Source organism: Schistocerca americana, chromosome 2 (genome assembly GCF_021461395.2).
Source record: "Schistocerca americana isolate TAMUIC-IGC-003095 chromosome 2, iqSchAmer2.1, whole genome shotgun sequence".
NCBI lineage: Eukaryota > Metazoa > Arthropoda > Insecta > Orthoptera > Acrididae > Schistocerca > Schistocerca americana.
The window spans coordinates 46883884-47140221 of NC_060120.1; the positions used below are offsets into that span (position 1 = coordinate 46883884).

General features: G+C 41.4%; 1 protein-coding gene across 1 annotated transcript; it reads right to left on the reverse strand.

Annotated features, from left to right (window-relative positions):
- Positions 1-19863: 19863 nt before the first annotated feature.
- Positions 19864-157136, reverse strand: LOC124593773 (metaxin-2-like). Its single transcript, XM_047132121.1, has 5 exons — positions 157004-157136; positions 94999-95282; positions 68061-68381; positions 50722-50877; positions 19864-19956 (listed from the first exon to the last, which is right to left on the reverse strand). The coding sequence occupies exons 1-5, from the start codon at positions 157134-157136 to the stop codon at positions 19864-19866; spliced, it is 987 nt and encodes a 328-aa protein (XP_046988077.1).
- Positions 157137-256338: the final 99202 nt, after the last annotated feature.

Here is a 256338-nt window from a genome sequence, read left to right on the forward strand (position 1 = left end):
AAGAACTTTTAAAAAATATAATGAAATTTAAATACACATTTAAAAAAAGAATGGAACTACCTTTAGTCTGTCAGTTTTAAATGCATTAGTTCACAAAAATATGTCAGAACCCGGCCCCCAAGAAACGAGGGAGCACAAAATTGCTATTTACACTTATATTCACCACTGAAGTGAACACATTAAATAAGAAAGGTGTACCCATATTTTACATACGCACTTGAGTTCCATTTCCCTCAGTGAAAATCTGAAGGCATTTCAATATCGCCCATATCATTCTGCATGCCAAGACCTGCGTACGTTATTGAAACTGTCTTCACAAAACTCGTCATAATGCTTAAATTGTACGCTACCACTGGTGGTCGTTTTTCTCATACATCTTGCTTACACACGACTCACAATATTGTCAGTTTGAATACCTAAGACACAGAGTATCATGACCTCTGTTGCTCAGTCGAAATTAAGTTTTATCCGGGGAGTCCGGCGATTCGTCTGCCCAGGAGACAGCAGTCTGTCCGCCAGTCTTTTGTTACAGCTCATGAAATTCCTTCGTATATAGCACAGAGGTTGGCGCAATACCATTGCCGTCTTTCCCATTTATTTTTCTTGATATTAGAAGCTGGAGTATGGATGTGTCTTTCCTGCTTCTTCAATGTTTGCCGCATCTGTTTTGAACAAGGTAATGTTGTTGGTTCGTAGTTTCGCCAGGAACATTTAAAGACTGTCGCAGTTTAGAAGATATTCTATTAACCTGTCTATTTTCTACAGATTTTTCCATCGGGGGGCCTTCATCGGGTACATTCATAGTCGCATTTGTTTTGTGGTAATCAGAATACATAGTATCAGTGTATTTACGGTCCCAACCACTGCTGCCGTCTTTAGAATCGCTTTCTGATGTTTCTGTCGCCGTACATCGCCAGTGACGATCATTTTAATGTGTGAATTTACTTTGATTGCTTACTTTGCCGCTGTCCATACTGTTCCCTTCCTCTGAGCCGGTAGTTCCACTGACGCTCGCTGCCATCTCGGCATTGACTTTGATTTCCATCTAAGCGTTCCGCTGTTCCTCCCCGTGTCATCACTGACGCCACTGTTACGCTTTCCATTTATTGCTCTTCGTCCGGTTCTTTTGCTGGTCGTAGAAGGATTCTGTAACGCCCCCTCATTCACAAGTATCCCACTGCTAGGCTCTAACCCATAGTGGCGTCATTCCGCCCTGAAAGAACAGCTGAGTGTGCTTTCCTTCGAGGGTGACCAGCGTCATATAGAACTGTTTCAAAGAAGTATCATCCATTTGAGTGCTAATTGTTCATTTATTTTACACAACCATGATTTCGCTTTACAGCCATTTCAAGTGGATGTTGAAGTGAAAATTAATATAGCATACATATCGTGAAGTCCAGGGAATGGGAACAAGAATTTACCACGTATATGAAGACATTACTTAAATGTAAAGATATACTTGACATGCCTGTGACATGTCATCTTCGAAAAAACATGTTTCTGGTTTCAAGGATCAGTTGTTGTACGAGGGGCGTTCAGAAAGTAAGCTCCGATCGGTCGCGAAATGGAAACGACTATGAAAATCCGATAAAGCTTTGCACAGATGTGTTGGGTAGTGTCTCTAGTATAACCCCAGTTAGCATCACGTCGCTCTTCTCATTTCTGAGCTCGCAGTGAGTGCGTAAAGATGTCTAGAAAATAGTGTCTGCCGCCAAGTACGAGGGCCTGGTGAGAAATTTCGCCTGAAGCTATGCAGCTAACATTACATAACTGTCGTGCTGTTTCTTCTTCAAGACAATTCTCAGCCGCATTCTGCAGGGGCAATGAAGATGCTCCTGCATCGTTTTCTAATGGAAGTGTGAGATTACCCACAATACAGTCCGCAATTGTCTCCCCCTGAGTTTCATCTCTGGTCACATGAACCGCTGTCTTTGAAGACAACATTTTGACACAGACAACGAGGTGTAGGGCAGCGTGGAGAATTGGCGGAAAGCCCTGGCGGCTCCCTTCTATGATGAGGCTATTGAAAAGTTGGTACAACGCTATGACAAAAGTCTAAGTCAGAACGGCGACTACGTAGAGAAGCAGCTGAAAGGTGTAGCTAATTGTCACAAGTAAAACATTTCTGATGTTCACTGTGGTTTCAATTTGGCAATCAATCGGAGCTTACTTTCTGAACAGGCCTCGTATTATGGAATTTTGACGTAAGTTAATGTCAGCCATATCCTGTAATAGGACAACTGGTCTATGAGACCAGAAATATGTTTTTCATGGACACGGCAGATATATTTTAACATGTGAGTAATGTTTTCAGAAATGCGCTAACTTCTTGTTGCTATACCCTGGAATTTATTATGTGTACGCTTTATCAATTTTCAGTTCAACATGCACTTGAGAATATCTATAAAGACGAAATCTTCATTGTCTAAAATAAATGAAGAATTAACACTCAAATGGCGGAAATTTCGTTACAAAAAGCTGCATATGCCATTGCTTCAGGTGGACTTCTCTCAGTAAGCAACGGTTCGTTTCCTTTCAGGTACTCAGTGGAAGTGCATACGAAGCATATGTGGGGCTGGTATTCATTACCAACGTACGTCATATGGCCGCATACAGTAACGCAAGTAGGTATGTGATTTTATAATTCTAATTTAGCTACCCTACTGCCATTGAACTTTCCATGCCAAAAATTTTTCTCACTACAATTCTTCTGTGATAAAGGAAAATGTCACATTGAAATTAAGCACTTTTCTGATCTTTTCAAGGGCACTTCGAAAGATACATTACAGACTGTGACACGCTGCAAGGCAAGACCTGCGTTCGTAATTTATATTGTGCTAACAGACCCACCATTGTGCTTAAGTCTTAAGTTACCAGTGGTGGTAGTGGCTATTTGTTCAGAAACTTCGCTGTTTACACATTTTCATACACACTGTTCACACTTCCACACCAAGCAGCTTTACGTCATCAATCAGCCATTTCCGAACAGCTAGATGGGTAGGCCTTTCGGTGTTCCATACCAAACTAAAAATCAAGGTTTCTCTCCTCTAGAAAGACATGGTTCTCATAGCTGACAGTTTCCGACGGCAAGACACTTCGCAGTCAACAATCGCTCCGCTGCACGCAGCCAGACCAGTCTTCCGCTCGGCACTGCGCGCATGGTTACAACCATGACTGCTCGAACAAAATAGGGAGAATGTTCACTTACAACGATGTATCCTGTTGTCTGATGAGTGCGCATTTACCAGGGGCTGTGGCGGACAGATTTTGACCTTCTTTTGGTATCCCTTTGAGAATATTTCATTAATTCAGTGTGTCTGAGGAAGAAGTGTAAATTTTCGCGTACCTTTCGTCCTTTCTTTGAACTTTATTGAGTAATTTGTTTACCTTATGTATTGAACCGTAACTAAAATTGTTGTGTAAACTGACGTCATTTGCGTTGTCACATTATCTAAATGTAATTCTTATACGTTCTCTTTGTACTTGTAGATGCCCGGCCCGGTAGGGTGTAATCTATGTATAAGTGGCATTCAAATGAAGCCCAGTCACTAGTGTAAAGTAACGGTAACGATTTTACTAACTCAAAAAGGTAGCTATACACAGTGCAAATACTGAAAAATAGTCGCCAAAACTCTTGGCACATTTATCCCATTTCGACACTAGCCGGCCGATTCCACCCTTGAAGAAGTTAGTAGGCTGCTGTCGGATCCAGGACTGGACCCAGTCACACACATCTACGTCCGCCAATAGCTTGTTTTAGAGGTCCAAACACATGGAAGTCACATAGTGAAAGGTCGGGACTGTACGGTGGATGTTCCAGCATTTCCCACCGAAACTGCTGCAGTGTCGTCTTCCAGTGACACGCGCCTCTCAAGGAATCGTTTCCGCCATTCCACAACACTTGAACGAATCAGACTGTACTCTCCGTACACAGCCTTCATTTCACGGCCACCAACTCCCTCCCCCGCCAAAAATCGAATCACTCCTTACTCGGCTGCATGTTCGATAGTGGACGATAAATTTTGTGACAATCTTCTCTTTGGCGTGAAACCTCACACTGGAGCCATGCAACATCAAACGGTGCTCACGTGTCAGTCTCTTTACCTATAGATGGCGCCACTATACCCTAAGTTACTTGGTGTCATCTTACGAGTAAGGCAAAAGTAGACGCAATGACCAGGCTTCATTTGAATGAACCTCATATAAATTTATTACGAGCGAGGAGAGAGACAAGTCATGAGCGGGAAAGGTTTCGAGGTGGTTTGTAAATGATTGGAGACGCTCGGTTTCGAGTGTAGTAAAAAACGGGCGATGTTCCTTTAGGTTTTGGAGAAAAAACAGGTTTCTCAGTGTCGCAAGGAGACGGAGTTCGGAAGAAGGCCGTAGCAATAATTTTGAGACTGAGATCGTCAATATTTACGTGTAAATGCGAATCGAACGCGGAAAGTTGTAGAAGGCGATTGCTGCATTACTATTACTACTATTTCGTATATTTTAAGAGAAAGAATTGGTCTCTAATCCGAAGCAGAAGGAGAAATGCAAACGTAGAAGACAACGGAGAGGAAAGAAGAGAGTCGGGCAAGATGATTTTACAAAATTCATCACATGAAACGACAGAAGGAAGAACAGATCGAAGAGACGTCGAACTTTGTAGAACCGGCAGCAATCAGATTACGAAAGATCTATCATATCGTAGGTTACTCATGCAGCAAAACGAAAAATATACTTCATCAGCCTGAGCGGAAAAAGAGAAAGTGTATTTTATGATTCTTAAGTGTTTCTAGCGGAAGCAGACTGAGGCGTTCTGCGAACCGAATAGTCAAGAGTTTTGTTTCAAAGTGTGTTTTATTAGTGGGAGAGCATGCTTCCAATTACTAATATTGCGAACATTAATAAACGGACGGCTTGCAAGTTATGCTGAGAGTCAAGCGGGCCTACATCGTTAAATGTGAGGATTGCGCAGTTAATATTAATCCAGCATAAACCGTCTGGCGCCTTTCGTAACAATTTTTAGTTCAGTTTACAGAGTGTTCTGCTACTGAGCATCACGCCGAAGCCGCAGAAATGTTGCGTTTTCAGTTTTGGTGCATATTTTGGAAACAGGCTAAACCACCGTCGCCATTTTATTAACAGCTCAGCGATATTCCAGAAACAGCAGAGCGTCGAATCCAGAGATCTTGTTGCAGCTACCACAAGATAGGATGCATCTGAGGTGACATTGTGAATCCACGTATTATCCACCTGCCGTCGTTTGTACGACTGGATAATACAAAAGGAAATGCATTTATCGAACGTCTGAGTTGGAGTACTATACAGTATAAACAGTGTTTTTATTCGTTGAGGTTATAATTAATGATATCAGTTAACGACACTACCGAGATTTAAACACAGATGGCGTGAAACACAGCACTCCTCTGCGCTCATCATTCGGCTACTTGAAATTGACAAAGCATACTGAGGAAGTTCATTCCTTATTCTATACAAGTGCTGGTTAGTATTACAAACCATTTAACACCTGTTACAGTTTGTATCTCTACATACTTCCAGCCCAAGCAGCAATTAACATTTATTATTACTATCTCTAGTTCTTACAACATGCCGGCCGGAGTGGCCGTGCGGTTCTAGGCGCTACAGTCTGGATCCGAGCGACCGCTACGGTCGCAGGTTCGAATCCTGCCTCGGGCATGGATGTGTGTGATGTCCTTAGGTTAGTTAGGTATAATTAGTTCTAAGTTCTAGGCGACTGATGACCTCAGAAGTTAAGTCGCATAGTGCTCAGATCCATTTGAACCAACCACCATCTTACAACATGAGTCTATTAACGAACGTCACCAGATCCACTGTATTCGGTCCACTCACTCTATGACTTACATGAAGTGTATTTGCGTCACTTGTCTACACACGGACTTCCTGTATTAACAGTTATATATCAATAACAACTACAACAGCAGCACTTACAGATGTTGTGTATTCATATCTATTTATATATTTCGTTGAATACATCGGCTCTTAGTGTGACTATGAAGTGTCAGTCTCTTGCATGGATCAGTTCAGACAGCTATAGGGAGAAAAGCGAGCTGACATATGCCGGGTGGTCATAAGAAGTCTGAAAATCCTGCAAGGGTGTTGCAGAGAAGGCTGTGCTGAGAATTAATCGTTAATAAAAATAATTTCATACGTTGCGCCGTTTCCGAATTGCATCGAAGAGCCAAAGAAACTAGTACACATGCCTAATATCGTTTAGGGCCCCAGCGAGCACGCTGAAGTGCCGTAACACGACGTGGCATGGACTCGGCTAATGTCTGAAATAGTATTGGAGGAACTGACACCATGAATCCTGCAGGGCTGTCCATAAATCCGTAAGAGTATAAGGGGGCGGAGATCTCTTCTGAACTGCACGTTGCAAAGCATCTCAGATATGCACAATCGTGTTCACGTCTGGAGAGTTTGGTGGGCAACGGAAGTGTTTAAACTCAGAAGAGTATTCCTGAAGCCACTCTGTAGTAATTATGGATTATGGCATGTGACATTGTCCTGCTGGAATTGCCCACGTCCGTTGGAATGCACGATGGGTATGAATGGATGGAGGTGATCAGACGGGGTGCTTAGTGGGTGTCACCTGTCAGAGTTGTATCTAGAGGTATCAGGGGTCACATATCACTCGAACTGCACACGCAGCACACCAGTATAGAGCCTCCACCAGCTTCAAGGGTCCCCTGCTGACATGCAGTGTCCATGGATTCATGAGATTGTCTCCATACCCGTACACGTTCATCCGGTTGATACAATTTGAAACGAGACTCGTCCGACCAGGCAACATGTTTCCAGTCATCAACAGTCCAATGTCGTACTTGACGGGCCCAGGCGAGAAGTAAACCTTTGTGTTGTGCAGTCATCAAGGGTTACGTCCTTGCAGAATCTTTTCCGGCCGCAGATATGACGAAGATTTGATGCTGTACCGGATTCCTGATATTCACGGTACACTCATGAAATGGTCGTACGGGAATATCCGCACTTCACAGCTGCCTCGGAGGTACTGTGTCCCATCGCTGGCGCGCCGACTATGACACCACGTTCAAACTCACTTCAGTCTTGATTAACTGACATTGCAGCATCAGTAACCGATCTAACAACTGCGCCGAAATTTGTCTTATATAGGTGTGGCCGACCGCAGCTGCCTGTTTACATATCTCTCTATTTAAATACGCATGCCTATACCAGTTTCTTTGGCGCTTCAGTGCACTTAGCATTGAAGTTATTAAATTGGGTCATTACCTTGCAAATTCAAGCAGCCTGCCATAGACGGTTTTATCAAAGAGTTGTTCGTTCTGTTTCCTCAAAACAAACAAGAGTTCCACGCTACCGTCCAGCGTCCAGTTTTTGGATCGCTCTGGCAAGCTGCTGAAATTAGCGGGCACAGTGACCTGCTTGATTAATTAACTTGAATCCTAATTAAATCAAACTGTGTCTGACCACCCTGCGTACTTTCGCTCATGTTGGAAGTTTTCTGCAGCTTACTGATTTTGACAGAATAGACGTGTCATCTCAAGTAATATTTTGCTAGACAGGTGTTGTGTATACAGGGCGAATCACCTAAAATTTTCACCACAGATATTGCGGAAATAGAAAGTGTTATTGATGTACGGTTTTTACAGAATGGAGTAGCAGTAACAAGCTCATACTCTCAGCCAATAAACAGATTGTAAGAAAACATAGAATGTGTATTTTTGTGCCAATACACACTTCTTTAAATTGAACTACGCGTATTGACATTAACAGATTTAATGGAGAGTAAATTAGGATGTCGCTGTTTTTTGTTGCAGAATTCTAGTGCCTGACGTTTACGTGATATAGTATTTTGATGTCTCCACACCGAAGCTTATTTGTCATATTTAACCTGTGTATTTGGTACATACGATGTTTTTACCTTTGCTTACAGTGTGCTTGTGCGTTCCTTGCGTGCAGTGTGACTTGCTGATCAGTTACTGTGTGATAGTCCTAGCAGTAGGTCCTGAGTGGACGATGGGATTTACCAAGGCAGAAAAAGCTGACATGCTCATGGTGTATGGAGAGTGTAGGAATACCGCAGATCGTTCTTGTACGAAATATGATGCAATTATACATCACGCTCTTCAACCAACCACGTGAAATAGGTAATGTAGCACCTAGACAACGTAACAGAAGGAAACAAGTGACGACAGATGAGGGACAAACTAATGTTCTTGCTGCTGTTGCAGTTGATCCGCACATTAGCTCCCACACAATCGCAAGTCGAGGTGGCAACAGTTACGTAGGTCTCTTACATATAGGTTCCATCCCTAAGACATCTCGCTCCATCAGGAACTGCTTGTACACGATTATGAAAATCGTGTTAACAATCCGTCGCGCACTTTTTCCCCCCGCCCAGTCACCTTCTTGCCTCCCTCTAGTCCCTTCTTGAATAGATTCCTCCTCAGTAGCTCTCCAGAGGTTGATCTTCGATTTTCAAGCTTTTGAGCTGTGTAAGAATTGTTTTCACTGTCAGCATCACCAATAAGACTGGGAATGAGAAAAAGCTGTATTTTTTTTTGTCTGTACGGGTAATTCGGAGAGGTATTAGCTTTTGCAGCCTGAATGGAACACTTTGCTCTTTCAGGGTTTCCTTTGTTCAGATGATGTCAGGTAGTTGTGGAGGTCCTTGGTTCATCGGTGAGGAGCAAATCACAGCAATGTGGGAGAACAAGAGAGAGAAGAGCCACTTGAAGGCGAGGATACCGAAGAAACAGACAGAAACGTGGAAGACAAAATTTTGCCAAACGACGGTACAGAGTCTGACGTGTTCTTCGCTGCTCTCGAAGCAAATCGGGCTCTCTTGCAGCAGTCAGATTTAGACGACTGTGAAGTAGAGACTTCATTTTGGGGAAGGATGGAGAGACAATCTGGACGACGTCGCCACTGAGAAATTATACTCGGACATCCGCAGAAATGCTAGCACGTGTGGAGTAGCTGTTCCGTACTAGACTGGAAGCATGTACTGTTGGTGGTTATTCTGAACACAACATGTGATGGCCAATTTCCTCGTTACTAGGCAGAATTTGCTGCTCAGAATCCACATAACTAGTGCATGCACTTGCGTAGTTCTTTGGTCTATGCTACCACAGGGGCGATGTGCTTTTGGATATCCGTCGTGGCTTGTGGTTGCAACACGATGGCGCTTCAGCGCACTTCGACAATGTTGTACGTGACATCGTTAGCATCAGATGCACATGGAGATCCGACTGCCTGCGCTCCTCGCTCACCGGGCATGAAACCATGGGATTTTCGTTTCTTGATCTTCCGGGTCTCATGATATCGCTGAAGTCACCCCAAGATTCTATGGCTCTAATACACGCAATACCTGAAGTGATATGCCTGGAGTCTATCCAAAGGTTCGACAGGATATCAATGGACGACACACAAAATGTACAGAAGTAGTGGCTGTCATATTGATCCCTTTCTATAAGTGAATTAAACTGACGTTTGTTGACAGTAATGTACATTGCCTCCTTTACTCCTTGCCTAGATTGTGTGGTCCAAACAGCCCACGTCCTCATCCCCATTTCAGACAAGCTAGTGGGCAAACAAAGCATCTGCAAAAAAAGTTTGTTAACACAACAAGCTCGATACTACCCTCCCACTAATCACCATCCCTCAAAAATGGTTCAAATGGCTCTGAGCACTATGGGAGTCAACTGCTGTGGTCATCAGTCCCCTAGAACTTAGAACTACTTTAACCTAACTAACCTAAGGACATCACACACACCCGTGCCCGAGGCAGGATTCGAACCTGCGACCGTAGCAGCAGCGCGGCTCTGGACTGGAGCGCCTAGAACCGCACGGCCACCGCGGCCGGCTCACCATCGCTTGTAACATACATTTTGATATGTAGTATGTAACCAATGTATTGTTACCCGTCGAAAGCGGAGGGTAAGCTTTGTTGGTGCATCACAATTTTCTAAATGTGGACTTCGATAAACTAGTGCAGAATGTTCATCTGTGGCACATCAGCGCAGAAGGTGTCACAAATTCAGCCAAGTAAAAAATCTGTGAAATTCGAACGTTTATATACATATACCAAGTGGTTGTAATGAAACTGACGGTGTTTTGAGTGCTGCAGTCATGACTGAATACATTGCAGGAAGCTGAAACATCGTATGTATGCTCATAAATGGTCCGCTTGCGATGTGTGTTGAGAAAAATAATAGTTTTACTTCCTGCCACGAGCTAAAAATGTGTGTCTGTAAGCATTCAGAATGTGAAATGTTAATGTTTAGACGTCAGTATGTTGATTTCTTTTGTGATGTTACTGTTGGCGTAAAGGGTTAAGAAGGTTGAAGTTTTCTGCACGAGATGCAGTGGCTTTTAAGAAGATACCGTGTAATGTTGGTCAAGTTCTTTTATCAAGACCGCAGCAATAGTAGCGCTGCGTTGTGGAAATATCGCCGACAAAGAAAGCTGCGAAGAGGGTCCATGTCAAAAATGTGCTAAAGAATTTGGTCAAGAAATTTAAAGAAACGGGTGATTAGGGAGAGCGATGCGACCCATTCCCGCGACAGTTGTTGATGAAGTCGCTATAGCTATAGCCGATGATGCAGCACAGCCTCAAATTCTGTAGCCAGTAATTGACCTGCGTCACGGGAATTATCTGTCCTCTGGTCACAAGTTCAAAAGATTTTGCAATGTATTTTACGCTGATATCTCTAGAAGATTCAGAATGTGCACCATATGAAGCCCCAAGATACGGTACAATGCTGTAACTTCGCCCTCCGCTTCTTGTCAAGCGTAGATATGGAGGACATTTGGCCAGGGAATATTCTTTGGAGGCATGGGGCACATTGATGCAGTGTAGGAACATCCACTGCACTCGGCTTACGTGACTGTGAGGTGTGGTTTCACAACATCCTTTAATTTACGTTTATTTTTCTTTGAGGAGGTGACATCTCGAGGGCCTTTTAAGTGTACGGCGACGTCCGCCCGTTATAAGGACCTCCTTGGGCAACACATGATTCCAGCTTTTCAAGAATGCAGCTGCTTCCACATCATCATTTCCATGAAAGATGTGGCGACAACACATGTCGCTTGCCAGGTGATAGATTTGTTTCGAGAAGCCTTCCGTAACGACCTCATCATGTCTAGCAAACTTCAAGATAAGCAGCCTTCAATATGCTCCTTCTGGTGTGACTTCTGGTTGTAAAGATATATGAAATATGGCGTATACAAGGTTTATATATCGACATACATCGACATATCGCTCTGATGGCAATGGATATGCTGCATGCAATTGTCGACCTTGCTGTATGTTTCTGCGTCAGGAGACTGAACACATGTTGTAACTTGTGACCACAACCTAACAAACATATCAAAACCACTGTTGTCATGTGTTTCATCGTTCCTCCCCTTTCCTGCGCCCACATCACATTCTGACTATTTGCGGTGTCATATTTTCACCCTATTGCAGAGTGTGGATGTTATGACGACGACGAACGAGTCGTCGCCAATGTTGACTGGTGACCGATGCTAAATAGAAACACATAAATCACAGCAGGTTTGTCAGTAACGTCTGGATCTGCAACGAAAAAATAATTAGAAGTCGTTGGTACAAAATGATATATATTGTGCTTGACTGGTTCTACAGGATTCTTCTTGGCTGCATACATATAGTTATAAACAGATAGCTAATGAGGCCTCACTTAGACCATACGTTACTATGCGCCTTGTTAGAGGTTGCTTCCTATCAGCTGAAGACTATGCTATTTTACTACTTGACGTCCCGAGCAAGAGTGGACGAGAGCTCGCTAAAAACTTGATACAGTTGTTCACATTGATATGAAACGCAATTTCTGGTTAACGATTATTTGAATTGGGAAGATAAATCACAAATGTGCAACGATACTAATACAGAACGCGGTCGATAACTGCAACCGCTAACAAGTGTGGTATTGAACGTTGATACCACAGTGTAACTTTAATGTTTATCAGCATACTCCGCGAACGCAACGATTAATGAACATACTCGCGATGTTTCAGCGTCCTCACTTGCATACAGAAAACATCGTCATTTTAATTATTACCACTTGGTATAAGTCGACTTCTGAAATTATACTGTATGAGTCTGTGTGTACCAGATTCGTTTACCAATTCGAAATTCTGAATTCTAGTGTTGTACTGCTCGGGTCTTTTTCGCATAACCGATTACTGAGTGTGTTTATCGTGATAGGACTGTGTATTTTCGAACATCTGCAGGTGCTGCGAAAAATTCGAACAATGTCATAAATTGCAAACTTCATTTGCGCTTTTCAGATACATTTGGCACCACTATTCTCTTTTAAAGACAGCCGTTCTTTAATTTCCTTGCATAATTAAGGGGAAAAAGAGATACATATTTGAGAATTTTCGGACGCTTGTAAACGAATACTTTTGAGAATTTTCCTAATGTATCAGTTTTATGCTTGACTTACTTCACAGTAAATCGACATTTGTGATTTAAGTTCCCAATTCAAAGAATCGTTAACCCCAAATTACATTATATATCAACGTGAATAAAACGTATTTTTTTTTAGTTCTCAGAAGTTACGAGAGTTGTAAATAGGTGTTTGTGATCCAGGTACTGTAGCTTATGTTATGATTAACACATCGTGTTAATTTAGATTTCCCTTTCCACAGGACCATATATTATCCGCATTTATTGTAAATTAACGCTATTTTCGAATTTATTAGTGACAGTAAAGTCAGAAAAACATCTTTCAGGAAATTACTTACGTTACCCCAGATTTTTCTGTTGCGTTAATGGAAATCTCGTTTTGCATGCTAATCGCTCCAGTTCTTGGAACGAGTTAGTAATATTTTTAGCTAAATTGATAAAAAATTTAAAGGGAATTAGCAGTTCTATTTTAAAGTTATTTGTTTACTGCACTGTGAAACATTGCACTAGCCACACTGCTGCCCCATTTTAAATGCTATTCTCGAACACAGGGTGAGTTACCTCACATTCGTAAGCAGCTAGAAATCTCTTCGGCTGCTGTTAAATTATTCGAAGCTGCTACAATTGGGTAAGCTGAGAGTGCTCCCAGGATTCGTGTATCAGAAATGCCAAAGTTCCTTCGAGTACTATCCTCTCCTGCAGATAAGTCTCATCTACGAAACTAACACTACTCACCCAAATGACAGTGAGTCGCACATCAGTGGTAGGGCTAGTGGAGGAGAGACAAGGACGTGGAAGACCCTGGGGTGTTACCGATCCTCTTAACCAACATATTCAATGTGCTGCCTTTCGCTGAAACTTAAACTGACCCACTAAGATTCATTTCGCTTCTACATCTACATCTACATCTACATCTTCATACATACTCCGCAATCCACCATACGGTACCTCGTACCACAACTAGCATCTTCTCTCCCTGTTCCACTCCCAAACAGAACGAGGGAAAAATGACTGCCTATACGCCTCTGTACGAGCCCTAATCGCTCTTATCTTATCTTTGTGGTCTTTCCGCGAAATGTAAGTTGGCGGCAGTAAAATTGTACTGCAGTCAACCTCAAATGCTGGTTCACTAAATTTCCTCAGTAGCGATTCACGAAAAGAACGCCTCCTATCCTCTAGAGACTCCCACCCCAGTTCCTGAAGCATTTCCGTAACACTCGCGCGATGAAAACCTACCAGTAACGAATCTAGCAGCCCGCCTCTGAACTGCTTCTATGTCCTCCCTCAATCCGACCTGATAGGGATCCCAAACGCTGGGAAACCTATTGTCTCCTCTATTGTTTCCTCTGTTGGGATCAATTAGTCGTCTGCAGTTCAAACGTATGTCAAATAAAGGTACCATTTATGTGCAAGGGATGGGAAAGAGAGGCAGGTGCAGTTAATGTGTATGCCTGTTGCCCTCATTCAACATGACGGAGAGCCATTGAGATAACAGGTTGCTATCAACTGCAGACTCTGAGTCACGTTAAATAAACGACGACTGACGTGTGGGAACTTCAGTCAAACTTAGATCCTTCCAGCGACTGGCAGAAACTAATAACTAAATCCATACTTTTACAACGTATTTTTATCGTACACCTTAAATAACTGCTAATATGTCCATTTTTATTTCTACTCGGTTATGTCATGTAGACACAATTTTCGTCATCGCCATCACACATTCTTTACAGTATCTTAGAAATATCACGTTATTATAATTTCCTTTACCTCAAAAACCTTGTACACAGTAGAATTCACAACACGCTGAAACCAAATACACATTACGAATAATAATGATGCCGTACTCACCAAGAAATTAAAACACGAAGTAACGACTTTGCTTTTAAGTCTTATCTCATTAATGCTAATATCAAATACACAACTTATTCTATATTGTAAACAGGTCATAAAATTTCTGTCGATTTTCAATATAATATGATGTGTCAAACATGTTACAAAATGTGAGTTTTCAGTGTTAATTAATTTTGTTATCTTCCTGAGTAATGATGTATAATTATTTACAAAAATAACTTGATTGTCAACCACGATGTCCCCAGCTTTGCTTAACCCGGCACAAGCGTCCCTTGGCCGATTTACGCATAATATGTCTCCAGGCTACGCTGACACGCAGGAAGTCATCGCCCGAAGTCCTGAAAAGCGAATCAGCTACACTATCACGATACGGCCACGACAGTGATACCACTACCACAGCGGAAAATTTGGGACACTCAGGCGGTGGTGTTTGTGTTCGCTCAACAAGCGTGCATGATCCGCAGCTTCCAACGAGAGTTTCTTTTTTATTTATTTATGTATTTTTGTTTTTTTAATCAGTCTGATCTGATGCGCCTGCCACGAATTCCTCTCTCATGCCTATGCCGACCTTCTCAGCTCACAGCAGCACTTGAAACCTACGTCCTCAGCTATCACCCTCTACAACACCCTCTGGTACCGTGGAAGTTATTCCCTGAGGTCTTAACAAATGTCTGTCATTCTGCTCCTTCTTCTTGCCAGTGTTTTCCACAAATTCATTTTCACGATGATTCTGCCTAGAACATCCTCATTCCTTACGTTACCTGTCCACCTAATTTGCACTATTATTCTGTAGCATAACATCTCAAATACTTAGATTCTCTTCTGTTCCGGTTTTCCTACGGCCCGTGTTTCACTACTATACAACGCTTTTCTCCAGACGTACATTTACAGGAACTCCTTCCCCGCATTAAGACCAAAGACTAGTAGATTTCCTTTGGCCAAGACACCGTTATTGCCAGTGCTAGTGTGCTTTTCATGCCCTCCTTGCTCCGTCCGTCATTGGTTATTTTGATGCCTAGGTAGAAGAATTTTTTAAATTCATCTACTTCGTGATCACCAGTTCTGATGTTAAGGTCCTCTCTGTTCTCGTTTCTGCTACTTCTCATTCCTTTCGGCTTTCTTCCACTTACTCTCAATCCGTATTCTGTACTTATTAGATTGTTCATTCTGTTCAGCAGGTCCTGTAATTCTTCTTCATTGTCATGAAGGATAGCAATGTCATCAGCGAATCTTATCACTGATATCCTTGCTTCGTGACGTACTCATTTCCATTCTATGTTGAATGGACCTTCCTTGTGGCCGCATGTTCTAATCTTTAATTATTCAGCTGTACATCCCTGTCTAACTTCAGCCTCCTAACATTATACTAATATCGGGCCTGTGAGATAATCACTGCAAACAACGGACTTCGAGGGTGCAAGCACAGCAACTCCATAGCAGTCACTGGGCTGTGGTATTCCTAACGCATTAGGTCAGCCAGTGCAGCAGAACGAATAAGACCACTCGGAGTGTGCCCTCTAACAGTGGTACAGGCATCATCCAACATCACATTTCCTACATACACAACGTTTTGAAACTGATTCTTTCAGGTGCTGGGATGAAATAGTCCCTTCCCTCCCCATTTTTACCCAGTTGGTGAGCCACGTCTTTGTCCCATCAAATCGGCTCTGGGAATACATTTGTTCAAATGGTTCAAATGGCTCTAAGCAGCATGGGACTTAACATCTGAGGTCATCAGTCCTCTAGACTAGACATCACACACACCCACGCCCGAGGCAGGATTCGAGCCGGCGACCGTAGCGGTCGCGCTGTTCCAGACTGAAGCGCCTAGAACCGCTCGGCCAGCGCGGCCGGCAATACATGTGTAAGGATGATATAACAATAAACATGACTTTTCCATTTATTAATCATTCAGTAAGTCTTACAGTGATCTGATTTCCACCAACTGAGTGCGGCACTCAGTTTGAACTCACTACATTTTGACGCTTCGAGCAGGACTATTTGCATATTAATAATAAATTTACTACCGTATATATTCATGTTAGCACTTGCCTGTAGCGCCCCGTTCTAGTATGTCACCAGAAACATGGCGCAAAAATCTTTGTAAGTGTTGCTTTCTCAAAAGGATGCATCGAACCAGATCACATATTCCTGATCAACTGTCTGCTGTGCAACATGCGGCACGCTACCGTCACCCACCACTTTCGCACACAGCCACACGTGGAAATTCCTTAGACATTATTTCAGGTACGTGTTACATGTTGGACCAAATCTGATCGGAAACGCGAGATGCAAACCGGTTTGCCTAACTGCATCGCAAGAACTTTTGCTTGCCGCACTGCAAACGTTTCCTGTTCGAGAAGAGACTCTTTTGTTTGTGAGTGGCTTAATTTTCGACTGGCTCCCTGTTATACTTACACGGACGATTCGTTTTGGTTATCCATGGGTGCGGCAGACTCCACAGTTGTTGCGGTTACTTGTGGTTTCAAGCGGGCAACCTTCTTATCACATGCATTCCTCACTTCGTACAGGATCTTGGCGATTTGCGCCCGTATCCCTGCAGTCTCGGCCCCTATGTTATCTCTAATCATTACGATCTGACAATGAATCAATTCATTTACTGATTTGTGCTGTTTTGTATCATCGTGACTATACAGTCAGATGAACTCTGGCTTTGTACAACCTCCAGGCAAGTACATTGGGGTTCCTCACTAACTATCGAACTATCCTTGATTGACCTGACAGTTTCCAACTCTATCAACTTCCCAGATATCAAATGTATAGAAACCACGCATGCGAACTAGAATTCTACAAAATTCCGTCACAGAAACAAAACAACGAAGACGTCAACATTGGAGCGCAGACAGAATAATGGAAACACAAAACAGAATACTGACAGAGCAACAAAATACACATTGTATTCCTAAGCACTAGATAACATCACTAGATACAGGAGCTCTTGCGGCTACAGACTCTGAATACCTTTACTTCATCCACAACGCACTCAGCGTTCATACACGTAGTCCGGCCGTGCCCCTGGCATCACACACGGAAAGGTGATTATTTTCCATGTAGTTATGGGAGGTTAATTTTTACCTAGCTGTGTCTAATACACTCCTGGAAATTGAAATAAGAACACCGTGAATTCATTGTCCCAGGAAGGGGAAACTTTATTGACACATTCCTGCGGTCAGATACATCACATGATCACACTGACAGAACCACAGGCACATAGACACAGGCAACAGAGCATGCACAATGTCGGCACTAGTACAGTGTATATCCACCTTTCGCAGCAATGCAGGCTGCTATTCTCCCATGAAGACGATCGTAGAGATGCTGGATGTAGTCCTGTGGAACGGCTTGCCATGCCATTTCCACCTGGCGCCTCAGTTGGACCGGCGTTCGTGCTGGACGTGCAGACCGCGTGAGACGACGCTTCATCCAGTCCCAAACATGCTCAATGGGGGACAGATCCGGAGATCTTGCTGGCCAGGGTAGTTGACTTACACCTTCTAGAGCACGTTGGGTGGCACGGGATACATGCGGACGTGCATTGTCCTGTTGGAACAGCAAGTTCCCTTGTCGGTCTAGGAATGGTAGAACGATGGGTTCGATGACGGTTTGGATGTACCGTGCACTATTCAGTGTCCCCTCGACGATCACCAGTGGTGTACGGCCAGTGTAGGAGATCGCTCCCCACACCATGATGCCTGGTGTTGGCCCTGTGTGCCTCGGTCGTATGCAGTCCTGATTGTGGCGCTCACCTGCACGGCGCCAAACACGCATACGACCATCATTGGCACCAAGGCAGAAGCGACTCTCAACGCTGAAGACGACACGTCTCCATTCGTCCCTCCATTCACGCCTGTCGCGACACCACTGGAGGCGGGCTGCACGATGTTGGGGCGTGAGCGGAAGACGGCCTAACGGTGTGCGGGACCGTAGCCCAGCTTCATGGAGACGGTTGCGAATGGTCCTCGCCGATACCCCAGGAGCAACAGTGTCCCTAATTTGCTGGGAAGTGGCGGTGCGGTCCCCTACGGCACTGCGTAGGATCCTACGGTCTTGGCGTGCATCCGTGCGTCGCTGCGGTCCGGTCCCAGGTCGACGGGCACGTGCACCTGCCGCCGACCACTGGCGACAGCATCGATGTACTGTGGAGACCTCACGCCCCACGTGTTGAGCAATTCGGCGGTACGTCCACCCGGCCTCCCGCATGCCCACTATACGCCCTCGCTCAAAGTCCGTCAACTGCACATACGGTTCACGTCCACGCTGTCGCGGCATGCTACCAGTGTTAAAGACAGCGATGGAGCTCCGTATGCCACGGCAAACTGGCTGACACTGACGGCGGCGGTGCACAAATGCTGCGCAGCTAGCGCCATTCGACGGCCAACACCGCGGTTCCTGGTGTGTCCGCTGTGCCGTGCGTGTGATCATTGCTTGTACAGCCCTCCCGCAGTGTCCGGAGCATGTATGGTGGGTCTGACACACCGGTGTCAATGTGTTCTTTTTTCCATTTCCAGGAGTGTAGTTTCAAAGTCTTCGCAACATTTCTTATTTATTGACAAACCTAAAACTTATTTTCTAAAATGCTGATACGTAAATCAAATGACAATTACATCCATAATTTGATTATTGTAGGAAAAAAATCGTCATTATTAATTTATTTATTTATTCTTGGTGGCAGTAGCATTTGCTTTTCTAGCTCTAAATATAAGCAAATCAACTATTTCCTTTCTGCAGTACTGGCCATTTCCTTCTACGTGTGTTTCTCTCCTTATGTGAAAAGCAACTTCAGAGTGTATTCTGGAATAACATAGACTTTTTGGTTTCAGCATATACTGATCATAAATTATTAAGATAACAGGAAGCACCGTTCTGCATCTATGTGAAAAATTAAGTAGCGAACGTATACGTATAGTTATGTTCGTAGAAAACGAATGCTTTATACCATTAGAGGAAACCGACTAAAGATGTCTTTCACATAAATAGCGAAACGCGTGTTAGAAAATAAATATGAATAAAGGAGTACGGATATGGTGTCTCGTTTATAAACGAAGGATTAATATTTTTTCTTGTTTGTGAAAGAAATCTGCTGATGTGTAAGACGAGTCCTCCACGCTTTAATAAAAATGTTCAAATGTGTGTGAAATCTTATGGGAGTTAACTGCTAAGGTAACCAGTCCCTGAGCTTACACACTACTTAATCTAAATTATCCTAAGGACAAACACACACACCCATGCCCGAGGAAGGACTCGAACCTCCGCCAGGGCCACAGTCCAAGACTGAAGCGCCTAAGACCGCTCGGCTAATCCCGCGCGGCTACGCTTTAATACTGTCAAGAAAAATAAACACAGGTAGAAGCATAATGTACAAACGTATTACTTTGTTAAATAATAAAACATCTTTTAATTTTTGCCCTCTTATTCTCCAACCACTGCAACTCGTTTATGGCTTACACTTGAGGCATTTCCCCTCACGCGGCTTGAACCGCTAAGTATAGTTAAGAGTGCTGTGATTTCCGTGCATCGTCAATTCCGAATGACGAATTTCACCTGTTTTTCCACTATGACGTCAGGAAGATACCTAGATCGCGGCCAAAGACCTCGTCGTCCATCCTCGCCACCAGAGACACCAAGTTAGGATACTCTTGAATGACCTGTGAACCATCAAATCAGATTTAGTGTCCAGGAATTTCGTTTCGTATCTTGGAGGATTTCGTCAATGTATCCACACAAGGTCACTTTCACTTTATTCCTCGTATTAACATTGAGCACCAACCCTACTAACTACGCAATGCAAACATCTGATAATATCAATGAGCATACTAAGAAATAAAAAGGTTGAAATAACATTACTTCGATATTGCACGACCCATACATGTATGTGCTCGTTTACATACTCGTACATATCGAAGGAAGTGATACAGCAGACGTATGACAACAACCGCAAATGAAAACAGTGTGGTTGAAAAATCATGATTTGTATCAGATGGTACTCTGTAATTATGTGGTGATTATTTAAATACCTTGTATGCATTGAAAGTTTTGCTGCAGTTTGTGCGGTTTTGTATTTTTTTCATGAACAACAGTATGTTTCGCTTCATTTCAAAGCATTTTCAATGGTCACTATGTGCCTCTTTTCCGCTATGGTTGTGATAGCGTTCCCTTTGTGCATTTTCTCTCTAAGCTTTTGCAGAGTTCTTCGTTATCTTCCTTGTTTTTCGTGTGTATCTCTTGTATCATGACGTACTTAATTCCTTTGCCTAGTAGCTCCCTCGTTACACCTTAGTTCATTGTGTTTGTTTGCCTTCTCTGTTCCTGAGAGAGTATGCTCTCAGCTTCTATAATATATTTTTCTCTTTAATGTTCGTTCACTCTCGTGTTGACGTTATATTTTGAACCTTCCTGCTGTAATTGTGATACTTCACCATTACATTTTGTGTCTGTGAGGTTTATAAGCCGTGGGTAGAACCGATATCCGTTTCTGCTTTTTTGGGGTGTCCGAAGGTGGCTGATTGTCTTTAAGCGTTTTTCTTTTCACATTTGTCTTTGTTTTAATTGTTCTGTGGCATTAAAGTTGTGAATGATGGTGAAGAGACATAACTACTACATAAATGCTTGAAACAAAAGTAAACAAACATTACATAAAAAGCGGTCAAAGAAACTGAGGACATAAGCGCCGTTCAGAAAAAGGAACTAATATACAAAGAAGTTAAAAAAAGCATCACTGATACAGAAACGTGAGCCCATTAAAACAAGAGAGGTAACTGCGGAAGCTAAATATCTTAAAACCCCTAGGGAACAAGTAGAGAAGGAAAACGTAACCAAAACCATGGTGAACAAAGGGGAAGACGCTGGCCTCTGAAGTTGCTTTGAAATAAAGCGAAATGCTTATGATCTAAGTAAGACTATGTATAACGTCAGTGGCGAGCATAAAAAAAATGGCTCTGAGCACTATGGGACTTAACATCTATGGTCATCAGTCCCCTAGAACTTAGAACTACTTAAACCTAACTAACCTAAGGACAGCACACAACACCCAGCCATCACGAGGCAGAGAAAATCCCTGACCCCGCCGGGAATCGAACCCGGGAACCCGGGCGTGGGAAGCGAGAACGCTACCGCATGACCACGAGATGCGGGCAGTGGCAAAGCGTGGCATTTTTTGTAGAGTAGGCTGAGAATTACGAATTTCGAAAACAGAAAAAAAATCTTAAAACAAAAACTTGTAAAATACAAACACTGCAAAAATAACTTAGTAACATATTTCTATTAAGACAGAAATCACTACAGAAATTTTTATAAATAATTGTTAAAATATTAATCAGCTATATATTAATGAAACTATAACGCAGAACAACTCACAATTATATCTTTTTTATAATTTAGTTCTATCCTCCGGACCTATTTCTGAGTATAAAAATCGATAACACGGAATATGAATTCCCCTTGTTTGGTTGATGATTTCACAGTTCCCTTCTCTACAACCAAACTCGCCAAGTTTGACAGTGTGAAATTTCTCATTGTGTTGCGAAGGTAGGTTGTAATGCTTTTGAATGTACTCATGCTTGTTTCACAAGACGCGGTGCCTGCTGGAATTGCAAAAACCAACGATAGTAATTTCAAACATTCATACAAAATGTATTTTAATCCATTGTTTATAATGTGTTTAGGGTGGTCCTGAGGCTGTAGAAGTTTATCCTCACTGCTGCAAACAAACGTAAGTGCTCCTTTCAGTTTTTCACCGTCAAGGAAAGAATATATTTAAAGTAATTTTTCAACATCACTATCGGCAAATTGTTTTGCCTACCTTGTCTTGAGAACTTTTTCTCCTTTATACATTCTGTAAAACCTGTTTCATAAAAGTCATGGAATCTAGTCCTGCGTTTACTACTGTTGAGTCAACAATTTCAAATGCTAACACCGAGCGAGGTTGTGCAGTGGATAGCACACTGGACTCGCATTCGGGAGGACAACGCGCGTCCTGCCATTCAGATTTAGGTTTTCCGTGATTCCCTTAAATCGCTTCAGGCAAATGCCGTCATGATTCCTTTGAAAGGCCGCGGCCGATCTCCTTCCCAGTCCTTCCCTATTCCGAGCTGGGGCTCCGTCTCTAATGACCTCGTTGGCGACTAATCTCCTCCTCCTCCTCCTCCTCAAATGCTAGCCTTCTCAATTTCTGAATGCTTGCTTCTGTTTTGTTAAAATTAATTTCAGATACTCCTGCTGAATATGTAAGGCTCTTAACTTCCACTATGGATAACAGAATAATTTCCTCAGATCTCAGTCTTTCGACAGCCTTAATGCAGTTTTCAATTTCGAACTTACATCGTCTTACGTCCACAGTTTTACTTTGCAGGCTGTCAAACAAGATACTTGCATGCTGGAAAATATATAATTGTACAGTTGTAGTTGAAAAAGAAAAGTTTGGTGATCCAGTGTGCAATTTAGCCCAAATTCTTTATGTAAAGAATTATCTTCCCACTTTCCATTGTGTATCACATCATAAAATGTTGCCCTCAGGTCCGTACAGTGAAGAATAATGCGGGCGAATGAAAATAACATCGTACTGGAACGGCTAAAAAATGCGTGAAATCAGGATGATTTGCCACAAAAATTTTTACTTGCGCGTTTTTTTACAAGCATAGAGGAGGACTAGGTTCAATTGATGTCCGTAGCAGCAGAAAAAGAGAACATGAGTATATGCTTGTTTCATAACAGAATGGACACCATAACTTTTGCTTGCCATTGCACTATATCCGTCGTACGTTTGCGATACTATTTTGTTTTTATCAGTAGTCCAACTGCTTAACATTTGCAACAAACCAGTGTCTGTGCCTTGTGCATTCCGGTCTTTGGATAAGTTATAGAACACCACGAATCTCTCTTGTATTTCTCCTGGGTCGTTAGTTGCAATACGAAAAATTACACTCATTTGACTTCTAATTGAGACATCCGTTGCTTCGTCGACTTTTACTTACATAAAAGGACTATTTTTAGCTTCACTTGAAATAGTTTCTTCAACAATATCCGTAATACGAATACAAGCTATTAATTGATTCTGTGTTTCAGAGGAAGTGTCTTTAAATACTCCACCGGATGCTAAATGATCTTTCATGGATGGTTGTTCTTCTGCCAAGATATCCAAAAGTTCTAAACAATTTCGTTTATTTACTGACACTTCAGATCCGTCATGATCACGAAGAGCTAACACTTGCCTCGCTAGGAAGCAGATGGTCGAAAAGAGTCTCTTCATTATACTTTTGTTTCGATAAACCTTCTCGTTATCTTTCAAAGCTTCCAGGCGTGTTGTTTCTGAAAGAATATGGTCAATTCTTACTGTACCTATCTGACGGTGTCTAACAGCCGCCGTAATATGTGAAATAGAACATTCATGCTTTTTAAATGTATAAAAGAAACTTTGAAGGCTCTCTTCGTCTACTTCTTCACTTAAAAAATTCAGTGGCTCTTGTGATGAAATAAACGCTTCCATTACAGTTTGAGGTAGTCTGCAATGCGTTACAGGATAATAATTTAAGTATCGCACAGTTTACAGTTTTCCTTTCGACAACACAATGACAGGACAAATCGACGATGACACATCACGCGTGACAGGGCACAGCGAAATATACTTCGTGAATCTGTTAATCAATACAGTTACTTACTACATTTGAACTGCGAAATTCATGTTCCAGGTTTCACAACAAGCACGTCCAGTACTTTTGATATGAAAAATCTACAGTCAAGCTTTGGAACTACCAACGTTTCAAATAAGTAATTTTAGTCTGAGGCACAATGAAAACACATAGGCTATTTCCTACCATCTTGCATCAACATCTCATAGTGAATTCATATTTATTTTCTGTAAATTACGAAGCTCTCTTGCTGTCCTCTGTGCTTTAAATAAGCATTTAAATTAGGAGTTAATGGTTTCTCATTCTGCGCAGGTTGCTGCTAGCGTGCTACACGATACGAAGTAGCGCTGTTTGTTACGGAGTAGCTGAATAACTTGTCATTCCGCTTAGGAGTGTATCAATCTGTTGGTGAGAGGAAGAAACAAATTAAGCGACAGCTTTAAAAAGCCGTATCGACGCTCTGGAAACCCCAGTCCGCCACGTCGAAAGAAGGAACGAATTTACTGCGCACACTCGTAACAAGCACGGAATTCTGAACTGCTGTAGGTTGCAAAGCCAGAGCAGTGATGCATTACTCTTTTGAAAACATTTACGAGTGTACATGATCAGATCGGATTCAATTCAGTTTAGACGAATTATTTTGGAACTTTTTGAGTAGGTTCAGCGTTACAGTATTAATGGATGCTTCCCCACTGTGTAACATTAGTAATTTGAACATCTGTGACTGCGGAAACGAAGTCTAACAGAAAAAAAGTAGTTTAATACGGGTTAGAAAGTTTTCTGTCGATGATACTGCTTATTCGTGGAGGGTGCGCACAATTACACATGAAATGTATGGGCAACTCTACTTCGTCTTTCTCAGTCAGTAACATACGTTCGCGCTGGCCGTTGTGGCCGTGCGGTTCTAGGCGCTTCAGTCTGGAACCACGTGACCGCTACGGTCGCAGGTTCGAATCCTGCCTCGGGCATGGATGTGTGTGATGTCCTTAGGTTAGTTAGGTTTAAGTAGTTCTAAGTTCTAGGGGACTGATGACCACAGATGTTAAGTCCCGTAGCGCTCAGAGCCATTTGAACCATTTGGACATACGTTGGCGGGGTTGTGTTGTTGTTGTCTTCAGTCCTGAGACTGGTTTGATGCAGCTCTCCATGCTACTCTATCGTGTGCAAGCTTCTTCATCTCCCAGTACCTACTGCAACCCACATCCTTCTGAATCTGCTTAGTGTATTCATCTCTTGGTGTCCCTCTACGATTTTTACCCTCCACGCTGCCCTCCAATGCTAAATTGGTGATCCCTTGATGCCTCACAGGGTGTCCTACCAACCGATCCTTTCTTTTAGTCTGATTGTGCCACAAATTCCTCTTCACCCCAATTATATTCAGGTTGGCGCGGTGTGACATACTATTCGCTCAATTATTAAGACTACCGGAATAGTATAAATTCCGAGTGAATGTAAAACTAAGTTCACTAATAACTGCTAACAAGGACAAGTTGGATCTAGCATTTATTAGGATTTGTGTCACTTGCGAACTCACTTAACGAAGTAAATGGTGCGAAATGTCCTTCAAAGCAACCTTTTGACTTAAATTGAAGTACTGATGACTTCAGTATTCTGAAAGAAGAGAGACATGCTTTCGTTTCAGGCAACAGTGTCAGGATACACTCCCCTATCATAAAACGACCTCGTACCGGCTTTACAGCTCGGATTCCGAAAATACTGGTCATGAGAAGCTCAACTAGAGTTCGTCACATGACATGAAGGACGCCATGGATCAAGTCACTCACGAGGATGCACTATTTCTTGATTTACTAGAGCCGCGCGGGTAGCCGCGTGGTCTGCGCCGTCTTTTTGCGGTCTATGCTGCTTCCCACGTCGGAGGTTCGAGTCCTCCCTCGGGCATGGGTGTGTGTGTTGTCTACAATGTAAGCTCCTTTAAGTTAGTGTGTAGGCTTAGGGACAGATGACCTAAGCACTTTAGTCCCATAAGACTTTAACACAAATTTCCAAAAATTAATTTACTAGAAACCTTTGACTCGGTACCATACCAACGCTTATTAATGATCTTATGTGGTATCAAATGACATATATAAATCGACTAAGGGTCATTGGTGAGGAGGAAGCAGCTTATTGTATAATACATAGAGTCGTCGACAGTGTAAAAATACTTTTGGTCGTGCCTCACGAAAATGTAATACGATTTGTACCGTACATGTTGTATATTACAAACCTGACAGCTAATATGCAATATACCCAGATACACGACACAGTTATCTGCCATAAAGTACCATGTGAAAAAGCTAAGCAGTCAGATTCTGATAAGATTATAAAGTGCTGCTATGAGAGGCATCTTGCTTTAAATGTTCAGAAATTTGAAAGTGTGCCTCTTACGAGACCTAACAAACTACCTTCCTTCACTACAAAAACATGGGTCACAACTCCAATCAGCCAACTCCCATAAATCCTGTATAAACTAAATCTCGTCCGAACAGGACTTGAGTGCCTAACGGCACCGACCGACCGCCGTGTCATCATCGACACACAGATTGCATTGCGCTGGGCACTGATATGAAGGATGACATCGCCAGCACACCGCACTCCCGGCTGTTGTCAGTTTACGATACCTTAGCCGCTACTTCTCAGCCTCTTAGCTCCTCAGTCGACCTCACAAAGGCTGAGTGCATCCCGCTTGCCAACAGTGTGTGAGGGTACTGGTGTGTAGTATCTGTAAGTGGTTGTTCTTTGGAGGGCGACAATGCCCAGTGGCGCAGAGAGTCGCAAGTAGAGGCGGTTGTTGAGAGGCTGTGGAAGGTGTAGGCTGCGTCAGCCAAAGGCGGTTGCGTAGCGAAGGATTTATCTCTACGTTTAATAGTAGTGACACGCAGTTTGAATAATAATGTGTTTATGTTTGTGCAGTGTGATAAAGGAAATCAATTAAATTTTACCGGTTAGTATTGGGACACGGCCGGCACCATTCCAAAATACCGAATGTATCCGGTACGTGTTGCCTCTCTAGTCGTTATTACCGTAGCGGGTTGCGACATAGAGAGAGTCCTTTCCTAAGCATCGTTAGTAGACAGCAACAAGGTCGCACGCAGTGTATCCGGCAAGTGTTGACTCTCTAGTCGTTATTACCGGCGCGGGGTTGTGACATAGAGAGAGAAACCCTTTCTGGAACTCGAACCCTGCTCCTCCTGGGTGGAAAGGCCAAGTGCTCCCACCTAACACAATTAAACCACCAGACACACATGGAATTGATGGGAAATTAAAAATGCTGGAGCCCTTTCTGGGACTCGAACCCTGGTGCTCCTGGACGGAATGCTCAAGTGCACCCCCAACACATGAAACCTGTCTAGATGCGGGAGAGGAAGGTTAGGTTACTGTACTTTATTTATTTTGGTCGAGAAACTGACGCAAAGATCGATCCTAATTGCGTAATTAATCACAAAGATAGGTCCTAATTACACAACTATATGCACAGCACTACAGAAGGACGGCATAAAATCGAAATACGCCGCGGAAACTGACGATACCATACAACTGGTGTTATCCTGCCAAGAAAAAAATTCGCAGAACCACTCGAAACCAGCGACAGAAACATCGAAACTCTACCCTACACCTACAAGCTGCCAGAGTCGATATTAGCTAACTTTGAGACGGGTGTATTTCCTGCTTTTCATGTATGCGTGTTTCTACTGCATTACAGAGAAGTTATTATCAGAGTTTTTTTTTTTTTCTTTGTATACGTCTACGGCATTGCATGTTTCGAATTCTTTAAGTTCAATGGGCCCCATGTACAATTAATCTTAAATAGAGTGATGGTAGAACTGCTGTCTGGACGCTTCCATATGAGGTCTACTTTTTTCGTATTTGGTCTTCGTGGTCCTTATGCGCAATTAATGTTAGCTGCAGTAGAGTCGTTTGGTTGTTACCTTGAAATGAGGGTCTCTAAATTTAGTGTTTACAGTTCCTAGGAAAGAACACCGTCCTCCAAGGACTTCTGTTTGAGTTCTGAAAGCAGCTCCATGGCACTTACAGGTAACAAATCTAGAAGCCATTCGCCGAAATTCTTCAACATGACCTGGAACGGATCAATCCCACCAGTGAAGTAAGCAGGACGATAGTAATACTTCACCTGAAAGTTACTGGTTTATTATTCCTACTCATCAGCATTAACTTGCATTTTTTCCGCATTTAAGGCTAGCGACCATTCATCACACCAAATGGAAATTTTGTCTAAATCGTCTTGTGTCCTCCTACAGTCACTCAGCTTTGATGACTTATCGTAGATCGCTGCATCGTCGGCAGACTATTGACCCGCCAAATCATTTAAGTATAAAGAGAACAGCAGCTATCCAATTGCACTGGGCTGCATATTGGATATAGCCACTCTCTTATCTCTGAGCATGTTAAATATGCTCGTGCCTTCGTTAACGGGCTGCGATGGGAGATCGTGTCATATACCTTCCTGAAATCTAGAATATGTAATCCACCTGTTACCTTCCTTTATAGTTCTAGATATATCATGTGAAATAAAGGCATGCCGAGTTTTGAACGAATGATGCTTTCTAAAATCAGGCTGATTCATCAACATAAACAGCTTAGCCTCAAGAATGTTTATTATATTCGAACTGAGAATACGTACAAAGATTCGGGAGCAGTCCGAAGTTAGGGATATTGGTCTGTAATTTTGCGGTCTGTTCCTTCATCTTTCTTGTATACTGGAGTGACCCGCGCTTTCTTTCTTTCCTTTATACCATTCGTTTCGATCTTCGTGTTGGACGAGAAAGAAAGAGAGAGGGAGAGAGAGAGAGGCGGGGTGAAGGACCAATTCCCTGGAGTACTCCTTCTAAAATCTAACAGGAATGCCATCCGGACCAGATGATTTGTCTGTTTTTCAAATCTTGACGGTACTTCCTTATGTCAGTTACACATCTTCCATACGGGGGTCCGTCCGAAGGTCAAGAGACTGCATGTTTGTACGGTTTTCGTGCTTGAACGATGTCTTAAACGTGAAATTTTAAACTTAGGTTCGGCTTTTGCTATCTTCAACTGCCGCACCAGACTGGTCAACAAGGAACTGATTGGAATCCTTAGACTCGCTTACCGATTTTACACACGGCCTGAAAGTTCTCGGCTCCCTGCCAAATCTTTTCCTAAGTTGTGACGGTGGCAGTTACGTGCTTCACGCATTAATATTTCGGCAGCCGGCTAATGGCTTACGAGGCCTCGATTCAATCTATTAAACGTGCTTGATTCGATTATTCTATTCCCTACAGCTTACAGCCATGAAATATCGGTCAAATTATCCATCATCTTCGTTTTCCATTAATGTCGATGGTACTTCATTTCTAAATATACGGCTTACAAGTAGTATTGTTTAGTGCTCGTCGCAGGTATGAGTACCGGTAACTACAAGCGAGGTTCATTACAAAAGCGATTCATTACAAAAGCGATACTGTCTGACTCGAAATAGCCAGGTATCTATGACAGGGTATGCTAATACACAGAAAATTCGGTGCATAACTGATTCTTTGTCTATGTGATGCACAAAACTAATTTCATTTTGTTTTGATGTTATTTACTTATTTATTGATTTTAGTTTCAGAAGCTATCCCCGATAGCTCCGCATCGCCGTCACCACTACCATCACTGCCAAGATGGTACTTACTTCCGGAGGAGGGGTATGGAAAAGATGATAATGATGACGATGACGACGATGTAACATTTCTCTGTGAAATAATAAATATCGACTAAAAGCACTACATATTTTGGAACACAACCTACGAGCAGCTTAGAGACAGAAGTGATGACACTTTCTGCGGGACCTGACCATCATTTTGCAGAACAATGCTCAAGCACATAGAGTGCAAACTGTTACTGATTTGTTTGACTGATGGGACTGCTGAGTGCTGTACCACCTACTGCGGTCCCCTGACGTAAGTCCTCGTGAGTTCAACTCGATTTCTGACTGAAGGAAACACTTCACGGCATTTGCTTGACGACTGCTGCAACTCATCGATTAACAGACCGCGCCACTCGAACTGTCGACACATGTGACACTGCTAAGAGCATCACTGGCAAGGGTTATACACTATGCTGGAGACTACTTTGAAGGTCAATAAAACTTTGAAAGACATATTTATTTTGTACGAGCTGTAAGTAAATAGTTTTTCCACTGTTAAATTTCCAATCCTCGTATATAAACTCTCTCCTAGTATCCACCATCTTCTACAAGACGAGTCCCTTACAACAGAGTATACCACAGAGGTGCATGTGTGTTTGATGCTTTAGAAATACGCAGTGTGTTGCCTCTACAGTTGCTAAATTCATCATAGCATCCACAGGGAGTAAATGATACACTGTCACTGTTGCGGCCAAAGATGTCAGTACAGAGATAGAATGTATTGTACTTAAACTGCCAACAGCCTTGTTCAGTCTATTTCAGTAATGTCCAGCCTCGTACCTATCCATATATCCTCAATTTACACTATAACTTTGATGCCACTGGCTGATCTCCATGACAGCAGCAATATCTCCCTCCCTGTAATACTATTACTTGGAGTGCAATAAGACTCTCTTCACCAACTGTTCGGTGTTGTAATCAACGAAGAAATTAACCGCATATTTACCTTCTCAGAGGAACCGAAAGTATAGGACCACTCGGATTACGTTTCGCAGACTCATCCATCATTCAATTTGATTTCGTTTGGCTCCCATACAGCTCAGCTGATGACGCCATTCTTACGTGCTCTCCGTCCCACTCAGCAACTTGTGTGATGAAGACGCTCGATCTGCTCACCACACAACGAATTCAACCACTGATGGTGTTAAAGATTAATATGTTTTAGAACAGTTAGTCTAATTCTGAAGACGACGCTAGTTTGACTGATTATGGCATTGGTCTTCCGCTCCTAGTCTGCTTCTGTCTGTAACGGCAGGCTCAATTCAACGTCATGCTTATCTGTTGAACAAAACAAGAGTTTGTTTTACACGCTACAACAAGTAAAAATCAGTGATAGTGGTCAAGGTTCATGGCTGGACTTGAGAGCATCTATCTTTTGTGGTGACCTTCATTATCATCCTTTAAACTGACTGGCGTGTTGTTTTAGCGTCTCTGCTTAACTCAAATAGTTAAGCCTAGACTCGGCTAGCGTCGCTAATACGTCTCTACAACACTCCTACGGCCCAAATCATCAATAAGCTCTGTCGATCACGCTATTGCGTGCGACAAGCCACCTGATTTACGTCTTTCTATGACGGCTCAAAACTCGTCTTTTCACACAACATCCTCATCGCACCGATTACGAATTATCCATGTTTGATGCGTCCCTATCGCCTAATTTCGATTGACTGGCCACCGGATAGTCGTTTTGATCACCGTACTCACACCATCAACACAATTGAGATAACAGGTGCGTCTCGAACACTACTGCGTCGGACAGACCACCTCATAATTATCACCCGAAACACCCACAATCACCATACGCCGATAACGCAACGGGTGGGTCCTGAATACTACCGCATCGGACGTCATACCCTGCACTCGTCTCAAGAAACGCAACACATTCGGTGGGACGCAATATCCACCTACCACATCACAACACGCTCAACACAGCCCAAATCCATCCACCACAGAGCCAGATTTTATCCTGAAAGCTCTCCTGTCCAATAGCCTCGCCATAAAATTTTGTATAGGAAGTTATCTACATAAGATAACCCCTTCTATAGTTAATCTAATACTTCTAAATATTGTTTGTGTCATAGCTGAAGCAAATTTTCTATACTAAGCGACCCAGTGGTCCCCATACAACAAAATTGAACATCAAACACATAATACACACACAATCCACGCCAAAATAAGACAAGCACATGAAAATAGGAAAATAAATACACACAACATAAAACAAATAATCACAAAACACAAATAAAACAGTGCCTATACTAATACAAATAAACATCGCCAACAAATCACAAAAATCTAATCTAATTATACACTACTTTGTTCCCGGCCGCGTTCTTCCGCTGCCGAGTGTGCCGCCCTAGTCATTCTTGTCTGTTTTGCGCAGTTTGCATACGGCCAGGGTTCGCCGGACGTATTTTGATTATTTGTGTAGGTTCTGGATTGCGGTCTTCGCTCGCTCTCCAGTTCTGCACTGGTTGATCCCTTCCATTTTTATTGGTTGGTTTCCAGTTATTATTACCCTGGTTCCACCTACGTTCCTGTGGCGGATAATGTTTGTCCTCTATTATCGCGTCACTTCGGATTGTTTCTTCAAGTTGCATGCTTTGTGGGCTGCACCGCGTTCTGCACTGTTTGATCCCTTCCATTTTTATTAGTTGGTTTCCAGTTATTATTACCCTGGTTCCACCTACGTTCCTGTGGCGGCTAATGTTTGTCCTCTATTATCGCGTCACTTCGGATTGTTTCTTCCAGTTGCATGCTTTGTGGGCTGCACCGCGGAACTTACCCGTAAGATGACAATGGTCTCTACGAGGAGTCTCAGCTTTTCTATCTAAGGCCAGCCCGCAAATATGACAATTAACAGCCTTTTCATACAAGTCATCATTTTCCTTTGATTTGGTCATGGGAATATTGATGCTGTAGAGCTTGTGAACTTGCCATGATAATTTTCCAAGCTCAGTGAGAAGCCAAACCGCCGGATCGCCCCCTACATAAGACTGATAGCTATTAAGCTGGCCTTCCAACTTGTCTCATTTTCCACGAAACACTCGCACACAATAAGAAATTAAATTTAGAGAGACACTTCACTACAAAACATACAGTTTGCTAGTAAATATTCAGCAGGCGAAGAACGAAAAAATCTGTCGACGAGCTCCAGAAACAAGTACAGCAATCAAGTTCCACTTTAAGAAACTGGGCACAATGTACAAGTAATGTTAATCTGGCAACCTTCGTGGTATCACTAGAAATTGCAAAAAAAGGCAAACCATTCACAGAAGGCGAGTGTGTCAAAGATTGCTTCATACGAGCATCTGAAGAACTATTTCGTGATTTCAAAAACAAACCAGAAATCTTGAAAAAAAAATCAAAAGATAGAATAAGTAAAATATCTTCAAATGTAATAAATTTGCAGGTGGAAGACATTCAACTGGCTTCTGCCTTATCGCTTGCTATCGATGAGGCTTGCGATATAAAAGATACTGCACAAGTTGCCCTTTTTGTGAAGTATATGTCTTCCCAAGGTCCGAAAGAAGAACTTCGAGGATTGCTACTGCTCTTGGGACAAACTAGAGGGGAACACATAGTGAATGTCGTGCAGAAATGCCTCGACGATAATAAGTTCGATTCAAATAAAACCGTTTCAATAGCAACTGATGGAGCCAGAAGTATGACAGGAAACAATAAAGGGACAACAACGATTCTTCAGAGCAAAATAAACGACTAATTTCTTACGTTTCACTGCATAATACACCAAGAAGCCCTTTTTCCGCAAACATTTCCGGCCGAAATAGTTGAGGTCATGAATTTGGTAATCAAGATTGTTAACAGAATCTTGTCAAAAGCATTCTACCGTCGACAGTTTAAGGAATACTTAAACAAAATGGAAACTCAGTATTCCGGCCTCCTCCTTCACAATAAAGTACCATGGGTTTCCAAGGGTAAGGTGTTGAAACGTTCTGCTTTGTGCTTGAATGAAGTAAATATATACCTCAATGAAAAAGGCATTAATCACCCTGAATTAGAGAACACCGAATGGCTGCAAAAATTTTACTTTATGGTAGACATGACGGCGAAATTAAATGAGCTGAATCTCAAAACTGCAAGGAAAGGGAAACCTAGCCTATGTCTTGGTAGAAGAATTGGTTCATTTCGAAGAAAAATTAATTATTTTTGCAGAAGATATTCAGAGTGTTAAATTACTTCGTTTTCCGTTTCTAAAACAATATTGTGACAAAACCAGTGCAACTGTTGACTCTAGTTACTTCAGCACAGTTATTAACAAAATGAAACATGAAATTGCTGATAGATTTCAGCAATTCAAAGCCAACAAATCCACTCTAGCGTTCATAGAAAATCCTCTCAACACAAATAGTAACGAAATCCACATTGAGCCATTTGGAGTTGATACTGGATCTCTAGAAATGCAATTGATCGATTTAAAAAGCAAAGCTTTGGGGAGTGGAAAATTCGCAGAGTTGAAAAGCAAATTGGAAGAGTTGGAAGTCCAGAAATGTATGCACGTAACGCAACAAAAGTGGACAGCTTGAAAAGAAATGCCGCGACTTGAGGCACTTATATTCGACGCATGAAACAGTCTTCCAAATTGCTACAGTGAGGTGAAGAAGTTGGCGTTTGGAGTGCTGACTATCTTCGGATCGACATGTTCCTGCGAGCAAGCGTTCTCTTGCATGAATATAATTAAAAGCAAAGTAAGAAGCCAATTAACGCATGAAAATTTAGAGTCGTGTTTGAAACTTAAAACAACAAGCTACGAGCCAAATTTATCCAAACTTTCTAAAACCAAGCAAAGCCAACGCTCCATTGAATTTGTTCGCTCTAATGTATGTTATCTTTTCTTTTAATTTTTAAGTAAATGTTACATTGTTTAGAAAAGTTCAAATTTTCTACTTGAATAACCATGCAAAGCCATCGCTCCCACTGAATTTCTAGGCTCAATTGTTTTTATTGAAGTACAAGTTAGTGTTGTAAGTGAACGTTTAATTGTTTTAATATTTTACTTGAATAATAAGTGATTATGTAATAATGCCATATGTATATTATCTAATTTGTTGTGAAAAAACACTACTTGCAGTATATGAATAAATATATTTTTTTCTCTTGAATGAATAGATTAGGTTTTTTTCGTCAGAAAACTTTATTTATGCAAGTACTATTTATTGTTGGCAAGAAATATTTTTGTGGTTCTTTAAAAACTTTGAAATTTTGTAAATTGTAATTTCAGACTCTACTGATTCAAAAGGTTGCCGACCCCTGCTCTAGTCTGCTCTAGAGGGCTTGCAGCCGAAGTCTTTTCGAAGAAGGGTGAGTTGACTTGAGCGCGTGGCGCGTTGTCTCATATCAAGAGGGGAGCTTTTAGCTTTTGGTCTCGCGTTTCATCTTATAAAGCTTGATTTTATGGGTCACAGCAAGGAAGGCAAGGCTTTTGCCGACTTTCAGTTTGATTCCTAATGCAGACTTGACTATGATCAGTAAGAAGAACGTAGCGCAAAGGTGTTGCATATGTTGAAGCGCCCTCGGTTCAATGTGAATGTTTGTGTCCCTGCAACTGCATGTGTATGCATCTTTTCCGATTCTTGGTCATTTTTGCTTCTTTCCGAATTTTCTTTCTCTCATTACTTTATGTTCGGTGGAAACCATCCACATGTGTTAATATTAGAGTTTGTTGGCCCTCTGCCATTATCCTTCGTCTATTAAAATGTGTCCTCTGTAAGATGTTAATTGTTCGGGACTGCGTGGTTTCATGTTACTAAAATTTGGCCACGGTAAGTAGAAATTGTGTCTCCGCAAGCCACGTGGCCACACGAGTCTGTTGTGAAACGTATAGCGTTTCACAAGCGATTGTACTTAGTTACCAGGCAGCAGCAGTCTATAGATGCATTACATCAATGTTTTGAGGCATAAATAATTGAGCCTCCAATCTTATCCAGTGTACCGATGTTACGTCTCCGTTACCTACGACATTTACCTTGTAGTTTTTCTTGTTAGCCCATTCAAAGTGCAAAGGTCCAATAATTACCGTCCTTTTTTCATTTAAAACAATTGCTCTGGAATAGATCTTTTTTTCAGGAATGTCGCTGCAAGCTGCACTTACGGACAGTATTCGCGCACTCTTTGCTTTATTCAATAATTGATTCACCGGATCAATGCCTGAATCATATTAATAATTACATCCCATTCTTTATCAGTGACTCAACAACGAATGTCCTTTCGTGAGTCTTTCTTGTGAATAAATTAAGTAATTTTTCCGACTCAGTGCAACCTCTTATTTGTCGTGTGGATAGAGTTGGTGGCGCACCAATCTTTTACGTTGATTTCAATGTCAGACAGCATTTTGTTAATCAAAGTTCACGTGGCTCTTTTAGCTATCAGGTTACATTCAAAGATCGCTTCACGCTTCTTACACATAGCGACCTTTTATTCACTCTACTTACAAAATTATACTCTTTTTTCAAAGATAATAATTACGCGTAAGTCTCCGCAATTCATACGATGGCCTCTGGAAGTTACTAAAGGTGGGGAATGGTTTTTATTACACAATTAATATTACTAGTTTCTCGTTCCCACTGCTAAGCCCACAATTTCACATAACCGCTTCTTCTATCCCTTCCACTACAACGGCATTCCAGTCCCCCAAGACTAACAGTTTTTCATCTATATTCCGTGGTCTTGGGTTAGCACCTTCGTCTAATAATGAAAACTTCCTTGATCGCTGGTTCGAAACCTGCCACCAATTGAGTTTTTAATGGCTCTGAGCACTATGGGACTCAACTGCTGTGGTCATAAGTCCCCTAGAACTTAGAACTACTTAAACCTAACTATCCTAAGGACAGCACACAACACCCAGCCATCACGAGTGAGTATTTAATAAAAAAAATCATCAGCATTGTCGGTCGAACACTTCCGTCGTCAGAAGTCGCCCTCATTCAGGTAACGGTCTCGTGTAAAAGGGCAAAGTAGTGGACAGAGGTTCATGGCACTCTTTTGCACTTCGGATAGGAAACTGTCCATCTAGCAGGAAAAATCGGCAATGACCAACGCAACGGACGGCATTGCATGCTCTATAGATTGTCCCCATTCTGGCCCAAGTTTGGCACAGATTTCCTACGGTAAGAGGTTCCATTTCTCCACCACCTCTGTTATATCTGCTAAATGGTACTCGGTGCACGTGGACGGGCTACAGTACGTTTCCCCTGTGCCCCGTCCGTGTGCTCCATGGGACGAAGTCGGGGAAAGCTCAGGATAGTCCACTCGCCGGATATTCTTCCGACAGCTTCTTCATCTGCGCTGTTCCATGTGGTCGCGCATTGTCATTCATAAAAATAAACGCGGGACCGAGTGCGTACAGCCCTGAAAAGACGCACATGCGAGAGGTGTCTGGTGTTACAAAAACGTTTACCACAGAGTGTACCGTCGTCAATGATCTGGATGTCAGTACAGCCATGCAACGTTATGTCCCTTCACAGCGTAACATCAGGACCATAACGACGACTTTGCTGATTAGTAGAGTAGTAATGTAACAGATTACTAAGTAGTAGAGTAGTAATGTAACAGATTACTAAGTACGGTAGAGACAACATTTTCTCGACTCGACGCCTGTAAAATTTAACAAAATGAGTGTTCTGAGGTACGTTGTTATGCTTTTTCACGTTTGCGAAAACATTAATTTCCCGGAGTAATTTTTGTAATTTTAGAAAAATGCTAGATAAAAATTTAATGCCATTATTTAATAATGTGATAAAGAGATACATTAAACTTATTTTACACGGAGAAAGTCAGGAAAGTGTCCCGAGATTACAACACTCTCCTCTACACTCGCAGAAATTTCTTCCTGAGAAATACTGCCCAGGAAGGGTACCACTTTGTAGGGATTCGCGGCTTCTTACTCAGACATAATCACATTTTTCCTCGCGTAAGTCGAGGGTAGGCAAAAAATCGATAGTCAAGCGCTGAGTGCGTCCAGCGAATGTTATCAGGCAGTCGGTGATTAGTGTGGATGTCGCAATGGCGTAACCGGAGTTGTGTAGAAAATGCCGTACCGGTTGAGTGCATTCCCATAGCCATGGGCTAACTCTTGGTGAAACGTAAGAATTGTACCGAATGGTGACAAAGTGTCACTTCATGAGACCATTAAAATTAATATTAGAATTGACCTCAAAATTATACGATGAAACCAAGAAGCTCGTAGAGAAACATCCCAAAATATCAGAGAATTTAGACGAGGCTTGACAAAAAAAAGCGAGGCGAAACTTTTCGATGTAAACAAAGAGAGTTGGACGAAATGTTTGCAGGAGTGTGAAGAAAGAAGGAACAAAGACCGTGAAGAAAGAGATGCTGAAGAAATCGGATAAACATAGGAATGATATGTATACTGCGAGAGATGGTGTATCAGAAGAAGCACAGGAAGATATAACGGAAGCTAAAACTGAAATACTAGAAGATGAAACATTTTACAGTCAACAGATTATAAATATCACAGAGATGCTACAAGAGTGCAACATCATTATTACAAAACCAGGAGCTAAAGAAAACGAACCAGCGGGAAATCGGAGGGAAGAAATTGCAACACAGAGGCAGGATGACGGTCACCAAATTTAGCAAGAGATTAAACATCTGCAATAAAGTATACAAGAACGGGAGAATAAATATGAAGATACAGAGAAGAATAATATTGTAACTCTGACAGGAAGGAGAGGTAGTATCATTGCAGTAATGAATAGTGATAACAGCTTCATTCAGGCTAATACAGGACTGAACTACAAACTGAAAAAGAACTGACCACAATGATATTTATCAAGTGTTTAAAAGGAGTTTTTACAGCATGCTTTATAGATGAATTCAAAGTCCAATTTGCAATGAGAGAGTGGAAGGCAAAGTTTTCATCCAAGGAGTTGTGAAGAAAGAGAAGGGTAATGATTACAATTACTTTGAAGGGGAATTTCTGGAGTAATGCTGATCAAAGACTTAACAAAGTGCTGTACTTGAAGGTTTACTTCATTGCAAATCTCTTAACACACGCTGAGCTGACAAAAGTCATCGGATAGCGACATGCACATATACAGATGGCGGTAGTATTGCGTGCACAAGGCATAAAAAATGGTTCAAATGGCTCTGAGCACTATGGGAGTTAACATCTGAGGTCATCAATCCCCTAGAACTTAGAACTACTTAAACCTAACTAACCGAAGTACATCACACACATCCATGCCCCAGGCAGGATTCGAACCTGCGACCGTAGCAGTCTCGCGGTTCCAGACTGAAGCGCCTAGAACCGCACGGCCACCGCGGCCGGCAAGGCGTTAAAGGGCACTACATTGGTGGAACTGTCATTTGTACGAATGCCGTACATTTGCCACGCCGGACATGCCACACTTGCCCCTTCGGCAGGTAGCTTGAGTAGCGATCCCCCAGGTAAGGACGCCCTTCCTCGTACTTCTTGTGTCCGCTTTCAAACAGCCGTCTCCACATCTTACCCGATACAACCAGTATGTAAAGGACCTTCTTCTTCAACATCTTGGCGAAATACAGAGTTTTTTTTCCGAAATCGAAATACACTCCTGGAAATTGAAATAAGAACACCGTGAATTCATTGTCCCAGGAAGGGGAAACTTTATTGACACATTCCTGGGGTCAGATACATCACATGATCACACTGACAGAACCACAGGCACATAGACACAGGCAACAGAGCATGCACAATGTCGGCACTAGTACAGTGTATATCCACCTTTCGCAGCAATGCAGGCTGCTATTCTCCCATGGAGACGATCGTAGAGATGCTGGATGTAGTCCTGTGGAACGGCTTGCCATGCCATTTCCACCTGGCGCCTCAGTTGGACCAGCGTTCGTGCTGGACGTGCAGACCGCGTGAGACGACGCTTCATCCAGTCCCAAACATGCTCAATGGGGGACAGATCCGGAGATCTTGCTGGCCAGGGTAGTTGACTTACACCTTCTAGAGCACGTTGGGTGGCACGGGATACATGCGGACGTGCATTGTCCTGTTTGAACAGCAAGTTCCCTTGCCGGTCTAGGAATGGTAGAACGATGGGTTCGATGACGGTTTGGATGTACCGTGCACTATTCAGTGTCCCCTCGACGATCACCAGTGGTGTACGGCCAGTGTAGGAGATGGCTCCCCACACCATGATGCCGGGTGTTGGCACTGTGTGCCTCGGTCGTATGCAGTCCTGATTGTGGCGCTCACCTGCACGGGGCCAAACACGCATACGACCATCATTGGCACCAAGGCAGAAACGACTCTCATCGCTGAAGACGACACGTCTCCATTCGTCCCTCCATTCACGCCTGTCGCGACACCACTGAAGGCGGGCTGCACGATGTTGGGGCGTGAGCGGAAGACGGCCTAACGGTGTGCGGGACCGTAGCCCAGCTTCATGGAGACGGTTGCGAATGGTCCTCGCCGATACCCCAGGAGCAACAGTGTCCCTAATTTGCTGGGAAGTGGCGGTGCGGTCCCCTACGGCACTGAGTAGGATCCTACGGTCTTGGCGTGCATCCGTGCGTCGCTGCGGTCCGGTCCCAGGTCGACAGGCACGTGCACCTTCCGCCGACCACTGGCGACAACATCGATGTACTGTGGAGACCTCACGCCCCACGTGTTGAGCAATTCGGCGGTACGTCCACCCGGCCTCCCGCATGCCCACTATACGCCCTCGCTCAAAGTCCGTCAACTGCACATACGGTTCACGTCCACGCTGTCGCGGCATGCTACCAGTGTTAAAGACTGCGATGGAGCTCCGTATGCCACGGCAAACTGGCTGACACTGACGGCGGCGGTGCACAAATGCTGCGCAGCTAGCGCCATTCGACGGCCAACACCGCGGTTCCTGGTGTGTCCGCTGTGCCGTGCGTGTGATCATTGCTTGTACAGCCCTCTCGCAGTGTCCGGAGCAAGTATGGTGGGTCTGACACACCGGTGTCAATGTGTTCTTTTTTCCATTTCCAGTAGTGTATTTATAACTTTTGGGAAACGAAAGCAATACCGACAATTATGACAGTACGTAATTAGTCCTGCCAAGTATAAATATAGATCCCTCTGTCTGTTCGGTAGCTTGCTTTCATACTTACTGATTGCGATACAAACAGTCAATCGTCATGGGAGCAACAAGAAAGGAACGATGTAAAGAGAATGCGAAGGTACGCTAATCATTTCTTTTTGATCACTGCATTTGTGCCTATTTTAATTACTACAACTGCACGCCCAAAAGACAATAAGGAAAGAAGAAATGGGTATGTGAATGTTTGAAAAGAAGAACGACATGCTCCATATTAATTTATTCTCTAAAATCCGATATCCCTTGGGGCGAAACATTAGTTAATAAGGTGTAGCGGGACAGTGTTCAAAACATGACTGCAAATAGGTTCACTAAACAGAGATAAGAGCATCTATGATTGACACGTTATCTAAAGTCGACGTACAATTTTAAAATGTTAGAAATAAGGAAATGAAGTAATACAGAATGCTATGCTTGTAAAGTACGTTGTTGTTCTACGTTGTTTAGCTCTGGTATTTACAGGGTCACAGAGAAAGCATCCCAGGTTCTGGAGGGAAAAGCCGTAATTGTAATTATCTGCACTACAACAGAAACAAGAAGGACAACTTAAGGAAAAATAACGTAATGTGTGTTCAAGCTCACAATGGACACCGAAGCAAATAGTTCTTGAGACTTGTGTATTGGCAGAGGTTATATTCGACAACTGGAATAAATTAATAACTGGCTCCTTTTACTAACCCCCTGTCTCAGATGAAACAGTTGCTGAACAGTTCAAAGAATCCTTGAGTCTCGTCACAAATAGGTATCCTATTCGTACAATTATAGTTGCCAGTGACTTCAATCTGCCTTCCGTATGTTGACAAAAATACATTTTCAGACCCTACTGTAGATAGAAAACAACTCCCGTAATTATTCTAAATGCTATTTTTAAAATTATTTTGAACGATTAGTTCGCGAGGTCATTCAGATTGTAAATGGTTACGAAAACACACTTGACCTCTTAGCCACAAAAAATCCTGAGCATAACGACGGATACAGAGATTAGTGAACACACAGTCATAGCGAGGCTCAATTCCGTAACAAAGGAATTCACCAAAACTAAACTCGAAATATATCTGTTTACAAAATCAGCAAAAAATTCGGTTTGAAGTTTTTATAACCAGTCTCCAATCCTTCGTAACTATGTAAGTGAAGATCACATGTGGATTAAGTTCAAAGAAATATTATCAACAACACTCGAGAGATTCATACCAAATAAATTAATAAGAGACGGAACTGATCCCCCATGGTACACAAAAAAAAGACAGAAAGCGGCTGCAGGAGCACCGAAAAAGGCACGTATAATTCAGACGAATGCAAAGTCTCCAAGATTGGCAAAGTTTTACTGACGCTCAAAATTTGGTGCGCATTTCAAAGCGAGATGCATTTAATAGTTTCCACAACGAAACTCTCTATAGAGATGTGGGGGAAAATCCAAAGAGACTCTGGTCCTATGTTAAGTTGCAAGATACCTCGTGTTGGAGGGAGAAAGAGGTGTGAATTTTATTTAGATTCTATAAATGAAATGCAAGGAGTGCTGTTCAACATAGAAGTGGTTTATCCAGTGAAACTGCATTAAACGGCACATGCAATAATTATTGAAATTTTATCAAATTCGCTTAGCAATCATTCACAAATTATTCAAATAATGATAAACAAAAATGCAAAATTTGGGTCGCCAGATACTGTAGAAAGTATCAAGTAAAAAAACAACAAACAGAATTGAATTGGCACCAAGAGCTCAGAACAAGTGAATTATATAAGCTGCTTGCCCTGGTATTTGCCCTTTAACATGAGCATTGTATGACTTCATTCTAATTTGACATATAAATAAACTACGCGAGACGGGTTGACCTGGTGTATTAAATGCGGAAGGAATAAAAGAAAATAAAAAAAACAACAGCTGAACATATGACTCTCTTAACGGGCAAACGGTGAGTACTGTGCCTGGCTTCTGTATGAGCATCTAACACATTGCAAAGAAATTGAAGAAAGCGAAAGAAGAATGCGCAGCTAGGAAGGCGGGCGTTTTGTGTGTTACTATGTTCTTAGCGTGGTCGGCGTGGCGGTGGAGTCGTGTGATTGCGTGCGGCTTCATCAAGACTCTTCCGGCGTCGTAGTTGATAGCGTCTAACATGCCCTACGCTGAAAATAGTGACCGAAACCTGCCACTGGAAGTTATCATTACTGGACGACGGTATGCGTCCATCTGCAAATGCACACCTACGTGAAACTGCATTAAACAAAGGTCAAAATTGTTGTAACAGTACTACCGTCTTCGGACATGTAGTAAATCAAAATTATCCTGAGTTAAGCTCTTGATAACGCGCACAGTGAGTGAAACTCGCCTACTTGGATCTAACAGACTTTGCTCTCTACGCTGTTTGCAACAAATGCAAAGCGCATTGTCTCATGACAGACGATATGAGAATGGTTGCAACTTATCGGAAGCAGTGAAGAGTGAACTCCTGCCTCCTCAGACGCAAAATTCGGAATGCCAAATACTAGTGCTCTCCTCACACCTGGAGAGAGAGAGAGCCGCTCCCCTCCAGCGTCTTGTCTCCACTCTTCCGCAAATTACGTAGCTCGTACTATTTGTCAAACCGAACATGAGATTCTTGCCAATGATGAGGCCCGTTCCAAAATTTCCTCCCTCCTTGCCGTCGCATTCTGCGAGGAAAAGAGAGCGATACCCTGTGTGTACAGAGTACACAAATAAACCAAGACTTCTCCCTTTGAGTATTGCCGCTACGTTCCCAGGTGTTCCGCTGGCGGGCAACGGCCAAAATTCCCCGGGCCACTTGAGATTCTTGGACACCCAAGTTGTTGCTATTCAACTAGCCGCTCTGTCCGCATTGCCTAGAATCGTGACAAGCTGTTTTTCGCTCTATGTTCATAGTTTCCGCTGCCTCGGGCACACGTGCAAATGTCCACGGCTTCCCTTGGCAGCGTGTTGATGTGCGCAGCGTGTTCGCCTGTCGCTCATCTTCTGGGGGCCTGCCCTCTGTGAAGCGTGCCGACATAGGCGCGCGACCGCCGCTCTGCCTGTGTCCACCTGGTCGCCGGGCTTCCCAGCTAGGAACGCATCAGAAGAATTCCTTCCATGCACAAAGTGTACCAAGTTTGCCAAGAGAAGAATCAAAGCCCTTTACCTGCGCTTACTGACGCAATAATTCACCTCCATCACACTTCATATATTGCAATAAACTAATGACTGATTTTTAAAGCAATTATCTCCTTTAATTATAAACATGAAAAGCTTTGACACTTTTCAAATTAACCAGCGGAAAGCCTCGGTAAGTACCTTTACTGCATCACAGCGACGGTAAAGTTACTGACGACAGTGTCACTAAAGTGGAGTTACTAAATGCAGTTGCAGGGGTCGGGTGGGCAGGTGAGGAGGAGAAGGGGGAGACAAGGGACCCAATCCTTCGGAGCAGGTAAAATCGTGACAGATGTCCGGCGTGGCAAATGTCCGGCGTGACAAATGTCCGCACACCATTTGTACTCAGGTGATTTTAGTGAAAATGTTTCCGAAAGCGTAGTTGGAGCTGGACGCATGGGACAGTCCGTTTCGGATATCATTAATGAATTCAGTATTCCGAGATCCACAGCGTCAAGAGTATGCCGAGAGTAGCGAATTTCAGGCAATAGCTCTCACCACGGACAACGCAGTGGTCGAACGCCTTCACGTAAGAACCTAGAACATCGGTGTTTGCATAGACTTGTCAGTGCGAACAGACAAGTGACTCTGCATTAAATAACCGTATAAATCAATGTGAGAAGTATGACGAACATACCCGTTAGGATAGTGCGGCAAAATTTGGTGTTAACGGACTATGGCAACACACAACAGACGCGAGTGCCTTTGCTGACAGCACGATATCGCCTGCAGCGCCTCTCCTGGGCACGTGACCATATCGGTTGGACCCTAGACGACTGGAAAATCGTGGCCTGGTCAGATGAGTCCCAATTTCAGTTGGTAAGAGCTGATGGTAGGAATCGAGTGTGCCGCAGACCCCACGAAGTCATGGACCCAAGTTGTCAGCAGGGCACTGTGGAAGCTGGTGGTGTCTCCATAATCGTGTGGCCTGTGTTTGCTTGGAATGGACTGGTTCCTCTGGTACAACTGAACCGATGATTGACTTGAAATAGTTAAGTCTGGTTACAAGGATATCATTTTCAGCTATTCATGGACTTCATGTTCCCAAATAACTATGGAACGTGTGTGGATGACAATGCGCCATGTAACTAGGCAACAACTGCTCGCAATTGGTATTAAGAACAAACATTCTGAACAATTCGAGCGATGACTTGGCCACCCAGATCGCACGATGTGAATCCCTAAGAACATTTATCGACGTAGTCGAGGGGTCACTTTGAGCACAAAATCCTGCGCCGGCAACACTTGCGCAATTATGGACGGCTACAGAGGCAGCATGGCTCAGTGCTTCTGCAGGGGACTTCCAACTTAATGTGTCCATGCGACGTCGAGCTGCTGCACTATGCCGAGCGAAATGATGTCCGACTGGATATTTAGAGGTATCCCACGACTTCTCCCTTCAGTGTATCTAGACGTAACCCAGACGATGGAGTAGAATCATAGAATGCTTACGAAGCCAGCAACTCTTTTGTTAGTATACCAATAGGCAAAAGTTATGCTTCCAGCTGGGGGGGAAACCTTACTTCTCGTTTAAAGTTTCATCCGTCACCCATCTGTCCTGTCTGTAGGTAAAGAAAATTGTAGAAATTATTAAGGGGATGGAGCAGTGGTTGTCCAAGTATTTCAGTCAGGAATCGTTTAGTAATGCAACAACTCTTTTTTTCGTATACCAGCTAGTGATAGGTATGGTCTGAGCTGGGTGAAACTTTACTTCTTGTTTCAAGTTTCATTGCTTTCTCAGCTTTCCTATCTCTGCATAAAGAAAAGTGTAGAAATTATTAATTAGATTAAGCAGTGCTAGTCCAAATATTTTAGTCGGGAACCATTTAGTAAAACTCGTCACATATGCATCTTAATAGTACGAAGTTGAAGTCACTATAATAGTTGTAATATCTTACAAACCATATTTCACGTAAGCGTTAAAAGTCAAAACGACACAAAGACTAGTGGCGAAAGAACAGACGTGAGTGCCAGATCTGAGAAAAACATCTATCAAAATAGTGAGTGAATTTCCTTAGTATCAGTAAAGAAAAACGTTCAAATGCGTGTGAAGTCCTAAGTCCCTAGACTTACGCACTACACAAACTAACTTATGATAAGAACAACAACACACACACCCATGCCCGAGGGAGGACTCGTGCGTGACCTGACGCCTCAAACCTCGCGGCCACTCCACGCGGCTATCAGTAGAGAAATCAGTATAATTTAGTAGATTTGTGTCATGAGTCATGAGAGAGCAGAAGAACTGTAGAGACCTGGATGGAGATACAGGCAGATGATTGTGATAAATAGAAAAACACGTAAAATGACATACAGATGAAGAGTTGACAGTTTAGATTAATAATACAAAGTATATGGATAACTGATGTAATTAGGTCAGTTTTGTGCAGAGGAGTTCTGAAGCAATGAGCGGCTGTTGGGTATTCATTGATGTGAATGGGGTTGATTAGTGTAAGCTAAATAAGTAAATACTTGAAGAGAAAATGATACTGGGTTGAATATGGGTAATGGAGGTTCTTGTGAAATGAAAGATGTTTGGTGTATGAAGTATTGTAGGAGCTAATATTTGAATAATGTCTTTTATTTTACACAAGTCATTCTATTTGTATCTGTATGCATTTATGTATAAGTAATGATGAGAGAAGTATGATGATAACAAGCAAAGTGTTACTCATGAACGGCAAAGAATAATGATTCACTAATCTGGTTACCTATCGAGGTTGGCACTGTATGTATTTGTGCCGCCCTTCGGAAGTGGAATTCCTGCACTATTTAACACATAATGAATACCAGTTCTTCAGATTTTGAATCATATGTAGACTGAAAGAGGACATATTCTATCAATACTGTGGGCAATGATAGTAAATATTTTACTACAGCAAGTATCGTATTACATGACTAAAATCACCGTTTCTTCTGCGATTTCTTTCTGCCAAGTCACGTTAGATACAACTGTGTGTAATTTTGTAAGAGATGATTAAAGTACTATCTTAACGTCTACATTTTTGACTGATGTAATAGCAACTACGGAACTGTCTAGTAGCTGTCTAAAGTGATGCAGAAAAATTATGTTTTGTCTAATAGGGACAGTTTGCTAGAAGTATGAACGCAATAGTTATTAATTTGTGATGTTTCATCTCTGTCTTTCATGTGTGGTATCTCAGGTGAGCTCAATAGTGATGGTAGCATGGCCAGCAAAAGCTCTTCTGAAAGGCAGCTGAGTTAAATGAGTGTTTATGCGCTGTGCTGCAAAAATGGTAACCACCGACAGTTACGTGTTTGGTGGTCAACATAAACAATTTAGAGAAAATATTCTTTGAATTAAATTAAAATAAAACTTTGAAAGTATTTAACTTTTTCATTTAGAATTTTAGGATGATATTTTTGTAGAGGCAGATCACTATTGGATTCAGAGGGAATTTTTACTGACTGCTCTCAAATATAATGCACCCTGTTTTCTTTTTTGTAACCCTTAATAAATTTGCTATTCTCTTTCTCGCAAGTGACTCAAAAGCATGCTTTTAGTGAGCGAATGTATTTCAGATCCACGTTCCGATACCTTCTTTTTAATAGAAAAAGTTTAGCTAAGCGCCAAGTATGCATGACGAGATACATTGTTTACAGGCAGTGAGTGAGTAGTATTGTTGTTTTAATGGCGTAATGAGCGTGTTTGTGATGAAAATCTGATTCTAACAGTGTAAGGCACTATCGCCATGGGTTCGACGTTAGTGAAACGTAAGAAATATACACAGTGGTGACAAAGTGTTGTTACCAATAAGTGATTGTAAGCACGACTTATTGATACTAGGCGTTTACGTCTGCCGCGTTGATCAATGGACTACACTGTGGATTATTATAATGGCGTCTGACGATATTTTTACTTATTGGATCTGCGTTGAAATCAGACGTGAATAGATGTGATGGAAAAGATAGTGACTGTCCTTTACTTTGTTCACACCGACATTTCGTTTAGTAATCGTCATCACTGAAGACACACTATTCATTGAATACAGCATTACTGAGAACACAAAATCTGAGTAAAACAACCCCATTTGCAGTTACAACCGATCAGCTGTTATGGATTAGGTAACGGACAATAACTAAAAGGTCAGGCTGCTAGACCACTGGATCACCAACGGTCACAAAGTCAATTGAGGGTTTTTATAGTTAACGTTTTTAGTGAGGAATTCTCTCATAGCGTGTACTAGACAGCTTATTATTTACCCCCTTGTTTTACCTGTCATAGGTTAATTTCAGTGCAGCTCAATTCTGTCACTTCCTTTACTACGTGGGCCCCAGTTCTGATGTGAAGTTTTTGGCTACTTTCATTTATGCTACTATTCATTAGTCTCGCGTGTCTTTGGTTTATTTTCAGTTCATATTCCGTCCTCAGTGCCCTCTTTATTCCGTACTGTACTCAGCTAATCTTACCGTTGAAATACTTTCCCCAAGAATTTTAATTCCACTCCTCTGCTTTCCTTTCATTTTTAAACAGTAGGGGATAAAGACTGTTCCGTCGACTTACATCCGTTTTAATCCATGCACTTCATTCTTGGTCTTCCATTCCTCTACTGTTCTTGCTTCATATTGTATGTAATCCACGATTTACAATATGTACCTGTTTCTTCTGAAATATCAAATAACCTGCACAATTTCACGTTACCTGTCGTTTTTCATGGTCGACAAACCCTATGAAGGTGTCTTCAATATACTTAAGTCTTTCTACCACAGTGAAACACAACGTCAGAACTGCCTCCATGGTGACTTTTTTTCATGCTCTTATGCTCTTTATATTGTTCTTAGCAGAAAGTAGGTTGCATAAGCTGTTACGCTAATGTTCAGCAGTTACTGTATTTATCTGCCTAATATTTTTTCTCTTCTTATAGATTCTATAAAGTAACTTGAATAATAATCGTTTGGCACGCTGTTACCCCAAAGATTCTAAAAATTTCGAAGGGCTATTTTCAACGACCTTTGCTTTGCTTTATCGCTAGACACTCGTTCCCCTATGCCTTCCATATCTGCATCGGTGTCTTTTCTCGTTACGAAGGAGACAGTGACGCCCCATCGTACAAACCGTCATTCCGCCCATCCGCTCCGTCTTATATTTCTGTATCCAACTACTCCGATGTCCGTTTTAGAGATGTGTATTCTTCTTTAACTGATCTGAGTTGCATATTGTGTGACATTCATTACCTAAATATCCACATCACAGAGCATCAAACCCAACTCGTCTGTACTCTCTTTTAGTACCCCACTACTTTACAGATTCATTCTCCCTGACGATTCTACTTCTAAACCCTTCAGCATTATCAAATTGTGGCTAAGTGTGTACATGCTTGTTGGTACGCCCTACAAACCTATTACGTGCTTTCCGAATCTTTGTGTGGCCATGCAATCCAGCTAAAATTTTCCCATGTCCCCTAGCGTACCCTAGGTACACCTCTCACTATCGCAATTCTTAAACGATGTATGTGCTATTACATCGAGAAATTTATTGCAGAATAAACGCTGCCATTCTCGTCTCTTATTGCTACTGCGGTGCCCGTATTCTCTCGTAATCTTCTGTGGTATAACTTCCCCTACCATAGTGTTCAAATCTGCAGTAAACATTAGATTACTATCACGCTTTACATAGTGTAAGGGGTTCATTAGAGGTCCATTATTATTCGCTAGCGCAATTGATTAGATGTAATTTCTATGGATTGCTCACGCGCAGACTGCGATATGGAATATCTGTGCTACAACAGAATCGCAGATCGGAGCAGTGTTGGCAGTAATTCGAGTTTAGTAGCTCGCAGAGAGCAGTCGTGTTTTTTGTTGCTCGCACAGAGCACTTGAGTTCTGGAGTTCGGACAGGGCGGTGCAACGGTTGACTTGAGGCCGGTCGTGCAGAACGATGGTGGTGCCTGAGCGATGTGGTATAAGGTAAAAAAATATATATTATTGATCTCTGTTGCCGCGCGCATATATTAATTGTCACAACTGATTTAACCACAATTCTATTATTAAACTCCCATGTAATTCCTTGCAGAAATGTTTCAATAATAACTTTTGCTCTGAAGAAAACTTTTGCCAGTCATTTATCTGAGTTTAAAGATTTTACGAATTTTTCCTGTGCATACTCATGTTGATTAAGCAAAAGAGAATCAGTAGTTTTCCTACAAATGAAAATCTAGTGGCCAGCATTGCACTGGGCTGTGCCAAAATTTTCTTATAGGAGCAGATATATAGACAGAGTTATCTGACGACATAATTGTGAGGTAAGAATTTTTCAGTTTATTCAGAATGATTTCACAGGGCTATGACGCAGCGCTGCTGACGTCAAAACTTATTAATTTCGATATGCAGTTAGTCATTAATGGAAGGTTACATTAAAACTTGAAATTTTATTATTTCAAAAAAAAATTTCTATTGGGAACTTAAACGAGATGTTTTCTGTTTTTAAGTTACACTAAATGTGAATATTATAATTATTTTTCTGTTGGGAGGTTACGATAGGCCAACTATGTTTTCTCTTATACTCTGTTTGATCTCATCATCTTCTGCTTATGACGTTGACACGTACACCTAAACTACTGCTGCGGGTGTTTGAGTAATTGTATTACTGAAGTGATAACAATGACTCATTATTTGACCTGTCATAATATTCATGTGAGTCTTACTCGTGATGTACTGTCTCTTGCTACTGTGTTTATTACTCTATATTTGTTTAACTAGACACCCTTATCTTCTCTCCGTTGCACTTCACGTTCTCTCACTTTATGTAGATGCAGTATTTGCACTCATCTTTAAGATTTTGTTGTTTTCCCACCAGATTGAAATTTCCGACACACCACAGTTTGACTCTTACAATGTGAATTTACCTGGGAGAGGGACGTGTGTTCTCCGACTGGCACGGGCACCGTTAGCAAAAGGAACAGGTGGCCGTATATCATCGCCTCCAGCTCTGTGGCCTCCTCTCCGAAGAAGTAAGGGTCGCCGCCCAGTTCCGTTGACAGCGTGCTACACACGTCGTCCACCTGTCTGGCCGCATCACAGTGTATGTAGAAATCAACACAAAATTTAATTCTATATAACTCTGCACCAAACTTAACTACTCCTGTTGCACGACCGGTTAAAAATCAATATATGGCATATTGGCCAGTTTGTGGTTTGTTTTTAAATCATTTTCACATACCGTTTTAAATACACAGGTGTATAATTGGTGTACTACGAATGTAACACATAAAAGAATCGCCATAACAACAAAGCAGAGCATACAGATAAACTGGTCGCACTGCCAACACCAACTTTGACAAGCACACATGATCATCAAGAATATTTTGCAACCTTCCTTAACAGCCTGCATGCTAATTTTGTGCATGGACTTGAACTGTTCAAGCTGCATGAACCTTGATCGATTTTCATATGACCTTGTGCAAGCGTAACGTTATGAATGTACGTGAGCGTGTGTACCGACAATGTGCAGGGTTGTCGAGCGACATAAGTCAACCAGTCGCAAACTGTTGGGTATGTTTATCTGAATACATGGAAACTAGTCTTCTTTGAGCAGCATTAACTCCAAAGCTTGGCTCGGTAAGGCAAAGAACGATGTTACATGTGCTACTTTTTTTTGGAATTACAAAACAATAAGTGTTGCCGCAGACATAAAGGTCCCTATTACAACTGAGGTAAATGCTCCTCTAATAAAATACAAGAGGAGAAAAGAGAAAAGATAGAAGGCATTTATTGATCCTGTGCAGGAAGAAGTGGAGTACACAAGTCCATACAGATGTGAATAGATGCGCATTTAAAATCTTCATAGCACTTTGGGGCACGAGAGAAATTAATGTAGGTTAATTCTTACAGAGAAGAAAACATCAACCAGCCACTATTAATACTGCCATTTATTTAGGTAAATTGTGCCGTTAGCAGATTGGAACTGACAAGTTCATCATCAGACGGCTGTTCATATGATTTTAAAGATACACAATACATTATCGTCCGTTTTCGATTTTTATTGTTCCACTGTGACGATGTATTTTGGTCTGTCACAGTGGAATAATAAAAATCGAAAACCGACGATAATGTAAAGTGTGTCTTTAAAATCATGTGAACAGCCGTCTGATGATGAACTTGCCAGTTCGAAACCGGTAACGGCGCTATTTACCTAAATAAATAGCAGTAGTAATAGTGGCTGGTTGCTGTTTTCTTCTCTGTAAGAATTAACCTACATTAATTTACACAGCCACGATCTCACCATGTCAGTTTTAGACAAAATATCACGAGAGAAATTGCTAATTTCTCTCATACTTTCGTATGGCTTGTATGACTTTAAGACTTAGTTGAAAGTATTGCTACTAACAGGAGGTTCAAAAGTGTTCCTCTTTCTTCCAAAAGAAGCTGTACTAATTTTGAGCCTGTAAGAGAATAAATTAATGTAGAAATTCATTTTTCGTTTTAAACCATCATATAATGCTGTCTCGTTTTTTTTTATCACGTCACAGTAACAAAGTTGATCAAAATTAGTCGTATTCCGAACTCCATATATTCAAAGCACAAACCGATGCTTGTATAGGCACGCTTAAATTGTGTAGAGGATACGGGGATTGGTCCATGCACGCACAAAACACTTGATCATCCTTGTAAGGCTTGCAGATACATATGTACACACATAAACTAAGCAGGGCAATAACTGTTGCCGTAGGTCTCAACCGTTGCTGTTACGTTCTTCAGTCCGAAGACTGGTTTGGTGCAGCTCTCCATGCTACTCTATCCTGCGCAAGCCTCCTCATCTCCGACTAACTACTACGACCTACATACTTCCCCATCTGCTTACTCTATTCATCTCTTGGTCTCCCTCTACGATTTTTAGCCCACACGCTTCCCTTAAGTACTAAATTTCTAATCTAATCCCTTTATGTCTCAGAATGTGTCCTGCCAAACGATCTCTGTTTTTGGTCAGGATGTACCGTAAATTTCTCTTCTCTTCAATTTTATTCAGTACTTCCTCATTAGTTATGTGATCTACCCATCTAATCTTCAGCATTCTTCTGTAGCACCACATTTCAGAAGCTTCTGTTCTCCTTTTGTCTCAACTTTTTATCGTCCATGTTTCACTTCCACACGTGGCTACACTCCATACAAAAACTTTCAGAAAGAACTTCCTGACACTTAAATCTATACTCAACGTTAACAAACGTCTCTCCTTCAGAAGCGCTTTTCTTGCCATTGCCAGTCTGCATTTAAAAATCATCCCTAGTTCGACCATCATGAATTACTTTGCTCCCCAAATAGCAAAACTCCTTTACTACTTTAAGTGTCTCATTTCCTAATCTAATTACCTCAGCATCATCTGATTTAATTCGCCTACATTCCATTATCCTCGTTCCGCTTTTGTTGACGTTGATGATCTTATATCCCACGTTCAAGATACTGTCCATTCCGTTCAACTGCTCTTGCAACCCTTTATTTGTCTGAGCCAAAATTTTAATATCATTGGTGAACTTCAGTGTTATTATACATTCTGCCTGGACTTTAATTCTTCCTCCAAATTTGTCTTTGTGAGCTGTACTGCTTGCTCAATATACAGATTCTATAACATAGGGGATAGGCTACAGCGCTGTCTCACTCTCTTTCCAACCACTGCTTCCCTTTCGTGCCTCTAAACTCTTATTACTGGCCTCTGTTTGCTCCACAAATTGTACATAGCCTTTTGATATCTGTATACTACCCCCGCCACGTTCAGAATTTGAAAGAGAGTATTCTAGTCACCATTGTTAAAAGCTTTCTCTAAGTCTACAAATGATACACACGTAGGTTTGCCTTTCCTTAACCTCTCTTCTATAGGAAGTCGTAGGGTCAGTATTGCCACACGTCTCCTACATTTCTAAAGAATCCAAACTGATTTTCCCCCCAGGTCCACTTCTACGAGTTTTTCCGTTCTTCTGTAAAGAATACGTGTTAGTTTTTGCAGCCATAACTTATTAAAGTGATAGTTCGGTAATTTTCACACCTGTCAGCCTCTGCTTCCTTCGGAACTGGGATTATTATATTCTTCTTGAAGTATGAGGCTATTTCGCCTGTCTTGTACGTCTTGCTCATCAGATGGAAGAGTTTTGTCATGGCTGGCTCTCCCAATGGAATGTTGTCTACTCTGGGGGCCTTGTTTCGACTCAGGTCTTTCAGAGTTTTGTCAAATTTTTCAAGCAGTATCATTTCTCCCTTCTAATCTTCCTCAACGTCCTCTTCCATTTCCATAATATTGCCCTCAAGTGCATCTCCCTCGTATAGACCCTCTACATACTTCTTCCCTTATTTGCTTAGAACTGGTTTTCCATTTGAGCTCTTGATATTCATACAGGTGGTTCTATTTCCTCCAAAGGTCCCTTTAATTTTCCTGTAGGCAATGTTCGTCTTACCCCTAGTAATATATGTTTCTACAAACTTACATTCCTGCTTAGCCATGTTACACCTCATGTCAATCTCATTTTTAGACTTTATATTCACTTTCGCCTGCTTCATTTACTGCATTTTTATATTTTCTCCTTTCATCGATTAAATTCAATATCTTTTGTGTTACCTAAGGATTTTTACTAGTCCTCGTCTTTTTACCTACTTGATCCTCTGCTGCCTTCACTATTTCACCCCTCAAAGCTACCCACTCTGCTTCTACATTTCTTTCCACATCACTGCCCCTGAACAATTCATTCGGTTTCTATCTCCTTAAATTTCTATCTTTTGGCAGTTTCCTCAGTTTTAGTCTGCAGTTCATAGCCAATAAATTGTTGTCAGACTCCACATCTGCCCTTGAAATGTCTTACAATTTAAAATCTAGTTCCTAAATCTTTGTCTAACCATTATATAATCTATCTGATACCTTCTATTACCTCCAGGCTTCTTCCATGTATACAACCTTCTCTCATGATTCTTAAAGCAATGTTAGGTATGATTAAATTATGCTCTGTGCAAAATTCTACCAGGCAGCTTCCTCTTTCATTCCTTACCCTCAGTCCATATTCACAAACTACTTTTCCTTCTCTTCCTTTTCCTACTATCGAAGTCCAGTCCCCCTTGGCTATACAGTTTTCGGCTCCCTTAACTATCTGAATAATTTCTTTTTTCTCATCATACTTTTCGTCAGTCTCCTTGTCTGTGGAGCTAGTTGGCATATAAACTTGTATTACTGTGATGGGTATGGACTTCGTGTCAGTTTTGGCTACAATAATGCGTTCACTATGCTGTTTGTAGTAGATTTCCCGCGCTCCAATTTTTTTATTCATTACTAAATCTACTCCTGCATTAACCATATTTGATTTACTATTTATAACCCTGTATTCACGTGACCAAATGTCTTGTTCCTCCTGCCACTAATTCCCACTATATCCATCTTCAAACTATCCGTTTCCATTTTTAAATTTTCTACCTACCTACCCGGATTAAGGGGTCTGATCCGTAGAGCACCAGTTTTGTTTCTCCTGACGACGACGCCCCCCTGAGTAGTCCCCTCCAGGAGATCCGAATGGGGAACTATTTTACCTCCAGGATACCCAAGAGGATGACATCGTCATTTAACCATATCGTAGAGCTGCATGCTCTCGGAAAAAATTATGGCTGTAGTTTCCCCTTGCTTTCAGCCGTTCACTGTACCAGCAGAGCAAGGCCGTTTTGGTTGGTGTTACAAGGTCAGATCAGTCAATCATTGAGACTGTTGCCCCTGCAACTACTGAAACGGCTGCTGCCCCTCTTCAGAAACCACGCGTCTGTCTGGCCTCTCAACAGATACCCCTCCGTTGTGGTTGCACCTACGGTACGGCTATCTGTATCGCAGAGGCACCCAATCCTCCACACCAACGGCAAGGTCCATGGTTCATGGGAGGGAAAGTTTAAATTAGATCTACAAAATTACAGCAACCCACTCTAATACGGTTCATACAGGTTGTCCCAGAAGGAATGGTCCATATTAAGGGATATGACACGAATGCTCATTTGAAGTACACTACTTCATGTGCACATATGGCCTGTTCCAAAAGGTATCCGAGATAGAAAACATTTATATGTAACAGAAGTGGATTCAAAACTGAACCATGTCGAACTCCGTTTGTGACTTATCCCAAATACAATTAACTGATCACCGAGGCACCCAGATATTACGCCATTAGATTTTTGATTATAGAGTTGGATGAAGTCTGACGGGTACGAACAAAAGATGAACACGCGAGATGAACTGCTTGGTCGCATCATGGAAACTGCTTCCCTCATTAGAGTAAGTGCAGAGGCACTCATTTATTAAACACAACACGCTCTCTCAAGAGCGTACTGGATTTGACGGGGGGTTTTTCGAACATTTATTGTAAACTGTGCAACAGCCGTTAACATGGTATATATGGTGACGGTAAATGGGTTAAAAGTACGTATTTTTCAATTCATACTTTGTAAAGCGCACGTTTAATTTTTGCTGACAATTGTACATCTGTAAACCTGATGATGTAGTGAATAGTACAGAAAATAAATGACAATGTACTTTACATGTGTTCTGGATCAGGAACTATTCGGAACGGGTCATATGTCCACACGAAGTTTCTTTCTTCATATGATCGTTGCTGTTGTATTAATGAATACTGACTTAATCCATAAACACTGTGGGATAGCTCTTCGCTATCGTCCCTGTACATTTGCTGAGGTGGCAGGGGAGATTTATATTTCATTCCTCCTGGGATATCCTGTACATCGTATATCCTCTTCATAACAGGCCTATTACGCACTGCTAGTCTGATAGAACTGTCGCATATTTTTATTAGCCAGCGAAAATTCAAAACGCCAGCTAATACCTGGTCTCTCGTGTTTACACTCGCTTCGGAGACTCCGTTTTCTTGCCACAATTCAGTGGAGTGTAATGTGGAAACCTTAGTGGGCTATTGAATAGTCTCGTTTACCCGATTCACCCTTCATGGAATGTCAATCCATAACTGATAGAGTAACCATGATGAAAGACTATGTTAGCCTTGTTGTCAGAAGGTTATTCCAACATTTCACCATGCAGTCAGTGACTTAATTTTTATCAGTCATAACTTGAAAACAATTACAAAACTGTTTTTTCGTTTCTGTTTCATGTTGAACTTGAGAAATCGGAACTACACCGCTTTATATGCCTAGCTGGGAACGGACCATGGCCGCACCGATCATAGCATCACATTTAAACGCCGACTAACGTTGACGAGGAGATACCGCCTTTTTTTATTATTCGCTGGGTCTGTTATTTAAAACATAGTAATAGAAATGCAAACGAAGTAAATATTGAAAAGTACGTGTATTAAACATGTTGCACCCGTTAACTGCTGTTTATATTACGTTTTCAAATGTTGTTGAACATATGATTTAACGTTGATCACGGGAGCAACTCGTAATATTATGACCTCAGTTCTTCAAAGGCGAAAATAAATTTGGGTTTGTGGAAAGTAAGAAAGGCACGTCGTGTGAAGAGTTTACGTGGTCAGATTACCAGTTTTGCTTTAGCAGCGTAAAAAGCAAAAGCAAAGATGTTCATATAAAGCCACAAAACAGTTACTTGTCGGTGAACTGCGAAAATATCAGAGGCGCAGAATACTGACAAATATGCCAATATTGTAGCATTTTTTATAAGTAGAGGAGGAAATGAGCATCTCCTATAATAATTCGTGTAACTTCTAAAAGTTGAACAGTTCCTCAAGCTTTGAGTATAAAGCATACCGCTGTTTAGCGACATAGCGATGGCGTAAATGACAAATACAGAACAGTTACCCAAAGTCCCTGTATAAATTGCCACATTCTCTATATTATTAGTCAGAATTTTTTCTCTTACAAGAAACTCCTTAAAAATAATAATAATTATATAACATACGATGGTCATTTTACGTACAGACACTGCCATATAGCAGCCTTATGTACCACAATGTAGTGATATTTTTTATTAGCATTTATCCATTATAGCTCAGTCATCAAGAACGCCTACGGTTAGCCTTCTTAACATATAACCTAATCCTAATGTGAACGGCAGAAGGATGAATAGAAAACTGTACTCAAAGTTATTAAAAGGAAATATCCCGACTATTTTTTATGAGTTGTAGGAACCACAGAAAACTGAAATATAAGTAGCGGAATTTGGTTCCAAATACTACGAACTGTGTGTGCAACAACTTAACTTTTTGACAAACGCGTTCGGCGTGAGAGGAGAGAAGACGTATTGTATCCCGATGGGTAGATACTGTTCCTGACGACCTTACATTTCCATAATACTGCGAGCTGCAGCAGTTCATACACTTGGCGTACGGATACCTCCCTCCCTGAAAGTACTAAAAGCGTCTATGGTATTCTTCGTAAGAAGCAGAATCATTCTCATTACATAACACGATGTCGACAAATTGAAAGTATAGTTTCATGACACGTAAGATCACAAAGATATTATTTGATTGATTCAATCGACAATCGTGAGTGCCACTCAGGTATTTAGAACATGACTTTCTCTGAATTGGGGTGTATTTCTACCGAACCTTTTAGCTCAAAATTGTCCACACAATCATGTTCTGAATTATTAACCATTAATCCTGTAAGACCCTGAAAACTTATTCCAGTGGGAAATCTCCAGTAGAACTTAAACAACCGCTTTTCACATGACGTTAATGATGCTCTGTAAAACGTGCAGCAGTTTTTAGACCTACGAGTATCATATAACGATATACGCCAGCGAATAATGCTGGCCGTTCAAGGTTGCATCTGTAACCTATGTTAAGCAAACGGAAAGCAAAGCTGTCACGACAGTCTGAGGCAAAGACTTACAGAGAGGTCGACCTGACGTGACAGAAGGCTTCGCCGCGGCACTAAAACATGCCTACTTACCAGATGCCCACCCTCGAATATTGTCCGCACAGCGAAGTACGTAGGTAGATGCAGTGGGTCTTTTTCTTCTGGGGGTCATTAGACTTCTGACTGGTTTCATGCGGTCCGCCGGTCCTGTGCCAAGCTCTTCATTTCAGAGTAGCACTTGCAAGCTACTTCCTCAATTATTTGCTGGATGTATTCCAATCTTTGTCTTCCTCTACAGTTTTTGCCTTCTGTAGCTGCCTCTAGTACCATGGAAGTCATTCCCTCATGTCTTAACAGATGTCCTGTCTTCCTGTCCTTTCTCCTTGTCAGTGTTTTCCACATATTCGTTTTTCTCCGATTCTGCGTAGAACCTTCATCTACATCTACATTTATAATCCGCAAGCCACCCAACGGTGTGTGGCGGAGGGGACTTTACGTGCCACTGTCGTTACCTCCCTCTCCTGTTCCAGTCGCCTATGGTTCGCGGGAAGAACGACTGCCGGAAAATCTCCGTGCGCGCTCGAATCTCTCTGAGTTTACATTCGTGATCACCTCGGGAGGTAGAAGTAGGGGGAAGTAATATATTCGATATCTCATCCAGAAACGCACCCTCTCGAAACCTGGACAGCAAGCTACACCGCGATGCAAAACGCCTCTCTTGCAGAGTCTGCCACTTGAGTTTGCTGAACATCTCCGTAACGCTATCACGTTTGCCAAATAACCCTGTGACGAAACGCGCCGCTCTTCTCTGGATCTTCTCTATCTCCTCCGTCAACCCGATCTGGTACGGATCCCACACTGATGAGCAATACTCAAGTATAGGGCGAACGAGTGTTTTGTAAGCTACTTCCTTTGTTGATGGACTACATTTTCTAAGGACTCTCCCAATGAATCTCAACCTGGCACCCGCCTTACCAACAATTAATTTTATATGATCATTCCACCTCAAATCGTTCCGCACGCATACTCCCAGATATTTTACAGAAGTAACTGCTACCAGTGTTTGTTCCGATATGATATAATCACACAATAAACGATCCTTCTTTCTATGTATTCGCAATACATTAGATTTGTCTATGTTAAGCGTCAGTTGCCACTCCCTGCACCAAGTGCCCATCCGCAGCAGATCTTCCTGCATTTCGCTGCAATTTTCTAATGCTGCAACTTCTCTGTATACTACAGCATCAACCGCGAGAAGCCGCATGGAACTTCCGACTTTGTCTACCAGGTCATTTATATATATTGTGGAAAGCAACGGTCCCATAACACTCCCCTGTGGCACGCCAGAGGTTACTTTAATTTCTGTAGTCGTCTCTCCATTGAGAACAACATGCTGTGTTCTGTTTGCTAAAAACTCTTCAATCCAGCCACACTGCTGGTCTGATATTCCGTTGGCTCTTACTTTGTTTATCAGGCGACAGTGCGGAACTGTAACGAACGCCTTCCGGAAGTCGAGGAAAATGACCTCTACCTGGGAGACTGTATCTAATATTTTCTGGGTCTCATGAACAAATAAAGCGAGTTGGGTCTCAGACGATCGCTGTTTCCGGAATCCATGTTGATTCCTACAGAGCAGATTCTAGGTCTCCAGAGATGACATGATACGCGAGCAAAAAACATGTTCTACAATTCTACAACAGATCGATGTCAGAGATATAGGCCTATAGTTTTGCGCATCTGCTCGACAACCCTTCTTGAAGACTGGGACTACTTGTGCTCTTTTCCAATCATTTGGAACCTTCCTTTCATCTAGAGACTTGCGGTACACGGCTGTTAGAAGGGGGGCAAGTTCTTTCGCGTACTCTGTGTAGAATCGAATTGGTATCCTTGCCTTATCAGTTTATCTAATTTTCAACAGTCGTCTCTAGCACATCTCAAATGCTTCGATTCTCTTGTGTTCCAGTTTTCCCACAGTCAATGTTTCTCTGCCATACGATGGTGTACTCCAGATGTACATTCTCAGAAATTCTAGTAGACTTCTCTTGGCCTGTAATGCCCTTTTTGCCAGTGCTAGTCTGCTTTTGATATCCTCCTTGCTCCGTCCGTCATTGCTTATTTTGCTGCCCAGGTAGCAGAATTCCTTAGCTTCATCGATTTCGTGACCATCAATCCACTTGTTACGTTTCTCGCTGTTCTTATTTCCGTTACTTCCCATTACCTTCGTCGTTTTTCGATTGGTTCTCAATCCATATTCAGTACTCAGGAGATTGTTCATTCCATTCAGCATACCATGTAATTCGTCTTCAGTTTCTCTCAGGATGGCAATGTCATCAGCGAATCGTGTCATTGATATCATTTCACCTTGAGTTTTAATTCCACTACAGGGCTTTTATATTATTTCCATAATTGCTTCTTCAATGTACAGATTCAACACAAGGGGGGAAATACTACATCCCTACTAATACTACAACCCTTTTTAATCCGACTAGTACATTCTTCGTCGTCCACTCGTAGTATTCCCTCTTGGCTCTTCTTCATATTTTATATTACCCGTCTCTGCCTATAGCTGCGCCTATTTTTCTCAGAATTTCGTACATCTTCCACCATTTCACATTGTCGAACGTTTTTCCCAGGCCGAGAAATCCTATTAACGTGTCTTGATTTTTCTTTAGTCTTGTTTCCATCATCAACCGCAACGTCAGAATTGCCTCTCGGATGTTTTTACCATTTTTAAATCCTACATAATCGTCATCTAGCGCATCCTCAATTCCCTTATCCATTCTTCTGTACAGTATTTTTATCAGCAACTTGGATCCGCGAGCTATTAAGCTGATTGTGTGATAATTCTTGCACTTGTCAGCTCTTGCAATCATCTGAATTGTGTGGATGATATTTTTCCGAAAGTCAGATGGTATGTAGTCACAGTCATACGTTCTGCACAACGACGTGAATAGTCGTTTTGTTGCTACTTCCCTCGATCACCAGTGGTTTACTACATGATTAATCTTGGCAAAACGCCACTTTCTTGGCGTATGTGAGGAAGAAAATGTCCTGTCGTAACAAGGATGAAACGAGCAACCATGAATTCCGCCCGTTTCAGCTCTACTGTGCCTATCAGCGTTTACAGCCGGCTGTAAGAGGTACCTATCGACTCGATGCGGGTCGCCAAAAACACTGCTACTAGACGCCACCAAAGTTACCAGCCCGACTCCCGGCTACCCTTAGCCGATATGCCAGTGGGAGATGAAACGGCGCGTTCCACTGGAGTGCATCTAGTGGAAGACTTCTGCGAACTTCAGGGCGCCCTTCAGGGAGCCCATAGTTCACAGCTGGACTAACTCGTTGACAAGACGCCGCCTGCTATGTGTGCGCGAACTTTGTTACTGCAAGGTAGCGTCTGCTGGTCAGTGTCACTGCATGCTTCGCCAGAGTCATTGGGTACTTCCTGCATTAAGTCGCGCATCTGAAACCGCATGGTTTCAACGACTTGCTACGGAGCTCACAATCGCTGCGTGTTGACGACCTACCTGGGCCTGATGCGGTACTGCACTACCAGGGTGCTGACAATGTAATTTCGTCACCGACGTTTCGATTCTAGGCCCTGGCAGTTTCCCGAAGATGGCTACTGAGTTACCCACAAGCCACAGCCCAGGGTCGTCCGGGACGGTGACTGCAGCGAGACAACATTGCGACTCCTGTACTGTTTATGAATAACCTATGGTTATAGAGCTGTTGCTATGACTTTACGGGGACCGTCCATCTGGCTCTTTGTACCTGCTGCCCTGACAAAGATCTCCCACCACCCTGGTGGTCTGCAAAAATGGTTCAAATGTCTCTAAGCACTATGCGACTTAACATCTGAGGTCATCAGTCCCCTAGACTTAGAACTGCTTAAACCAAACTAACCTAACGACATCACACACATCCATGCCCGAAGCAGGATTCGAACCTGCGACCGTAGTAGCAGCGTGGTTCCGGTCGGAAGCGCCTAGAACCGCTCGTCCACAGCGGCCGGCCGTGGTTTGCAATGAATTCATTAAGTAGTAAACCATCCCGACACCCGCTACAAATCCACAAAAGTACGACATCACGTTTTAAGCGTCAGCACAGACGGTTTCGTAGCTCTCCTGAAAGTCGCCTCCATAACTGAGTAATTATTTCGGCTATCTGTCACGCGAAGCGCCAGTGTTCGATTCCCGGTACTGCCAGGGAGCTTTCCTTGCCGGAAGGTTTGGATTGGGTTTCACTCAGCCTCGTGATGTCAGGTCAGGAGTCACTTGACCGAGTAGTAGCGGCTCTAGGTAACGAAAACCGTCAGTGGCATGGAAGGCGATATCCTGACACCACGTCCATACATACTTCATCAAATGACGCTATTGGAAGAGGACGACACGGCGGTCCGTCGAGGCCGATGGACCTGCCAGGGCTTGTGGACGGAGTATAAATTTTCAAGCAATTCCTGTAAAGGTCTAGGGGTGTAGATTCCGCAGTAAGAGTTTATCATCCTAATTTATCCCCCAAATTACTAATTACCCAATGTGTAGGTTTATAAGCGCAAGAATGCTTCATGTACTACTTAGTCCAAACATTAAATTCTATTTCGCATTTCATTTTGTACAACATCAATCTAAAATAGCTATATCAACAGTTAACCAGACACGCTACAATTCAGTATATCCCTTCTCGTTCTTTCATTGATCGTCCTTACGTGGTATTTAATTGCTATGATTAGTCCATCTGTCAAGTTTTGACGTCAGTTTCGAGAATCTGCCTTTGGAAGCTATAATTAAAAATAATGACCTTAGCTGCCAGTGGGCGTTCATTGAAATCAATGGGGATAGTTGAAAATTTGTGACAGACTGTGATTCGAACCCAGTTCTCCTGCTTACTAGGTAAATGCGCTGATGCTACGGCACCTAGACACAGAGCTCATCGCCGCTGCACGGCCTTCCCTATCTCACGTTCCACCAGATACAAACTCTCAACTTGTACCACACATTACTTAAATACACTGACATAGATCAGTCCCAAGTGGTAGCTAATGTCAGTGATTGCTTAATAGCTTGATTCATAGCGGCTGCAGGATCAAAATAACGTCTGCTCTTGTGGACATGTCAGAAAAAACAGACACCACGTGTGTAATTAACGCGAGCACAACCACTGATCACTTCAGTGAGGATGCACACCGCGCTCAATCTTCTGTGGGAAGCGGCAGTTGCTGCGATTATAGAGGATAACAAAAAAATGGTTCAAATGGCTCTGAGCACTATGGGATTTAACTTCGCAGGTCATCAGTCCCCTAGAACTTAGAACTACTTAAACCTAACTAACCTACGGACATCACACACATCCATGCCCGAGGCAGGATTCGAACCTGCGACTGTAGCAGTCGCGCGGTTCCAGACTGTAGCACCTAGAACCGGTCGGCCATCACGGCCGGCTGTTGAGGATAATAGGCAGGAGCAACTATATCAGTAGTGTGCCTAAGTTGAGAATTTTGATCCGACGGGGCCGGCCGGAGTGGCCGAGCGGTTCTAGGCGCTACAGTCTGGAACAGTGCGACCGCTACGGTCGCAGGTTCGAATCCTGCCTCGGGCATGGATGTGTGTGATGTTCTTAGGTTAGTTAGGTTTAAGTAGTTCTAAGTTCTAGGGGACTGATGACCGCAGAAGTTAAGTCCCATAGTGCTCAGAGCCATTTGAACCATTTTTGATCCGATGGGAGGCATACTAGGGTAGTTCATGCCGTGGAGATGATCACTGTGTCTGGATGGCGCAGTGGTAAACACGTCTGTCTAGTTGTCTAGTAAGCAGGAAACCCAGGTTCGAACGCAAATGTACCACTAATTTTCTACTTTTCCCATTCATTTACATTAATGTCCACTGGCAGTTACAGTCGTTAATTCCTTTCTTTGATTCGGAGTGCTTGGAGCAACAAAACAGGGCCTGTTTCATCGGTCATTTGACACCACGTCAATATATTGAACAGAATACTTACAAACAATTTTTGTCAGTCCCATTTGCGCATGCGATTTCGCATTTCGACAAGATGAGTCGCTACTTGAAAAACGGCATCGTAATTGTGTAGTTCTCAAGTCTCCGTGCTCACCAGATATGTGTATTCTTTTAGTACTTGAAGTAATGGTTATGAGCACTTACGCCCATTTTAATAGAGCCTAATCCATTATGTAGTGTAAAGATGATTGCCATGAGCTCCAATACCGACCGGTGTTGTACAATTCGCGTTTCAAATATCTAGGCTTGGTACTAGTGACCAACTACGTTACATTTTACGTAGAATCATATACCGGCAACTGACCGTTTCCATGCACCACTTCAAAAGAAATCTGATTTCATTTTCAATCTAAAGTGTCGATGTTTCTTACATAGTTTCCATACATGGTGCACTACCTGCGTTAAATATTCATATGTCACGCATGTCTTTTGTTTACATTTTGCAGATTCCGTCATGCGTGCTAGACCATCTTTAGACAAGTGGTTACATGGAGATGGACCACTAGCCTGGGCGCCCAATTCCTCGGATTAGATAGTTCGCTACTTGTCTCGCAGACCAACGGGAAGATCGTTATAAGAGGCAGTCAGATGCAAGCGAGACGGCTTGAAAAGAAGTAAACTGCATTTTAGTTGATAGTAATCACCGTAACTATTAATACATTTGTCCCACTTTGAGACCAGACGGACAGTGGCTTAATGCGAAGATGTCCTCGGTTTCCTACGGAAAAATGATTGCATCCAACCGAGGACCTCTTCATTCCAGGCAAATGGATGACCACGAATTCCTTTCTTCAGGGCTCTCTAAATATGTCCATCACATGGTGTGTGGTCGGGACTCTATAGAGGATGTTAAGCGTTTCCTTGCGAAACTAATGTAACGTAGGCGAAACGACATCGCTAACATGTGAGCGGACCCCTTCATGTCTCATAGTGGGATAAATGTAATACTTAAATGTATTCTGAAGGAACAGAGACTGTTGATTATATGAAATACTTCAATATGAATTCGCGAGTTCCTTGACATCGGCTGTTACTTATAGGTGTGTTACCCACACCGGGGAGTAGACGAGGACAGCGACCCGTGGTTGTCGGTTTCGACCTGCAGAGTCTGCTGCGGCTGTGTTTAGTGGAGCTCTTGTTTATTGCGGAGTGTCGTCCGTGCTGCAGAGAACAGTTAGCTGAACTTTGAGTACCGTGTCTCTCTCGAGGAGAGAAACCTTGAAAATTAATTTTAAATGGAACACCGAAAGGCCTACCCCTCTCGCTATTAGGTCTTGGCTCACGGTGAGAGTCTATAATTTACCTTTCCAAGTGCCTCTCGTCGGCCGGTGTGGCCGAGCGGTTATTGGCGCTTCAGTCTGGAACCGCGTGACCGCTACGGTCGCAGGTTCGAATCCTACCTCGGGCATGGGTGTGTGTGATGTCCTTAGGTTAGTTAGGTATACGTAGTTCCAGTTCTAGGGGACTGATGACCTCAAATGTTGAGTCGCATAGTGCTCAGAGCTATTTCAACCAACCAAGTGCCCCTCCATAAAGTCAGGGAAACGCTTTGTTTATGTGGGACAATTTACAGTAACAGAGAAGAAGTATGGTCAGAAAATTTTTGGCATGACAACCTCAGCGACGACAGAATAGCTAAAATAAAATTACAAGAGCACATACCCATCTTTGTGACTGTATGCGGTCAAATGGAGTATGTTCTGTCAGCTACTTACATGTACCAAAGATCATTTGAACGATTCGTTTATCGAAATGAGGTGGAACGAGTCAGTTTACATGGTGTGTATAAACGATAGTGTTAACGTTAACGAACACACTATTAAAACGAATGAAAATCAGGCTCGCCCATCCTCCGAATGTAATTCCATTGAATACCTGAGAGAAAATAGTAACCCTGATTAAAGCAAGACTGAGTGAGGCAACAGTACACTATGTGATCAAAAGTATCCGGACACCCCGAAAAACATACGTTATTAATATTATGTGCATTGTGCTGCCACATACTGCCAGGTACTCCATATCAGCGATCTCAGTTGTCATTAGACATCGTCAGAGAGCAGAACGGGGCGCTCCGCGGAACACATGGACTTCGAACGTGATCAGCTGATTTGGTGTATCTTGTGTTATACGTCTGTACTCGAGATTTCCACACTCCTGGACATCCCTAGGTCCACTGTTTCCGATGTGATAGTGAAGTGGAAACGTGAAGGGACACGTACAACACAAAAGCGTAGAGGCCGACCTCGTCTGTTGACTGACAGAGACCGCCGACAGTTGGCGAGGGTCATAATGTGTAATAGGCAAGCATCTATCCAGACCATCACACAGGAATTCCAAACTGCATCAGCATCCACTGTAAGTACTATGACAGTTAGGCGGGAGGTGATTTCATAGTCGAGAGGCTGCTCTTAAGCCACACATCACGCCGGTAAATGCTAAACGAAGCCTGGCTTGGTGTACGGAGTATAAACATTCGGCGATTGAACAGTGGAAAAACGTTGTGTGCAGTGATGATTCACGGTACTCAATGTGGCGGTCCGATGGCAGGGTGTAGGTATGGCGAATGCGCAGGGAACGTCATCTGCCAGCGTGTGTAGTGCCAACATTAAAATTCGGAGGTGGTGGTGTTATGGTATGGTCTTGTTTTTCATGGAGAGGGCTTGCACCCCTTGTTGTTTTGCGTGGTACTATTACAGCACAGGCCTACATTGATGTTTTAAGGACTTTCTTACTTTCCACTGTTGAAGAGCAATTCGTGGATGGCGATTGCATCTTTCAACACGATTGAGCACCTGTTCAAAATGCACGGTCTATGGAGGAGTGGTTACAGTATAATAATATGCCCTTTATGGACTGGCCTCCACGGAGTCCCGACCTAAATCCTATGGAACATTTTCGAACGCCGAATACGGTGAACATGAACCAGGACGATTATTTCAACATTCTCGGTGAACAACAGTTGCCCACTCATTTACAAATCTACGCTGAGTATGCTTGGGCGTTCCAGTCTTCCAAAATGCCGGCCATGATCATAAGAATGCTCGCATACAAGCATTGTTTGACAAACACTCAGGCATCCAACCACAGCTCGACTGCCAGGCTAAATAACAGATCTTAATCCCACATAAAGTACCTTGAACTATTTTTAGCAGTGGGTTAAATTTAACAGGCAACATCCACACAATCTGATAGCTCTATAGGAATGGTAAACAGAAAATGGCTTCAGCTGGGTGTGGCATAGCTGAACAGAGTTGCGAACTATTTCGCCAAAAACTTACGCCATTATCGAATCTACAGGCCATGATATCCCCTCAGATTGACTGGCTCTTTGTCTGGTGAGCTTACTATGTGCAGAGGTTTACGAGATTTGAACAGACGGGAGTTGATCGAGTCGCTTCCTTGAAATACAGTTTCGCCCACGACCCTACCTGTTTGTACACCGTGTCGAGCGAGAGTTCGAGGTCCGAGGCCGTGGTGCTGCTAGGTTCCCTGGCGGTCAGCCACGAGAGTGCCTCATTCCGCTTTCTGCGGCCGATGATGGTGCTCAGCGGCCACGGGTAGCGACCCACCACCTGCGGCTCCGTCAGCGTATCCCGCGTTTTGGGATGCAACCAGCACACGCGCAGCTCCGCCGCCGACAGCGTGCACTGAACCAAGGACCAAAGCCGTTCCTGTCGATGCATGTCTTCCTCTGTCAGGTCGCCGGACAGCGAGACGCCCTTACGAGACAAGTGGTGCAAGATGGGGTCCTGCAACCACAACATGCTAGTGTGACTATTGAAGCTTCTGTTTCTGCGTCGCCAAAGTCGTAACATGAACCGTAGAGTGAAAATCATAGCGGGCCAAGTGCCAAAAGAATTTTTTTGAGTTTTACGCGAGGAAGCAAGCTAAGCGCCGTTGTCAACAACTTGAAAAGCGAGTTAAGCGGCACAGTCATTTCTAGCAATGCATATAAGGTCCGAAAGATAGCATGAAATGTATGTACTGGCCTACTGGCGAAGCTAAAGCGGGCGAAGTACCATAAAGCTTTGTGAATGTTTGCAGCGTGTGACAGATTTTGTCCAGATTGAAAAACGTAAGAGGATGGACGAATGTCCGATTTCAAGTACCAAAGGACCTTGTAAAACACCGAACAGTACATTTGTGTTAACTGTGCTCCAGCGTGAGGGCATTTTTATTTAAAAAAAAACAGCAGATGCACATAGAAAGAGAACGAAGATAAACATTTTAAAAAGGAACTGGATTGTAGTGAAAGACATTGCACCTAGCTTCGTCAACTTGAGAACAATGTTTAACGAACATGAAGACTGAATCACCTGCAACATTTTCAAGAAAGAACTTACCACTGTCATAATAAAGAACTTAGTTTTCCGTCACAGCACTGTAGAAACAACTTATCAGCAGAAAAGAAAGAGGATTTATAACAGATAATGCCATATGTGAAAGTGGCTATCAGTAGATTTGTCGAACATTTTATCAATTAAAACTGCTTTGTCGTATATAAACTTAAAACAAGGGTTAAAAGTAATTTAATCAGAGGACAGTGTATCTGTAAAATGATTGTTATTAACAAAAGTGATAAATGATTGAGATCTCTTTCATTGGTACTTACCTCGTTTTTACAGATACTTGTATGGTCTTTGGCATGTTCTGCGTTTTTCAGAATAAGATATTTATTTCCGTCGATAAAGGGAAGGGAGCATCAAAGATTTTGCAATAGGTGTGTGACTCATACTATAGAGAACATACAAAAATTTTCTTGAGTCATTTTCATTAAAATATTTTTGTTCGAACAGAAAAACTGAATAACTCGGAATTAGTCTTTTGCGCTTAGCCCATTATCGATTTCCACTCTACAACTGAGCTTCAAACAATCTGTGTCATCTGATACAGGATTACACGTGTGAAAAAATCAGTACACGATATTGATGAAATAATATGTGTGTGGGTGGATATCCCTCCAAGAGAAAGTTGCCAAATGTTGTACCGGACGAACGGTGAGTTCCTTAGTTTGCTCCAGGAGGGGACCAAGTGGGTACTGTAAGACTCAGAGTATAAGTGCATTTTATTACAACATAGGTAAGACGAATTACTGTCGTACAATCCCCTTCCATGAGAATGTCACTAGCATTTACAACTGTTTCTAAACATTAAGGTATCACTCGATACAGACAACATACAAGTCTATCACTCAGAGTACATTTAACAATAACTTTGAGGCGGAGTTCTGACTGATACACTGATCACGTAGCTGGCCAACTAAAGGTCAATACTGTCATCTCAGCGGATGACCGAGGACTGTCGCTCAGCTGTACCGTGATCGGCCGTAAGCAGACAAGCGGCTGCGGCAGCGTACCGAAACATTTCTGGGCGAGGCTACAACAGGGTCGCTCATTCATCAATGTGACTTGGCAGCGAGTATCTTCGCTTGTGGTTGTATTGCGAGGTAGTAACCTTGTTTTGACACCTCGCTCTTCTGACGACACACAAACCACCCGCAAGGCGACATCATAGAAATAAAACACCAACTGCAATAGGTCGCTCAGGCGAATGTCTACAAGAGATAAATTAGGTAAAGGGGAAATAGTCCTCCCGTTCGCTTTCTTCCTCCCTCTGACTACTCACTGTGTGTATTATTCGCAGTCCGAAAATTACTACCTTACTACTAGGCATCATTGTCAGCTCCATATGTTTCGCTGTTCGCCGTTTATTTTCTCCGTTTATTTTTTATTGACTCGACAGAGCAACTGTAGATAAATACGAAGGTCTAGTGAAACCAGTACACATGCATCACATCTTCACTACAAGTAAGACACGTTTTTTAAAAAAATACCATTAGCGGTATTTGAACTTAATAAAACGAAAAGTTTGTAGTGACGAATAAAGGCATTTTAGTAGTGGTACAAAGTAGAGAAACTAAAACGTATTTCGTACACGATTTAATGACAGCGCATAAACACAAATGAAGAACCTGGCCGACGATATTTCACATGTATCTGGTGAAACTATTCGAATCAATAAATTTAACACACTCGTAAAGTCAGTCACAGTTGAAGACTTGACATAATTGCATTCACAGAAATGTTAATGGAACTGCAAGTGCCGTTATTCTCTTGAGCACATTAGAATGCACACACGGTTGGCTGTACCATTCCTGTGCACACATTCTTCTCAGTGGCGGATTGATAATTACATGACATGGCATCATGCGACAGTATAGAAAACATAATGGACGGAATTCTAACCAGACAACTATCTAGTAGTGCGGGTATGTGGATATGTGAGTAGGGTTTATGTAGAAAAAATGGTTCAAATGGCTCTGAGCACTATGGGACTTAACTTCTGAGGTCATCAGTCCCCTAGAACTTAGAACTACTTCAACCTAACTAACCTAAGCACATCACACACATCCATGCCCGAGGCAGGATTCGAACCTGCGACCGTAGCGGCAGCGCAGATCCACCCTGAAGTGCCTAGAACCGCTCAGCCACTCCGACCGGCGTTTATGTACAATGGACGAAGTTTGAGAGAGTACAAGTTACTCTGTCACCAATTTTTCGCACACAGAAAATTGTTAATGGTTTTATTACAACCTTACGCACTTTGAGCGAGATTCTAGCAACTTTACGGCCTAAGCAGGTGTTGATGGAGCATGGTAGGGCGTTAAAGGTATGAGGTATTTTTATGGTTATTGGTTCATAGAAATGGTATATTGGAAGTTGAAAACAAATGTCAGCGAGCCCATCCCTCCGTAAATCCTGCCGGATAGACCCACAGCCGTACAGGGCAGACAGAGTAGCCCTTAGTCAAGACAGGTCTCCAGCAGGACAATGTCGCTATACCTGCATTGGTGCCAGCCGAAGGCTGAGCTGGAGTGACAGACTGAAGGTACGAGTCTACACAGTGGAGTCGTAAGCCTGGCATTGTGTGCAGAGCCACGCGTAATAAAAATTCACGAGTTTTCTCATTCGCCGATACTGCAAATAGGCCTGTGACTCACTTCCATCAGCCGCCTCGATTGTATAAGAAACTCCGACATCCGAGAAACGTTTAGACATAGAATCTTTATTGCACCTTACAGCTAGGACTAACATACTCCAAGGCACAGGCGATTTAGATAAAGATCTTTAAGATGGTATCTATTCGCTTGTTGCCACGGGAAGCAATGCGGATTCAGAGAAAAACATCTTCTCCCTCTGTGAAAACTTAAAAAAGTCATTAATTAGTGGTTTCTCTTTTTCCAGAGATGCAGGTTTCTTAACTTTTGCGCTGGTTCGACATGAGTTTCTGCTGTTGTTTAGGAAGGAAATTTTGCGCCTCTAAAGCCCTGTGATTGGCTCAAGATGGGGTGAAGGTGGTGTCGTTCATGTACTTTGCGGATAAATGGTAATTCTTTTTATCTGGAGAGGTTCGAGGCACTCGGGTTCTGGACTTCAGTCTGGAAGCATCGTCTGGTCGAAGCTCTGGCATGTGTGGTTGGTACTTGGGGCCTGTCCTGAGACTGACTTCACTTACGAGTAGTTAGATTGGAGAGCTGGTGGTGAAGTTCTTACTATACTGACAGTGTAACTTCAAACGTCTCGGACTACTCGTTTCCTGAGGGCACACTTATTCGTTTTTCGTTTACCAGTCTTCACGTTTGGTATCCTTGTGCGCTTGGTCGTATAAGTGAGCCAAATTGGTCCTTGGTACGACCAGCGAACGGGTGTTTAGCGCACTGAAATCTACCGTGATTTCACGGCTCTGGTAGAGAGTAAACTGCGATCCGTCTGCCTGATCGCTAGTCCGTGACATTTTTGCATTTCTTTCATGGCTGCGGTCGATTCACAGGTGGCGCCTCCACGTCTTGCCAACACCGCACACTTCTCGCCAGCTGCTATTTACATCGCCGCACGAAGCAAACAGGGTAACATACTGCTGGTCCGGCCTTGTCAAGGTCTACAGATCTCAATCGCAACTTCCTCTCAGCTGCACCTATATAAACTTCAATAGATTTCATCAATCGACGTCTGCTCAGCGTCAGATCAATTCAGATGGTGTTATCCAATTTTTAAGGCCAAAGTACTTGACTCACTTCTGCCATCCGGGATCATTGTCGATTGTTCTCTTAATCCAACTGTTAGTTGTTTACAGTATTCAACCAATAACTTTAATTTATGTCTGTTTTTTCATTTAAAAAATAAATGTTGTTAGTAAATTTTACTGCATTCTCAATCATTTTCTTCCTACTAATATCACGCATTTTGGAGTTGTCTTGGTATTTGCCCTGTACTGCGCATTCTCAACAGTGATCAGTGCGCCTGTTCTATCGGCTTGTTTCGCAGTCTGGGTGGTCCGAAAAGTTCACTGTACTAATGACTGCCAATATTGCAATTTTCTGAGGGAATACCCAACATCCTATGTTCATTCCTTTTTTTTTACTGTATTCCACCTTCAGGTTATACATTCATTTTCGTCTCCATTCCCTGAAGACTGCCGCGTGGTCTTAGGCGCCTTATCACGGTTCGCGTGGCTCTCGCCCGTCGGAGGTTTGAGTTCTCCCTCGGGCATGTGTGTGTGTGTGTGTGTGTGTGTGTGTGTGTGTGTCTGTGCGTGTTGTATCCTTAGCGTAAGTTAGTTTAAGTTAGATTAAGTAGCGTGCAAGCCTAGGGACCGATGACCTCAGCAGTTTGGTCCCATAGGAACTTACCACAAACTTCATAATTTCCTGACGACCTTGTTCCACTCATATTGACCGAGGATGCCATTTTCGTTAAGGTATGTTGAATCATTTCATTAGATTTCCTGTACTAACGCATCTCCTCCAGAATGTAGAACTGTATTTGTCTATGTGCTGAGAGAAAGGCTTTCCTTAAGTCCCAGAACGTTAACGCGAAATTCTTACTTCTCAGATTTTGGTACACGATTACGAGTTTTAAATTCAAGATGCCTGATGAATATAATCTTCCCTTTATAAAGCTTACTTGGTACACGTTAATTTTCTTTCCCCTGTCCTGAGAGTATCTTATTGATCACTGCTACTCTCGCCGGCCGAAGTGGCCGTGCGGTTAAAGGCGCTGCAGTCTGGAACTTCATGACCGCTACGGTCGCAGGTTCGAATCCTGCCTCGGGCATGGAAGTTTGTGATGTCCTTAGGTTAGTTAGGTTTAACTAGTTCTAAGTTCTAGGGGACTAATGACCTCAGCAGTTGAGTCCCATAGTGCTCAGAGCCATTTGAACCATTTGAACTACTACTCTCGATACGCCTCTGTATTTCCTCGGCTCCGACGAAGCACCATTTCTATATAATACACTAGCAAACCCGCCAATGCTTAACAACTAAAATGTAAATGTCGTGTGACTAGGGCCTCCAGTCGGGTAGACCGTTCGCCGGGTTGAAGTCGATTTGGCGCCACTTCGGCGACTTGTGCGTCGATGCGGATGAAATGATGATGATGATTAGGACAACACCCAGTCCCTGAGAGGAGAAAATCTCCGACTCAGTCGGAAATCGAACCTGGGTCCTTAGGATTGACGTTCTGTCGCGCTGACCACTCAGCTACCGGGGGCGGACTGCTTAACAACTTCAAAATGTGTATGAGAATTGGACATAAGTCCTAAACTCGTTGCCCTAGTTCTCTCTGTTCATCTCTACCTGTCCCCCTATTTGTCCTTCTTCTCCTCCTCCCCATCCCTCTCTTTGTGCATCACGTCCCATCCTCTCTCTGCCTGTTTTCTCCTCTCCCTCTCTCTCTCTCTCTCTCTCTCTCCCTCCCCCTCTCCTCTCTCTCTCTGTCCATCTCCACCTATCCATCTCTTTGTTCATCTCTTCAATCTCCTCCCCCTCCTCATCCCTATCAATATGCATCACGTCCTATCCTACCCTCCCTCTATCCATCTCCTCTGTCTCCCTTTCTCTCTCTCTCTTCTCCTCCTTCCCCTCCTCCTTCATCTCCTCCCACTCCCTGTCCGTCTCTTCTTTCGCCCTTTCTATGTCAACTTCCTCCCCCTCCTCTCTGCCTGTCTCCTGTTCTTCCCCCTGTCTGACCTTAAGCCTTGTTTATAGTTATTGAAAACGAAACTTTGATTGCCAATTAAAGTCATTTAACGTGAACTGGCAATCGGTTGAAATCATTGCCATACAGTGTTTGAGAGAGACCATTTCCCTTGTTGCATGTAAGGGGATAATTGCGTAGTGATTTCCAGTATATACATTCGGCGGTACGGTACTATACGAGAGTTCCATGGTTCCGTGCCGCATCGTGTTATTCCTTGTTTTGTCTCGTTGACACTGAATGTCATACATACCGCATACTTCTGTGTAACTAATTTGTGTGTGGAAATAAATATTTTAACGGTTTAACCACATATAATTGGTGTCGCGCGACGTCATACCGCATAACAGCACTCCCTCGAGGCTTAGTCGTTCCGCGCCGCGTCAAAACTACACTACCGCCATTAAAATTGCTACACCAAGAACAAATGCAGATGATAAACGGGTATTCATTGGATAAATATATTATAATAGAACTGATATATGATTACATTTTCACGCAATTATGGTGCATAGATCCTGAGAAATCAGTACCCAGAACAACCACCTCTGGCCTGGGCATTGAGTCAAACAGAGCTTGGAAGGCGTGTACAGGTACAGCCGCCCATGCAGCTTCATCACGCTACCACAGTTCATCATGAGTAGTGACTGGCGTATTGTGACGACCCAGTTGCTCGGCCACCATTGACCAGACTTTTTCAATTGGTGAGACATCGAGAGACTGTGCTGGCCAGGGCAGCAGTCGAACATTTTCTGAATCCAGAAAGGCCCGTACAGGACCTGCATCATGCGGTCGTGCATTATCCTGTAGAAATGGAGGGTTTCGCAGGGATCGAATGGCGGGTAGAGCCACGGGTCGTAATACATCTGAAATGTAACGTCCACTGTTCAAAGTGCCGTCAATGCGAACAGGAGCTGACCGAGACATGTAACCAATGGCACCCCATACCATGACGCCGGATGATATGCCAGTATGGCGAGGACGAATACACGCTTCCTATGTGCGTTCACCGCGATGTCGCCAGACACGGATGCGACCATCATGCTGCTGTAAACAGAACCTTGATTCATCCGAAAAAATGACGCTCCTGTCTGTGATGCAGCGTCGAGGGTAACGGCAGCCATGGTCTCCGAGCTGATAGTCCATGCTGCTGCAAACGTCGTCGAATTGTTCGTGCAGATGGTTGTGGTCTTGCAAACGTCCCCATCTGTTGACTCAGGGATCGAGACGTGGCTGCACGATCCGTTACAGCCATGCAGATAAAATGCCTGTCGTCTCGACTGCTAATGATACGAGGCCGTTGGGATCCAGCACGGCGTTCCGTATTACCCTCCTGATCCCACCGGTTCCATATTCTGCTAACAGCCATTGGATCTCGACCAACGCGAGCAGCAATGTCGCGATACGATAAACCGCAATCGTGATAGGCTACAATCCGACCTTCATCAAAGTCGGAAACGTGATGGTACGCATTTCTCCTCCTTACACGAGGCACCACAACAACGTTTCACCAGGCATCGCCGGTCAACTGCTGTTTGTGTATGAGAAATCGGTTGGAAACTTTTCTCATGTCAGCATGTTGTAGTTGTCGCCACCGACGCCAACGTTGTGTGGATGCTCTAAAAAGCCAAACATTTGCATATCACAGCATCTTCTTCCTGTCGGTTAAATTTCGCGTCTGTAGCACGTCATCTTCGTGGTGTAGCAATTTTAATGGCCAGTAGTGTATGACTGTTACTCCAGCGCCAGCTGCGGTGGTTTTTTATTCAGAACAAAGAGGGATTCCTCGCCAGTGCGTACCGAGCTAGCCTCAAGTAATGGAACTATCAGCAGCGTTACGATCAAACATCGGCTGTTTGGCAACGATGTGCTGCCATAAAGAATGTGTTGATTGTGCGACTGTCTCAGTCTGAAGCTAAACATCTGGAAGAGCTTTTACGAACAGAGGAATTAGGTGACAGAACTTCGTCGCAGCTGTTTCGTCACCTGTGTACCCTTGCACGCAGCGACGTTTGTTTATTACGGACCGGAACACAGAAGTGTGATATCTGATAGACACCGGAGCGGAAATATCAGTGTATCCCGCGACCAAGTTACCACGTCGCAGGCGCGGCGTTGTTTGCCTGTATGCTGCTAATGACACAAAGATTACGACAGGCGGACACGTCACTTTACTACTCAGTCCTGGACTTCGTCGTACCTTCGCGTGGCGTTTTACTGTGGCTGTTGAGACTTCCACGCGTTCTACGATGTGTTACCCGATCTACGTCGACAGCGATTAAGCGGCGGAACAACGAACGTGACAGCACACGATAAGGGGAACGATACTGCTACTATGACAGTCGCATTGATCTCTGGGGATACGAAAGATACACGACTACTAAAAAATATCCCGAAGATCACGAGGCAATCAATAACGTTAGTACCTGTTAAACACCTGACGGTTCATCATACTTCCACTATCCGAGGCGTACTAACTTTTTCATGCTCGCTACGTTTAGCACCGGATAAACTACACATTATGAAACAAGAGCTTCGTAGTACGTTATCTCAAAGTATTTCCCGCTCTTTAAGTAGCAGCTGGGCAGCCCCTCTTTATGTGGTACCCCCCCCCCCCAAAAAAAAAGAACGATAGACGCCCCTGCGCCAATTATCGGCAATTAAATGCGAGAATGATGACGATAAGAAAATTGAGGATTTGCTACATGACGATCAGTTTAGCTTTAGAAACGGTAAAGCCACGAGAGAGGCAGTTCTGATGTTGCGGCTGATAATAGAAGCAAGGCTAAAGAAAAATCCAGACACGTTCATAGATTTGCGGCCTGGGAAAGCCTTCGACAACGTAAAATGGTGTAAGCTGTTCGAAATTCCAAAAAAAAAAAAAAAAAAAAAAATCTGGGTTAAGCTATAAGAAGAGATGGGTAATACACAATATGTGCAAGAGCTAAGAGGGAACAATGAGGGTGGACGATCAAGACCGAAGTGCTCGAATTAAAAAGGGTTTAAGACAGAGATGTAGTCTTTCTCCCTTGTGTTCAATCTGTACACTGAAGAAGCAGTGATGAAAATAAAAGAATGGTTCAGGAGTGGAATTAAAACTGAAGGTGAAACGATATCACTGATAGATTCGCTGATGACATTGCTATCCTGAGTGGAAGTGAAGAATTGCATGATCTACTGATGGGAATGAACAGTCTAATGAGTACAGAGTATGGATTGAGAGTAAACCGAGGTAAGACGAAAGTAATGAGAAGTAGCAGAAATGAGACAATGAGAAACTTAACCTCAGGACTGATGGTCACGAAGTAGACCAGGTTAAGTAATTCAGCTACCTAGGAAGTAAAATAATCATTGACGGACGGAGCAAGGAGGACATCAAGAGAAGAATAGCAATGGCGGAAAGGGCATTCCTGGCCAAGAAATTCTACTAATATGGAACATAGGCCTTAGTTAGAGGAAGAAATTTCTGAGGACGTACGTCTGGAGTACAGTGTTGTATAGTAGTGAAACACGGACTGTGGGGAAACCGGAACAGAAGAGAATCGAAGCATTTGAGATGTGGTGCTACAGACGTATGTTGAAAATTTGGTGGACTGATAAGGTAAGGATTGAGGAGGTTCTGCGCAGAATCGTAGAAGAAATTAATATGTGGAAGGCACCGATAAGGAGAAGGGACAGAATGATAGGACATCTGTTAAGATATGAGGGAATGACTTCCATGGTACTAGAGGGAGCTGTAGAGGGCAAAAACTGTAGATGAAGACAGAGATTGGAATATATACGCAGAAAATAATTGAGGACGTAGATTGCAAGTGATACTATGAGATGAAGATGTTGGCACAGGAGAGGAATTCGTGGCAGGCCGCATCAGACCAGTCAGAAGACTGATGACCCAAAGAAAAAGCGAGAACCATTCCGGCAGATATCCCGTGCCGCGTATAAAGGATTTATCTGCCGGGATACAAGGCAAAACGATTCTTTCAGTAATAGAATTAGAGCATACTATCAGATTAGAATTGCTGCTGAAGACGTTCCCAAGACAGTTGTCACCACACCGTTTGGTTTATTCTAGTTAACACGTATGCCATTCGGGCTCTTTAATGGAGCACACACGTTTCAGCGATCCGTGGACGCGATAACGCGTGATCTAGAATTTATATATATATATATATATATATATATATATATATATATATATATATATATATATAATACAAATTTGGCCGTTAAAGACCGTGAAAACAGTTATTTCTTGCGCTTCTGGGAAGTCTTCTTTCTCTCAGTCCACACCTCTTTCATTCTTGTTTTGTAAGCCTATTCGGGTTCATCCTCATGATGTGAGCATAAAAGGAGCATCTTCTTTTTCTAATTTTGTCTGTAATTTTGCTGCACTTCGTATACACTTCTTTGTTGCTTTTTAGTCTGTATACAGGCTTGCCTTGATCATCTGTTATTTTCCTGTGTCCAAGAATTGTCCTCACAATTCTTCTTTCACGATTTTCTATCTGTTCTGCGTATGTAAAATTTGCCAGTGTTTCTGATGCATATAGTATCTGCGGTCTAATGACAGTCTGGTAGTGTCTGAGTTTAATGTTTTTGGATATACATTTTTTTGAATACATTTGTCTGCAGTAGTGAGTTGCTGTCTCTAGTTTTTGTATTCTAGCCCTGCAGGCTGCATGACCTTTTGCCACAGGCTGAATTAGTTCACCAAGATATTTAAAATGTTTAGATACCTGTATTTTCCCGTATTTCGTAGTTAATTTCTTTGGTGGATTTTTGATATTTGTAATGATTTCTGTCTTTTCAAATGAAATTTGCAAGCCTGCTTTTTCAGCAGTTTCTTTAAATAATTCTATTTGTTTTATTGTGTCTTTTTGTGTGTAAGCTAAACAGGCGAGATCGTCAGCGAAGGCAAAACAGTTGGTTTCAATGGCTTTGTAGCACTTCCCTCCAATTTGGACTTTCTCAACTCCATGTTTTTGCGTGAGTTTTCTCCATTCTGCTATGACTTTATCCAGAACACAGTTGAAGAGTACCGGGGACAGCGCATCTCCTTGTCTGACGCTGGTTTTGACCTCGAAATGCCGTGAAATTTCTCCTTGGAATTTTACTTTTGATGTTGTATTTGTTAATGTTTCTTTGATTATGGTGATTGTTGTTTCATCTATTTCATATTCTCGAAGTGTTTTGATGAGTGTGTCCCTATCGATTGAGTCATAAGCTTTTTTGAAATCAATGAATGTTATGAAATATTTCTTGCTCCTTGTAGATAAATAGTTCATTGTTGTTTTGAGGTTAAAAATTTGTTCGGCGCAGGATCTTCCTGGTCTGAAGCCAGCTTGATATTCTCCAAGTGTTCCCTCTATAATTGGTGATACACGATTGAGCAGGGCTTTTGACAGAATTTTGTATGGGACTGGGAGAAGCGATATTCCACGATAGTTGTTAACATCCCTTTTGTCACCTTTTTTAAAGAAAGGGTGAATTAGGGCAGTTTTCCAGTGACTTGGGATTTTCTTGGTTTCCCATACTTGTTCAAGTTCTTTGTGTAGTGCTTCTACTGATGTTTCTCCCCCAAGCTTGAGCATTTCTGCTGTAATTGTGTCTTCTCCACATGCTTTCCTGTTTTTGAGATTTTTGATTATGTTTGTGATTTCCTCTCGTGTCGGAGGTGTTGAATGTGTTGGTAATGTTTCTGGTTGCTTAAAACTGAGAGTCTGGATGGGTGTTTGGCAGTTTAGGAGTGTCTCAAAATATTCAGCCAGGATTTCACAGTTTTCAGTATTGTTGGTGGCGAGACTCTTATTATTTCTCATAAGGTTTAGGCAAGGGGACTGGTATCCTCGGAGTTTCTGGTTGAATGTTTTGTACCAAGCTGCCGTGTTGCATTTCTTGAAATTCTCTTCGATTGAGTCCAGTTGTTGTTTTTCATATTGTCTCTTGGTGTTGCGAATAGTTTTCGAGGCATTCTTTCTGGCTTGCTTAAATTCATCAAAGTTGTTTTCAGTTTTATGTGAGTTCCACTTTTTCCAGGCTTTAAGTCTTTCATGCAGAACTTCATTACAGCTGCTGTCCCACCACGGGTGTCTCGGTTTGCTCTTTTTTGGAAAGGTTGTTTCTGTTGCCTCAATCAAGTGTTCTGAAATTCTTGGAGGTTTTGTGAAGGGGAGAATGTCTTTAGTTTTTTCTGAAAATCCTTGAGGTTAGAGTTGGACTTAAGGTTGTAAGTTCTCAGGGTAGTAAGATCAAAATTTATTTTATTTCTGTTTTTATGTTCACCGTTTCTGCTTTTCTGTTTGTTTTGTGGGATCAGTTTAGTTTTTATTTTCGTGAGATAGTGATCGGAGTCGAGGTTTAGAGATTTTCGGACACGTGTGTTCAATATTTCTTTTTCGCATTTGGAGGAGATGGCAACGTGATCTATTTGAAATTCTCCGATACTCTTTATCGGAGATACCCAGGTTTTTTGTTTTCTGGGAAGATGTTTAAAACGTGTTGACATTAGCTTGAGTTTAAACTGCTTACAGAGCATAATTAACCTTTCTCCATTTTTGTTGGTTCGTTTGGGTGCGGGAAAGTTGCCGATAATATCGCGGAATTTCTTTTCTTTTCCAATCTGAGCGTTAAAATCTCCTAGAAGTAATTTTGCATTGTTTTCTGGGATTTCTGATATATGATCCTTAAGGTTTTCCCAGAATTCATCTGTTTCTTCCCTATTTTTAGCATTATTTTTGTCATTTGTGGGAGCGTGAACATTGATTAATGTGTATTTTTTATTTGCACATCGAAAAGTGAGGAAAGATGTTCTCGATGATGTTGACCAAAAATGTTCGACAAAGTTCAGAATTTTTGTGTTTACAGCAAAAGATGTGCCAAGCTGAGGGCATTTCTTCATTACAATTTTTCCAGGTTTTCCTTCAAATATTCTGAATTTGTTTGATTCAAATGTGTTTTCACCGGTGAAGCGAGTTTCTTGTAGCGCCACAATTTGTATGTCTTCCGTGTGTAACTGGTCTGTAAGGTGCTTAAGTTTTCCCACTTTGAGAAGGGAGTTTATACCCATAGCCAGCGAGTTGACCATATCCACATGGATAATGTAGGCCCACTATCAACGCCCGAAGGCTGCAGTTACTGCCTTACTGTGGTGGACGGATGCCCGAGATGGCCAGAAGCATTAACTGCGACAGACATTACAGCGGAGACTATGGCGAAAACGTTTGTCGCAAGATGAATTCCGCGTTTTGACGTACCGTTGAGAATAACGACAGATCATCGACGTAAATTTGAGGCGTACCTATTAAAGGCCCATGCCAAATTGCTACGCGTCAAGCGAATAAAGACCACCGCTTATCATCTCGCAGCGAACCGAGTGGTAGGTCACCTGCACCGACAACTGAAATAAACTCTTCGGTGTGACGCAACAGACAAGTGGACAGAAACTCTATCGATTGTTTTACTTGGACTGCGAATAAACTTCAAGCCTGGCCTCCAAGCCACATTGGCAAAGTCGCTGAACGGCCACTCTATAACATCTGCCCGGAGAGTTCATCCATGATATGCGAGATGAAACCGTTGCAGCGTCAGACTTCGCTACGAAGTTTCGAGCCCACGTACGTCAGTTTCGTTCAGTACAGCCTCGGGAACAAACCGGACTCCGCAATTTTGTCTTTACCGGTTTGGGCACATGTACACATGTGCTATTACGTAATTATGCGGTACGCAGACCACTGCAACCCCCATATGAAGGTCCTTAATCACTAATTAGTCGAGATGATAACCATTTCGAGATCGACATTCATAGCGTACCTACTACGGTTGCGGTTGCCCGTATCAAACAGGCATTTATGGATACACAGTCAACAGAAAAAGAAGCTGCGTCAAGGAACATGAAGAAGGGAGAGGCAGCAACTATAGATCCTCCCGCATGGGAAGCTGCAGAGGAGCTCGACGAACATCGTTTGTAACTCAGGAAACATCAGTAGCCGCTACCACCCCGCAGTTAGAAGAAGACACCGATCCCAAGGAGAAGCTCCTGCGATTCAAGAAAGGCGTGACCACGTGATCTGAGTGATATGTCAAATTTAACGAGTAATATCGCTCACCCTGGTGGGAGGAACTCTGTAGTGACTCTCACTGTATAGCTACATTCCGGGGTACAATGGCGTAGTAGACCGTACGAAAGCTCCATAGTGTTTATTCTATGGTTTTTATTATATAGTTATCCTTTTTTGGACTCGTTGACTCTGAACATCATGCAAACCGCATACGTATGTGTAATTAATATATATGTGCAAAAAAATCATTTCACGAGTGAACCACAACAGCTTCAATGACGTATTTCACATAATTGTAAGCTGCGAGTGGATATGATTACGAAGTTTTAGACGATTCAGGTTCCGCAGTAGTATGCTAATTATGAGCCTATAAACAATGAACACAACTGTAATGTTTTCTGTAAAACTGACGGCGAGGAAAAAGATAAACCAGCACACTGTTGTGTACACTTTTTGTTTAAAATCACGTATAAAAGGGAAAGAGCATATATGGGAAAAACTATTTGTCTAACAGTTTACAGGCCCTACCACGATAGTTAAAACTGCCTGCTAGAAATAAAATGAAACAGCACATTCTTCTAATAATTTCCGGGTATGCAGCCGGGAAAATTTCAGAAGTCACATGAAACAGCACATTTTCCCGTAACAGCACTGCCTGCATTTCGTTTCTCGCGGTCAGCGTCAACGGAAAACCTGCACATCGTCACTTTAAAAAACATACGGCGTATGTCTCCCTACTTTCCCTTTCCTTCTTTCATTTTAGAACATCTGAAGGACGCATGACTTCGTGTCAGGTTTCTTTCTTCTGGTCTTTCTCCTTGTCCAATATTCCTTCATTCAGATATTTCGCAGCCTTCGCTCTTCCATCCATGGGATTGTTGTGGGTCTAGTAAGGTCATCGAAACCTGTGAAAACCTGAAGTTTTTATTTAAAAATCAATTTCTTGTGTATCTGCGGTTCCTGTAACCTCATTTCTGGGAGATACATTTGTACTCCTTGGATCCAACGTAAATTGATTCTCTAGTTCACAAGAAAATGCATTATTTGCTGCGTTAGCCACCCTTCGCTCATTGGAAGGATGTCCGAAGAACACGTTCCTTCAATTCCTGGTGAAGAACTGTAACGCCGGAAATGCATATCCTCCTATTTCCATCTATTGTACTATAGATTTTTCCTTGTTTTGTTACCCCAAGATATGACATTTCTTTGCTTTGTATATTGTAATTGTTTTATTATTTGAATATACATGCATTTATGTCGATGTATAATTGGTTTCTTTTGTAAATACTATTTGTACTTTTACGCTGGGTCTTGCCTAGGGAAAACTATGCTATCGAACGAATACATCGATAGGTAGTGTTAACTCTGTCTCGTGGAGCGCGGGCAGAGCAGAGAGAGTCTGGCTGGAGTAGTGCGATTGTGCACGTGTGTTGTGTGACGCACCCGCGAGTTGCCACGGTTTCGGGGTTTGGCAGCATGTAATTGCGCTCGACTTGCTATGATAGTTTCTGACACGGTGTCGCGGACGGGAAGCATCAGCCGGCGCACATCAAGAGCCCGTTTCGCCTGGTGACCGTGTCGAGAAGAAGGCGCGCCAACATCCAGCTTCTGCAACAGCGACAGCCGACAATGAGTGACTGTCGTCATCTGCTCGACCGACGACTGCAAACCTTCAATCAACCAACAAGGAAGACTGGAAGCACGTAAAGTTTTCGAACTGTATGGCAGACCTCAGCTTTTAAAATTGTTGCATCACAAAATTACAGCAACTTAGCATGAACCTCTGTTGCTCATTGTCCCAATTGCATTACCAAGCAGGGTCCCCTCCTTTTCCGGAATGAACCCGAGTGTCGTTGAAATTCAAACGCCAGCATTAAAGTAATAGCATTCGATCTCACTGCTTTAATTTCAAAGTTCAGTTAAGGTATTCATAGCTGGCTGCAATATTTAGATTACACAAGCACAAATTAAGAGTGCGAGTTTTGTTACCGTATTTTAGCTTACCTGTGACTGTAGCTCAGCTTGGTAAGTACTAAATTTTACTATTGTTAATTGTTCAGAACTATTAATTCAAGTTCAAAGTTAAATCTCTTATTTCTAAATTGCGTAGATTCAAGTACCTTTTGAAATGATTGTTGAGGTAGCCCAAGACTAACCGTATTTTACTGAATTTCGATGTGCTTCAGAAAGAAAGCTCACTATTAATATCAGTCACTAAATTTACCTTCAATTTTCTGGTTTTATTAATTCTTTTGCCAAATTAAGTCAGAGTGTAGCGAAATTTATTACTTCTGACAAACTTTCAGTTTTCACACTACACGTGTCACCATTCAGTTGCCACGCTTCTAGTTCTAATTATTTGTGTAATAACCTTTCTTTTTCAGTTACTATAGTAATTGTCCATAGGACTGGCGACCGTAATTTCCCCAAAATCTCAAATATCTAATTACCGCTGGTTAATTGTTAACGTAACGGCCGCACATTAACTTTCTTTATTAACTTTACCCCTTTTCAAAATTAATTTCGACCAGTTTCATTTGCATTTTTCCTTTCATTTAGATGTAACCCTTTCCTCCCTCTTTACCGACAGATTAACTTCGGCGACGATTGCTTTTCCTAAATTTCCATTAGGAACACGCCGTTTAATTTTTCACTGTCATTAAGGTCGGCAAGGGAGAAGGAGGTTACACGTGGCGACCTGGTAACAGGACAATCTTCAGATTTGAGGTTGTTCTGGATACGAATTTTGCATTGTGCAAATCTCGTAACAAAGTACTGGTTACGAACAGGCCGTTACGTCAGCGAGAATAAGTAGTGGGAGTATATTTGAGATTTGGCATTTATATTGAAAATTATTAAAATGAGTGAAGGCAACAATTACTAAAATTTGGTAGACTTGGATACGGAACAATAGGTCGAACAGTGGGAAACACGCACCGCGGAACCCATTGTTCAGGGGCAGGCGGCTAGCATGAAAGACGCGACCGCCGAAACGCAACAAAGAGTAGAAACGGAATTCCAAACTTTAGAAAATGTTTCGGAATCGGAAGCGAAAATCAAATCTGTACCCCTTGATGATGAATACGGGAGAACATATATAGGGGAACCACCTACGGAAGTAAAACCTGTAGTTTCCGGGAATTTAACTGATTTATTGAATGTTTTGATTAATGAAATCAAGAGTCAATCGGCAGAAATTAAAGCTAAGTCTGAAAAAATTGACAGGAAGCTAGACAACCAGAACAAAGCTATTAATGTTGTTAACAACAATGTTGGAGTTGTTAACACAAAAGTTGATAAATCAAAGAAGATATTGTTATTATTAATACCGAACTCGGTAATCCTAAACAGGAAATGATAGGAGTTCAGGCGGAAATTGCGAGCATAAATACTCGTTTTGATTCCGAAATTAGCAGAATCGAGAAAAGTGTAGGAGAAGCAGTTGCTCCGATCATCGAGAATAAGGTGACGGAACAAATTCAATTAGTGAAAAAAGGGGATCAACAGAAGTTTGAAACCTTAAACGCTTTAGTATCCGAAGTAGATACTAAAGTGACGAAGCAGGCTAATACCTGCAAAGAGAAAAAAAGGGAAGTAGAAACGCTTGCGACAACCACTTGCGAGGTAATTACGAGAGTGTCGGCATTAGAAAAGAAACTTGACGAAAAACAGAGCTATGTGCCAATCTGTGCACATAGTTCGGAATTGTTGACGAAAGAGGAGCGGTTCGACCCCTTGAAAAAAGGCGGTATACACGCGACGGATTTCATTAAAAATTGTGAAAGAGTTTTACCCAGATCATGGACTAATGAGAGAAAAATTAATGCGGTTTTTGATGTGTTGGCTGGTGATGCCAAGCGTTGGGGTTTAAACCTCAACATTACAAACCTGACTTTTGACGAGTTTAAAAATTTGTTTCTGGCTGAATACTGGTCAGAGCAAAAACAACAACGTGTCTGGCGCGAATTTTTCGTATCGAGGCATTTCGATGCGAATTCGCGCGGGTCGATGAAGGAGTTTTGTGAGGGCTGGTTCCGCAAGTTGGAATATTTGCGTGATCGCCGCACGGAATCCGAAATAGTCTGGGAACTCTACAAGAAGCTTCCAGATTATACAAAACGCTACGTAGGAAGCAATTACAGGACAGTCAATGATTTCCTGGAAAGAGTTGAGGACGAGGACAATTGGCGCAATAATCGCGACAGTGGTAGATGCCGTGGTAACAACAACAAGTACCACAGCAACCACAACGATAACCATGGGAATAATACATACCGCAATCTTGGCAGCAATAACAATAGTGGTTCGGGCCGTAAGGACAATCGGTACAATGCAAATAATAACAGGAATGATGGAAACCAGTATCATACTAGCGTGATACGGGCTTCGCAGAATAGCAATAACGCCAGAGGGTGTGATCAGCCGCCTCAGCAGTATCCGGGGAGCGTATCTGCTGGGACGAGAGAGGGAAACCATTAGCCGCGCCGGTGAGGGGCCGACCGGGCGTGAAGAAATTTTGGCGGCCCAATAACAGTAGAAAACCGAGGTGTCGTCGTTATGAAAACTCCGTATGGAATAATCAACGGCGGGAGAGTGTGCCAGTTTTAGGAGAAAGGAGTGCGCCCACAAGTAGTAGATCAGCTGTAGACACGGCAGCAGAAAATACATTCACTGTCAGTGAGAACAATTTAAGCAGTGTTCCGGAAATCGATTATAAAGTAGCAGCTGTAACACCCACAGCGGAACTGGAGATTGAGTTTAAGAATGATTCGCAAGTGTTGAGAGAAGATTAGATGTCGGATAAAACGTCCGTCATCGAGCGAGGGGATGCAGAGAGGGATGAGGTCTGGTTAAGGCAGTTCGGTCGCTAAGAGATTTTAGGGGCCTGTATGGGAGAAGTGTTTATGGGGAGCGCGTGCAGGATTTTCCGCGTCTCGTCCCGCCGGAAGATAGTGTTTGTGAAATGATAGAAAGTTCTGACCCTATCCGGCAGACTTTACCAGAAGTAGTTGATGTTAATGGGGAACACGAGCGAGATTCGTCGTGTTTCATACCGAAAGAGTTGGATGTTGAAGTAGTAACGGAAAGTTCTGGCCCTGACCGGCAGACTTTACCGAAAGTTATAGTGTTAGAAGTGGCCGACCCATCCGACGCCAAACTCCCGTTTAAACATTGCGAAAGTATTGAGGAGAAAGATTACGAGAATTTTAGTGATAGCCGGTGACGATTGGTAGAAAAGCACGTAGATTACAGCGTGCATGAGGTTAGAGCTGACGTTATACGGTCAGACGGTAGCAGTGTGGGTTGCGTAGATCCGGAGGAAGTAATTACAGACACTACTGGGCACATTCCTCCAGGTAGATCGGCAGATGAGATCAAACTGACCAAAGAGGAATCATCGAAGGTGACAATTAGTGAATTGATAGCAAGGCAACACTCACTAGTTGACGAGTTACAGGAAAAGGTTTAATTTCAAAGTTTAGTTAAAGTATTCACAGCTGGCTACAATATTTAGATTACACAAGCACAAATTAAGAGTGCGAGTTTTGTTAGCATATTTTAGCGTACCTGTGACTGCACCTCAGCTTGGTATGTACTAAATGTTACTATTGTTAATTGTCCAGAATCATTTAATTCAAGTTCAAAGTTAAATCTCTTATTTCTAAATTGCGTAGATTCAAGTAGTTTTTGAAATGATTGTTGAGGTAGCACAAGACTAACCTTATTTTACTGAATTTCGTAGTGCCTCAGAAACAAAGCTCACTATTAATATCAGTCACTAAATTAACTTTCAATTTTCCAGTTTTATTAATTCTTTTGCTAAATTATGTCAGAGTGTAGCAAAATTTATTACTTCTGACAATCTTTCAGTTTTCACACTACATGTGTCAACCTTCACTTGCCACGTTTCTAGTGCTAATTATATGTGTAATAACCTTCTTTTTCAGTTACTATAATAATTGTCCATAGGACTGGCGACCGTAATTTCCTCCAAATCTCAAATATTTAATTACCGCTAGTTAATTGTTAACGTAACGGCCGCGCATTTACTTTCTTTATTAACTTTACCCCTTTTCAAAATTAATTTCCGCCAGTTTCATTTGCATTTTTCCTTTCATTTAGATGTAACCCTTTCCTCCCTCTTTACCGACAGATTAACTTCAGTGACGATTGCTTTTCCTAAATTTCCTTTTGGTACACGCGGTTTAATTTTTCACTGTCATTAAGGTCAATAAGTGAGGAGGAGGCTACAGTACTAGATGCTCTCTATTTTAGTATAGAGTTCATGCGTGGCTCGTCTTGCCTATTGACAATCTTCTGTTCTTCGAGGTCCCAACATCCTCTTGAGGATCTTTAGTTCCACCAGTTTAGTGTATCAAGTACTTCTGCTATTTTTATATTAGGAGTATCTGAGGTGTATATGATTTTAATTTTTACATTGATCGAAATATTCTTCTTATTGTAGGCGTTCGTAGTTAGTTTTTATGCTAAAATCATTTTGTTTGTTCGTGCTCCCATTGCTTCCTTTTTTGTTCACCAGGTTTCTATCCATTCTCCCAGTTACTTTATTAATTTTCCTTTCACTTACTGGCATCCATCTAAGTGATGCCTTGATGTTTCATATATATACTACATCTTCTCGACAGAGACTTGTAGGCATGTTTCAGTCGCTTCTCCCTGTAGTTGCGTGCTTTTGTTAACCACCTCTTCTAACGATTCTGACACAATCACAACATCGTTGACGACTGCTAGACAGTCTACCCATATTCCTTTCTTCTCCCACTCCGTCGTGTTACACCCACTCCTTCCATCTCTCGTCGTCACTCTGTGATCACCTTATCAAGAACACATTTAAACAACAATGGGTAGTCCGCCTCCATTTCCCTTTCCTCTTTTGATTTATAAGGACTCTCAAAGTTTTTCTCTTAACCTGCTCTGAGAGGCTGCGTTGGTTAGAGTCTGTTTAATCAGTTCACTCGATTTTCTATACAAACTCATTTCCCCTAAAATTACGAACAGTGTTCGTCTATCATCTGATAGTTTAGTAGCGTATCGCGTAAAAATTTTAAGTAAATCGTCAAGAAATTGTCGATACTTTTGCTAACAGTGCTTCTCCTTTATTTATGATATTTATATATCATAAGTATTATAAAATATGTTGCTTACGTCTGCCTGAATGTTAATTAGAATATCGTGTAAAATTTCGAATAAAATGGTCATGAACTTTTCGAGAGTTTTTGCTAACAGTCTTCTACTTCTTGTATTATATTTATATTTGTGTACAATATATATGAAATTCATAGCTTATGTTTATCAGATCGTTACTTGGAGTAGCGTCTAAAATTTGAAGTAAGTTGGTAAGGAACTGACTTCCTCAGGAGTTTTATTTAAGACGCTCCTACGATTTTCTACAGTTGGTGGCCTCGGGAACACGCAATAGGTAACTTCTTTGGCAGAGAAAAAGACCTGTATTATTGTTATGTCGTAGTCAGTGTACAAGAAAAGTTAGAAAAATTACGCCATTTGATGACCCTCTAGATTCACTCACTTTTGAACAGTCATGTGGGAATGTTCTTTGAAAATTCAGGTTACATCATTGATGGAAGGGTCATATTAGTCCGCTGGAATACCAACATGATGGGCAAAGATGAATGTTGGTCGCTTAACACAGACATTCAACAGAGACATTCAACAAGAATTCATCGGAGAACATTAAATAACAACTTAAAAATGGTCCTGTCCAGCACGAAAAGGCGAATACTCGTCTCTTTAAAAGACTGATATAACAATGGGGAACGAGCTCCATCAATCCTCATAATGCCTTCCACATCAAAAATTTTGCATCCAAGCGTATTCACTGTCCTTTAACATTGGACATTCTAAATCCTTGTACCTATTCTCTCTTTGCCGGCAAGTCTTCATAATTAGTACCTCCCTCTCATTGTCACTGTCTATGTAACCGTATATCTCTCTCCCACTGTCTTTATCCAATTCCTTACGTTGTGCCATAGCATGAATATTATCAAATCTCAAACACTTCATAAGGAACAAAAATCTGTCCAGTGACATAGTGGTGTGAAATATTTGTAATCTTAATCCCTGTGAAGAAATCAGATCTTGCACATTCATTTCAAAGCAGATCTTGCACATTCATTTCAGCTGTTCTATAAGAACCAGCAATTATAAGAAATTCAATGAAAGATTGCATTTCCATTTAATCTGTTTTCCGATATCTATTTTTGCTTTGGTAGAAGGGCCCATTGCGATCAATATATAAAGATTGGTGCACTCGACTATTAAGCGAAGTATTTCAGCCTTTATGAGAACATTGAAGCACTCTACAGCAGTCTTGCAGTTTGTAGCAGTTAATTTGTTACAACGAAGCGGAGTTGCTGTAATTTGCTTCCTCGTTCTCATATTATTAGGCTTAGCTGTAGTCATTAATTTGAATGTTTTCTTCTTGCCAAGCATAAACTTGTCTGGTGAATCGAAATGGAGGATGCTATACCTTCTCCAGCATCGTCACCAAATTGATCACGTGCTGCTGCACGGTCACTTTCTTTGCAGTGCTCTTCTTCTTCATTGTATCCAAATCTAAACAAACTCCGTCATGTAACAATCATTATGATCTTCATTCAGCACTTCCTCCAACAGCTTTCTAATATGTCTTCGCTGTACCTCATATGGCATACTGATATACACTGCTCACCACAGAATGTCGCACTTCTAGGTAGGTGGGGTGTGATCCGTACCCCCAGCGATTAAAGCTTGTGGCGTATGCTGTTTCATATCTCTAAAAACACAACAACCAGTTTCGCAACAATGTGCATCAATTTGAACGAAGGTAACAAGCCGCTCAACTGTGTGACCAACGTGCTTCCCTATATACGAGTCAACTTCTCCACCTGGTTTGTTGTGAACACCCCACATCCGCAATTAAAGTCTACTGATCAAAAGCAAAAAGCAAAGCGAAAATTTCTTACCCTTCAGCTGACTCACATCACGGACTTGTGCTGCCTGAGTAGGATGAATAAAGAAACTCCGACAGCCAAAACGTAAAAACCAGAAATTTGTCTGTCTGTCAGTCTGCAAGTGAAGTTTACATCTTGATGACACACAACTGAATTTGAATCCTGTTTCGCAGAATAGATTTCTCGGTCATCTTCCAGTTATTACACACTATTTTCTGTATTACAGCTGCATTAAGTTTGCCTGGAATGTCAGTTTAAAGATATGGCGGCGATTCCTGACACAAGAAGATCCGTCGCCAATCAGTGTACTCCTATGGGCGACTGCAGTGGCTCTATTAAGACTTTACCGTCTGCCCTCAGCTCCTAGACGAAATTTTTTGGATAGTTTACAGCTAAATCAGTTGGTTTTAATGTCGGACATTCATTGGTGTGCGCCAAGAGACGTTTCCGCTTACATAGGTACACAAAAAAAGTTTTTAAATTTTTTTGTGCGGTAATAGCACCGATTTACTTGTTTCATGGGTACCGAATCCATATATGACCTCACTATCTTACATGGTACAATTCTGTCAGAATGCTACTCTGTTAGAAACTAGAAAAATTGACGAAACACACGTAATAAAAATGAATAATAATTTAAATTTCGAAAATGAAACAGGTTTTTTGTAGTCAAATACAAAAAATCCTCTTTACTACATAGTAAATATGTGTCCATGGGCGTATGTTAGCTTGATATGTTGTCTGTAGAGTCGGTCCTTGCACGACACTGCACGGTACCAAAATGTTCCAAAAAGTCTCCCGCGGAAATGCGGTTTTTCCAGAGGCCATATTTCGGACTCTATTGATCACAGAGACAAAGGATCAAGAGTTTTGAATAGCCCTTGGCCCAGCGACCATTTGTATAGCCATCGTAAGGACGGGCATACTGTAATGTCCTACGGTACAGGGTGAAAATTTAATCATTACACAATTCCACCAGCCTAGGAAAATTGTGCAAATCGTTTTTCTTCTTCATTTAGGCGTGGTCTAGGATGGGCCTTACGCGGCTTATGAAAGAACCATTTGTACATCGGTGGGTCCTGGGAAAACCATGAAAAACAATAATTTATGGGTTCGAAAAATACCAGCTGCGACAATGGCCACTCCATCATTTCTATCCACAGTAGGCCGTCGGAATGTTTAACATGTGGTGTTAGATAATATTCTTGGGAAGCTTAGAACCTTTTTTCGATATCATAATACGTTAAGGAAATGCACTGGTTGAAGTTAGCGTACTAATGCAGAAAACTTCAAAAACCGAACCGGTGGGTCGTAACTACCTACATAATGAAAAGTTTACTTTTTTTATTTTCAGGCAACTATCAAAGTTCAGGCATTCACACATAATCAACTTCGCTCCCCAAAATTCCAGGACATGTTCAGATTTGCTTGGACATATGCAGGATTTGACGGTCTACACACGGAAAACTTTGAAAACGTTAAACACATATGTTTTGACAGACCACAGGGAAAGCTGTGCGACTGTGAAACTGTTGCATTCATCTGTGGCAGTTTATGTGACAAACTCTTATGTTCTCATCACTTTTTTGGGAATGATTCTCACATCCACAAGAATACCTAAATCGGGCAAGTTAGAAGAATCTTTTTACCCATTCGCCAAGTGTACAAGTTAGGTGGATCGACAACATATTCCTGTCATGTGACGCATATGCGTTCACCAGTGTCGTATAGAATATATCAGATGTGTTTTTCTGTGGAGGAATCGGTTGACCTATGACCTTGTGATCACATGTTTTCGGTTCCCATTGGAGAGGCACATACTTTCGTCTACTAATCGCACGGTTTTGCGGTACAGTCGCAAAACACAGACACTAAACTAATTACAGTGAACAGAGACGTCAATGAACGAACGGACAGATCATAACTTTGCTGAAATAAAGAAAGTAAACTTTACACTCCAGGGAAAATTTGAAGCCAGGACCTCTCGTTCCGCAGCTGCCCACACTAACCACGGGACTACGGCGCTCCTGAGCTCACACTATCTTTTCTACATCTACATCTACATTTATACTCCGCAAGCCACCCAACGGTGTGTGGCGGAGGGCACTTTACGTGCCACTGTCATTACCTCCCTTTCCTGTTGCATTTGCGTATGGTTCGCGGGAAGAACGACTGCCGGAAAGCCTCCGTGCGCGCTCGAATCTCTCTAATTTTACATTCATGATCTCCCCGATAGGTATAAGTAGGGGGAAGCAATATATTCGATACCTCATCCAGAAACGCACCCTCCTGGACAGCAAGCTACACCTCGATGCAGAGCGCCTTTCTTGCAGAGTCTGCCACTTGACTTTGCTAAACAGCTCCGTAACGCTATCACGGTTACCAAATAACCCTGTGACGAAACGCGCCGCTCTTCTTTGGATCTTCTCTATCTCCTCCGTCAACCCGACCTCGTACGGATACCACACTGATGAGCAATATTCAAGTATAGGTCGAACGAGTGTTTTGTAAGCCACCTCCTTTGTTGACGGACTACATTTTCGAAGGACTCATCCAATGAATCTCAAGCTGGCACCCGCCTTACCAACAATTAATTTTATATGATCATTCCACTTCAAATCGTTCCGTACGCATACCATCAGATATTTTACAGAAGTAACTGCTACCAGTGTCTGTTAAGCTATCATATAATCATACAATAAAGGATCCTTCTTTCTATGAATTCGCAATAGGTTAGATTTGTCTATGTTAAGGGTCAGTTGCCTCTCCCTGTACCAAGTGCCTATCCGCTGCCGATCTTCCTACATTTCGCTGCAACTTTCTAATGCTGCAACTTCTCTGTATACTACAGCATCATCCACGAAAATTTATCTGCCTCGTGATGACTGGGTGTTGTGTGATGTCCTTAGGTTAGTTAGGTTTAAGTAGTTCTAAGTTCTAGGGGACTGAAGACCATAGATGTTAAGTCCCATAGTGCTCAGAGCCATTTGAACCATCCACGAAAAGCCGCATGGAACTTCCGACGCTATCTACTAGGTCATTTATATATATTGTGAAAAGCAATGGTCCCATAACACTCCCCTGTGAGTATCTTGCGCATGGATTACTCAGTTTGTATATTTTGCTTATTTTTTTCATAGTTCCACACAACTTCTTCCTGTTTTCTCGATTGATCTGTGTTCAGTTTTTCAAGGCCTATCCTCTGTGCCAACTTATAACTAAATCTGAGGGGGGGTGCGATGGGGGGGTTCCCCTGTCAGTAGCAAATACAGAGGACAAGCACTAGCCCTAGGGGACACTCACCAGCTCGGAGACCAGCTGGCGGCCGCACTTGATGAAGGGCGCGCGTCCGGAGGGCGACATGTACTCCACGTTGGCCGGCTCCTCGACCTCGAAGTCGAGGCTGAGCATGCGCAGCAGGGCGTCGACCGCGAGGCACTCGGCGTGCTCCGGCAGCGGCACGTCGTACATGCAGCGCAGCACGTACAGCGAGAGGTCGCGCGGCCACCAGTCCTGCGCCGCGTCCACCAGCATCATGCCGTCGGCGCCGCACGTCGCCACGCACTCGGCCTGCACAGGCAGCGCCTCTGGTCAGCAGACAGCGTCAGGTAAAATGTCACGCACCGCTAGCGAATACGAACATGGTTCTCCATTCTTTTTCTTTTATATGCAATTAGAGTTACAAGAACTTTCGCGATATCAAAAATATCGCTGAGAGCAGCTGAAAGTTGATGGCGTAAGAGAACTGTATTACGTTAGTGGTGGTTATGAAAGGTTGGGTCCACAACTGTTGATTATTTTGTCTCGTATCAACTTGTCGTTTAATACGCTAAACAACAATTGAAAATGCACTATTTATGAGAACTACACTACTCGTCATTAAAATTGATACACCAAGAAGAAATGCAGATGATAAACGGGTATTCGTGGGACAAATATATTATACTAGAACTGACATGTGATTACATTCTCACGCAGTTTGGGTGCATAGACCCTGAGAAATCAGTACCCAGAACAACCACCTCTGGCCGTAATAACGGCCTTGGTACGCCTGGACATTGAGTCAAACAGACCTTGGATGGCGTGTACAGGTACAGCTGCCCATGCAGCTTCAACACGATACCACAGTTCATGAAGTGTACTGACTGGCGTATTGTGACGAGCCAATAGCTCGGCCACCACTGACAAGACGTTTTCAGTTGGTGACAGGTCTAGAGAATGTCCTGGCCAGGGCAGCAGTCGAACACTTTCTGCATCCAGAAAGGGCCGTACAGGACCTGCAAGATGCGGTCGTGCATTACCCTGCTGAAATGTGGAGTTTCGCAGGGATCGAATGAAGGGTAGAGCCACAGGTCGTAACACATCTGAAATGTAACGTCCATTGTTCAATGTGCCGTCAATGCGAAAAAGAGGTGACCGAGACGTGTAACCAATGGCACCCCATAGCATCACGCCGGGTGATACGCCAGTATGGTGATGACGAATACACGCTTCCAATGTGCGTTCACCGCGATGTCGCCAATCACGGAGGCGACAATCATGATGCTGTAACCAGAACCTGGATTCATCCGAAAAAATGACGTTTTGCCATTCGTGCACCCAGGTTCGTCGTTGAGTACACCACCGCAGGAGCTCCTGTCTGTGATGTATAGTTCATGCTGCTGCAAACGTCGTCGAACTGTTCGTGCAGATGGTTGCTGTCTTGCAAAAGTCCCCATCTGTTGACTCAGGGATCGAGACGTGGCTACACGATCCGTTGAGGATGACACGGCGGTCGGATGGTCCCCATGGGCCACTCGTGGCATGAAGACGGAGTGCTATATAATTATAGTTACAAGAACTTTCATGATATCATAAACATCGCTGAGAGAAGCTGAAAGTTGATGGCGTAAGAGAACTGTATTACGTTACTAGTGGGTATGAAAGGTTGGGTCCGCAATTCTTGATTATTTGGTGTCTCATATCACTTTGTTGTTTAATATGCTAAACGACAAGTGAAAATGCTCCATTTATGAGAACTATAATTTCAAGAAAAATGTAAGTATATGTTGCATTCCAACATCATCAAAATGGCACTTATTTAACATACAAAACGAGCACTGCTACAAATAAAGTCAAGGTCAGAAGACAACACCAGTGGCGAATCGTGTTACCCTGCATACCGAAGCAAGTCCAGTTGCAAATCTTAAGAGCTGTTCAAACTAAAGTGAAGATACAGATGAAAAAAACTTTGTGAATGACTATCGAGGCAGAGCAAGTCGCTAAATGGTTTTAAGCCATCGGAAAAACAGTTATATTAGGAGACGAAATCAACTTCGGGGGACAGCCGCTAGGGTCTAATATTGTTCATGTAGCGTCCATTTCGTACAGTCGCTGAGGCCAGTATCTTCTCGGAAGCCCCTTCAAGAAGCTTACAACTCTCGCCCATCCGCGGACCTCCTAAGATAAACACCTGTGCCTTGGCATAAACAGCTAAAGGTATCACAACAATGATTCCAGAATGTAATGTTTCGCTCAGCTGTGGGTACTCTGCTATATAGTGCTTGCTCATACCTACTTTGCTTAAATGGATATTACGCTTACTGCGGAATGATGTATTTTAAAAGGCATGCATGGACGTCGCTTTACAAAACTGTAGAGAAGAGTTACTGCCAACAGTGAAATTAATCGAGCAGTGTAAGAGTTAGGATCTGGGCAATATTAATAGTCCCACGAAGATTAAGGGTGAACCTTGCTGAAACTTTGATGCCCATATTGTAGTAAGTATGTGCTTCCGACACAGAAATGGCTGTATGTGCTGGTAAACATTCAAGTGATGCGATTTAACACGTAGATGATATACTTCCCCACATCTGTGTAGGTGTTACGTGATCCTTTCTCCCAAACTGTCCCCTAACTAATGTAAACATGAAATAAAACGCCATGTAAAATTGGAATAAATTAGTCTGCGCTTACAAATTTGATGTGAGTCAGTACCAGTGACTGCCAGCACGTATCTATGTAGATTATAAGTTCCTACATTGAACTGCCTGTACGTTAAATGAGAAGCCTCTAAGAAAGCATCTTGCACTTGGCTGTAGGCAAGGAGAACAATAGCCACCAGGAAACAGTCCCAATAGAATCCGCAAAAGGCGCATAACGCATGGAAAGAAATGCGGCAGGAGGTTAGACTGGAAAATATTTCAAAGAACGATGGCTTGATGGCGGCCGCACTAAAAATAGCAACACAGATTGTATCGCTAGTCTGTTCGGGAACGACAGATACTGTTTTTATGAGCTGTGTGGACTGGGGGATGCACTCTGTTTTTTCAGAGTCCCACAAGCACTTTTGCGTTCGGTATTGATGGCAGTCAGAATTCGCTAAAATACGTGGACCGCTAAGATAACATCTATGCAAGTGCAGTAGGAAGAGAAAAACGCTTGGGACACCTTTGAAGACCCTGAGAGACTGACATCGCACTCAGGCCCCACAAGACTATAAAAATAACAAAAATTGGTTAACATAAACAGTTCAGAAGTAACAGTAAAAAGTGTGACTGTGCTTACATTGGACCCTTCACCCTTCCATACTGACATGAGTAGGCAGTCAGAGAGGGGGTTAACCGCCTGAAAAGATTGTAAGGGAGGGTGATCAGCCCATTTTAAGATAGCTTTTCAATGGTCAGCACTTGCAATGTTTATCATTCAGAAAGTCAAATTACAAGACGCCAGAAAAACACAAGGAACTGAGTCTTCCTTGTCGGAAGCGCACTGCTGAAAGTCGCTCTTCAACCAGATGTCACCTGGCGCAGCACTAGACAGCCTGGTGCCTCCTCGAAACAGAGTTCACTTTGGTAACAAGAAAGTCTCATCCGTCCAAGCTATAATTACATGCAAGTTGTTGGTACAGGGCCAACGCCTGGTTCTGCAGGGACTTCAGCCATTAGGAGAATGTCAAGATCCAACCACAACCGTGAGGTAAACTGTAGTGAAAGCCGAGTCATTTTTAACAATGTACAGTTATCTTAGTCTTAATACTCAAGAATTTATTGCAGTTTAAGGTTCAACATGCTTTTAACTCCAGCTGTAAATGCAAATGCATACCCTTTTGCAGTACTATCTATACTGAAATGCTAACCCTCGGCAGTCAGGTTAGGATAGATATAATTTTAGTATTGTAGGTTTATATTTAAATCACATCCCAGATCTCATGTCTAGATTTTCTAAGACGTTATCTTATTATTGTCAATAATTGTCAAATCATTTCTTTTGCAGTTAGGTTCACTGAGATCCTTGTTTTATTTCGTAAATAACTGAACTCCTTTATCGTTGGTTTGGTGGGTAACAGTTTAATTATTTTGACCATTTTAAGAGATCCAGTTAAAGATTGATATTTCTAAACCTCTACCAACAGTACCACCACTTCCCCACCACCCACTCTCCATCGTCGATGTCACATTATATTTTGCCGACGGCCCTGCCAGAAAACGTTTACCTGTGGACCCCTGTCGCCGCAGTTAGATTCACAACAAATTTTCACTTTAAACTTAAGTTTGGAAGAAGGATTTGCGTTTTCCTTCTCAATAATCATTAAATTAACGAATATAAATCATTTTAAGTTGCTGACGTGTGATCATCGTATGTGTTCCATTTCAACAAGGTGAGGTTTGTGCATGTGTATAGTTTCCAACTGAAAATCGTAGTGGAGCTTTTGCATCGTACTTCATTTGTTTTCTGTGCACTTTATGTGTTTTACGTTAGGAGGGCATTGAATTGTATTGAATGTGTGGGTTTTGAGCAGTTTATTGCAGGTTTATTGGTCCTAATCAAACATACGTGTATTGAAGTGTAGAGCTATTGTTAGAGCATACAGAAATTTACAAATTCTTAAGCTATAAATTTAGCAGGAATGACTGAGCTACATACAGAACATACAAGTAATTCCTAAACGGTAAACAATGGTTAAGATACGGCTGTACAGCAGGATAATATTCAGAATATAAATTTCAGTGCTCGATAAGAAGTAGCATCAGAGTATGAAACTAATGTGGGGAATGAGCAAAGTCAGGTGCAGATTAACGAAAAAATGTCTCAACCTGAGTCTAGGAGAGAAGATGATAGAGAAATTTCTATGTAGCGGAGACGTCTGATATAACAAGTCACTAACGAACAGTACGGAATGATGCTAACCGTGAGCCCACGTCTCAACAACCAGCAGCATTCGATCTTAAGAGTTTTCTAACCGAGCATTTCAAGAGAAGCTAGGAAATATTAAATAAAAGAGAGGAGAAAAATTATTTACGCTTCTAGAAAAGCGAATAAATCAGGGACGCATAGTCTGAAGAAAATAAGAAACAATTTATAAATGTAGATTACAGGATAGAACAACAAGTTGGGGCCACGAACAAGAAACTCGACGAACACATGAAGATATGCGGAAAGCAAACAACATTGTTTGGCTGAAAGGTTGATAAGTATGATACGAAGGTAAAGAAAGAGCTCCGAAGAAAGTAAATGAGGAAGTGCAAGACTTTATACGAAAATACATTCTTTGACACAAAATACTAGGAGAACTATAGATAGTTTAGGAGAAGATGTAGATACCAATGCACAAAACACTGATTCACACAAGAGTAAGTTAGGAAAAGTGATAAAATAAGTGGTGATACTAACCACCTCCATCACGTAGGTGTGGACGTGCAACTTAACCACATCTGATAGGACACTATCCATAAGGCTATGCAGACATGAGGAGATTAGAGATTTTGTAAGGTTCAGTGAGACACAGATCAACATTAATCGACGGAACAGAAGAACACCAAATGTGTTAATGGAAGAGAAGAAGAGCAGTAAAAATTCTAACGCTAATGGAAGACAGAACGTGACAACTCAGAATGAAGGACAGAAGAATCGAGAGCAAGAACAACTAAGAGAACTGACAGACAGTTTATATCACATCAGGCGAATACCTTCACACATATAACTCCACCGGTAATTAACTGCAGAGTCCGTTTAAACATTGCCTAGCGATGAAGATGAAATCAGATGCAGAAATCAGATAACTGTTTCTGTCAGTGCAAACATATACGTTGTTTCTCAGTGCATTGAACCACTTACACGCTGAGATTTGAATGGAGCAGTTTAGAGAGGCCTTACCTAGATCGTGGCCACATCTATTGAAGATTAAACTTGTATGCACACACCCCAGGCAAGAGCCGAAGAGGCAGCAGAATAAATGCTTGTGGTTGCTGAAGAGAGAAAGACGTACAAAGAATTCAAATTCACTTTCCTTCTTGAGTGCTGGTTGAAGGCAATACAAAATCATGCAGAACTAAGGATACTGATGGTGGATGTTTATGCGGACTCGAGGTAGCAGAACGCCATACTGCATTTCAAGGAAACTATCAACAGAAACCAGATCCTTGACGTCTCTAATGAGCCAGTGGAACTCATACTAATTTGTTTGATGAAACTTTTGTGTCAAATCCAGATTGTTGGTAGGAAAGCGCGTGATGCATGCTGACTCTACCGCACGAGTTAGGTTACAATCAAAGAACAGAAGTGAAGGAACTTATGCACTTTATTCAGTCACAGTACTAGAAAGCAAAATACCAAATGGAGAGCGAGACACCGACCTTATAAGACTGGAAACGGATGGGATTGGCGAAATGAACACAGATGATGATGTGTAATCTTGGCAGAATCCTATCCTTCTCCACACAAAAAATGGCCAGAGACGAGTAGCTACATTATCCCAATGACAAATTAGTACAATTTCTTTGATGCACTTATGCTATAATGAGCATCAACATGCATTTAGAGAAAGGCAGCAAGGGGTGATGCTAGACTACCGTTTTCCCCAAAATTTCCTTTAACTAATGTAGAAACTGAAATCAAAAGGCAAATCAAACCGCCGTAAAGTAATTTCCACCGATAAAGGAAATATGAACCGGTATCAATGACGGTCAGTACGTAACTATGTAGTTTACAATTTCCTGTATTGAACCGCATGTACACCTAAGTAAACAGCCTAAATGAGAGTATCTTGAACTTGCCTGTAGGGAAGGTGGCATGCCATGGGTCATACATAAAAATGGCAGGTACGGCTGACAGTCTGAATTCTCCGAAACAAACAGGCAACCATCACAGAGAGTTGAGAGGGAACCAAAAAGTATAGGGAAGTTTTGGTGAATGAGGCAACGCCACCGCTCTCAGTCGTTGCAAGACAAAATTTTAATAAAGTGTAAAAAGAGCTACTATTGGTTCTCCTACACAATTTCAATGTGGTAGTAAGAAATGCAGCTGTACCTAGAGAGATCCATCCACCTTCAGTGGCCAACTCGCGAGCGTATATAGTATAATAGAAAAACATACATCTTTAAATTTTAAGTGGTTTTAATGTACACGGGCTGCGACATTTAGTATGCAGAACTGCCACCTCTGGTGGCAGCATTGGCTCATGGCCAGTGAGTCGAGCTGAGCTTGAGTGATGTAATAGAGGTAGGATACTCCACGTTCCTTCATCTTTATATCAGAGTTTATCAGTCGTAGAAGCTGGCGAATGGTCGTGTGCTCTCTCTTGTTAATCCATTACAAAACATTTGTAGTCGATATCTAAAGAACGACCTGGCCAGGCCAACGGTCGAAGACCTTTGTGTCGATATAGGTCAGGATGGCATGGGCAATATAAAGTCTTGTGTTGTCTCGTAGAAGATATCTCAATGGAGATCTAGAAGGTAGCGTATAGCCACCACCATTCACATATCAATGTAATAGTCGAGTCAGCTGGCGTTGAAAAGAGCCGTTTTCGTAACAAAATGGAATTTTTTTTCTCAGCAGTTCTATATATTCATATGTTCACTATGAATTTCATGTTTACTACCTTGCAGGACGTCAGTTTCACGACGAATAACGCAAAAAACATAATATTTTTCAGTTTTTATGTTATATCCCGCAAGAACTGAACAAAACTGAGGTAAACGAAACTTACTAAAAAATGTACTTATCAGGTCAGATTTGCTGTCGAGCGGAACTGGCCCTAGAGAAAGCTGAAGAACAGCGATGTTTTGGGCCTTCTACGAAATCGTCAAAAACTCACACTCTCACCTCCATCAACTCGAAAAATATCCGCGTAATCAACAAAGAAACCTGCACCATGTGAATGTACATTTAATGTCCTACATGAACAGTCTGTAACATTCGGTTTGCTAATAAAGGGGGAAGGGAACAAAGCGAAAATTATCAAAATGGCTTCTGCACCATCCAGGCAAGCGATCCCGACCACCTGTCCTCATCGGATCGTTGCTTTCAGTGTATTTTACACGTATAACACGTTGTTTCGAATGAACTGCTGGGGAAACGTGTATGATGAAAATATTAACATATTTTATTTTATTAGATACACGATAGAGTATACAAAGACGAACATGATATCAATGTTTAGTTGTGTGTATTTTCCACGAAATGAGCGAATGTCGAGCCCAGGATTCGGTCGTTGCTTCGGGTAGCTTTTTAGGAAAAGAGAGAAGGACTGAGTGACAGAATATGGATACAAATGCCCAGTGATGATAAAAAGTTCTTAAAGTTTAAGAATGGCCAGCACTAGGAGCCTTGTCTCTTTGTTGGATACGCTGTCATTGAGTTCTTACTAGTTTCTGTGGCTGCATTGTGAAGGTGATCCCAATGTCTCTCACACCACTTTCACAAATCAACACGCATCATATTTAGCAGCGTATCAATTTGTGTGACTGTATGATTTATGTTTGGGATAATCCTGCAAGATGGCTGTTCTATGAGCCTGAAATATTTGTATGGATTGTTGTTTGGCTTTATAGCCAAAACATTCCAATGAGCAAATCGAAGGAGAATGAAGCCTTATACAAACAGGCAATTAAATGTAATACTAGTGTGCTACCATTGGATAGAAAAGTGGAAACTCCGTGGAGAGATCACCTTCATTTAACAGTGAAGTTCCATAATACAGCTCATAATGCATACAGCTTGAAGAACGTACTGCCGCAACAAATACCCATTTCTTCCATAATTCCAGTAGTATTATGCACACTTTCTTGTTGAGCAACTGCATGGTTTTGCGTTTCTGACAGTGCACAAAAATACATTTCATTCTCCAAGTGAATAACACCAAGAGTATCGCTCCGCTTCCTGGATTCACTACGATTTATGTTGGCACCTCTTCAGAAACTTGCTCAGACGATGCATTGCCGGGATATGTATATTACTTAAGCTGCATTTACTAACAATACAAGATTTCAGTTTGTAACGAAGAATAAGTCAACCCATAAATATGACTGGATTCACTGGAGAGATTCCATAAAACCTTGTATCCTGGTATAATCTCATTCACAAGCAGACTCACAGACACTTCCATAACGGATGTGGAATACAGGCGAGCGGCGAATGTTCAGCAGGAGTTCTACATCTCCGACGCAGAGGGATATGCTAATTTATAAACGGAGACTTACTTACGCTTGCTCGCCGATATTTATGAGAAATTTCGGAGTGTATACCTGGGCACAAACACTTTGCATACTGATTTCTATTGCACCACACTAGGGCTTCCTTGGGATACGATATTAAAAAAGAAATGTATCGAGACTGATCCGTTGACTGATTTCGATTTACGAGGTACTTTAAGAGGAACGCCAAGACAAATAACCCATGGCACAAAGAGGAGGATACAGACAATCTGACGACTATGAGTTACGTGCTGCTGTGTCGGAGTGCCTAGTCCAGTGAAATAGTTCTGTCCCCAAGCTGATGACAAGACTGGATAACAAGCTTAGATACGTTTCACACTATAGAAACCTTCAGCATTGTCTCAAATTGAGGGATGTGACTTTGTAGAATCACCAGTAGCATCCCCTTCGACCACCATGATGTTAATACCAAACAGGGGCCTTTCATGAGAAAATGATTCTTACAAATTAATGAACAGTTCAGCTTTTGACAAAACCATGGAGAATGTTACAATCTGTCACGAAATCCATTTGGTTTACCATTTGGTTGGGCATCATGGCGAAAGAGATTAGGTCGCTAGGCCACATTTTAAGTGGGCCACAATCTTCAATAAAATAAAAGACTAGTTGCTGTGAAGATGGGAAAGGTTTCGATGGAATTAACAAAACCTGTCTATACTAGTATGTGTGTTCTGTACCTCTCCAAACTCCAAATTCTGATGTCACCTCTCTCTTGTTGCCAAGCATTGATGTTAGTGATGTTTGGGGTAAGTTAGTAATTTGTGCGACTCGTCACATTTTCACATCCCTTGCCACACTGAGGTAGTGACACACTGCAGCCAATGGCAAGGACCGTCGAATTTTAATAAACACTTCTGTTAATAATAAAAATACTCACCGTTTTGTTGCTCTTCTTTGTTGTAAGTCGATGACTTGTTGTTCTCTTCCTTTCTGTGGTTCATCTTTCTATAACTGTCGACAGTGTGATCGGCTTACTACTTCAATAACAATGTGAAATCTTGTGGACATTCTGCAGAATTACTCATGTATTTTCAGTCATTTCACTTCACAATACAAATAGCTCTAAGCACTATGGGACTTAACATCTGAGGTCATCAGTCCCCTAGACTTAGAACTACTTAAACCTAACTAACCTCACACACATCCACGCCCGAGGTAGGATTCGAACCTGCGACTGTAGCCGCAGTGTGGTTCCGGACTGAAGCGCCTAGAACCGCTTTTAATTTTTATTGGCAGATGTAGATTTCAGCTAGAAAGTAGCCATTCTCAGTCGCTATCATTTTTGATCAATGCATGTAATGCCTGTTAAATACTCATTCAATGAACTGCGGATGAAGCCCGACTAACAGGCATTACATGCACTGATCAAAAATGATAGTGCATTGAGAACGGCTAGTTTCTAGCTGAAATCTACATCTGCCAATAAAATTTCAAAAGGACGACTGACAGCTGAAATCTATTATTTACAAGTCAGTATAACAGTCGCTGCGTGCAACAGCCTTCCGAATGGAAGGTAACCTGATAAAGAAATTACTATCATATATCGATCTATTTATGCAACATAATCTTTGAGACATACATTTCATAAATACAATTAATTGTCTGTCTTTTTTAAAAGGTACATAATCATCGTTGTAGTTACATTAAGTGTTTATAAACGTGGACATTTAAACATTTTCATAGCTTTGTAGTAGTGGATTTTTGGTTTTTACGTCTTCACCGCAGCGTCGTTCAGTCCATATGATCGAAGATCGGGCAGTGCATTTATCTCACTATAACCTGTCTCATTACAACATGCATCAGTTCCACTACAAGTCTGAAAAACCAAATCTCTATGTCAAGTTACTTTATGTAGATACAGATAGTTTCATCTGCGATGCGATCCGGATAAAGTAGTAATTAGGTTCAAGCTCGAGGAATACAACACATCTGGTTACGCTGCCAATAATCATTATGTCATAAAACCTCAGGATAAGAAGGTTATCGGGCCTGATGAAATATGAAAGGAATGTTTAACTGCTGTGTAGTTTGTAGGGCTCAAATCGAAGATGTACGCACAGTGTCGACGTAGGTGCCACCCAGAGTGAATCAAGTGACCTCACAGGCTCTCACGATTGAAAAGTATCAGATGTGTTTGCTGGGTGATGATGGATCTCCTAGTATGGTGCAGCAAGCAGTCTTTGTGTCACGGGGCTATGATGTGTGTACTGTAATGCAAATGAAAGTCAGTGGGTCACTACGTGACAAGTGCTTCGTCTCACGTGATTTTGTGCATGCATGAGCGCGCGTGCGTGAGTGTGTGTGTGTGTGTGTGTGTGTGTGTGTGTGTGTGCATGGACACTTGCAATATGTACATTGTTATGCATATCATATGCATGATTTTTGTCAATCACAAAATGTGTGCTTGTATATGTGCGACTAACTGTATGATTCTTCACCTGTTACTGTTAGTCGCTATGCACTGTAAAGATAGTAAACAATAAAAAAAGTCTCTCCCTCTCTTCATGCAACATAGCTCTGCTAGTCACATCTAGGGTGTATGATGCTATAAATATTGCATAGTTGATCAATTGCTGTTACGCAAATAAAATTATTCTGCACAAAACCAATCTCATTTTTTTTTAAAAGAAAGTACTGTTACCAATATCAAAACTGTAAGTTAACTTCCTATATCTGAACTACTATTTGATTCTTCCACTATTGAAGTTATTATAGGGTGGTTGCAAATAAGAACAAATTTTCTTTGAAGAAATTTTTTTGTTTTGTTTTACATATAGACACCGTACAATCGCTCAGTTTTACAGAAGTATTCAAATAATGGTCTTTTATATGCTTTGAATTTAGCCAGAATCGTATTCAAATCTAACTTGGCGCCGTTTTCGTTACCGTACGCCCCCCTGCGTTTGCTCTGTCACAGTTTTCCAGCTAAGTGTCGCAACGATCGACGATGCGATGCCCCCCCCCCCCCAACCTCCCCCCACCCCACCCCACCCCAAAAGACGAATGCCGATCTACAGCAGTAGCACAGAAAACAGCAACATTAGCGAAGCCGTGAAGTATAATAATTTTGCTTTTACCGTCCTTGAGCCGTAGACCAGAGATACTACGATAACCGTCTAACTCAGTCTTTAACTAGGAAAACTCGTCATTGCGATAGACAAGAACCACACCACATCGTCTGCATACTGTCGAACCGTGAGAGTCGCACCAAAAATGATCATTTCTCGCAACTGAAGCGAGTGACGATGAATAGCGGTTCCAGAGAAATCAGAACATCTAAAGCGTGCCCTGGGTCACATCTACGCTAATCGCGATCGGCGGCGGCAGCTGACCGTTAACAAGTATCTTCGCCGCGATGACCTGAAATATGTCGGAAAGAGTTACACAAACCTCAAAGATGAAAGCGATTATCTCCAACACATGGGCCAAATAACTGTGAGAAACATGGTCCAATGCCTTGTTAAAATCCGGAAAAGCAAGGGCACGGAGAACAGAAGAGACAGCAGCAACTGTAAACGCATACCGGAACTCTCCTGTTGGAGTCAAATACGAGCAACCACGAAGGCAACTCTCTGAAGCTCCCCAATCAAGTTCGCCAGCAGAGAAGATAACCCTTTGTAGACTGCCCTCGCAACAGTTTTATGTTCAAAATTAAGCAAAGTGAGAAGACGAAAAGAATCGCAGTGACACGATCTGGTTGTTAAGGTATTGATACGATCTGACTCACCTTAAAGCCTGCAGGCACAATTCTCCCACAGTTCTCCTCCTCTCACAGCTCTCGTTTAACATCGCCGTAAACGTCGGACCCACGAGGGACCAAAAGCGGACATAAAACTTCTTAGGGAGACCATCCGCATCACGTGATTTACGAGGTTGAGAGGCGGCATTAAGAGAACCTCACCTGCCTGAAAGACCGCCAAAGGTACAACGTTCCGAGCAAGCGTGAACCTCCCACTCAGGGCACCATAAACGTCGACGTGAAACTGTGTCATGTATATCTAGTTCCGCCTAGTACTGGTGGAGATGTAACAACAACAACTGTACATATAATAATTTTTTTCTTCTGATTTTCGTTAAATTAGTGTAATCGATGTTCTGATTTCATTTCTTTTTCTTTTCATGCCATGATGTTAAAGGAACTGTAACCAATTTTCGATGTGAATATTAAGGTTTATGTCAAATTGCTAGCAATATTATAACAAAATGGAAATGTAAGAAATGTTGAAACTGTTGTAAGATGTTAAAGTTGTAATTGTGCGCCTGGTCCATATGTAGGCAATGTATTAGGATATGTGGAATGCAAAACCTTTGGTGAATACCCTGTCTGTAGTTGTTGTTGTTGTGGTCTTCAGTCCTGAGACTGGTTTGATGCAGCTCTGCATGCTACTCTATCCTGTGCAAGCTTCTTCATCTCCCAGTACCTACTGCAACCTACATCCTTCTGAATCTGCTTAGTATATTGATCTCTTGGTCTCCCTCTACGATTTTTACCCTCCACGCTGCCCTCCAATGCTAAATTTGTGATCCCTTGATGCCTCAAAACATGTCCTACCAACCGATCCCTTCTTCTAGTCAAGTTGTGCCACAAACCCCTCTTCTCCCCAATTCTATTCAATACCTCCTCATTAGTTATGTGATCTACCCATCTAATCTTCAGAATTCTTCTGTAGCACCACATTTCGAAAGCTTCTATTCTCTTCTTGTCCAAACTGGTTATCGTCCATGTTTCACTTCCATAGATGGCTACACTCCATACAAATACTTTCAGAAACGACTTCCTGACACTTAAATCTATACTCGATGTTAACAAATTTCTCTTCTTCAGAAACGATTTCCTTGCCATTGCCAGTCTACATTTTATATCCTCTCTACTTCGACCATCATCAGTTATTTTACCCCCTAAATAGCAAAACTCCTTTACTACTTTAAGTGTCTCATTTCCTAATCTAATCCCATCAGCATCACCCGATTTAATTTGACTACATTCCATTATCCTCGTTTTGCTTTTGTTGATGTTCATCTTATATCCTCCTTTCAAGACACTGTCCATTCCGTTCAACTGCTCTTCCAAGTCCTTTGCTGTCTCTGACAGAATTACAATGTCATCGGCGAACCTCAAAGTTTTTACTTCTTCTCCATGGATCTTAATACCTACTCCGAATTTTTCTTTTGTTTCCTTTACTGCTTGCTCAATATACAGATTGAATAACATTGGGGAGAGGCTACAACCCTGTCTCACTCCTTTCCCAACCACTGCTTCCCTTTCATGCCCCTCGACTCTTATAATTGCCATCTGGTTTCTGTACAAATTGTAAATAGCCTTTCGCTCCCTGTATTTTACCCCTGCCACCTTCAGAATTTGAAAGAGAGTATTCCAGTTAACGTTGTCAAAAGCTTTCTCCAAGTCTACAAATGCTAGAAACGTAGGTTTGCCTTTTCTTAATCTTTCTTCTAAGATAAGTCGTAAGGTTAGTATTGCCTCACGTGTTCCAACATTTCTACGGAATCCAAACTGATCTTCCCCGAGGTCCGCTTCTACCAGTTTTTCCATTCGTCTGTAAAGAATTCCCGTTAGTATTTTGCAGCTGTGACTTATTAAACTGATAGTTCGGTAATTTTCACATCTGCCAACACCTGCTTTCTTTGGGATTGGAATTATTATATTCTTCTTGAAGTCTGTGGGTATTTCGCCTGTCTCATACATCTTGCTCACCAGATGGTAGAGTTTTGTCAGGACTGGCTCTCCCAAGGCCGTCAGTAATTCCAATGGAATGTTGTCTACTCCGGGGGCCTTGTTTCGACTCAGGTCTTTCAGTGCTCTGTCAAACTCTTCACGCAGTATCTTATCTCCCATTTCATCTTCATCTACATCCTCTTCCATTTCCATAATATTGTCCTCAAGTACATCGCCCTTGTATAAACCCTCTATATACTCCTTCCACCTTTCTGCCTTCCCTTCTTTGCTTAGAACTGGGTTGCCATCTGAGCTCTTGATATTCATACATGTGGTTCTCTTCTCTCCAAAGGTCTCTTTAATTTTCCTGTAGGCAGTATCTATCTTACCCCTAGTGAGACAAGCCTCTACATCCTTACATTTGTCCTCTAGCCATCCCTGCTTAGCCATTTTGCACTTCCTGTCGATCTCATTTTTGAGACGTTTGTATTCCTTTTTGCCTGCTTCATTTACTGCATATTTATATTTTCTCCTTTCATCAATTAAATTCAATATTTCTTCTGTTACCCAAGGATTTCTATTAGCCCTCGTCTTTTTACCTACTTGATTCTCTGCTGCCTTCACTACTTCATCACTCAGAGCTATCCATTCTTCTTCTACTGTATTTCTTTCCCCCATTCCTGTCAATTGTTCCCTTATGCTCTCCCTGAAACTCTGTACCACCTCTGGTTCTTTCAGTTTATCCATGTCCCATCTCCTTAAATTCCCGCCTTTTTGCAGTTCCTTCAGTTTCAATCTGGAGTTCATAACCAATAGATTGTGGTCAGAATCCACATCTGCCCCTGGAAAAGTCTTACAATTTAAAACCTGGTTCCTAAATCTCTGTCTTACCATTATGTAATCTATCTGATACCTTGTAGTATCTCCAGGATTCTTCCAGGTATACAACCTTCTTTCATGATTCTTGAACCAAGTGTTAGCTATGATTAAGTTATGCTCTGTGCAAAATTCTACAAGGCGGCTTCCTCTTTCATTTCTTCCCCCCAATCCATATTCACCTACTATGTTTCCTTCTCTCCCTTTTCCTACTGACGAATTCCAGTCACCCATGACTATTAAATTTTCGTCTCCCTTCACTACCTGAATAATTTCTTTTATCTCGTCATACATTTCATCAATTTCTTCATCATCTGCAGAGCTAGTTGGCATATAAACTTGTACTACTGTAGTAGGCATGGGCTTTGTGTCTATCTTGGCCACAATAATGCGTTCACTATGCTGTTTGTAGTAGCTAACCCACACTCCTATTTTTTTATTCATTATTAAACCTACTCCTGCATTATCCCTATTTGATTTTGTATTTATAACCCTGTAGTCACCTGACCAAAAGTCTTGCTCCTCCTGCCACCGAACTTCACTAATTCCCACTATATCTAACTTTAACCTATCCATTTCCCTTTTTAAATTTTCTAACCTACCTGCCCGATTAAGGGATCTGACATTCCACGCTCCGATCCTTAGAATGCCAGTTTTCTTTCTCCTGATAACGACGTCCTCTTGAGTAGTCCCCGCCCGGAGATCCGAATGGGGGACTATTTTACCTCCGGAATATTTTACCCAAGAGGACGCCATCATCATTTAATCATACAGTAAAGCTGCATGTCCTCGGGAAAAATTACGGCTGCAGTTTCCCCTTGCTTTCAGCCGTTCGCAGTACCAGCACAGCAAGGCCGTTTTGGTTAATGTTACAAGGCCAGATCAGTCAATCATCGAGACTGTTGCCCCTGCAACTACTGAAAAGGCTGCTGCCCCTCTTCAGGAACCACATGTTTGTCTGGCCTCTCAACAGATATCCCTCCGTTGTGGTTGCACCTACGGTATGGCCATCTGTATCGCTGAGGCACGCAAGCCTCCCCACCAACGGCAAGGTCCATGGTTCTGTAGGGGAGCGGTAAAAGGTGGATGGCAGGCGAGCGCGGGAAAATGCACACGGGCGCGGCACGGCATAACGGCCTCAGCAGTGGTAGTCGGAGTTGGGCATCGGTCTGAGAAACACGCTCTGGATCGAGGAGGCTCTCCTGGAAAACGTGATTTCATTGAGCCTCGGATGTGCCGTTTCTGACGACTATACAGCATGGCTATATTCCATAGGCACTAAATGGAAAAGTATTGCGACGCTAAGAAGAAGCAAAGTGCCGATACATCAAGAGCCATAGCTGTGATAGTATGTGTGCTGTGCGCCTCGCCATCTCGCCGTCCGCCAACCGCCGCATCGACACGAACAGGTTGAAACTTTTAGTACTGTATTCGTGTGGACCAGTGTTACTTTTGTTCCTGACTGTTCAGTAACAACTTAACTTCTACCAGAACTGTCCTATCATTTAATTATCCTCATCACTAACCTAGACAGGGTCCTTTCCACATGTTGTGCAATCCGAGTGTCCCGAAATGAAGATTTAAAGTTTATGTTAATAATACTTACCTGCAGACCTATCTATGTTAGAACGATGTTTAAAGAACTTTGTTGTTAATGAATATATAGGTCTGGCAAAGTTGGAAGATAATATTGAAATTGGTTTAGTATTGAAGTTTAATTATTTGAGGCAGATAAAATGGTAATTAAATGAGCAGGAAATAGGCTAAAAAGAGTAGTAACTCACCTATTGGAAATCTTGAGTGCTTAATGAATCCTTTAATGAGTATTTTCAAGCCGGCCGCGGTGGTCTCGCGGTTCTAGGCGCGCAGTCCGGAACCGTGCGACTGCTACGGTCGCAGGTTCGAATCCTGCCTCGGGCATGGATGTTTGTGATTTCCTTAGGTTAGTTCGGTTTAAGTAGTTCTAGGGGACTAATGACCACAGCAGTTGAGTCCCGTAGTGCTCAGAGCCATAACCAATATTTTGAATACAGTGATCATAACAGTTTCAGGGTCTGCCCCCCCCTTTTTTTCTTTTCTATTCATTTAAATTCTGAAGTGTACTGAACTGAAACTTAAAGTCAATATAAAACCAAAATTTATTAGTGTTTTACCTTTTTCAAAATTGGTATTGTATGTGTGTTTCGAAAGTGCTATTTCTAGGGTAACCTATGCCCGATTTTAATCAGATCAATAGACAGTACGAAGTTTATAGTAAACATTATAGTGTATTGTTGTGTATTTATGGCTTGTCCATATTAGTAAAGAAAGTGACATCATTAGTTCAGTAAATTTTCTGGTTCTAAAATTTACCATAGTATGCAGTGTTATTACGTGTTGTTTTGTATGAACGTACATCAACTTGTACTGGGAAGAAACTCAGTTAATGCCTAATTAGGCTGGCGACCGTATGATTAACAATTTGGTAGGATCTGATGTGTCGTTTCTTGTCCGTCCTAACGTGAAGTTGCACTTCAGACTTGCTTGACACATCAATGTTGTTACTGAGTGGGTGAAAGTCTGATTTTGCCTCCATTCAGGTACACGCGGTCAGCATATATACCAAAATCCTTTCTTATAAGGTGAAGCCCGTCAACTTACCATAGTACAGGCTTTAATAAGTATCGTGCGCATTAGTGTAGTGTTACGAGTGGCTTTTTCGTGACAGGACTATTTGTTCTGTTGGGGCATGCTACGTAATACACCAAATTTGGTATTTCATAGTATAAGCTACGTAAATGCTGCTGCAGCGTAGTGTTACAGAGAGATCGAAAATCACCTTGCGAAGTCATTTGGCGGCACGTAGTAATTGTGAGAGATGTAATGAAGGGGCAACAACATTGCGAGTGATGGCGAAGAAGATCATACAATGACGTCACTTCTCCTTCAACACGCGATCGAGGTTTAGGTTTGACCTGTAACCCCTTCGTCTGATTCCGCTTGAGCCGTCTTCGATGGGCAGAGAGGCGTCACATCCTCGTTCATACAGTTTACGAAAAAGAGAGTAACAAAATTCGTACGTTCTCCTGAAGTCCTTCTCTCGAGCAGCACAGACTGACGGAGCTTCGGCTTCGCTAAATCTGACCATCAATCTAACAACGAAGAATAACGCAGAGCGGAGAGGGGACAACGTTCCCACACGGCGACATCCACATCATCCAGTGCGCTATTCGTGAGGTGGGAGACACGCTGCATCCAGTGTGTCCTACACCATACAGTTTCGCAGGTTGTCGTTCAGGGTTTACAGCAGCTGCCACAGCAGAGTACTCAGGAAAGCAAACGGGGAGAACGTTAACGGCAAGAAACATATGAAATAAACAATAAGATAGGTAAAACATGTCAGCGCGGCTACAAAAGACACGGTAAAAATAGCGTATCTAACCAAGGTGGGACATCTCTCCTCCCAAAAGTCACGGAAACGCATCGAATGAGCCAATTCACCTAATTCACGACAAACATAATAATGAAATTAGAATTATATATATTAATACCTTCAGCCGCGGACGGGCGTTGATATATATCAACCGAGACTCGAACCCGGGATCTCTATTCACCTGAACCACCGAGGGAAAAGAGGATAGTGCGACTACAGGGACTATCTCGCCCACGCCTCGTGAGAGACACACATTCTCACCTTATGTGTCCACACACAACATTCTTAGTGTCCCTACCCAACACTTTCATTACTCGTGGAAGACATTCTCACCAAATCCCGTAAGATTTCGGGTAATATGTGTGATCCGCACAGAAGAAGAAGGTCATGGCCGGTATTGCCAGAACTACATACTTATATAGATATGGTGTGTGTTCTTTCGGACATGTCCGAAAGAACAGACACCATATCCATATATGTATAACATTATAATGTGTCGAGCGATCGCTAGGACGTAAATTAAAATCGCAACCTGGCATCTGACACCGAGGACTCTTGAGCAAAAAGATAGACAACCTCCTATTTGTAAAATCGTAAACGCACCTCTGTACGACGCGAAACAGACGGTGCATATGAAAGAACCAAGGTGAGGCCAAAAAGACGACACCGTATTTCCCCTACCAGAATCAGGTAATGTCTTTCAGTATGGACAAAGAGAACATCCTCACGAAACAAAATATCGGTACCCGTCGCACATTCTGAAGCCACATTGAAAACAGTAGGAAATCCACGGAGAGCAAAACTGGTAAATACAACTATTTGTAAAAGTGTTATATCAACACAGGATTCGTAAATAAACTGAGGTACGAAGACAGAGGTAAATCTGATTCGATTCTATTAACATTTAAGGTAGTAAAGTTGTAAACTTAAGTCATCAGTCACAGTAAGAACAGATGGAAACAGCGCAAAAAATGACATTTCGTATTCCATCCTTCGACCGTCACAATCCATAGTCGCATTCAACGATAAATCTGAGGTAAGGGGGTTAGTACCGCGTTGTGCTGAACCTTCATGCTATTGTTAATTCTTTGCAACAGCACAATGCGGTTCGATTTGTTGTTTACGCTACTTTATCTCTGCGCCGGAGAAATTAGAGGATCGTTCACCGCATCCAAGTCAGTCACTGGCGGACAAGAATCCGAATCTGCCTGCACAAGAGGAACACCTAGTGAAAGGGATTCATCCACGTCAACAGGACAACCAGACAGTGGGCCGGGCGTCACGGTAGACAAATTGTGTGAAACTACCCCCGAGTCCAGCTTGTCTAAAGGGGAAGGATATAGAGACGTCGGCGGCAGTATTAGACAGGGGCACAGGGGGCGCTGCGGCTCAGTAGGTGAAACGAACGTAATGGGCAACAAGGGATTCAATACCAAGTGTTATGTCCTCTGGGTTCATCCCGCGTCCGGCCATCCTGATTTAGGTTTTCCGTGATTTTCCTAAATCGCTCCAGGCAAATGCCGGGATGGTTCCTTTCAAAGGGCACGGCCGACTTCCTTCCCCGTCCTTCCCTAATCCGATGAGACCGATGACCTCGCTGTTTGGTCTCCTTCCCCAAAACCAACCAACCAACCAACCTCTGGGTTCAAAAATGGTTCAAATGGCTCTCAGCACTATGGGACGTAACATCTATGGTCATCAGTCCCCTAGAACTTAGAACTACTAAAACCTAACTAACCTTAGGACAGCACACAACACCCAGTCATCACGAGGCAGAGAAAATCCCTGACCCCGCCGGGAATCGAACCCGAGAACCCGGTATGACCTCTGGGGACGTTCAGTGGAAATATCCGCGGAAGTCGAAGGAACACCAGAACCCTCCATCTCAACTCTGGATTCGGTTCTACTGACTCCATCCCCATCATTCAGAGAACCAACACACTCACGATCTTCAGGGGCGGAGGGGGAGGGGGCCCCGAGGTGTCAGGACATGGGCAACGCTATCAGCAGTATTCTCTTCCTGTGTATGGCACCGCTTATTTTGGATCACCTGAGCAACTGCGCGATGAACAGTAACATCACAACCCGTCTTCCGTCGCAAAGGCGAAAAATCACCGTAGCGACATTCCAATCCATCAGCTGGGCTTCATTAGCACAAGATTGTTTTGCCCCTGACCCAATTCCACTGTGGACTAGCTCGGACACTGTTAAGTTAACGCTGTTCAAGACAAAATCGCAAAACAAACACCCTTCACGGACTATTGGTACGAAGATAAAAATTCTAATTACACAAAAAGAACGTGCCCACCTGACCACTGTATGTAACATGTAAACGATAGCCACATACTTGTAAATTTGGCGGGATATTTTGTTTCACCTGCATTTCTACGGAAAGAATCCAGCTGTAATATTGAAATCTGTGCTGGCAGCGAGTCATAGCGCCTTACATCATGACAATAGAGATAGTAGCAGAAATAATCAGACGTGTAACGTGAGTCACGTGCACGACTGGTGGTCTCAGACGCTGCTGTGTTTGTAGTTTCTGTGCGATCTGGTAGAGATCGCAAGCTGGTGGACGGTGTTCGAGTCTCAGTCAAAATACTGCCTTTTAATTTGCAGTTCTGTTTGTTTAATTTTCTAATTATCCAATAATTATTATTATACTTGTACATAGTTATGAGGGTGAATGGAGATATGAATGTGAAATATTGTTTTATGTAAAGTTTTTGGACGATACATTGAAATATCTCGTCTCACGAGCAATGTTCGAGAATGACGTGTGTGCTAGTCATTAGTACCGCGGAATCTTTATAAACTGGTTCATCAGTTTATAGTAATGGGGGAATGAGATTATGATTTCGGTAAAGTTGTTTCGTGAGGAAGGAGGTAAGTTTATAATTTTTGATTTTCAAAATTTATTTATGTTAATTTACTGTTCTGATTCAGTAACTATTTTTCATTGGTTCTGTACATATGCGCAGGATTGAGACGGTTTGTTGCGGCTTCCTGGATGGCAGAAATTAGCATATTCGCACGTATTTTGTGAACTGGAAACCACTTTTGTGTAGAGAGAGATGAGTAATGGCGGGGATTGGATCTCATAATGATAAGAGCTATTGACAGACGCTCCGATGAAAATTGTTAAAACCTTTGAGAAGAGCCGTAATGAGTGGAAGAGCGTCTGATATTACGAACTTTTGGTAACATTATTTCCGTGCCGGATTATTAATTATTACCATAAACTGGCTATGGTTATGAATGATGCGTGCATTGTAGACTATTCAGACTTTGAGTCTCGGTAGTGACTGGTGTATACAAGCTTACCTTAATAGAGTGAAATTTTATACACATAAAAACTTTTATTTAGCTATTCCTTGCACCGAAAAAAAACTGTTTTTGGTGCGACTTATAGTTACGAGGTATACAACTGTTTTTTCTGTACTTCTTTCAGGTTGTGAGTTGCATTTCAGTAACTTCAAGGAGGCGTGTTTGTGAGAAGAGACTATCCATGCGGTGAGTGGAACTTTAAACGCACGTCGCCGTCGCAAATGCAGCACTTCGGCTCGGGAAATATAAAAAGCTGTAGAGAAGAGATCCGCAATCGAGAGTAAACGTGCAAATGAACAGTGTCGAAGAGTGATCAGATGAGAGGATAGATCAGTGTGTGACAAAGCGGAAAGGCGGGACACAGCAACGAGATCTGTAATCCTACAGCGGGAAGAAGAAGGACTTCGTAGATACGAAAGAAGAAGCGGTCTACATCTACATCTACATCTACACGACTACTCTGCAATTCACATTTAAGTGCCTGGCAGAGGGTTCATCGAACCACAATCATACTATCTCTCTACCATTCCACTCCCGAACAGCGCGCGGGAAAAACGAACACCTAAACCTTTCTGATCGAGCTCTGATTTCTCTTATTTCATTTTGATGATCATTCCTACTTATGTCGGTTGGGCTCAACAAAATATTTTCGCATTCGGAAGAGAAAGCTGGTGACGGAAATTTCGTAAATAGATCTCGCCGCGACGAAAAACGTCTTTACTTTAATGATTCCATCCCAACTCGCGTATCATATCTGCTACGCTCTCTCCCCTATTAAGTGATAATACTAAACGAGCTGACCTTTTTTGCACCCTTTCGATGTCCTCCGTCAATCCCACCTGGTAAGGATCCCACACCGCACAGCAATATTCTAACAGAGGACGAACGAGTGTAGTGTAAGCTGTCTCTTTAGTGGACTTGTTGCATCTTCTAAGTGTCCTGCCAATGAAACGCAACCTTTGGCTCGCCTTCCCCACAATATTATCTATGTGGTCTTTCCAACTGAAGTTGTTCGTAATTTTAACACCCAGGTACTTAGTTGAATTGACAGCCTTGAGAATTGTACTATTTATCGAGTAATCGAATTCCAACGGATTTCTTTTGGAACTTATGTGGATCACCTCACACTTTACTAGACGGTAAATTACAGCATCATCTGCGAACAACCTAAGAGAACTGCTCAGATTGTCACCCAGGTCATTTATATAGATAGATCAGGAACAGCAGAGGTCTCAGGACGCTTCCCTGGGGAACACCTGATATCACTTCAGTTCTACTCGATGATTTGCCGTCTATTACTACGAACTGCGACCTTCCTGACAGGAAATCATGAATCCAGTCGCACAACTGAGACGATACCCCATAGGCCCGCAGCTTCATTAGAAGTCGCTTGTGAGGAACGGTGTCAAAAGCTTTCCGGAAATCTAGAAATACGGAATAAGGAATATGGTGTTAGCAGACGGAGCGACCAATGAAGCTGCAGCCGCTACTCAAGAACAGCACTGACGGTGTTAGCAGTAGCTGACAGTCCACGAACTTACATGTGTGGAGGCAGGGGACGGTCCCGCAGTTTCAGCGCGCCTGGACTACAGTCGACAAATAGAAATGAGTTTAGTTCATCTGTTGTTTGCCTTTTTAAATGCAATGGGAATTATAGCTCTGTAGTTGTGGAGGAAGAGGATGTGATTCAGTTTAATGGAAGTGCCACTCAGACAAGCACTACAGGGCAGAGAAATGTGGGTGAATTAGAAATTAATGATATTTCGGTTCCTAATTTACAACAGTTTTCTACAGTTGTGGGAGGGAAACAGGGACGAAATGTTTTAACGGATGTTGCTGGGGGTGAGGGTACCAGCTCTTTTAATGGTACATTTGGTGATTTTAGTCATTCTCATTCATTTGACAAGAGCCAGTGTTTTCTAACTGAACAGGAGACAAGAGAGGCAGATGCCGAATTAGATATCTTGCAAGTAAAGCAAACTGAATGAGAACGTGTAAAGGAGATGATAGCAGCAGTAATGCTTAGCGTCAATGAAGCATTTAAAAACTTAGCAAGGGATGTTGAGATTAATTTTAGAAGAAAAATTGATCAGCAGTCCAGTAATATAAATGGTTCACCTAGCGAGCTTAAACAGCAGTCTGGTACTGCTAGTGATTTAGCTGGTGAGCCTAAACAGTTCAAAGTTAAAATTGGTACCAAGTTAAAAAAAACTACTTCTAAACTAAAGGAAATGTGGCGAAAAGAACTGAAGGCTTTTGATGAAAAGGTCGAAGTAAAGAAAGGGATTAACAGAGGCTATACAAAGGGTGGCTAATGAAAGCAAGCAAAGAGTGGGTCAGATCCAAGGAAATGTTCAGAAAGTAGAGCTTGAAATAGCTACAGCTCTAGGTGTATGTATAAGTGGGAATACAGTTTTGAATACTAAAATCAATGGAGAAATCGAAAACTATTTGAAAGCCGTAAATGTTGTGTCTGACCGTGTGGAAGAAGTATAAACTAACACAGGTCATTTAACTCATCAGGTGGGGGTGGTAGTAAATAAACTGCATGATCATTAAAACAGACTAACTAAATTAGAACATAATATACAAGCTGATAATAACAGTGTGTGTCTGTGGGGGAGGGGTCTGAAAACCAAATCGGCTGAAGTAGCTTACTTCAGCTAACAGACAGTTCTTACATTTTGATTCTGCTGGACATGTGCATCCAAAGGCATTTTGTAATTATTTTGACGATGCGTTACCTAGTTTGTGGACTGATAGGCACAATTGGGTTTTATTTGCTTAAAGTTTTTGAGGAAAGCAAGGGACTGGGGAGTGAATGCTACTGAACAATATGATACCTTGGAAAAGTTTAAACATGCATTTTTCGCAGAATATTGAGGTAAACGAAAGCAGATGGAACTGCAAAACAATTTCTGGGCTGGCGAAAAGTTTAATCACATAAAGGGGTTGCTAATTTATCGTATGTCCCAAACAAATTAGAGCCGCAACAGATTATCATGGGTCTAGATGGGAAGCTGCCTATGAACTGCAGTAACAAAATAATTGCTGCTCCCAGGGACGTTAGTAACAAATTCATTTATTATTTGTAATGTGTAGAGAGACTCTTGCAGGAGGAGGAGCCGGTCTCCGAACAACGCGGAACCTGGACAGAATGCAAATGTAAACAGAGTGGCTGTATCTCCAGCTAAGGTTAGAGGAAGATTCGCAAGTGGCTGGCGCCACGCTACTGCAGATAGGCAGACTAACTCCAATGAAGGACTTGCTAACTGATAGCTATCACCAGTATATGACGATAGTGACGTCCAAACAAGACAACAGAGGAGTGCGAGTATGCGAGTGGGAGAGAGCGCGGAATCACAGAGTATCGGAAACTAGGTCCCGTCCGTGAAGATACTGAAGTTCTCAGGACAGGAAATGGTAGTTTAAAATCGCTAGCAAAACCTTTTGTGGTGTGTAATACAGAAGTAACTGAATTAGGAAGTAATGACTCATTGTTCTACAGTACTAGCATCAAGCCCATCAGTACGTAGCACCAACAGGTTAGTGTTCATCACGAACGTGGTTTTGCAGTCAGTGCAATGTTTACAAATGCGGAGCTGGCAGATGCCCATTTGATGTATGGATTAGCACGGGCAATAGCCGTGGCGCGGTACGTTTGTATCGAGCCAGATTTCCAGAACGAAGGTGTCCCGACAGGAAGACGTTCGAAGCAATTGATCGGCGTCTTAGGGAGCACGGAACAATCCAGCCTATGACTCGTGACTGGGGAAGACCTAGAACGACGAGGACACCTGCAATGGACGAGGAAATTATTCGTGCAGTTGACGATAACCCTAATGTCAGCGAGGGAGAAGTTGCTGCTGTACAAGGTAACGTTGACCACGTCACTGTATGGAGAGTGCTACAGGAGAACCAGTTGTTTCCGTACCATGTACAGCGTGAGCAGGCACTATCAGCAGCTCATTGGCCTCCACGGGTACACTTCTGCGAATGGTTCATCCGACAGTATGTCAATCCTCATTTCAGTGCAAATGTTCTCTTTACGGATGTGGCTTCATTCCAACGTGATCAAATCGTAAATTTTCACAACCAACATATGTGGGCTGACGAGAATCCGCATTCAATTGTGCAATCACGTCATCAACACAGATTTTCTGTGAACGTTTGGGCAGGCATTGTTGGTGATGTCTTGATTGGGCCCCATGTTCTTCCACCTACGCTCAATGGAGCACGTTATCATGATTTCATACGGGATACTCTACCTGTGCTGCTATAACATATGCCTTTACAAGTACGACACAACATGTGGTTCATGCACGATGGAGCTCCTGCACATTTCAGTCGAATTGTTCGTACGCTTCTCAACAACAGGTTCGGTGACCGATGGATTGGTAGAGGCGGACCAATTTCATGGCCTCCACGCTCTCCTGACCTCAACCCTCTTGACTTTCATTTATGGGGGCATTTAAAAGCTCTTGTCTACGCAACCCCGGTACCAAATGTAGAGACTCTTCGTGCTCGTATTGTGGACGGCTGTGATACAATACGCCATTCTCCAGGGCTGCATCAGCGCATCAGGAACTCCATGCGACGGAGGGTGGATGCATGTATCCACGCTAACGGAGGACATTTTGAACATTTCCTGTAACAAAGTGTTTTAAGTCACGCTGGTACGTTCTGTTGCTGTGTGTTTCTATTCCATAATTGATGTGATTTGAAGAGAAGTAATAAAATGAGCTCTAACATGGAAAGTAAGCGTTTCCGGACACATGTCCACAATACATTTTTTTTTCTTTGTGTGTGAGGAATGTTACCTGAAAATTTGGCCGTACCTTTTTGTAACACCCTGTATATGTAAAAGATGACACAGGTGTAAATCAGTAGGGAAACGTGTCAAATAAGAATCTTTTTACAAATAAGGGGAGAGCACAGATAGTAAAGAATTGCATGATTTAGTTGCTAAAAATGTTGTGGAGGTGATTAATGAGAGTTTGTAGCAAAGGCAGAGGAGCATGCTGTGGATTACCGTAGTGGGGGACAGTTAAGTAATGGAGTAGAGGAGGTACACGTAGAAAATGGTGATGTGTCAAGGTGTTTTGATTTGTCATTAGTGGACAGACTGGCTGCTACGAAGAGGATAAATAATGAAAATAATCCTACTAACATCTGTGTAATCTCTAGACAGGAGGAAGGTCTTGAAAAAAGGGAAGTTCTACACGATTTGCTAGATGAATCTGAAGTCAGTAATAGTGGGGAGTAGACAGGTTAACCTGTAGTTAAGCTAGTGTACACGGGGAAGAAGTACAATGTTTAGCTGACAGTGGCAATGATCATTGTGCTGTTAGTCAAAAGTGGTTAGATGCTTTGCCAAACAGGGAGGAATTGTAATATTGCCTGTTATGGGGATTCAAATAATTGTACCCGCAGGAAAGATTAAGAAACCAGTTGAATACGAAGTGCTGTTGTCTGTTAGAATAAATGGCATAGAGTTGTCTCATACCTTCCTGATAATTCAAGAACTATTTCATTACAGTGCGAGTACCTACAACGATATTATCAGATAATGTCACACAGTTTATTTCAAGAAGGTTCAGGGAAAGTTTGGAAAGTACAAATATTGAACATATCAAAATTTCAGCTTACTTCCCCAAGATAATTTCTGTAAGCGTATTATGAAAGAGCTTAACAGGCTGCAAAGAAGATATTACCTTAGAAACAATACTGCATGGTCGCAATATTTAATTATGAGGAGGTAATCAATCATCTGAAGCATGAAGCAATAATTTACTGTTTGAATTGTCGGAATTTCCGTACATTGCCGATGTGGCATTGGCAGAGACGGAAAAAATGGCTTGATAAAATATTAGGAAAAAGGGACCTGAGAGTAAGGGACGACATGATTCTAGAGAACCTGGCCACTAGCCTTCGCATAGCCGATTTGGTTTTAGTTAAAACTACGGAAAAGCCGAAGGAGATCACGCCAGAAACAAAGAAGTTTACAGATGTGTACATGGTTCCTTTCAGGATAGCAGGAAAGCCACATCCAAATACTTACATAATGGAACACTGGAAGTCTCAGAAACCTTCGCGATAAAGAAAAATTGTTGACCTGAAGAGATGTTTTCAATAATATTAGGAGTAAAATGAGGTATGGGGATCTGCTGAATTTGCTAGGCACACCACTTGGTAAGTGGTGCCTTCCCCAGGTTGATGTGTCCATTCTTATATTCGGATGCTCTCCATCCTTACGCTTTCCTGTCTGGGTTCTATTCCCACTGTGCTCTTCAATTCTTGTTTTATTCTTTTCTATCTGTGGTACAGCTCTACACTTACAACATCTGCCATCTCTTTCATAAAAATTCTTGCAAATTACGGCAAAAAATAATTTTTGTTGTAGCATAATTTTAAATCTGATGGTTCAGTGTTGTGAAAGGAAGTTAAATTGGGAAGTAATAAGTTTCTGGTATTCACTCTGGATGATATATTAGAGTCAGTTGTGGAGTTTGCTAAAATAAATATGTGCTGTGCTGACAGGATATTAACGATGAGCAACAGTAACAGTGTTGAACGAAATAAAGTTTAGTCTGCTTGAGCGAAAATCTGTGGTTATTGAGTAGAGGCAATAGAGCCTGAATCTGGTGTTTTTGTACGTAGTGCTGCATAAAAAAGGGTCCTTACTTTCAGGAAGTAAGAAAGGTTTATGTGAAGGAAAAATGTGTAGATGTGGTGATAGCTCAAGCTCTAAGCGATGAAACGTAGGTTAATGAGGTAAGTTCTGTTGCATGTGGTATGAATGCACGTGTTGAGCAGGCACATTTATTTTCTTGCACCATGTGAAAATAAAGTAATATTTCAGAGCTCGACCAGAAATGTAAGGACTATGGTATGAAGATTAGCATCTCCAAAACGAAAGTAATATCAGTGGGAAAGAAATACAAACGGATTGAGTGCCAAATAGGAGGAACAAAGTTAGAACAGGTGGACGGTTTCAAGTACTTAGGATGTATATTCTCACAGGATGGCAACATATTGAAAGAACTGGAAGTGAGGTGTAGCAAAGCTAATGCAGTGAGCGCCCAGCTACGATCTACTCTCTTCTGTAAGAAGGAAGTCAGTACCAAGACTAAGTTATCTGTGCACCGTTCAATCTTTCGACCAACTTTGTTGTATGGGAGCGACAGCTGGGTGGATTCAGGTTACCTTATCAACAAGGTTGAGGTTACAGATATGAAGGTAGCTAGGATGATTACAGGTACTAGTAGATGGGAACAATGGCAGGAGGGTGTCCACAATGAGGAAATCAAAGAGAAACTGGGAATGAACTCTACAGATGTAGCAGTCAGGGCGAACAGGCTTAGATGGTGGGGTTATGTTACACGCTTGGGAGAAACAAGGTTACCCAAGAGACTCTTGGGTTCAGCACTAGAGGGTAGGAGGAGTCGGGACAGACCAAGGAGAAGGTACCTGGATTCGGTTAAGAATGATTTTGAAGTAATAGGTTTAACATCAGAAGAGGCACCAATGTTAGCACTGAATAGGGGATCATGGAGGAATTTTATAAGGGGGGCTATGCTCCAGACTGAACGCTGAAAGGCATAATCAGTCTTAAATGATGATGATGATGATGATGATGATGTGAAAATAAGAAGAACAGAGAAATGGTTACTAGTAATTCGACAGCCAGGGAAAATGGACTCAGAAATGAGCCTTTGAAAGTGGTCACTTTTATAATGGTGAAGGTATCAGGCAGATAAAAGGAGTTAGGCTTAAGACCTCAGAGGAAATTGGATCTTTGCAATGTTAGATACCAAATAGTCGAGTTACTGAGAATACTACTTCAATTCCTTTTTCTGTTGTCAATCTTCCTCTTCTGTCATTCTGAGCTTTGATCTATTATCTTCAACTTTTTTCACTGTTTTAGTAAAGTGGAAGTAGCAGGGGGTATTGTGATGATGAATGCTATAATCAGAGAGAATTGTTTCATTGTGAGAGGAACAGTTAACGTAATTTTAAGTGACAACAGGATGTGCTTGTGTAAGTGAAGTGATTAAAGATAATTTGAGGTAATTTGGGGTAGTCAAAGATGTTGTGCTAAATTAAAATCAATTTTAAATTGATTATTTTAAGTTCACTGAAGGTGACATGCGAAAGAACCAGATATGACTATTTAGATTAACTGATTAGTGTAATGATGTAAAGGACCTAACGAAGATTGGAAAGGTGAATACTAATATTAACAGTAACTAAATTCACATGTGTGGCCATTGGAAAGAGTTCAAATGTGTGTGAAATCCTATGGGACTTAACTGCTAAGGTCATCAGTCACTAAGCTTACACACTACTTAACCTAAATTGTCCTAAGGACAAACACACACACCCATGCCCGAGGGAGGACTCGAACCTCCGCCAGGACCAGCCGCACAGTCCATTACTGCAGTGCCTCAGACCGCTCGCCTAATCCCGCACGGCGCGTTGGAAAGAAAGGAGGTTAAACGAAAAAGTTGTACATAATTTTTTTTTTTGAAATTGTGTATAATCTATGTCTACATTAAGTCAAAACATTATGGCGAAGATAGTGAGAGGCAGTGTGGTTACACTTTTTACTTATAACTGATAAGTGACAGTACATGAGATTTAATGAAGGAGCTGATATAAGCAGTAGTAACTATGTTGTGTTGTAATGTAAATATTTTAGAAGAATGATTTATACTAGACGTAAGTCAATTTTGAAAGAACGTGAATCTATCTACCGTAAATAATTCAATTAGCCAAGTAAATAAACAAAGTGCTTGCATTAACTACCATAGTTTATTCTAGTTTTGAAATTAAATAGATTTAATTACTTATGGCTTCAAGTACATTTAATTCGGTGCCACTTTAATGCACTAGTTAGAGTGAGGTCTCTGCTAAATCAGTTAAATGAAAAGTGGAATTTAAGAAAATGGAAAATAGGATTTAAGAAACATAAGATAAATATTGATTACAGGAAGATGTAACTGTTATTTTTAGGCGTACACGGAACACTGTTTTCAGGAACTATGGACTTCGAACTGCAGATTGGACAATAGTTGGAGTTCAAATCTAAGGATGCCACATACATTAGTGCCCTACATGTGTAAGAAACAAGTGTAAGAAAAATGTGACCCTAATGAAGTGCTAAAATAAGGTAGGAAAGAATGTAATTGGCGTAAAATAGACACCATCCATAGTGAAAAAAGAAAATTTTACAAATATTGCAAAACACATCCAAAATAGAATTTTCAGTGTTGTGTGAAACAACTAATTTTGTATGAAAAGTGATTTTGATGTATTTGTAAGCAAAATAATTTGTCAACCTAGGCTAGGTTAGTTTAAAAATACCAAGTCTGAAGAAAGGAAAATGTAATTAATTGTATTTTGGTTTTGGAACTGGCCCAATATTTGAGTTTCATTATCAAAAATTTTTATTTGAAAAAAAAGTTTTCAGGTTAAAAGGTATGTGAGGTACAGCCTGTTGAGATTGCAACAACAGTAGATAATAGTGATGGGCTAAACTGCGATTTTCCGATATCAGTGATTTCTGTGAATGCTACTTTTCAGTATCTGTTATTCTTAACTGTGATTTGTCGCAGTTAAGAGTCGCAGTTAAGGAACATAGGTCGTGTATCCCTCCGCCACTGCTATTTCTGCGATTTCTGCTACTTCCGCGATTTCTGCTACTTCTGCGATTTCTGTGACTTCTGCTACTTCTGCGATTTCTGTGATTCCTGCGATTTCTGTGACTTACCACCGTATGAAGAAGTTACATCTGTCAACACAGAAAATTGCGTCTCAACAAACCTGTCATTGGCAAGTATGTTTTACGTTTTTTCTTCCGTTGGCTTTAATTTTGAATTAAAGAAACAACTATGAAAATATTAATAGTGTAATAAATATGTAAGTAGCCGTACAGTACCGTAATAGTTCGTATTTAGAAAATGAATTCTAACATATTGTTATGTTCACAGGTACCTGAACTACATTTCAGTCACTCAGTAAAGTGATAACTCAAAATATCATTGTCAACAGATCTGAAGAAATTGCCACTGCGTCTTTAGACCGTTTTCGTCAGACGAGAGGTTAGTTTCTAAGCGTTCGATGGACTTAATTACTTTAGTGAGATCGTTCTTGCAAATGTGATATTCATTATAGCAAATATTAGCAATCTACTCTGTCAATTATATTGCTAGTAATTAATGACAGCAAAAATTGTTTAATAATCCTTGTGTTTTTGCAGACACAATTCTGACTCTGATTACTGGTTGCTGTACGTATCTATCCACATCAAGGCTGTTGAGAGAGACTCATGAAGATTCAAGACAGCTCTTAGAGGATTTGCAGTTTAAAAGTGAAATAATTGTGAAATAAGTGTGTGAATGATTAAACTGTGTTTTATTGAAGTTGTTGTGCGATTTTAAAGGAATAATAAATGTCAAATACAGTGAGTGAATAATAAAAATCTCATTTTCGACATGTTTAAGCCGTCCTATACCCATAATTTTCCGCCACTTACTTATTGGTAAACACTTGTTGGAGAGTGACATGCCGCCCCCCCCCCCCCCCCCCCTTTCTCCACAATCTTGGTGTGACACTGACCTGTAACATATCCCGAAGTCTACAATATGCATTTTGAGGCTGTTGATACGAAAGTGGGAAGTACAGATCTTCCAGTTAAATCAGAACTAGCTTAAGTGCATTACTTAAAAGTAACACAGGAAAAACGTACTTTTGTAGGTGGTAGTAGTGTCGGCAAAAAGTTCTTGTGTGTGAAGTTGCCATGTAGAACACCAGGTGTAAAACTTTTCTCCCGAGTCTTGAACTGTGTCGTAACAAAAGTGAGGCATTCATATGACTGTTTTCATTTCTCTACACTTATACAGATGTCTGAGTTCTGCTGTGTTAACCTTGCAAAGTCCTGTAGGCATGTGGAGTATTAACCAAAACTGTCATATTGGAAGCAGAATCAAACACATTTGTTACGTTACTTGATATTTTCAGGAGAAAAAGGCGATGTTGCTTCTTATTAATATAATACATTCAGAGTCACAGCAGTATTTGACCAACCAAACTGATGCTGAATGTGCATGTCGTCATATAATATGAAGGGCTTATTTCAATAGTGGTACAAGTCCATTACCTCCACTTTTCTGTCTATAATGCTTCTGAAATTAGTGATCCAAACAAACATAAATAAAGGTTCATCTCTATCAAGAAGCCATATGCTTGAATATTTCTGGTATCTCAACTGCAGATTTTTCAGCGCTTATTTAACTTTACGACTCTGTATCTCAAAATGAACAAAACTGGACTTGTACCACTATTGAAATAAGCCCTTCATATGCACACACAGCACATCGATCTCGTGAGGCACAAGGCTCTCATAACGAAGTACGTACGTCGGTCAACAGATGACACTAGGAAAAGTATGTTCACTGCGCTTTTTAGTAACTACTTGCGACTCTTAGTTGCGATTTGTCACAGAAATCGCAGTTTGACTCGGTAGCGAATAGCGTAGTATGAACTTTGCTCAACAGATGGCTGTGCTAACTGTGCTTTTTAGTTGCTACTTGCGACTCTTAGTTGCGACTTGTCACGGAAATCGCAGTTGTTCTTAATAGTGTATCGCAGAGATGGGCGTAGTACGAACTTTGACCCACAGATGGCACTGTTAACCGCGCTTTCTAGTCGCTACTTGCGACTCTTAGTTGCGACTTGTCACTGAAATCGCAGAAAGCAGTGCTAAATTCGACTAATAGATGGCTCACGTCTTTGAATGTGAAATACTACTTGCGACTGCTAACTGTGACTGAAATCGCAGTTAGATTCTGTAAAGTTGCTACTGTGATATCTGTGACTTCTCAGTCACTGTGATTTCTAACAGATACGCGATTTCCTGCCCACCACTAGTAGATAATGTGCAGTATGAGTCACGCACAGGACAGGTGGCGTCGGATGCCGGTGTGTACCTAGCTTCTATGCGATCCGGTAGACGTCACTGGCTGATGGACACTATTTGAGCTGTAGTCAAAATACTGTCATTTTTATTTGCAGTTCTGTTTGTTTAATTTTCTAATTATTTATTATTTACTATTATAATTGTGCATTTTTTTGAGAGTCAATGTAGGTTTGAATGTGAAATTATGTACAATTTTGGCAAAAATTTTTGGATACACTAATCAGTACAGTATTATATTTTAACTAATGTTCAGTCTTGATCACAACACTTATGTCTCAGTAACATAGGTGACCGGTTTCGGTTATCTTTATATAAACATCTTCAAACCCTGGCTTCCTTGGAGGATGGTGGGCGGAGCTCTCCTCAGCTGCAGCTGCTACGAAGTCAACTCCACCTACCATCCTCCAAGGAAGCCATAGGTTTGAAGATGGTTACATAAAGATGATCGAAACCAGTCACCTATGTTTTTGAGACATAAGTGTTGTGATCAAGACTGAACTTTAGTTAAAAAATGTGAAATTATGTTTTATGTAAAGTTTTTATCCTATGAATTCAAATACCTGGTCTCGTGAGGAATGTTCGAGAATGACGTGTGTGTTAGCCATTCCTGCCGGGGAGTTTGTTATAAATTATTTCTTCAGTTTACGGTAATAGCGGAATAAGATTACGATTTCGGTAAAGTAGTTTTGTGAAGAGGGAGTTAATTTTATATTTGTCGATTTTCAAACTTTATCTATTTTCATTTACTGTTCTAATTCAGTGACAAACTCTCATTGGTTCTGTATATGTGCGCGGGATTGGGCGGGTTTGATGCTGCTTTCCGATTAGCTTTGATGTTTCTCTGCCAATCAGAAATTAGCATGTTCGCGCGTGTTTTGGGAACTAGAAACTTCTTTTGTGAAGAGGGATGAGTAGAGTCGGGACTTGGGCCTCATTGAGATCAGACCTATTGATAGATGCTCCGCGTAAAATTATTAATATTGTAATATTTCGGCAATAAAATGTTTGAGAAGTGCCGTAAAGTGTGAAAGACAGTTCAACTTAATGCAGAGTGCGGCATTCGGAAGTTTTAGTGATATTTGAAATAACTAATTTGACGTGGGGTGTTGCTTCCTCGCAAACGTGTACATTTTCTTACATGAAAGTGATTACAGCAACATTTGAGTGAACTATTCTGAAAGAAGCAGTCCGTTTGTAAATGTTCAGTGCAGGATAAATAATTATTACCACAAACTGGTACGGTTGTGAATGGTGTGTCCAAGGGGATTTTTCAAACTTTGTACAGCTTAGAGTAAGGGTTTTAGTGACTGGTTTACGCAAGCTTACCGTAATAGAGTGAATTTTTACGCATATAAAAACTATTCCTTCCACCGACAAAACAGTTTTTGGGCGACTTGTGGTTATGAGGTGTACAGCTGTTTTTTCTGTAGCTTTTTTTCCGGCTGAGAACTGCATTTCAGAAACTTCAAGGAGGCATGCGTGGGAGAAGATATTCACCACGAGTGGAACTTTGCAACGCTTCATGCCGCAGCTGGACCATTGTTCTAGGCGAATGTTTCAACTTCACCTTACTTAAGCGGAAAATCTTTAACTTAAACATTATTTATCTTCGGAGGCAGTTGACAACACGAACATCCGTGTATTCGAAGTCAGAGTTCACAAGGAAAACTCTCCTCGATTGAAAGGAACTGGGAAATGGGCTGCACTTGACGGGCCGGCTTATCAAAAGAGAAACTCATTGTACCTGTAGATGAAATATACTTGGACGCCATGGAAATAGAAAAGGCACCTTTAAATGAGCTGAAAGGTGAACTCGACTTAGGGTGTACACTCACAAAGCACAAAACCTCAAGTTCCAATACTCGCAGCACTGTGACGGAGCAAAAGTAAACAAAGTCCCACCCGTACAGATTAGGAAGCGGAATCTCTATGTGGACCTAGAAGCCCCGCATATACAGACACAGTTCAGCTATAGGTTTTTATGAATAGTTTGCGAATATCAAAATATGTGACATATATGACCATATATTTCGAGCGCACTGAATCTGTACACATTATTTAAAACGCATCGGGACCGTAGACCTTGATATTTGACATAAATTTCAACTTGATACCTTTAAGCTTCCCTGTAAGAAAAAAGGGTCTTTACAGACGGCCGCATCTTTTCATTGCATTGAGTCAACATGACAGTAGTTTTAATTTCACTCTTAATGCATGTCATGATTTTCTGCATCTACAAATAATAAATTTTGTTGTCCTGAAAAAACATTGTCAAAGTTATAAAATTACTTAAGAAAATATAGTTAAACGAAGTTGCCACTTCGGTAGATGAGCATTGTGAACAACAAGACTGCATTTCATGTTGGCAGGTACTGAAATTCGTATTGCAGCCATTCTTGTTGTTTCAGTTGGAATGTTTAAAGAGTAGAATGTTTTCTTGCAGATGAACTTCAGTTTCCAAAGGAAGGTAAGATATTAACTATACATATAATTTACAATAACAACTATGCATCGTGACGAAAACCGTGAAATGCTTTACTCTCTGTGTAGGCAATAGTAGCAGTTCTGCTTCTTTCAGGTTTGGAGTAAGGAAAACTTGTAACTTAGTGATCCATAAAGCAGAGTTTAATTTGTAACTTATCACGCACCTGTGTTGAAAGTAACTGTGTTCCACCTGAGACAGGTTTTTGGGTTGTTACTGAAATCTAAACCAATTAACTCTCCATGTCATTTTTAAGTTATGGTGGTTAGTATAACTAGTTTGACACTGATAATGACTTATTAATTCTTCAGAAAACGAGGAAATCAATGTCAGCAAAGTATATGAGAACACTTCAGGAAAAGTTGCAGAAATATGACAGCAGATACAATATCCATAAAGGAAAAGAAAGAAAGCGGCATAGAAGAAAATAGGAAAACTTAAGGATATCCTTCAGTGAAAATTTTCAGTTGGGCATCACAAGAAGGAAACTGAAAGAAAAAAAAGTGCAGGCTTCAACTAAAAACTGCATTCGTTAAAGGTGAACTTGGAACCTGTGCTTTCCTGGTCTCTCGGTACAGTTGTTTCGTAGTGAAGAAAGTGTTTTCTTCTAGCCCCTCAAAAATATCAGCAGTCATAAGAAAACAGGCACCTTCTACAGTCAAGTTTATTTTAGATCCAGTATCTGAGAAAATAGTTAACTTGTAGAAATGTTAAGTGTATATGATTGTAAAAGAAACATATTTTGAGCAAGAAAATCCAGACAGTGAATTCAAGTTTTTTCACTTACACCATGTGTACATTCTCCCATCTATAGATTCAGAGATGAGGGATGACCAACCGTATCTCGATTACCTCCAGACAATCTCAAAGAATTTAAGGGCTCATAACCAGCTGTCGAACAGACCATGCAAGGAACATCTATTTTTGTGGAGTTTCAAACTGCAAAAACGATATAAGGCAAATACTGATATGCTGCAACTGAACTGAGAGATGTTGAAGAAAATGGAGAAATACAGATTATTTTCATGAGAACTGTAGGATACTCAGAAAGCTGACAAGAAGGATGTATCCTACAGTAAGTGTGCTCGATTTCTTGCTTATCTCCTGAATCTAGACAAGAAAAATGTTAGGAATACGTTATGAGTTTGCTGGAAATTTTAAAATTTGTGAAACTGCATGAGTGGTCAGCTGCATCATTGTTTTCTTTTTTAGTGCTGCAACATTGAAACTGCAATAACTGGGTGCTAATAAGTCTAAAGTAATACTGATGTATTTCCAGATGTGGGAAAAAACACCAACACATACATATACTGTGAACAAAATACCTTTATTTAAGCCATAACCAAAACAAAGGAAGAACTAATAACTAAATTAACGTACTAATATTTACATCAAGGGAAAGAGAATGTTGGGTGTCCTAAGAAATGATGGAAGGATCAACTGCATTCTGATTGAAATTGGAACGAGTAAGTATGCCTAAACCTAAACCACATGTGATGATGATGATGACTGTAGTTAAAAAAACGTTCCTACACGGCTGTTTAGGCAATAAGTACGGTCTGCCTATTTTAACTACTAATTCAGACTTAAATTGAAGGTAAAAGAACTATTCATATGATCACCAATCAATATTTATTTTTTGTATTAATAACTTTTGTTATATTAGCTTTTGACTGTTGAAAAATGTAGTACAACTGTTCCCCTTGTGACAATGGAATACCCCAAAATTAATTTCTCTTGAAACAAAGGAAATTTCGACAACGAATAACATTACAAACAAATGCAATTCAAAATAAGGACGAGGAGGAAGTGACATCACAGCAGCCATTACTGTTACGTCAATGCCACGGATCAAAAATTAGTATCGCAAATTCCACTTGACTTTGACATTGACAGACGTCCGAATGTACGAAGTATTGGGTCAATTCTGGTGTCGGATTCCACTCGTCGGCTTTGAGAAATGACGTCATACCTAAGGCAGAGACGCTACGTGGACGAAATCTTTGAAAGCAACAGATCATATTAGTAAACAAACTAATGTACCATACAATAAAATTACAAACACAGTTCACGTGATTTATTACTTAGCTACAAATTATACAGCTAAGAATTAAAGGCAATGAAAATAAATAAGAACAGAAAAAGAGGAGTATACATGTCCGAAATAAATTATTATTGTATTTTTTACGATTAAGAAAAGCACAGAGAACTTTTAAAAAATGGTTCAAATGGCTCTGAGCACTATGGGACTTAACTGCTGAGGTCATCAGTCCCCTAGAACTTAGAACTACTTAAACCTAACTAACCTAAGGACATCACACACATCCATGCCCGAGGCAGGATTCGAACCTGCGACCGTAGCAGTAGGGCGGTTCCGGACTGAAGCGCCTAGAAGCGCTCGGCCACTCCGGCCGGCAATCAGTATTACAGTCTTACGAAAAGTGATAGTAGTAATGATCTTTTAAAAATAATTTAGTTTCACGACTGGAATAAACTCGAAACGTTTTGTTTTTACCCCTCAGATGATTTCATTTTATCCCTCAGTGGGTAAGTACGCCGAGGCTGGGAACCACTGGTCTACAGTCTACACTGCTTATTCTCCACATTCACTTCCACATTCACTCCAGAGAAATACCTTCAGAAAAGACTTCCTATTAATTAAATTCATCGGGTTACCTTCCATTAGGAAAGTGGGAGCAAACAGCGACTGTTACGTAATTTATAAATGATATAGCGCAGGAATCAGTCGTCCTTTTTTTTTCACTATTTTTTAAACTCGATGCATGTTAGTTGCGTGTTGTTAGGGCGTCACTCACAGTTCTTTGAATACTACAAAAGTAGTGCAGCGATAATGGCTAGGCACTAGCCGAAATCTGGATTTGCGTAATAAAAGCTGAAAAAAAGGACGACTGATTGCTGCGTTCTACCATTTACAAGTTAAATTTATGTTACATATTGAAATACACTGAGGTAACAAAACTCATGGTACATTCATAGTGCATTCGGAAACTGGAACTGACCTGTATAGGTTATTTTCAGTTACCTATTCCACCATTCCACAGTTCGTTATTTAGATTGTTTTAACAACAAGTGTGTGCAGTGATGTGTTACAGGATTTGTACATATGGTATTCCTATCTTCATTACTATGAAAAAGAGAACATTTTGAAGCTGTACCTACAATATTAATTAGCTTTCCATGGTAGTTGTGAGATCAATAAGAAATCTAGAAATCCTACAAAAACGTATTCCACAGATTTACTGCAAAAATTTTCAAATTTATGGGCCATCAAAAGCTGGAATTGGTAACTAGAATTGACCTCATATATAGGTCAGTTCTAGTTATCAATTCCAGCCATACCATGACTCATTAATTACATCGTTTTTTCAGCACGTGTGTGCACTAAATTTAGGCTAATATGATTTCTTCATTTGTAATTGCTCTTTGAACTACTCCAAAAATGTTTCCAGTATTGGAATCGCTAACTAGAATTGACATGTATAGAAGGTCCGTTCTAGTTACCGATTCCAATTTTTGTTCTATACTGCATTAGTTTTAGAGAGAAATTCCAAATGTAGAAATGATACTACGTTTCAGAGCTTACAACTGCAAAAATTATTTAGATATTAATCATGGAGCGGTTGGAATCTGTAGCTGGGATTTAATTGCATACGTTAATTCTAGTTACCGATTCCTATATTCTTTATTTGTTTGTAAGTATCCATTTGTCATGCACTGGCTTTTTGTTTAGAATTTAGTGTGTCGGTTTCTCCAAATTTTATGCTGCTGTTTGGTAATTGGTGTCATTAATTTCATTTTCCCGTTTTTCTGATACATTTTAGTTTCTCCCCGCCTAAACCTCCACTTTCCTCACCTGCGGTTCACCCGTTAGATTAATTAATTAATATGAAATTGACGCTGTTTTATAACAGTATGACTTCACCACGAGCTTTACCGTAATGCATTTTAGCGGTTCTCTGTGCTTTTGTAATCGCATAAATTACGAGAATAGTTGTTACTTGACGTGAAAATTTGCCTTTAATTGTTATTCTTAATTTTTTTCGTTATCTTCAGTTCGTTTCGATATATTCATGAGTAAGTAAGTAACTGCGTGATGTTATTATAATTTTTTCTTATGCTGCATTCGTTTGTTTGCGAGTATGATCCGTTGCTTTCATAGATTACCTGTATGTAGATCTTTGCCTTAGGTATGACATCATAGCTCAGAGCCGACGATTGGAATCGGACACTGGAACTAATCCGAAGTGCTTGCTGCAAAAATTTCGCAGTCTGCATCTTCATCATGTTACGTAACTACGAGTATATGAAGGGCTTATTTCAATAGTGGTACAAGTCCATTACCACCACTTTTTGCCTATTATGCTTCTGAAATTAATGACCCAAACAAACAGAAAGAAAGGTTCATCTCAAGCAAGAAGCCATATGCTTGAATATTTCTGGTATCTCAAGTGCAGATTTTTCAGCGCTCATTTACCGTTAGGACTCTGTATCTAACAATGAACAAAAAGGGACTTGTACCACTACTGAAATAAGCCCTTCATATGTTCTACATAACACACCTACTCGGGTTTCCAAAGGAGATAGGTGGCCAAGATTCGGGTCTAATGAAACAGGGGATACAACCCGTCGGCTTTGACCAATGGCGTCAGAATTAGCCAGAGAGCATTTATTACACAGATGAAAGAGCTGACAAGACTGTTCAGAAACAAAGGAATGCGAGAGACGAAAAATATAGTTGACGTATATCAAGCCAAGCAGTATTTTCACGTTAAGGATATCCCGTGTTTGTATCGTATTATTTCTGTGGCAAATGAAGGGGAAAAATGTATGGAAATATTGGTAGCATAGAATACCTCACATCACATACATATATGGATTGCAACTCGAACCTCATTCGAACTGTATTGGTTACCTGCAGTACGGGATACAAGTTTAGCGTATGTCGATTTCTTTGTTTTGGTTAGCTTTAGTATTATTTTGTTCAATTGAACTGTGTAGGTTAACTGAAGCACGGGATACAAATTTTACAAGTGTTGTTTCTTTCCGATACCTCTAACAGTCTGTTCTTACATGGATAGTAACACTACCGATGGCAGAAGAAGCTACGTACATAATATTTGTATCCCATGCTTCCGTCGACCTATATATATTTACACTGCTAACGAAAACGTGGAAATGGACGAACGCTACATTTGCACCCTGTGCCTCTGTCGAACTACGCGAAGAGGCAATAAGATGAGACATATACAATTTGTACCCCGTACTTCTCTATGGGGTACAGTTTTTTTTCGCCTTCGAAGCTAACAGTATCGACTGAAAGCTATAATTTTGATCGCAGCAGTGACAATAGTATCCCATTCTTTAGTTGAGCTATATAGCTATACACAACATTTATATCTTGCTCTGAAGTTAGCTTGCGTAGGTAAATCTCATAAATGTTACTTATGTCTTTCTTTTCGAATATGTTGTGTCAGTGTAAAGGTCAACTAAAGGACGGGATACAAACTTTAGTTGTGTTGGGCGTTTCGTCCTTAATATTGCTAGTATAGATTCGAAAACATCGTGCTGATATTAGTGCTGGGAAACTAAGGAAGAACGGCAGCTGCGAAATCTATACGTGCTGGAATACACGAAAACGTACGTAATGCTGTAACACAACAATGAAATACGTCAAAATAGTCAAATTCAGTAAAAGAAAAAAATGGAAAACTGAACTTACCACACAGGAACTTCATATAATAACCGAAGCTCGCCTAGAAGGACATCAACAAAAATCACATACCCACATCCACAACAAACAAAACATTACGTAACAGTCACACACACACACACACACACACACACACACACATACACACACATTCACCCACCACCCCCTATTCTATTGTGAAATTAGGTAACATATTTCGGACGGTACCTTTGCCCAACATGTTTAAGAAAACATTTAAACGAGTTATATGTTTGGACAATACTATGCCTCCACGAATATTCGTCTACGTGACTTTGAAGTGTGGAAATCCGGCGTTTCCCCTTACCTACAAGAGATTTCACAGCTAACCAATAACTCTGAAATGGTTCAAATGGCTCTGAGCACTATGGGACTTAACATCGGAGGTCATCCGTCCCCTAGACTTAGAACTACTTAAACCTAACTAACCTAAGGACATGACACGCATCCGTGCCTGAGGTAGGATTCGAACCTGCTATCGTAGACCAATAACTCTCTATGTTATTTATGCAAGTCCCTGTGCATGATGATCTGAAAATATTGTGATTAACTACGAAATGCTGATAACTCCTTTCCCCTAAATCGCTATATGAAGAAAAAGCATGTGAATTTACAATGGAACCCTCTGCAACGTGATCTTCTCTTAAGCTGACCAAAACTTCCTTCCTTCGATTGGGTACTACTTTAAACACTACATCGTCACACACTTGACCTGAGACTACAGCCCCACAAACCCATAATCCCACCGGAGGTTCCACCGTGTTGTACTTCCTTTTGCCAAAATGTGACTTGTCAATTTCGACTATAACAGCCCCCCCCCCCCCAACGGCCCCCCTATATTGCATGTATTCCCCACATACTTCCCTACAAAAAGAGTACCAATCCACAACTGCATGCTTACTCACACGACATTCGTGGACACACAGCCACACAGGATATCTCAAACACCAAAAGTACCTGATTTTCGTAATGTCCCTCAAGGCGAGCTTAGATTTTTCGAACCACGTCCCTCGTCTAACGGACCGCCACAACCGATCTTTGCTATAGCGCCACACGAGTAAGTCGTGTATACGGCGACGAGATACGCTTGTGAGGCGCATATGTTCGCCGCACTCACGACGTCGAATATACTAGGCAACGAGGCCACACATTTGCAAAAAAAAAAAAATAAATAAATAAATAAATAAATAAATAAATAAAAAAAAGTAAAATTAAAAAAATCGTGGCCAACATGTCTACGACCGTAGCCTCTCTCAAATCATCCAGGTTCACCGGCACAGATAAATGCATACCTACAAACGAAAATGAGATACTAAAAAGAATCCTAAAATGAGAAACTAATAGTCCAAACTACCTCAGCACCACGAAGAACGAAATTAAGTACCGAATGAATGGCCAAAAAAAAAAAGAAAATAAAAAATAAAAAAAGCTCCTCCCGAACAGGCCATGAAGGCCCAATGGCACCGACCGGCCGCGGTGTCATCCTCACCCACAGGCGTCAGTGGATGCGGATATGGAGGGGCACCTGGTTAGCACACCGCTCTCCCGGCTGTATGTCAGTTTCCGAGACGGGAGCCGCTACTTCTCAATCAAGTAGCTCCTCAGTTTGCCTCACAAGGGCTGAGTGCACCCCGCTTGCCAACAGCGCTCGGCAGACCGGATGGTCACCCATCCAAGTGCTAGCCCAGCCCGTCAGCGCTTAACTATATTGCTCTGACCGGAACCGGTTTTACCACTGCGGCAAGGCCATTGGCGAATGAATTGCAAACAACCAATTATTTAAATAAATACACACGAAGAATATTTTGAGCAATATGTAGCGACCTCATTTAAAATCACATTCAGTTATTTTAATGTACAATGACAGCACTTATCCGGAACACAGAACTGCTGTATTGTCTATGGCTGAAAGTGAAGGCATTATTATCTATCAGTACTGTGTGACGTAATTGGTCAAAGCCGACGGGTTGTATCCCCTGGTTCACTAGAACCCAAGATTCATCAAAAAATATATGAGAAGTCAGGGAATATCAATGAATGTCCTTACCTCCCTTTCCTGCCTTTGCGGTTCATCAGGTTTTTTTTCTTCAGCTTCCTCGACTACGTCATCGACTGTCGCATCTTCGTCCGGTGATAAATGTGAGTAGGTCTCAACATAGTCAGCCTCGAGATCTATTTCCACACCGCTTCCTATGGCTCGCCGCTGCTCTAGGTCATACTCGTCTTCCTCCTCGCTGAGTACGTCATGTAAAGAATCGGTGATATCGTGTTGGTCATCGTCTTCTGCCATTCACAAAGTAATTTGGACATCGAAAAAGTATAAGTGCACATGCACTTTGTCTGACGTTCTCTTTTTTCCCAGGTGTTGCTTTTTTACGATCAGAGATAATCCATTAGTGAGGCTGTCGACAATAATACGACAGCGACCTTGTTACCACATTATCGCAGGGCTTTATGCTGAAGTTCTAAGAGTTACCGTAGTTCTGGAATTTGTACATGCAGGTATATTAACTCTTATTCCAAAGTTACCTACGGAGGGAGACACAAGTAAATAACTTATATATTAGGTATTTTTGAAGCTTGTATTGCATTTGAATTGCGCAACTTACTGCAGAAAAATATGTGTAGTCTAATACGGAAGCGTAGAAATATTCATTGTAAGAAGTAGCTTCGTTTCGCAGTAATATTCGTGGAGATAAAGGTAAGTGGAGTTGTCATGATGCCAAAAACTGCAAGTCATCGTCCGCCGTAGTTGACTGTTTTGAATCGAGAGAGTTGTTTGATCAAAAATGCTAGCTTGCGTTACTTATGGATGTACTGCTTGTTCTGATCATAGTCCGAAGCGTAAAGGAATTACATTTGTTGGAACGTGTTACGTCATATATACAAAATACAGATTTCCCAGCAGAAAGCAAATGAATAGCGAATGAGTAAAATGATAGTTGCCTGCGGTAATGTGCTTCACTGGTTGAAATAATATGAAGCGGGAGATCATTCTGGTACTATGTACGGATTGCTTAATTAATCGCAGATTTTCAGGACTTCAATCGTTCGGACAGTTTAATTTCGTAGTACTGGTTTGCTTTCCTTTTATATAGTTCACTTTAAGTCATTGTATGTTGTTTATGTTAATTCAAATACCATAGGAGCCTATGGTATTTACTAACTTCTAGTTGTTTATCTTTGAATGTCGGCTGTAACATTGTCTCTCACTGAACATGTCAGTTCTAAGGTACCCAAAATTAACGTTGAGTTACCCTCAAACATCAGTTGATATTGTTCGTATGGCATAAAGCTCAGAAGATTATAATTTGAATACAAAGGGTGTAACTTTCGAATATTAAGTTCGTCTGATAAATACAGTAGTTTGCCATCACGAATGCTGTAATGTTATATGCGGCCTCTCAATGACTGTTTATGTTGATGCACTTTACATGTGGTTTGTCTTTTAAGTTTGATCGTCTGGTTTCCACATGTGCCTACCCTGTACTAGCCAATTCATCTTTCAAGAATGAAAAGAGACGTGTTGGTGACCCCATGAAATGTCAAGAATGCTGATAACGTACGGTACCTGAACATCCTGAATTTGTCCGTTTCCATTAATACGCACCTTATGAGAGAAACAATGATATGCAGCTTCATCAAGACTCTTCTTTAGTCTTCTTAGCATCACAGACTTTACATTGACAAGTCCAGTGAGTTGAGTTTTATGTTTCTTAGGAAGCCATCTGATTGAAGACGTCTATTAGTCTTTTTATTTCTAATTATGGTATATTCTGAAAACATCTCATAACACCTTTACAATCGTCACCTGTAACATGACCCATGGCCCGAAAACTTTTGGAAAAATAAAAAGTACGTGCCAACTCTTTTCCTTGTACTCTGCGCAGGAGTGGAATGATCACCTTCATTCTCCGAAATTTCTGATGCCCTCATTTCACTTAAGAGATAACCATGCGCGCAGTTTCGTTAGCAGTTACGCGTCAGTGTTTCTGTCAGCTTACCGAGAAAAGCTCATTTTCCAGTCTCGTTTGGATGCACAATTTGGCGCAATGTTACCGGTCCTTGATTTACTACTAAACAACGTAACAATTCGAAAGCCCTTTGGAATGTGTGATTCACTGACAAGTATTGTGGAAAATCCCGTAACATGAAGCTTATGGGATGAAACATAAAAGAAGAAAAAAAAGGTGAAGTAGAAAATTGATTTTGACTGTTATTCCTCAGCACCTACTGCTCCTTGATCGTTTTTCTCAAGTATTTTATCACTGATTCTAGAGTACTGTATCGCTTTTACAACAAACCAACCTTGCCCATTATGGCGGTTCGATTCCTCTATAATATGGTGATATTAGGTAAATTTTAAATTCTGACAGAACATCGTCGTTGTTCAGATATAAACACAATATATCTTATTATGCAGACTTACATTCATGACTGCATTTACACACACACAATATATCAACACTGATCTCCTGCAAGATGGATGAATGAATAAATACATGTTATCCTAACATTATTATAAGTTTATCGGAATAGTTCGTGTAAGATTGTTTGCTTTGAAAACCTCTAAATGAATTCAAAATTGTAACCAAACAGGTTATTTCGGGAAAACTGACACAGAGAGGTTCTGGAAAGAAATATTATGGGAAATGAAGCAAACACGATACTGCTAAAAAGGTAAAATAATTTGGTGTAAAACCAATTGTGAAACTACATGCTATTAATTGATCTTTATTAAAGTAAATGTGAGACACCTGTTTAAGAAACATGTACATGTTCCAGAAGTTAGGCTACCATTATCCATTAAATTATTTACATACTTGTTGAATCTAAATATCTATTTTACAGGCTCCAGGCTATTAACATCATTCCTTTATTCACAAATCTGTGTTTTGCACTTAAAGGCAGTATTAGTTTAAATGCTCATTAATACCATTACTGGTGACATTTATTGAATTTGAGAGTGTTGGAACATGTTTTCAAAAATAAATTTATCGTTTTTCTGCTCTTACTGAACACCTATTGTATGACATGTATGTAAACTACGATGATACTGATGTGCCTACTGTATGACATGTATGTAAACAACAATGATGCTGAAGCACCGACAGTCTAACAAATCTAAAACTCAGTTCTGTATCGAGGTATAACTTCATGTAGTCCTGTTTCTTCGCCGTTTCGAGACTCTTCCACATTGTTGACATACACAAGTAGTTTTATCATGCCATGTTTGCTGCTTTCCTTGTTGCAAACATTTATGGACTAAAAAAGAAAATGCATTTAAGTTTATTACAAACTTTAAAGCCACATTTTTAGCCATAGCATGTAAAACTAATTTTTTTTTAATCAGAGAATCCTGTTTAATAAAGCATGAAAGCCAATGCAAGTTATCTTGTGCGCGGTCGCATGTGATCGATGGTGAGACACACAAAGGATGTCTAGTCTTTTGTTAATTACTTCTGCTGTGATCTGTTCTGAAATGGAGTCGAGGGAGAGCCTCGTGCGTTAGACTGGCCGCTCTAGTTTAAACTCTTTAATTTTATAAAAAGTCACTGCGTGCTGTAGGGCGCATACTAGCGCATACTAGTAATTATATAAGGAAATTTCCACTGTGCACGGACGAGATACCGACGTGCGGATAATCACCATATGACTAGTGATTAATATTGTATTCCCTGTGTAAGTAGCATAGCGCATTTCAGTAATTAAACTTATGATTAATTGTGATTTCATTATTTGTTTAATCCATGATCCTAAAATTTCAACATTACATGTAAACTGTATTTGCAGTATTTATCCCATTTTAGCTCAGAAACAACGTGGCCCACGAACCTCCTTCTTATGGCGACGAAATTCCCAAAGTATATGTCGGATGCCACCTTATCGTGGTTTGTTCACTGATTTTTTTTAAATATTTCCATCTACCTCAATTCAGTTCAACAAAAATTAAAAGAATTTAAATAATCATGTTTACATACTTATATATTTTTTATTTAATTATTTACATTGGTGACACGCTGGCAAGGACGTTATTTGTGAGTAATAACTTTTTGTTTGTTTCATGTTCCATCGCAAACATTACTCTGAGAAATCACCAACAAGTAATGGAAAGAATATTAAATCCAGAAAGCATAATGGAAAATTTGGTCACACTGTGACAACAATCACCACAACAGAGAAGGTAGGATAGACTTATCATATCTGGCGCAATCTTTCATTAACTCGCGATATATAGTGAAGTTTTGCAAAAGTTTGAAAAAAAAGAAGAAGTGATTTTTACTACTGAGTATGATTTTTTTTTTTCAAAATGTTATTCTGATTTTTAAAGTACGACTATAATTATTGCAATATGGCCTATATACAGCTTAGTAGAGACAACATGGCGTGCAGATACATCGTCAATAATAGATCAACTCTATGCATTCTTTGAATAACACTTACATACAAGCTAAACATTATAGATACTCATTTGCTGTAGAGACGAGTTTAAAAACATATCACGCATTTACTTTACTGAATTTTCAAAAATTTTTATTACATTTATGCTCTTGAAATGGTGACGACTCGTAGTATGGCAAATATAATGGATAACATAAACAGTTCGCCTACTGCAAGTCCCGTGTCCAATGAAGAAGCACAGAATCAAATTTCGCTTGCTCAGAACACTAATGCTTAAACAAGCGAAACTGTAAATGAAATACAGAACTTAAACAATCTAGCCGTAGCACTAGACAGTAACATAGAGTTTGCAAGGTATGGAAACTGAATCACAAGCAGTAAATTCTCACGAGTTACTGGGGCCAGATAATGTTCAAACAGTAAATTTCTCACAATTTATCATTGCAGTGATGCAACAATTTCAGCAGATGAATACAAGTTTACAGAACAATGACAGACAGTTTACGGAAAAATTTCGGGAAATAAACATAAAACTTGACGGTAATGATGCTAAAGTAACGTAGATTGTAGATGAATATGTTGTAACCAAAGCGAGCCAAGTACCTGACGCCGCACACACAAGAATATGTGTAAACGTACGTGTACACGATGTTGACAGTACAGACAACTCAGATCACAGTGGTAGTTACATTGAAACACAGAACCGACATAAATTGTCGAGACGTAACAGACATAAGAGAGAAACTTATTCAGACAACTCAGACAGATGTATATACAGAAAAGTAGAATAAAACCGAAATTTCGGAAATGATTCTGACCCACAGTCTTCTTGTCCTGAAATATATCAGAGACGAAGGAGGAGAAGAGCAAACATAGATCAATCTGACAGACAGCAAGAAAGTTTTATAAAACACCGAACCTTTCGACCTTTTACTTCAGACAAGAAAAGCATTCACCCTGTAATTTTCATGAAAGCTTTCATAGGCGCATTTCCTCGCACGTGGAGTGAGCGGAGCAAAATTTATTTTGCCGTGTCTTATACACAAGGAAACGCAAGTATTTGTGCCTATAATGAGGTAGATAGATGCCAAACTTTTCAGCAATTCGTAAATGCTTTCCTGTCAAAATACTGGTCACATACCGTGCAGGAACAAATAAGGAGACAGATCGTAGAACCCGAACCATTTAATCCAAAGTACGGGAATCTTAGGCGTAACTTCGAGAAGTATATAAATATGACGCATTTCTTGTCAGAACCTGTCGCGTCTAGAGACCTGCTCTGTGCGTTGAAAGCACGTTTACCGTTCTATATCAAAGAGGAATTATTACATATCCCGGATTACGACATAGAATGTTTTCCTCCAGGCTCTAGATACTGTTGATCCGTTATTTGAAGATCAGCGTAGCAGCCGACATGACAACAAACAATATGACAGTCATAATTCCAACCAAAACAAGCAGTATAGCCAACCTCATCAATATACACCACCTACCGTAGCATATATTGCACCGTATTTTGGCCCTGCAGCGAATGCAAATTATGCTGGCAGCAGCGTACCTAATATGCAACTTCCCATCTTGAACACTAACCCCACATTTTCGCCTAGCGACAGTGGTTACAAGCGCAGGCGGAACAATGAACAAAGCCGCAATTATGAAAATGATCAAAACTGGCAAAATAACCGACAAAATTTTAATTACAACGGTAACCAAAACCAACAGGGGCAGGTTTGGTACAGTAATAACCCAAACTACGGAATGCAATGTCCAGCATACCCGCAGCCTCAGAATGTAAACAATGGCGCATGGCAACATCAAACTCTATCACAGCCACCGCCGCAAAGGAATTACAGCAATTCAGTACAGAACACAACACAACAGACACCTAATGCAACTTTGACATAGCAACAAGGAAGGAATGCGGGTGACTGGAATAGACAGTACCCGAATGTAAACCTACATCAAGACAAGACTGACGGAACACAAGACAGACATTTAAACTAATGACAGCCATTACTAGACGCCAAGTAGTGGCTGAGGAATGCTATGGGGGCGACTTTGATTTACAAGAATTATTTAAGACTAACACAGTAAGTAGTGAACAAGAAAAAGTGAGAAGTATTTACAAACATAAACCTGTGTTATTCTTACGTTATAATTATGGTCAAAATTTATCAGATGAACTCACTGAAAATGATGACAATATTTGCCGTTCATCACACAAAATAGTAGTAATTTCTTCCACTAAAGCAAAAGTAGGAGGTATAACTACAAGTCTCACATTAGATACTGGTGCAGCTGTAAGCGTATTATCTGAGAATTTTTACAATTTAACGTAAGAACATGGACAAGTGGATGTGTTTCCAGTGCAAGGATGCAATATACTGACTGCTGTACATAACAAGACTATTAGTATTAAGAAGCAAGTTTATATACCAGTCCAAGTAGAGAATGGATCGATCTATTGGGCATTCTTAGTTTTACCTAATTTAATATGTGATGCTATACTGGGACTGGATTTCTTGTGTGAAAAGGACGCTATAATTGACTATTCTGCACTAACATTTAGTTTTAAGGATATTGGCAATCAGTACACCATGCACTTAGGAACTAGAGAAGTAACCCATGATAAACACTGTCCAGGATGCAAGTTACAGATAATACATGAACATGATGACACAGAGAGATGCACACCAGTACCTAAGCAAGACATGTTTGAGACAGATACAACTATACAGAGTAAGGTTCAGCAATCATCGGCCTTATCTGAGGATGAACTAAGTGAACTAGCAGAACTATTGCATAGATTGCCAGTGTTTTCTCAAATATACCGGGAGTAATTAACACATATTCTTATAACATTGAAGTGAAGCCTCATACAGTATTCTACCAGAAATCATACAGTGTACCACACTCACAGAAAGCAGCAGTTTGTAAAGAGCTACAACAGGTGCTGGAGTGGAATATTATTGAGCTCAGCACGTCTTCATATTGCAGCCCACTATTAGTTGTAAGGAAAGCTAATGGTAGCATTACACTTGTGTTAGATGCTTGGGCAATAAACCAGATTATACTACCTGTTGGAACTAAGCCTGAGAACCTTGAAGAGCAACTGCAGAAATTTCTAGATGCAAGATATTTTAGTTCCTTAGATTTGGTCAATTCCTTCTGACAAACAAGACTGGAACCTCAGTGTAGAAAATACACAGCTTTTTCGTTTAATGGAAAGAGTTATCAATTTTGTGTACTGCCTTTTGGATTGAATATGAGCTCTGGTGTTTTCATCTCTACCTTAGAGACGGTACTGAATGAAGACTTAAAACATTCTGTCACGCACTGCGTGCATGATCTTTTGATAACCACCCACACATGGGAAGAACATTCATACATTCTTAACAAGCTATTAAACAGACTTAAGCAATGTGGTGTTACAGTGAATCTATCTAAGTCTAAGTTTGCTTCTGAACAAATAAAATTTCTAGGACATATAATAGATGCACAAGGCATAAGACCAATTCCCATTAAGCTGGATGCACTGAAGAATCTCCCAACACCCAGAACAAAGAAACAACTAAGGTCACTAATTGGGTTTTTCTCATTTTTTAGAGAATTTTTACCTCACCCACTTCTAAGCAACCCACATCTATGCAAACTACTTAAGAAAATCCAGACTTGGCATTGGAGTAAGGAGTGTCAGGAAGGCCTTGAGAAAATTGAACATGCACTAATGAATGCAGACATATTATGCCACCAAGAATTTAGGTCAGAATTCTGTTTAGCTTGTGATGCTTCCAACTATGGTTTAGGAGCATGTCTTTTCCAAGTTGTAAATAAAGATGGTAACGAAGAAGTTAGAATTATAGGATTTGCTAGCAGAACTTTGACCAAATGTGAAAGACCTTACACAACAACAGAACTAGAAACATTAGCCATAGTCAGGGGTTTCAAGAAATTTAACTCTTATATTTTTGGCAAGCACACAAAGGTATACACAGATCATCATGCGTTGACATTTCTTCTGTCATGTAAATTATTACACCCCAGATTAGCCAGGTGGGCGATATCCCTTCAAGGATACTCATTTGAAACAATTCACATTAAAAGTACACATAATGTCATAGCAGACACACTATCATGACTTCCACAAGGATTAAGTAAGGATACAATAGAACCAGAGAACCTCCATGATTACAGAATTTTGCTAATGCGGAATAGCAATTATACTCAGTATTACATAGGCTTGTGTACGAACATGGAAACACTACAGATGGCAGACCCTCACTGGTCAAAAATTAGGAAAGTTTTCACAGATCAGCCTCAGCACACACTGTGTAGTAGATATAAACTAGATAGAGGAGTATTATTTTAAAAAAGACACATTTTGAGTAAAAACTGGTACGTTTGTATTCCCCAGGAATATGAAGGATATCTTATTTGGCATACACCTTTTCTCTTTGGTCATTATGGAATTAAGAAATGTTTTTCTAAATTGAGCTCATACTGTTACTTCACGAACATGAGGAGAAAAGTACATAACGCACTCAAAACTTGTACCATATGTCAGAAAGCAAAAGCAAGTAACCAGTCATACACAACAGAACTAAATTCAATACTGCCTACCAAACCATTGGAAATAATTAGTACTGACATATCTGGACCTCATCTTACAAGCTCTGGAGGAGCAAAATATATACTTTTATTTTATGATGTATTTAGAAAACATGTAAAATTATTTGCACTGAAAACTGTAACAGCAAATGCCATTATCAGGAGATTTAAGAACGATTACATACCGCATGTAGGAAAACCTGTTAAAATCCTATCAGACAATGCCACATACTATACAGGACTTCGTTGGAGGAAAGTTTTATCCGACAACAACATACAACCCATATTCAGTACTAAATCTACACCACAAGGTAACCCAGCAGTGAGAGTATTTAGGGAACTCAATCGATTTATCAGGACTTACATACCAAATAAGCAAACCAAATGGGTAAGCCTATTGAACTCATTTGAGGAGGTGCACAATAATCTAAACATATATGACACTAACTATACACCTATGAAAATCATGTTCAACGTAGCAGAAAGAAACGAATGGAGTAATCCAATACCGAAGTTGAAACACGAAGAAATTCCACTAGAAGGCAAGCTAAGAGAAGTCTACATTACACTGGAAAGGGAAAGTAAGATAAGAAAAGGACACTACAGTAAACAAACTAAGAAAAGACTAAACTACGAGCAAGGTGAACTTGTACTTTTGCGTACTCATCACAAATCCTCAGCTCTGATGCATAGGAATGCTAAGTGGAGACTTGTCTACGACGGTCCATACATAATCCACAGGATACTGCATCCAGGAGCGTACTTACTAAATAACAGGAGAAATGACAAGATTATAGGATTACATCCGCATAAATAAATTAAAAAGTACAACACAGAATAATTACATGTAAATAGTAGTTTTAAGGGAATGCACTTAATAATGACAGGCAAATGATACTAATATTAATTAAGTAATATTTATGTACCTGACTGAAGAATGAAGACATGATTGCAGAACGCTGATGCTGAATATTATAGTCATTAAGATAGAAGGTAAGTGATATTATTTGATAATAAGTATATAGGATTGTGCAAGGCACATCTATTAAAGAAGTTTGCAGTACGATGTGTAGATTGTGACACCGACATCTATTAAAGAAGTTTGCAGTACGATGTGTAGATTGTGACACCGATTCACACGCACGCCTGCGGAACAAATAGAAATTCTTGAGCACAGTGATTTGAGACAAAAACACACGACTCTGAGTTATTTGTTATGGTTTTAGGGCGCAAAACTAACGACACTGAGTGGCCAATTAATTGCAAGGTTACCTTAGGTTATGATTTACTGAATAAATTTCCATTTCGTTGCGCGGTAACATTTGTGATTAATAAGCGCCTCAGGGTCCTGTGCTCTAGTTATGATGTATTTTGTCTTATATTATCTATTTTCCGGTGAATTTAAACTTGTATATATTTGTTGAATTTTTGATTTGCCAACAATTCTTTCCATACCTTGTTGACAAAGGATACTTATTTCATTATGTTATATAGCTGTAAAAACTAGATCACAACAGAAGGAGAAATGTGAATAATATTGTACATGTCTAACATGAAACTCTCACATGAATGAGTGAGAAATATAGTTGTAATTGTATTCTTAATTTTATTTCCATGTCAATGCATTGATCTATACCTGTAAATAAGGACAAGGTTAGAAAAGGACCACAATATATAAATGTCCACAAATTGAAAATTTTGTCAAACGCAATGTGATCAGTGTGTTTACGTGTGAAGTTATTCGCGTGTATGAACAAGTGCGTTGTTAGGTCTTGTGTGTGAATGCGAACAATGACAACGACGTGATATGGTGAAATTTGCAGTCCAAACGACTCTGAACAAAGACATTATGCCAATTATGGTTGACGACGAGCGCAAGCTGTAGCGAACGGTTATCGTCGGAGTGCGCCTGCGCTCACTAACAACATGAGAAACTAACTATGTAATGCCATGCAAGCGACCAGAGGAGCAACTTATGGAACACTTCGAAATGCTAATAATTCAACTTACGACGAACACTAACCTTAGAACATTGGATAACCAAATCAGTAAACTGTGACGTCGGAAGTGATTTCAATGCCTTCTCCGGGACTAAACACTTGTGGCACACCTGAAGTTACGTTCTTCAATTCTTATGTACGACCGGATCTGTGAACAACAAAAAAATAGTCAATCAAATGACAAAAATGAACCCTTTCCTTCATTAAAAGCGAGGAAAAGGTGCACTGTAATGAACTTTAATGGACAATACAAACCTGTATCACATCTGCAATAACACCGACAAATGGACTTTGACCGCTGACGTCAATTGACGGCACGAGAACCTAACGGATGCAAGAAATGAGTAAATTATAAACTATACTACTACAATGAACATTGAAAACCAATGGAAAATATTTTCTTTTCAAAGTGATGAAGTACTTACCTGCAAGGAACTTTGGTATGCAGCCATATGAACTTTATCACGACGAGATACATCCTAGAATGTACGCGCAGCAATAGAGACTGGAACCGTCAACCAGCGTTGCCAACCCCAGAAGATAAAATTATGGCATTTTGTATTTAAAATTATCGTTTTTCATCGAAAATTATCGTATATTGATAATCTTAAAAAAACAAAAACAATAATGCTTGTAATATGACGTACACAATATTTGTTTTCAATCGCGAATGGCAGTCTTCTCATCTTTTAAAATTTTTATTCATAAAGCCTTCTAATTACGAACCAAAACGTCTCTAATCACGATGCTAAGTACTAAAAATACGTTCAGAACCAGATAAACTCGGAAGTGTCCAAAGCATCACAGATTTTATGCAAGGAAAACTCGCTAACCCCGGTCGAAAAGTAGCACTGTGTACGTAATATAATTAAAAATAATAATATAATTGAACTCACCCTAATAAGCATCGTTGTCGAACTCCACATCGGCGAAATCGGCGTCACTATCCCGAAGAGATTCCTTCTTCTTAGCATAGATGTTCGATGTGTTCATTGATGCTACCATTGCACTGGCTGGTTCGAACTGTACACAATTCTTCACACGGTTGGCGAAGAGTTCTCGGGCTTCCAGCCGGGTGGCGGTGTCTTCAAACACATGTCTCCCTCAACTGTCGGTGAATTTCAATTGGTTTCACACCACGCAAATTCAGAAAACGAATGATTGCACGCTGTTCAAGTAAGGAAAACGTCACCATTTTAAGTATTTAAAACAGTTCTCATTCTCGCTGCTGGCGGTAAAATTCCATCTGCCGTACGGTGCTGCCATGTCTGGGACGTATTGACAATGAACGCGGCCTCTTTTTAAAACAGTACGCATGTTTCTATCTCTTTCCAGTCTGGAGAAAAAAAATCGGCGGCCTTAGAACTTGAATGCACCTCGTAAGTGGAACAAGCGTTGACGGCCTTGCAACACTTTTTGACAATGCTATTTCTGATGTTAACCAACTCAACCTTTTTAGAACAGAACTGTTGAAATCATACCGCTTTTTTATCTCACAACAAGATACTATAAGAAACTGTTGCACTCTGTAGTAGATATTAGTCACTTCAGATTTTTGTGAGATGTTTTCAGATTGGCTCATGAAATCCATCACACCTACACCTAAATACATTTACGTATAAGGCACAAGTTGGGCTGGGTTTGCTGGATCTATGTCTGTCAAATAAGTTTAATTGATATAATCAGGAGACATATAGCAGAGAAGGATTTCTTTGTACATTTTGCACATTCTATCATGCAAAGAGCAAATTGCTAATTTCTCGCTTTGAAAATATTGATGCAGAGACATATATTTCGGTAGAATCCACTCGAGAAATACAAAAAATACACGTACAAAGTTGCCCCTGAATGCCTTTGATAACTGTTCAGCTGCATACAGTCTTTCTTCTTCCCACGTGCAAGTGAAAAATAATGTGAAACAACAGTTATCAAAGATAACCATCTTGTTTGAGACAGATGCAGTATCTTGTGAGGTTCGACATTACAAAACTGTTGGAATTCCACAAACTGGGCTATGCTTTTTGAACTATGCTTAAAGAATGAATATATATCCCTTGCTGTGTCTTCACATAGTCTTGGTAATTGTTTGCAAGCCTCACTTGCACATAGGTGCAATGAATGACATATACATTTCTGTTGAAAAATACCAGGAAAATCTCTAATTATTCGACTAGCAACAGAATTATCTTTCCCCATCATTTTGTTGTACCCGTCCAAAGCAAATCCTACTAAACTTTCAGGAAGAATATTATGTACTGACAAGGCTTTACGTACGAGATCGTACAAACGATTAGCAGTGGCACCTTCGTGAGCGGCCTCTGCATTTTTCTCGTCACACAGCTGTAACAACTGCCAAAATTTTGTATGTATTTTGGAGCTATCTTGATGAAAATACCGCACACAAATACACAAATTTTTTCGTAGCGGAAATGTCGGTAGATTCATCAATTATGAAACTGAACTTTTGTCTCCGTTAAACTTCATTCATGTCATCAAAATGACATTTACCTATGACATTCTTTATCATCCCTGTGGCTTTTGTTCTACCCAACTGCAGTTCTCAACTATTTTAGAATCGGGTAAGGCACTTTTAATTACATCTGTTAAGTGATTGGCTGTATTAATAGAGATGTTATGTTCTGCCAAAAATCCACATAGCAATATTTCAGCCCTCTTCCCCTACTTATCAAATGTATCACACGATTTGATTGTGATGAAAAGTCAAGTTTCTTTTGCAGAGGCCCGACACATTTTACAGCACTTAAGTGTTTTTTCCCTTTAGCGTGATTTTTCACTACAGTCAACCTAGCACTACAAACTTTACACCGAGTTTTATATGCATAATCGCTAACAGAATGTAGCCAATCCTTGAAATATAAATCAGTCAACAATTCCTTTCTGAACTTTTGTTGCCGGCCGCTGGTGGCCGAGCGGTTCTGGCTTTACAGTCTGGAACCGCGCGACCGCTACGGTCGCAGGTTCGAATCCTGCCTCGGGCATGGATGTGTGTGTTGTCCTTAGGTTAGTTAGGTTTAACTAGTTCTAAGTTCTAGGGGACTTATGATCTCAGCAGTTGAGTCCCATAGTGCTCAGAGCCATTTGAACCATTGATTTGAGCTTTTGTATCAAACGTTTTAATTTCAACTCGCCATGCAGCCTCAATTTCATCTGTGGGGTTCGCGGAGAGTCTACATCACCGTTGTCACTTTCCATTATTTATATTTGAATACACTACTACAGTATTTATTTAAAGAACACCACACTTTAATTTCCCTTAAGAACAAAAAAATTATGTTCTTTTAAGAACACAAAGACAACTACCCGTGCTTTGAGGTCCTAATTTCACCAGCAACTGATGACGATGGCCTAGCCCTAATAGCCCATATTGTTGTGAAACAATATTTGTTAGGCAGTAAGGGTATTCCCCGGAAGCGAGTATACAGTGTTAAGAGTCGTTGGACTGTTGCGGGGAGTGGGCGAGAGAAAAAGAGAAAATTGCTTATATTGAATGGAGTAGGGACTTAAATATATGAAAACAGATTATAAACGTATGAATCTACTACAAGTATCAATTTATTTTCATTTTAAATCTTCACAAAAATTATCGTAGATTCCGCAATTATCAGCACTGTACTATCGTATATCGTGTTCACGTTGTAATTATCGTATATCGCGATAATTTATCGTATGGTTGGCAACGCTGCCGGCAACTATGCGAGACGGAGTATCTAGCAACGATCGCGGCGCCGCAAAAACCTACAGTGAAGCGCATGCGCGCGGACTACAATAACAGACTAAGGTCAACAAAGGGACACAACCCGGCAACTAAAGACCGGCTAAGAACTTGATGTGTTAAAATGTAAATAAATGCAATCATAATGTATCTGTATATGTTGTTATGTTTAAATGTTTAAGGATTGTATGAGTATTTATTATTTATTATTATTTATTTTTTATTTTTGCCATTCCACTTGGGAAAGTTGCTTGTCTAAAGATGTGATCTTTTGCCTCGCAACTTTGGGGGCTGTTTAAAGGCACATTTTTAACCATATCATGTAAATCAATTTTTTTTAATCGGAGAACCCTGTTTAATAAAGCATGAAAACCAATGCAAGTTATATTGTGCACGGTCGCATGTGATCGCTGGTGAGACACAGAAAGGATGTCTGGTCTTTTGTTAATTACTTCTTCTGTTATCTGTTCTGGAATGGAGTCGAGGGAGAGCCTCGCGCGTTACACTGGCCGCTCTAATTTAAAATGTTTAATTTTACAAAAAAGTCACTGCGTACTGCAGGGTGCATACTCGCGCATACTAGTAATTACATAAGGAAATTTTCACTCCGAACGGACGAGAGATACCGACGTGCGGATAATCAACATACACTCCTGGAAATTGAAATAAGAACACCGTGAATTCATTGTCCCAGGAAGGGGAAACTTTATTGACACATTCCTGGGGTCAGATACATCACATGATCACACTGACAGAACCACAGGCACATAGACACATGCAACAGAGCATGCACAATGTCGGCACTAGTACAGTGTATATCCACCTTTCGCAGCAATGCAGGCTGCTATTCACCCATGGAGACGACCGTAGAGATGCTGGATGTAGTCCTGTGGAACGGCTTGCCATGCCATTTCCACCTGGCGCCTCAGTTGGACCAGCGTTCGTGGTGGACGTGCAGATCGCGTGAGACGACGCTTCATCCAGTCCCAAACATGCTCAATGGGGGACAGATCCGGAGATCTTGCTGGCCAGGGTAGTTGACTTACACCTTCTAGAGCACGTTGGGTGGCACGGGATACATGCGGACGTGCATTGTCCTGTTGGAACAGCAAGTTCCCTTGCCGGTCTAGGAATGGTAGAACGATGGGTTCGATGACGGTTTGGATGTACCGTGCACTATTCAGTGTCCCCTCGACGATCACCAGTGGTGTACGGCCAGTGTAGGAGATCGCTCCCCACACCATGATGCCGGGTGTTGGCCCTGTGTGCCTCGGTTGTATGCAGTCCTGATTGTGGCGCTCACCTGCACGGCGCCAAACACGCATACGACCATCATTGGCACCAAGGCAGAAGCGACTCTCATCGCTGAAGACGACACGTCTCCATTCGTCCCTCCATTCACGCCTGTCGCGACACCACTGGTGGCAGGCTGCACGATGTTGGGGCGTGAGCGGAAGACGGCTTAACGGTGTGCGGGACCGTAGCCCAGCTTCATGGAGACGGTTGCGAATGGTCCTCGCCGATACCCCAGGAGCAACAGTGTCCCTAATTTGCTGGGAAGTGGCGGTGCGGTCCCCTACGGCACTGCGTAGGATCCTACGGTCTTGGCGTGCATCCGTGCGTCGCTGCGGTCCGGTCCCAGGTCGACGGGCACGTGCACCTTCCGCCGACCACTGGCGACAACATCGATGTACTGTGGAGACCTCACGCCCCACGTGTTGAGCAATTCGGCGGTACGTCCACCCGGCCTCCCGCATGCCCACTATACGCCCTCGCTCAAAGTCCGTCAACTGCACATACGGTTCACGCCCACGCTGTCCGCGGCATGTTACCACTGTTAAAGACTGCGATGGAGCTTCGTATGCCACGGCAAACTGGCTGACACTGACGGCGGCGGTGCACAAATGCTGCGCAGCTAGCGCCATTCGACGGCCAACACCGCGGTTCCTGGTGTGTCCGCTGTGCCGTGCGTGTGATCATTGCTTGTACAGCCCTCTCGCAGTGTCCGGAGCAAGTATGGTGGGTCTGACACACCGGTGTCAATGTGTTCTTTTTTCCATTTCCAGGAGTGTATATGTCCGAAGCCACCTTATCATGATAGTAAATATATTCACAGATTTTTTAAAAATATTTCCACCCCTCTCCATTCAGTTCAACAAAAATCATAAAAAAATAGTAATATAAATAATCATATTTACATACATTTATATATTTTTTATTTAATTATTTACACAAGCTTCACCATCTTGGGACGAACTTTCGGGAAAGTGTAACACGGTATGCCCGCTGTTCCGACCATGTTCATCGCCTCCGTGTAATGGATGGTGGCGGATAGCGTGAGCTTCAGTTTATCCCCACCTGCCTGCTTCACTGTGAAGGGAAACTGGCAGTTGGTCTTCAACCAGTTCTCTAGCTTCTCGTAGCTCTCCGGATACTGGAGAACTATCGGCAGGAGTTTCTCTCTTTGTGGTGTGTTGCCGTCTTTGTGCCGTGTATCAGAGTCCGTTTCTGGCGCGTCAGGTGCTGCAGCTAGAGCGCTTTAAGCGTCGCTCGTCGCCACTGGCGTAGGTGTGGGCGCTTGTGGCTGACGCGTGGTCTTCTTGCGTGGTGGCCTCAGGAAGCCACCGTCGCTAGCTCCCGACGACTGTTGTGCACCTGTCGTCGTCTGCTGTGCAGTGAGGTTTCGCTGCTGCGTTGTGTGCGCTTCCTCACCTAGCGCCATGTCGTCACAGGCTGAATGCACCTCATGAAGCCTTTAAGTTCCTGCCTCGTGTGTAGGATTGTTTCGCGCGTCTATCCGTTGTCCTCGCTGGGTAGTCATCTTTGGAGCTGACAGCGGGCTCGTCGATGGTCCTCGCCCCATCGGACGATGGCCACCCGCCCCGAGCTCCTCTTCTGTAGCTGGCGTGTCAGTCGCGCTCTCGTTTATCACGTCCGTTCGCTACGACATCGCGAACTCGAGTCTACTGTACTCACTACTACTACTACTGTAATACTACTGCACTTACTTACCGCCAAGGGACGCTGACGCTGCACTGAGGAGAGTGGACCCTCCACTTGAGACGGAAGTTCTAGCGCTGGAGCGCTTCGCCTTCCTCTTGGCGGTGTGGTGAGCGGTGACGTGGTGACGGTGTGCATATTCAGTTTTTTTTATTGTTACCCAAAGTCGACCGGAGGGTGAGAGAGAGAGAGTGGAAGAGAGGCGGAAACGAAAGGCCTTATGTGACTGGCCTGGTGGTGGGTATTTTTTTTTTTTTTGTTTAATAGAGAGAAGGATAGTAGATGGGACAGTAAGAGAAGCAGGAAAACGAAAGGCTCAATTGACGAGCCGGTTACTGAATGATAAATGAGAAGACAGAAAGGAGAAGAGAGAGTGAGAGAAGAAGGAAGAAAGAAAAACGGTAGTCGACAAACCGACGGCGAGGCAGACACTAGTAGATTGAGGGGGAGGGAGAACCTAGGAGGGGAGTGGAGCGGTAGAAGGGCCCCAGGAGGGGACTGATTATGGAGGGAGTGGAGGACGATAACAAGGAGGGAAAGAAGAACTAATGAACGTCCAAGAAGGGGGGCGGCTGGCAGGGAGGGGGGAGAAAGAAAGGAAGGGGGGAATCAGGAGGGGAGGGGATTACTGGTGATGAAGGATCAGCGGACAAGCAGGCCAGGCTAACGGGTCGTGGCCAGGCGATGGAGGTAGGTACCAAGGGATAGGATGAGAGTATTGTGACGGGAATGGTGGTAAAAGGAAATGGCGGAGGAGCATACACGGTCGTGAGGGAGGGGGATACCAGCAAGGAGGTGAAGTTCGCAGATACGGAAACGGTAGGGGAGGCGGAGGGCAAGTCGGAGAACACGGTTCTGGACTGCCTAGGGACGGCAGGCCTTGAGATATATATCAGATTCCTCCTCCCCCTCCCTCGGGCGTTCCAACCGCCGTCGTCCGCGCCAGGTTTCGACGCCCGACCAGTGGCCTCGCGTCTGGGCGTCCCCATTAGGTACACCCAGACCCGGCGCTGAGCGCCCCCCCCCCCCCCCTCCGGCCCGCCACTGCGGTCTCTCTCTCTCTACCTAGCACTTATCAGGCCGGGGCTGGAGTACGCGGCCGTGGTGTGGGGAAACGCGGCAGACACCCACTTCCAGACGCCGCAACGAGTGGAGAACAAAGCCTTTCGGCTGGCGCTACAACTGCCAAGGGACTACGACGCTGAACAACTACACGACATCGCTGGAATCCCGTTGATGAAATCGAGCGAGGTGGCGCAGTGGTTAGCACACTGGACTCGAATTCGGGAGGACGACGGTTCAATCCCGCCTCCGGCCATCCTAATTTAGGTTTTCCGGGATTTCCCTCAATCGCTCCAGGCAAATGCCGGGATGGTTCCTTCTAAAGGGCACGGCCGACTTCCTTCCCTAATCCGATGAGACCGATGACCTCGCTGTTTGGTCTTTTCCCCCAAATAACCCAACCCAACTATGTTTAAAGGAAAGGTTGACAAGAGAAACACTTATTTTGCCCAAAGGGTTGATCTACAGGCGTAAATGAACATTTAAATGGACTGTAGTGATCAATTTTCCTATTGGGGAGTTCATTACAACAACCAACCAACAACAACAACCAACCGTTGCTGAAGCGCCGGTTCCTCGCACTCGCGACGAAATTCTACGAGTCGGCGAGGACATGTCGAAACCCGCTGGTCAGTGGACTGGGCAACCAACTTCACTAGCGCCCAGCCACCAGATGGCCCGACCTGCCACTGAAATGACTACCAGGCAGCAGGAGAAGAATAAGTCGCAGCTGTGACAATCGAGAAGACGAACACAACTGTGAGGACAACACATCCACTAAGAACTCATACGCAGGAACAGCAGGCCCAGATTAACCTGCTGCAACTATACATGGATTGCACTTGAGTCACGAACGCACGCGTCTGGGTGTTCCTTCGTAGGTCCGCGCCCAGGGAGGTTTGCCGGCGGCTTTTCGGAGGTTCCTGCCCCTGCCCCCGAAGTCAGTACATTCTGGGATATTTCTATCTTCTCCTTGATCCGCGTAATGGCTGGTTCCCAAAATTGGTTAAGGAAATAGTCACTGTCACCATTCAGTTCAGGTTTTCTTACTCTGATCTCTATAGCTTCTTTGATGATACAGTTTCAAAGTTTCGAAGTCTGTATTAGGACCTTGGTCTTGTCATAATCCTTGCCGTGAAGTTCTGACAGGCAACGCGCAGCGATTGCAGACGTATTAGGCTGTTGCTATCTCGTGTGCCATTGGTGTTCATGGCATCGGTCTTCAATTGTGTGATTTGTCTGGCCTGTGTATTCCTTACCACCTTGGCATGGTATTTTGTAAACCCCTTATTTATGTAAACCAAGGTCGTCCTTAACACTGCCACCAAGCGCTCTGGTTTTAGTTGGAGGGCAGAAGACGGTTTTTACTTGATATTTACGTAAAATTCGTCGACCTTTTCCCCATAAGGCCCCACAAAATGGAATGAATGCCATGGCCGTGTTTTCCTCAGTTTCTTCATTAGTTTCTGCAGGTTGTGTTGCGAGTGTCGGACGTAGAGGATGCCGCATTTGCCTTTCCTTATAACCATACCTCAGAAATACGGACTTCAGATGGGCCAATTCTTGTCGGAGACTCTCCTTTTCAGAGAGGGCGCGAGCTCTATGTACAACAGTTTTTAGCATGCCGTTCTTCTGAGCAGGGTGGTGGCAGCTATCCGCATGTAAGACGGTGTAAGTTTCCTTTCTATACATGCTGTGCCCCAACCTGCAGTCATCTCGTCTTTTGACGAGAACATCCTGAACGGAGAGCATCCATTCCGATTCTACCTCCGTGGTGAATTTGATATTCTCGTGTCTTGAGTTGAGATGTGCGACAGATTCCGTCAGCTTGTCTCTTCCATCTGGCCAATTCACAAACTTATCGTCCACGTACATCTGAAGACACAGATAGGTTTTAGTTGCGCTGACTCCAAGGCTTCTTCCTCGAAATGTTCCATGTACATGTTAGCGACGACAGGAGATAGAGGACTCCCCATGGCAACGCCTTCCGTCTGCTCGTAGCAGTCTTCGTCAAATAGAAAATATGTTGACCTTAGAACATGTCAGAACAGATCGGTGGTTTTCTCATCCAATTTCCGGCCGGTGAGTTCCGTGGAATCAGGTAACGGAACCCCAGTAAACAGGGGAACCACGTAGAAACTCATAAGTATGTCAGACTCCTTAATCGTGAGGTGGTTGATGCATCCCAAGGAATCAGAAGAGTTACGGATATGGTGTGGGCATGTCCCCCTGCGACGGCTGAGCAGCTCCTTGAGGTTCTTGGCGAGGGAATACGTCGGGGCAGCAATATTGCTGACAATAGAATGTAACAGGGCATGTTCCTTGTGGATTTACGGTAAGCTGTACCGCCTCGGAGGCTATATCATCAAAGAAGTTGTAGAGATTAGAGTAAAAAAAACCGGAAATGAATCGTGACAGTGGCTATTCCCTTAACGAAGCTTGAGAACCAGCCATTGCCTCGATCAAGGAGAATACAGAAATATCCCATAATGTACTGACTTCGAGGGAAGGGGGAGGAACCTCCAAAACGCCGCTGGCAAACCTCCCGGGGCGCGGACCAATGTGGGAACACCCAGACACGCTGACGTTGAAAAAGATGAACCCGTCCTTGACTCGAGATGGTGCACTTTAGACACAAATTGTCATTCCTCCGGTTCCTAAGGGGGGGGGGATAGATATTACCTTCCTTCTTGATTCGTCCTTGCTGGTGGATACCTGTAAAAAAGTAGTCAACACACTCTGCTCTGGGTGACCGAGCGGTTCTAGGCGCTACAGTCTGGAACCGCGCGACCGCTACTGTCGCATGTTCGAATCCTTCCTCAGGCATGGATGTGTGCGATGTCTTAGGTTAGTTAGGTTTAAGTAGTTCTAAGTTCTAGGGTACTGATGACCACTACGGCCGCAGATTCGAATCCTGCCTCAGTCATGGATGTGTGTGATGTCCTTAGGTTAGTTAGGTTTGAGTGGTTCTAAGTTCTACGGGACCGATGACCTCATAAGTTAAGCCCCATAGTGCTCAGAGCCATTTCTTGTGCCACTATGCTCGGGGGCCCAGAAGCGGGGCCACAAGCAGGGCGTCGAACCCCGGCGCGGACGGCCGAGAGAGTGCCCGCGGCGCGAATGGCGGAGAGAGCGCCCGAGGGAAGAGGAGGGGGTATCTGATATATACCTTAAGGCCTGCCATCTCTTGGCAGTACCTCAGCACACCTGATGATGGCGACAAGGTCGATTGGCGAAATATTGTGTCCTTTGTACACTCACACCAGGCTCTTCACTTGAGATCTATTTCGTCATGAAATACGCCTGGAGAAACTAAAGAATCACAAAAGAAAGTTACATTTTGGAGAGCGAATGCGTCGTATTACTGGAGCAAATACGCTTTTAAGATAAGAAAAACGTTTAAAAATGACATTATGACACTTTAATATTTACTGTTAAAGCAACTGTGGCGTGCACGCAACAAAAATTAAGAACAAAAAGCAGTCGTAAACAATCTCCATGTAAAAAATAGTCTTCTGCTCTTTTGAGGCATCTAACATGGCGGCGGAAACTTCAAAACACGTACAGCGTATGTCCGTAGCGGAATTTTCATTTATTTGTACCTCTATGGTAGCCTTCCTGTACTAGTTGTATTCACTCGTTTGAAACGGCATCACCGATCCGACAAAACAGGTCCGGTTTTTATGACGCCACTGTGACGAAATTTTGTGACAACTGCGGGCTTATAGCTCTGTCTGTCACAATTTTCTTATTTTATGAGTGTTGAACTACGTATTAGTGAAGGTATGATAATCAGTCCCGTTTCACTACAGCAGTCAGCTTGTTCGTTTCCAGTACCTGCACGAAGGGGAAGCACTACACACCGAGGCCCACGAGAAAGACATGCCGTTGGGCGTACGTCAGAACATGTGACACTGCGGGTTTTAAGATGCCAGCAGCCATCTCCAGCGGGTAGTGAGTATCTGCTTCAGAAGAGTTTGACAGTTTTCGTGATATTTTAATCCGTTTCTGAGATACGGAGTAACAAAGTTACCCTATTTCTACCCGTAAAATGCGCGCGTTATGTCCATGTGAGGCGAAAAGGTAGTTTGCAAAGTGACATATTAGGAAGGAATATGTCGTAAAACTTTTCTGTTATCATCATAAGCTTTCTGGGAACCGTATGTTGAAGTACTGAAGCACAAGCAAAATTTTTTGTACGTAAGATTTAGTCTGAGGTGTTAAATTACACTCCTGGAAATTGAAATAAGAACACCGTGAATTCATTGTCCCAGGAAGGGGAAACTTTATTGACACATTCCTGGGGTCAGATACATCACATGATCACACTGACAGAACCACAGGCACATAGACACAGGCAACAGAGCATGCACAATCAAAATGGTTCAAATGGCTCTGAGCACTATGGGACTTAACATCTGTGGTCATCAGTCCCCTAGAACTTAGAACTAGTTAAACCTAACTAACCTAAGGACAGCACACAACACCCAGCCATCACGAGGCAGAGAAAATCCCTGACCCCGCCGGGAATCGAACCCGGGAACCCGGGCGTGGGAAGCGAGAACGCTACCGCACGACCACGAGATGCGGGCTGAGCATGCACAATGTCGGCACTAGTACAGTGTATATCCACCTTTCGCAGCAATGCAGGCAGCTATTCTCCCATGGAGACGATCGTAAAGATGCTGGATGTAGTCCTGTGGAACGGCTTGCCATGCCATTTCCACGTGGCGCCTCAGTTGGACCAGCGTTCGTGCTGGACGTGCAGACCGCGTGAGACGACGCTTCATCCAGTCCCAAACATGCTCAATGGGGGACAGATCCGGAGATCTTGCTGGCCAGGGTAGTTGACTTACACCTTCTAGAGCACGTTGGGTGGCACGGGATACATGCGGACGTGCATTGTCCTGTTGGAACAGCAAGTTCCCTTGCCGTCTAGGAATGGTAGAACGATGGGTTCGATGACGGTTTGGATGTACCGTGCACTATTCAGTGTCCCCTCGACGATCACCAGTGGTGTACGGCCAGTGTAGGAGATCGCTCCCCACACCATGATGCCGGGTGTTGGCCCTGTGTGCCTCGGTCGTATGCAGTCCTGATTGTGGCGCTCACCTGCACGGCGCCAAACACGCATACGACCATCATTGGCACCAAGGCAGAAGCGACTCTCATCGCTGAAGACGACACGTCTCCATTCGTCCCTCCATTCACGCCTGTCGCGACACCACTGGAGGTGGGCTGCACGATGTTGGGGCGTGAGCGGAAGACGGCCTAACGGTGTGCGGGACCGTAGCCCAGCTTCATGGAGACGGTTGCGAATGGTCCTCGCCGATACCCCAGGAGCAACAGTGTCCCTAATTTGCTGGGAAGTGGCGGTGCGGTCCCCTACGGCACTGCGTAGGATCCTACGGTCTTGGCGTGCATCCGTGCGTCGCTGCGGTCCGGTCCCAGGTCGACGGGCACGTGCACCTTCCGCCGACCACTGGCGACAACATCGATGTACTGTGGAGACCTCACGCCCCACGTGTTGAGCAATTCGGCGGTACGTCCACCCGGCCTCCCGCATGCCCACTATATGCCCTCGCTCAAAGTACGTCAACTGCACATACGGTTCACGTCCACGCTGTCGCGGCATGCTACCAGTGTTAAAGACTGCGATGGAGCTCCGTATGCCACGGCAAACTGGCTGACACTGACGGCGGCGGTGCACAAATGCTGCGCAGCTAGCGCCATTCGACGGCCAACACCGCGGTTCCTGGTGTGTCCGCTGTGCCGTGCGTGTGATCATTGCTTGTACAGCCCTCTCGCAGTGTCCGGAGCAAGTATGGTGGGTCTGACACACCGGTGTCAATGTGTTCTTTTTTCCATTTCCAGAAGTGTATTTCTGCGCTATTTCAGTTTCACGTTAGCAAACTATCAAACTTTATTGACCCATGAAGTTCTTTTCATGTGAGTGAAATGACCTGCCGTGCCACGGAAAAGAAAGAAACTAGCAAAAAAATTCTACTATCGGAGGACAAAAAAAGGCGAATTTTCTCCTATATAAAAGACTGACTGAAAAGTCAGGTACCGGCTGCCTCATTCTACCTACCTTAGAATTTTTCAAAATATTGACTAAAATTTCGGCATGAGACTTATTAGCGCTTTTTTAGGCTGAGAGTGAAGTACACGATGGCACTGGGAAAAGAGACGAAAAAGTAAGAAATACTGGACGATATCAGACATTGATTGTGATGTAGACAGGGTGAAGGACACAATAGCAGTGCGAGAAAAGAGAGGGACACCGTGGTAGTGAAACATATGTGACAGTCACGAAGTAGTGATAGGAAAACAGTGAAAGTGATGGAGCCAGTGGGAGAGGAATAAAGATAAGAAGGAAGTGGAATCCAGCGAGTCACTGATAATGTGAGACAGAGTCTATGACAGTGAGAACGAGGGTTACAGACACAGTGACAATGGCAACCAACCTAAGCCCAACTAAAATGATAACAGACACCGTAACGTAATGCGCTACATGCAGTTTGTATATACTCAGGCTACATCATAAATCGGCAACAGTTGAAACCAGCATCCCAAATATGTAATATAATAAATAGACACTACAAAATAACGAAGTACGTGAAAAATAGCGCTACACGCAGCGTAGTTCGAAGCACACTTCCAAGTGGCATTACAAAGCGCTCACAGGTAAACAAGGTGATGCGGAAAGTAAAAGGAGGCAGCTGCTACATCACTTTGCAGTCATTCTTCTGAGCAGAAGTATAATTGCCTTTTTGTGTTCCGATAGGAGAATTTTTCAGTTGGTAAGATACAAAATGCACAATTAATGTATATTTTTTTAAAATCCAGATACATCACTGTTATCACATGTTTCAACCGCAATGGCACGTTTTTACATGCTGCCCAAAATTCTATTCTTAAAATTTCGTCGAAAGATACTTAATATTGCTTAATTGCTATCCGAGTGGACTTAACATCAGTTACCATTAATTACCACTGTTTACTTACTGGGCGAGTTAACGAAACATTACTTTGAAACCACTCCAAAATACAAATTTCAAAATGTCGTTTTATGGAGAGCACTTTTCGACCGTACAAAACCAAGTAGCTACGCATTTAGCGTACAATAGCAAATCTGCTGTCAGAAATTGCGAGTTACGTGTTGCCTGTCTTCTTCACTTACACGCTCGAAACAATTTTTAGGGCATTCGCATGAACGATCTATCTGTTTTCAAACAACAGCAGCCCCGCTGCGCTTTTGTATCCTCTGTTCCTTTCCTTAATTTCTCTTTTTCTTCATTTTTTCCTGGACACCTCCACGCTCCACCGTCTTTCGTCATCTCTACCGGCTCTGCTGATCTTTTGCATCAACTGTATCTGCTTGTACCATTTCAAGACCTGATGCATCTTCGGAAAGGGTGCATTTCTATGATGTTCCTCTGAACCTGTAAAAATACAGGTTAAAATTTAAAAATGCTCCACATATCTCAGAGTAATTTCATCCATAAACGTAAAATACGTTCATCGATAGTATATAGTTTATACTCGTTAATACCCTATAGAACGTATAGAACATTCAAAAGGAGTAATAATGTTCGTAATTAGGTATCTACGTAATTAATGAAGTAAATTGTCTGAGTATCGTCTTAAGCTGCATAAGAAGTCTCCTTCCTTTATTGATGACGGCTATTTTCGGTCTTGATTCCATTATCAAACTATCCTGCAGCAACAGAATTAGCAGATGTTGTAACAGTAATACCGGTAAAGCACGACTGTGACAATAGTTCGTGTTGCAACATGTTGCAAACAAGGCTACATACCGTATTTGTAAGTGAATGAACACTGTTATGTAAGCATGCGAGGAACAAGTGCAGCTAAAATTCCAGAAGCTATTGAAAATATCTAATCACGCAATAGACAAGTTACAATGAGCAGTGTGAAGAGAAATAGTGCTAGAGATTACCAGCAGCGACCAAGTGATAGTACCAGAGGCTACACTTAAGGCAAAATGGTTGTCATCTAACAAACAGTTATAATACTGTAATATAACCATCACAAACTATGTAATCGTAACTGAATCATATTACAAGCACCTTCTGTTGGTAACCAGTCGAAGTTCAATTAAAATAATAGCGACCCCCATCAGCAGCCAAACAACGTCGATGTCGCTGAACTGTTGACCGAACTTCAGTTGTCAGCGTTGTCGGTGTGATAGCCGCACAGGACGCCACCATTGTTTCTCGTAGCTCGTTCATTGTAGCTGGCTCCTGTTGATAAATTTCATTTTTCGAGTTTCCCGATGGGCAGAGGTAAAGAGGAGTAAGGTCTGGAGACCGTGGTGTGAACTCAACAGCTCCTTTTCGACTTATCCATCGTCCAGGTATATTTTCATCCAAGTAGGCCCTGACAACTCTGTGGTAGTGAGGCGGAACGCCATTTTATTGAAGATAAGATCTTTCGGTTCCGAATACCTCTCGGATGACAGGTAAACTCCATGTTTGCAGCATATGAGGATACACCTCACTCGCTGGTAACTTCAAAGAAGAATGGACCAGTCAAACAGCGCGATGAGAATCCATACCACACATTAACACCCGGTGGATTAACATGTTTGTCCTCGTCAGCGTGAGGATTATCAGGAGCCCAGAACACGCAGTTCTGCCTGCTTATAGTGTCTTTCAGTTTGTATAGAACCTCGTCACACTAGATAACCATCGCTGCATACTGTTCATCCTAGCTAAGCATAGCTTCAAATCGCTCGCAGTACTCCAGCCTTCGATCCGGGTCATCCTCTTTCATAGCGTGCATTAGACTTGGAATGTGCGCTTTCCAATTTGCAACCTTATGAATTCGTCGTACACGTGACTGGCTTTTCCCGCTTTCACGTGCACCCTGCTTCAGAGATGTTTTAAGTGACCTAGTAAAGTGTGGCAACATAGCAGCGCTGGCAGCTGGACTTGTTGATGGTTTTGGTGGGCCAGATCTTTACTTATGCACATAGGTACCGTCGGCTTCAAATTTATGCCGAATACGATAAATTGTTTTATGTGTTGATGAATGAGTCGCGTACACATTACGCCACTTCCGTTGTATCTGTATCATGTTTCCGTATTTCCAGAACCACTTCAATACTGTAACGTTTTCTGACAGGACGCTTCCAAAGTGAAAGTTAAAAGAACATTACGATGTATAATGCTAACTGTAACATGTAATTTATATGTATTTCAGTTAATTGAATTTCAAAAGGACACTTAATTTTGTGAGGAAAAAGATAATTATGAATTTTGCTATTATAAATGATCACTCAGAGAGCGTGAAATACTATCTGTGGCGGAGGATATGAAAACCGCCACAGAAGAAACGATATGAAATGGCAAAGGCTGTACAAGAATTAGTTAAGGTATAAATAGGCAATATATTGTAACAGAATCGCTTGTCTTCTGCACGGACTGAATGGGAGAGGAACCCGTGACGTTGCATTAGGTTCTTACGTAGTCTTCATTTGTCACAAGTCGATGAACGACGCCATTTGTAGTTGGGTTTGTAAAAGGTGTGTAAAGATTTTAATTGTTTCTGTTAAAATATATTTATCTACTAAAATCTGTTTGTCACAATAACTGCAAAGTTCGCACCGGGCATTACCCATTTAATTTATGAGATTTCAGCATTTTATTGGATATCGCTGGCGGTGCGGAGCTGCGCTGCAAGCGAGAAATCAGCAGCAGTGGCAGATTTAAATAAACGATCGCAATCCTAAAAAGGATACATGTAGAGGGAAACGAAAATAATAAAGTGTTTCTTTTCACAGCATTCCAGACGCAGAATAAAGAGAGAGAGCAGATTTTTATCTTGAGCATTCACAGGTGGATACAAGCTGCAGCTTTTGTAAATTTTTATTCAAAAAGCGATAAATTCTGAACATATCGTAAAGTGTATTTAAAAGTGGATAATTTTTCAGGAGAGCTTAGCAATATAAAAAAAAAATTTCGTATAGTGAAGATAGCCTTATGCTTCAAAGCTAGTCGGGGTATATCCAGTAAAACAAAAATCCACTGCAACGTGAAAATGTTTGCTAAGTTCAATGGACAATAACATTTTCATTCTTGCACAAACAGCTTTAGTACTTGAATAAAAGTAAATCTTGAATTATTATTTTGGAATATTCAAGGAAATTCATTTTTATTAATCTGCAACAGAATATTTCATACGTAAAGTAATAATCACTGATGAAAAATTTATTGCAACCTTTCATTTCTCATGTCCATCCATGTATATGTTAAGATCAATCTCAACGGTTTCCCAATCAAATTAAACGCAAAAAGCAAAGAAAGTTTAAAACCAGACGGTCAACTCACGAATAATTAAAACAGACAGAATCGCTTTAAAATACGACCTAGTGTTGTTCGAACGACAATCTCACTTCATTCGTTCCTGCACTGTTATCTTTCGGGAAACTCGCACCAAGATCTGTCGGGAAAACAACGGGCTACGCTATCGTGCAAAATTACAGTGCTATGTCATTTTGTACCAAAGATAGTAACTATCAAAGAGTGTCTAGAGTTTTATGGACCCCTCTGTATACGATAAAAATCAACAATGAGAAGTAATAAAATACACAAATATCTCCATTTGTTTACACAGGCCTTAAAAGATCGCATAACACACAATATGATAACATTTGTAAAATTTGTTCCATAATTACAGCCAAAACATCTCTCGTCATCGCATAAAAATGTTTTTTCATGAAATGAAGTAGTAACAAATATTAGGCTGCGCTTAATCAACAGAGGCCGCTATTAACGGTGTATGCAAAGACTGAAGTGTTTATTCAATAATGAAACTATAAATTTTATTACAACGCTATCTTTAATTAAACACGATGGCAAATGGAGTATGCCCTTTTTGGTCTCGCATCTACCCAGTACCCGTTGTGCTAAAGGAGTTCACAAAAAGATGTAGTGCCACATATGGCGCGATAAGTAGGTTGCATGCCCTAGTCTACTTATTTCAGTCAAACACTTTATTAAAATAAAAATGAGAATAATTACAATAGAATTGAAGTACAGTCTCCCCCTTGTACCAAGAAAAAATTCTGAGGCGTCACAGATGAAGCAAAATATCCATGTCTACGGAAACACATCCTTGATGTCAGATAACGTACATCTCGTAACATAGTTCGATAATTATATACAAATTAGGACACAAGAACAAATACCCGCCAGGTTTGCTGAGGGTGCTAAATGCGCTGCTTCCTGGACTCGGGTAAGCGCACCGGCGCCGGATCGAATCCGCCCAACGGGTTACCTACGAGGACCGGTGTACTAACCAGCCTGGATCGGTTTTTACGTGGTTTTCCACATCACACTAGGCGAATACTGGGCTAGTCTCCACGTCTCGCCTCGCAGACATTTGTAACCCGTTCGCACTATTTCATGGATTACATATGAATTACACTAGGGTACACTGATTGCATCCTGGGGGAGGGGAGAGGTGGGGGTAGATGGCGACAGGAAAGGCATCTGGCCACCCTCAGACACTAACACTGCCAAATCCGTAGTAACAAGGCCAACCCTGCATTGAAGTGCTTCAAAGGCCCCAGCAAATGATGACTACACATTTATAAATACCGAGGGTATCTGTAGGCTCTTTCATCTTTCTTTTATATACTTCTAGCACTTGTAAAATGGCAACCTTGGAACCGTTAGCGGCGATGTTAAGTACTTCCATCATCTCCTGCATGTCGTGTGTTGTAGGCCCTTTTTTATGTCAATGCAGCCCAAATGCCTTCCTGTTTGTCAGGCCTATGTTTTCTTGAAAAACCCAGTCAAGAAAGATCTATCTCCATGACGTACAAAAATTTGTCACAAGATCAGGCCCAGTTCTGCAGGAGGGGGGAGGGGGCCACCACTATCACGTTTTTGCCCCGTTTTGGAAATATCGTAGCTCCAGGGCAGCACAAGATTTACATTTAAGTTTATACGCCACAGATGTCTCACGTTTCTTAGTGTAACCCTTTTTTTATCTCTTTCCCTAATCTGTGTTTCAATCTATGCTTTAGACGACGTCCCATCCGAAATGAAATTTGAAATATTTTTCGACAAACTGGCGCCAAATTTTATTTGTATGTACTCAGTACTGTAACGTCAGAAAATTTTTATGCTCTCCTTGTGAAGTCTTAACCCATCTATGCTTCCTGCACATCTGTGTTACCATACTAGTTCTGCATCAGTTTCCCACCGCAATTTATTTAAGTATGTCCAGGTCCTTGGTCCAAATTGCTCTGAGCACTATGGGACTAAATTCCTGAGGTCATCAGTCCACTAGAACTTAGAACTACTTAAATCTAACTAACCTAAGGACATCACACACATTCATGACTGAGGCAGGATTCGAACGTGCGACCGTAGTGGTCGCGCTGTTGCAGACTGTAGCGCCTAGACCCGCTCGGCCACTCTGGACGGCGTCGAGGTCTTTATTGACCTCAATCTCGTCTAACGGTAGTTTACAATATGTGTTACCTTTGCACGGAAAAACGCCTTTCTAAGCTGTATGGGGTTGGAACGAATCATTACTAACTACTACATCCGCGTGTGCGTGTGCTTTTCCGAAAAACAAAAAACGTAGCTCGGTTCCCCTTCGTGTCACCTTAAAGTATTAAAAGGTTATTTATTTATCTGCCTCATCCTCGAGTGTGTACTTCATATTTGCATGCTGCTGGTTGTAAATATTGTGCAGTACTGCCATCTGACCCTCTTAACTTTTTACAACCAATGTAGCGTCTATAAATAAACCACTTTGTCTGTTAACCATGGAGTGCTAATAAAGATCCTCGACTCCAAATTTTAACTGAAATATGCGCTAGTGGACCTGACAAAGAGTTGCCCATTGCTTAAGCCTTCCTGTGTTTGTATACTCGCCTGCCAAATTAAAAAAAAAAGTATTGTAAACCCTAAAAGATCTATAAATTCAAGTAATACTCCCATCGAGCATGCTGGAGATCTGTAGGTACATAATTGACATCTGCACACGTGTATACGTACAGTTGTATATAGTGCTTTATGGGAAACATTGTTTACTCGCTTAACCTAATGTGCACACTTATCAGATTAATGTCAACTTTTGATGCGTATTTCCGTTCAGGAACATACAGCATCATCAAAGACATATGTATCCTCATCAGCCTCCGGTTCGTACAGTTCTTTCCTGTGAAGGATTTTATTGGCATGACTACTGCACAGTTTAAGATTGTGGCACTTAACCACTGTGAACACGCAAACACCTTGCTAAAGTCGCCACTAGCTAGATTCTCAATTGCGAGACAGAGCTTCTACCCCACGGATTATCGAGGATCTTTCACGTCAAAGGACCAAAGCTCACCTTTTACAATACTTTTCATGCAGTAATTCCATTTGCCACTCAATATCGGTTACCAATGCTTTACAGCTGAGGTCTTCATATACTGAAACCTATTTTACAGTAAACGGCGAATTTTCGTATACAGAAGTTGCCAATATAGTATTGACATTAAACCTTAATAATTACCTTATAATTTATAGAGAAAAGGGTTACGTAACAACTGAAGGATCATAAAATGAAAGTGAGCAAAAGCGTGGTGTTGTCACTTAACCTACTCTGAAATTCAAATTGCCACCTCTATAATTGCGAAGAGGATGTACTTCAGCTCCGTCAGTGGCAGACGTAATTTACATAAAGTTATTACCCTCGTTGTTATGCAAATACCGCAACAGTTTAACCGCTTTAAGAGACAGCAGGGATGTGGCCGTTGTTGTTTACCATTAACCGCTCACAAGCCGTCCAAACTCGCCAGAAGCTGGGATTAAACATACAGTTTTTGAATAAAAGTTACATTTTGCACCCGACCTACGATCACAAGCAAGGCGAAGACAGTGTATGAAGTAACTCATAGTACTGACTGCACTTTTTGTGGGAAGCTGAAGCCACCGTAAGAAGCCTCAAGTAGCCTCCAGTCTGGCTTCAACACTAAGGGGGCAACAATAGAGGGATTTAGCAACAAAGAGTATTAACATTGAGATTTAAAGCATACAGCGAAGCTCCACAATCGATGTTACTGCATGCGACCGAGGATAAGTAGTGTACTAGTGAAACACCCCTTCCCCTCTGCCATAGACGTATAACACGAGAAATAGTTCAGAAAAAATATGTTGATCCGTGCGTTCTCCTGAAGCGTTAGCTCTTACGGTTAAGAGCGCAATTCTTTATCACGATGCCAATAGCAACTTTCACAGGCCCGTCAGAAGCACAGACAATCTAACAGCTGTAGTCTGAACATGCTCCATCTCTTCCATTAGAATCATTCGGTAATGATGGTAAGTACTTATGACACAATCGTGGGAAAAGGAGACCAATCAGTGAAGTGCATTGTTTGTTCCTTGCAACAGTAACTGATTTCGAGAGTTGGATGTTTATTTTTTGTTTTTCTTTAGCTGTTACTTCCGACAGTAAGCTGACGAAGTAAATATCGTAAAATATAAGTGGATTTGATTTCTGAGCTACACAACAATGTGAAATGATGAATCCGAATCTACATTACAAGTGAGACACCGAAAGCTCTATGCACATGCACTTGTAACGCTTATATCGATAAGTGGCAAGTTTATATTATGTAATTGAGTATCTGTAATTACGACGTTTGTATTCTTTGTTGATTAAGGTCATTGATTTGGGACAGAAAATTTTAGTTTTGTCATATATATGGACAAAGAAAAACAATATCCTTGTTGTTGTTGAGGTCTTCAGTCCTGAGACTGGTTTGATGCAGCTCTCCATGCTACTCTATCCTGTGCAAGCTTCTTCATCTCCCAGTACCTACTGCAACCTACATTCTTCTGAATCTGCTTAGTGTATTCATCTCTTGTCACCCTCTACGATTTTTACCCTCCACGCTGCCCTCCAATGCTAAATTTGTGATCCCTTGATCCCTCAAAACATGTCCTACCAACCGATCCCTTCTTCTAGTCAAGTTGTGCCACAAACTTCTCTTCTCCCCAATCCTATTCAATACCTCATCATTAGTTACGTGATCTACCCACCTTATCTTCAGCATTCTTCTGTAGCACCACATTTCGAAAGCTTCTATTCTCTTCTTGTCCAAACTGGTTATCGTCCATGTTTCACTTCCATATATGGCTACACTCCATACAAATACTTTCAGAAACGACTTCCTGACACTTAAATCTATACTCGATGTTAACAAATTTCTCTTCTTCAGAAACGATTTCCTTGCCATTGCCAGTCTACATTTTATATCCTCTCTGCTTCGACCACCATCAGTTATTTTACTCCCTAAATAGCAAAACTCCTTCACTACTTTAAGTGTCTCATTTCCTAATCTAATTCCCTCAGCATCATCCGATTTAATTTGGCTACATTCCATTATCCTCGTTTTGCTTTTGTTGATGTTCATCTTATATCCTCCCTTCAAGACACTGTCCATTCCGTTCAACTGCTATTCCAAGTCCTTTGCTGTCTGTGACAGAATTACAATGTCATCGACGAACCTCAAACTTTTTACTTCTTCTACATGAATTTCAATACCTACTCCGAATTTTTCTTTTGTTTCCTTTACTCCTTGCTCAATATCCAGATTGAATAACATCGGGGAGGGGCTACAACCCTGTCTCACTCCTTTCCCAACCACTGCTTCCCTTTCATGCCCCTCGACTCTTATAAATGCCATCTGGTTTCTGTACAAATTGTAAACGGCCTTTCGCTCCCTGTATTTTACCCCTGCCACCTTCAGAATTTGAAAGAGAGTATTCCAGTTAACGTTGTCAAAAGCTTTCTCTAAGTCTACAGATGCTAGAAACGTAGGTTTACCTTTCCTTAATCTTTCTTCTAAGATAAGTCGTAAGGTTAGTATTGCCTCACGTGTTCCAACATTTCTACGGAATCAAAACTGATCTTCCCCGAGGTCCGCTTCTACCAGTTTTTCCATTCGTCTGTAAAGAATTCGCGTTAGTATTTTGCAGCTGTGACTTATTAAACTGATAGTTCGGTAATTTTCACATCTGTCAACACTTGCTTTCTTTGGGATTGGAATTATTATATTCTTCTTGAAGTCTGTGGGTATTTCGCCTGTCTCATACATCTTGCTCGCCAGATGGTAGAGTTTTGTCATGACTGGCTCTGCCAAGGCCATCAGTAGTTCTAATGGAATGTTGTCTACTCCCGGGGCCTTGTTTCGACTCTGGTCTTTCAGTGCTCTGTCAAACTCTTCACGCAGAATCTTATCTCCCATTTCATCTTCATCTACATCCTCTTCCATTTCCATAATATTGTCCTCAAGTACATCACCCTTGTATAAACCCTCTTTCTGCCTTCCCTTCTTTACTTAGAACTGGGTTTCCATCTGAGTTCTTGATATTGATACAAGTGGTTCTCTTCTCTCCGAAGGTCTCTTTAATTTTCCTGTAGGCAGTATGTATCTCACCCCTAGTGAGACAAGCCTCTACATCCTTACATTTGTCCTCTAGCCATCCCTGCTTAGTCATTTTGCACTTCCTGTCGATCTCATTTTTTAGACGTTTGTATTCCTTTTTGCCTACTTCATTTTTATATTTTCTCCTTTAATCAATTAAATTCAATATTTCTTCTGTTACCCAAGGATTTCTATTAGCCCTCGTCTTTTTACCCACTTGATCCTCTGCTGTCTTCACTACTTCATCCCTCAGAGCTACCCATTCTTCTTCTACTGTATTTCTTTCCCCCATTCCTGTCAATTGTTCCCTTATGCTCTTCCTGAAACTCTGTACAACCTCTGGTTCTTTCAGTTTATCCAGGTCCAATCTCCTTAAATTCCCGCCTTTTTGCAGTTTCTTCAGTTTCAATCTGCAGTTCATAACCAATAGATTGTGGTCAGAATCCACATTTGTCCCAGGAAATGTCTTACAATTTTAAACCTGGTTCCTAAATCTCTGTCTTACCATTATGTAGTCTATCTGATACCTTTTAGTATCTCCAGGATTCTTCCAGGTATACAACCTTCTTTCATGATTCTTGAACCAAGTGTTCGCTATGATTAAGTTATGCTCTGTGCAAAATTCTACAAGGCGGCTTCCTATTTCATTTCTTCCTCCCAATTCATATTCACCTACTATGTTTCCTTCTCTCCCTTTTCCTACTGACGAATTCCAGTCACCCATGACTATAAAATTTTCGTCTCCCGTCACTTCCTGAATAATTACTTTTATCTCGTCACACATTTCATCAATTTCTTCATCATCTGCAGAGCTAGTTGGCATATAAACTTGTACTACTGTAGTAGGCATGGGCTTTGTGTCTATCTCGGCCACAATAATGCGTTCACTATGCTGTTTGTAGTAGCTAACCCGCACTCCTATTTTTTTATTCATTATTAAACCTACTCCTGCATTACCCCTATTTGATTTTGTATTTATAACCCTGTAATCACCTGACCGAAAGTCTTGTTCCTCCTGCCACCGAACTTCACTAATTCCCACTATATCTAACTTCAACCTATCCATTTCCCTTTTTAAATTTTCTAACCTACCTGCCCGATTAAGGAATCTGACATTCCACGCTCCGATCCGTAGAATGCCAGTTTTCTTTCTCCTGATAACGACGTCCTCTTGAGTAGTCCCCGCCCGGAGATCCGAATGGGGGACTATTTTACCTCCGGAATATTTTACCCAAGAGGACGCCATCATCATTTAATCATACAGTAAAGCTGCATGTCCTCGGGAGAAATTACGGCTGTAGTTTCCCCTTGCTTTCAGCCGTTCGCAGTACCAACACAGCAAGGCCGTTTTGGTTAATGTTACAAGGCCAGATCAGTCAATCATGTCAATTCCCTTAAAATAATGAAATTTTATAATATATGTATGTTTATAAAGAAAAATATTGTGTATTGGGTACTGCTTCATGCTTAGGGCACTTGTATTGCAAAATGTAAAAGATGTACGGAAGTCCCTCCGATACGGAAGTGGCTGGGCGCGAGGTAAAACGTGGTTTTGGCGGTCGAAATGGGCAGCTCCTTGGTTTGAACGGTACGCAGCCAGTAGCTAGCCGTTGCATGGTACACATCGACGGTGCCAAGGGAGGCAATCGGAAGCCTCTTTGCAGGGAACTTTGCCACGTATGTGGATTTACTGTTGCATGGTACTGTTGGCAATAAGGAATGGCTCTAACACATTAAACATCCGTCGCCAAGAAGAAATTGTATAGAGAATTCAAACATCAAGAGCCGTGAGTACAGTTGGCCGCCATGTCCCTTGCCACCACTACTTCGCCACTGCTCCACCAACTTCATGCATACAGATGTGTATCAGAGCATGGAAAAGTTAATTTGTGTGAGTGATTTTAATAATAATGCAAGAGCTATAAACTTGTGTTTACAGCCCTAACTTTTATCCTGATCATGAACCTATGCAGGATCCTCTCTTAAGTGTTTAGGAAACAGAGTATCCTGCTTCAAATGAACTAGCATCTATTTATGTTTAATAAATGTGCAAGGATTAGCAAGAGTTGAAGTTAGTTAGAATGTTGCTAAAGTGATCTCAGTTTATTGCAAATTGTCGTCTTGCTAAAATTTAGTGCTAGACTGTGTAAATATTACTGTCTAAAACACAGAGATAACACATACTTCAAATAGATCTAAACATTTAATAAAAAACACTTATCAGAACCATAATACAGAGGGATCGAAAAAAATGTATCCACTGTTTAAAAGTCCATAACTTGAAAACTAATTGACGGAGTTGTCTCATTTTTGGTGAAAGTGTAGCTTAAAGTCCAACTTAAAGATATCACTGTAGGTGTTCGAAGTGGTCACCGTTAACATCCACACAAAAACGATGCCACCGAACTGCAGCACGAACTACCGACTGCAACGTGTCCAGTTGGATATTTTCACATGAATGAACGATGGATTCTCGAAATTCATCCAATGTGCATGGCTTTTGTCGATAAACGACGTCTTTTAGTGTTCCCCATAGGTAAAAGTCCAGAGGAGTTAGGTCTGGGGAACGTGGTGGATTCTCCACAGCACCTCTACGGCCTATCCAAATTCCTGGTAGATTTTCGTCGAGATACGCCCTAACACGATTTTGGAAGTTGGCTTGGGGACCATCTTGTTGAAAGTAAACTCTTCCGTCTGGGATAGCAGGTAAAATGGATGTCTAAAGCTTCTGAAGGTACACCTCATCGGTAACTGTGCTGTCAAAGAAGAATGGCCAAGAGATCACCAGTGTGTGTGTATGTGTGTGTGTGTGTGTGTTTGTGTGCGTAGTGAGTGAAGTGCCATGAAACAATGTGTGTACAGTGTGTGCAGTCACTGATAGTGAGATATGAATGAAGAGTGTGGCACTAAATTATTTAATAAGTTATCTGTTAAAAAAGTATTGCGCCTATCTAGAAGTCTGTAACTGTATGAGCATACGAATTAGCTTGTTTTAAATTGGTGTAAACTTGTAAATACTTTGACATATCCTATATCCTTGTAAAAAGAGATCTACAGATGAATAAAGCTACTACCGCTACTACACCTACTTCACAGGTGATGAAAAACGGCAAACAATTTATACTCATTTGAACCTTAATTTAGCTTTTATTACTATCATGAACGAATTTTAAAATGTTAAATGAGCATCAGTGTTGAATAATTTGCCTTGAAAAGAGTAAAACCACAAACTATTCCAAGTGAAGCTAAGAATTAAATTTAGTTGAATTGAATTTTGCTACTGAAATAGTCATAGAGCTTGACTAGTGATACAGTATCAGTTTATGAGTCCCCACCATATTAGTCTCATATTAGAAATATAATTGGAATATTATTGCTAAGAAGGAAATCTGATACGTTTCTATAAATGGGAATATAAACAGTGTAATTGTGGTATTATTTATTTTATTTGTGGTAATTATATGTCAGTTAAGTCAGAAGCCCCTCCATGTCCAACTTTAGTTCGGTGCTTCCCGCAGTAAAAATCAAAGTACTGAGTCACGTAATGATCGTGATTGTAGCTGTTATTATTATGAGTTGGGTACAATTTTGCTTTCTATGATTACTAGTTTGTGCATTATTGGTAACTACTGCTACCCACAGCTTAGACTGCGCTGTAATCTTTTGTATCCAGTGTGCTATTCAAAGGGAATCTTCATGAAAGTCACTTCAATAACTAATATTCAATTTTCTTAAACATATATTTTCAAATGAATTTGCCTAATTGGGCTGGCGATTGTTAAATTCACCATATTAAAAATTTCTGTCCGATACCTTTATCCATTAGCCATACACGCACGGTCAAAATTATAAATCCTCTCAGAGGGTAACATAATTTCGTGTCACGACGGGCTAGTCTTATACGTGGCTTTTCCCGTGACAGGACTTGATGTTCAGTGGTTAGGGAAGAATGACGTATAACGGCCTGGTGACGTATAGCGAAGCTAGTGTTATGCACTACAACAATTGAAGTTAGGAAACTAAAATGGCTGTACCAATGACATCTACCATCCTGTTACGCTCATTTGTCGACAGATCGGCGTCGTCGCTTCTTTGTTTTCCTTATCATTTACGTTGTTTCGAATAGTCACAGTAAGAGACTATGAGCTTAGGATGAATAACATTCACTTAGTTGCATACCGAATGTCACCCAGTTTCATTTTGTTCTTAGAATTATACGACCTCCGCATCAGGATTTTAAAATTGGACTCCCAGTGCATCAGTTTACTGGTCACTGCATTACAAAACGCACACATCAGTTTTTGACGGTGCGGGTCCATGGAAAGCTGACTGTTACACAAAAACCAAAATATTCACAGAAATAGAGAGTGTTACAGTGACAGAGAGAGAGAGAGACGTCGTAATGGCCACTGATATTAATAATATCATTCTCCTAAAACTTCAAGTAGTGTGTAATCGATCACATGCTACTGTCCTCACAGAAGACAACATTGAAGCCGAGTCACTGGATCAGACTCTGAGTTAATCAAAAAGAAATTCTCAGTTGGAAATTTTGGGTCAATCTGTGCAATACTTTATTTTAAGATTGTCTTACTTCCTCACTATAAGATAATGGTGGGGAATCTTTCATTGTGACGCATGGCGTGGAGAGCATAGTCCCCAAGCAGGGCAGGTGAGAAATCAGTTGTTTTACACATCATGGCCGGCCGCGGTGGCAGAGCGGTTCTAGGCGCTTCAGTCCAGATCCACGCGACTGCTACGGTCGCAGGTTCGAATCCTGCCTCCGGCATGGATGTGTTTGATGTCCTTAGGTTAGTTAGGTTTAAGTAGTACTAACTTCTAGGGGACTGATGACCTCAGATGTTAAGTCCCATAGTGCTCAGAGCCATTTGAACCATTTTACACATCATGTGATTTACTGAATATGTCCACTTCGATGCGGAAAGCACTGAAAGCGAGCAGAGTTTTAGATTAGAGATACAGGGCGCACATATACGATTAATACACTTTAAATATTGAATGATACCTTCATATGTCATGTAACCGACACTTCCACCAGACGTATGGCGGGAAACAAATAAGGCACATTGATTTATGCACGGCAGACCACACACACACACACACACACACACACACACACACACACACCACACACACACACACACTGCAATGGTGTGGTTTATTGCAATGGTATGGTTCATTTCTTTACTATGATCTGGCCTTCGTGTAATCTAGATCGAATTTCACGAATATCGTGAACTTGACCAATACTGCAGTCCCTGGGTTCGTACTTCGAACTCATGAGATCTCTTTGTTTGGAGTTTTCTCAAAGACTATGCAACACCATTAAGTGATTTCGTTGAAATGGCGTCACACTGTTTAGTGCTACACCATAAGATTTCGTAAGGCTGTGCTGAAGAATCTCCACCAAAGTACATTGTGACTTTAACAAACTCGAAATTAGAAACGACATATATATGAACATCTTATCTCAAACATTTCCAGGGGCAGATGTGAACTCTGACCACAATCTATTACTTATGACCTGTAGATTAAAACTGAAGAAACTGCAAAAAGGTGGGACCTTAAGGAGATGGGACCTGGATAATCTGAGAGGACCAGAGGTTTTACAGAGTTTCAGGGAGAGCATAAGGGAACAATTGACAGGAATGGGGGAAAGAAATACAGTAGAAGAAGAATGGGTAGCTCTGAGGGATGAAGTAGTGAAGGCAGCAGAGGATCAAGTAGGTAAAAAGACGAGGGCTAGTAGAAATCGTTGGGTAACAGAAGAAATATTAAATTTAATTGATGAAAGGAGAAAATATAAAAATGCAGTAAATGAAACAGGCAAAAAGGAATACAAACGTCTCAAAAATGAGATCGACAAGAAGTGCAAAATGGCTAAGCAGGGATGACTAGAGGACAAATGTAAGGATGTAGAGGCTTATCTCACTAGGGGTAAGATACATACTGCCTACAGGAAAATAAAAGAGACCTTTGGAGATAAGAGAACGACTTGTATGAATATCAAGAGCTCAGATGGAAACCCAGTTCTAAGCAAAGAAGGGAAAGCAGAAAGGTGGAAAGAGTATATAGAGGGTCTATACAAGGGCGATGTACTTGAGGACAATATTATGGAAATGGAAGAGGATGTAGATGAAGATGAAATGGGAGATACGATACTGCGTGAAGAGCTTGATAGAGCACTGAAAGACCTGAGTCGAAACAAGGCCCCCGGAGTAGACAACATTCCATTGGAACTACTGACGGCCTTGGGAGAGCCAGTCCTGACAAAACTCTACTATCAGGTGAGCAAGATGTATGAAACAGGCGAAATACCCACAGACTTCAAGAAGAATATAATAATTCCAATCCCAAAGAAAGCAGGTGTTCACAGATGTGAAAATTACCGAACTATCAGTTTAATAAGTCACAGCTGCAAAATACTAACACGAATTCTTTACAGACGAATGGAAAAACTAGTAGAAGCTAACCTCGGGGAAGATCAGTTTGGATTGCGAAGAAACACTGGAACACGTGACGCAATACTGACCTTACGACTTATCTTAGAAGAAAGATTAAGGAAAGGCAAACCTACGTTTCTAGCATTTGTAGACTTAGAGAAAGGTTTTGACAATGTTGACTAGAATACTCTCTTTAAAATTCTAAAGGTGCCAGGGGTAAAATACAGGGAGAGAAAGGCTATTTACAATTTGTACAGAAACCAGACGGCAGTTATAAGAGTCGAGGGACATGAAAGGGAAGCAGTGGTTGGGAAGGGAGTAAGACAGGGTTGTAGCCTCTCCCCGATGTTGTTGAATCTGTATATTGAGCAAGCAGTGAAGGAAACAAAAGAAAAATTCGGAGTAGGTATTAAAATCCATGGAGAACAAATAAAAACTTTGAGGTTCACCGATGACATTGTAATTCTGTAAGAGACAGCAAAGGACTTGGAAGAGCAGTTGAATGGAATGGATAGTATCTTGAAAGGAGGATATAAGATGAACATCAACAAAAGCAAAACGAGGATAATGGAATGTAGTCGAATTAAGTAGGGTGATGCTGAGGGAATTAGATTAGGAAATGAGACACTTAAAGTAGTAAAGGAGTTTTGCTATTTGGGGAGCAAAATAACTGATGGTGGTCGAAGTAGAGAGGATATAAAATGTAGACTGGCAATGGCAAGAAAGGCGTTTCTGAAGAAGAGAAATTGTTAACATCGAGTATAGATTTAAGAGTCAGGAATGCATTTCTGAAAGTCTTTGTATGGAGTGTAGCCATGTGTGAAAGTGAAACATGGACGATAAATAGTTTGCACAAGAAGAGAATAGAAACTTTGGAAATGTGGTGCTACAGAAGAATGCTCAAGATTAGATGTGTAGATCACATAACTAATGAGGAAGTATTGAATAGGATTGGGGAGAAGAGAAGTTTGTTGCACAACTTGACCAGAAGAAGGGATCGGTTGGTAGGACATGTTTTGAGGCATCAAGGGATCACAAATTTAGCATTGGAGGGCAGCGTGGAGGGTAAAAATCGTAGAGGGAGACCAAGAGATGAATACACTAAGCAGATTCAGAAGGATGTAGGTTGCAGTAGGTACTGGGAGATGAAGAAGCTTGCACAGGATAGAGTAGCATGGAGAGCTGCATCAAACCTGTCTCAGGACTGAAGACCACAACAACAACATCTCAAACATTATTTTCCAGTGATGTGTTCATTACTTTGTTATGAGTAAATCAGTCCATAAAGACCGAAACAAATGAATAACCCACTAATCGTTGAATAATATCAAATGTATCATTAATTTGACGAATTGGAGTATGAAGCTTTTAGATATTAAATATGAGACAGTAAATGGCGCCTTCAGAAGACGTAGCTCTAAGGAGGAATGTTCAGACTAACGAAGCTAATCTGTCAAATTAGGAACCGAACCTGATATCCGTAAATAAATGAAAGTGAATAGAGGGTTGCAAGGACGTTGAGTAGGCGAAGAAAGACGATTCTGTAATAGAGGTTCAATATTCCATCGAAGGAACGCCATTAGGAAGAGCGTTCTAGCTCAGACTGGTCAAATATCGTGAAGGAAACCGACTGTGTCCATTTGCAACTAATCACCTCAATAACAACTTTGCTTGAAAAATGGGTCAAATGGCTCTGAGCACTATGGTACTTAACATCTGAGGTCATCAGTCCTCTAGAACTTAGAACTACTTAAACCTAACTAACCTAAGGACATCACATACATCCGTGCCCGAGGCAGGATTCGAACCCGCAATGGTTCAAGAGTGAAGCGCCTAGAACCGCTCTGCCACACCGGCCGGCAACTTTGTGTGATTAATGGGATAAAATATGAGACGGATTATGGGTGAAGGCATTGGAATTTCAATCTATGTCCTTTCGGCTTCTACTGATTGTACTCAGACTAGGAGGGCTCAAGAATCTGGCACACAGACATAAGAAAAAAAGGAAGGAAAGAAGGTTAGCGTTTAATTTCATGTCATCAAAGAGGTTGATAGGGACGGAAGGGGAACGATGACCGTAGCAGTCTGGTCCCTGTAATCCCCACAAACCAAACCAGGGACGGAAGATGATGGACGACAGCAAGAAATCATTCTGAAGGTTAGCGGTCGAAAGGTGTCAGCTGTAATCAGTTCCATTTTCTCACATGTTCATTTGTGGCAGGCACTTTTGCTTTTGTGTCAGTAACACATTCACCGATTCCCGTATTTTTATTTATTTATTTATTTATTTATTTATTTATTACTTATTTATTTTTTTTGCTGCATCAGCTACACTTAGACCTTTGGCTGTGGCCGAGTCTGACTCAGCCAATGAATCGTGATGGAGCAGTCGCCTTAAATGGGGAGGCTAGTATTCGAAATGAGGAAGGGGCAGTTCGTGTGTAGCAGACAGTTGGTATGTGTTTATTGTTGCGGCTACGAGCAGGCAGGCGGTGCTGGCTAGGAAGTGATCGCTAGAAGTTGTATGTGGTGGTTACACAATCGTTTGATGTATTCTGGTTTGGCACTGTTGTGGATAAAAGGCATGGCATTGGTATGAAGTGGTAATTAGCGTTGCTACAATAAGCTGTATTGAAAGAGAGAGAGAGAGACAGAGCTATGCACTGTATACAGTAAAGAGTTGTATTGAAAAATATGAGAACAACAAGCAATAACCGCTCCTCATTGTTTGTCTGCTCAGCACCATAGGTTAAGGAGCACTTTCTCTATACGACATGGCGTGTGTGGCGGACATTGCTCTGTTTAACTGAATTTAACTCGTGATGACGTGTAGAAAGTTGCTACCTCATTCACCAGATAGATCTTGCACTTGCCACAGCGTTTTCAAGGAACTAATTTTGTGTGACTGTGCGGAGAGCAGCAGGTACTTGTACACTAATCACCTGAACTATGTAAGAGTTTTGTAAATTTTGAAGCACAATAACAATTATAAATTTAGTGGAAATCATATATCACTATTTCAGACTCGCGTCTTTCGTATATTTAATTAGCTGGGGCATCAGTTTTACCAGATAGTGTAGCACAGCAAGTGTGAGGTGCAGCCCAGTGCCTACGTGGAAGTACTGAAGTTAAATGTTCTCGTATCTAATCCAAGTTTTCAGTCAAAAAACTATTTATGCTCTTATTAAGTGTTCAAAGAGAACTACCTTCCAGATTTAAAAAAAAATTCATATCAGATTAGGGAAATTTGTTTGAGGACTTCGAGATTGCTGCTACTCGATATTTTATTCACGTTTTTTCTGGTGTTATGGCGTTGAGTGGTCATTACGATGAAAGATAACAATGTTATAGTGTAAGGATAAAACTGAATGAACACTAACACTTAGCTTAAGGTAATGTAGGATGATGAAAGGGACAAGAAAATGAATTGTGCGTGGCTGCTACTATGGACAAAGTAACAACGTTGTAACTTAAAGACTGAAACCAATATCGAACGTGAATCGAAATTATACAAATACCGCACGATTTTACTGTATGTACATAAATAGCACAAGCACGAGACAGTAACCGTGTGCTCATGGAATCGAAAAAAGGTGTAATATCTATATAGACGTAACTGCAGAGTGATAATGTGTGTGGTGTAGTAATTTTCCAAACGGTATAGTCGACAAAGCAAGACCGTTCGCATGTCCTCTACTTATTGCAGCGATTTTACTTGTAGACCTTTTGATTTTCTGTGGTTGCATATAATTACCGTATATTGCTTTATATAAGCACATTAACACTTATTTTTATCTGTTTCAAACGTCGAGATGTTTCTGCCCTGACTTCAAGAGAAAAGCTCTATAGGTCCGTGATAGCCGCGTTTGAGCATCGGGATTTCCGCAGTTTGTTTACTTTGTGTTGTTTGTTGCAGTGTTGCGACCGTAACACCAATATAGCCAAGACATGTCGAACACGTTGTAAGTACGCTGTTTAGGTTTTTGGGTTGGTAATGCCACGTAGTGTTGTGTATGAAAATCGCTAACTGCGCTGTGTGCTGCCTGTGGCTGGTTGGACTCATTGTTGGAATATTCGCTTGTGTAGTGTTGGGCAGTTGGATGTGAACAGCGCGTAGCGTTGGGCAGTTGGAGGTGAGCCGCCAGCAGTTGTGGATATGGGGAGAGAAATGCCAGACTTTTTAGAGGTTACTATAAGCGGACGGTCTGGACGTGTGTCCGCCAGGAAAAGGAAATTTGTAAAGATGGATGTCATGATTTGATAGATATATATATGATGACTTTTGAACATTATTAAGGTAAATACATTGTTTGTTCTCTACCAAAAATCTTTCGTTTGCTAACTATGCCTATCAGTAGTTAATGCCTTCAGCAGATAGAATCTTTTATTTAGCTGGTAGTATTGGCGCTCGCTGTATTGCAGTAGTTCGAGTGGTAAGGTAAGTGATTCATGAAAGGTATAGGGTATTGTTAGTCAGAGCCATTCTCTTGTAGGGATTATTGAAAGTCAGATTGCGTTGCGCTAAAAATACTGTGTGTCATTTTATTGATGATCAGAACAAGTAAAGAAAAAACTGTTTTGAGTACGTTTTTGCTTAGCTGTCTGAAAACCAAATAACGTAGGAGTTTTTCCAGCACTGTCGTTCATAATTTTTCAACTGGGACGTTCCATAATGTTAACACACTGCGCCGACGGCGAACATATGCCAAAGAGGCATTTACTGCCACGATCATTCAGCATAGGCAGGTCACGAGAGACAGCACCCTTGCACTCGTCAAATATGATGGTTGCATTGTGCTGACGCAATGAAGTGATCCACTTCCAGCAGGATCACTCACCGGTTCACTCGAGTCAGTCGTTCACCAGTGGTTTTTGCAACAGGCTGACGTCGATCCGATTGACTGTCCTGTTCGATCGTCGGACATGAAACTCATCGAAAATTTGTGGGTCTAAATGAAGCGTGACATAAACCCCAGTCACCCATGGGAATGTCTCGCGGACGATGAGACATCTTTCCAGAGCTGACAGCCTCCATGCCTCGCCGGATCAGGCACATAACTGATGTCAATGGTGGATGGACCTCGTACTAGCCTCATGCCTGATCTGAAACATTCCTCGTCTCAAAATTACTTCATCTTACATTACAACGTTTGATGCAACTTACTATTTTTTAACTGGAATTCTACATGAAGTCATACTACATTATGTTTTATTTATTGAATTCGTGTTACCTCAAACTTATTTTTTTTTACTTCCGAAAAAGCTCAACCAAGTTAGTGATTGCTGTCCTAATATGAGGCTGTCAGAGAAAACATTTAGTAGCGACCACTATAAGAACAGCTAAGTCCTATAATAATAACATTCTCTTCCTTACTACCTCTGAGTTTATTGTACATAAGAAGTGTAGTAAGAACATAAGAAAGGTCTTTTTCAGGTTAAGATTCTTCGGGATCCCAAGGATCGCTTTCCACACGCTGTAAACATTCATTCATGTTAGCCTTTAGAGAAACGACCACTGCAGATCAGTTGGCTCTTGATGTGAGTTTCTGAAATCGAGAGCTGACTGGACACCTACTGGACTCACATTTACTCTGTTATTTGAAATTCGGATGGCATAATCCTGGTGTACTGCAAATTCATTGTCTGACATGACTGTTATCTGGCAAGCCCTTTTTCCAGAGGCCGTTTATAGCATTTTCCACTGTCACTGCTTTCAAGAAGGTCGCTCAAAATAATCTCGTAATGCCGCGCGGAGTGGCCGCGTGGTTTGAAGCGCCATGTCACGGATTGTGTGGCCCCACCCGCCGGAGGTTCGAGTCTTCCCTCGGGCATAGGTCTGTGTGTGTTGTTCTTACCATAACTTAGTTTAAGTTAGTTTTAGTAGTGTGTAAGTCTAGGGACCAATGACTTCAGTAGTTTGGTCCCTTAGAAATTCACACACATTTGAACATTTAATTTCGTAGTAAAAAATGAGGCTTCTCCAACACCTGGGACATCTGCGTAGCAGATTTACATTTAAAGGGTATAATGCTTTTAATCAGTCGTATGAATTCCACACAAAAAGCTGTCTTTTATGCACGGAACGGTGTGACCAAAAGATGACGCAAACACGGCTTTCTCTTGCTTTGTCTATCACACAAGTGTGATGTTGTTCCCATCAACTATTAGTGCAATAGAACAATCACCATATGGCTTCACAGAGTTCACCACAGTTTCATATCACTTAGTACTATTATGAGTGTGAATCTAGCTACTCGGGTGGCAAGGTTAAGTTACCGTAATGTAAGATACGAAGTCGTAATATGCGATACTGTCACGCATTATGATACCTATGGTGTCGTGTGTTAGGTATAATCCATCTTGTGCTAAAAGCAGTTTGAAGGGAATGCATTTTTGCAACTGAAAGAGTACTACGTGAAAAAGATATTCATATGAATATTGTTGCAACATCTACTGAACTTGAGATATTAAAGCCCTAGTAGCACACACACTCAAAAAGTTGAAATTCAACGCTTTTAAAATCAAGGTTTCTCGACAATATCAGTCTCCGAAACTGTCTTCTTGTCTCTGCTCTACGCCTCAGACGTTGTGAGAACTATGTTCCGATGCATCCCAACCGATCTGATCACTTACGTTAGTCAGAATCTACGTTTCTCGCATTAGCGAACTCTTCTGTAATGAACACCTTTCCTCTACATTCAAAATAATGTTTGGTAATGACAGCAGCTCTTGGGTAAATGAAAATGAGTGTCAAATCAGAACGTAAACAGTCATTTTTTTCGCATTAAGTTCTAATTGATGTAAGACAAAGAGTAGTGTATTCCATCATCTGGCGACCATTGTTTCATAATCGCAGACCACTGACATTATTGGAATTATGTAAGTTTGACAATCTTGTTTTGGCGCTGGAAAATGTGCTACTGACACGAAGCCACGTCGGCCGATTTCGCTGCACTGGCAACTGTAGCAGATGCGCAACAACTTTCGGCAGTGTTGGCCTCGTGTTCAAACCACTTTGCTTCCCACTAATCTTTCTATTGCCTGAATGCTAGGATGAGCCAGGTTACGCAACGCCCAGAAAACTATGCGCCGAAATTCTGCGGAAATGTACGGCCGTTGTCTGTTCCGGGACGTGTCACACCAGATACTAGGGTTACGATATGGAACTGAAATATGTCGCAGCTGTAGGGCTGTGTGTACAACTTGGGGAAAGCCACGCGGCATTACGTCCTCTTTTTTCTTTGCAACTGCTCAGCCCTCGGCACCCGCACGCATACTGGTGCAATTTCACGATAGGCAAACTATGAGAATGCTGTTTTTCCCTGAAACAGAACGCACATCTGTTGTAAATAGGGCTATATATTCCGCTTGTCTACACTGCTGCGGTGATCCACCATCCGTTGCACGGTGGAAGAAACAAGTTAGTGGTTTGTGGTCAGCAAAAATTGGAAAATGTCTTCCTTACCCAGACAATCGAAAATACTATTTGACCGAGTTGATTACCTGAAACTCACCATCGGTAGCACACTATTTCTTATGCTGGGACGTAAGGTACCATAACTGAAAGGCGAGTGTTCGCCATCGACCTTCAACTCTGTCACAGCGCTACACCGAATGCATTTTGGTTCGCGTCTGCCTTTAGAGCCAAATAGCCCACTTACGCACAGGTAAGCCACCTGTATACGTAGATGTAGATGCCTCTTACGACAAACATCGTTTGTCTTTATGAAATGCAACAGCCGATGTCCAACATGTCTTCTGATTAACTGTTTTATGCTTGCCTGAGATCTGCACTGTAAGATATACTAGATGACTTGCGAGCCCTGGAAGGTATTGCCAGATGTGTCCACGATAGGGTGACAGATGGGCTGATGGGAAAAAAAATGGTTCAAATGGCTCTAAGCACTATGGGACTCAACTGCTGTGGTCATCAGTCCCCTAGAACTTAGAACTACTTAAACCTAACTAATCTAAGGACATCACACACATCCATGCGCGAGGCAGGATTCGAACCTGCGACCGTAGCAGTCGCACGGCTCCGGACTGCGCGCCTAGAACCGCGAGACCACCGCGGCCGGCGGCTGATGAGACCACATATCAGAAAAACTGCACCTCCCGTTTGGCAAGAACATTCTTTGCAGTATTAATAACGACTCCATACTCCAGTAGGCGCTAAAAAAGTTCCTGCATGTGAGTCACATACTCCCTCAATTGCATGTGAAAATATGGGTATTTGATCCATGTAACAGAATAGAAATTGCCACTCGTGCAAATCTTGCATAAGTAGCTGCCAAATCTGTATGGCGTTTCCCAGTCGAAAAGAATTTAAAATTATACTGGAAAAGCACAAAAGGCGTTGTTACAGAGTGATTTTTGAACGTCAACAGCTAACGGAATTTGCAAATATGCTTTTGTACAATTGACCATAGCTGACGTGTTAGCATGAGGCATAGGTTAACGAACGGGACATGTGCGATCCATGTAATCCCAGCATAAACGAAAGGAGCCATCTTTTTTATACACCGTATGTAGTACGGATGCCCAAGTGCTATCTGGTCCAGTCACAATACCTGTTTTCAACAGCTCCTCGCCAGCCGGTGGTGGCCAAGCGGTTCTAGGCGCTTCAGCCTGGAAACGCTGCGGTCGCAGGTTCGAATCCTGCCTCGCGCATGGATGTGTGTGATGTCCTTAGGTTAGTTAGGTTTAAGTAGTTCTAAGTCCTAGGGGACTGGTGACCTCAGATGTTAAGTCCCATAGTGCTCAGAACCATTTGAATTTGAACAGCTCCTCAAACGCTACACAACATGGTCCTACTTTCATGTGGTCGATTTATAACGCTATATTTTCCATCAATGCCATTTCACTTTAGCAAACATATTTGATGCTATGTGTATTTTATATTTTCATCTTCTTATTACGGACGAAACAATGTGCTATGAGTGGAATCTGTTCCCATTATGTGACTAGTATGAACGCACTTTAAATTTTGGCAGATCAGATGATAACAGCAAGCTCCTGTCGAAACCGGTCATTGTGAAATACATAACATTTAGTTATCTTTGCTTCAAAAGAAATTTCTTTCCATTAAATTGTCAGATCAGTCTCATCACATTAACATGTGTAAGCTATACAAGTTTAACGTTCCTTGAAAATTACGGAGAAACGATACGTTTCATGCCCGCTAATGCCTTTTGGATTATTATACACATCGAACCGGATTTCAATAAATATTGATTGACAGAATTTAAACGTCTTATTCAGACCTGTTACTTTGGACGGATGAACCGATTTTTCCCAGCATTTTTGGCAATTCACTTCGATACCAAGAATTATGAGCTGGTTGTTGAACTTTTATTCTCTCCTACTGAATTCCATCTTAATGATTTTTTCTGCTGTATCTGTGAACAGTTTTATGCATACACACGAAACTTTCTATCTGGAAATTTAATTGGGACCTGACTGTTTTAGAAAATGAAAGATCTTAAATCTCTTACTTCTCAGAAAAGTAACATGCTCTCACTCTTATGAAACGAATCCCTTTAAAATAACATAGATGAGTTTTGTTTAAAATATTGGGAGCTTTTTGATAGCGTTTTTGTCCTCTCATACAGTAGTTCTTTTAAAGACTACGAGTAATGCGCACCAGTGTTGTATTGTTCAAGATAAAAGAAGCTACCACAGAAAGGCCATTTGTATCTAGCACGTTGGGGACATAAGAAAATATTGGCCAGATATCGGAACCGAACTCTTGTTCAACGAGTAACGATGAGGGACTTTGACCAAGAGCTACTTGCACAACGGCACTAACACCTTCCTCGGACCCCATCTAGCGCTACTGACCAAATCACTATACATTTCGCTGTCGCTCTCGATATCGTGTATTTCCATGTATAATGTTTAGTGGTATTAATTTCCAATGTAGTGTGCAGTACATTTTGCTGGCATGTGTTGCCGCTATAGCTCAACATGGACTTTAAGGGGCCAAAAGTGTTGCCACAAACTGAGACGTAGGTGTACAACCCGAGAATGCCCGATGTGGAACAGCCATTTTCGAGCGAACAGTTTTTTTTTTTTTTTTTGTCTGTACAATGTTCTTGTTCTCATTGTCTTACTACGCTGAAACAGTGCTGTACAAATTTTCTACTCGATACTATTGTTAGATGACCACAACTTACTACGGACAAAGGTTAATTTCGTTCAAGAGTGGTACACGCTACCCATCACACTGTTTTTCGTTTTATTGTAAAAGAGATTTGTGGCGTCGTATCCAGGCAGCCCAAACAGTTCTTTGGATAAATTTTGACCCTCATTTTTACAAAAAAGATCAAAATCGCCTAATTTTAATAGACGTTTCGTTATTGCTTAGTGAAGACACAACATTGATAAGATAAGAGTTGTTATTTACAACCTCTGTAAAATAAAAAAAATTAAAATATGTGCGAAACGAGACAGTAAACGTTGTTCATATCTGAGAGACTAGCTGGTAGTTTGTGTAGCAAATCGTTTCTGCTATTGTGAGAATATTGTTGTAAGCTCTAATGAGTTTGATACTTCTTGTTGGAACGTTGTTTAACAACAGACGTCAAAAACTGTTCATGTCCTCGTATGTAACCATGATCATCTTTTTATGTCGAAAATTGCTGATGTCATAAGGAAACGTTTTACTCCAGTAACTACAAAAGACGATAATTCAACGTTTGTACGAGAGAAAAGATCAGTTACACAAAATGTACATCTTTCATGACTATTTTCTTCTTCTACTTCTATAATTGCTTCTGCTTGCAATATAATTTGCGCTATATTTGCCTTAACTGTTATTGGATAATCATAATGAAAAATGGATAGTTACACAATTTCAACACCTATGTACAGGGTCAGTTGAAAACAATTTCTTTCCATCCTCATTCACTTCCAGATCAATGTTCTGCTACTTTATCAGTAGAGTCATAAATAGTAAATAATGATAAGGTGATTTATTTACTTCTGATAATAAACAGCAGGCTCCACTTATATTCAAGCAACAATATGTATATATATATTTCGTTCTTTTCACACGAAACATCAAAAATTGAACTTGAAATGAACATATCATGAATGCCACCATACATATTGTTCATAAACAGTCCTTTCCTCACGATACATAAAACATTGACCCTTAAATGGGTACATCTTGAATACTACCAGGAATGATATTTATTACTACTTCTCAGAAGTTACGTTGCTGAAAGTTTACTTGTGTACAGCTAATGTGCAAGAAATCCGTGAAGCGTGTAGTGGATATTATCATGAGGCATCTAATGACCAAGTCTTCCTGTCTACTTTCATCGACGTTTCAGTAAAAAAAAAATGTGACTGCATGAATAGGATTAAATGTACTAATGAATTCATTGACGTTAACACTAATCATGGACACATATCCTGTAAATTGACTCGTTCCATATCAATTCAATAAAAGAATCGTTCAAATGATCTATGGAACATTTAACTAACTTGTGAGAGCAGGTTGCTCTTCCATATAGTGTTTTGGCGTGTTAACGCGGGTTTTGACATCTATAAGGTTGGCTTCAGAGCTATATGTTCCGTGATATCACAAGAGACAAAAGAAGATTGGACTGTTTTTGAGTGTTGTAAATGTATCGTTGCCTAAGCAACACGCCGATTCACGTCTTATAAAATGTTATAATAAAGAAGTTTGAAGTTCTTATTTGTGTGTGTGTTTACCCGTGTTAGACACCACCTATAAACTAATCAATCTGGACGCATCGATTGGATGCTCTAATGGCTCTACAAAGATGGGTTCTACTTACATGTTAGCCATTTAGTTTTGTTTTGTAAGAATGAAAATCTGAGACATGGTAAAATATTAAAAGACTTAATTGGTTACGATAATCACTGCGTTAGTGTTTTCTTTCTTACCCTCACTAGAAAGCAACTTTCTTTGCGTAGTCAGCTCCACAATGTGTCTTGGCGTTCGAATATATTGTGAAAATGTGGTAGACTTTAAGATACGTGGTGATATATAGGAGTGGAAAGCTGAAAAAAATGTGTTACTAATTGTTTTGAATGTTTTCGAAGAGTTTCCAGAACAAAAGACGTTACTGAGATGTTTGATCGCAGAAATGATGTCTGGTTTTATAGATTTTCTGTGGTGATTGTATGAATTGCATGGGAGACAAACACGATACAGGGAAATTTTCAAATCGTAGGAACAGGAGAATCGTATTCGTTGAGAGAAACTGTCAGCTTTTTGAAAGTAGTTACGTGATCGAAGGCGCTTGAATTTTTCTTCATTAATGATGCCTCAAACGAATAAGATGGCTGAATAAGGTAAACGAAAACGAGATTTGCTTAGTTTTAAAGAACGAGGTGCAACGGTTTAATGAAAGGCAGTGGTTTCCAGATAGGAAACAAGAAAAAATTGTGTAATAACTGAGAGAGGGGTTAGCATAACAAGAGGGAGAATGGTCATATCTTTCAGCTTTTTATTCTATTCTCCATGGAGTAAAGCGGGCTGTTTAAGATACCACCAATTTCAGTATTTGGATTCGTTTAATACAATTACGAAGGGAGCTGCTAGTGAGGCAGGCAGACACTGGGAATAAATGGTCGAGGACGAAAATATCCGGAAACCAGAAGATTAGAACTATTTCTCGTTTAGGTCTGAAACCGGGTATTCTTAGTTCCAATGAAATGTAAGACTTGCAGTGTATGTGTATTTGTCTGTACTTGTGTGTGTGTGTGTGTGTATGTGTGTGTGTGTGTGTGTGTGTGTGTGTGTGTGTGTGTGTGTGCGCGCGCACGTGCGCGTGTTGTAACTTCCCCAGAGAATTTTGAAAAAATGACAATAATTAAATGTTAATGGGAATAGAGCCTAGTGTAACCTTCCTGCAAAAATGAAAGATAATTTTTATATTTGAATAGACATCATGCTAAGTGTAACCTCCCCGTAATTATTTTTAAATGATATGAATTGAATGAAATTGCAATTGGAGCTAAATGTTAGCTTCCCACAGTAATAAAAGTCAATGATAATAAAAATGTGCAAAAATGATAAGTCTCCACAAAATTAACGTTAAGATCAACCTGATAAATTAAATCTGGGAAGAAAAGCAAAGGAAATATTGTTTCAATTGTAATAATTACTTTCTTAAAACTATTGCTTTGAGAACAAAATTATTATTGGGGGCAATTCTTGAACAAATTAATTACAGTTAACATACTTTACATTATCAGATGTGCGCAATGCTGCTTCATTACCTTATTTAAAAAATATACCTCGTTCCGACCTTGACCAGAGACCCATGTCGACGCCCGCCGACTCCTTACACACAACTCCGACTGTCTCGCGCGCGCTACTAGCACAGACGCGCTACTACCACTGACTGAACTACATGCTCTCGCGACTCGCAACGTACAACTACTGCCTCGCAACTCAACTGAACTCTCGCGCGGTCAAACGCAGACTAGCCACGATAAATAACTCTCTGGTCAGAGATTCTGTCATGCCTCGCCATCGCTGCTACTGAATACATACGTGTTTCATAACCCTCCACGGGGGGGGGGGGGGGGGGGGGGGCAAAAATTTGGCAGCGACGGTGAGTCATTTGGACTTGCCATGAGCAACAAATTTTTTCGTAACTAATTAACTTTACAATTACAGCATATATACAGATATAAAACATGAAGGAAATATGGTGCACATGCATCAAGTACAAAACATATTAAACAATAACAAAATGTGAGTACAAAAGAAATGACGTAAGTGCACACGCACCAAAGAACTCTTTAGCATTTTCACACAAATAAACATAATGGCAAAAAATCATGTTGATAAGTGACATAAGTGCGCATGTACTACAGTTCAGCAAATCGAAAAAATGTATAGGCCATGAATATAAATGATGTTAGCAAAAAAATGATTTTCACTATGTTACAAGAATTAGGATAGGAAAGGTAAGGATTGCATCATGGTTGTAGCACTTTAGGTTGCATGCAGCTGCACTGACAGTCCATATCTTTCCACAGAAGTACAACACCAAGTGAGACAATTTGAAGTTCTTTTCCCAGAAATATTTATCAGCGTAGCCAAGACACTGAAATGTCGTAGTAATATTCCCTGTTTTCACTTTGGCAGTACATTAGGTACACCAAACAGTGGCACCATAATAACGTCTCTATCGCTCACGGTGGTGGACAGCATGTCGTGTCAACACCACGCTCTTACAAAGCACACCAACGTAGAAATAGTGCATAAACCAAATAAAGTGCTCCATGATCAGGAGGATGTACAGGACAAATGGATATTGCAGTAATTCAGGGTAGTGAGGTCAGAAGGTGGAGGACATTAAGTTACATACTAGTCTTCATTATGAATTACATTAGTAGTTTACGGCATTCATAGCCCAGTTATTGAACATTTCTGTACCATGTATGTAGTATTACAGAAAAATGTTCATTAATTGTTTTACATAGAATATTTGCACCTATTCTCTAATTACAAATCATCAGAAGTCATTACTTAAAACAGGAGGTAGTCAATAATAATGTTGATACTCAATCATTGGTCATCCCAATACAGTCATCATTTCTCAGTTACAAAGCATTATTAATTCGTAGCATTAATTTTCGAGATACAAAACATTATTAATTAATCATTTGTCATTTCAATATAGTAATAATCAGTAGCCTTCTTTTCCTAATTACAAAGCATTATTAAATAATCACATTCTTTTCCCAGTTACAAAGCATAATGAATAGCATTCATTTTCTAGTTACAAAGCATAATTAGTAGCATTCTTTTCCTAGTTACACAGCATTAAATAATCGCATTCTTTTCTCAGTTACAAAGCATAACGAATAGCATTCATTTTCTAGTTACAAAGCATAATTAGTGGCATTCTTTTCCTAGTTACAAAGCATTAAATAATCGCATTCTTTTCTCAGTTACAAAGCATAATGAATAGCATTCATTTTCTAGTTACAAAGCATAACTAGTGGCATTCTTTTCCTAGTTACAAAGCATTAAATAATCGCATTCTTTTCTCAGTCACAAAGCATAATGAATACCATTTATTTTCTAGTTACAAAGCATAATTAGTGGCATTCTTTTCCTAGTTACAAAGTATTATTAGTAGTTCTTTCTAGTTATAAAGCATTGGTCATCTCAATACATTAATTAGTAGTACTTTCCTAGTTACAAAGCATTATTAGTAGTTCTTTCTAGTTACAAAGCATGGGTCATCTCTATACAGTAATTAGTAGTATTTTCCTAGTTACAAAGCATTATTAGCAGTTCTTTCTAGTTACAAAGCATTGGTCATCTCTATACAGTAATTAGTAGTATTTTTCTAGTTACAAAGCATTATTAGTAGTTCTTTCTAGTTACAAAATATTGGTCATCTCTATGCAGTAATTAGTAGTATTTTCCTAGTTACAAAGCATTATTAGTAGTTCTTTCTAGTAACAAAGCATTGGTCATCTCTATATAGTAATTAGTAGTATTTTCCTAGTTACAAAGTATTATTAGTAGTTATTTCTAGTTACAAAGCATTGGTCATCTCTATATAGTATTTAGTAGTATTTTTTTTAAGTGACATATTATTCATAGCTGATCAGCATTACTCAGAACTCTCTTAAACTGGTATCATTATTTGGGACTGGTAATACATTTTTTTGTTAGCAATGCATTGGGTTGGGTAATTATAGGGGAAAGCAAGAAAGAAAAATTTGCTTCTGGGTTGTTGGTGTAAATGAAAATGTCTACCGTCTTTCGTTATAAGTCAGCTGTAGCAAGATTATGAAACAAGTAGAGTATATGTAATCACATTCATAGATGACATAGATTTAATGAACATATAACACTCCCCGTCTGCTAACTACTGTACCATAACCTCAATGCCAGAAGCAGGTGGTAACATAAAACAATTTTGTAAAAGTAACTATGGCACAAAGCAACAGAGCAGTGTTACCCTCTGAGAGGAATTTTGTTAAGTTGACCGTATTGTTCCTAATGGAAGTGGCTTATCGGAAATGAAAGTCAGAATTACGTTAATATTGGAATAGTGACAAACAAAATTTTGCCTAGCTATACTGTTTATAGAATAAGGGAAACGGTCGCCAGCCTAATTAGGCAAGAGATAGATTAACATTCTCGTTTATGAAAGTAGGTATAAGTAACTATAATGGACAACACAACAGACACATCCTAGACTTAGCAACATGCGATTGCAATGAACTCTAACACACATATATTTTAAGATTGAAGCTAACAGTTGGAGCAGCAGGAACTATTTTCAAAATTATAACAGGTACAGAAAAAAAACACTATCACTTTCAGGGTTTACACAAACTGAGTGGTCTTTATACTGTTAATATGCGCACAAGAGAGACAAACACTTGGCATACATGAGAATGTAACGTTTCACAACTGCAGCTTTCTCACTTTTACTACAACGAAACACAATGTTGACAAAATTGCAAGGAACTGACTCTCCTTTTTAGAATTTACTACCGACAACAACGTGATCATTTACTTTATAAGACTCAGCCTAAAGTTTGAAGTAGGTAACAGCACTTTAAATAACAGTTTCAATATGAAAATTATTATTGGACAAATAACATTTGCCTTAACTCACTCTGTTACCACATTAGCTTTAACTACCTTTCTAATAAGTTCAAGAGGCATTATTTAACAAAGCTCTAGGCTTCAACGTACTTTCAGTAAGGACACTCGGTAATCACTTTACTTCAAACGGAGAGGACCCTGAGAGGTGTTATGATGAGGAGTAAAATCAAGGTAGGTAAATAAATTCCGATGTGAATTACCTTATATTTCAGCACACTAACACATCCATTAGGCTGATCCTTCACTGTACATCAATATAGTATTACGTTACAGTGATTGCGCAATGTGGTGGCAACTGCATGTTGGTAGGTGGAATTACAGGTAGAATTGCCGGACTTTATCGTATCTTCATGGCGACGATTCATACAAATTCCAGAATAGATCCAGCTATTTATCCACCCATCCGAGGCATTGGAAAGAAGCAGTAAAAGCCTCTCTGTGAATCAGCATGATATGCACCTTTACATTGACAGTGCACAGACTGGTAGCTCCTTTCCGACTGATGGCTCGTCTCCGACTACTGCTCGTCTCCGACTAGAGGCTCGTCTCCGACTGACTATCAGTTCCACCTTTTCCACCTATGCCAACCACAATTTGCGCGTGCTACGCATTTCCGTTCCAGAGGGGAACCACTACACCATTTACATACAAACTAACTAAGAACCCTAAGTGAGGATCAGCAATTTACATAACAGCAAACAAATACATTAAATAAAACAGAACATTTTCACATATTGACACTTCTACAAAAAATTATTCACACAAAATTACAATTACATACAAAAGTTCTGTTCCCTCCAAATGGGACAAAGAATACAAATTGCAGATACACTACTTTGCATAGAATCAAATCACGACATCAAAGGTTTGACAAAGAAAAGAATACACAATTTTATGCTATCGATTTGAACACATTCACAGGCGATCAACAATGTAACATTAAATAAAGCAAAATGAATCCATACAGCATAAGAGCTGTGGTGTTACACATGCCCCATGTTTCGTTGAAGTTTCCCATCAGGGATACTTCAAGGAAACATCCATAACACCTAAGTGGTGCTGGCTGCAAAAAAAATTTATTCCATCCAACTTCAGTTGGGAGAAAAAAAAACACACACACACATTACAAATATACAGTATATACACTAAGAAATTGCATGTATTTCTTCCAAAATATTTTCAAAGTAAAATATCTAAAGCAATTTTCAATTTCACACTGGTTTAAGGAAACTAATTTTGCACCATTACACAAGATATCTTTAAGCATGTTCTTTTCATACACACACAGTTCAATAAATAGGCAACCAGTACACAAACTCATCTACATATAAGTAGAATAGGAAAAGCCTTTAAATAATATGAAAAAAAAATTTAAACACATATACAATAACACAGGACATTCTAAGTTAGCAAAACGGAATTTTGTCTCTCAATAATTATAGAGGAATGTAAAATTTCACAGACACACAAGCATATTAATGATCACAGTATATTTTACAAGGTTCAGCAATTAATGAAATATTGAAAATTTCAGTTTGCATCCGGATATGCACAATTATTTATACAAACAACTATGAGAAACCTTTTCCAACTGACTCATTAAATACCAAAGTAACTTTGCAAGGTTGTTTCAAAATAATTAACTTTAAAGCTGCTCTTCATTAATAGCAGTCCAAAATATTTGTTACACATAAACACACTGACATATTCAGAGCCTATCTTTAATCATCACTACTGTGTTTCAAAACAAGGCAGTCCAAAACTTTACGTTATTTCAAAAAACCTAGTATCAAAAACATCTACATCCATTTAAATAAGATTCCTTTTACATTTTATAATAACTTTTCACTGACTTCAATAAGAATAGTCAGTTTATAACATATTGCTCAAAAGAAACCTAACTTAATTCACTGCTTGCCTCAGCACTAGCAGTCCATGTTACACATTCTACCCATTATTGGTTTAGCAGTCTTTTTACATACACATTTAGACACAAAAACACAATTTAGATTAAGAATACACAAAAAACACATTTTTAAATTGACACACTGCCCCATCCTCTAGGTTTGGCAGTTCATGACCACTTATCAGCTCCTTGCCCCACAATGGCAAGTCCTTTGGTTACTGCTCACATCGTATATTTTGTAGTCCTTAGCATCAGGATCACAGCATTTTTATTATTTTGTCTTGTTTTACTGCCCATCAACATATTTTTGAGCAGTTTATTGTCATCATTTCCAGGTTTTTTATCATTCTGACACACTTTTGGTAAAATTTGCATTAGTGGTATAAAACATGAAACCTGTAACTTTGAAACAGCAATTAGACACTGGTAACAAAACCATTTCTTTTCAAATGACACAATCAGGTAACATATACATTAATCGAGAAAGAATTAAATGTCATATTCAGGATCAAGTTAGGATAAAGTATTTCTTACTACTCCTTTATCATTGCTTTTCCACACACAGTTAGGTCATTACATACATCAAGATCAGGACAATAATTTCATATCCTATTGCAAGTGATTTCTGCCAACTCTTTTCCTGGCACTAGACACATACCTCACATCTACTTTACACATACCTTAGCCAGGTTCATCTCCTCAGTTTTAAACACATATACAGTTTTTCAACACCATATTTGCCCCTTTCTTTTTCAAAAACATTTACATTTCATTATATTATGGCATTCATTTACCTTTTCTTTTCAATATTCTTACCTTTTCTCATCCATATTTCTCTTTCCAATTACTTTTTAATTTCATTTTTCCTTTACAGTACCCACTATATTTTCATTATTCTTTGCCATTTTCTAGTGTACCCATATTATTTTTCCATTTACTTGTCCACAAACAATACACAATATCTTACATCATTGCCACACTATTCAATACACTCTGATAGAGAAGAAGGAAAGAAGATAGTAAAAGTTCTGAATGATGAAGAGGGAGGTTGGCAGCACGAAAAGAAATGGAAGTAGTGCTAGCAACGACTCGGGTCCCTGGTGCTCGCCAGGCACCTGACAATGCAAAGAGTGCATTGCCCCCTGAGGGTTAATAACCCTCTTCTGAGGACATGTATCTTTAAGTAAACCACATACTGCAAACATAAGCCCTTTCTGAATTTTAAGTATATTAGAAATTAATTATTATCTTGAAGAGTTCTTTGCACTTTCATTAAGTTACCATAAGCATATTTATTTATAAAGTTTTCATGTTTCTCACACTACATGACCCTCTCATCATAATTAGACTGGCAACAGTAAGTGTTCAATTGAAATTAAACATTTCCTAAGCAAAGTTAAACAGTACACTATAATAAATAAGCAACAACCTCCAACAGGCCTCAAGATCAACAAAACAACACTCCACTTTCAGGTAACACTCAGATATAATAATAATAATAATAAAGTCATGCATTATATTAACAACATATATACAAATACAGCACCCTGCCTCCAGTCTCTTTATTAACAAGGCAGTCTTTTATGGTTCATAAAACAGTTACTAAGTCTGGTGGCTTTTTAGGCCTCCTACTTTCTACATCTTTCACTAACCTATTCAGATCTTGCCAACGTTTTGTTTCATCAGGTGGTTCTTTTTGTTCCTGTGTCTCACACTTACTCAAAACATTAGTTAAAACTTGCCCCAATATAGTGTTATCATGAGGTTCTTTTTGTTCCTGTGATTCACACTCTTTCAAAACATTTGTTAAGGCTTGCCCCAGTATAGTATCATCTGGGGGTTCCTGCAAATTATGCCCCTGTGTTACATTACTAAATAATTCATTCGGTTTTGGCCCAGTTCTACTTCCTGTATCTTGCTTTGGAAAAATGTCACTAATTTTCTCATACCCTCTTTTAGTAAAAGTATATTCACTTTCATTTACACCTGAAAACTCATCTTCACTGGAGTCATCACTACTCTCTCCCTCACCATCAGATTTATTTAAGTACTCGACTTTTGAACAATGGGGAAAGTTAGTATATTCATTTTCATCTGTATTCATATACTCTTCATCATCTGAACTATCACTGATTTCATTTTCGTCATCAGATTCGAGCAGGAATGCAACTTTTAAACAGTGAGGCAGATTATCACTAGATGTTTCAGCCACTTCATTTTTCGACTCATTTTCTACACAATGCACATCGTTTGGACAGTCAGGCACTTCTGTTATATCACTTTGAACGATTTCAGCCTTAACTTCATACTTAGTATAATCGTCATGTACTTCGATAACTTTCATTTCATTTTCTTCCATGCTGTCATTTTCAGGAAATCGTGCGAAATCCCTATCAGATCCTTCTGCATTAAAATCATTAAGCACCTTTCCATCAACAATAACTTCACCTGCACTGCTTATAATGTCATGTTTACTAACGTCCTCCTCTATATCACTTTCACCTATCATTAATTGTGCACACGTCTTTTGCGTGGCGTATTCTACCTTCCTCTCTTCTTTATTCATCATAACCTCCCCCACATCTACGTCTTTTACCTCATATACATTATTAACAGTATCAATATTCTCTTTTTCATTCGCGTTTCCTATCTCCCTTTCATTCTTTAATGAAGTCTTTTCGCACGATTCCGATACTGAGTTATCTTTATCATATGACATATTAACTTTATTTTCATTTCTACATGCATCTACTACTGAAACCGGCCATCGGAAGTGTCCGATCCCGCCTCTTCTGTTTCTCTCTATGGCAGCCATCTTGTTCTTACGTCTGCGATTTGTGTCTGCTGCCAAGTGCAATGTACGCTGCTTCGGCAACGGCTGGCCCGAGCACGAACGGTCACGTGACTTCGCACTGGGAACGCCACTATGTATCATTCCGCGCCCGTCTGCTATAGGCGCACCCTTAACCTTCCTGCCCCGTAGTTCACGTCTTTCCTTCTCGAATCTAATATTTGGCATCTTTTCTTTGGGCCCAAAACCGGTTTCCGCGTGAATCCGGCCCGTAACACACGCGGTTTTCAGTTTTCCATTTCTTCTCTATTTTGGAAATTCCGCGTCATGTATCCTCTACCGCGCGTAGTGTAATTTCCCCTGCCTCTCGCCCGACCTCTTTGAATCGTGTTTACACGATATCTTTCGTTTTCAGGTTGTTCATTTTGGTCATTACTTTCTCGCAAATAATTATTGTTATTATGGGGACGGTACTCGCGATTTCTTCGCCAGTGATCTTCATCTTCTACCCTTTCCAAGAACGCAGAAAAACTACTGTGTGTACTCCCAACATATCGTTTCGAATCCTCAGGCAGTTTCTGCCAAAGAACCCAAACGATCTCAGCTTCAGTTCTTCTAGCCTTCAAATGTATCAGTTTTCTGTACCATGATTCGCAGAATTCTTTCATGGTTTGCCTACCTCTGATGTCATACAACCTGGCCATTAGAAATTCACGCCACAACTGGTCTTGTTTTTGTTCTGACCAGTATTCGTCAATAAATTTTTGTTTAAACGTTTCAAAATACATCTGGTTAGTATCCAGATTCAACCCCCATCTTTTTGCTTCTCCCGTTAGTGCACTAATTACAACATTAATTTTTTCCTGATCAGACAAATATTCAGGAAAATTTCTTTCGCTATTCTTTACAAAGTCTAGGGGGTGCCATCCATTATGCCTCTTTGCAGGGTCGAATTTCTCTTCGCCCTCTAATATTTTACTGAGAGGCATTCTTTCAGTAATATGTGTAGGTCCGGTTTGTATTTTTCTTTCCAAGTCATACATTTTGCCTTGGATTTGTGAAGTGTTATGTTCACACCTCTTTTCGCAAGTAAGAATCTGTTTGGTTAGAGCCTTGCTTGTTTCTGTTACAGACTGTTTGATCTGTGCAAATTCCGCGTTACACTCTGTTTGTATTTCGGATTTAATACCGAATACCTTTTCGTCCACTTTAGTACAGACTAAGGGTTCTATTTGATCTTGAATTTTAATTACTTCCGTGTCAAATCTTTCGTTAATGTCATCAACTTGTCCCTGTATGTTGGCAATATTGCCATTGATGACAGTAATTTCGCTTTTAAGGTTTTTAATTTCATTACTCACAATGTCTACTTTTACATCAACTTTCTCAATCTGTTTACTAATATCGCTACCTTGTGTGGTAATTAACTGCCCCTGTGCTGCAATTAGCTGTCTATGTTCTACATTTTGTTGCCCTAGTGCTGCGATTTGTGCATTAATATTGTCACTGTGTGCTGCAATTTGTGCCTTAATATTGTCATTGATATTGTCATTTTGCGCTGCAATTTGTGCCTTAATATTGTCATTTTGTGCAGACAGTATTTTAAGCAAGTCAGTCAGATTTAATGTCTTTTCACTTTTAGATTCTACTGCCTTTTCGTGTTCAGATCCTACACCCCTTTCTGGTTTTGGTGATTCAAACATATCCCTTGATTCATCAGCATAGCCACTGTCTTCGACAACATCGCCTACATTGTCTTGCTTAGTACGCGCTACACACATAGCTTCAATCTGTTTATTAACGTCTGCGTGATAACGTACGTAATTTAACTCGCGCGTCATGCCATCTGTTGGTGTGCTGCCTGAACTGCTCTCGGTTGCATTCTGCTCTCGCGCGTCTAAATTTATTTCTAATTTCCTGTCCATTTTAGCTATTATTAAGTACTGACACCTTTTATTTTTAATTTAAACTGAACTTTCACTACCAGTTCTGTCAGGTAACGTACAGGTTCGTGCCGCTGGACGTTTTATGTTCACTCTATGTTTGTAAAATGCTAACTACTTATAATTTTTTCCGTCTGTAGGTGCAAACTGAACAACGTCCTGTCACGCGGCGCCACGTATAACACTCCCCGTCTGCTAACTACTGTACCATAACCTCAATGCCAGAAGCAGGTGGTAACATAAAACAATTTTGTAAAAGTAACTATGGCACAAAGCAACAGAGCAGTGTTACCCTCTGAGAGGAATTTTGTTAAGTTGACCGTATTGTTCCTAATGGAAGTGGCTTATCGGAAATGAAAGTCAGAATTACGTTAATATTGGAATAGTGACAAACAAAATTTTGCCTAGCTATACTGTTTATAGAATAAGGGAAACGGTCGCCAGCCTAATTAGGCAAGAGAAAGATTAACATTCTCGTTTATGAAAGTAGGTATAAGTAACTATAATGGACAACACAACAGACACATCCTAGACTTAGCAACACGCGAGTGCAATGAACTCTAACACACATATATTTTAAGATTGAAGCTAACAGTTGGAGCAGCAGGAACTATTTTCAAAATTATAACAGGTACAGAAAAAAAACACTATCACTTTCAGGGTTTACACAAACTGAGTGGTCTTTATACTGTTAATATGCGCACAAGAGAGACAAACACTTGGCATACATGAGAATGTAACGTTTCACAACTGCAGCTTTCTCACTTTTACTACAACGAAACACAATGTTGACAAAATTGCAAGGAACTGACTCTCCTTTTTAGAATTTACTACCGACAACAACGTGATCATTTACTTTATAAGACTCAGCCTAAAGTTTGAAGTAGGTAACAGCACTTTAAATAACAGTTTCAATATGAAAATTATTATTGGACAAATAACATTTGCCTTAACTCACTCTGTTACCACATTAGCTTTAACTACCTTTCTAATAAGTTCAAGAGGCATTATTTAACAAAGCTCTAGGCTTCAACGTACTTTCAGTAAGGACACTCGGTAATCACTTTACTTCAAACGGAGAGGACCCTGAGAGGTGTTATGATGAGGAGTAAAATCAAGGTAGGTAAATAAATTCCGATGTGAATTACCTTATATTTCAGCACACTAACACATCCATTAGGCTGATCCTTCACTGTACATCAATATAGTATTACGTTACAGTGATTGCGCAATGTGGTGGCAACTGCATGTTGGTAGGTGGAATTGCAGGTAGAATTGCCGGACTTTATCGTATCTTCATGGCGACGATTCACACAAATTCCAGAATAGATCCAGCTATTTATCCACCCATCCGAGGCATTGGAAAGAAGCAGTAAAAGCCTCTCTGTGAATCAGCATGATATGCACCTTTACATTGACAGTGCACAGACTGGTAGCTCCTTTCCGACTGGTGGCTCGTCTCCGACTACTGCTCGTCTCCGACTAGAGGCTCGTCTCCGACTGACTATCAGTTCCACCTTTTCCACCTATGCCAACCACAATTTGCGCGTGCTACGCATTTCCGTTCCAGAGGGGAACCACTACACCATTTACATACAAACTAACTAAGAACCCTAAGTGAGGATCAGCAATTTACATAACAGCAAACAAATACATTAAATAAAACAGAACATTTTCACATATTGACACTTCTACAAAAAATTATTCACACAAAATTACAATTACATACAAAAGTTCTGTTCCCTCCAAATGGGACAAAGAATACAAATTGCAGATACACTACTTTGCATAGAATCAAATCACGACATCAAAGGTTTGACAAAGAAAAGAATACACAATTTTATGCTATCGATTTGAACACATTCACAGGCGATCAACAATGTAACATTAAATAAAGCAAAATGAATCCATACAGCATAAGAGCTGTGGTGTTACAAACAACTGCTTATAGCACATTAATTTCATAAATAATTTCTCCTGCAAAAATATATATAAAAAATGGATTATTAAGCTGAAAGAAGAAATGCATTTTATGCTGAAAAGTAGTGAACTTCGAATTAACAGGTAGTGAAATGTATATAAAAATGTGTTCCATAGCTGTCCTTTCCAAAACCTTCCGTCATTATACTATGCAATATAACACCTGCTGTCAAAGCGAACTGCAACATATACTTAAATAACTACATAGCATAAATACATAACTTCAACAATATTCTCATCTGTAAAGAAAAAACTTCATTATCCATCACTTCATTACTTATATCATCATAACTCCATTATTATCATCACCTGTAAAGAAAAACTTCATTATCCATAGTAGCATATTCTTCATCGTTATTCATCAGCATTCATTATCATCTGCAAAAAATCACTTCATTATTCATTACGTAACTATTCCTTATCTCTAGCATATTTCATCACTAAAACTAAGATGTGTAGTTCTGTCTGACAGCCTGCATCAATCGCTTCGTATTCTGAAAGAAAACATTAGTTAAGACTGCTATTCTACGATGTGTATAGTATATTCCTGTTAATGCTTGTTAATTCTGATCCATTTACTCTTCCTCATAAGGTTTTTGCATCTTCTTTCGTTTATTCCATAGGTGAAATTCCCATTTCTGTTTAATTTATTTCCTTTACTCGTTAATTCTTTCTGAAAATGATGAACAAAGATTAATGTCTTGCATTTACATCATATACTCACTGAATAATGACTGGTTTGTGGTAACATAATTAAGCATACAGCATAACATGACAGAAAACGTAATATGTCAAAGACATTGACAGTGTTCAGATGCAAAAATGTACATAGAATATCACAATGCAGCAGCAATAAAATGTAAAACAGTCACGATGTTGGGATATCATAGGGCAAAAAATGTCAAAGTCAACTAGTGTTTGTTATATCTTAACTATTTCACTGTGCATACAAACAAAACATGAAAACAATCGTACATACATAACAAAAATGGAAAATGTGCACAATCTGATGTGTAACGACAAGAAGAGCGACCTACTACTTGCTGGGCACTTGCCAAGAAAAAATACGATAATCACCAATAAGTAGTCACATAAATATAATTGCATAAGTGGTCATAAAATGTGTAAGTTCATCTGGAAAAATGTGCACGGTCTGATGTGTAACGACAAGAAGAGCGACCTGCTAACCTTACCTTGCTGGGCACTTGCCAAGAAAAAATACGATAATCATCAATAGGTAGTCATGTGAATATAATTGCAGAAATAGTCATAAAATGCGTAAATGGCATCATAGCATGTTAAATCATAAAGTGTCTTCATTCAATAAAGGGTTTAATGTTAGAGACATGGTGGTTGCCTTTACTTTTTCTGGTTCTCAGAGTTTCGACATGTACTACATTGGGGTGAGGAATGCTGCGAATCCGATATGGACCTACGTATAGAAGTTCAAATTTACTGCACTTACCTTTTATTCTGCTGGATAAATAGTGTGTACGTACTAATATCTTCTGTCCAATGTGAAAGTCTCGGCGTGTACAAACCTGTTTTTGCTGTCTTCTCTGGTGCTCTGCCGCACGTTTGATGTTGTTCAGCTCAATGTCAATTATTTCGTGGTGTCGTAATCGACGAGATGTAGGAAAATTTACTAATTCTGTAATTTTATTTGGTTGTTCAACCTTTTTCAGTATAACAGACGGAGATAGCATAGTGGATTCATTTGGAATGGAATTAATTACATCTTGGAATGAGAATATGTGTGTGTCCCAATCAATATGTCTTTTGTGGCAGTATATTCTACACAGTTTACCAATTTCTTTCATTAATCGTTCACAGGGGTTCGAAGAAGCATGATACTTCGATATATAGATCGGAAAAATGTTTCTAGCTCGTAACATGCGTGTCCATATAGCAGAACGAAATTGTGATCCATTGTCAGAAATTACTTTCAACACATGCCCTACATGAAATAGCAAATGTTTTACAAATGCTTTCGGTTGTGTTAAGCTGGGCACCGCTCATTTCAACAGAACGCCCCGCGTTATCAATTGTCGTCAAATTAACAGAGGAGACAATTGAGTTCGTTTGTTCATCAGCAGTAGCTTTGCGTAACGGAGTGAAAGTAACAAATTTTGAAGTGAGTTCAACAGCGACAAAGATGTAGCAAAAACCTCTATTGGTTCTGGGAATCGGACCAAAAATGTCTACTGCGGCCATATGTCTTAACAGGTACAATGGGATATAATGGAGAAATAAGTGAAGTGGTGTCTGACTAAGCTTTCTGGCAAATTTTATATGACGCTAAAACTCGTCGTATACGTTTCTCCATGTTGGTAAAATAACAGTTCTGTCTCAGTATAAGAAGACATTTTCTGGCTCCGTAATGTGCATAACTTAAATGAGTGTACCAGATTAATTTGTTAACCAGTTCGTCAAGAATGCATAATAACCAGTTGTTGCTGTCAAGATGAGAGCGGTGAAACAGAATGTCATTGCGTACAATGTAATGGTTTCTAATCGTAACATTATTCTTATCTTGCCAAAGGTGTTTAATTCCTTTCCACACATTGTCTTTATTTTGTTCTTTTGCTATGTCCTGTAATGACGACGAAATAAAATTTTCAAATGCAACTTGTTGAATGTACATGACGCTGAAATTTGTTTTGCAGAAGTTGGTTGCGATGTCTTGCTGATTGTTGCTGAGAGAACGAGATAGTGCGTCTGCTATAACATTTTGTGTGCCGGGAATGTGAACAATTGTAAAATTAAATTCCTGTAAATAAAGCTTCCATCTACTTAATCTGTCGTGTGTGAATTTAGCTGAAAGTAAAAATTGAATCGCTCTGTGATCTGTGTAGACGGTGGTATGTCTGCCATAAAGAAAGTGCCGAAATCTCGTAAAATCCCAGACAACGCATAATGTTTCCAATTCCGTAACGGAGTAATTCGTTCAGCAGGCGACAGAATGCGACCTGCAAATGGGATGTTTTAAATTACTGTTGAGCCATCTTCTACAATTTCCTGAAAAATATGTACGCCTAAAGCGGTGTTAGAACTGTCGGTGGCAATGGAAAAATTTCTGCTAAGATCTGTGTGCGATAAAAGTGGTGTATTCAACAAAGCATGTTTCAAATAACATTCTCAATAACAAAATTCTGCGTGTCAAAAGTATTGCTTACGTTACTGGAATATGCAATCTGTGCTGTATCTGGTTAAATTCTATCGTACGTGCTGTTATTTACGGGAGGATGCTGTGGCATATCCACTATATGAACTGTTCTGTTATTTCTTCCTGACGTATTACGCTGTGGATGACACCTATTGTCTGGTTCGTTCATGATAACATTTTTGTTGCTGATGTTCTTGCTGCTGAAAAGATCGACTGTTATTAAATGTACGCTGAAAATTGTGCTCATTATTTTTACGTCTCTCATAATAGTCATTTCTATACGGCGCATTGCGATAGGAATTGAAATGGTGTGATTTCTGTACGTAGTTATTTCCTTGCTGCTGTGCGCTACCATTTGTTGGGGCTGAGACTATACGTGCATGCGGCGAAACATTGAAGCCTGGCTGACCTTGTAGACTACATTGTTGGCTAGGTATGCTAAGCGGCTGACTTTCATGTTGTTGTGGTGAAAAACATCTATTGTTACCAAAAAATGTGGTTGCGACTGCTGAAAATTTTACACATACTGATGATTACGATTTTATCTGTTATAAAAATTACGTTGGTAGTTCTAGAGTGCCTAATGAAAATTGTCACTTTCGATAAAAAACTTGTCACATCGGGTTTTCATTATATTTTTTTAATTCTAGGTAGAGCAAAAGTTAAAGTGCTATTTTGATAGATACAAAGGATAGTAGAAGAGAAGGCAGCAGTGCAGAAAACTAAAAATGTAACAGCACTACTACAGCTCGGGGCCCTATGCACGCTACGGCACATATTCATTAAAGCGTAATGAATCCCCTGAGGTCATTTACGCGCTGCAAATAAATTTTAGCTTTTGCGTTGTAGGCAATGACGGTAAAAATCCAAAGGCAAATTGTTGTATCCATGCTAATTCCACTTTCTGCATTATAGGCAATGCTGATGAAAATACAATAGCAAATTGTCGTATCCAGTTCAAATCTAGTTTCTGCGTTACACGTAATAGCGGTGAAAGTACAAAAATAAATTGTTGTATACGGTGCAAATCGTGTATCTGCGCTCTGTCATTATTAGGTTCCTTAGATTTTCTCACGGACAAGAATTGCTCGTAATCTACGTTCTCGTCTCTGAATTTGAGAACACGTTCAGGTTTGTGAGAGAATCTGATTGTCTGTGTCATTTCGGATTTCAAGTTGCGTAGCTTTTCAGATTTTAAGTCGCGTAGCTTTTCGGATTTTAAGTCGCGTAGTCTCTGTAAATTGCTCAAGTTACACTGACTACGTGAGTGTGACAAATGCTCGCAACGTGGCGTATTCTGTGACGTATTGGTGACTGAAATAGTTTTCAATTCTATTACTTTAATACTTTCGTCAATTTGGTTGTTGTGTCGTTCACTTTTATTTTAGACATCTGTATTCAGCGTGTGTGAAACTTCCAGTGAGTCTAAATTAAACTCGTCGCGTATCTGTACTGCGTTTTTAGGGCATTGTTCAGTGACTGCATTAATTTCGTGTATCTGTGTTGCGTTTGCTGAACATTGTTCAGTGACTGCATTAATTTCGTCTTTGTGTGATTCTGTTGTGCCTACACGTGTACTGCTTAATTCTTGTGCAACAGTGCCAACTTCTTCATTACTGTTATTAGCGCAAGCCTTAGTATCCTCACGTAATTGTACTTTAATGTCCTGACATTGCACGGTAACAGCTGTAATCTGTTCACTAACTTGTTTGTTCTGTTCATTAAGGTTGTCGTGTTTTTCGTTCGGCTGTTTTTAAGACTTTCAGAAAACTGTTTGTTCTGTTCTCTAAATTGGTTGTTCTGTTCTTTAAGCTGTTTGTTCTGTTCATCAAGTTTTTTGGAAAACTTTTCTTGTTCTTTCATCAATTGTTTCAAACTTTCATTACGTTGTTCGCACGATTCAAGAACTTGTAGCAATAATGCTAAAATTTGATCCTCAGTAACATTACCTACTCTATTCTCTGTGCTATTTGACGGCGTACCTGCAATTGTCACGTTCTGTGTGACCATTTGGTCATTCTATAATTTACAAAAAGGTTTGCCAATCGGATGTGCACTGTGCGTCACTACCTTGGAATTAAATGAATCCGTCATACTTTCAGTACACTGTTCATTTTCATTAAAAAAATTTGTCTGTACGTTACTTGAATTTTTCAAACCGGTTGTGTTAAGCTGGACACCGCTCACTTCAACAGAAAGCCCCGCGTCATCAATTGTCGTCAAATTAACAGAGGAGACAATTGAGTTCGTTTGTTCATCGGTTAGATCTACATCATTATTGGTGGTTGGAACGCACTGATTGTCAGTGAACGCAAGATTGTCATCATTACACTGCGTGTCACAAGTACTATCGGTGAAGTTGTTTAAATCAGTAATTTCATTTATCATACTTCGCGATACACTATTCACAGTCTTTCGCGGCATTTTTACAATAGTCACAGTTATTCACAAATGAAATAAGCACAATGCAAAAAGCAACAAACACAAATACAACAGAGCAACGAATTGCCGATGATCTGAGGAAAGAAAGTCATAAAATTAGTAAAAGCGTTGCGCCAAATGCTAATTATATTAAGTAAATAAGAGCAAATATCTGACTACTTTTCAGAAGATTCTGAAAGAAATACGATCCTGGACTGGAGAATTTTGTAAATGAAAATACTGTAATTTCACCGGAGAATTTTGAAATGACAATACTTAAATGTTAATGGAAATAGAGCCTAGTGTAACCTTCCTGCAAAAATGAAAGATAATTTTTATATTTGAATAGACATCATGCTAAGTGTAACCTCCCCGTAATTATTTTTAAATGATATGAATTGAATGAAAATGCAATTGGAGCTAAATGTTAGCTTCCCACAGTAATACAAGTCAATGATAATAAAAATGTGCAAAAATGTTACGTCCCCACAAAATTAACGTTAAGATCAACCTGATAAATTAAATCTGGGAAGAAAAGCAAAGGAAATATTGTTTCAATTGTAATAATTACTTTCTTAAAACGATTGCTTTCAGAACAAAATTATTATTGGGGGCAATTCTTGAACAAATTAATTACAGTTAACATACTTTACATTATCAGATGTGCGCAATGCTGCTTCATTACCTTATTTAAAAAATATACCTCGTTCCGACCTTGACCAGAGACCCATGTCGACGCCCGCCGACTCCTTACACACAACTCCGACTGTCTCGCGCGCGCTACTAGCACAGACGCGCTACTACCACTGACTGAACTACATGCTCTCGCGACTCGCTACGTACAACTACTGCCTCGCAACTCAACTGAACTCTCGCGCGGTCAAGCGCAGACTAGCCACGATAAATAACTCTCTGGTCAGAGATTCTGTCATGCCTCGCCATCGCTGCTACTGAATACATACGTGTTTCAGTGTTCTGCGTAATTCTTGTATGATCGCTGAATGTAACAGTTCAGACACGAGAAATGTATGCCTTTTTACCTTGCTATGGCTTGCATTAATATAGTTTGCGACGAATGGAACACATTACAATTATCGACATTTATTACACTACACAGCGCTAATAAAGTAATACTTGTGTCGCACTGCGATGTGTAAGTCTGAAAAGTGCCTCAGAGGTGTCTACATCCTTCCTCTGAACTGGTGCAGACGTCACACGGGGGCTCGGGTATGCTTCAGACAGCAAATTGTCGACGCTTGAGAACACAAGCTCAAAGCTCAGATGGTTATGTGAGGTGTAAGATGGCTTAATGATGTCACATTGTCACCAAATCGCACCCCAATTCTGCCCAACGCACAATGGACATATCACATGAAATGAGAGTCTTTATCTCCTCTATCACCCATATTTCAACCTTTCTTTTGATGCCTCTGCAATGGAGTTCAGATTCATGACAGTGTTGAAATCTAGCGGTTTCCTTATGGGTGTCCGAGCAAAACATTTCGGACAAACCGTTGCTCAGAATCGACGCGAAAAGCCATCAGGACGTGGCCTAAAGAGCATCAATGAAGCCAACCCATGCCTTGGAGCGTTGATTCCCATACATTTCGCGGTCTAAAACCACATTTCACAGTGTGAACCCCGTGGATGATTCATCCCTAGTATAAGGAAGTCGTGGACCTGTAACGGCACTGATGTAATCTGACCTCTGTGAAGTGTATTGCGACTGCAGTTTTTGTCTGGTATACAGGGTGGAACAACTATGGACTGTTCAAAACCATTCGACGAAATCTGCATGTGATACAAAGCATCAAAAGGTTTTTTCAGCGTTTTCAGCCTTCTTGTTTCACGCTCTTCTATGATGCGTCGTGGGGGTTGCACCATTGACATGTGCAATTCGGCAATGCCCTTGGTGCCGCCCACTTACCTTTGTTGAACACGTAAAAAATTTACTTGCCAGACAATTCGGTCCCATTCAGCTGATAGGTGCCTGGTAGCTGCTCTACTGTTATGGTGCAAAACCATAGCATCCTGTAACGTCACCCTCGTGTTCGCGGTCGCTTCAAACAGGAAAATGTTGACACACGCGAAAAAAAGTCCACAGGTCAGATGTTCGTAAGAGGTGGAAGATGGGTTAAAGTCACATTGGCACCCTAAGAGGTGTGGATGAGGTTGCATTCCCTCAAGCGCTAGAGCGCCCACGGGTCACTGCTCAGCTGACTGGGTGTCGAAGTGTGTGACAGGCACATTTTTAAGGTGCTCAACAAAGGTGCGAGCTGGTTTTGCCGGACTGATGACTCTTAGAGGGATTCTTTGCAATTTTATTCATGGACAAGCTAATGTTGCATCCCATGAACACGCCACACGAGAGTACGAAACAGCAGGGTTGAAAACGTGGATGCACCCTCTGCTGCTTCGGATCACGTTCAAATTACTTTGGGCAGAACTGTGGTGAAGTTTGCTGCCAGTGTGACCTCATTACCTCACCTCACCTCATATCAACAACTGAGCTGTGGCCTTTGTTTTCGCTTGTGTCAACATCTTGCTGTTTGAAATGTCGCCGAGCCCGAGGGTGACGTTGCAGGGTGCCTTGCTTTTCCACTTTTATTTTGCACCATTATGGTGGAAGGTTGCAGGCTCCTTTGAAGCAAAACTCAAACTTAAGCGTCGCAGTAGCGGGGCACAGTTAAGGAGTTTCGAACAAGTGATACTTTTTTCCGCAATGATAAAACAAGGTAGCTAAAATCCTCGAGTACGCACGACATTATAACATGCCCTGTAGAAAAGATAGCGAAACGCAGTTCTACTGTAGATGGAAGCGAATTACTTGGAAAGACATGTAAGCATTTAAAACTCAGCACCTTCTTAAACCACACCCCTTTTTGGAATAGGCTTATCAGAGCTTCCTACGTCAAGTGTAGACCGTGATGTCGTTCGAGTCTAGTGGCGATGGCAACTGTATGACGACTGCACGTAACTGTCTGTTATGCAGCTTAGAGATTCTTCTTCTTACATACTGCAGCAAAATTCAAATCACGAAATTCGTGAATCTCGTGACATTTCCATTTCCACGCTGTTTCTGAAAGACTGCTGCATTTAGAGGGCGCTCAATATCGGTTTCTGAAAGAGATGGTAGATATAGTTCACTATTATAAGTCATTGTCTGTAAGTATGAGTAATGGGTGAAATATCTGCAAAGTGTGCTAAAACCAATTATGGTACTCTTTAATGGATTTGCCTGGATCCTGCACTGGTGTAATAAATCTTTGGTTTAAGGCTCCCAACATTTTCTTTACACCGGTATTCCTATTTTAACTGACAGAGTGCGAATGTTCAATTCGTCACGTAACATAAATGTCTCATTTCTCTCTAAATCCGTTCTTCCAAAATCAAATGAGGTTACGAACGTGTGTATGAATAGTAAGATCGTTTGTTTATCGCTTTCCGATGCCAAAATAGAATGTTTTTCAACCAATGTTACCGACTAATTTAAGGAAACTGTAAAACTGGCTGTCACAGTAGATTGTTAAAATCAACTTTCATACTTTGCGTAAATGTCAACGTAAATACACGATTTTATGCGGTGACACACAGTGAATTACCAAATGTGATTCCAATCAAACTGCAATACTAAATGTTGAATCAAAGAAAGATAATTATTGCTTCAAATAGTCACTTAGAGGTGTTTAGTTCTCAGCGAACGACTATGTGAGCTATCTCACTTACTGTCTTAGTTACGCAGATGCATTAAACTTTGAAATCTCTTCATTTCTTAGCAATCTGAAGCATGTGGAGATATCTGAGCATAACAATGAAACCGTTTTGGTTAATGTGTGTGGTATTCAATATACTCAGCACGAGTGGATAATTATATGAGGGAAAAATCGAAAGGGAAAGATTCTGAAGTGGTCCCATTATATGTCTCTTAGCATCGTAGTTCTGAGAAAAAAAATGAATCTGTTAATACTGCCGATTGAAAATACGTAAAATTTGCATTTTTGGTACATAAAAAACTTCTGTGGCTAGCATATTGTAACATTACAGCTAATCATTATTCAGCTGAGGTATGAGAGTGCTATTTGGGCTATTTTCATTGTAAAGAACAGTTGGCTACACATTTAGGCTCTTGTTCAGAACAAAACAGACTATGGTGTCATGCCTAATACTACATAAGATTCAACAAGTCTAGCAAGCAATTAATGCTAGCATTTGTCACATATGCCGATGTCGGAAACTTGTCAAAATGTAGTGTTAGTGACGAAATTCATGTGCATAGAAAATATACAGAATGCTCCAAAATGATCTTTATAGCATTAATCACGTACATTTCAGAAAAAGGGATGTTGAAAGGTGAGTTTTGTGGCATAACGTTCAAACCAATATAAAGGTTATTTACGTTAGTTATTGACGAATGGATGACACATTGTGTAAAACGACTGTAGAGATCTAATCTGACACGCAGGTTCAGCAGAACGTCCGAACACGTTACAGAAGCACACCACCATCACGTCTGATTATCGGGCGGTGGTAAATGAGATTAAAGCAATCCGGATTTGACATTATATGACGAGTTGTACGTGTCCGAGCACGAGTGATACAATTCTGGAACGGGCGTGACAAGTATTTATCTCAGGCGAAACCAAACTAATCCGTCAAGCTTCTCGACAATTGTAGTTGCCACCAACCATGGTGCACAGAGTGCTAAAAAAGAGAATTAAGCATCATTCTTACAACGTGCTGCTGCCATGTGTACTTCACGCTGATGACAGGTCAAAATGCAGTGCATCTGCAGATGAACCAGACTATCTGAAAAATGTGTCTGAGAAGGTAAACGGACACTGTGTGAGGATCTGGGGCTCTACGAACCCGTGCTTTATCGTGGAAATTGTATGCCGGCACTTCAAATTTAACATGTAGCTTGGTTTGCATAATGACCATGTGGTGGGATCGGTTTCCTTTGTAGAAGTACCAGTAGCGTCGACTGTTTGGCTGGGCATGTTGCAACAGTTTGCATTTCCACAGGTCAAAGAACAGGAGTCTGACATCATGCTTCAGCAGAATTGGATTCCATCCTCACTGGGCCTCGATCATTAGGAAGCTTTGGACGAATCGTTTCCAGGTCGATGAATTGGCAGAGGACTAGCCATTTTCTGGCTGGTCTCCAGATAAACACAGTTAGATTTTATTTCTTTGGACCATTGTAAATAATACGGTTTACCACGTCTCGGTGTGGGACTTGCTGGAACTGCTAGCTCGCATCCGAGCAGCAGCTGCACACTTTAATGAGGACGTGCTAGGCCAGGCATAGGAGGAACTGGAATCAGCGTAGGTATCCTACTTTCTATAGATGGGGTACGCATTTAACTCTGTGAATTGTCTACTAAAAGCTTAGACACATGTGTACAATACGCTGCAAAACATTCCTTTCAATCTAAGTCCCTTTCTGAAATATACGTGATCAAAGATGTACGGTAATTTTTAAACACCCTACAGTATTGATTTCTACGTACACTATCCAGTATTACCAGTGAGGAATGTTTGGTGTTCCATTTGTGTTTGCGAAGACGGTGGTTGACTTATTGTAAGGTTTTCTTTTTTTTTCGACACAATAACTTTTTTATAATACTGTTTCAGCCTTGACAACGCAAGAACACTTGTTCATCAAATGCCGTCTTTGGCGTCTGAAGATAGACTTGAAAGCTGAAACCGGTTATGATTGTATCATAACAAAGTGACTTTACCGTTGTTAGTCGCTGAATTTCTTGCGTAAGAAAGATAAAGTAAGGGAATTTGGAACTTGTATACTTACCAGGGTAAACCCTATAACCTTCGTTTGAAGAGTATATTCAATCACGGATCAAACCTACACCTTAGTGTACGTAGGTTTCTACTGGTAATTGCAAATCAGTCCCAAATGTCACTGGCAGCATGCCGTTACCACTATATTTTGTGTTATGTAACGGAAATAAAAAGTGTTACGAGAGGGTGAGTAGTTGGAATCAAAGGACAACAACAACTGTGAAGCTGACACATATTGGATTATATATCTGTGTTTAGGAGAAAACATCTTAGGTGGCAAACAGAACTTAAGCAGATACTAGGAACGAATGTTGTGTGGTAATATCAGCTCTTGACGTACACAGAGAATACGAGGGGAGACTCGAAAATAACTAGTATCCCTTTCCTATAGGCATTACTTAGAGGTTCTCGCACTAAATGTCTCCAGAACATTCGTTTTTACATCTGTTGACCAATCGTCAGTTGTGACGAAGTGTAACGTGAAGCTACTAACTGCGCAGGGTGCTGTTAATTTCAGGCCTTCTATACCCTTTCCACTTCAGGAAGTAGAAAAATCCTTACAGAATCATTGTAATTTTGCTTGTGGTCTAAAACTGTTCACCTTTTTACGCTGTACTACCGGGTGCCTTGTCGTGCCGCGCCGAGGACTCCGTTGATCGTCGCAGTACAGGTGTTTTCTCCTCAGTCAACAAGCAATTATTTCAGTATTTGAAGTAGGTTAACTGTCGTGTCTTGCGGAAAGCATTCATGGTAGACTATCTCTTCCACGTAGAAAAACATACAACCCTTCATTTATGCAACAAGTCACGGTTTCCTTACCATTCGTAATTGATGTACGTAGTTCTAGGACATATACATAAAACCACGTCTTGTTACCCATAAATGTGTCTAACTACAACTATAGGTGAGGAAGTTGTGTGATTTGTGCACGGCTGCAAAGCGGCAAAAGAGTGATCCATTGCTTATTAAAGCAAGTGCTTCGTACTTACTTAAGCCTTCGCCAGGATACTAACAGGTCAACTGATTCGAAACAATGTTTAGGAGCACCTAACGGTCACCTCAACTCCTCCGGCACACACGCACACACACACACACACACACACACACACACACACATGGAGTTTGTGCTGTAAATGGAATCGTACTTGTGAAACAATGGCTCTAATTCCCGTCAGGCCCTTAAGCTTTAGGTACTTCCTGGTTTCCCTAAACCACTTAAGGCGGATTGTGGTATTGTTTGCTTGAAAGGGAACAGTCGATATCTTAATCATCCCTCTATCCAATCAGAGTTTCTGCTCCGTTTGTTCCTTCGGAACAGCCCTTCTTTCTGCACGAAATATATTCTAGTTATCTTTTGGTCGCCACTTTATTACGGGAGGTTCGATTGTTTTCGATTACGAATCAGGCGTAAGCAATTCCGGTTGTATGACAAGGTACTGGGTTATTTTCTCCACGTTGGTGATTATGGCGCACTTTTATTACATCACGTAAACTACGCCCGAGAATAACACACACCCAGTTACGTATGATGTCATCATTTTGAGATCAAAAGCTAAAATACTTATTCAATGACTTTACTGAGATGCTAAGAAATTTAAAATTTAAAAAAAATTAATTTTTGCGGTAAATTTAAAAATTGAAGGTGGCGGTGGGGCGGTAAATTACAAAATTTTATATATTTTTCAACCATTCATATCACACAGACACACACACGTATACAACAATTTACGTCTAATACTGTAAGGTTCCAATAACGAATTTCATCTCACAAGCGTAATGTTCTCTCTGTTTCCATACTTAATGCTTATGTCACATACTTTTATCTTGTGCCAGCAAATTTCTTCTACATCTGTCTCATCAGTAAGTTTCCCGCTTCCACTAATGTTTATCCCGAATACTTTTCTAACTCATAATTAGTGTATTACAGAGGGAATGGGAAAGGGAAAAACAGGAAAGGTTAAGTTCAAGGTCCACGTGAGATCAGTGATGTGTGTCACGTGACGTAAGCAAAGTGGGCCAGAGTCAATACAGCACACCAAGTGACGAGACCCAGGTAATACATTGCTATACCACTAATTTATATGATAAACATATGGGCTCCATTCAAATGCAACGTGCTGCAAAAACATTTATCCGAATTCTCAAGTCTGTCCTCTACATGATGAGTGAAGATGTTGTTAACCAGCGTACCGAACGCAAAATTTTCTTTAGGTTCCTCTCGTACGCCGCTGGTTCATAACGTGGTTACGGTGTGAGTCTACGTAGTGCACCTAATTCGCTCGGTCATTCGTCTGACTTTTGCACGATTTGGAGAAGAGGGTAAAACTTCCCACTCTTCACGATGACGGAGCACCATCACACTGGCAGCTGCAAGTAAGAACTTAGCTATGAGCTACCGCAAAGATGGATCGGCCGTAAGAGGTATACGAACCTCACGTAGCACCACAGGCCTCCAACGCCACATAGCCTTACGCTAAGAACGGTAAGTCAAACTTTCAACCTGGAGCATCATATTGTTGCATTAGGCCCAATTCTATTCAAGTAGGAAGGCCGTTGCCTTCCTCTGACATCTCAACTGACATACCCAACCGGTTACAGAAGGACTTACAGTTTAACATGGATATCGAAACACAGTGCATCCCAATTATCTTCACATCAACAAATATTGACAGAGGTGAATAAGTGAAAAGTAATAGACAAAAGCCAGCCGAAGTGGCCGAGCGGTTCTAGGCGCTGCAGTCTGGAACCGCGCGACCTCTACGGTCACAGGTTCGAATCCTGCCTCGGGCATGGATGTGTGTGATGTCCTTAGGTTAGTTGGGTTTAAGTAGTTCTAAGTTCTAGGCAGGCATGGCTAGAGGATAAATGTAAGGATGTAGAGGCTTATCTCACTAGGGGTAAGATAGATACAGCCTACAGGAAAATTAAATAGACCTTTGGAGAAAAGAAAGCCACTTGTATGAATTTCAAGAGCTCAGATGGAAACCCAGTTCTAAGCAAAGAAGGGAAAGCAGAAAGGTGGAAGCAGTATATAGAGGATGTATACAAGGGCGATGTACTTGAGGACAATATTATGGAAATGGAAGAGGATATAGATGAAGATGAAATGCGAGATACGATACTGCGTTAAGAGTTTGACAGGGCACTGAAAGACCTCAGTCGAAACAAGGCCCCGGGAGTAGACAACATTCCATTAGAACTACTGACGGTCTTGGGAGAGCCAGTCCTGACAAAACTCTACCATCTGGTGAGCAAGATGTATGAGACAGGCGAAATACCCTCAGACTTCAAGAAGAAGGTAATAATTCCAATCCCAAAGAAAGCAGGTGTTGACAGATGTGAAAATTACCGAACTATCAGTTTAATAAGTCACAGCTGCAAAGTACTAACGCGAATTACTTACAGACGAATGGAAAAACTGGTAGAAGCCTACCTCGGGGAAGATCAGTTTGGATTCCGTAGAAATGTTGGAACACGTGAGGCAATACTGACCTTACGACTTATCTTAGAAGAAATATTAAGAAAGGCAAACCTACGTTTCTGGCATTTGTAGACTTAGAGAAAGCTTTTGACAATGTTGACTCGAATACTCTCTTTCAAGTTCTGTAGGTGGCAGGGGTAAAATACAGGGAGCGAGACGCTATTTACAATTTGTACAGAAACCAGATGGGAGTTATAAGAGTCGAGGGACATGAAAGGGAAGCAGTGGTTGGGAAGGGAGTGAGACAGGGTTTTAGCCTCTCCCCGATGTTATTCAATCTGTATATTGAGCAAGCAGTAAAGGAAAGAAAAAATAATTTGAACAGGTATTAAAATCCAGGGAGAAGAAATAAAAACTTTGGGGTTCACCGATGACATTGTAATTCTGTCAGAGACAGCAAAGGACTGGGAAGAGCAATTGAACGGAATGGACAGTGTCTTGAAAGGAGGGTATAAGATGAACATCAACAAAAGCAAAACGAGGATAATGGAATGTAGTCGAATTAAGTCGGGTGATGCTGAGGGAATTAGATTAAGAAATGAGACACTTAAAGCAGTAAAAGAGTTTTGCTATTTGGGGAGCAAAATAACTGATGATGGTTGAAGTAGAGAGGATATAAAATGTAGACTGGCAATGGCAAGGAAAGCGTTTCCGAAGAAGAGAAATTTGTTAACATCGAGTATAGATTTATTTGTCAGGAAGTCATTTCTGAACGTATTTGTATGGAGTGTAGCCATGTGTGGAAGTGAAACGTGGACAATAAATAGTTTGGACAAGAAGAGAATAGAAGCATTCGAAATGTGGTGCTACAGAAGAATGTTGAAGATTAGGTGGGTAGATCATGTAACTAATGAGGAGGTATTGAATACGATTGGGGAGAAGAGAAGTTTGTGGCAAAACTTGACTAGAAGAAGGGATCGGATGGTAGGACATGTCCTGTGGCATCAAGGGATCACAAATTTAGCATTGGAGGGCAGCGTGGAGGGTAAAAATCGTAGAGGGAGACCAAGAGATGAATACACTAAGCAGATTCAGAAGGATGTAGGTTGCAGTAGGTACTGGGAGATGAAGGAGCTTGCACAGGATAGAGTAGCACGGAGAGCTGCTTCAAACCAGTCTCAGGACTGAAGACCACAACAACAACAAGTTCTGATGACCTCAGCATTTAAGTCCCATAGTGCTCAGAGCCATTTTAACCACTTTGAATAGACAAAAATTTTATAGCTCACCAACGATCCAACCTGAGAGTTTTGGATACGTAGTCGTTGTCGGGCATGTAACCGCTGAGTCAGCAAGCCTCCATCGTGAGGACTAACCCACCTTGCCCACTCCTTTGCTCAACAACTATGGGTCCCGTAGAAACAGCAGGGAATGCACTAACTCCACGTATGCTCGCAAAAATGTCGGAAAAGTGGGACTACCATCTGGAATGGTTGCTGTACTTACAATGGAGGGCACACTTAACATTTGTGATTTATAATGACAAATTGTACTGGTACATGCATTTAAGAGATATGCCTTCGTAAATTCTGAAAATAACAACTATGTAGTGCTATGAGTAAGGCAAAATTCAGCCCTTCTTTCTATGTTAACTCGTGTAGAAGGTATGTGAAACCTAATGAATCTTGCTGTAGCACCCTTATTTCAGCATAATTTGAGTTCCTGGTATTATACTGAAACTTGGAGTCCATTTGATGATATAATTATTACATCCCGTGGAATCATCGCCTCTAAAGTCACGGAATGAAAGAAGCAGTAAGAATCAGTTGTTGTTTGAAATATAAGTTTATGGGGAGACCCAACGTTCAAGTGTGGACAAAGCGAAGAGCAGCAGCAGCGCCGCGGTCATCTGTAGCAGTGTCGCGAGCTTGAGGTCAACTTGAGCCTCTCTGCGAGCGAATGCGGCGACGTCGAAAGACTCTCTCGACGGCTGAACGCAGACACCGACGACGGGCGCTCCGCGAACCATCGCTAAGCAGTCACTCCGGGACATTCCTGCGACAGCACGAGAAAACACGTTGTTTGCGGACCCCGCTGAAATACGGCGAAGGTGTTAAAAGAACTACATCCGATCTCTCATCGGAGTGCAACTCTTGCTCCAAAGCTATATTCTGCTGCGCTATAGCACTTATACAGGGTGTTACAGAAGTGATGGTCAATATTCAGGGATATGACAGGAACGATCATTCGAAACAAAAAGTCAAATAAACATGGACACTAAAACGCCTACCTTAAGAGGCATGAGCAATTCTTAATCTTCGATACTATGAAACAAATCTCTTCTAGTGCAAGCTCTTTGCTTTCCACATTTTGGGAAGTGGTAGTATGGACCAAAACAAGTACAAAATGTCCAGTAAACATGTGTTCTAAAATGGGTACCTTAAAAGTTATGAGCACTTGCTCATTAGAAGAGTTGTATTTCAAAAGTAGCAAAGATGAACAAGTGCTCAATATCTCTTAAGGTATGCATTTTAGATCACATGTTTACTGGACATTTTTTATTGTTGTGGTTCATACTACCACTTCCTAAAATATGGAACGCAAAAAGCTTGCAGTAGAAGAGGTCTGTGACACAGTATCGAAGATCAACAATTGTTCATAGCAACTAAGGTATGCGTTGTAGACCCCATGTTTGCTAGACATTTTCGTTTTGAATGATCATTCCTGTCGTATCCCTTATTATTGACCATCACGTCTGAACACCCTGTAGAAATACCTTCATCCTGACTGCAATAAAACTCATACATGTACAATGATGCCCATGAAGATCCGAACAACAATGAAACGTCTCAACACAGCCGTTCCGTAAGAACTTCCTACTAACTAAAGCAATTACGAATTATGTGGCCCACCGTGTAACTGTGATTGAGCATATGAGCCGCCCCAGAAGGCTTGCGTAGGTGGCCTGACGGCAGAAAAATGTTTTTTCTTACCATAAAACCACGTACTTGGCAAAAGGTCATCACTGTTTGATCATATCATGCCATTTATTATGTTCCACGTTTCCGTATGTACACCTATTCCTTTCTCTGAACCATCTTGTGTGTGTGAATGTGAACAAATGAGTGTTTGAATCTATTTTCTGTCTACTTGTGGTGGAAGTTGAGTTGAGTTGATGGAGCGAGAACTGTGTGCTCGCTGCTTGGAGGGGAGAGCAGGATGACCAACTCAAGATCCTTGTACATGGGCAGAGAGGTCTAGTCTATCTGGAGGTGGTATTTTTGGTCTGTCAGGTTGATGATGGAAGCTCTCTCTGGTTTCCGTTTGTAGTAGCCGGTGGAACCTTTGTGAAGAGGAAGGCATTCTGCTGCTGGACGTAGTAGCATTTTGCTCGGCTAGGAACTTCGCAAAATTCCGTTTTATTCGCTGTAAGTAGCCTGAACTATTTACGTTCAGTTCATCTGAAACGCTGTCAGTCTCCCTGTTCCTTTGTGCTTTGAGGTAGCAGTAATACCTGACGATTATGTGCAGCTTTTACACTGATCAAACTTGGCTTTGTTCCAGTGGAACAACGTGGTGCATTTCACCCATCACAGAAACTTTCAATCACGTTTAAGTTAGATTAACTTGCCCATACTTCGTATGAAAGGAAGGGTGTTTGTTTCTTCATGAGTGTGCGTTTTTACATTTCTTTACGCCCTTCATTTTTAAACTGATCGTCGTGCCCTTTGTTCGAATTGTAACGGTTATCGTTATTTGAAGAGCCACCTGCCCAACCTTTCCTGTATAATGAGTTTGTTTCGTTGTGACCTAAGTTAATTACATGTTATGATATTATTTGTCAGTTCTCGAAGTTTTCATGCAAGTGCGGAAATTTGGCGTAACAAATCTATTGTATGGGAACTACGTGGGTGTGGAATAGTTGGAGGCTTTCATATTATTCCCCATCGCTTTGATTTATATGGCTATTATTTTGTGATAAAAATGCACTCTCTCTGCCCACTTTTTCTCCTTTGCATGTGAGTGCTGGTGGTGGTTCTTGCTTGAGTCCACCTTCTGAGTAATTGAGTGTATGGCCATTTCCTTATTACTAAATGTCCTTTTCCTTCCGTTGAATTTCACAAATGTTACGACCGTTATTTTGTTCCAGTGTCAGGCAACCGTTTTCTCCTATAATCTGATACCCTCCATTACTGAGCATTGCTAACTGAATAAACCAGTGACAAGCTGTATACCATCAATCCTTCCTACTATTTTATGATCTGCGTCCAGTGTTGTTGAATGCACTACTGTTGGCGCCTCTGTAACAGATGCAGCGTCAAGAAGGAACTTACAACAGTAGCCCCTGGCCTGATTGTCCGTGGTGCTCCAGACGTCGTCGAAATGGGCGGGTGAATATTTGTCTTGCAACAAATAGTCTGTGGAGTGAAGAATATGTTTATGTTCTCGACAGCCTGTTGCGTGGGACATTAAAATTCTTCATGTCGTTGAGTATGGTCCTCGTGGACCCATATTCTCCATTTCACATGGCACTTCAGGGATCCAGACCAACTCAAGACAGCAACACGACGATTTTCTCAAAAACAACCGACATTCAAATGCGATTTCTAAATGAGAAAACCATTGCAGTATCTTTCCTTATATACATGTACAGAACATACGAGGTGACAGTTAAGTAATGAGAGTGATTTTCTTTGCAAGATGTGTCAAATCTGCAGGCTTGCGTAGGCACAATACCTTTGACCTCGGTCTATAAGCTGCTTCTAGTCCAAGTGGCACATCGATGCAACTGCTCAGTCTTGTGTTGAGCTGTAACAAGTTAACACGTGTTCGTGTCTCTCGTCACGGAAATGGAACCGCGTCATATTGCGCAACGGTATGCCATTTCTTTTTGCGTTAAATTGGGTGAAAACGCGACAACTTACGGTAAGCTTCAGAAGGCTTCTGGAGAGGAGGTTATGTCAAGAGCTCAAGATTTCGTTGGCATAAAATGTTTAGTGAAGGCACAACGACTGTTGAAGATGAAGACCGCAGTGTACGACCATCAAACCCATGGACGGGTGTAAACTTGGCCAGGGTGCGTGAACTCGTACGATTTGATTGAAGATTATCCGTAAAAATTATTGCAGAAGAACTGAACATCAGTCGAGAAACGGTTCGTCTAATCATAACTGAAGATCTTGGTATGAGAGAGATTTAGATACTGCATCACGATAATGCGCTATCCCATACCGGTCTGTTAGTACAGCAATTTTTAACCTCAAAACAAATTTCACTACTACCACAGCCACCTTATTCACCAGATATCGCTCCGTGCGTCTTTTTTGTATTTCCAAGAGTCGAAACGGCGGTCAAGGGACACCATTTTCAAACAACAAAAGATGTCCAAAAAGCTGTGACGAGGGTCTTGGAGGATATTACAGAAGATGAGTTCCAGAAATGTTACCATCAATGGCAAAAGCGCTGGAAAAAGTGTGTGCAATCGGTAGGGAACTACTTTGACGGGGAGAACACTAAACTTGACTAAAACAGTACGCTAAATGTTTTTTTCACATCAGTCTCATTACTTTATTGTCGCACATCGTAGACGGCCTTCCTCCAATCTACTTTGTGTGGTTGCCCCGAAATGCTAATCAGTTGTATAAACAAACACATCATGTTAGTTTCACATCCCATGTATACCACTCTCACAGTGTTGTAATTTCAATGGGCAGCAGAGAATTTTTCCACTGCAATGACTCCTTTACAGTAATTCCACTCCGAGGTAACGGTGGCTATCAGAGAAAATTACGGCAGGAATGTCTGAAATGATACACAAGATGCTAAGTGTGACTCATACGAAGCACAACATCAGTCATGTCAACACAGATTACACCTTACATCTCTATTCTACTACAATGTCATGATGAAATTATCTCGGGTGATCAGCCAAGTGTGGCGTCGCCTGGTTGCAATGTTTCTTCACGCCTGAAGATGTTGGGTACGAAACTCATCCGAATTTTGCTACAAGACGACTCCACCGCTCGGCTGATCATCCGAGAAGATATCATAATTGGAATACGCCTGGCGGCCGGAGTGGCCGAGCGGTTAAAGGCGCTACAGTCTGGAACCGCACGACCGCTACGGTCGCAGGTTCGAATCCTGCCTCGGGCATGGATGTGTGTGATGTCCTTAGATTAGTTAGGTTTAAGTAGTTCTAAGTTCTAGGGGACTTATGACCACAGCAGTTGAGTCCCATAGTGCTCAGAGCCATTTGAACCATTTTTTTGGAATACGCCGAGAAAGCCTGCAGTCGCTTATATACTGCCGTGTTTTCAATAATTGCTACTCCCTAAGCTAGAAGATAACAATCATAATATTTCTTTATTGCTCTACGGATTTGAGCAAATTATTCGCTTGAAGCCAATCCCTAATAACCGTACCGTAGAAAATCGACTTACAGTCTAACGTGCAAGCAGAATCTTAATGTCACTGAAAGGTGAAGGCTAGGTTAACTGAAAGGCACACTGAAATATTCCGTGGTCCGACCGGGACTCGATGCCACTACTGGACTACCAGGGCGGATAGTTTCTTTTTTTTAATTTATTGGCTTTCGGCAGTCGTCCATACAGCCATCTCAATAGTGGCATGTCAATTATGACGATAAAGAAATAAGGACAACACAACACGCAGCGCCCCGAGGGGAGTAAATCAAAATCTCCCTCCTGGCCGGGAATAGAACCCGGGCCCCTTCGCTTGGCAGTCCGCCGAGCTGACGGTGCTGCTACCGAGGCGAACGAGCCGATTGTTGAGAGGTACAAAAAGCCGAAACGAAAAAAACGTCTCCTTCCAAACTAAGCAATAATTTTTTTTAAATATTTCGGGCTTATGCATATCATGTCGAAACGCTCATTTGATACGGTGAAGAATATTGGATCTAATGTTACCAAGTGGATCTAAAGTCACCATTAAAGTGAAGCTGTCGTGCTTCGAGTCGGTAGTACCAGCACGGTATTATCAATGATAATTTCCTAGAGGGTCGGAAAAAAGGAATGGAACCAATAATTTCTTTTGGTTTAAGCTGTGGATTAACAGATGTTAAGTGTGTCTTAACTCATATTCAAGAAATCCTAAAAACATCTTAACACAATTAATGGTATGTGGGAGTTGAAATGTAGCTTACCACCAACTTCTTAATCAAGAAGACTCTAGAGATTACTCAAAGTTGCCAGGAGAAATTTTATTATTCTTCTTGTAGACACTATAACATACTTCTTAATTTTACTTAACCGGCGAATCAGATATTTACTACCTTTACACTTCAGTTACCTCACTATTCGGGTGCAATAGATTTTTGAGAAGAGATTTGCATGTTATGTCATTCTATGGAAATAACATCAATAAATTTAAACACTGTAACATTGATACTGGAACACATTTTAATATTTTTACTCCGTCGAAACAGAAGTAACTCAGATCTGCTGTCCTTAGACACGTAAAAATATGATTCTGCTACTGATTTTCTTTTGCATTTAACGTTTGAATGAATTACATAGCAAACCTCTACATTTCATGTCAATAGTTTATTTTGACATCATCATTACAATTTTTTAGACTGTACATGGAGTTAAATGTTCAATGATTAAGCCCACAACGTGTCAAATGGTCAAGACGTTCGAAATTCTGAGAAAAATAGCGGTAGGCTATATGGAAAGTCGACTAATATACAATGTGTACAAGGAGAAGAGGGAGTAATAAGACTGAAAGACCTAAGAACGTGCTTAGACTAAGAAGTGTGTAAGACAGGGATACAGTCTTCCTCGCCTCCTGTTCAATCTGCAAATCGAAGAAGCAATGATGGAAATAAAAGAAAGTTGGAAGAGTGGGATTAAAATTGAACGTGAAAGAATATGAATGGTAAGATTCTCTGATGGCATTGCTATCCTCGACGAAAGTGAAGAACAATTGCAGAATCTGTTGAATGGTATGAACAGTTCAATGAGTACAGAACATGGACTGAGAGTCAATCGAAGAAAGACGAAAGTAATGAGAAGCAGCAGAAATGAAAACAGCGAGAACCTTAACATCAGGATTGGTGATCACGAAATACACGAAGTTATCTAGGCAGCAAAATAACCCATGATGGACAGAGCAAGGAGGGCATAAAAAGCAGACAATCACTGGCAAAAATGGCATTCCTGGCCAAAAGAATCCTACTGGTATCAAACATAGGCCCTAATTGGGAGAAGACATTTCTGATAATGTGTTTGGAGTACACTTTTGTATGGTAGTGAAACATGTATTGTTTGAAAACAGGAACAGAAGAGAATCGAAGCATTAGAATTGTGATGCTACAGTCGAATTTGAAAATTAGGTCGACTGATAAGATAAGGAATGAGTACATTCTCTGCAGAATCGGCGATGAAAGTCATATATGAAAAACACTGGGAAGAAGAACGGACACAATGTAAGACATGTGTTAAGAGATCAGGGAATGACTTCCATGGTACTAGAGGGTGCTGTAGAAGGTAAAACCTGTAGAGGAAGACAGAGATTGGAATACATCCATCAAGTAATTGAGGAAAAAGGGTACAATGGCCAAAAATTAAAAATGTCATCACCCCGTGATATATCCGCCTTGTGGTGGTGGGACGTTGGCGAGCCTCTACGATACACACAGCCGTACTTTAGGTGCAACCACAACAGAGGGGTATCTATTGAGAGGTGAGACATACATGTGGTTCCTGACGATAGGCAACAGACTTTTTAATAGTTGCAGGGCCTACAGTGAGGATGAATGACTGATCTGACTTTGTAACATCAACCAACATGGACTTGCTGTGCTGGTATTGCGAACTGTTGAAAACAACTGGACTCTTCAGCCGTAATTTTTCCCGTGGGTGCTCTGCTCTATTGTACGGTTAAATGATGATAGCATCCTATGGTTAAAATATCCTGGAAGTAAAAGAGTCCCCCAATCGTATTTCCAGGTGGGAACTATTCAGCAGAATGACATGAGGAGAACCGAAACTGGCTGTCCATATGTCGGAGTGCGGAATGTTGTATTTGTTCATTGTGCAGGTAGGTCAGAAAATTTTAAAAATGAAATGGATACGTTGAAGTTAGATATAGTAGAAATCAGCTAAGTTCGGTGGCAGAAGGAACAGGACTTTTGGGGATCAATTGAGTACAGACCTGTAAATACAAAATCAAAATGAGATAATGGAGAAGCAGCACATCTAGAATGCGGGTAAGCTACTGTGAACAGCATAGTGAACGCTTTATCGTAGCCAAGATGGACACGAAGCTAACACCCACACAGTAGTCAAGTTTATATGCCAACTAGCTCCGCAGGTGAAGAGAATGAAGAAATGTATGATCGGCATAAATAAATTTTTCAGATAGTTAAGAGAGAGTAAAATGTAATTGTTGTGGGCAACTGAAAGCCGAAAACACGAAAAAGAAGATCAAAACAATTAGTAGGTGAATATAGACTGGTGGCAAAGAATGGAAGAGGAAACCCCCTGGTAACATTTTGCCAAGAGCTATATTTAATCATCGCTAGCACTTGGTGAAACGAGAAACTGTAACATATTTCCTAAAGCAAATGTAGACTCTGAACATGAGATTAACTATGGATTAGAACTCAAGAAATAGCAAAAAGCTAGAGAATTAAGGAGACAGGACTTGAATAAGAACCAAAGGATGTTTCAGAGGAGAGGGAACATAGGCAACGATTGATTGTAATAGGACAAAGGAATACAGTAGAGGACAAAGGGTGGCTTTAACACATGAAATAGTGAAGACAACAGAGGAACAACAAGTAAACCGACAAGTCCTAGTGAAAATCCTTGGATATCGCAGGAGTTAGTGAATATGACTAATGAAAGGGGGAACTATATAAAACGCAGGATATTAATAAGGTTAATGGAATACAACGGTCTAAGAAATCTTACTAACAGAAAGCGCAAAACATCGAATCAGGAATGTCTAGAAGACAAATGTGAGGGTATGGATGCATATGTAACTGAGGGAAAGATAAATTCCTCATTTAGGGAAGTGAAGGAGATCTTTGGGAAAAAGGGAAGCAGCTATGTGAATATCAAAAGCTCAGATGTGTGAAAAGCTTGTAAGGCCGCAGCCAAAGACGGTGTCGTCCAACGTGTGCTTCATTTGGTTTCCAAAAACAAAAACGAACAAGAGAACGATACAAGACCTGGACATGGGACAGTACTAAGGATCGAGCCATAGCGAAAGGCTAAGCAGTCTCGTACGTTGTCATCTACGCTATGAGACAGACTGACACTCATTGTATCTGACAGGACGATTTAATTTGTAATTGCAACGGCCTAATTGGCTAGATTCAGTGCTAATTAACCCGGAAACAGCACAACGTTGCGAATTTTTTTTCTTAACAGTTATGTATCTCCACATCCTGTCCTGCAACTCCCTTACAGGCTTTTCAGACTGTTTCAGACCACCCTGTACTGAGGGGTTCTACAAACGAAACTGAAATTTATGGCAGTACTGTAGAAAGGTAGATGATGTGGATCAAGATGATTAGAGATATGCTATTGCTAGAAGAATCTGACAGAGCACTGAAGTATCCACAGTCCCTGGAGCAGACAACATTCCGTCAAAACTACTGATACCTCGGGAGAGCCATCCATGACAAAGTTATTCCAACTGATGTGTAAGATTTATGAGACAGGCGAGATACCCTCAAATTTCAAGAAGAGTAGAATATTTCCAATTCCAACAGATACACGTGCTGACAGTTGTGAATATTACCGAACTAGGTTACGGTTGCTAAATAATGACGAAATTTGTTTACAGAAGACTGAAAAAACTGGTAAAGCCGACTTTCGAGAAGATCCGTTTGGATTCTGGAGAAATGTAGAAACACGTGAGGCATTACAGACACTACTACTTACCTTAGAAGGAAGCTTAAGGGACGGCAGAATTTTAAAACGTTTTTGGCAGTGTTGACTGGAACACTCTTTGAAATTCTGAAGGAAGCAGGAGTAGAATACAGTGAGTGAAAGGCTGTTTACAAGTTGTTAAGAAACCAAAGAGTCGAGGAGTTTGAAAAGGAAACAGTCGTTGAAAATGGAGGTGGAAAGGTTTATAACCTATTCCCAACGTTAGTCAATCTGTACATCGAGAGAGCAGTAAGGGAGACCAAAGAAAAGTTTCGAGAAGGAATTGAATTTCAGGGAGAAGGGATTTTTTTAGTTTTGCCCATGACAATGTAATACTGTCAGAGATAGGAAAGAATTGAACCTGCAGTGGAAAGTAATAGACAGTGTCTGGAAAGAAGGAGATAATAAGAACATCAACAGAAGCAAAATGAGAGTAATGGAATATAGTCCAATTAAATTAGGTGACGTTGCAGGGATGAACCTAGGAAATGATACTTTAAAATAGTATATGCGTTTTGCTATTTGGGCAGTAAAATAACTGATGATTGCCGAACAGAAAGAGGATATAAAATGTAGACTGGCAGTCGTAAGAAAACTGTTTCTGAAAAAGAAAAATTTATTAATAACGAATACAGATTTAAGAGTTAGTTAGTCTTTTCTAAAAGTATTTGTGTGGAGTACAGCCATGTGAGGTAGTTAAACAAGGACCATAAAAAGTTCACACAAGAGAAAATAGAAGTTTTTGAAATGTTGTCCTACAGACGTATGTTGAAAATGAGATGGATAAATCTTGTAACTAATGAGGGGGAAGTGAATAGAGTTGGGGAGCAAAAAACTTGTGGCTTGGCTTGAATAAAAGAAGGCATCGCTTGATAGGACACATTCTGAAACATCAACGGATTACCAATTTGGTATTTGAGTGAAGTGTGAGGAGCAACAATTGCTGAGGGATGAATACAGCAAGCAGTCTCAAATGGATATGAGGCAGTTGCTACTCATGAGATGAAGAGGGTTGTACAATATAGAGTAGCATGGAGAGTGGCATCGCACCAGTCTTTGGACTGAAAAAAAAAATGACAACAGCAAAGGACAACAGCAATGTTTCTTCCCTGAGCATTCATTACAACATCATTTACGTACAATTTGCGGAGATTGCTGAACTGTAACTATTTTATCAAAAAATGTTCAGGAAATGTCAATTGTAAGCAAGCAGAAGAACATGAATTATATGTTACCTATAAAACATTATTGGACCACCGTTAATATTAAAAATCTTCCAAGAAAGTATTTTATAGGTGTATCTCCCACATGGATTGTTTATAGGTAAATTCTGCTTTTCTCTAAGGAATCACTAGAACCATTTCACACCACAGATTCCCAAAAATAATCTTTAACAAGTTGCCTTTCATTTTACCGATGTGTTCCGAAATCAGTAGATCGGTTACAAATTTGAAGCTATGCTCGTGGCTGGCTGTGTAAAATAGTTTATAAGCTCTACTTTCTGTGCACGCAGAAAACAGTCTGAACACCATGTTTGAAGTTGCAACAGAAACTGAGTAGTGTAACATCGGCAGTTCCTATGGCATTGTTCATTGACGTGTGAGAAACAATTTAGCCACTATTCACGCATTGAAATATAACTTTTTTTTAAATTACTGTTCTTTCATTGTAAAAAATGCAGCCAACACAAATACTGAAGTTTCTCTGATCACTACCGTTCCGTCGGGTACAGCTCAACTTCTTTCCAGTTACAAGAAAAATCTTTGTTGAGTCATCACGTTTTTTTGTTGTTGTCTATTTTGTTTTGCATTTCATTATCAGGTTGAAAATTCTATGTATACGTTAACATCCAATAACCGATAGGCAGTTCTTTCGTTAATTTATCTATTAAAAAGTACGATACAAATGCACAAATACAGTGTGCTAGTCATCAGTGTTCAATGCGTTTTACGCATTGGCTATGAGGAATAACTGCATAACGGCAAAACTACGAGGGTGTTTTGAATGAGGCTGTCGTATACAGAAAGGTCGTTGCATCAGAAAATTACAGTGGAATGTACGGAGGCCTGCAGGGTCTCGAAGCTTGATGCAAGGATTGCAAGTTTACTTTCACTATAAACAAATTTGACATACTGTGCATAAGCAGTTACTAAGAATTACTTTTTTATTTTTTTTTTTTTTTTTTTTTTTTTGTAGCTTACACTATCGGCCACATTCGAATGGAAAATGTCGCAATCAGTAAGTACCGGGTGATCGAAAAGTCAGTATAAATTTGAAAACTTAATAAACCACGAAATAATGTAGATAGAGAGGTAAAAATTGACACACATGCTTGGAATGACATGGGGTTTTATCAGAACAAAAAAAAAACTACGTTTACAAAATGTCCGACATATGGCGCTGGACAGCAAAACATCAGTGACTGCACATGACAATCATGTATAAAAGGAGCTGCAATGAGAGAGAGAATCGCCGATGACACCGCCTTCCTTGCCCTTGCCCCCACCCTGCAGCGCTCCCAACACCTTCTCCAATCCCATCTTGACCAGTTCACCGCTTGATGCAACCAGTGGTTGCTCATGGTCAATCCCTCCAAAACCCAGGCGATCATTGTAGGCAAAACAACCCCTTCCTTCCGCCTCCTTGATTCCTATCTCACCATCTATGGCCGTCCTATCGCCCTCACTCCCACCCTTAAGTACCTTGGCGTCACCCTCGACCGTCGCCTCTCTTGGACTCCCCATCTCCGGACAATCCAAGCCAAGGCACGCTCCCAACTCTGTCTCCTCAAGCTCCTTTCCGGCCGTACATGGGGTCTGGACCCCTCCACCATCCTCCACACCTATAAATCCCCCATCCGGCCTGGATCTTCGCCCCTCCTACCTTTTATAAATCCCTCCAAATCCTTGAACGCCATGCTCACCGCCTCGCCTATCGCATCCGTCTCCCCTCCTCCACGCGGATCCTGTACGATCTCATCCCCTTCCCCCACCTCCTCCTTTTCCTTGAAAGGATATGGATCCTGTACACCTCCCGCAAACTCGATCCTCCTCATCCGCTTATCTCACCCATCCTCTCCCAACCCCGCCCGCTGCCGCACCAGTATTCCCACGTCCCACTCGGTCTCCATCTCTCCACCCTCCTTACCCCTCCTATCAACTTTGATCCATCCCCCCACTTCCTGTGTCCTTTCCTTTAGGCACCCTCCCTCCCTTCTCTTTCCTTTTCCCCCATCCCCTCCCTCCACCCCTCTTGTCCCGAGCTTCCCCTCCCCCTTCCTCCCTACCCCTATCTCCCTTGCCCGTGGCATCTGCTCTCCCTTCTCCCTCTCCCACCCCACGGTACACGGTTAGTGAACATTCGCGCGCCGGAGATCACCGCCTCGTGTTCTGTGTGTGCCGTCGTTTTGTGCTTAAGTGGTTCAGTGTTATTCGTTTTGTGCACCTACGTTCACGTGTGACAATTTTCGTCTATGTATGTGTCCAAGTGTCTGAACAAATTTTATCTTGGACTCTACGCCCGTGAACGGCTCCATGTATTTTAAGAAGTGTTTGTCTCCATTTATATGTCCACCGTATTTTTTTCTCTAACTGTCTTCATTTGTATCTTTTGTGTTTCTCTGAGGCCCAAGAGCGGCGTAGTATGCTGCTGCTGGCCTGCCTGTACACAGGTTTCAAAATAACAATAGAGAAAAAAAAATAGAGAGAGAGAATCAGATCCGCCAGCAGTCGCAGCATGTTGACGTTACCTGAAAAGGCGCTTTTAGTGAAGCTGTATTACCAGAATGGGGAATCTGCTAGTTCAGCGTTACGATCCTATCGCCATAGGAAGGGGATTCGAACGGGTAAAGGTCCGTTGACAAATGCAGCTGTGGCGAGAATAATTTCGAAGTTCGAAGCCACGGGTTGTTTAGACGACAGACCCCGTAGTGGCCGACCGAGCACAAGGCGTAATGCTGCTGAGACAGTTCAGGAAGAAATGGAGACTGTAGCGGGTTCGTCTATGCACGGGGAAGTCAGCTCTCGTGCAGTCGCACGTCGCACTGGCATTCCATACACTACTGTTTGGTTGGCACTTGTGCGTACCCTCCGATGCTATCCGTACAAAATCCATTGGCATCATGAACTGTTACCTGGCGAGTTAGTGAAACGCAGGGCATTTGCGGTGTGGACGTTTCAAAAGATGGCAGAAGATGATGATTGGTTGAGTAACGTGTTGTAGACCGAAGAAGCTCATTTCACGCTCCGAGGGTCTGTCAACGCCCACAGCTGCAGAATTTGGGCTACCGAAAATGCAAGAGCTGTCGTGGAAACTCCATTGCACGACGAGAAAGTCACGGTATGGGTTGGATTTACCACATCTACCGTTATCGGGCCTTTTTTCTTCGAGGAAATGTGTGATTCTGGTTTTGTAACTGCTACGATGACGGGTGAGAGGTACGCCGATATGTTACAGAATCGCATCATCCCCAGCCTGGCTGATAAACACCTGCTGGAACGTAATATGTTTATGCAGGATGGCGCTCCACCCCATATTGCTAGACGCGTGAAAGATCTCTTGCGCGCGTCGTTTGGTGGTGGTCTTGTGCTCAGCCGCCACTTTCGTCATGCTTGGCTTCCCAGGTCCCCAGACCTCAGTCCGTGCGATTATTGTCTTTGGGGTTACCTGAAGTCGCATGTGTATCGTGATCGACCGACATCTCTAGGGATGCTGAAAGACAACATCCGACGCTAATGCCTCACCATAACTCCGGACATGCTTTACAGTGCTCTTCACAACATTATTCCTCGACTACAGCTATTGTTGAGGAGTGATGGTGGACATGTCATTCCAAGCATGTGTGTCAATTTGTACCTATCTATCTACATTATTCCGTAATTTATTCAGTTTTCAAATTTGTACTGAATGTTAGATCACCCGGTATATAGTGTATACATTCAGAGCGAATGAAGTGGAACTGCCACAACAATTTATTTATAAGAATGGGAGATACCAGACGGAAACACATAGGATACATTCTTGGAAATGTGGTTTACCTACGATGGCGGTAACTTTCAGAACACTCAGTTGGCGGATTTTTAAGAACTGTGTGCCTTTTTGCCTGGTAGCCTTTCCTGGCAGAATTTCCTTACAGGAGATAAAAGAGTCCTAAGACGTATACCGCAGTTCCTCACACTATTAAGTAACAGTGAGAGCTTGACGGAAATGCTCGTCAAACTCCAGTAGCGTGCGATAGGAAAGGCGTTATTGATCATGGGTATGTGTCCCACTGTAATTCTGGAGGCGCACGTTCCAAGGTGAGTCAGGGGTACACATTATTTCTTTGCACGTACTTCTCGTGAAATAGCCCTGACGACAAACCAAGGAAATTCGAACTATACGATATTTACCGTCTGTCACACTTCTCGCACCCTACCTGGGCATTGCAGCTTTTGGAATATTAGTGTAAACAAATATGAAGAAGTCAGTCAAAGTTATCCGCATGTAAAAAGATACTAAATTCATTAATCAAACCAGAAATTAACGTGTCCATTTCTACTAACATTGTAATTCACGAAAAGTTATAACTTAAATGATAAGGATTGGCTTATGTCGATGCAGAAAATTGCACGACATGCTGTAATAGCTGTGAAGGACAGAACGCTAAAGATAAAGCGCTACCTCGCATATAGAAGGATGAGAAACCTGGAAATGATCCCTTATTTTAAAAAAAACATTTTTGTATCTCACGGCGCCAACCGAAAATTTAAACGAACGTGGTTACATAGTGTTTCTTATCCCATTACTTCCGAATTCGAGTCAAATAATTTAAACACTGTACGCGTCATGTTGATCCGTGAGGCTCATGGGAGCAAATCCAGTGTTCGCGATTTTAAATACCTCTGCAAGTTGATTTAAATGATGTTTCTGTGGGATGATGTGATTTCATTTCGTCCATACTAGTACGCAGAGATAGTCAGATGATTAGGAAGAATAAAAGATTAAAACTGAGTACGAAAATTCGTGAAACAAGCACATATTTTACAGACATCTGTACAGGCACTTATACAGATCACGTAACCGACACTGCATCACGTATTAAGACTGGTCAACAGAGAGAGGCTGAAAAAGTATGGCAGGAAAGTGTCACTGACTCTGATCGCTTGTCTGATCTGGATGGGGCACTCACACGGCGACACACTGCAATTTGAACCCAACAGTTTAAACTGGAGTGATGCGAACTCACTTAACTGTGAACAGCACAGCGCCCTCTTAGTCCTCAGCTAAAATGAGGATAACCACTCCCGCCAGTTATTCAGAACATGAACCACATTCCCTCAAAGTGTGGCGTACAGAAAATCGTTTGTTATAGGCTTTATAAAGTGTTGGGTTGTCCAGCCAGATGAAAGTGCTATACTTGAGGGGCCGTGTCCTTGTTAAACCAAGTGAGTATGACGTCATGTGGAAGGAGAAACGCCACTGTGAAAACAGAAATTTGTCGGTAGTCTGGTGTACCTTACCTCCTCCTGCTCTTCCTCTCATCTATGGACAACGTTCCAACGCAATAGCGATATAATATAACCAACAGCTCATGCTTCGGTTCGGCCACCCCACCATGCCTTCCTAGTTACTACACCAATTCCCTTGTTCGTGCTAATTTCTGTGTGCTCAGGTACCCACCCTATTCAATTTTCTTCCCTTGCTGTTGTACCAGTCGAAAAGAGTCCTGCCTCGCTGTAGATACTGTGTGACGACTTCTGTCGACCAGCACAGACTATGTTACGTTTAGATGCTGTACTGCAACGTTTAATAAGTAGGAATTTAGGGCAACTGCCTCCTCAGTATCTATACAGTAACTATAATGCTTTAGGACTTACCTTTCGCACTTTTTTGATGAGGTGCTGTATTTAACCTATTACTAAAGAGGCGCACAAGTTTATACAATTAACTGCTTACATACAGGGTGTTACAAAAAGGTAAGGCCAAACCTTCGGGAAACATTCCTCACACACAAGTAAAGAAAAGATTTTATGTGGACATGTGTCCGGAAACGCTTAATTTCCATTGTAGAGCTCATTTTAGTTTCGTCAGTATGTACTGTACTTCCTTGATTCACCGCCAGTTGGCCCAATTGAAGGAAGGTAATGTTGACTTCGGTGCTTGTGTTGACATGCGACTCATCGTTTTACAGTACTAGCATCAAGCACATCAGTACGTAGCATCAACAGGTTAGTGTTCATCACGAACGTGGTTTTGCAGTCAGTGCAATGTTTACAAATGCGGAGTTGCCAGATGCCCATTTGATGTATGGATTAGCCCGGGGCAATAGCCGTGGTGCGGTACGTTTGTATCGAGACAGATTCCCAGAACGAAGGTGTCCCGACAGGAAGACGTTCGAAGCAATTGATCTGCGTCTTAGGGGGCACGGAACATTCCAGCCTATGACTCGCGACTGGGGAAGAACTAGAATGACGAGGACACTTGCAATGGACGAGGCAATTCTTCGTGCAGTTGACGATAACCCTAATGTCAGCATCAGTGAAGTTGCTGCTGTACAAGGTAACGTTGACCACGTCACTGTATGGAGAGTGCTACGGGAGGACCAGTTGTTTCCGTACCATGTACAGCGTGTTCAGGCACTATCAGCAGCTGATTGGCCTCCACGGTTACACTTCTGCGAATGGTTCATCCAACAATGTGTCAATCCTCATTTCAGTGCAAATGTTCTCTTTATGGATGAGGCTTCATTCCAACGTGATCAAATTGTAAATTTTTACAATCAACATGTGTGGGCTGACGAGAATCCGCACGCAGTTGTGCAATGACGTCATCAACACAGATTTTCTGTGAACGTTTGGGCAGGCATTGTTTGTGATGTCTCGATTGGGCCCCATGTTCTTCCACCTACGCTCAATGGAGCACGTTATCATGATTTCATACGGGATACTCTACCTGTGCTGCTAGAACATGTGCCTTTACAAGTACGACGCAACATGTAGTTCATGCACGATGGAGCTCCTGCAGATTTCTGTCGAAGTGTTCGTAGGCTTCTCAAAAACAGAATCGGTGACCGATGAATTGACAGAGGCGGACCAATTCCATGGCCTCCACGCTCTCCTGACCTCAACCCTCTTAACTTTCATTTACGGGGGCATTTGAAAGCTCTTGTGTGCGCAACCCCGGTACCATATGTACAGACTCTTCGTGCTCGTATTGTGGACGGCTGTGATACAATACGCCATTCCCCAGGGCTGCATCAGCGCATCAGGGATTCCATGCGACGGAGGGTGTATGCATGTATCCTCGCCAACGGAGGACATTTTGAACATTTCCTGTAACAACATTTCCTGTAACAAAGCGTTTGAAGTCAAGCTGGTAAGTTCTGTTGCTGATTAATGTGATTTGAAGAGAAGTAATAAAATGAGCTCAACATGGAAAGTAAGCGTTTCCGGACACATGTCCATATAACATATTTTCTTTCTTTGTGCGTGAGGAATGTTTCCTGAAAGTTTGGCCTTACCTTTTTGTAACACCCTGTATATCTCAGAATACTGTTTATCATTAAAATATGTAATATTGATGCACAAGAGAATAAATTCCCCTTTCTGCGCAACTATACAAATAGTTACAATAGCAAAACTAATGCATAAATTGAAACGAAGTTTGTATCGCTGACTTAAACATAACAGTACACCAATGATTAAGAGCCGTCCTAATAGCCTCGCGCGTTAGCACGCCTCTTTCGGTACTCGCAGAGGCGCGCCGGGCCCGGATCGAACCCGCCTTGCGGATTAACGACGAGGGCTGGGGTGTCGCCCAGCCAGGATATGTATGTTAGGCGGTTTCCCACATGCGACTAGGCTAATAGTCGGCTGGTACGTGCGTCCCGCTCCAGTTACACGTTTCGTCCACACTTCGAAAACGTTCTGATTCTTTCACAATAGAGAACAGTAGATGCAGATAGATGGGGTGTACACATTCCCTCCCCCTTGTGACAGGAAGGGTATCCGAGACACTTCTACCCATTGTCTTGTTCATGCGCATTTGTCCCGCATCGGTGCAGGGTCGACACGTTTAGTAACGGATTTCATATGGTCAGTATCATGGAGTAGCCAGATGGCCCTCCATGTCGATACACCGTTACACCTTGTCTGCGTGCAGTGTTATTCAAATGAAACTGATCCAAAATATTTTTAATGTTTTAGAATCTTGTAACTGAGGCGGTACTTGGGTACCAGTCCGATATTCAAGTACTGGGATATGGGAAACCGCCTAAATACGATATCTAGCTGCAGTCCTCATCGTTAACGTTCCGTGTGTATTCGATTCGGGACCTCCACACCTCCCCGTCCCGTAACCGGTGTTCTAACACACACAGCTATCCGAGTGAGTTTTGGCCTCCTTCTACTGTATGGATAACATTATCAGACCAATATTTACGTGCCAATGCCGTGAATGTACGAAACAAGTCCGGGAAAAAGAAATGAGTACAGTAATAATTAAGATAACATAACAGTACGCAATACCCTGACAGCAAGCATTCAAGCACGTAAACGGCCTGGAATCAAAGAGGGGCATGGACAAGTTTCTGGAGAAAGTCCATAGCCACACTCCAAATTGATTACCACAGCGGATTAAGAGAGGTTATTTTATGGCCATATTTATTACCTCCTCAGAAACCGCATTGGAAATATGCTCGAGGAGTGGTAAGTCAGATGGGTGTTCAGGCCGCACAAACAGTGGAACCCAATGTTATTCGTCACATTCTCATTGACTCTGTTGCATTATTAATGTATCCCACATTTTGAAAGCAATGTAGCCGTTTTATGTGAAGCTCAGAGTTTCGAAAAGCAAGTGGAACTGTATGCCATAAACAATGTGGCCCTAAGGTGCACTGTCTGTTTTTTGAATGTTCGTGGAGAAAATGTATTAAACGACGTGTTGAAGACCTTTACAAATTTCAGATCGGATGTAGTAAATTTAGAAGATGGTATTTTTTACAGATCTCAAAGTGAACAGATGTTCTGTGAGTTGCGATTTTTAAATAAATGGCAGCAGGCTTTCTAAATTGCTTTATTTCTGTAGAAAGCTTAGGACTACTTACATTAAAACGTAACTCTTTCTGACTAAGAACAGTGACAAAATTGTATTCTACGGATGAGATATAATACGCTGATTCCCTAAGAATGAACTTTTCTAGGTAACCATTTAACACCGCCTTGAGCATTTTAATGAACTAAATGTGATACTAACTAATTCAAAATTAATAAAATGAAAGATACCTACGCATTATCATGTACAAGGAGAATTAAATCAGTTTACAAGTACGCGCACAGAATTATTCTTGAGTATCATATTAAGATGAAGTACTTCGTGTAGCAGCCGAATAAGCTGTTAACGTGATCTCCGTACTCTAGAAACGACCAGGTGAACGTTGCGTCACTGGGAGATGAGTGATGTCTTGTGCAGGACTTCACCATCTCCTCGCTGTTTGTATGGCCGCTGAAATATGTATGCTGTTTTGTGGCATATCACAGAACAGCAGTTGAGTCAGTACCTGGGTCGCACTGTGGATCTCGTCCATCGAAGTCATCGCGTGTACACGTGCTGGCGTCGCTAACGCGGGCAGTCAAGTCCTCGGTAGACGGCTCTCCAGCAGATAGTGCTATCATGCATACTGCAAAAACCGTGCACACACTACATAAGACAATTAGAACTGATGCAAACTTCATTTACAAAATTTTACAACATCTAGAGGATATTCTGTCATTCTAGACTATTATCTACGACTTGATTGCCTATCTTATTTCAGGTATCAGATTTCTAATGCGCGTATTTAGGCCCATATAAAATGTCAATAATAAAGTAAATATTGGAAATGTAATGTGATGTGATTACTCAAAAAATAAATGGCACTGTTTTAGTTTACTATGTACCTACCATATAACTAATTGAAGGGCCATATAAAATTCTATGGCACTATCCTAGTACTTAAAGAGTTTTTAACTAAATGCTAATATATCAGGTGCAATACAACGGTAAACTGGTTGTATTTATAGTTAACATCACTGTACTACTTATGAACAGTTGATAGGGTTATTAAACTTCAGTCTTTTTACGACCTTCATACTATGGTTCAATTAAACGGAAAACGTGTTGTATTTCCTATTAATATCATCCAATTTAGAAACAGCTGATAAGTCCTTTAAACTTCCAATTACCTTACGTTGTTCATACCAGGTTGCGAAGTAATAGGATAGCATTCCAATATCCATGTTTAATTCGATTCTTAGTATGCCTACGAGCCCCTACGGTATAAAAAGTAACGGTTTCAAAAATTACAGTATCTGCATGTCCAAATTTCTCAGTGACTTCCCGTTAGGTATCAAATCATGAGAGCTAAACTATATGTTAGGTTAAATTTGTTGACAAAACCATTAATTGTTTCACTATGTACATAACCGTGTGGTGTCATTCAACTTACTAAAACTAATTACACATAATTATATTCATAGTGGTAATATCGAAGTACGTTAACGGGGAGCCATTTGTGTTTGCTTATCATACAGCTTTTTATGTTTATATGTTATCATGGTGTCTATTTCATCTACAAGATTTTTATGTTTCATGTACTGGTTTAGCAATTTTTTATGCTCAAATGTCGCGCTGGACCTCCTTTTTCCCGGCGTTGTGGAGCAGCTCAACGTGGCATCGACTCAACAAGTCTCTGAAAGTCCCTGCAGAAAAACTGACATGTGCTGCCTAAATAGCCGTCGGTAATTGCGAAAGTGTTGCCGGTGTCGGATTTTGTGCGCGAACTGGCCTCTTGATTATGTCTCATAAATGTTCGATGGGATTCATGACAGGCGATCTGGGTGGCGGAATCAAATCATTCGCTCGAACTGTCCAGAATGTTCTTCAAGCCGATCGCGAGCAACTGTGACCCAGTGACATGGCACAATGTCAGCCATAAAAATTCCATCGTTCTTTGGGAACATCAAGTCCTTCAATGGCTGCAAATGGTCTCCAAGTAGACGAACCTAACCATTTCCAGTCACTGATAATTTCAGTTGGACCAAAGGACCCACTACACTCCATGTAAACAAGGTCCACCATTATGGAGCAACCAGCAGCTTGCACGGTGCTTTGATCACATCTTGGGTTCATGGCATCGTGGGGTCTGCGCTACACTCTAACCCTATCATCAGCTCTTTCCATCTGAAGTGAGGACTCATGTGAACACTCCTCGGTTTTCCTGTCACCTATGATCCATCAGATACGTTCGCGGGCCCAGGAGAGCGCTGCAGTCGACATCGTTCTGTAGCAAAGGCACTTGCGTCTGTCGTCTGTTGCCATAGCCCATTAACGCGAAATATAGGCGCACTGATCTAACAGATCAGTTCGTGATACATTCCATATTGATGCCTGCGGTATTTCCCGCAATGCTGGTTGTCTAATCGTACTGACAACTCCACGAAAATGCCGCTCCTTGCGGTCATTAAGTGAACGCCGTCCGCCACTGCGTTATCCATGGTGACAAGTAATGCCCGAAATTTGCTATTCTGACACTGCGGATGTCGGAATGTTGAAATCACTATTGATTTCCGAAATGCAATGTCTCCAACTACCATTCTGCGTTCAAAATCCGCTAACTGTCAACATGCGGCCATAATCGCGTGGGAAAACATTTTTACATGGATCACCTGAGTACAAATGACAGCTCCTCGAATGTCTACCATTTCTACCCCTTGTACGTGATACTACCGCTATCTTTATGTGTGGATATCGCTATCCAATGAGGTTTGCCACCCGAATGAGGTTTGCCACCTTAGTTTAACATCATGAAAATATTTCAACGACATTTCAGTTACTCCAACAGATAGAGCTATTTTAAGAGGAAAAATATCGCTAGGATATTGTTGAAATCTACACTACTCTCGAGGGATATGTGACTGTGTGAGTACAGCATATCACGAGTTGTATGCAGAAACATACACTGAAGTGCCAAAGAAACTGCTATAGGCATGCGTATTCAAATGCAGAGATATGTAAACAGGCAAAATACGACGCTGCAGTAGGCAATGCCTATATAAGACAGCAAGTGTCTGGCGCAGTTTTTAGATCAGTTACTGCTGCTACACTGGCATCTTATCAAGATTTACGTGAGTATGAAGTTTGTGCTACAGGCGGCACACGAGCTATGGGACACAACATCTCCGAGGTGGCGATGAAGTGTGGATATTCTTGTACGACCATTTCGCGAGTGTACCTTGAATATTTAGGAATCTGGTAAAACATCAAATCTCCACAGTCGCTACTGCCAGAAAAAGATTCTGCAAGAATGGGACCAACGATGACGGAACAGAATCGTTCAGTGTGACAGAATTTCAACCCTTCCACAAATTGCTGCATATTTCAATGCTGGGCCATAAACAACTGTCAGCGTGCGAACCGTCCAACGAAACATCATCGATATGGGCTGTCGGAACCGAAGGTCAACTCGTTTGTCCTTAATGACTGCAAGACAAAAAGCTTTACGCCTCATCTGCGCCCGTAAACACCGACTTTGGCTGTTGATTTCTGGAACCATTTGTCTGGTCTGACAATTCTCGTTTCAAGTTGCATAGAGCGAATGGAGACAACTTCACGTACCCATGGACCCTACATGTCAGCAGGGGACTGTTCAAGCTGGTGAAGGCTCTGTAACTGTGTGGGGCGGGTGCAGTTGGAGTGATATGGGTCCCTGATACGTCTGGATACGACTCTGACAGGCGACGCGTACGTAAGCATCCTGTCTGATCACCTGCATCCATTCTTGTTCACTGTGCATTCCGATGGCCTTGGGCAATTCCAGCAGGACAATGCGACTCCCCACATGTCCATAATTTCTACAGAGTGGCTCCAGGAGCACTCTTCTGAGTTTAAACACTCCCGCTCTAGACATGAACATTACTGAGCGTATCTGGGGTGCCTTGTAACGTTCTGTTCAGAACAGATCTCCACTGCCTCGTACTCTTACGGATTTATGTCGAGACCATGCCACGTCGTGTCATGGCACTTGTGCGTCCTCGCGGGGGCCGTACACGGTATTAGGCAGATGTACCAGTTTCTTTGGCTCTTCAGTATAGTACGGGCTAAGAAGGCCACCATTTTCCCGACCTGCGCAGTATCTGCTCCTGGTGGCCAGCGGGTCGTCTTCGCCGTCGTCGCGAGTGCACGTGCTGGCATCGCTCTGGCGAATGTCGAGGCTCGCTGAGGAGGGGATCAGCACGGGCAGCAGCGCTTCGGGCCGCTGTATCAGCCAGAAGGCAGTGCTGCGGTGGAACAGCTCGTGGTCCATCCGAGATACCAGTGACAGCAGGTTTGGGTACTGACACACCACCTAAAGCCAAATCAAAGAATTCCAATAATTAATTGTGTTCTTTATGGAACTACGCACATATATTTAGAAGCGAGGACTGGTGAGTTGATTGAAGAGAACCTCAGGTCTGTAAGTCAGATCACAAAATGCTTGTAAGAGCATGAGGCAAAGGCCTCAACAGAGCACTTCCCAATCTATGTTCTAATAATTCGCTAATCCCGTTCTTCTCTTACAGTTGTGTGTATTCAGGCTGCAACATGTACGCCGGCCGGTGTGGCCGTGCGGTTCTAGGCGTTTCAGTCTGGAACCGCGTGACCGCTGCGGTCGCAGGTTCGAATTCTGCCTCGGGCATGGATGTGTGTGATGTCCTTAGATTAGTTAGGTTTAAGTAGTTCTAAGTTCTAGGGGACTGATGACCTCATGTGCTAAGTCCCATAGTGCTCAGAGCCATTTGAACCTTTTTCTTTTGCAACATGTACTACTGCATCAAGGTATTACATGACTCCAATAACATTTGGAACCTCAATAGTCGCTGTCCATGCACCATACTTCTTCCTACCGTAATCCACACCGTTACAGATTATGTTGCATTTATGGTCAAATGTCACTTACTTATTTTAAAGATGTGGCAGGGAAATATTAAATTTACTGGCTTTCTTGTGCGTAGCCTGTGTTGCCATTAGCAAAAAATGATTCCACTACACTGATGAGGAGAGCTAATCCTTATTAATGTGAAATCACTAAATAATGTTGTATCCTACGTATGAACCGAATCCACGTAGCCAAAAACGTTTACTGTTCATATAACCCAACTATAGGGTATCAGAAATATGTAATCATAAAAATGGGAGTAGGACGGACGGAAGATTTACATTTGATGCCCCCAGTTCATTGTAAATAGGAAAGGCGTGAATGCCAAACCAAATGGCTCTGAGCGCTATGGGACTTAACAACTGAGGTTATCAGTCCCCTAGAACTTAGAACTACTTAAACCTAACTAACCTTAGGACATCACACACATCCATGCCCGAGGCAGGATTCGAACCTGCGACCGTAGCAGTCGCGCGGTTCCGGACTGAAGCGTCTAGAACCGCTAGGCCACCGCGGCCGGCTAATGCCACATCAGTCACAAAGAAAGTACATTAAAACTGCAACAACAGAAAAATCGTAATATACTACACGAATTTTTGCAACTTTGAAACTGATAGTGAGTTTCCCAATTATGACAACTTAGTTATACTTAGCACAATCTCTAGAAGCACAACAGTTTGAAGCAACCAGATGCTTTTACCATTTTGACACTCAAAACATATATCAGTAACCTTATGGTTCTCCGCTAGATGTTCTGCTAAGTAGTACAAAAGAACACGACGTATCTTTGAAACTACCTTTGGGTGCTGAAATTATTTATCCTTACATCTGCAACTTCAATTTCGACAAAGGGTGCAATAAACGGTGTGTTTAAAAAAGTTTTATGTGAATGCGAATCCAAAGTACTATAAATCACTAAATGAAATACAGTTCCAACCTTCGCCTACCTTTCTTAAATTTGCTGGAAATATATTGTAGAGACTCACCACACAGACAGATCACTTTGTAAGCACATACACTTAAGACCACGATTCATTCTGTCATAGTTGTGACAGTTAGATGTTGGAGATCGCGGAAACTTGTGTACGCACCCAAGTGCCACTGCCACACGTTTGACATGTCAGCAGTAGTATGCTCACCTCCAAGCATCCACATGCCGACTGTACAGGACTCTAAGAGGTTGGAGAGACCGTCACCATGATCGCCCAGCAGTCAATCGATCAAATTACATGGACGGAATAATCGTCCAGCGCAAACACTCGCCTATTGAATATTCTTAAGTTTCCGCGCTAAAATCGGCAGTGCAACACACCATCGCGAATGCTGCCCAACGCATAATGAGTATCAGTATCCTATTCACCAGCCCTGAGAGCGACACAGTTAGGTCAATTACACCCTCGTACCCCACCTGACAAGTTCGGGCGGCTCAGCAGCCGCTCGCACTTTATGCCGGAAATGTACATACATTTTGGTCACCAGATAACTCCGACATTCGCCCGGGCGGCAAACAGAGTCGTCCTAGTAAATCATCCACATATTTATTAGTGTAATTACAATTAAACATTACGATCGTAGCATCAATCTGGTGACATTCGAATATGAGTGAAGTATGGGAAATACCTCCTCATGACGACCTGTGGTTCTGAAATTAACAATCTCAGACGTAAATCTATATACTCCTTAAGACTGAACATAATTTTCCTTGTAATATATTTCATACCCCTACAAATGGACATGCGCTGAAATCGCAAATTTCCGCATAAAAATCGGTGAATCTACACATCCCTTACAACAGGTTCAAATGGCTCTGAGCACTATGGGACATAACATCCGATGTCATCAGTCCCATAGAACTTAGAACTACTTAAACCTAACTAACCTACGAACATCACACACATCCACGCCCCAGGCAGGATTTGAACCGGCGACCGTAGCGGTCGCGCGGTTCCAGACTGAAGCGCCTCAAAACAGGATCTAGTTCCATCCATGTCATTGTCTTTTTACATGTCGGAACACTGATCACAGTGACTTTAAAGTCGAGCATATACACATTTCAGATAAGCATTGCAATTACTGTTTATTTGTGTACAGCGTCCGAAAACATTGTGGTACTCTACGCCCACGCCACGTAGGTGTCTTGGTACTCTTCAGTTCTAGGAAACATTTTCACATTTAGGTCTTCCAGTCAATCGGATTCCAGAACAGACTGCAGGTATTTTCAATCACCACTTGGGGAAGGTGCTGCATCCCCGCCAATGTCATCTCAAACTAGAGTTGTGAACACAATCGTCTGGAGCTATGTGATAACCAACAGCGCTCCCGCCGACGAAAGGGTTCGAAAAACATCACCGATATGGGTTAGTGTCCTGTAATAAACACCGCAGTCAACAGTGCGACAAATAAAATGTGACGATCTGCTTAGCGGAGCCGATGAGAGGATGTTCTTCGTATCTATGTTGTTACAGCCATGTTGCCTGCCCTGTTTCACACTATAGCAGAACCAGCTGAACACATCCATTGGCATATTGTGGTAGTGTTTACGACATGAATCTGTCGGATAAACTCGATAATATGTTGAAATCGCAAATCCCTAGATCAAATGTCTCCTTCTATTATGGCTGGACATAGGCAATTTTTCACTTGCCACACGCGTCTATGATATTCGTAACATTAACCACAGTAACCTTACGATACACTAGCATAACATTCCCGACAAGCAGGGTGATTATCATTTATAGGTGTTGAGAGTCCGAAAATATGGTATATCCGCCCTCATACCAGCTGCATACCCCTCGGGCATGGATGTGTGTTGCTCTTAGCGTAAGTTAGTTTAAGTTAGGTTAAGTAGTGCTTAAGCTTAGGGATCGATGACCTCAGCAGTTTGGTCCCATAAGACAATACCACAATTATTTTCCAGGTGCATGCCGTTTCGCAGGGCCCACCATAGCTTCCAGTAGCAAAACCATCCAGGCACATCATAATTTCACATTTCTGTAGAGGTGTAAAGAGCGTAATTACAATTAAAAACTGCTCGCATCGCTTGTTTATGTTACATACTACGTTCTTGGACGGCATATGGCAGAGCAAGAACAACTTTCACACTTAATGGAAAAAGAGAAACTTAGAAGGATCCAGCTAACTTCTACGGAAACATCAGCTCAGCCACCAGATATCGTATCCCTATGAGATATCTCTATGTAGAAGTTCCCACGAAACGATTTAACATATAGATATTTCAACCAATCCGAATCGAGAACTGACTAAGTATCTTGTGCCTGGTAAGGTGTAAATAAATGGATCGGTCTCCATATTTCACCAGACAGCTGCACCATCACTGAGTGATATGATAAATAATGGATATTAATATATTCCCATCCACACTGTGTCCATGAAGTACTGCTGGAGTGATCCACGGTACGGTGGCTACTAATACATATATCCACATTTTTGTCGTATGTTTCCTCAGTTTTACGTATTTGCCATCAATTTCACGCGGTTACCAGGTTTTTCTGTAGTTTCAACGCTTTTTACCCTATTACTCGAGTTGAAAATCGTTGGTCTAGACGATCTGTCGCGTCAACCAAACGTCTCGTCGCGTCGATCACGTGATGTTATCAGTCAGCGACATAGCAGCGTGGTTATCAGTTTCTGTACCATTTGAAACTGACCAGTAATAGGAGAGTACTTCCACTACATTCAACATCTCATGAAGGAAGGGAACGAGCTCAGTTAAAGGTAACCAACACACTTCGATAATTTGCTTTCAGAAAGAGTGTACACGTATTCCGAATTTGCACAACCGACTGACGCTAGCAGTATAGACTCGTAGTCGCATTCCAATACTGTAACTGCCGTTCTGTGAAGACTGTTCCGTCCCAATCTTACTAACATCACCCATCCAATTAGAAAAGTCTCTCTAGATGCATGCATGCTGATGAGATTAGGACCCCTTATTAGTGTATAGTAGCTATGAGCCTGATACATTTGAGAACGTTGAGGTGACAGTCAAGAAGAAGAACAAGATAAATATGGAACATCACTCGGAAGGAGTTTGAAACATGTACTATCAGTTCTGTAGTGTTGTTGCAGTGTTTAGTTTCCACACCTAGAATGAAATAGAAAGAGAGATGTGGTCGTATACCATTAACACGCACTCTGAAGGCTACACATTTCTGCACTTAAACATGCTATAATGTTAAAGTAATGTGGTTTCCGAAACGTTAGTCGCGTGGAATGCACCGCTGTATTGCTCCAATGCAGGAAACATATTTACAACACCTGACATACATTCATTCACCCTGCAAGTTTTCTGTCACACACACTATGGTGAGAACCTGTAAGATGTTAAAACGACTACATCCTACACCAAAGAAAAAAAGATAAAAACTTAGAATCTTCGTGATTTATGCACTATTTAGCTTTGTGGAGCACTATCCCGGCCGAAGCTTGTGGTGGATCCACCTCCGAACCCTATCCCGGTCCTAATGTGCGGTGAGTTCTCCTACGAGCTCCGCCGCAGTCCTATCCCGGACGTACTCTGTGCCATAGGGTTACCCCCACATGAAAACCAAACACACACATAAAATTAGCGCAGTTGCGCTAGGTGTTTGTAACTGCTCTAAATTTTCAAGCAATTTCATAACACCTGGTCAGAAGTGAGGTCATGATTACATGAGCGGAAGTGACATTAACTCGGTAAAATTACGGAAATTGAAAGAAAATACGTATAAACTGGGGGAAAATGCACCAAAATGCGGGGAAATTGAGAGTGAATGAGGGAGTACTTACAGGTTTGCTTGATGCAGAAAAATTCTTGTACATGAGAACGAGTGTGTGACAGGAAGAGCAATACAGGAAAAAGTCTAAATGGAAGTGCTGGAGCCCATGACATCAGTAATTTTTCGTCGACCGCGATAAGACGGCTGGAAGAGACTGTTTAACGTGGATGACCACCAAGGGTGGAGTAAAAAATTTATACCTGTCGATTCAGAAGCCCAAGTGCGACGCCAAGGCTAACGGCAACTACCTTATAGATTTTTATAACGTGTCTGGACATTTGGCTACGGTAACATGTACGTCCTCCTTAGATTAAAAGCACTGCATTACCAGCTTGAGGACTTACGGCTACCAATGGATCGCATGTTGAACCATGTGCAAGACTGTTCGAGTGTTGTAAGCTCTAACATACAGTATTTACTATGTGTTACTCTGTAGTCTCCACCAATCACAACCACGCAGTATCAGCTGCCAGATAATTTATAGAATAGTTGCTGCATGGTTTTTAACAACGCTCTGCTGTATGTCTACTGAGGTAATAGGAATTCATGCAAGATGACTGCTACCGCGCATGCTTTCATAGAACAGAGAACCATATGCTTCTAAATTCACATGAATTTGCGTTGAAGGATGACAGAAAGTAGATGGAGTAATCAGTTGAGAGGGGTTGTGACAAGATAGGATTTAATGGTTGACAGGTCATTTATCGTACATTTAAGCATTTTTTCCGTTGTTCACTCGGGCAGCATCAGTTGTATGATATAACCTGCGTTCGACACGTATACAGTTGCCTGTTCTGTGTGTGACAGTGTGCAATCTACATGCAATCGTTAACAGCAAACCTCCCCATACCACAGTGAGCAGAGTGCTTCCAAAGCATGTTTAAGGACTCACGTGCACCAAACCGCTGGCATACCTATTTCCGCACCCTCTGCCAAACAAATGAAGGTGTATGCGAAGAGTTCCATTTCCCCGCCACACCGTGGACATAAATTGAGTCTACAGTTTCATAACTACAGTGATTCTAAGTCAGTAACAGGGATTTGTGTGGTACTACAACCCATGTGTATACATCTGCTTCACAGATGTTGTGTATGGAAGAGACTGTGCTCTGCCCAAGGAGCTAGTGCAGCATGACATGTAATTTCACACGTCAGACACCGCTGCTATGCATCTGTCTGTCTCCTAACAAGATGCCGTCTCGTGCATTTCCGTTGCTGTCGATCATTTTATATGACTGATGCAATGATAGCATAATGTCCGATCAGTAATCGGACGTGAACAGTGGCTGCTATACACGTCCAGAAAGCTATATAGTACATAATCACAAAGAATCAATGTTTTTCTTTTTCCTTTGGGTAGAGAGTGGTCGTTTTAAGATCTTATAGTTCCTCAACATCGTGAGTATGATAGAAAACTTGCAGGATGAATGTATGTCAGGTGCTGGAAAGATATTCTTGCGCTGGTGTATTAACAGTGTTCCATTCCGCGCGACTAATGCGTCGGATACCATACTGCTTTAACATTATAGCATGTTTAAGTGCAGAACTGTGTAGCCTTAGGAGTACGTGTTTATGTTGTACAATAATTTATGTCTTTCCAATACATTCTTGCGATCGAATCCATACGCTACAACAATACTACAGAATTGATAGCACAAGTAAATTACGTAAAATGTTTCAAAGTCCTTTCGTCTGGAAATCCATTAAGCCATATGTTTCTTCCTTCTTTTTCTTCTTCTCCTTCTTCTTAACCGTCACCACAACACCCTCAGATGTATCACTCTCGTAACTACTATACACCAATGAGACGTTCTAACCTCCTCAGTACGCATGTAGCTAAGAGAGATCTTATGTAATTAGATGGGTGACGTTGAGTAAGATTGGTACGGAAGTCTGCAGAACGGCAGCTACAGTACTGCAATGAGAATACCGTTTTACATCGCTAGGGTCAGTCGAATGTAAACGTTTCGAACACGAGTTAGACACGTCCTGAAAGCAAAATATTGAAGTATATTGATTCCGAGGAACTCATCTCGTTCTGTGTCTCATCACGAGGTGTCGAATGTGGCGTTAATTGTAGCCTCCTACTTCTTGTCAGTTCGAAATTAAATCGGAAATAATGCTACAGCGAGAGTTGATTAGAAAGGAATAAAGGGCTACGAAATGCATAGAGAGACACCATCAGGAGTTTTTCTCATTAGTCGACAGATTCAACAAAGGGACAGATCATTTCCAAATAGAGTGTGCTCTGGATATGATTCATTTGTTGGGGTGGTAAACATGAAAGAAAAGGTATTGGTGTGATATTTCAACCTCCCGAGTTTATCCTAAGAATGCTAGAATATTTTGTGGCTTCCATCTACACAGTGGGAGATGGTCCATCGTAATAAAATCTTTCCGAATCTCTACGTCTTCATGGATACGATTTGACGATTTTCGCACCATACAGGTATCTTATCTAAATAGATTCGCAGTGGGTTTTCATCTTCTGATGACTTTACAAGACAATAAACGATAGCATCATCTGCAAACAACCTAAGATGTCTTCTCCGATTGTCTCCTGAATGGTTTACATAGATAAGGAACAACAGAGGGCCTGTAACAGTAACTTGGTGAACGCCAGAAATCACTTCTGTTTTAGTCGATGACTTTCGCGCTTCTGAGGTATAGTGTCAAAAGCCGTCTGGAAATGCATAAATTCGGAATCAATTTATAAAGTGTTTTGGCTAAGGAACGTATAATTTTTGCACCTCCTGTCTACTGTTGGCAACTTCCCACAGTGCGAAACAGTATTATTGTCATGTGATTTGGAGGCACTGTAACAGGGACACGCTATGTCCACGTGTATGTAGCACTTGCGCAGTAATGGAGGTGGTGGTTTAGCAATGATACAAAAATGGAGAACCATGCTGCAATATCATTGGCTGATAGCATCACAAGACTCACGTGATGTGATGTTTTGTTGAAGTGAGAAGTCGTCGACAGCAGAGGTTTTGAACTCGAATAATTGTGTAAAATGCTTTGAAATTAGGGAAAAGCTTGGTAAAAGTGCAACATTGATGGAAAATACGTAAAACTGAGGAAAAATAGACAAAAATGTGGGCGAGTGAGAGTAGTTACATGGTCATTTGGGTACATGAACAGCATTCCATTCCATTCTCCTCACTGTTGTGGTGGCTCTGAGTAACCTAAGTTCACCAACGACTTCAAACAGCACGGTGCAGGTCAGTACTGGACTCCAACATACACCCCATCCATTGAACCATAGATGAATCCAACAATTTCGCAAGGACAGAATGTGAATGGGAATACACCAATAGCCACTATCTATCATAGCAATGTATGATGACACAGCACTCATGGCAAAATGTGATGACTATCCATTGATTTATGAAATACCAAGAGCAAAATACCTACAGTCTGTTGTCGATTCCGATTGGTTGGAAGACTTACATGTTAAATCATTTCGTGGCAACGGCAAAATGCAGACATCTCGTGGAGATAAGTCGTCTAGGGGTCTAGCTGGACGTTTCTAACTTACTCTTTCTACATTAGGTCAGTTAGGTCCTGCTGCTCTGTCATATGCCGTGCAAGAGAAAATGTAATATGAAGAATATACGGGATGGCTTTTTAATTGTAATTACGCCCTTTATACCTCTATAATAATGTGAAAAGGCATGCAAATGGTATGAGGGTGGATATATCATAATATTTCGGACGATCAACATCTATAACTTAAAACCATGCTACTTGTTGGGAACGTAAAGTTACTATGGTTAATGTTCCGACATATCACCAGACGTGTGTGGCAATCGATCAGACAACCATTCCTGTAAACTGATGTTCCGAGAAGCACAGTCGTCATGAGGAGGTATTTCCGATACCTGACTCACATTCGAATGTCACCAAATGGGTGCTGCGATCGTAATATTTAATTGTAATTACACTGATAAATATGTGACTGTATCCTAGGACAACTCTGCTTGTTGTCCGAGCATCTGGTGGAGGTACCGCGTGACCAGAAAGAACTTCACCGCATGTAGAAACATAATTAATCTATATTTTAAAACTTGGGAACTGCAAGAATCGTAAATAATTTTTCCCAACGATTTATTTCTACAGTGTAAACACGTAGCAGAAAGCCACTATTTGGGTGATGTAACGTATGCACACAGGTAATATTCACTAGTTGGTAGTTACTGGTTAGCAGTAACATCTGGCCCACTGAGGGTATCACCAGTTTCATTTTGAGATTACTGCATATGTCTTCTGTCATT

Excerpts from the sequence above, each read along its gene's own strand:
- LOC124593773 (XM_047132121.1), bottom strand. The coding sequence starts at position 157,136 with ATGGCGCTAGGTGAGGAAGCGCACACAACGCAGCAGCGAAACCTCACT. Across the intron at positions 50,878-68,060 it reads TCGACACGGTGTACAAACAG|GTGGACGACGTGTGTAGCAC; the intron begins GTAGGGTCGTGG and ends GCGGCCAGACAG. Across the intron at positions 19,957-50,721 it reads AACACACGTCCCTCTCCCAG|GTCATTCAAGAGTATCCTAA; the intron begins GTAAATTCACAT and ends GATGGTTCACAG.